The sequence below is a fragment of the Vombatus ursinus genome, unplaced genomic scaffold (assembly GCF_900497805.2).
Source record: "Vombatus ursinus unplaced genomic scaffold, bare-nosed wombat genome assembly UNPS02014924.1, whole genome shotgun sequence".
Classification (NCBI taxonomy): Eukaryota; Metazoa; Chordata; class Mammalia; order Diprotodontia; family Vombatidae; genus Vombatus; species Vombatus ursinus.
Window position 1 is genome coordinate 5,011,122 of NW_020954702.1, and position 271,226 is coordinate 5,282,347.

Here is a 271,226-nt window from a genome sequence, read left to right on the forward strand (position 1 = left end):
TACAGCCTAAAAATTTTTTTTAAGAGTCTTATGTAAACTAGCATCAAGAAGGGAGGTAGTTCTTTGAATTTTACACTGTTTACTTCCACGTGAATTGTTATTGACCTACCATACAGCAAGGACATGGGGTTTGTTGTACCTATAATATACACACAAACACACACATACACATCTTTATTGTTAGTTTATATTTAGTTAAAGGGTTTTGTAAATTATCTGCCTTTCTCCAGATGATGACCTTACATTTGGGGCCAGTCTGCCCCTAACCTAAGATATTTTATTAATTCTAACTTTATTGATCTTTTTGGGGGGCAAAAGCTTTTAAATTTTATGTAATCAAAAACATCCATTTAATCTTCTGTAATCTCCTAAATCCCTTATTTCATCAAGAACTTCTTCCTGTCCATACTCGTGAAAGGGATCTCCTTTCCTGCTCTTCTAAATTTTTTTTAAAAATTTGTTTTGCTTGGCTATGAATACTTATTAATAGGATATTATTTTTATTTGGGGGTAGGGGACAGGAAGGAGAAAAAGTGAATGTTTGATTGTTGTTTATGATATGATCTTTTATATTTAGCTCATGTATACATTTTTTAAAACCCTTTTTGAGCTCTTCCATGACCTGAGACCAATTCATATTTTTCTTGGAGGCTTTGGATGTAACAGTTTTGACTTTGTTATCTTCTTCTGAGGTTGTGTTTTGATCTTCTCTGTCACCATAGTAACTTTCTATAGTCAGTATCATTTTCTGCCATTTGCTCATTTTCCAGCCTATTTCTTGACTTTTAACTCTTTGCTAAAGTGGAATTCTGCTTCCAGAATGGATATGGCCTCTCCCAAGCTTTAGGTTTTTTGTGTAGCTATTTTCAGAGATAATTCGGGAGACCTATAAGTTTTCAGTTCTTCCAAAGTGGTATGATCTAGGGAGAGGTGTGTTTACTATTCTCCTGGCCTAAGCTATGGTCTGTGAGTGACCACAAGCACTCTTTTCCACCCTGAAATTTCCCAGCTCCCCTGTGATTGCAAGCTCTGGTGCGCTAGTGCTCTTCCTTGCCCTTGGACTGAGACCCAGCACTGTGACCCAGATCCAAGGTATGGGCAATTTAACAGAGTCCTGCCCCTGGTGCCACAAGATTTAGCAGCTTCTACATTAAAGGATTAGAGGGTTTGGAATATGATGTTCCAGAGGGCAAAAGAGCTAGGATTACAACCAAGAATCACCTACCCAGCAAAACTGAGGGGGGATACGGACATCCAATGAAATTGAGTACTTTAAAGCATTCTTGGTGAAAAGACCAGAGCTGAATAGAAAACATAACTTGTAATAGAAATACAAGACTCAAGAGAAGCATAAAAAGGTAAACAGGGATGGGAAATCATAAAGGACTTAATAGGGTTAAACTGTTTACATTCCTGCATGGGAAGATCATATTTGTAACTCATAAGACCTTTCTGGTACTATCTAAGAAATAGAAAGGTGGATCAGTGGAATAGTGTAGATATAAAAAACACAGTAATAAATGATTATAGTAACCCTGTGTTTGATGAATGTAAAGATTTAAGCTTTTGAGATAAGAATACACTATTTGGTAAAAATTATTGGGAAAAGTGGAAAGCATTCTGGCAGAAATTGGATATAGACTAATATCTTACAGTATTTATTGAGATAAGGTCAAAATGGGTATCTGACCTAGATATTAAGGGAAATATCATAAGAAAAATTAGAAAAAATGGAACACATTACCTATGAGACTTATAGATAGTAGAAGAATTTATAAATAAACAAGGAGTCCTACCAAATTCCTTTTACAACATGAATATGGTGCTGATACCTAAACCAGGAAGAGAAAAAACAGAGAAAGAAAATTATAGACCAAATTCCCCAATGAATACTGATGCAAAAATTTTAAATAAAATACTAGCAAGGAGATTACAACAATATATTTTAAAGATCATGCATGGAATGTATACCAGGAATGCAGGACTAGTTCAATGTTGGGAAAAGTATCAGCTTAATTGACCATATCAATAACAAAAAACAAAACAAAACAAAACAAAAATAATATGATTATTTCAATAGATTCGAAAAAGCTTTTGACAAAATACAACACTTATTTTTATTTTTAAAAAACTAATCTATTTATGAAATGTCATCCCAATTAAATTACTAAAAAAATTATCTGAGTTAGAAAAAATAATAACAAAGTTCATTTGGAGGAACAGAAGGTCAGGAATTTCAAAGAAAGCAGAGGGAAAAGAAGTAAAGAAAGCAGATTCAGCAGTATCAGACTTTAAACTATATTATAAAGTGAGAGCATTGTTGAAGTGTAAAATGGATAATTTTCAATTATTTTAAATTAAAATTTTCTTATATAAATAAAACCTATGTAGCCAAGAACAGAAGGAATGCAGAAAATTGGGGGGAAACTGTCATAGATAATCTCTCAGGTAGGATGTGATTGGGTTGGACTGTTGCTGTGGTATAGAAAATGATGAGCTGGTTGATTTAGAAAAACATGGAAAGACTTGGACTTATGAAGGAAGATGCCATTCACCTTCAGACAAACAGATGACAAGTAGACATAAGCATAGCATGGTATGAGTGTATGTGTGTGTGTGTGTGTGTCTGTGTGTATGTATGAGTATATATATGTGTGTGTGTTTGTATGGATATCTTTGTATATGAGTATATATATCCACACTTAATTATAACCTTTTTTGCAGGGGGAGAAGGGAGAGGGATAAAGTAAAAAGTGCACAGCAGAGAACAAAAGAAAACCTACAAGGAATCAAAGAAAAGCTGAGCAGCTTTGAAAACCACATGTAGTATTAATTATATAGGTTTTCTTGAAGCGGAAATGTATTGTTTTATATTGAATTTTCTCATGTTCTGTAGTGTACATGGCAATTTTTTTCTTTTCTCATTTTGTATTTAAGTTTAAAATAAATTTTTAAAAAATTTAAAACACTAGAAAGCATAGAAATAAATGGAGCTTAAAATAAGTAATATATATCTAAAACCATCAGCAAGCAGTTTCTGTAATGGGGATAAGCAAGAAGTCTTCCCAATACAATCAGGGGTAAAGCATGGATGCCCATTATCAATACTATTATTCAATACTGTACTGGAAATGCTAGCTATAGCAATAAGGAAAGAAAAAGAAATTGAAGGAATTAGAATGGACAATAAGAAAACAAAACTATCATTCTTTGCAGATGATAATGATGATACACTTAGAGAGTCCCAAAGAATTGACTAAAAAATTACTTGAAATAATAATTTCAGCAAAGTTATAGGATCTAAAATAAACCCCCATAAATCATCAGCATTTCTATATATTACCAACAAAGTCTGGCAGCAAGAGATAGAGAAATTCCATTTAAAATAACTGTAGACAGGGGCAGCTAAGTGGTGCAGTGGATAGAGCACCGGCCCTGGATTCAGGAGGACCTGAGTTCAAATATGGCCTCAGACACATAACACTTACTAGCTGTGTGACCCTGGGCAAGTCACATAACCCCACTGTCTAACCAAAAATAAATAAATAAATGAATGAATAACTGTAGACAATACAAAATGCTTCGGAGTGTATCTGCTGAGACAAACCCAACAATTATATGAACACAATTACAGAACACTTTTCACACAAAGTCAGATTTAAATAATTGGAAAAACATTAGTTGCTCATTGAGACAATATAATAAAAATGGTAATTCTACCTAAATTAATCTATTTATTCAGTGCCATACTAGTCAAACTCCCAAAAATTATTTTATAGAGCTAGAAAAAATCAGAACAAAATTCATCTGGAAGAACAAAAGGTCAAGAATATCAAGGGAATTAATGAAAAAAATGTGAAAGGAGGTGGTCTAGCATACCAGATCTTAAATTCTATTATAAAGTACTACTTATGAAAACAATCTGGTAGTGGCTTAGAAATAGAGTGGTAGATCAGTGGAACAGATTAAGCACACCATACATTGTAGTAAATGATCACAGAAATCTAGTCTTGATAAACCCAAAGATCCAAGCTTTTGGGACAAGAACTTGCTATCAGATAAAAATTTCTGGGAAAACTAGAAAGCAATTTGGCAGAAACTAGGTATAAACCAACATTTTACACCTGATACCATGATAAGGTCAAAATGGGTACATGATTTAGTTAAAAAGAGTGATATCATAAGTAAATTAGGGGAGCATGGAATATCTTACCTATCAAATCTACAGATAAGTGAAGAATGTATGATAAAAGAAGAGATAGCATGATGGGAAGTAAAATGGATAATTGTGATTACATGAAATGAAAAAAATTTTGCACAAATAAAACCAATGTAGCCAAGATTAGAAGGAAAGCAGAAAATTGAGGGAAAAATTTTATAGATAGTTTCTCAGATTAAGGTCTCATATCTCAAATATATAGAGAACTGAGGCAAATCTATAAGAACCTAAGTCATTCCCCAATTGATAAATGGACAAAAGATATGAACAGGCAGTTTTCAGACAAAGAAATCAAAGCTATAGATAGTCATATGAAAAAATACTCTAAATCACTATTGATTAGAGAAATGCAAATGAAAACAACTCTGAGATACCACCTTACATGTATCAGATTGGCTAATATGACAGAAAAAGAAAATGATAAATGTTGGAAGGGTTGTGGGAAAATTGGAACACTAAAGCACTGTTAGTGGAGTTGTGAACTGATCCAACCATTCTGAGGGCAACTTGGAACAATGCACAAAGGATTATAGAACTGTGCATACCCTTCCACCCAGCAATACCAGTACTGTATCCTAAAGAGATTAAAAAAAGAAAGAAAAAAAGGAAAAAGACCTATTTGTACAAAACTATTTATAGCAACTCTTTATGGTGACAAAGAATTGAAGAACAAAGAAGTTGAAGGAATGCCCATTATGTCAGGAATGACTAGAAAAGCTGTGGTATATAATTGTGATGTTATGCTATTGTGCTATAAAAATGACAAGCAAGATGGTTTCAGAAAAACTGATGCAAATTTATGTGAGCAGATGTGAACTGATGTAAATTTAAGTGAACTGATGCAAATTTAAGTGAGCAGAACCAGGGGAACACTGTATACAGTAACAGCAATAGTGTACAGTGATCAACTATGAATGACTTAGCTGTTCTCAGCAATACAATGATGCAAGACAATTCCAAAGGACTTATAATATAAAATGCTAACCACCTCCAGGGAAAAAACTGATCAAGTCTGAATGCAGATCAAAGCATACTTTTTTTTAACTTTCTTTTTCTTTTTGGGGGGTCTGTGTTTTCTTTCACAAAATGGCTAATTTGGAAACATGTTTTTCATGACTCTGCATGTACGATCTATATCAAATTGCTTGCCCTCTAATGGAGGGGGAAAGGGAAGGAAAAAGAGAATTTGGAACTCAAAACTTAAAAAAAAAAACAAAAGTTAAAAATTGTTATTACATGTAATTGGAAAAATAAAACATAAAAATTGAGAATAAAAAAAGAAATATTCAATGTGATTCAAAATCTACATGGATTATTTTTAAAGGAAAATGCTGAACACAATGTGTTTGGCTTTACTTAATGTCAGAAAAGCCTAGACAAGATTTACCAATTCTAATTTTAAAACATCCAATCTCCCAAGAAGTAATCAGGCTTTAATTTCGTGTATCTCCAGCTGCTTATGTCAAAATCAATCTGCATACACTGTAGGAGGGAAGCTGACCTAATACTAGAGAACCATATGTGGTCCAAATCTATGCATCTTCAGAAAACATTCTTTTAATTAATTTTTGTTTTTCTGATAATTGATATGTGAATATACATAGTAGAAAAGAAAAAGAAAATTGTACACTAAACTATAGGTTTCTATTAAATACAGATTGCTTTTCTTTTTTAAGCTTATAATTAAATCAACCTGTAGATTTTCAAGCAATCATATTTGTCTTTCTTTCTCAAACTCATACTATTTCTCCCTGCCCTTTTTGCAACTTTGCTATTACTTTGAAGTCCAGCTTGAGCTTGAGAAGAAGAGGTGAGGCCACCATGGTGCCCCCGGCGCCCGCTCTCGGCGGGTTCCCTACCCCTGGATTAGATTGTACAAATCCTTTCTGCGGTTCAATCTGGTGGCTGGTGGCAATATTTTCTCCTCTGAGGCTCGAGGAAGCATGACTTATGGCGGGTAGTAGCAGAAAAATGTATGGAAGTCAGTTTAATCAAAGGAAGCCAATGTGTATTGCTTGCCCTGCAATAGGCCATTGGGGGGAGGCAGAAGGAGGTCTTCTTAGAGGATGTCAGACTGGGTGTTGTGGTAAATGTTTGACAACTGGCTCTCAAAAAAAAAATGTATGCATGACATACTTCAGTTTAATTTGCATTATTAACATCTTCTCCAGCATTTTCTTAAGTCTAAACAATCAACAAAACTATAAACCAAGCTCTGATTTGTAGTATTTACTGATTTCCAAGGTGTAAATGTTCACACTGAAAATTTAACAGCTGGCTCTCATGAGCTGATAAGAGCTGCCTCCAGCACACCCCAAGAGGGCCTTGGAGATAGTGTTGGGGCACTTAAGTAGGAAGTGAGACTCTTCATGACGTTCTGGAAAGAAACCTAACTGGAAGCCACCAGGTACTTAGGCATCAGGAATCTTATAGTTGTTAGGAAGAGGAAAGGAACCAGTTACCTTAGTTTCTCTACTTTGAGAGGAGTTGTGCAAACAGGCACATATTTAAATATGTAATTCTATGAAAATCCATGAAGATTTTAATACGTTAATCTGAAACTTTAAACAAATTTTCTTATTTTAATGGTCAATGTGCTCAGATGAAAATCCATAAATAGCTTTTTGTTTTCATACACATTCCCCCCAAAAAGCTAATAAATATTTATTTTGAAGGTTAATCACTTTTCAATTTAAAATGACAACTGAAGCACCACAAATCATAACATTTGAGATTCCCCTTCTCTCCAAGCCATATATGCAGTTTATATTCTCAGAGTAGAGAGAGAAAAAAAATTCAAAGAAGTTCATTTTTTTTCATATATTTTTCCAAACACTAAACATACTGTGGTCACAGAGCCTGGCACATAGTAGGTGCTTAATAAATGCTAGTTGACCAACTGGTCAAAAGGAAGAGGTTAACTTAATATCTCCCAGATCTAGTAAAAAAATCGTCTTATTTTGGCTTGTAAACAATAAAAAGTGAATAGTAGAACTCCTCCCTTTCAAAATTTTCTACAGCCAAGTTAATACCTACTATCACTTTCCATTAACTGATTATATCACAGATGCTGGTGCTTTTAAAGACCCCAATACAGACACTCATTTCAATCAAACTCATTTATGTAGAAAATACTTCTCTCCTGAGAGTCATGCCAAATTTTGAGACTTTCCTTTTACTCCACTCCAATAATGATTCTGTCAACCCTTCCCCTTCTCCCATCTCCATTGCCTTTCTTTTTCAGATCCTGTTAAAAACTGGCAAGAAAAAGTTTTCCCTTTGATGGAGACTATAGCTTGCTTTATTTATCTTTTAAGTAGCAGCTAGGTAGCACAGTGGATAGAGAGCCAGGCCTGAAATCAGGAAGACGTGAGTTCAATTCCCACCTCAGACACTTATTAGCTGTGTGATCCTGGGCCAGTCATTTAACCCTGTTTGTCTCAGTTTACTCATCCGCAAAATGAGCTGGAGAAGGAAATGGCAGACTACTCCAGTATCTTTCCCAAGACAACTCCAAATGGGGTCACGAAGAGTCGAACATGACCGAAACAACTGAACAACAAAAAAGGATTAAAAAGTTGTGTGTTGATTTGGGGAGCAGCTAATTTTTCTCTTATATTTCTCAACTTGAAGATTTTATCTCATTATTTAATTTTTTTTTTTTTTTGGTGAGGTAGCTGGGGTTAAGTGACTTCCCCAGGGTCACACAGCTAGTAAGTGTTATGTGTTTGAAGCCAGATTTGAATTCAGGTCCTCCTGACTTCTGGGCCAGTGCTTTATCCACTGCTCCACCTAGCTGCCCCCATTCTTTAAATTTTTAATGGTACTTAACCAAGAATTTATTTTTACTTTGGGAAGTTTCTTCATACAACTTGCACTTACCTAGAAAAATTATAATCCTAACAAGAGTACATAAAAACAAGTTTTCCCTTAAGGGAAACTAGAACGTACTTAAATGAATAGCTAAATTTTGTTACTTTTTGCTTCTAAAGTTATTCTAAGGTGAATTTCTTTCAGAACAAAAGTCTGGCAAGGAAAACTGTAATTTCAGATCACCCCTGTGAATTATGATTTTATTTATTATTTATTAATCTATATGATATGCATAATGAATATACTAATAGATGTGATTCCCAGAATTGCCTTTTCTAGCACTTGAGTCAGACTTACAGTGTAGCTTGAGATAATCAAACTTTGACAAGGCTCACAACCATGGGCATCCTTCTGCCTGTGGACCTGAAGTGAAGTGAATCAAAGACTGTAGAACCTGTTCCCCTCATAGAACTCTGGTCCCATGACCCACTGAGTAACTACCTTCAAGGACTCAAGCAATATTGCTCTCACACGACTCCAGAATTGTATTGTCTTCCATTTGTGGATTTGTTGTGGGAAACTGCTCAAGCCCAGGAAAACATTATTTGTAACCCACTTTCCCCCCTCCCTTCCCACTTGTGTTCATGTATATAATCTCTGTCTTCACTTCAGCCAGGTGGAATTCTGATCAGGAGAATTCTCGATTTACAAATCTGTTCCTCATAATAAAACTAATTAATTAAACAGCTACCTGATTACTGTCACTTTGTCTCTGGCCTGCTGTTTCATGACTCTCAGGTTAGAGACTGGCTCAGTAAAAGCCTATTAACAGCCCCTGTATAAAAATTCTATTTTCTAGAACCTACAAGTCTGAAATACACATGAAATAAACCAGCATGCCCTTAGAGCAAATGGGTGGTCCTGGACTACTGACTTTCCACCCTACTCTGTTACCTGCGCCTACTAAATCCTAAATCCTAAAATCTCCAAATCCTCTAGATCCTCTTGATTCCCAATTATCAATTTTAAATTCTGGCCATATTTCCTGTACTTCCACAAGTCTGAAATTTACCAAATCCCTCTTGGTCAGAGTATGGACACTTATTTGCCTGCATAGAATTTGTCTAGATCAGACCTGCACAACCTGGCAGTAGGTAGGGGCCAAAATTAAAATAGGCTAAACTTCTTCGGGCCGCAGATAAGTTTTTAGCAGCTCATTTTCAAAGTAATGGTAACTAGAGATAGACTGACAAGGGTTGGTTGCCAAGGGTCACATGAAAACAGAAGAGAGTGAGCAGTGGCACCCCAAAATCCTTTCAAGCTGCCCATAGGCTGTATGTTGTATAGGCCTGGTCTAGAAGAAAAGACATGAGAAAAGGGAGAGAGGGAACAAGTATTAAGTGCCTACTATGTGTTAGGCAGGCAGATACATGGATAGAGCACCAGCCCTGGAGTCTGGAGGACATTGAGTTCAAATCTGACCTCCACACTTACTAGCTGTGTGAGCCTGGTCAAGTCACTTAATCCTGTTTGCCTCCTTTCCTCATCTGTAAAATGAGCTGGAGAAGGAAACTGCAAACCACTCTGGTATCTTTGGTAAGAAAACCCCAACTGGGGTCATGGAGAGTCAAATACAACTGAAATGACTCAATAACAACAATAAATGTATTAGGCACTGTGCTAAGCACTTTACAAATATTATCTCATTTGATCCTGACAATTGTGAGGTAGGTGCTATAATTATCCCCATTTTCCATTTGAGGAAACTGAGGCAGAGGTTAAATGACTTGCTCAGGGTCAAACAGCTAGCTAATTTCTGAGGTCAAATTTGAACTAATGTCCTCCTGACCCCAAGTCTCGCACTCTATTCACTGTGCCAACTAGCTGCCATGGGGATCTATGCAAGGGTACCACTGAATGACTCTCATCACCTAGATCTAGTTATCAGAAAAAAATTAGGAAGTCTATACTCCCAGGATTGCAGGGTTCCCTGAATACTCCTTGCTATTTCCAATTTTGTCCATGGAAAATTGCTCCGGGAGAGGAGGTTTGGCCAGCACATAGCCATGGCTATGGTTTGCATCTTAGACCCAGTTGGAAAAGCCACAAGTGTATGAAAGATTAATTTCAAACGTGGCTGTCTAACATAATGTAGTACTGACAAGGGTCAGTTTTCTCATTATACAAACAGCAAGGAAATGTGGGCTAAGCCCCATAGTCTCTATGGCCTAATCAGGGCTCAGAGGTCCTGTGCCTTAAAATCAGTAAGAAACTTCAATAAAGTAGGAAAACCTGACCAAATTGACAAAATCTCCTTGAATTGAAACAGTGCAGTGCCAGCTTTACTCCAGTTTCTGATGAATGGGGGCCCCTTCTTGACAAAACCAACCCTTTTACATGTATTTGTGATTCCATTGGCCCTATTTTCTTTGGCAGATTGTCCCCACAATCATCCTCTCGTCTAATCTTCAGTCTTTCCCTGCTCCCTGTGTATATGCCCTCCTCACCCTTAGCTCGACCCTACTATTGCTGCAAACCACCATCCTATATCTCCTTCCTTTGAAAAAGCCGTCTCTACCCTTGACTTCACCTCTAACACTCTTCCTACATCCTCTGTGGTGTGGCTTCTCACCTCCAATTGTCATTTTCAAAGTCCTAAATTAATGACTCTGCTGGCCTTTTCTCTTTGTTGACTGTTCTTCTCTGTAGCGTTTAACAAAGCTGACCATGCTTCTGGATACATTTTCCCCTAAGGGTTTTCACTGTACTGCTCTTTCTTGGTTCTCCTCCTACCTGTCTGACCATTCCTTTTCAGCCTCTTTTGCCAGATGATCATCCACAACGTGCCTCCTAATTGTGGATGTATCCCAAATGATCAGATTGTTTCTGTGTCTTTTTTTTAAATTGACCCCTATTTACAATTAATTGGTTTTTGTCCTGTTGCTGCCAAAGTCACAGTTCTCTGTCTCTGAATTTAGTTCAGAAATTCAGCTAGCCTGTAATGAGTTATGTTTTGAATCAGTAATCATTGTTCTATTCTTGCCTCATGGAAATCTGTTATCTTTGAGGGACACAGGTACACGCTGGGGAGTCTGGTACACCACCAGTATCCTTCAAGGATGTCTGACCTGTTAACCAAAGAAGTGTGGTTCATCTCTAACCTTGCAGGTGAACTCAAACAACAAACATTTCTTACTCACAGAAGAGAAGGAGGAGGTTGTTGTTAGCCCCTCATTACCAATTTCCAATCAGTTATACTGTCCTCTACACTTCAGATCTGTAACCAATCATATTTTTAATTTAATATTTTATTTTTCAACAATAATACATTAAAAAAATTTAATATTTGTTTTTTAAAGTTTGAGTTCCAAATTCTTTCCCTTTCTTCCTCTCCTCCCTCACATTTAGAAGGCAACAATTTGACACAGGTTATACATGTTAGTCATGCAAAACATATTTCCATATGTAACCAATCATACTGATTTCACCTTTCATGATGTCAAATTCTTGTTCCCTGCTGTTAAATGAAGACCCAGGGCCCAAATGAAAGCATCCAATCACAGATTACAAATCATTTATTGTCTGAGAAGAACTTGCAAGAGAAACCTTGAAAGGGGCCACTAGGTGGCGCAGTGGATAGAGCACGGGCCCTGAAGTCAGGAGGACCTGAATTCAAAACCTGTCTCAGACCAGATACTTGACACTTACTAGCTGTGTGACCCTGGGCAAGGCACTTAACCCCAATTGCCTCGCAAAAAAAAAAAAGAAAGAAAAAAGAAACCTTGCAAAGGGGGAAAAGAGAGAAATAGAGAGAGAGAGAGAGAGAATTCTCAGCTGCTCAAAGAGGATATGGAAAAGAATGTGAGGTATTAATAGTTTGTAGAGGCTTTCGGGGGGGGGGGAGCAGGAGGGTTAAGAGAGAAGACATCAGTAGACACAATAAGCTGGGCAGCAGGATGTTTAGAAAGTCCCGAGCAAAGTCTGGAGTCAGCAACTTCTGTTCAGGGTTGCCCTTGAGCTGATCACGGCTGGTTCTATGGTTTCTGGCAACTACAGGCATCTCCAAATTCCACTAGAGTTCACTCACAAAGGATCACTAGCATGTCAAGCAGTTTTGGGCTTCAGAAATCCTTTTAATTGGCTGGTTGTTGTGTAACTCTATTGTGTTGCTCCCCTGTGAAGAAGCAAAGTTCTAACATACAGTATAATCATTACAGAGCCCTTGTTAACATTGCCTATGAAGTCCTGCTTTTTGTTCTGTAGTCCCCCAAAACTACAAAAGGAGCTGTTCTACTCATTCAGGGTCTTAGCTTTTGCTGAGGAAGCTGAGATTCTATTTATTGATAAATCCATGCTTTACTAGTAAATTGACCATGCTTGGAACTTTGCACCTCAGTTTACCTTATTTTGACTGTAACAGTTGGTGACCCATGAATGGATAGAAAAGAGAACTATCCCTGAAATAACACTTGAGGAAAAAATCCTAAGAGCTCAATGGTGGACTCTGCCACCTGAGGCTTTTTCCATGAAGGACTACAACCACAGACCTAATCCTCCTGGCCCCAAATCTCTTGAGGAAGATAAACCCCCACACCGTTAGGGAAGCTGCAGCTGTGTTTGTGTGTTTTCCTGTCTGTGTTTAAGTGTGACTGACTGGTAATAAGTGGTAACAGAAAACCCAGGACATTCCCCTAAAGGACTGATGCCTCTTAGGGCAATACTGAACCCTTCAAGATTTTTAATTTTTCAAGGTCGGCTCCTGGTTCTTATGAGAGGGCCACGAAGATCACTGAACCCGTGAAGGAAAACTTCCTCCTTCAGGGTCAGCATGTATGGGGGTGGAGGGGCGCGGGAAGGGGAGGAGACAGCAATCCTGGTCCAAGTCAGGAAGGGAGCCCATTTTCTAAGAGGTTGAGGAAGCCTATAAAGAGGGGATATTCCCAGTCATTAATTGAGGGATACTAAAAACTAAAGCAAAATTAGCCCAATACACATAAGGGTCCCAGAATTTGACCTAAAATACTATCTTCTAGAGGAAACCTTTCCTGATCCTTTTTAATTCTAAACCTTTTCCCTCTGTTGATTATTTCCAGTTTATCCTCTGTGAGAAATAACTCATTCAGACTCAGGGAGGATGAAGTTAAAAGCCCAGTTTATTATGCAGTTGCAAAAGCGGGAGTCCTAACACACACACCAGATCAAGAATCCTGGCCCCAGAGTTCCTCCTCTGTTTCCTCATTGGCTGAATACTCCAGAGTGTACAATTCTCTGGCACATCTATTACACCTCTACTCCTCAACAACATGTTCAGAAAATGGCATCTTAGCCCCCCCCAGAGGTGGAGAAGTGAGTATTCATGAGCATATTAAGCATGTGAACTCTAAGTAAAGCTTAACCTTTGTCCTACTTACTGACTTCTGCCACCAAAACAAGATTAAGACTGGCTGCACCTAGTTTTATTTAGTTACTTTTTCAGTGGTTGTTTCAATTTTATGGAAACAAACATTTTCGTTACATCTCTCATCCTCTATATAGCTTGTTTGTATGTAATTATTTGCATTTGTCTTCCCCCATTAGATCTTGACCTCCTCAAGATTAGAAATTGCCTTTTACCTTTTTTTTGTATCCCCAATGCACAGCACAGTGCCTGGCACCTAGTAGGTGCTTAAGGGCAGTAGATAGAGTGCTGGGCCGCGAGTCTCTTCTTGAATTCAAATCCAGCCACAGACACTTACTAGCTATGTGGCCCTGGGCATGCCATTTAACTTTGCTTGCCTCATTTTCCTGATCTGTAAAATGGGCTGGAGAAGGAAACAGCAAACCACTCTAGTATCTTTCCCAAGAAAACCCCAAAAAAGGGTCATGAAGATTTGGACATGACTGAAAAATGACTAAACAAATAATAAATTTAACCTGTAACTTTCAGAACTGTCTCGTATGTCAGTGAGTCTTACTGGCCTTTTTGTTTTCTCTCGTGTACATTTAAAAATGCCTCAATGATTCTCTTTTTCCTCTTTTTTCTTTTTTTTTTTTTGCTACCCTATCCCTAGCCTATCTCTAAAAAACAAAAATCTTATAACATATAAGCTTAATCAAGAAAAACAAATTCTCACATTGGCCACGTTTAAAAATATGTCTTATCTCACATCTTGACTCTATCACTGATCTGTTGGTCATTGCATTGTTCAGTTCTTAAGTCTTTGAAAGTTATCCATCTTTACAACATTATCATTATTGTAAAAATGTTTTCCCTGGCTCTGCTCACTTTATTCAAGTTGTCACAGGTTTCTCCAAAACTATCTCTTTCCTCATCCCTTTGGTGGCAATAATAATACATTACATTTGTGCAGTGGATAGGGTTGAACTTGGAGTCTGCCTCTGAAATCTTAAAGAGCTATACAAAGAAATACTAAACTGTGAAAGATAAAAATATGAATTAAAATTTCCTAAAAAGTTCTACTTTTATGTGATAAACTCCAAGTTCTTGCGCAAGAACTCATTGGTTAGGCCTATTTCCTAACACAAATATGGGGAAGAAAAAGCTTAAGTTCTGTCAAAGCAAATGTCACAGAAGAGCCAATGGTAGCATTCCATTGAGATTGGATATGGAACTCACCAATGAGTCAGAGGATCCCCTCAGACCCTTCTATTTCTATTTCTAACTGAAAAATCTCTTCTATAACATTCCCTAGAAATACTCATTTATTTATAGCAGCTCTTTTAGTGGTGGCAAAGAACTGGAAACTGAGGAGATGCTCATCAGTTGGGGAATGGCTGATCAAGTTGCATGTGACTGTGATGGAATACTATTGTGCTATTTAAAAAAAATGAAGAGCAAGATGCTCTCAGAAATACCTGGAACTGATGCAACTGATGAACCAATGACGACTGAACTGATGCAAAGTGAAATGAGCAGAACCAGAACATTGAATACATTAACAGCAATATTGTGTGATTATCAACTGAGAATGACTTAGCTATTCTAAGCAATACAACTGATCCAAGACAGTTTTGAAGGACTTATGATGAAAAATGCTACCCAGAACTGATGCAGTCTGAATGCTGATCAAAGCATACTTCTTCTTTATGTCTGTGTTTTCTTTCACAACATGACTAACATGGAAATATGTTTTGCATGACTGCACACGTCAAGTTGCTTGCCTTTTCAATGACGGAGAAGACAAAGGGAGAAAGAGAACTTGGAACTTAAAATTTGAAAAAAAAAGGTTAAAGGCTATTTTTACATATAACTGGGGAAGAAATAAAAATATTAAATAAATAAGAAATATTCAGTTGCCTTGAAGACCACAAGTGTGTGATGGGGGCAGTGGGGAAGGGGGAGGCGGTCTATGCCAATTCAACAACATTATGCAGCACGTGTAATGGGATCCTGCTACTTGATTCCTCACGATGGGAGCGCCTGGAAAGAGCCTGGGTTAATCAGCCTGGAGCCTGCCATACTGTGGTCAAGACCGGAAACCGTCCCTTCTTCAAGAGCAGCAGGACCCGACACGTCCGTAGGAGGCGGGCCGAGGCAAAGTTCTTCCGGGTAGGCTGGGAGAGGCGCCTGCGCAGTTCGTGTCACGACCCAGCCCCTCGGAAGGGCTTCCTCCTCTCCGGCTGGGCCTCCCGGCGTCGTTGGGGGCGGGGTCTGGACCATGCCGAGGCTCGGTTTCTCGGGGCTCGACGGGGAGGAGTTTGAGCTTTTGGCTTGAGGGGGCGGGGTGCCGGCCGGCTGTAGGCGAGCGGCCGGAGTTCCTCGGGAGAGATGGCGGCTACCTTCTTCGGGGAGGTAGTGAAGGTGCGGTCCCGAGCGGTGACGGAGGACGAGGAGGACGAGGAGGACCCCTGGGCGCCCGATAACCCGGAGGACCGAGAAGTCCGGCGCGAACTCGAGAGGAAGAGGTGAGGCCCCCGTGGTGCCCCGGAGCCCGCCCGCCCTCGGCGGCCACGCCGGCCCGGTGCCCGCCTGGACGGGCTTTGCTTCTGCTGGCTTTGCCCGAGGCTTCCGCGTGCGCCCAGGCGGGGATTTCCCCCGGGGGTGCTGGCCCGGGACAAGCGGGGGTGGGGGGGCTTCCCTCTTGGCCGAGAACTCCTTGAGTCAGAGAGCCCTGGACCCCCGCGGCGCAACGTAGAGCACAGGGGGGCACCGATGCGCGCGTGCGTGTGTGTGGGGGTGTGGGTGTGGGTGTGCTCGCGCGTGTGTGTATGTTTGCGTGCTTCAGTCATTTAGCCCCGTGCAGCTCTTCGTGACGCCTTGAGTCTTGTATGCCAGGCCCACGGTTATGCATTGAATCATCGTACAAAATCTCGGCTTTTTGTGCTTAATTGTTTCTGCTCCTGCAGAAAGAAGTCTTTGACTAGAGCCGGCAAAGTGAAAGTGGTTGAGAGGTTGTGGGGGGGGGGACAGTTCAGTGGATAGAGCCCTGGGCCAGAAGTCAGGAAAACAGGGGTTCAAATTTGGCCTTAGACACTTAGTAGCTGTGTGGCCCTGGACAAGTCACTTAACCTCTGTTTGCCTTAATCCACTGGAGAAGGAAATGGCAAACCTTTACCATATCTTTGCCGAGAAAAAAAAAATCTCTTGGACACTGTCAGGGTGAGTCAGACTTAACTGAACCAGAACAGTGCTTATATATCGCTTTAACCCAGAAGCACCAGGCCCTTAAGATGAAAAAGTTTTATTATAACCTCACTTTGAAATAAAAATTTTCATCTTCTCTATTCTTTATCTTAAGGATAAAAAAGGTTATTCAAGGCATTCTTAAATCCCAGTCCTTTTAAGATTTGCAAACAGCTTTACAAATAACTCATTTTATCCTCACGTGAGCCCTGAGAAGGTAGTGTATTTATTTTACAGATGAAGTGACTGAGGTTAAGGGAGTTATCCAAGATCTCACAGCTAAGTGTCTGAAGGTGGATTTGAACTCTGGTCTTCCTCACTTCAATTCCAGCACTGTTGTCCAGTGCCAATTAGCTATAGAATAACCTGTGTTAATAGAAGTGTGGTGCCCATAATGAGACGTTAATAGTTACACAGCACAAAGCATATCTGATGTCTTTTTACAGCTTTGCTGCCGCATTTAATAGAGATATTGACAGACAGGGACATGTCCAAAGTATGAGGAGGAAAATTAAAAGGATTAGTGGGTAATGATAGATACCAAAAAAGATTATCCATAAAACATTTTTTAAATGTTGAGAGGAAAACAAATTCATAAGAGTCCACAAATAGAGGGATTTTGTTACTACCTTGTTAGATGTAACATTTTATTTAAAAAAGCACTGTGACTAGTTCACCTGTTTGTTGTCCACTGTATGTTGAAATATGCCTGTTGATAGTTTTTAATCTCGCTATAAAAAAAGAAAATTTTAAAAAGAATTTATGGGAACTTAAATGGTGAAACATTTTCATTAAAGCTAAGGAATTAAAGGTGATTTCTTAAACTTTAACCATGTAACAAATATTAAGCACTTACTGTGTGAAGAATGATGTGCTAGTGTTAGGGCATATTCAGAATTTGATAAGATACAGGCTTTTGGTCTCAGTTTACAGACTAATACGGGGATGTCACAAACTCAGATATCTGTGATGGGAAAAGAATAAGCATTTATATAGCACCTGCTAGGCACTGTGCTTAAGTCCGTTCTACATATAGAATATTGGATGTGTTAGGAATAGAACAACATACTTGGTGAGGTTTGTTGAAGGGAAATTTCTACCTGAGTTGGGCTTGAATTGGAGGGCAGGGAGTGAGTAATTTGGAAATGGGGCAAGTAAGATTGTACAAGACCCCTAAGTGCCAAACTCAGGAGTTTGAACTGGATAGCCAACAGGAAGCCATTGGAGATTTTTGAGCAGAGGAGTGATGTGATCAGATTTATTAGGTTATTGCATGTGTATGTGACTGGATATATGGGAAAGTGGGGAGAGTAAAAGCAGGAAGCCATAAGAATAAAAGCTCTGGACACATCTGAATTTGACTCCTTTTTTACCCTTTTAAGTCAGACATTCTTAAACATTGTTGTGTCATGGATCATTTTGGCAGTCTGGTGAAGCCTCAGAACTCCTGCTCAGAATACTGTTCGTAAATGGATAAAATAAATACATAGAATTACAAAGGAAATACAGTTACCATCTTTGTCCTTGTGAGCAAGGCAAGTAGCCCTCCTCAGAGCTTCAAGCAATGTGTATTATGGGGATAATATTAGTTACTGTGCCTGCTTCCCTGGCGTGTTGTGAGGAAGGTCCTTTGTGAATATGCTGCATAAATGTTGCTTTTATTATAGCATCCTATTTGATGAAAAAGATAATGCTACCTTAGTGTCATTTCTTTCTTATTAACAGAGAAGTAGAGGTCCTTCAGACGCAGACAAACTTATCTTTGGAAATTCCCCTGCTAGAGCAGTATCCATGTTCAAAGTTTATAATGGCAGTAGGAAATAATGCGGTAGGTAAGTGAAAGTGCAACAAACTAGATATTTTGACAATTAAAAAATATATATGCGTGTGTGTATAAAATTACTATGTATCCATTATAAATTTTTTATGTGTTTACATGGATTCTTCATCTCATGCCTATAAGTTATTATTCTATTATTACATATCCCACACTTTCTCATTATGTGAATTTCACATCTCTGTCCTTTCCCTAAATCTTCTGCTGAGAATTCACTCTTCACACACTGGAAGTTTTCCTCGTGTTTTTTAATGTCTCATTAGCTAAACATGCATCTATTAGGCCAGGGTTTCTTAAGCGTTTTTGTCATGAATCCTTTTGGAAGTCTGGTGAGATAGGCTTTTCTTGGTTAAATAATTGAAGGAAATGCTAAATTTTAATTAAAGGTTAATGAAAATAAAGGTAATTTGTTTTCTTTCCAAGTTCAGTTCCTCTTGAATTTATTAAGTGCCAGCTACATGCCAGGAACCAAGCTAAGTGTTAAGGATATGGATAAGAAAAAGTGAGAAGGCTTTGCTCTTAAGGAGCTTACAGTCTAATAGGAGAAGACAGTACACAAAAGGAAACTGGAAAGAGAGGGGGACAGAGGGTACCTGGAATGAGAGCATGATGATGATGATGATGGTAGAGTGAAAACCAAGCAAAATAGCTTGGAGCAAATGAAGAGATAGCTAGGATTTTGAACTTTCTATAAAGGGAGGCTGTGGGAAAAATAGGTATTTTTATTGCTTTGTTTTGTTTTTGGTGGTGTTCCTCCTTTGTTAATGAATGGCCAATAATAGATGAGGCATGAATGTCAAAGCTGAGGCAGTGTTACATCAAAAATTTCTTCATTAGGCTGTTCCAGCTATTGTGTCTCATTCTGCTTATTTGACTGACTCCTTTACTTTCCTTTTGCCTTTTTCACTTTGTTCACATAGTTTATATTTGCTAATGTACGTCTTGTTACATCTACCATGTGTCTTTCCATTGTCCTTTCAAGTACCTACAGTTTGGATTCCTTTTAAATTAGGGCATTCTGTAATTAAGGCAACATAGTATAATGAAAAGTTCACTATATTTGGGGTGAAAAGACAGGATTGAGAGCCACCATTTTAACTAAGAGGTTGATGACAAAATGGAAGTTGCTTGGATCTTTAGTTTCTCCCCCAATTCTCCCCTTAGGTCCCTTCATCCCAGTAATTAAACCTATGCAAAAATGGAATAGGCTGCCTGGGGTGGCATGGGGTTCCTTACTATTAAGCAAAGACTGCATTTAGAAACCTTGCCTCCAACAATTTTCTCTCCCATTTGCAGTTGTTTCACTCCAAAGATTTACACAAGTTTGGTTCTCTAAATTATACATTAAAGTATTGGGTTCAACATGGTAATTTGTACGTGTTTTCATCCCCTGGTTACATAGCATAGCCATAGTTACATAGCTATATTAGATCTGTTTGTAGAGGAGATTCTTGTTCATATTTGATTGTACTAGAAGGCCACTGAAATCCATCCCACCTTCCCAATATTGATTGGCTTTCTTAACCAAGCAGAAGAGTTCCTATTTCAATTATGCAGGCTACTCTTTAATGGCTCAGTGCTGTTTCCTTCCCCAAAGTTGCTGGGGCTCATCTAGAGTAGTGTTAGATAGCTAGAAGAATATATTGCTATCTGGAGGGTCAGGCTCACCAGAAAAGGTAGAAGGTGGCATGTGACCCTCACTAGTAACCCTGAGTACTTTATCCTGAAGTTGGGGAGAAGGAGGGATCACTAAGTTTCAAAGACTGTATTGGTCCCTGAGGACTTGTATAAAGATCTTCTAGTGAGGGAAGTAACCCGTTTTTGTTGTTTTGTTAGTTGTCTTATAGAGCTTAGAACCATTTTCTTCCTTTGTAGAAAAGTTGTGAGACAGTGGCTAACTTAATCTGCACCATCAGCTAGGATTCGTAGAATATTAGAACTGAAAAGGCCATTAGGGATCATCTTCTCTAACTTGTTCAATTTTCACTCAAGGACCCAGAGCCTCATAGTAATGAGGTCACTGCACTGAACTAGAACGTAGGCATCTGGACTCTAAGTCTGTGGCTGTTTCTAGTGTTTGATCCTGTTTCTTACATGTTTTATCTTATACTAAATAAATTATTTAAATTTTTAAAAATCTCTTTCATAGTGTAGTAAAATACAACAAAGTTATAAAAGTAGTAATGTGTGTTAACCTTTTCTTCCTAGCATTTTTGTCTTCATTTGTTCTGAATTCAGAAACTTGGGAAGAAATTGGATCTACTAAGCTGTGGAATGAATGGTGCAGAACAACAGATACAACAAATCTTTCCCCAACAGATGCCTTTTGTGTGTTCTACCGTCTAAAGTCAGATCCTACAGTAAGTGAGATTTGTGTTGAAATTAAGCATAGACTACGTTTGTACGAGAAATCTTATAGATCATCTCATTGAACATTTTTTGTTTTATAACTAATAAGGAAACTGAAGTTCAGAGACATCAAGTAATATACTAATAGTCCCACGTCTAGTAGTAGAGTTTACACATTATATGTTTGGAATGTATATCCCAAGATTCTAATTTATTGCAGATAAAGTTTTTGGTTGTTGGTTTTTTGTTTTTTGTTTTATCAAGCAACTCAGGATTATGGCTGAATCCCATCCACACACATACATCAGAATCATTTAAGATTCTTTGAAAATTGTAACAGTAGAAATAACCTTAATAACTTCTGGTCATAAACATCAAGGAAGGTTAAAAAGAAAAAAAGGAAGATGTGTGTTTGACATGGGTGTTCATTGCAGTAGAAGGCCTAGTGCACAGTTCAGGTTGAAGATAGAATCTTTGTAGATGCAACCTCCAGTTACATCAGATATAGATGACATTGTGTTAATCGTGTTAAGCCCCAGAACATTACATAGCCTCCTGGAAGAGATTGTGTAATGACCCAAAGGATCAAAACAGGATCATATTGGATTACTTTTGGGATATTGCAGAGTTACTTTTGTGACTCCAAACTTGCTATGAGAGCAAAGTCTCATCTCTTAAATTACAGCATTATGCCAGTGTCTGATGTGGTAGTGAGATATGGAGAACAAATCTCCAAATAAAATTAACATCACATGGAGAACAAAGGTGCTTGGGGTAGGGTGGTTTGAATAGGCTGCAACATAACCAATGAGGAACTTCTAAGAACAATAAGAGCATAAGATGTTATCAAGGAATTATATGATAGAGAGAGAAAATAGGCTGGTTATGGGATGAGGCAAAAGGAATGACAGGTGAACAGCCAAAATGCCCTATTGCTACTGTCTCAAAATAAGGAAAAAGTGAAGAAGATCTCCAGGATGTTGGGTAGGTCCCCTTGGTAAACTTAGGGGAAGACATGGACAGTCGTCTCATGGGATAAGCAGCCATCAGTTGGTTCCTCTCCTCATCATTGACATGAACTGCCAAATCATTGAGATTCTAGATCCATTTGATTAATCACCTAATGTTAAGATGCTTTTTTTTTTTCCTCCTATGGCCTGCTTTGGGTCATTTTATTGTTGGACCTCAGGGGAATCAAGGCAAGGATCCTGGGACAATTGAATCAGTTGTCATTAGTTAACATTTCTTATAAATTTTTGATGGTGATGACAATGCTGATTTATATAATGCTTTCTGTGTGCCAAGCACTGTGCTAAGCACTTTACATTTATTACATCATTTGATCCTCACAACAACCTGTGAGAGACCTGCTATCATTATTCCCGTCTTACAAATGAGGAGACTGTGGCAGAGGTGAAGTGACTTGTCCAGGGTCATGTAGCTAGTGAGTGTCTGAGGCTATTTTGAAGATGAACTTAATCATAGGATCATAGATTTATACCTGCAAGGGATGTAGAGATAATCTAGTCCAGACAAGTGATGTGACTTGCCAGGCTTACCAGGTGGCAGAGTTGGGATTTAAATCTAGGTCTCCCGGGTCCAAGTCCAGCAAATTTTTGTGGGCCCCCCCCAACTAATGTTAGCTATTAGTTTCATGTATATTACAGATTTTATTTTTCCATTAACATTGATAAACAAGAATTGACATTATAAGAAATATAATTTGAATCATCAACCAACCTCCTTTTGGTGGGGATATGGTAGCTCCAGTGCACACAGTTAGCATTTTATGCACAAGCATATGTAGAACTTTATTTCTATGATGAGGCTATCTGCAACGGGCATCATTAGTTTATTTTAGTTGCCATGCCAGCTGAAAAGTGCATGTTGTTCTGGCATCAATCATAATTTGGAATTTAAAATGTATCCCTCTGTTGGTTTTCTTGATTCATTAATTTTCATTTAAAACAATAACAAAATAAACAGTCCCAGCAGCATACTTGAGAGCAAATATAAAAAGTGTATATATCTATTTGACAACTATTTTTGGTAGTAGTTATATGTTCATAAGATCACATGATATAAAGAAGTGGCTTGACAAAACACTTTGAATTTGTTTAGGTTTTCCTGTGCCAGTGCAGCTGCTATGTTGCTGAAGATCAACAATATCAGTGGCTTGAAAAGGTAACATTATAGAAAAAAATATATATTTTTTTTTACATATCTACTGTTTGCTCAGCATTGTGCTAGGGCCAGTGGAGATAAAGAAATATAGGCCATGGTCTTTGACCTTAAAGAGTTTATGATCTTTCATTATGAAAACAAGACCAATAATTTTAAAATAATTAGATTTCTTTTACACATTACGAGATAGTGGGGAGAATTACCTGCGTGAGTAGTATTGCATTTCCTAATTGAGATCTTGCTGAAAATATTTTTGTGTTAATTGCACTTTTGTTTTTTGCAAGACTGTGATAGAATAAGGAAATTAGTATTTACAAATCATTTGTATCCATAAGTGTCAAAGAATGTTAGAAATTTAAAAATCTGTAGACTTGTTTCAGCTTGCTCATCTTCTCAATTAAGGAATTGAGACACCGAGACTAGTTAAATAATACGTTCATAATGATAGTACCAAAAGGACAGGCCTCTAATGGGTTATATTATCTTTTAGAAGAAGAAAATTAATACACATCAAAAAACCATACTTTTCAGAGTGACAGAGAAGAAGCATATTGCTGTGTAAACAAACATAGTACATACAATTAGGTACACAATAAATACAGTTCTCACTTTTCTGACGAAATATTACAATTATGCTTATATTATTAAAATTAATTTTCTATGCCAGGTTTTTGGTTCTTCCCCGAAGAGAAATTTACAGATAACTATTCTTACTTCTCGTCATGTGACTGACTATAAAACTCCAGAATCCAGTTGCAACCTTCCTTCTCCCTTCCTGAAAGCCCTAAAAACACAGAGTTTCCAGGATGCTGCCTGCTGTACACTTTTAGAACAGCCAAATATCGTACATGATCTTCCTGCTGCAGGTGATTTTTAAATACAATTTTAAGTGGTTTTTTTGTTATTTCTAGCTTGATAGCCCAGGAATGTTCCATTGTTTGAGATCTCTTGAGGTATATTGAGTAATGGAAAATTATTGATTATTAAACCTTAGTTACCTTACATGCGAAATGATGTTATGGCTTAGGATAAAATTAACTGTGATCACTTCTGAGAATTTAGATTTTGCAAAAGGAACCTTTATGATAGTAAAACTTACTCATCTCTACCACTTAGCTTTTCCCTGTTCCTTCAGTTGTCAGTGCTTCCTTCCCCATGTTTTTCCCTAATAAAATATAACATGCTCATTGAGGGAAAGGGAAAGACTGCTTCATTTTTGTTTTTTTATCCCCAGCACCTAGCACCATTCGTGGGGATACTTTTAAAAATGCTTATTGGCTAATTTTTAATGTGATATTTTGAGTATAGTAGCCTATTTTCATTACTTAAACCATCTTCTAATGAATATATATTGTGTTTCAGGCTTAATTTTTTTTTTTATTTCCAGATTCACATTATGTTCTTTTGGTTTACTATGCACAGTAGAGACTTCCCATATATTGGCTTTGAAGTCATGATAACATAATTTGAATTTTGATACCTCTAAGACTACTAAAATAATGCTAGTTACATAATTTGTGAAATATTTGTCTACTAGCAACTACCTTGGTGAGGCTAATATGTTTTAATTAGATTAGTAGTTGCTGTCAGATGTTGAATTTTGGTTTTAGCTTAAAATTTTAGAGTATCTTATTTGTTGTTGTTGAGCTGTTTTCAGTCATGTTCAACTCTTCATGACCCCATTCTGAGATTTTCTTGGCAAAGATACTGGAGTGGCTTTGCCATTTGCTTCTCCAGTTCTCCTCATTTTACAGATGAGGAAACTAAGGCAAATAGGGTTAAGTGACTTGCCCAGAGTTACACAGCTAGTAAGTGCCTGAGGCCAGATATGAAGTTAGGAAGATGAGTCTTCTTTGACTTCAGGCCCAGCAGTCTATCCACTATGCCACCTAGCTGCCCCCACAGTACCTGATAACTATTGGTAATTGCGCCAGACTCTTACTGTAGTAAAGACTACCATTTTCTATTCACTGAAGCTGTCATTTTAATCTGTTAGTTAATTGTTAATGAACTTTTAACTGAATTTTAAAAAGAGGATCTTAGAAGTCATCTACTCGTACAATGCCATTGTTTTACAGAGGATAAAAATCTTCAGTAGCTGCTTCTTGCCACTTAGCATTTGTGCTAGCCACTCTGGCATCAGTCAGTAAAGGCTGAAGAAATGTAACCTAAATTTAATACTTATTTCCACTAAAAATTAAAAGGATAAATGTGCTGGGGGAAAGTATATATTCTAAAGTAAATTGAATTTATTTTTAAAGTAAATTTAAAATAAATTTAAATTGTTATTTAAGCTACTATATACCACAAAAGTAACTGAGATTTCACTAACTTGCCCTTAATATCTATAAGATTTACCTTATTGACTTTTTAATTTCATTCTTTTTCATTCCTCTTGTTTGCTCTTAGTTCTGAGTTACTGTCAAGTATGGAAAATTCCAGCAATTCTATACCTATGTTACACTGATATAATGAAACTAGACCTAGTTACAATTGAAGCTTTCAAACCAATACTTGGTTCAAAAAGCTTGAAAGGATTAGTTAAGGTAAGTTATTTTCTTGCTTATTATTTTAATCTGCTATTAAACATAAGCAGACCCAAACTAAGTCACTTCCTTGCTAACTTTGCAAGTAGGATTTCTAATTTATTATTAATAGACCTTATTTTACCAGTCTTACTAGAGGGACTATCTTGCATCACCCAACCCACAATAGGCAACTCCAGCAAAGAGTGATTGTACGACCCTATTCTTAACTGTTCACTGGCAACTAAGGCCCAGTAAGATGCTAGCAATTGATTTTCAAAAGCTGCATATTGAGTGGTGGTTTTGAGGAGCTGACAGCTCCCCCCAGCAGTGACTTGTTCTGCCTCCCCGTCGGTGCCTGCCAGAGGCTCCACCCAGATTGGTTTTTATAGACAATGATCTCTAGAAGCATGGATCCAAGGGGATAGATTGTTCAGTGTGATCGCCTACTTTATATTTTCCAGGGTTTTAGCCTATTCTTGGCCCACTTGAAAGCCATTGACACAATAAATAGGGGGACCATCAGGATATCCATGTAGGGAACATAAGTTTTCCAAAATCTAAAGAATTCAGAAAGCCTCTGGGCTGCTTCCCTCTTATATTATGGGGAAGCAGGTGTCAGTAGTTTATTTCAGACTGTTCCTAGAATCCTCTGAGCTTTTTACACCCATTGTATTATATGTGATAGACCTTTCCAATCAACCATCCAGGTTGTCTTGGGCTGGAAATTTGTTTCACTCTGTCTTTTTGTGGGTTTTGCTGCTCTTGGATTTGTTTAGAGCTATTTTTTAGATATTTGGAGGGGTTTGGGGGAGAGCTTAAGCAAGTCACTGCTTTTACTCTGCCATCTTGGCTCTGCCCCCCCCCGTTACTATTTTTTTAGTTTCAGTTTTATTGATGTGATTTTGTTTTTACATTATACACATTTATGTATTACTCCCTCTTCATGAAAGTTCTCTTGAAACAAAACAGCTAAGTAAAACTTACAGCATCCTCTCTGAAAGTTCATGTAACATTTCACATCTATAGCATCCCATCTCTCTCTTTAAAAAAAAATATTTTTTCTTCTACCCACCCTCCCACTCTACTGAGAATGAGAAAAAAATCACATTTCTTGTAACAAATAGCTGTAGTCAAGCAAAAGAATTCCCCTGATGACTGTTCACAAAAATATATATTCTTCATACCTGACCCTGAATCAGGCACTTTGGGGGCAGAGCCAAGATGGCAGAGTGAAGGTAGGGACTTGCCTGAGCTCTCCCCCAAACCCCTTCAAATACTTTAAAAAGTGACTCTGAACAAATCTTAGAGCAGCAGAACCCACAAAGAGACAGTGAGGCAGATTTCCAGCCCAAAACAACCTGGAAGGTTGACAGGAAAGGTCTGTTGCACCAGGCCGAGAGAAGAGCACAGTCCAGTGAAGGCCAAACTAGCGCAGACCTAGCCCCTGGAAAGCTGGCGCAGGCCTTAGGGGACTGAATCACTGGCAGCAGTGGAGGTTTCCAGACTTCTCAGCCCCCGATGCCAAAGACAGTTTAGAAGGTCAGCAAGAGAGGTCTGTCAGACCTGGGAGACAGAGAAGTGCAGGCCGCACCAATACAGCTCCAGCCCCACAAACAAGGAGCAGGCCTTGGGAGTGACTGAATTAGCAGCAGACAGAATGTTTGAAAGTCACCTATTTTGACTTCCAGGAGCCAAGATGGTGGAGTAAGCAGTAAGCTGCTCTCACCTTCCTTTATTGACCTTGAAAAATCCAGAGAATATTGCCCCAGGAAGAATCTTGGAATAGTGGAGCCAGCAGAAAGGCAAGGTGCATCAGTCTTTTAGCTCAGGGAGATAGGGGGATTAATAGGAAAGGTGCCTTTTGCTGTGGCTGAAGACCAGTACAGGATGGGAGGAGTCCCAGCAAGTCCCACCTCAGCAAACCAGCGGGAGATCCTGAGCCCCAGGATGATGGAGCAGGCAAGCGCCAACGCGAGGCACACACCAACCACCGCCATCAGCTCCAGGTATACTACCAGACCTCCCCCTACAGGCTGCCAACACATAAACCAGTAACCAGACCCCTAACCCCCAACACAGGAAGCATGGGACAGTGCCTCCTGTGCCCAAGAAGCAGAGATCAACTTTAAAAGCCAGAAAAAAGGCACACAGTATGAGCAAAAAGCAACAAAAGAAAACAGTGACCATAGAAAAGTATCTTGTGACAGTGAAGATCAAAACACAAATTCAGGAGAGGACAGCATTTTCAATATACCCATATCTGAAACCTCAAAGGGGAATATGAACTGGTCTCAAGCCTAAAAAGCCTTCTTGCAAGAGCTCAAGAAGGATTTTAAAAGTCATATTAGAAAGGTAGAAGAAAAATTGAATAAAGTTCTTTAAAAATACAATTTACAAAATAGAAAAAAAAAGTACACTAAAGAAAATAACTCCTTAAAAAGTAGAATTGGCCAAATGGAAAAGGAAGTACAAAAGCTAACTGAAGAAAACCATTCATTAAAAATTAGAATTGGGTAAGTGGAAGCTAATGACTCTGTGAGACATCAAGAATCAGTCAAACAAAATCAAAAGAATGGAAAAAATAGAAAAAAAACCATGAATTTTTCACTTCACTGTTATGAATAGTTTCATCATCGATCTTCTCATCATTGTATTGATCATAGTTCTTACAGCTTTCAAAGTTGTTTGTTTATCACCATATGGAAAAATTGCCCCAAATTGATACTAATTAGAGAAATTTAAATTAAAATATTTTTTATATCCTACTGCATCAGAGTGGCAAAGATGACAAGAAAGGAAAATGATAAATGTTAGAGATTCTGTAAGAAAGAAAGGCATATTGATGCACTCTTGATGGGCCTGTGAATGGGCACAACCATTCTGGAAAGCACTTTGGAATAGTACATAAGTTTATTAAACAATTTTGACCCAGTTTTACCACTGTTGGGCCTATACCCAAATGAGATCAAAGAAAGAGGAAAAAAAAGTCTTTGATGTATAAAAATATAGCACCTCTTTTTGTGGTATCAGAAAAAAGCTGGAACCTAAGAGAATGTCTAATAGTGGAATGAATGACTAAGTTGTGATTATATAATTGTGATGTATTTCTGTTGTGCTGTAAGAAATAGATGATTTCAAAAAAGACATGGAAAAACCTAATTGATGCAGAGTACAGCAGAAATAAGAACAATTTATACTGTAACAGTAGTATTGTTAAGGTAAACAATTTTGAGGATTTTTATAAGTTATGAAATGAGCAGAACCAAGAGGAAAAAGTCAGTCTTATTTTTAAAAGAATTAAAAGGAAAGAGAATAAGATATAACAATCATTCTGTTAAAAACACTGGAAAGAATAAGTGGATTTCTCCTTCATATAAGTACTATCTTAAACCCAAGAGCCAGCTAAAGGTGTTTCCAAGTAAGATCAGGGATAAAATAAAGATGTTTATTATAACCATTACTATTTGATATAATGTTAGCAATGCTAATTATAGTGATAGTACATTAAAAAGAAATTGAGAGAATAATCATAGGCAAAGAGGAAACACAGTTTTTGCTTTTTGTAGATGATAGGTTAGTATACTTAATGAACACTAGAGAATCAACTAAATCAATTCTGTAGTTATTGAGCAAAGTTGAATATAAAATAACACATAAGTCTCTGTATATTATCAATGAAACTCAGCAGGAAAAGATAGAGAAATTCCATTTAAAGTAACTACAGATCGTTGGGAGTCTACCTGTCAAGACATGCACAAGGACTATATATGAATACAACTATTTAGAAATAAGAACTTCTCAGTAATTGAAGAAACTTCAATTGTTTGTGATTAGGCCAAGTCAGTTTAATAAAAATGACAATACTACCTAAATTAATTTGCTTATTCAGTGCCAAACTGTCAAACTGCCATATTTCATCAGGAGGAAAAAAAGGTCAAGAATCTTAAGGGAAAGAATGAAAAATAAGTGGGAAGTAAAGGAGCCTAGAAGTGCCAGATCTGCAACTATATTACAAAGCAATGATCATCAAAACTATTTGATAGTTATTAAGAAATAGAGGTTGATTAGTGGAAGGATTAAGTACAAAACATACAGAAGCAAATGAATATGGTAGCATAGTGTTTGTTAAATTAAAAACCCCAGGCTATTGGGGTATAATCCAATTTAACAAAAACTTGGGAAAACTGGCAGTCTGACAGAAACTAGGTCCAGACCCACATCTCACATGACTTACCAAGGTAAGCTTCAAATGGATCTGTGACTTAGATATAAAAGTTGACAGAAATTAAAGAAGTAAGGAAGAAAATAGCTTTCAAAAGAATAGCTTATGGGAAATGAGTAAATTAAGGAATTGGGAAGTTAGGGTGTTTGAGAAAGTATCGGTATGTTTATTGAAGTCCCCTACTACGAGGGCAGGAATTGGGGAGGGGAGACATTGTAAACCAGGTGTGCTGAAATGAGGAAAAGAGTTTCCTTGAAGGCAATAGGAAACACCAACCAGTCTCTTGATTGGGTGATAAATATGGATTGAACAAACCTCAAAGGTGATGAGCAAGGAGTATTCTGACTCCCCTGCCATGACCATGGAGTTGGGAATATGAGTGAAAGTGCATACTGGAAGAGAGTGTCCAGTGGGTGAGCCAGAACTCAGTGCGTGCAGGAAGATAGAATGAGTAAGAAAGAAAAAGGTTTAAAATGAAAGCAAGTTTGTTAGCTATGGGACGTTATCCAAGAGCACAGTTAAATGGGGTGGGTAGATCTTGAGAGGAACCTAGAGGATGGGAACAAAGGAATAAGCAAAGGGGGGCTAAGAACAGGATTTTTACAGCCAGAGTTTCAGAATCACTGGAATGGAGAGGAAGAAAAGTAACGATTAAAGAATGAGTTTGGGTCGGTTATCATTGTCCCCAGAGAGCCAAGCAGCTGATGTGAAAATGGGCCAGGTCAGAGGGTGAGCCAGTAGTGGAGAGTAAGCAGTGAGTGAGTCTAGGCCTTCTCAGAATTTGGAAGTTCCAGATGGGAACGCAAGGTTCATTGATTTGGCTTCAAGGTAAAGTTATCATTAGGCCTCTAGCACTGGTGTGTAGGTAGAAAGCTTGAAAGAGGGGAGGGGCCAGGAAAACTAATGAAATGGCTGATTTAGGCAAGGCCATTTTTCCCAGGCAAGGCACCTTGTATGGAATTATAGCAGTGTGCTATGAAGGCTAATGCAGATGAGGAAATTGAGGCTGAGAAAAGTTAAGTGATTTGTTCAGAGTCACACAGCAATCATCTAAGACAAAATTCAAATTTGGATCTTCCTGACTCCAAGTCTTCTCCACTGCTAAAATTTTTTTTTAACTGTACTTTGTGTTTTTATTTCTTTTTAATTTTGTCATTCCATGATTTATTTGAATAAGGTAAAATTGGCTATCTTAAAAAGTTTTCTTACTCGCTGATTGGTTTCTTTTATTGGGAACTTTTATATCTGATCCACTGATTTGTGTAGTTGCTTGAGAGGTCCATAGTTTGCTAAATTATCATTTAGATACAAAATAGCATTAAGGATTGATTCTTGATCAGTTTCATCTTAGTTAAAGAGATTGGAAGAATTATTTGCTTAGCGATATTTAAACCATAATATTCCTATCCTCAGAAATTTATATTTAGCCTCGTTTATCTCACTTGTTAACACAATTGTTAAGTCAGTCGTTAAATGTGGGGATTTGTTTTGCTTGACACTACTTATTTATTACAAGAATTTTTTTTCCCAATGCAGGTGGTGAGAGGGAGAAAAAAAGATTTTTATTCATTATGGCAAACTAAAGACTATATCCACAGCCAGTGGGCAATTGAAACACTGCCAGAGAGAAAAGAAAGCTTATCAAATTATGACATGTTATTTTATTAACTATTTCTCTTTCAGAATGTTTCCCATGGTACAGAGATACTGAAGAAACTGGTGACAACAAATGAAATTCAGAGCAACATCTACACATGATTTTGTATTGATTTTTGAAAGTCATGGGCGTGAGTGGCAGAAAGAGAAATACCCTGTAGTTCTAACTAATTTACCTAGTGGAAGAAAGCAAAATAAAGAGTTTATTTTAAAGTAACCTGGGTTTATTTCGTTATTTCAGTGTGGGGTTAGATTTATGATTAAAACAAGTTTTTTTTTTCTGACTCTAGGCAAGAGTACTGTTAATAGCTTGTTTTAATTTTTTATAAGTTGTAATTATTATTTTTTAAAATGTTATAAGGAATATAGTCTTATATAAACTCTTGGCTTTCAACAAAGTTAAAACAGCATTAGCAGCAAAACCAATAAAATAAAATGCATTTACTCTGTGCTCCTTTATGTAAATTTCTGAATTCATCTTCACCATTTAAATTTCTGTTAACTTTGACTTCAAACAAACAATAACAAAAACAATTTGTAAACACTCCTGGCTCTGAAAAACTAGAGATGAATACCGCACAGATGACAATGGGAAAACACGTGGCAGATGTGGGCAGGCTGCAACATAGAACCAACTCTCAAGAACAGTAATACTGATAGAGAAGGTAGACTGGTAATATGGCAAGGACAAAGGATGACGGATGGACGTCTTTCTACTCTTACCCTTGCTCTATTATCCTTACCATAAATAACATGAAGAAGTGAAAAAGGTCTCCTATTCACTGGCAAATTTAGGAGTATGCAGGATAAATTGTGATCTGCATCATTGGAGGGAATTCTTGAATTAATAAGATCACAGAATCATTTGAGTATATAAGAATATATACATGTAAATTTTCTGAGATATAATTACAGTCATTTAGATGTTATGATTCAATTGTCTTATTTTAAAAATGCCATTTCTAATAGGTCTTTTCATATTCTTAGTATTTTCCTTTTTATATTACAACAAATTACCATATAAACATACTATAGTGTATTCAGCTCTTTTCCAGCCATTGGACAAAGGTTGTTTTGAATCTTATATTTTTGTAGAGATAGGGCCCATTTTTCCTTTTATGCTATTTTTAGCACTGAATCTCAGCAGTGGAATTCCTGAGGCAAATGTCATGATCAATTTGTGACTTGGAGTGCTGCAGTGTTTTTCTTCAAAAATTTTATACCAAAGATGGAAACATAAAAAGGTCAAGGAAGAGCTCAGCTTTCTCAAAGTACTCCAGCAAACATCCTGAAAAGGTGACCAGATCCAGTAATGATCAAGAAATTAGAAGATGAACAACATTAAGGGCCTTCATCCCAGGACTGGCCAAAAAAAACCAACCTTCTGGGCATTTCATTTCATTTGTTTATTTCATTTTATTTGAGGGGAAAATAAAAGAAAATGTACAGTAGCTACTATCAGAAATAGCTGACCTGTAAAAAAAAATCTAGATAATTTTAAGATATATCAGATTTCTTGAAAACCATGGCTAAACAACAAAAACAAAAAACAGGATGTGCAATTTCAAAATAATAAATTTTGCAAAAATGTTCACATCTTTTAGAACTTAAATGCAACGTGAAAGGGGGCGGGGGCAGGAAATCTACTGGTCTCCTCAAGAAAGATCAAATTAAAAAATACTGCAAACAGCTCAAAAAAGCATGAGAAGTACCAAGGAACCACAATTAGGATTATACAGGACATGGCAGCAACTACTTATCAAGTCTAAAGAAGCATTTCACATTTACTGTGTGCCAGGCTTGATGGATGAGGGCTAGGGATAAAAATGCAAAGACTAGGATTCTACAGTCCAAAAGGAGAGAGTGGTTTGGGAGGGAGAGCAAATCAGTTAGAAGGATCAGAAAAAGCTGCTGCTTGGTCTCACCCATGAAAGAAGAGAGGGGTGCTACAAAGTGAGGGTGATGTGTGAATTTCAAGCATGGGGGACAGCCAACGTTAGCGGAGAAAAATAGGAGATGAAATGTCTGTGAGCAATTGAGAAAAGGCCAGGTTGGGTAGTTCACAGAGTGCAGAAGGGAGAATAATATAAAATGAAGCAAAAAAAGGTAAGTTGGAGTCAGATTGTAAAGTATATTAAAATGTGTGTGTGTGTGTGTGTCTGTGTGTATTCTACAAATAATAGTCGCTAGAGGATATGGAGTAAAGTAAATGGTACTGGAAAATTCTTAGAAAATATTATGCCTAATTATGTGCCAACAAAATACTGCTTAAGTATTTACAAAAAGTATGAAGTATTTACAAAAATGTTAACTACCCAGATTAATAGAACAAGTAGAAATAGAAATTTTTAAGTAATCTACTCTCAGAAAAAGAAATTGAACATGTCATTTGTTCAAGTCATTTCAATCATGTCCAACTTTTCATGACCCAATTTAGGGTTTCCTTGGCAGTGATTTTCAGTTTCTCCAGTTCATTTTAAAAGATGAGGAACTGAGGTGGACAGGGTTAAGGGAACTTAAGTGAACTGGGCAAGCTCAGTGTTGCAAAGCTAGTGTCAGAGGCCAGATTTGAACTCAAGAACATGTCCCTGAACGTGCCATATCATAAATTATTTGGGGGCCAGAGTAAAGGACCAGATAGATTTATAGTGAATTCAGACTTTGAAAAATAAATAATTCCAGTGTTACATAAATTTTGTGAAACAATGTCTTAATTCCTGAACCAGGGAGAGACAAAGGAAAGGAAGAAAACTATAGACTAATATCTCATAACGAATATCAATGCAAAAGCATGTAACAAAACATTTTAAAATAGGCTACAGCAGAATATTAAACATTACTACAACAAAATATTATAGCTAAGTTAGATTTTTGCCAAGGGTGCAGGGTTGGTTGAATATTATAAAATGATAAATGTAATAGATAATAAAGTATTTATTAATTACCTACTATGTGCCAGGCACTGTGCTAAGCTCTGGGGATATAAAAAGAGGCAAAATAAAGTCCCTGCCCTCAAGGAATTTACAATCTAAAAGAGAAGGCAAACAAAGATGTACAAACCAGCAGCCACATGCAGGATAAATAAATGGAAATAATTAATAGAGGAACGGCATTAGAATTGTGATACGTTAGGAAAAGCTTTCTATAGAACAAGGAATTTTAGTTGGAACTTAAAGAAAGCTAGAGAAACCAATAAGCAAAGATGAGGAAGTTCCAAGTATGGGGGAACAGTCAGAGAAATGCCCAAAACCAAGCAGGGGAGTGTCTTGTTCATGGAACAGCCAGTGTCACTAGGTTGAAGAATACATGGCAGGGAATCAGATGTGAAAAGCCTGGAAAGGTAGGAGAAGGTTAGGTTATGAAGGGCTGTGAGTGCTAAATAGAGAATTTTGTATTTGATCCTGGAGGTAATAGGGAGCCACTGGAGTTTATTGGGGGGGGGGGGGGGGGGGGGAGAGGGTTGCCCCTGCACTTTAGAAGTCATTTCAGTGGCTGAATGGAGAAAAGATTGGAGTGGGTTGATACCTGAGGCAGGCCAACTCACCAGCAAGCTATTGCCATAGTCTAGGCATCACAGTGGTAGCAGTGTCAGAAGAGACAATGGTGCGTACTGGAGAGTGCTACAAAGGTAAAATTGGCAGGCCTTGACGATAGATTGGAAATGTGAGTGATGGGGGCTAGTAAGAGACAATGAGGAGTCAAGAATAACCACTGGGATCTAAGCGTGAGGGACTGGGAGAACAGTGTTGTGCCCCTCAGTAATGGGGAGCACAGGAAGGGGCAGGGAATGTTTAGAGAGAAAGGAAATCAGTTCAGTTTGGGCATGTTGAGTTAACTGACTATCCAATTCCATGCATTAGAAGTTCAAGATTGGAGGTCAACACAGAGACTGGTGCAGAATGGGTGGATTTAAGAATCATCATAATTAAATCCATGGGAGCTAATGAGATCACCAAATGAAGCAGTATAGAGGGAGAAAAGAAGAGGGCTCAGGACAGAACCCTGTGGGACCCCTATAGTTAAAGAACATGGTCTGGATGAGGATTCAGCAAAATAGACTGAGAAGGAGAGTCTGATAGGTAGGAGAACCAGGAGAGGGTGGTGTCCAAAAGCCTAGAATTTTTTCCGTAATATATGAGACAAGATTTTCAGCTGAGAAGGTGTGGGGAGGGGGAGTGTCACAAGAGGTTTGAGTAGGGGGGACTGGATAGTGAGTGGTAAGGCAGATATAAAAAGATTACCTAGCAGTAATGAGGACGCAGGGGAGATTATATGACATCATTTAGTGGTGGATACAATCAGAGGGAACTAAGTGGCACAGTGGATAACACTGGGCTTGGAATCAGGAAGACATGAGTTCAAATTCAGCCTCAGATACTTATTAGCTGTGTGACGGTGGACAAGTCACTTAATTCTGTTTGCCTCAGTTTCCTCATCTATAAAATGAGCCGGAGAAGGAAATGGCAAACTGTTCCAGTATCTCTACCAGGAAAGCCTCATATGGGGTCAAAGATTCAGACAAGACTGAAAGGGCTAAACAACAAACAACAACAATTGTGTTTGCGGGGGCAGCTACATAACAGTGGATAAAGTGTGAGGCCTGGAGTCAGAGACTCACTTTCCTGAGTTCAAACTTGGCCTCACAGGCAGCTAGGTAGCGCGGTGAATAGAGCTCCAGCCTTGGAGTCGAGGACCTGAGTTCAAATGCGGCCTCAGACCAAACACTTAATACTTACTAGCTGTGTGACCCAACCCCGATTGCCTCACCAAATAAATAAATAAATAAATAATCTGGCCTCAGACACTTACTAGCTTTTGTGACCTGGGCATGTCATTTAACCTTGTTGGCCTCAATTTCCTCATCTGTAAAAATGAACTGGAGAAGGAAATGGCAAACCACTCCAGTATCTTTGCCAAGAAAACCCCAAATGGGGTCACGAAGAGTCAGACGTGAACTATCACAACAACTGCAAGAACAACAAGAACCAGAAAAGTTGTACTTCTCATCTCCATTGCATGTGCATAGGGAGCAAAGACAGCAGATAGTGCAAGTCATCCAAAGCTGAGGAGGCTGAGGCAGGGCATGATTGATGAAATTGGAAGGGGATTAAGGATTCGAGAGAGAAGGACAACATAGAGTTGGCCCGGTTCACCAAGGGATCAAGATGGGGGAAATATAAGAGTGGCAAATGCTGGGGAGATGGCTCGGGAGAAAATCAAAAAGTCAAGATTTTTGAGATAATGATGCAGATGAAGAGCGGATTTTGTAAGGAAAGGCAGAAGGAGAGGTGAAAAGCCACAGGATTATGATTAGATACAGGGAGTTTGGAATTTTTGAATGTGGCGGTGGTTTATTTGTGGTTTTCTACCTTGAATTATTCTGGGACTCTCTCCAAACCAGACTATGTTTTGTGGTGGAGGAATGCCCTCAGTCAATTGAGATCTTTTTGCACTTGACTCTGTAACAATTAAAGTATTTGAAAATTCATTTGACTATCTGCTCTAACACCAGAGTGGGGAATCTGAAGGCCCCGAGGCCACATGTGGCCTTCTAGGTCCTTGGGTGCAGCCTTTTGACTGAATTTTACAGAACAAATTCTTTTATTAAGGGGATTTGTTCTGTGAAGTTTGGATTCAGTCAAAGGGCCACACTTGAGGACCTAGAGGGCCACATGTGGCCTCAAGGCCACAGGTTTCCCACCCCTGGCTCTAGGAGCTTCCTGAACTGATGACTAAGTTGAAATTTACAGATTTGATTTAAAACTCCACAGACTGGATGATAATTTTCATAGGAAAGAAAAAACTGCCTTTGTGAAAATGTCAGTTGGTACTCACTGGACTTTTGAAGCTCTTCTGCTCAGTACCATCTGATATGAGAATGTCCTCTTAAGTAGATCATTATGAGAACTCAGCACATTTGTGGTTGATGGCAAGCTCAAGGGTATGACCATCTTTGGAGAGCAGGTCAAGGAAGGTGAATCGATTGAAGAACTGAGTGGTTGGGGTGTTAGAGGAAGAGTCAGTATGTATGTTGAAGTCCCCTAGCATGAAGACAGGAAGCTGGTAAGAGGGAAAAAAATGTGAGCCATGCGCTGAATTCATTGAGGAAGAAAGAGCACTATTCTGGAGGTCAGTAGACAACAGCTACCAGACTTTTGATTGAGTAGATGAAAAACATGAATCTAAAAAAAAAAGGAAACAAATCACATTGTACAGTATAAGCAACGGGACCACATTGTAACTCTAGGCACAATATGAGGAAACAAGAAAATAATATACAAACATGGAGGAAGTATACAAATATGAGGAGAAGTAGTCAACAAATTAACCTTTTCTCAATGAGTCAAAACAGGATTGAATTCTCTGTCTCTGTCTCTCTCTTTTTCTCTCTCTCTCTCTCTCTCTCTCTCTCTCTCTCTGTGTCTCTCTCTCAGATACACAAACACACATAGTTGTAGAAATGTATCAAATTCAACAGTCAGCCAATTAATATTTATTAAGTGCCTAATACATGCCAGGCATTGTGCATGTGCAACAAGTGGGAATTGTGGGACATCTAGGTGGCGCAGTGGATAGAGCACCGGCCCTTAAGTCAGGAGGACCTGAGTTCAAATATGGCCTTAGACCAAACACTTGACACTTACTAGCTGTGTGACCCTGGGCAAGTCACTTAACCCCAATTGCCTAAAAAAAAAAAAATGGGAATTGAGAAGGGATGGCATTAAGCATGAGGATGATACTTCTGAGGGAATAGGTGAAAGCAAAACAAACTTCCTGATCTTCAAGAGGAGGGTTAAAAGACAAGAACTAGAATCTAAGGGTGAGTTAGAATCTTAGGTGACCTCAGAAAATTGGGGAATGACTGAATAAATTGAGTATATGAATGGAATCAAATATTATAGTACCATAAGAAATGACTCAAGAGATGATTTTTAGAGAATGTACGGTAGTATGAACTGATGATGAGTGAAATGAGCAGAAGCAAGAGCAAAGATAACCAACATTGTAAAAACAACAACACTGTAAAAACATTTGAAAAATTAAAGTACCCCGATCATTGCAATGACAAGCATCTCCAGAGAACCTGTAGAGAACCTGTGATAAAACATTGTACCCATCTCATGACAGAGAAGTGATGGACAAAAGAGGCAGAAAGAGGCACACATTGTTGGACCTGCCATTTTGTGGATTTGTTTTACTTGACTATGCTTATTTGCTACGAGGATTTCTTTTCTTTCTCTTAATCTTTCCATTTCAGTGAACTTCATGAGCGCACCCAAAAAAGAAGAGACAACAAGGTCCTCCAATTTCAGAGTTGTGAATTGCTGTGAGTTGCTCTGGCCACATGTACCCTGTGAACACTAACATACTTTAAATCTGTGCCCACTGTTTCCCTCCACCCCACAGATTCTGCATATATTTTTGCCACTGTGGGTGGGAGTGGATGGAGGGAAGGTTTGGCAATAGTTATTCCCAAAAGATGGCCATTGAAATATTTTTAAATGCACAGGTGGAAATTCAAAAGAAAGCACAGATAAGCACAATAGTTTTGAAAGTACTGTGGAATTTATTAAATCCTTTTTTTAAAAAGTAAGCAATATGAAAATCTATAATATAATATACAATCCTTTTCTGTGTTCTATGCATATGGAAATGTTCTCTTTTTTGGTATTTAAGTTCAGATAAATTCTTTTTTAAAGACCACACTTTTGGGGGAGTAGGCCTGTGGCAAAGGAACCCTTTTTCTTGGGATTATGAGATGATGAAGATTTGCATACATTTTTAAAACTAATGGTTGCCTTTCCTTTTGTCCCACTCTATACTCCCAGTTATGCTATGATTGTTCAGTTCCCTTAACCGTGTGTCTGCTTATTTGACAGGGATCTCACATGTAGAATGCCAACAACCAAATTAAAGTTTATAGGTAGTCTAAAATGATGCTATTCTTATTACTTCCTACCACTTTTTCCACTACTCTGCCACTATTTCTGTAGATTCCACCACTGGGGGAAGTCATCACAGGTAGACATTACTCTAACTCTCCAATGGGTTTTGAGGCCTGTCAATTACCCTCAACCTGGTACAGCATGTCTGCTGAAATAGTTTTACTGGGATGTGGATTTTGTGCATGCTACAGTTTCTTGGAGCCACAGGTGAGAGTTGGGTGACAGGATGAGAACAATTTGTTCCAATGACCATGAAGGCTGAAGCAGACACTGTGGAGCACTGAGAGTTTGATCAGACGTTGATGACGCCAAGGTCTCCCACTGCATCCTGGGCCATCACCAGCCATCTTGACTTTTGACCTACCACTAGACATTGATGACTCGTAAAGCTGACAACTCTGTGCAATTCTGCCTCACTTAAATCCAATTTATATGCAAGTCAAGACATCACTCATCATCACTCCAGCATCATGATGTCATTAGTCCTCTTTGAAAAGGAAGGACAAACAACAATCTCTGCAGAAGTGGAAGAGTATCCCCACAAGACTGAGGGCAATTTTTTCATGGTTTTCCATGGCCAAAGACTTCATCACCAAGTATAGAGCTCACTGGTAATGAACTTCTCCCACTTAGCCAGGCTATTCCTTGGAAGAACTCCTGGATCAAGTCCCCTAGAGAGGAGAATTCCTCTTGAGTTCCTGAACGAAGACTTTTGGAAGAAAAGGAGGACTCACTTATTCAAAACAGCTGAAGGAGCAGCAAGGGACAGAGGCACAATGGGGAGGAACAACCGGGACCTTTTCCACCACTACAATGAATTATTCAGATTGCAGTTGTGATGGAAAAAAGCATGACTCTTGAGCAATCCCAAGCACATTTCTCTTCCAGAGGAGTCTCAGCAGCAAGATTTCCCTGGGGCTTGGGTTGTATGTAGGTGGTAGCTACCAGAGAGAGACAAGCGTTTCCATGATCATTTATGGGCTTCTCCGAGTCTTTTATGTTTTGCAAATAAAATAAGCATTATCTTGTACTTTATACACACACATATACATATATATGAATGTACATATACATATATATGAATGTACATATATACACATGTGTGTATGTGTGCATTTAATTGCACAGGAACAGAGGGTCCTTTTACCCACAATAGTAGAGCTATATTCTGATATTCATAGGTGAGATACTGTGTGAGTAAAATGAGCCAGATTCTGAGGTTCCCACAGAAATTCTGCACGGGAGCATGAGCCAAAGTAACATAAAAAAAAACCCCTCCAAGATTGAACCCAGACTATGTAAGTTCTGTAGCTGAGATCCTGGGCCACAGCTTAAACCATCTACCTTCCAAGATTCTTGTAAAGATTAAATAAGAAGGGGCAGCTAGGTGGCACAGTGGGTAGAGCACTGGAATCAGGAGGACCCGAGTTCAAATCTAGCCTCAGACACATAACGCTTATTAGGTGTGTGAACCCAATTGCCTCACACACATAAAAAAAGATTAAACAAGATAATATATGTAAGATTTATTTTTGTTCATTGAAGAATGCTATATAAATGTGACTTGTTTGTTTTTAAGTAATCTAATGAATAAACATTTCTAAACATATTGTTCTCTTCCTCAAAATTTTTAATAGCTTACTTTTGCCTAGAGTAAATTCAGACTCTCTAACTTGCAATGCCAAACCCCTCCACAGTCTGGCTCCAACCTACCTTACTAGATATATTTTATACAAGTCATTTTCATGCATTCCATATTCCAGTCAAACTGGGTTACTCATGATTCCCTAGTCTTTTCTTGGCTTCTATCATATCTGCATTTCCAATTCCTTGCTCTCCTAATTTGCTTATGGTATCATCCTTTATCTGTAAATCATGTACTCATTTTGGCCTTATCTTGGTATACAGTGTGAAATGTTGATCTATACCTACTTTCTGCCATACTGTTTTCTAATTTTCCCAGTAGTTTTTGTCAGCAAATTTCTGTACCAAAAGCTTGGATCTTTGAGTTTATCAAACACTAAGCTGATGATGAAGCGTGACTTCCATCTCTGGGCAGAGAAGTGATGGATGAGAGGTTCAAAATGAGATGTTTAGCTTCAGATATGATCAATGTGTTGATTTATTTTATTTGATTATACTCGATAAGAAGAAGGACTTACATTGGGGGTCAGTTTGTAAGAGAGGGCTCCATTCATTCTCAATTATTTGGTTTCCTTTCCTCTGGGATGGTTTATATAAATAAAGCCTAACCTATATCCAATGGATATAAATAGTTGAGTGCTTACACATGAGATGAAGGCATTTTCTTTCTTTTTTTTTCTTTTTTTTGTAGGGGAAGGGAGTAATGTGTGAAGATCTAGAAATGAATCAATGCCAATTCTTGGAATTACTTAACTCCGAAGGCTATTGTGAGCCTACAGCATGACGACATCACCATGCAAAGACTAATTAATGAGGAAGCTTGCAATGGGGAAGGTTGAAAAACAGGGCTAAATTCCTATTAAAAATCCTAGAGAGTATAAGAATAAATTGAGTTTAGCTTAAAATGATAAGTAATGTTTATTTAAAATCATCAGCAAGCATTATCTGTAATGGAGATAAGCTAGAAGCCTTCCCAATACAATCAGAGGTGAAGCAAGGATGCCCATTATCACCACTATTATTCAGTATTGTACTGGAAATGCTAGCTATAGAAATAAGAGAAGAAAAAGAAATTGAAGGAATTAGAATAGGCAATGAGGAAGCAAAACTATCACTCTTTACGTTTGATATGATAGTATACTTAGACAATCCTAGTGAGTCAACTAAAAAACCAGTTGAAATAATTAACAACCCAGATATAGGGATTGAAAAGTTAAGATCCAGTCACATGATAGTGACACTATCTTGTTTTTTGGTGTTTTTGTTTGTTTGTTTGTCTTAAAGCTGAGTGTAGTTGACTAAAAATTAGCAATTTCTTTATCATGAAGACAATCTAGCCACTGTACCCTAGCAATCTAGAGCCTATATGGCTTGGACCTGAAGAGATGAGTGCTGAGGAGCGATAGAGAGAAATGCCCAACAGAGACTATGGGCCCAACAGCTAGCAGAGTTTCATTTAGCTGAGATCACCAGTGACCAGAAGAACAACTGGCCCAGTATAGACACTGAATCTTAGTTGCCCTTCCACATGTTTGCCCTGGCCACAATTTTCCCCCACAGATGTTTCCCCTTTTGGGATAGTTAGGTGGTGCTGTGGATAGAGTGCAGGATCTGGAGTCAGGAAGACTCCAAATGGTTCTTCCTGAGTCCAAATCCAACCTCAGACACTTACTAACTGTGTGACCCTGGACAAGTCAATTAACCCTGTTTGCTTCAGTTTCCTCATCTGTAAAATGAGCTGGAGAAGGAAATGGCAAGCCATTCACTATCTTTGCCAAGAAAATCCCAAATGGGCTCACAGAGTTGGATTCAACTCAAAAATGACTGAACTACAAAACTGTGCCACTTTTGTGATGCTTATGTGTGTTCACTCTGCTCACTGATAAAATGTGCATTTGTGGGAGAGGGTGCCCTAGGTTTATGGAGAGAACGTTTTATTGTGAATTTTCTTTCTTTACTATTTCATTCAATATTTTTACTTTAATGTCTTCCAGATGACTAGAGAAAGAGTAAACATATTGGTGGGAGATTATGAGCTATGCATTTAGGTGAATGTGGTTCAACAGAATTCCTCAAACCCTCCTCAGGTATAACTTTTCTGAGAATTTCAAATGTAAAAGGATAGTGCTACAAGTGCCATATATATTTGTGTAGAGTAGGATCTTATATGTATTTTTTACTTCTGTATTTGTTGTGAGTTCACCTTGTTCATTTTTTATTTTAGGAATTTGGTTTTCCTTTTGCCTTTTGATGAGATTAGTTAAGGTTTGTCAATTTCATTAGTTTTTTCCCTAAAGAATCAGGTTTTTTTTGTTTTGACAAATTCTATAGTCTTCTTGTTTTTGTTTTGCCTCAAATTTTCAAGATTTCATTTTTTATGCTTGTTTGAGGTTTATTTGTTGATTTTCTAGTTTTTTAAATTATATGTTCAGTTCATTAATCTGCTATTTTTCATTCATGTGTGTAGGGCATTCTTTCTAGCTACTCCAACTTGTATTTGTGTGTTGGGTCCCCAGAAGATAGCTGCTTCTTGCAGGCTCTAAAGTACCCGGTACATCTGTACTCCTTTTTTAAATAGTTATTTTTATTTTTTGTTAAATATTTTCCAATTACATGTAAAAGAATTTTAACAATCATTAAAAAAAATTTTTGAGTTCCAAATTCTCTCCATCCCTCCTTCACCTCCCCCATCTTTGGAAAGCCAAGTAATTTTTATTTTAATTATACATGTGAGCTCATGCAAAACATATTTATATATTGGCCACGTTGCAAAAGAAAACACAAATGAATAAAACAAAAATAAAGACAGTTTAAAAAGATGTTTTAATCTATATTCAGAGTTCATAAGTTCTCTCTCTGCAGGTAGATAGTATTTTTCATCACAGATCCTTTGGAATTCTCTTGGATCATTGTCTTATTCAGAGTAGCTAAATCTTTCACAGTTCATCATCCTTACAATATTGCTGTTACTATGTTCAATGTTCTCCCGGTTCTGCTCACTTCACTTTACATGAGTTTATATAAGACTTTCCAGGTTTTTCTGAAACCATTCCTCTTGTCATTTCTTATAGCACAATAGTATTTCATCACAATCATATACCACTACTTGCTTAGCCATTCCCCAATTGATGGGCATCCCCTCAAATTTTCAATTCTATGCCAGAATAAAAAGAGCTACTATAAATATTTTTGTAGAAATAGGTCCTTTCCCCTTTTCATTAATATCTTTGGGATACAGACTCAGAAGATGTTGGTGTTGCTAGGTCAAAGGGTATGCACAGTTTTCTAGCCCATTGGGCATAGTTCCAAATTGTTCTCCAGAGTGGTTCACAACTCCACCACCAGTACATTTATGTCCCAATTTTTCCACATCCCCTCTAGCATCTGTCATATTCCATTTTTGTCATGTTAGGTGTGAGGTGGTACCTCAGAGTTGTTTTAATTTGCATTTCTCTAATCAATAGTGATTTAGAGCATTTTTTCATGTAACTATAGATAGCTTTGATTTCTTTATCTGAAAACTGCCTGTTCATAATGGCTCTTCTTTATATAAATTTGACTCAATTCCCTATGTATTTGAGAAATGAGGCCTTTATCAGATAAACTCGCTGCAAAATGTTCCCCAATTTCCTGTTCTCCTTCTAATTTTGGCTGCATTAGTTTTGTTTTGCAAAAGTTTTTCAATTTCATGTAGTCAGAATTACATATTTTACTTCCCATAAACCCTTCTATCTCTTGATTGGCTATGAACTTTTCCCTTATCCATAGATCTAACAGGTACATTTTTCCATGTTCCCCTTACTTACTTATTATATTATCCTTCATGTCTAAATCATTTATCCATTTGGACCTTATCTTGTTATATGGAGTAAGATGTTGGTCTATGCCTAGTTTCTAACTGCTTTCCAGTTTTCCCAGCAATTTTTGTCAAAAGCTTGGATCTTGGTATTTATAAAACATTAGATTACTATGCTCTTTTACTATTGCATATTGTGTACCTAATCTATTCCACTGACCCACCACTCTATTTCTTATCCACTACTAGATTGTTGTCAGAATTACTGCTTGGTAATATAGTTTGAATCTTAAACTAGGCTGCCTTCCTTAACATTTTTTTTCATTGATTCCCTTGATATTCTTGACTTTTTGTTCACCAGATGAATTTTGTTATAATTTTTTCTTGCTCTATAAAATAATTCTTTGGTAGTTTGATTGGTATGGCACTGAATAAGTAAATTAACTTATGTAGAATAGTCATTTTATTATATTGGCTTGGCCTACATGTGAGCAATTAACATTTCTCCGGTTGTTTGTATCTGTCTTCTTTGCATGAAAAGTGTTTTATAATTGTGTTCATATAATCCTTGCGTTTGTCTTGGCAGGTAGACGCCCAAGTATTTTATATTGTCTACAGTTATTTTAAATGGAATTTCTCTATCTCTTGCTACTGGGTTTTATTGGTGGGATGTAGAAATGCTGATGATTTTTAAGGGTTTATTTTGTAACCTATAACTTTACTGAAGTTGTTCATTATTTCAACAATTTCTCAGTTGATTCTCTAGGATTCTCTAAGTATGCCATCATATCATTTGGAAGTATGTTTCCTCATTGCTTGTTTTTATTCCTTCAATTACTGTTTCTTGTCTTATTGTTATAGCTACCATTTCTAGCACAATATTGGATAATAGTGGTAATAATGGATATCCTTGCTCCAATCCTAATCTTATTGGGAAGGCTTCTAGCTTATTCCTATTACATATAATGCTTACTTTTGGTTTTAGACAGATACTATTAATCATTTTATGAAAGGTCCCATCGATTCCTTTGCCTTCTAGTGTTTTTAAAAGAAGAGTGTTGTATTTTGTCAAAACTACTGATATAATCATATGATTTTTGTTGTTATTGAGATGATCAATTATGCTTATAGTTTTCCTAACATTGAACTAGCCTTGCATTCTTGGTATAAATCTGATCTAGTCATAGTATATGATCTTTGTGATATATTGCTGTACTTCCTTGCTAGTATTTTATTTAAAAATTTTACATCAATATTCATTAAAGAAACAGGTCAATACTTTTCTTTGTTTTCTCTCTCTGGTTTAGGTATCAAAACCATATTTCTGTCATAAAAGAAACTTGATAAGACTCCTCTATTTAGCTATTTTTTTCAAATAGCTTATATAGTTTTGGGATTGATTGTTCCTTAGATGGTAGAATTCACTTGTGAATCTATCTGATCCTGGAGATTTTTTTCTTAGGGAGCTCACTAATGGCTTGTTCAATTTCTTTTTCTAAGATGGGGTTATTTAAGTATTCTATTTTCTCTTCTGTTAATCTCATCCATTTAACTTATATTGTTAGATTTATTGGCATGTAATTAGGCAAAATAACTCCTAATAATTGCTTTAATTTCATCTTTTTTTGATGGTACATTCACCCTTTTTATTTTTGATATGGTAATTTGGTTTTCTTCTTTTTTAATCAAATTAACTAATGGTTTATCTATTTTGCTGGTGTCTTCATAAAATCAGCTGCTACTTGTATTTATTAGTTCAGTGGGTTGTTTTTTGTTTTTATTTTTACTTTCAGCTTTACTAATCTCTCTTTTGATTTTTAGGATTTCCATCTCAGTGTTTACTTAGGGATTTTTCATTTGTTCTTTTTCTAGTTTTTTTTTTAGTTGCATACCCAATTCATTGATTTGTTTTTTCTCTCTTTTACTTATGTATGCATTTAGAGATATAAATTTTCCTCAAAGTACTGATTTGGTTACATGCCACAAATTTTTTCACGTTGTCTTATTATTGTCATTCTCTTTAATAAAATTATTAATCATTTCTATGACCCACTCCTTTCAGACTAGTTTCCAATTAGCTTTTAATCTATGCTTCCATGTCCCTTTAATAAATTTAATTTTGGTCGCATTATGATCTGAAAATGGGGCATTTCATTCTCCTGCTTTTCTGCATTTTGTTGTGAGCTTTTTGTGCCCTAACACATGGTCAATTTTTGTGGAAGTGCCACGTACAGCTGAGTAAACATATACTTTTTTCTATTCCCATTGTTTTCTCCAGAATTCTATCATATCTAATTTTTTTTTTAGGCAATTGGCATTAAGTGACTCACCCAGGGTCACACAGCTAATATGTGCCAAGTGTTTGGTCTGAGGCCGGATTTGAACTCAAGTCCTCCTGACTTGAGAGCCAGTGGTCCATACACTGCACCACCTAGCTGCCCCTAATTTTTCTAAGATTCTATTCATCTCCTTGACTTCTTTCTCATTTATTTCATGGTTAAATTTATCTAGCTCTGATAGGGGAAAGTTGAGGTCCCTTGCTGGAATAGTTTTACTGTCTATTTTTTCCTATAATTCATTTAACTTTTCTTTGAAGAATTTGGATGCTGTGCCATTTAGTGCATACGTTTAGTATTGATATTACTTCATTGTCTATGATTCCTCTTAGCAAGATATTGTTTCCGGGCTTATCCCTTTTAATTAAATTTATTTTTGCTTTTGCATTGTCTGAGGTCATGATTGGTTTTTTGGTTGTTCAATCATTTTAGTCATGTCTGATTCTTTGTGACCCCTCATGATTGCTACTCATCTTTTTCACTTCAGCTGAAGCATTAATAGATTTTGCTCCAGCCTCTTATTTTAACTCTGTTTCTCTGTTTCAAGTGTATTTCGTGTAAACATTGTATTTCTCGTAATGTTTCCATTTTATGAGTGAATTCATCCCATTCATGTTTACAGTAATGATTACTAACTATGCATTTCCCTCCATCCTATTTTCTTCCGTTGCCCTTCTCTCTTTTTATCCTGTCCCTCCTCCAAAGTCTGTTTTGCTTCTGACCACTGCCTTCTTTTATCTGCCCTCCCTTTTATCACTCCCTGTTGTCTTTATCCCCTTTCCCTCCTACTTCCCTTTTGGGTAAGAGAGATTTCTACTACCAATTGTTTACATATGTATTTTTTCCTTTTTGAACCAATTTAGATGTGAATGAGGTTCAAGCATCCCTACCCCACCCCATTTCCCCCTCCACTGTAAAAAGCTCTTCCTCACACATCTCTTTTATGTGAGATAATTTTCCCCATTCTTCTTCTCCCTTCCCCTTTCTTCCAGGACATCCTTCTTTCTTGCCTATCCATTTAAAAAAAAATCATCCTAACATAATCATCTCACTCCTACACCCTCTTTTTTTTTTCCTGTAGAAGCTAACTGTCCTAATAATGATAAAGATCTCAGAAGATACATGTATCATCTTCCCATATAGAAATGTAGAGTTTAACCTTGGCTCGATTCCCTTATGATTTCTCTTTCATGTTTACTTTTTTATGTTTCTTTTGCATCTTGTAATTGAAAGTCAATTTTTTTTATTCATCTCATGTCTTTTCATCAGGAATGCTTGAAAGTCCTGTATTTCATTAAATATCTATTTTTTCCCTTGAAGGCTTATACTCAGTTTTGCTGAGTAGGTTATTCTTGGTTGTAATAGTAGTTCTTTTGCCTTCCAGAACATCATATTGCAAGGCCTCCATTCCTTTAATGTGGTAGCTGCTAAATCTTGTTCAATCCTAACTGTGGCTCCATGGTCTGTGAAAGTATTTTCTCTTTGACCTGGGCTCCAGAATTTGTCTATACTATTTCTAGGAGTTTTCATTTTGGGATCTCTTTCAGTTGGTGATCAGTGGATTCTTTTGATTTTTATTTTACCCTCTGGTTCAAAAATATTGGGGCACTTTTTCTTGATAATCTCTTAAAATATGATGTCTAGGCTCTTCTTTTGATCATGGTTTTCAGGTAGTCATTAGACTTAATTTAATTCTTAAATTATTTCTCTTTAATCTATTTTCTAGGTCAGTTTTTTCTAATGAGATATTTCACATTTTCTTCTGTTTTTCATTATTTTGATTTTGTATTGTAGTTTCTTTGTGTCTTATGGAATCATTAGCTTCCAGTTGCCTAATTCTAATTTCTAAGAAATTATTTTCTTCAGTGAGATTTTTCCATTTAACCAACTCTGTTTTTTAAAGTGTTATTTTCTTCAGTATTTTTGGTGCCTCTTTTACCAAGCTATTAATTGTCTTTTCTTAACTTTCTTCCTTTGACTTAATTTCTTTACCTAATTTTTCTCAACCACTCTTATTTAATTTTGAAAACCATTTTTTAGCACTTCTAAGAATTCTTGTTGTGCTTGTATCCAATTAACATTTTTCTTTGAGGCTTTGCTTGTAGATGTTTGACTTCTTCTGAGTTTGTCTTGAATCTTCTGTATCACCGTAGTAGTTTTTAAAGTCAGGTTGTTGTTTTGGTTTTTTTTTGTTTGTTTTTTTTTTTTGTTTGTTTGCTCCTTTTCCCACACTATTTCTTGATTTGGAACTTCATGTTAATTTTGGGCTCTATTTCTGGCATGGGATGAACTCCAAAACTTCAAGTTTTTTCACAGTGCTGTGTACAGAGCTTGTTCTGAGGGTTTGGAACTTTTCAGCGCTTCCCAGGTGGTGTAATCTAGGGAGAGGTATGGTCGCTTCTTTGTTGGTCTGAACGATGGCCCTTACTCAGGAAGCGCCTCAGATCTCTTGGAATTGCAAGATACTATTTCTCAAAGTCCCTGATCCCTTGGGACTGAAAAAGTGAAACTGCTCCTCAGGGATTCCACTCCTTCTTGACCAAATATGCTCCTATCTGCCCTCCAACTATGTATGACCTAGAAATGGGTATATGCAATGATAATGACAAACGGCATCTGATCCTGTGCCCAGTGCTAACGCAGGGGTGCCCTGTACTCCCTTTCTGAAAGTTCCTGAACCTGCTGCTTCTTCTGTTGCCACCACCTACTCCTGCCATGGGAGTTTCATCCACAACGGTTCCAGGCTGGCATCCACCCCCATGTCACAGATCTCTCTTTCTGACCTCCTCTGCTGTCTCGGGCTGGAAGAATATCTTACTCTGACCTTTTGTTAGCTCTGACACTCCAGAATTCAATCTGAGGTGTTATTTTAAAGTTGTTTGGAGGGAAATGTTGGGAGAGCTTGGGTTAATGTTCCTTCACTCCACCAACTTGGCTCTGCCTAAAATTACAGTCCATGACACCACCAACCTCCATGATGAACTTACCTTTAAGAGTCTGGTGGTAGATATAATTAGCTCAACAAACAAACATTTACTAAGAATGACATAGTAAGAACAATAGCTACAAAATAACTCCCTGAATAAGCCTGGAGTACACTTCCCCACAAATACACATAGCAGCAATGGGAAGGGCACATACTTGGAATACTCACTCCTCCAATACTGCAGAACCCAAATGTCCTTCCTCTTCTTGTGGAGTCCACACACTGCTTTCCCTTAGAGAAAGAGTCTACTGGATAGCTCACCCAACTGAGCTCCTTGGGTCCGTGCCTTTCCATAGCTTGATTCTTAACTACCAGGGTAATTTCTCTCTTCAATCCAGTTTGTTGGCAGAGGTTTCACTCCCTGCAGCTGCTTCCTGCCTGGAATGCTACCCCTCTCTTTATTTATATATAGAGCGTGTCCCTGTCTCTATTGTGTATATCTTAATTATGTCTCCTATTGGGCAAGTAAATTTGTTGCAAGGTGCCATGGATGATAGGGGTAGAGTGAATCCTCCTCAAGGTCTGGGTTCTTCCTTAGCTGCTGGATCCTGTATAGATTAACTGCAAAACTGGCAAGCTAGATTTTTTCTTTTTCTTTTTGGCCTAGGCAATGGGGTTAAGTGACTTGCCCAGGGTCACACAGCTAGTAAGTGTTATGTGTCTGAGGCCAAATTTGAACTCAGGTCCTCCTGACTCCAGGGCCACAGCTCTATCCACTGTACCACCTAGGCAACCCTGTAAGCTAGATTTCTAAAGGTAATTGGGGCAGGGAGTGGGGGTGGTCAGGCCTCAAATAGTCAATGGCAATTGCCTCTTCCATTACAAGTGAGGGATATTTTTCTACTTTATAAAGACGTGTGTGTGTGTGTGTGTGTGTGTGTGTGTGTGTGTATACACATCTTGAACTTCTAAAGCATTTGACATTTTTTTTTTTTTTTGGTAAGGCAATCAGGGTTAAGTGACTTGCCCAGGGTCACACAGCTAGTAAGTGTCAAGTGTCTGAGGTCAGATTTGAACAGCATTTGACATTATTTACCACCCTCTCCTGGATTCTCTCTCTTCCCCCCCCCCCAACCTCCTTCCCTCTCCCTCTTTCTCTCTTATATGTGTATGAGAAATGAAAAAAAAAAAAAAGAGTGCTCTCTTGGTTCTCCTACTACTCTCCTCTGCTAGATCATCACCTGTACTCTGTCTTCTAGATATGGGTATACCCCAAGACTCTTTTTTGACCCCTCTTCTGTTGTTCTCATCAGTTAACATGGGTTTAATTATTATTTACATGTAAATGGTTCTTCTATTTATACTTCTAGCCCTAGGGCAACTGGGTGGTGCCACGGACAGAACACTGGGCTTGGAGTCCTGAAGAACTGAGTTTAGATTTTCCCTCATAAACTTAGCTGTATGACCCTGAGCATAAAAAAAGAGGGATGCAACAAATGAGGATACAGTACCCACTTCATCATGAAGATCAACTGAGTTAACCTCTGTGAAGCACACTATAAAGCTTACACAGCTATATAAATGCCAGAATTTTATTGGGCAGCTGTGTGGTGCAGTGAATCAGGAAGATCCAAGTTCAAATACTCACTAGCTATATCTCTTTAGGAGAATAATGCTGATTTGAATTCAAAATCACCCGCAAGACATGCACAAGGTACCCCAAGTTTGAAAATATCAGTTCTCAAGATTGCTATTTGGCTTGTGCTTTGAAAAGGAAACAGAAGAGCAAAAGGATGCCAAGAATTGGAGGTCCAGAAACTCTATTCTCAGATTCACCTGGGCAAGCATAAACCATTTTTTTCTGAATTAGTATTTTTGGAGGGATGTTGTTCCTCTTCTTTGGTAAAGATAGTACTTTGTCTTTTCAGTTATTTTTGCTTAATCTACTTGAAGGCAACCCTATTATTTTAGGTTCTCTTCCCCTTCCCCTTAACCCCAACCCTTTGTTACCCCTTTTTCTAGTTTTAGAATTTTATCTAACTTATTAAATCCTTTCTCTCATCTAGTTATCTAATATTTCCCTCCTTTTCCTCTTCTCAGTTATATAGTCAAGTAAAACTCCCCTCCTCATTTTCTGTACCTTTTTCTAAAATGGATTTCCTTCCCTCATTCTCTCCTGTTCTAGACTTTTATTCTTTGATTCATCCTTTTACTTATTTTTTTCAGTCTCTGTATTCTTCATAAAATGAAAGCTTCTAATACACCTATTTTGAGTTCCTTCTAACATTTTATTGTCTTACAGATCTTGCCCCCCCCACCCCCTTTTGTTTCTATTGTGCCTCATTCCTAGAAGTAGCAATTTCTAATAGGAAGGATAGAAGCATTGCCCCAGGCTAGAAATTTTTTTTTACCTCTTTTTTTCAAATAGCTTATATAGTTTTGGGATTGATTGTTCCTTAGACAGTAGAATTTACTTGTGAATCCATATGGTCCTGGAGATTTTTTCTTAGGGAGCTCACTGATGGCTTGTTCAATTTCTTTTTCTAAGATAGGGTCATTTAAGTATTCTATTTCCTCTTTTGTTAGTCTCATTATTTAACTTATATTGTTAGATTTACCTCTTGTTGACCCCAAGTTTATCTCCCCCCATGTGCCATGAATTCTCTCTGGGTCCATGCTCTCCCACCATTCTGTATGTCAGCTACCCTGATTCAGAGCCTCAATTCCCTTTTTCTGAAGCATGATGCTGTACATGGAAGCACATTATCAGATCTAAGCACCAAATCCTTGTGCCTAGCACAGTGCTAAACTGATTATACCCAATGTAAAGTCCCCATCTCCCATTGTAGAATATTCCTCATAGGAGTATTTTTTAGTGAGTCCCCCTTTCACCACTGAATTGAGATTTCCCTTTTCCCCATTTGTTTCAATCCCTTGCTTTGCCACCTCACTCATTCTCCTGTAAGCCCTCTTCTTCATAAGAGATTGTAAGAGCTATTTTCCCTTCATTGTTTACCATTGACTTCATTAGGATACAACATAGATTCCCTTCTATCTTATTTTTCCCCTCTATCCTTTTATGTCTATCCTCCCTTTCTGCAGTTTAATCCCACAAAAATTGTTGATTCGCCTGTAGGTAAGTTGTTGTGGTTTAGTCCATGGTTTCAGACCTGTTCTTCAACCATCACTTCTATTTCATTTTGCTTCTACCCTTGTCTCCTTACGTACTTTTAGAAAGCAATCTCTTAACAATCACTCTGCTATTGTTTTTTAACATCAGACATGTCTTTCTAGGTTTTTTTTTCCCCTGTGGGTAATTTATTTTGTTACTTGTGCCTTTCTTGATTGCTATATTTACCTTTCCTATATTTTTGTTGTCTGGAGTATTGGCAAAGCAAGTAGTTGACATAGGTCTGGTTTTCTCTGTAGGGATTCTTCAAATGCCTCTTTTAAATTGAACATCCATCCTTTTTCATTGATGATTAGGCTCAGATTTGTAGGGTATATATATATATATATATTACTTTGGTTTGCCTCTAAAACTCTTTTGCTCTTTGTAACACATTCTATTTTTTTCTGGTGGATGCAGAATAGTCTTGTATTATTCAAATTTTCTTTCCTTGATATTTGAAAGTTTTTCTCTTAGACACTTTCACAATTTGTATTGTGTCTATTCTCACAGTTCTTGCTTCTCTCTTGAACCACTTGGGAACATCCTGCTACAGTTCCATGCTCTCTTGAGAATCCACAGGGTCCTCTGTCTTCTTAGGTATTGATAAATTTTCTTTTGCAATACTTACTGACTGATGTTTGTGCTAGTGTTGATGATCTGGAGACCATCTTCCCTTCCATTAATAAGATATTCCTTGCTGGTTTATCGGGGTTTTTAACTGAGCTTTCTTCCTCCTGAGACCTTTGACAATTTCAGTCTTTTTTTCCTCTCATATTCCTTTCTTGTTCACTTTCTGAGTCCTTCTTTGATAACAAATCTCAATACAGTTCAATGAAAGCTGTCTCGGCCTCCTCCCGTGAAAGGGAATTCACTTTTCATCAGCCTCAGTGTCTGCCCCAATGATCTTCCAGGGCGACAGAACTGGGCTTAGTTGGATACCAATCCCTTTCTTTCAGGTTTAGTGGAGTCCCTACCCCCCCCACAGGTGCCCTGATCCAATTTCCTGTTTCTTAGTTCTTTAGCTGACCATTGCTGTAAGCATGCTGCTGTCACAGAGTAAGCTTACACTTTCCTGTACCTCCACCTCCTCTGCACAGTGAGTTGGGACAGAGTTGAGATCTATTGCTTGTTAACTCAGAGCAGTGGGATAAGGGCAAATGGGAAGGAGTAGCTGTCAGAAACTGCAGCAGCAGTAAGGCAACTGCCAAGTGGATCCCAGGGTACAAGCCTCGAAGTTCTGCCAGAGCATGGGAGCTGGTGGGGAAGAGGGCTCTGAGGGTGTAACAGGTAAGGGAATAGCCCTCTCCGCTGTTTGAGGTGACAGGCTGCTACCTCATCATGGTTCTTGGTGTTGTAGACCATGGAGACAGCTGTAATTACTTTACCTCTTGCATACGATTCTTACTTTGGAGAGGTCTGAGAGGTTGTGAGGATTAAAGAAAATGCTTAGTCCACACCAGTGACTCTAAAACTCACTGCCCTGCGCAAATGCGAAATCGTTAATATTTGCTATATTATCATGCTTTTTCACAGTAATTTTCTTAAGCAAGTGTGACTCCTACATCATTTGTATTTTGAAAATTCAGCAGGTAGTGACCACCAACTAGGCAGATTTAAATTTATAAATGACATTTAACACATGAAAAGCCAGACAAGTTTGGGATATCGGTTTTCAGAATCTATTATGAGCTTTTCCCCTTCAACTGTCTTCTCTATAAATACATTATTGTCCTAAACTACATAAAGCTGTGTAAGTAGCAAAATTTTAAAAATGAGGATCACAAAAAGGACATATACATATGATACATTTTTACCCTGTATACAGTGTTATCTCCTTTTTGAATTGCCCAACAGTAAAATTATGGTAGATCAACAATAGTATGAGGAAAAAAAACCCACAAAAGTTTGTTAAAAGATTCAGATTAATGGCATAGCTTTTCAAAAAATAAATATTTTCATTTACAATTATACAACATTTTTTTTTTTAGCAATCTTGGTGTTAAAAAAAATCATTTGAATTCCCTGGCACTTAGGCAAGCAACATTTGATTGTCACAACTTACAATTTTGAAATGCTAAAAATAGTATAAGGATCAGTGACATTTCTCCATTGCAATAACTGATCCTAGTTCAGTTTAATACAATTTAGTGCATTTCAATACCACATTCATAATTAGCCTACCGATTAAATAAATCTTTCTGCAAGACAAAGTTAATAAAGAAATCAATAAGTCAGATATGTCAAAAACAAAACAAAATCTGAGTGGATTAGACCTTTACAAAACTGAAAAACATAACCCTGACTTGTGAGGTGTTTGTTTGTTTTATCCTGTTCCAATTCCTAATTGTCTTTCATTTCTTAGACCTCAACTCCAAAGTGTTCAATATTTTCTTCCCACTACCTGAGCAGTTACTAAGAATCATACCATTTCTCTTTCTAAATTATGCATAAAAAGTGATCTACTCCATTATTTCCAATCTTCTTTCCAACAACTGAAAGTTTATAGTTGTGAAAATTTTAAAAAATAAAAAGTATATTCTTACAAATGTATAATTATGGATTATCTCCTATCATGGGACTTCAGGAACAAAAATGGCATATATTCCCACCCTTTTGAGCCTATTATGACAGCTTTAAGAGATGAAATTGTGACTTATGTCTCATGACATAATCTGCCTATGATTAGAAGTCATGTGTCAGTCACAGGGCTGAGGAAGTCCACGTTATGCCCTGTTCTAGGTCTGGAATGTCATAACCTAAGGGACATTTTGTACATGATGTTACTGGAGAAGAGGCATGTAATCCATCCAATTATTTGCCACTGTGAGAAAGGTGAGAGAAAGGAATGGAAAATGCTTAATACTTGTTCCTAAGAGCCTTCAAGCCAAGGTCCTGTTCACATGGCAATATTTAGACATAACACACTCTCATTAACACTAATTGGTATATAACAGAGAAAACCTTCCCCTGAAAATGTTTTAGCTATTTTTAGAAATCCATAGAGTGGATTTATACACCAAGCTGGGTAGTTTGTATGAAGCTTAGCTGGATTGGAGAGGATAAATTTTGACCTGTCTCAACTGGAAACACAAAAGAGTATTTAAAAAAAGTTATTAGCTTTCAATCCCTCAATCTAGTTGGCAATAATATGGCCTATGTATAGACTTGTAACATCTCTTATACTTTGGTATTGTTATTTAACTTTTCATATATTTATGCCATATCTTCCCAACTAGATTACAAGTATTTTAAAGGAAAGGATCACGTCTTATATGTATTTCTTTTTGTCTCCTCAAGCAGCTAGCACAGTGTCTGGCACAAAATAGGGAAGCTCTCATTAAATCCATAACTGATAGTCATTTAATTTTTCACTAGCATTACAAATTCAAGACAACTGGCTTGGCCTTATCTGTTTTGAGCCTTTCCCAAGGCCATCTCTCAGGAAAAGGGAGGCTTAAAAAGATAGCATTCTCAACTTTATGACAACCCTTTCCTATGGAAACATTCTTCTTTCTACAATAGCTAAGCTATATTCCCACAAAATATCTTCATTCACATACATTGCCTCCAGTTCTTGCTAATTATACATTCAGCAACAACAAAAAAGAATTGTCCAAAGGATTAACACAAAATTTACACACGTTTGTAGTACCAACAACAAAAATACATTGTTACAACAGATAACTTGGAAAGCCCCTGAAACCCCTCTGAGGTAAATCCAAATGGAATAGTCTTCAAACACTACCACAAGCAAACTGAGCACAACAATGATGTTAGGGCACTATTGTGTAAAGCATAATGTCCATACACTTCAGCATGGTATAGTGAGAAAAACACTGGGCTAGGATTTTGGAGAGCTAGGTTTTGAATCTGGTTTTGTTACTTACTTGCTGTGTGGCTGTAGGTGGGTATTTCACCTTCTTGGGCATTAGTTTCCTCACCTGTTAAGTCAAGGGTTTGGGCAAGATGACGTTGATGGCAATAACATTGTATAACCACGACCTTGTGAAAATCAGGTGGGGAGAGAGAACTGGAGCAAAGGCAACAGGAAGCCTCTGAGATAAGCTAGAGAAAAACAAAGGGCAGACTAGGTCTGTGTTCTCTGAGCTGGCTACACGTATACACACAGTATACAAACATCAAGAGCCACATTGCTGAGAAGTGACTGTTCAGCAAACTCAAGATACCAGTCCAGGATCCTAATTGCAGAGCACTCTGCTTTTGTCCTTTAATTAGCCAGGTGCCTAGTTTAGCCATAGAAGATGATAGAAATGTGTTTGTGCTCTGATCATCACAGAGGATGCCTGGGCCTGAAGTGGAAGCTCAGAGGTTTTTCAGATTAAAGTCCTGATTCTTACCTGAAAGTGTGAGCAAAAAACTATGGAAACTGGAGAAGCTCTCCTGTAGACTAGGAGCTCTTATCCTTTTTTGTGTCATGGACCTCTTCTCAGAATAATGTTTTTGTGTATAAAATAAAATGAAATATATAAGATTACAAAGGAAACTAATTATATTGAAATATAGTAATCAATTTTTTTTTAAACAGGCTCACAGACCCTATGTTGAGAACCTTTGTTCTAGACACACAAGTAAAGACCAAATCTTCATATAAACACCACCAATAATCACTGAAGCATTAGCAGTAGAAATATAAAGAAATCAGGAAAAGGAAAGAAGTAGGGTATTGGAGCTGCCCCATTGTCCTAACAATGATTAATTTTATTTTAAAACTACACAAAATAAACCCTGAAAACCCATGGATGAAAAGTAAAGACTAAAAAAAATAGTTCATGATATTGTTTATTATTGCTTTTAGAGGGCTTGGTAGTCCAATATACAAGCCATGTTTTATTAAATAAGAAGAAAATAGTGTAAGATATAAAAATCTATGCCCACTGTTTCAATTGTCAATCCAAGCTCCTAATCTTCATTATTCATTTACTGAATCAATGTCAATTTACACATAGTATTTTAATGTAAAAGGGAAAAATCTAACTGGGAAATGAGAAATATCAATTAAATAGAAAAAATACCATGTTGCTTTTTTCCTTGTGTAATATATTCTACATGGTTGAATTTTTTAGTGTTATCTTTTTCTTTGAAACTTTCCAGATATAACTATTTAGAAGGGTAGAATTAGCAAATGATAATATAAAGATCTTAAATACATTCACACAGAAACAGTGTATCATGAAAAGAAAATCTAAAAAACTCAAAGTAGTTTATATTTCTTCACAATACTGTACTGCCAGTTTAGTTGAGAGGAAAAATAAGGGAGAAATATGCTAAGGAAGAGGAGCATAGAAGAAAAAGAGTTAATTTTTCCCCCTTCACCTCAACAAAAAATTTGTTCCAAAAAAACCACAGCTTGTGAATAAGATTAAAATGTAGTTGGCAAGAACCTTTACTACATCTGCCTCCTTCTATTGAAGTTACCAAAAGAATATAAATAGGTTTAATATCTTCTTCATAAAGAAAATATATGACCTCACTAACATCTTCCTAACACACAGCATTGGCCAATACATAATTGTTTTATCAGTTTGCTTTAATTTTCTCTCTCCTTCTACCTTCTGCTTTCACAGAAAATTCAATCCGTTTTGAATTCTGGTTTGAAAATATCAAAAGAAACACCTCTTTTTTCCCCTTAGAAGGTGATAGAGAATGTTAACAATATCTAAGAAAAGGTGACTAGAAAATATGAGAAAAAAAGGTAAATAAAGGCAGGACTGGTAACACAGTGCTTAGCTAGGGAGGAATGGATTAGCTGGAAGAGTGAGATATACTATTCTGAGATAATTTCTCCCCTGCCACCCCCATGAGACTTCATATTTTAGGGCTAGGTGGTAAAATAAACAATTCCAATGAGGAACAGTTTACCTAAAAGTCCTAAAATCTTTACCTAATGCCACAAGTTAAAGTAAATACTTTGGGGAAATAATATGACTTGAGATTATACAGAAAAAAGTAAAATATTTCATTATTATCCTTCAACACCAATTAGAACATTAAGGATTCTAATTTTTATGCAACTGGGATAAAGGTTTAACTTGGGTTTAGACAAGATTTCTTCAATGCTACAAAGAAATCTGCATTTATTCACTCATAGTGTATTAAGACTACCCTACCTAAATACAATGAGGGTCTGCCTCCAGGAACATAACATGTCCTACTTGTTTGGGGCATGGGTGAATGAAAAGAATAAATTTAAAAAGCCAAATTCTTTGCCTTCTATTTTCAGCAATAAATCAAAATTCATAAACATTTTCATTTGTTTCTTATGTTAAAAGTAAAAACCTTGGGAAAAAAAACAACAACCAGTCTTCAGTATCTCCATCTACCTATGACAGAAAGGGGCTCAACGGGGCCTAACTACTGAAAGGGCATCCTATAGATTTGATATAAGGAAAAAAGAATGCCTCCATTGCACATAATAGAAAATCTCTGTAGATGTGCTATTCCTTAGACTGTACAACAGAGAGGAAAAGTAATTAAGGTGCTTCATGATGCTTACTGATTGAAAAAGGAAATCCATGCAATGTAGCAACTCCTGGGTACAATGGTAGAGAAAAATGGGATTCTAGTAGTAACAAACAGAGAAATGGAAAAAAGGGCTGCAAAACTACGGAGTAAATAATTCTCTTTTCATAGATATAGTTCCTAGGGTTACCTTGCTTCAAAAACACCATTATCTATGAATAAGTATTTAGAAAATGCATTTCTGCATTTAGAAAATGGGGCAAACATTAGCTCTAGAAAATAAAGGCATTAAACTAAGACAAGTGGAAAGAAAAAAAAAACTCTACTCAGTTTCAATCCATCAATATGTGCTTATATCACTAGGAGAGATATTTCTTCATAGGTGCCTTCCATAGTACAGAAGCTGCCAAGTACTACCTGAAAATCAGAGCAGAAGAGGCCAGGTACTCTCTGTTCCCATGATCCTTTATTCAAAACTTCACTGAAGGAAGAGCTGTTGATTCACTTTAAAAAGTACTTTTTCCCTCCCTCTGGAGAAAAGCTTGTTGAGGATCAAAGGAGGAAGAGAGAGCAGGAAAACTTGCTGGAATGCTGCCCCCCCACCCCCACCCCTTTCTTTTCTTTTTCTTTCTTTAAAGAACCACCTTAGCTTTAAGAGAAAACATCCAACAAACTTCCTTCTATAAGCACAGGCTTCTTAAAAAAAACCACATACTTGTGAGAGTAGTCATTTGGAGAATTCAAATCCCCTGACGCCACCTTTCCCATCAACAAAGTAAAATATTACCAGTTTTTTAAGCTCAGATATTCTTCCAAAGTCTGAATTACACTGAGATCCTTACACTGTGAACACAGGCAGAAAGTTGATGTTCTTCTTCTGTCAATCTTTCCAATTTCTTCACTCTTGGCTCAAGTTTTATTTATTAATATTAGTCACCAGTTAATAAGAAAAAAGATAGTTTCTAAGTGTTTTTTTTTCTGCTGTTTTGTTTTTAATTAAGTTAATTTGATACCACACCATCTGGTTACATGTGTTCAATCTGTAGCAATTAATTATTCCTTTTTCTTGAATTCTTGGTTTCCATAGCTAGAACCTTTCTCTATTTCAGTTACTCCTATCAGTCTACGGACTCCAAAGGAAGCTAAAAAAAAAGATAAAGAAAAAAGGAAACAATCAGATTATTTTGCCCCATACTGTCAGACACTCACGTACATTAATAAGGCAACAAACTCATTCATGAGTGACTACAAAGCAATCCCTGAATTTAGGCCTGTAATTTCACTTGGTACCTATTAAAAGAATGGACAGAGTAAAAGGATCATGGCCCTGAAACACATGGTCCAACAGAACTGTCAGACATATCAGTTAGTAGTTTTCATTGCCAACCTATGTATCTCCCTCACACCCTCCCTCATTAGTTTCCTGTTTCTCTTTCTAGCTGACAGTGAGCCGAACAGAGGTAGAAAAGGAGCTGAGAGAGCCAGAGAGAAACTGAACAAGTTATTTTATGTACCAGGCTGGTTTATGACATGGGAAAGACATTAAGATTGATTACCCCAGGGATGCATATCTTTCATCAAGGGAACACATAAGGGAAAATTCAACATGGAACTGCTCGATTTCCAGACTATTACTCCAACCCTATTAAGTAACTAGGTTTGAATAGTGGCTTATTTAATTAAAATTTTAAAATAGAAAAACACAAGCCTACAAGGAACTTATGAATTTTTTTAATTTTTCAAAGGATTTGTATTTGAATACATACATACACACATACAACACACACACACACACACACACAAAACACACACACACACACACACACATCTCTTCCTTTACTTTTTCAACGTCTTGATTACAAAAGCTTCAGTCACTACAATGGAATTTCCATTTCCAATGACAGATTACAACAAACTTTGAGTGGCCATGTAAAGTCATTTCCAACTAATTATCTTCACATTTGACCCATCTTTTCCTTATCTTTTATTACCTGCTCCAACGAATCCTAAGAATGTAAGTATCAGAAGGGGTGATCCACTTGCAAAAACACCAAATGCAAAACTGAAGAGAGGAGATAGAAGGATAGTTGCCCATGCGAGGAAATTCAAGAGAGTCCATGGTCTTCTGGTGGGTTTAATCTGCTCCCCTGGAAACACACCTTTCTGATTGTATAGCTCTTGTAAAGCATCCTGCAAGTTAAGAAATAAACAGGGTTCTTTTAAAGTCCATCCTCTAAATATGACAGCCAAACATTGGCAAAGAAAAATGACTCATTCCAAGTGAAGCTCTGAACTTAATAAAATAAGCATTTAGAAAACATTTAGAGCACAAATCCCAAAACACTAGTTTGCTCTAGTATGCTTGGAAGATAAAATGATAAAAACACCTAAGCATCAGGGGAAGAAATGTCCATCCTTATATATAGATAAATAACAGGTTGGTTTTTTAATAATTATTTGACTATTATAAATATTCACGTATTTTGTCATGTGTTGGGTATGTGAATTTTTTTTAATGCAGCTAAAAAGTCTGACAAGAGAAGAACATAAAAAGTGGTATCCTAGAATCACTAATATTCAACATGTCACAAGTATTGAGAGTGAAAAAATGCTCATTGTGGATATGTCCCCTGTGGGAATTATGTTGTGACCACAGATATTTTTTATAGTTTAATCTTCACAATGGAATGACTACTCCATCACGTATAAAAATCATATAAAAAACCCTACTCCCAACATCCCCAAACACAAACCATTTTCAACAACATATCTTCATTTTTCCCTACTTTGGGTGAAGGCAGTCAACCTCCTTTTCTATCGTTCCTTCCAAATCCCACAATGTTTTAAACATTATTTTATTAATAATCACAGTAATAACAGCCACCAGCATTTATCAAATGCTTTAAGGCTTGCAAAATACTTAATAAATATCATGTCATTGATCCCCCATAACCCTGAGAGGTAGGTGCTTTTATTATCCCTATTTTACAGATGAAGAAACTGAGGCAGATAGAGGTTAAGTGTTTGCTATGGGTCACACGGCTAGTAAGTATCTAAGGCCGGATTTTAACTTTGGTCTTTAAAAACCATGCCTCTGGGATTTTCATTGCAGTCCTGTTCTGACTCTCAAACGCTTAACTTATTCTGGAATATTGTAAGCCCTCTTTCTTAGAATATATAAAAAATCACTCATTCATATATGATATTAATGCAGGCCAATCTTTGGCATCCATTTCACCCTCTTCAAGAACCCGGAGTCCCATTCCCATCCCACAGTGCCCATATACTCTCTTCCCTTCCTCCATTGACTAAAACCCAATCTCAGATTCTTCATTCATAACATGGAAAAGCAAGCATTGAATTAGGAGTTAGAAGGAACTCAGCTCTAGTTCCATCTCTGGAAATAATACCTATATGACCTTGGGCAAAGTGTTTACTATCTCTTGGCCTCAGTTTCTTCATTTGTAAAATAAGGAGAGAGATTAAATGACTCTAATGACTTTTCCATCTATAAGAGTCCAGTGTGTGATCTATGACTGATTTTGCCTTAACTCTCTCAAAGATATGGACATCTGAATAGGGTCCAAAGTCTTAAACCTGTCACCAGGAGTTTATCTGAAGTTTTTCCAGGATAGTAAAACCTACTACATCCTCTGTAGGCATATTTTTTGAGAATCCAGAGTCACCTCTAGTGAGTCACTGGAGAACTTTTATGGAGAATGGAATATAAAGCAGGCTGCTTTAAAATGAGAGTAAGGAATAAAAAGATCAGCCCCTGTGTTCCACTGGTATCTGCAAACTACTTAGAATCATATTTACAGGAGGATGTGGATAAGAGCTATATAGGATAAAAAAGTGGAAATGGTATATAACATGGAGGGTGTAGCCACATCAACGAACACAAAGACTTTTCAAACTATCACTACTTTGCAGTACTGTAGTACCAGAGTCTTAAGTTAAAAGGTTGAAATTCTAACAGAGGTGAAGGAAGAATGAAGAGAAATGAATCATATTTTAGTTTTAAAAATAAAAAAAGGCTTTCCAAATTTCCCCAAATGACACCAGTTACTTCAGAAGAGCTAATCTTAATGCCATAATAAAGCAGGGTTGAAGACTAGACTCCAAGTTTGGAGTCTATGACATCTATGACAAATCAGAAAGAACCATTTGATTATGAAACAGTATTCCTACATCTCCCAGGAAAGAACATTTCAATTATTTACCCTTTAAAATTCATTTCTTCGTAGACCAGGGGTGGGGAACCTGTGGCCTTGTAAATCCTTAAGTGTAGCCTTTAGATTGAATCCGAATTTTACAGAACTAAAATTTGGATTCAGTCAAAAGGCCACACTTAAGGATTTAGAAGGTCACATGTGGCCTTAAGGCCTACCCTAGACATTCTATTTTAAAGACTTTTGTTCCAGGAAAAAAAAAATTCTTTACCTTCTCCTGATAAAGTTTATGAAGCCATTTTGCTGCTTCCTTTTCATCCTGTGGGATATCTTCCAGAGGAAATCTCCTGGTTTGTTAGAAAGGTTAAAAATAAAGTGAATCTTCTCCACCAACAATTCCTCGAAACTTATGTGTGTACTATATAGAACAAAAAGTATTTTTAAAGTATGGAAGCCAAATAGGGATTTAAATATGTGTGTATGTATGTATATATGTATGTATATGGCACAGGCTAAAGGCATCTGGTAAAAAGGAAATAATTTGTATCAAATTCTTAAGTCCTATCTATAGTTCCACTGTAAAGGATAATTACTTTTTATGGCATAAATAATTATTTGTCTGTCTACTTAAAGACTCAGAGTAAATGACTAATTGGGGCAGCTAGGTGACATAGTGGATAGAGTGCTGGGCCTGGAATCAGGAGGACCTGAGTTTAAATCTGGCCTCAGATATTTACTAGCTGTGTAACCCTGCACAAGTCACTTTAACCTTATTTGCTTCAGTTTCTTCATGTGTAAAATGAGCTGGAGAATGAAATGCCAAATCACTCCGGTATTTTTGCCAAGAAAACCCCAAATGGGGTCATAAAGAGTTGGACATGACCAAAATGACTGAACAACAACAAACTGACTAATTCACAAACATTTTAAAGTGTAAGATGTTCTAAGATTTACCTAACCAAATTTAACAGTTACCAGCCTCCAAAAAATGGAAAATTTAGGCATTCATTTTTCCAATTCACCCTAAGAAAGAGGTGAATATGGGTTGCCTCTATGTTAACTACCAAGGTGAGAGGCCAGGCTTATTTTGTAAAGTTCACAAGAGCCTGGTAACGATAGAATTTGAGGATCTGGGGAAATTCTGGAAATTTTTCTTGAGTAGATCTCTGGATTTGTCATCCAGAAAGATGTTCCTTCACCACGTTCCATATGAAGACGGAAAAGTAACTGAGAAATTTGGCCCAGAAGAGATAACCCAAAGTACCAGTTTAAAACATACAGGAACTGAGCCTAGAAGGCTTTGGTTGTCATTCTGAAAGAGCTTTATGAGCCTAAAAAAGCACTCTATGAATGGGAGTCGCTGTTCCGTTCCTTCTTTTTAGTTATCCACCTTGTGTATACCCACTGCCTGTTGGAGCTGATAACAGGAGAAAGACAACGAAATCAGAAGAAACTGAAGAGTCTTCTTGACTGTTCACAAGAAGAGCTGGGGACGAAGAGTTTTCCATTGTCCCGGTGACAAGTGGGAGAATTTTCTTGAGTGTTTCTGTGGGTTCCTCACCATTCCTTTCTATCTTTTTGTAATAAAAATAACTATTTCCGATGTCTTGGCCTAAGGGCTTGTAAGGATTTCTTGCCCATTAAGGAAAGCAAAATTAAACAGATACTGAATATCTTTGGGCTTTTCCTAGGTGGGAGCATGAGCCAAAATCTTAGGAGAGACACTCCCCAGCAGGGCTGACACCCAGAATACACTTATGGGATCATAACTCATTGTATCGTGCACTTAAGAGATGGGATGGGATTTATGCCATCTAGTCCAGCTCTTTCATTTTATGGATGATAAAACTAAGGCCCAGGTTAAGCAACTTTACCAAGGTCACAAACGTAGTAACAGAGTTGGAATTTGAACCAAGGTCCCCACTTCAAATCTAGCCAAAGTTTCCAAATTAATTCTCTGGAAAGAGAACTGGGTTTCAAATCAGAAGATCTAGTTCAAATCTTGATTTGCTTATTACTTATTTTGCTTATTACTACTGTGTGGCTCTGGGCAGGTCACTTGACTTCTTTGGCCCTCAATTTCCTCATATGTAAGATGGGGGGGGGTTAAATCAATCACTCAATCAATAAGCAATTATTAAGCACCTACCATGTACCAGGAACTGTGCTAAGTATGCAAAGACAAAACATATTAAAAAAGGGATACAAAGACAAAAACAGAATAGTCCCTCAAAGGGACTTAAAATTTATCTAGCAGAGATACAGAATACGCATGTACAGTAAAAGGTATATATAAAAAATTATACTGAGGGTTAGACACTAGCAACTGGAGGGGCATCAGGAAAGGTTTCATGTAGAAAGTGGTACTCATGTTGAGCCTTGAAGGAAACTAGGATTCTGAGATATGGAGGTCAGGAGGCAATGCAGGTTTTAGACTTTGGGGAGAGCCAGTGCAAAGACACGGAGATGGGAGATGGAATGCCATGGGGAAAAGCAAAAGCCCAGCTTATCTGGACTGCAGTGTATATGGAAAGGAGAAATGGTTGACGTTTAAGGTCCATTCTACCTATGATCAAAAGAGAACATTTTCCTTTTGGTAAGGACTGCTGAGGGGTCCCCCAAACTTGTCTTTTTGAGTTGCCATATTTTCCAGAAACACTGGTCGCAGAGCACGCAGAAGGCCCTGAATCTGTCAAGGACCAACTCCCCGCAGCTGACATAATTTGTTGTTTGCATCCCAAACTGGACTCCCTGTGTGTCTTTGGGAATCAAGATAGATGCCAGTCCATCTGTACTAGACTGAGAAATTGCTTGTGCAGCTGAGACCCTTGCAGATAGGTAGACCATCCTATCTTAATAGTCTAGCAGTTTTCAAGGGAAAAGAATTCGGCTTTTGCCATTGCCTTACTCCTCCCCTTCAGGAGGGGTTTTGACCTTTTCCCACCTTTACCTTTCCCTTCCCATGCCACACCCCTTTAGGTGGAGATTTCTGGTATCTCCTACTTCCTTTGTTCTGCTGTTATAAAAGTGCAAACTTCTGTACGGATTGTGAACTCTTTGGGTTCCACATACATGTTCATTTCTCTTGTAATAAACCTAGTTTTCACTTAAGTTTTGTGAAGTGATTGTCTATTGACACTTTTCATCAGCTTTAACAAAACTAAACAGTTCCAGCAGATGGCAGCAGTAGTTCAGCAGAGAAGCAGCAAAGTGAGAGGTGGCCTAGCCCTCCTGCTGGAAGTGCTTCCTCTTGCCCCGGTGTAAGAGCCCATTGTACCTCTTCCTGTAGATGCGGGGGATGCATGGCAGAAAATGATTCTATAATTTAATTTTCCCTTGTTTACTATTAAATTGTGTTTTAATTAAATGTTCTTCTACTTGAAAAAAAAATAAAGCCTAAACTCAACAATCATATATTAAGCTCTTACTTTGTCGGAAGACTGAAACTACTGGCTAAAATGATAATGAATAAATGTTTGGATCATTAGTGTGTTTCATTTTTCTATACCATATAATACCATAAATAATAAAAAAATGGGCTGTGTATGGTTTTGTGACCTCAGAGCCTGCTTTTCTCAAACACAATGAAAACTTGAAAAACCTAAGAATTTCTAAGATTGTACCTATAAAAGTTTTTTTTTAAATAAGCAAATGATGAATCAAAGAACAAAACAGACTATCCATGCTTTAGCTTGAATTTCATCTTTGCCTATTATAATCTAAGCACAAATAGCAGTCACATCTTATATTGACCAGGTAATTTCTACGTAAGCCAACTTGAACAGCCAAAGACCAAAATAAATACTTATAACACTTATAGTTGATAATGACTCCACATCCTTTGAACTGGAGTCTCAGAACAAGGCAGGAATTTTATTACGTAATTTCTATCGGGAAATCCATCACAAACTCCAGGAGAGGAAAAAAAGAAAGCAACCCATAGTTTATTATTTTAATTTCACAGGGTCATTCCTATAGACTTCTAAACTATAATTTTGTCTGGAAGAATGTAGATTTTATAAGTACTATCCTCCAATGTCTAAAATGAATTTGTATGGTGGGCAGAGGCTGGGTGGGCAAATGAAAAATGAAAGCATTTGACCAGTGGTTGGTATGATAACTATTTGGTAATTTGGCTCTAACTTCCATAGGTAAGCATAGATTTAAATTTCATATTTAGGTACACATTACATTATCCCTAAATGAAATACTAAATATTCAGCATCAGCAATCATACTTAACACATACATGTTCTATTTTGTGGAAGCTAATATTCAATCAGAGATTTGGCTCATCTAGTGGACAAAACTTGAATTAATAATAGAAAGTTGAATTAAATAGCATTTTGCTGGAGATGGTAGGTATTCTGTAGGTAAAAAGATATGTCAGCATCTCTCAGGTAAAAAAAAAAATCCATAAGCCAATAGATGTTTAGATTAGTAGCAAGAAATGAGAAATCCAGACAACCCACTTTTTTAGATAATGTTATTTTGCTATTTGCATAACCTGTGATTTTGAGTTAAAAGAAACTAAAAGGTTTGACTGTCAATATGAGAATCTTAGCGATTTCCAGATAAAGGCCAAAAGAACCTTCAAATACAGCTTTGGACACCTTACTCTGAAGTCTTGACTATTTGAGTTAGCAAGAGAGATAGAAGGAAATACTGGCAATATGGAAATTCTGTCACTGAACAAAAAAATCTACATCTAGGTTGAGATTAATTTTGTATTTCCTTAGAAATGTGCTATGAAAAGGGATAGATGAGTCACTGGTGCTGAATTTCAAACTCTGTGGCCTGATTATTTAGCAGCTATGTAGGATTATTTAAAGAAATTAAAATCCATCACTATCAGGCTGTCGTATAATGTTTAATTAAGAGTTTCCAGGAAATCCTATAGCATTACAAAGGCTATTCTGTATGGTGTAATCCTTCAGTTCTATAAATTCAAAAGTCCTTCATAGGTGATATACTCCACACATGGCACAAAGATTAATTTTGGGAATATTAAGGGGAAAGGGGAGCAAGGTCCCAAACTGAAATAAGAGGAAAGCACTGGTGGTACAGGGTAATATAATTAAATGGGCTACATCACCATCATATTATCTACAACCAAAATCAAATCAAGTATGTCTTAGTCATTAGAGAATTATTAAGGTCAGAGAATTTCTCTTTCTTTGTCTTATGTTTCTGCTTTCCCAGAGTGTGAGTATAGGAAGTAAATGTTATAAGGGATCTCTTGGTGTGAGGCAGAAGAGGAAGTAAACTGAGGGAAGGGAGGAAATTAGGGATCTACACAGATGCCAGGAAAGAGGGCTGGTTTAATTGTGTGAGAGGGATTAGAAGATCAAACGGCAGACACATATATAGGGGGAATTCGAAAATGAGGGACATTTGGGCAGCAGAAAGTACAAGGGATGACAGAGAGACAGGCTAAAGCTCCTACAGAATGGAGGAGACACACACACCAGCTTTCCAGTTTGGTCAATAAAGAGATTGCTGGAGAAATGCTGTCCACCTCAGCATTTTTCTGCATGACTCTTTTTCAGTCCCTACTTTTTTCATTTGCATCTAGCCACTGACAAAGTCTCGAGGCTGGTATTAATCTTGACAGCGTGGATATAGGAGCAGAAGCTCCAAGAGAAATGGAAGAGGGAATGGAAGGACAGGTGTGGTGGGAGGGAATACTCATCAGCCTGCAAGCCTGCAGCCACTCACGCCCACATCTCGCTCACCTCACGCACATATCTGCTTCATACTTCTTTCCATAAAGGATCCCTAGTAATGATGGATTCTTGTTCCCTCTGAAATTGAGTGTTACATCATAGACTGCTGCAACTGTAGTTAGAAAGAAGGATCAAGTAAATTTGCTGCAGGTCAGCCAGGACACTGGCTTTCACCCTTAAACAAACCTTAAATAACACTACAGAAAGTCAAAAGTAAAACAAACAAATCCAAACACTTAATCCACACCTATTCGTCATGTTTTTTTTTCTTTTTTAAATATGATTAAGACTTTTTTCCACACAAATTATTTCATGTTAACCCTGATGCCTGACAGGCAGCATGGCAAAGTGAACAGAGAACAATCACTGGAGTCGGGAAGACGTGGGTTCCACTCCTGCCTCTGACGTGCTGACTGTGAGACGCTGGGCAGGTCCCCTGACTTGCCAGTGCTCCTGGCAGGTCCCTCTAAGACTCTAAGCTACTCAGAAGGTGCAGACCTGTTTTGATAGAGGGAGTTCTTCACTGGGAGCTCCCTCTACTAACATAGTCACCACACCTAACCCCAATCCCGAAGTCTGGCAAAGAAATGGCACTGTTGCTTAGTGATCATCTGGGAAGGGCAAGCCTGAAAACCCTGTGTAACCTGAGGAAATCAGCCAACAGGAACTTGTCCTTACCTGTTCCCCTGAGACACTGGACTGCAGTGGTAAAGCCTTTGGTTCTGGGCAACAAATGATATTTGAGTTTGGGTAATCCCTTAGATTCAGCCACTTCCATACTAATTCGATGCTTTGTCTCTGTAAATCGAGTTCCTTCACAATACAAGAGAAACTAGGACAGAGAATACAAAACAGAAACCCAGTAAATACATCTCAGAAAATAACTTTTCTTACACAGAGTCTTCCTAATTTGATTTTTAAAAATTATTAGATCCCCAACTGACAAATGGTCAAAAGATATGAACAGGCAGTTCTCAGAGGAAGAAATTAAAGCCATCTATAGTCATATGAAAAAATGCTCTAAATCACTATTGATTAGAGAAATGCAAATCAAAACAACTCTGAGGTACCACATCACACCCATCAGATTGGCTAACATGACAAAACAGGAAAATGATAAATGTTAGAGAAGATGTGGGAAAACTGGAACACTAATGCATTGTTGCTGGAGTTGTGAAACGATCCAACCATTTTGGAGAGCAATTTGGAACTATGCCAAAAGGGCTATAAAAATGTGCATACCCTTTGACCCAACAATACCACTTCTAGGGCTATATCCCAAAGAGATCATACAAATGGGAAAAGGACCCACATGTATAAAAATATTCATAGCAGCTCTTTTTGTGGTGGCAAAGAATTGGAAATTGAGGGGATGCCCATCAATTGGGGAATGGCTGAGCAAGTTGTGGTATAATATCAATGTAATGGAATACTATTGTGCTATAAGAAATGATGAGCAGGATGCTCTCAGAAAAACCTGGAAAAACTCGTATGGACTGATGCTGAGTGAAGTGAGCAGAACCAGAAGAACGTTGTACACAGTAACAGCCACGTTGTGCGATGACTAATATGGATAGACTTAACCCTTCTCAGCAATACAAGGATCTAATACATCTCCAAAGGCCTCATGATGGAAAATGCTATTCACATCCAAAGAAAGAACTATGGAATCTGAATGCAGATCAAAGCGCACTATTTGCTAATTTTTTTTCTTCTGTTGTGTTTTGTTTCCTCTTTCTGATGGTTCCTCCAATTGGTTCTAATTCTTACTTACAACATCACTAATGTGAAAATATGTTTAATAGGAATGTATATGAATAGCCTATATCAGATGGTGTGCCGTCTTGGGGAGGGAGGGGGAGAAAAATTTAAAATTCAAAGTTTATGGAAGTGATGGTTGATAAATCAAAATAAATTAATTTTTAAAAAATTTATTAGAAACTTATCTAAATTATTAGAAAACTTAGAAATGTATCTAAAATTATTAGAAAACTATCATTTTATTTTTCCTCTTCCAAAAACTGTTCTTATGGGGCAGTTAGGTGGTGCAGTGGATAAAGCACGGGGCCTGGAGTCAGGAGGACCTGAGTTCAAATCTGACCTCAGACACATAACAATCACTAGCTATGTGACCCTGGGCAAGTCACTTAACCCCAACTGCCTCACCAAAAAAAAAAAATAAAAAAACCCAAAAACTGTTCTTGTCCTTTGATCATTACTCTGTTGGGGATCATATATTGTTGGTCTTATAGACAGATGTGCTTTATATATTTCTATCCAATAATTTCTTCTATTTCAACTCAATTCAATTCAACTGATATTTATTGAGCACCTATCACATATACAGTGCTATGTTAGATACTAAGGATACAAAATTAAAAATAAAGCAGCCCCTACCTTAAAGGAGCTTATGTTTTCTTTGGGGTAGGGAGAAGAGGGTACAACATTTACACAAGTAAGCAATACATAAGGTACAGTGAGAGAGAGAGAGAGAGAGAGAGAGAGAGAGACAGAGAGAGAGAGAGAGAGAGAGAGAGAGAGAGAGAGAGAGAGAGCATAACTTGGGACAGGGGAAGATCAGGAAATGAGGATATATCACCTAAGCTTTGCCTTGAACAAAGTCAAGGATTCTGAGAGGCAGGGAAAAAGAAAGGGAACACTCGTGGTATGGAGGAATGGCCTGTGCAAATGCACGGATGGAATGCGGTGTTCAGGAGCGGCTAACAGGAGTTTGGCTGCAGAGTACAATTTGTGAAGGAGAATATCATGACAAACAGCTGAGGAGTCTGTGTTTCATCCTCAAAGCAATAGCAAGCCTTCAGAATTTTCAGGCAGGAGGGTGATGGGGTCTGATTTGAGGGTCTGGAAGGTTATTCTGGCAGCTGAGTGTAGAATGAATTGGAAAGGGCCAAGACCAATTAGGAGGTTATTGCAATAGTCTTAAAGAGAGTGGATGAAAGCCTGAATTACTATAGTAAAATCAGGAGTTTGGACTAGGTTGTTTCTAAAAGGTTTTTAGCTCAAAATTTATGAAACTTCCACATATCTCTTTGGAAAGGAACTTTTTTTTCCTAGTTATGTAAGTGGAATAAAAAAGTATTCTACTGGTTAGCAACAGGACCAGACTTAGAAAAGCCATAGTTAAATCTGAGGCTTTAAGAGACATCCAGTTCATTTTTTTGACTAGCCAGGGTATTCATACCACATTAGATAGGGTATAGATTACTGATGTCCACAAATGATTCTCCCAAACTACTTTTAGTCAATCTCCTTCCACAACGGACTTTTCAAAAGGGATGCTAAAAATCACCTAAGTTTAGAAATAACCTTGTAATACAACGTGGTAATATTTCAGATTTATGTCAAATGTCAACTGTAAAGTGGAAAGAAGGATGGGGACTACAGAAGGTGCAGTGCGAAGTACAGGTGATATGTGACCTCTATGTAGAGAGGAAAATTTATTTTTTCCTTTCTAATAATAAAGCCATTAAAAAGATAAGTTATCTGTGAAGAATAATCTTAGCTGGGCCACTTGGTTGGTGACGTTGATCAACTAACTTTCTGAAGAGATTAAAAAAAAATTCCACAAAATAAAACACTTTAGGTTATCCATTTTCTTACTGCTAATGCCTCCAGAACTGGGCTGGCAAGACAAAGGTTCAAGAGGAAGCATTTTCCCTCTCTGAGGAAGAGGAATGTTTTTTCCCCCTCCTGTCCTGCCACATGCAGCCCAAGGGCTAGCTCTGCACCAAATTCAGGGCACAAGCTAAGCAGGAAAAGCATGGGCCAATGGTAGTTTGCTGATTTGATACCCTAATAGTTGAAAAGCATTGCCCAAAGTTACACAAGACCTTTTTTTTTTTTTAGTGAGATGTTTAGAAGGTTCTTGTTTAGTTTTTACTCTTTAAACTTTGAAATCTTATAGTTTTCAAAAACTTTAAATAAAATAAAAGGCAAAGAACTGTTTTTTTCCCCCCACAATTGGGATGGGCTTTAATTCTGCTTACCACAGATATGTGATTACCTTTTATGATGTGTCTGAAAACATAGTTTACCTTTTCATTTGCAGTAGGGTTTTTGTATTTGTTATAGAATACTGAATAACAATTAATTTTATATGACTATGTAATGAAGTTATACTCTCATAAATTTGCTTTTAAATTTATAGATTACTTCTACCACATGTAAAAGCTAAAATATTAAACTTTAACACAAATTATTATAAGACCCTGTTTTCTAACTAAAAAAATGTCCCCCTCATCTAGCAACTAGCTGACGTGGAATTGTGAACCCTGCAAGCACTTACCCACATGTACTCAGGATAGTCAGACAAACGTTTTAATCCTTCAATAACAGTGTCCCTGTCTTCCTCCCACTTTCTTTTGCAGAATACAATCTCGAGAAAGTACCACGTCCAGCCAATAAGGGGCACATACAGAAGTTCTTTCTTAGCCAGGACTTTAGAGCTCTAGAGACAGAAAAGAAGAAAAATGTATATGCATGAGCAAAGTAAAAAAAAAATTTCAATGTTGAGATCAGGTAGGTTTGTCTAGAGTACAGAATGCTTGAACTGGAATCAGAAGACTTTTATTGCCATGCTAGTTTCTCTAATAATTTGCTTACAATATCAGGCAAGAAATTATTTCTTGGGGGCAGCTAGGTGGCTCAGTGGAGAGAGCACCGGCCCTGGATTCAGGAGGACCTGAGTTCAAATCCAGCCTCAGACTTACTAGCTGTGTGTCCCTGGGCAAGTCACTTAACCCCCATTACCTAGCCAAAAAAAAAAAAAGAAATCATTTCTTTCATGTCTCATTTTCTTCACCTGCAAAATGAAGACACCACTACATTGTCTGAACAGGCGTCCCTTTAGGGCAGGCCTGCACAACCTGCAGTCCACAGGCACTTGCAACAGGCCAGAGGATTTCCTCTACATACAAAGGATGTTTTCCCCTACATTTTCTGCAAGCAGACCACAGGCTATAAGTTGTGCAGCAGGCCCGCTTTAGAGCAAGAGTTCTTAACCGGGGTTCTGTGAATTTGTTTTAAAAATATTTTTATAACTGAATTTCAATAGAATTGTAATTATAATTCTATATCTTTGAATTTATAATTTTGAAAACATTTTTCTGAGGAGTCCATTTGGTTCACCAGACTACTAAGGGATCCATGACATAAAAAAAAAAGTCTAAGAATCTGTTTCAGGACATGGTTCATCACCCTGTAGACCATGATTGACCATTTGGTAGTTAACTGTAACCTGACAACGTTACTTGACTGGCAAGGCAATAGGCTGCCACCATGACCCTTGTGTAGCTTGGCTGAATTCCTAGGAGTAATGGGAGTTGTGGTTAAAGACTGCTATCCACCTTCTTCTCTTGCAATCAATCTGCTACCGAACTTTCCAAAGATATCACCATCATCAACCAAGTCCATCAGTTCCAGAGTCCCTAACCTGACAGAGTAAACTCAAGACTCTGGAGAAATAAAAAAATAGCTTCTTTCTCACAAAGAGTTTGGGGACCTATGAAGTAGACTTTAAGTTTAGAAATAACCTTGTAATACAAAGTGGTAATATTTCAGATTTGTGTCAAATGTCAACTGTGAAGTGGAAAGAAGGACAAGGACGACAGAAGGTATAGACTAAATTCTATGACAACAAATTCCAAGGGACCACACACATTCTTTTGCCAGCATATCATCTGCCAAGATATCCACCCTTCTCCCTTCTCAAATGTCCACCTAACCACAGATGGGCACCTTCTATTTTATCAAGATCAGGACCATTAATGTAATATGTAATGTCCCTCAACTTTCCCTCCTCTGCACTTCAAAAATGCTATGTATTTTCAGTCATTTTCTTTCCCTTTCCTTCCATCTTGGAAAAGAGGTGGTTCTTCTCCTCGTCAAGGCTAACTCCTTCACCTATGTCTTTGATTCCACACCTTACTACTTTGCTCCAAGATGCTGTTCCATCAACGTACCTGGGGAACCACACAGAGGCACCTATGTTTGGTGCACATAGGTATGGTTTAAATTAATTGACAGACTGGGAGCACCCATATGATTCCCACATTTTGTCAAAAAAAAAGTATTTATTAAGCACTTACTATATCCTAGGCACTGTGCTAAGTTCTGAGGATACAAAAGACAAAAACAGTCACTCCTCTTAGGAAGCTCACATTCTAATGGGGAAGAAAACAATGAAAATGAGTAGGTATATATATATATATGTGTGTGTGTGTGTGTATATATCTATATATCTATATATAGATATATATATATAAGAAAATGACTAGGCAGTTAGGTGGCATAATGGATAGAGTATTGGATCTGAAGTCTGGAAGACTAATCTTTGTGGGGTTCAAATCTGGCCTCAGACACTTACTAGCTATGTGACTTAACCCTGTTGGCCTCAGTTTCCCCATCTGTTAAATGAGCTGGAGAAGAAAATGGCAAACCATGCCAATATCTGCCAAGAAAACCATAAATGGGGTCATGAAGAGTTGGACACTACTGAAAATGACTGAACAACAAATATAAGACATATACAGAGTAGATGGAAGGTAATCTCAGAAGGAAAGGAACTAATAGCTGGAGGAACAAGAAAAGGCCTCCTGAAGAAGATGAGCTTTGAGTTGATTTTTAAAGGAAGCCAGGGAAACTAAGAGATCAAGGTGAGGAAGGAAAGCATTCTGAAAAGGCATGGAGGTGGGAGATGAATTGTTATCTAAAATGAACAGTAAGTAGGGCAATGAAGCTGGATTGTAGCATATGGGGAGGGTTGTAAAGTATAAGAAGAATGGAAAAGGACAAAGTCGGGCTCTAAAGAGGATAACATGATAAACAGGACTTTATACCTGATCCTGGAGGTAATAGGGACTCATGACTTGCATTGAGCAGGGGAGTAATATGGTCAAATCTACATGTCAAATAAATCACTGGTAGATAAATGATTGGAGTGGTAAGAGACTTCAAGAAAGAAAATCAATTAGAAGACTACTGTTAAAGTCTATGTGATAAGAGATTGGATTACTGGTGATAAATTCCAACAAACTTTGCCAGAACCTTAAAGGCAGGCAGTGTTTCCATTTTTTAACTTTCTACCCCAAGGACTAGTACAGTGTTTTGTATATAATAGGCTTTTATTTATTTATTTTTTTTGGGTGAGGCAATCGGGGTTAAGTGACTTGCCCAGTGTCATACAGCTAGTAAGTTTCAAGTGTCTGAGGTCATATTTGAACTCAGGTCCTCCTGACTCCAAGGCCAGAACTCTATCTACTGCGCCACCTAGCTGCCCCTATAATTGGCTTTTAATAAATGCTTGTTGAATTGAGTTGAATTTTTTTCTTTGTGTACTGAGCTTCCTTTTGATGAAGCTGGGGGAATAGTCCTTTTTCACCTGTATCTTTTAATAACTAACTATTGTCTATCATTAAAAGTTACTTTCTTCCCTGTTCCACAGATCCTGGTTTATCTGTAGAACTTTTCAGTCATTTTGAGTTGTATCTGATTCTTTGTGACCCCATTTGGGGATTACTTGGCAGGATACTGGAGGGGTTTGCCACTTCCTTCTCCAGCTCATTTTACAGATGAGGAAACTGAGGCAAACAGAGTTAAGTGATTTGCCCAGGGTCAAACAGCTAGTAAGTGTTTAAGGCTGAATTTGAACTCAGGTTTTCCGGACTTCAGGCCTGGTGCTCTATCCATTGTGTCACCTCGCTACCCTATTTGAGGAATTACACATTTTAATTACCCTGATCCCTGTGACAATCAATTATTCATTTTCTTACATTTTCAATTTCTTCCTCTATTCTAGCTCCTTCCCTTCTTATGTATACATTTGTTCCTTCCATCCTAAAATAACTCTCTTTCAGTTCTTCTCCCCCTTCAAGCTAACCAATCCATCTTCTTTGTTTCAGAACAAAAGTTGCTCTGAAGCAGTTTGTGTTTGCTGAATAAGCACACCTCCTCATCACTTGCAATTTGGCTTCCATTACCACCACTTCATTGAAACTGCTCTCTCTAAGGATTTCTGGTGACTTCTGGAGTGACAAACCCAACAGCCCCTCCTCCGTTCTCATCCTCCTTGCCCTCTTTGCAACATACGACATCATCTTTCCGGATGCTCTCTAGTCGTCTCAATTCTATTATATTTTATTCTCCTTCCTAGCTCTTCTACTTGTCTGACTACTTAGTGAGCTGATATTTTTTCCTACCCTCTACCTTATTTTCTTTTTCAATATTCTTTCCCTTGACAAGCCAATCCACAGAGGCAGCTAGGGGGCACAGTGGATAGAGAACTGGTTCTGGAGTAAAATGGACCTGAGTTCAAATCAAGCCTTAGACATTTACTAGTTATGTGGCCCTGGGCAAGTCACTTAACCTATTATTACTTGACCTGTCTCAGTTTCCTCAACTGTCAAGTCAGGATAATAATAGCACCTACTGCTGTTGTTGTGAGGATCAAATAAGATAATTTTTGTAAAGCACTTAGAAGAGTACCTTGGAAATAATGGGTTGATTTCTTCCTTTTTTCTCTCCTTCCTTCTATACCTTAAGCTACGGAAGATGACTCCAAAGTCTGTACCTCCAGACCCAACCTAAGACTTGCAATCTAGATCTCCCACTGAAACCTCTAATATGCCCAAAGCAACTTATTTTCCCCCAGACACACATTCCTCTTCTTGCCTTCTCTATTTCCTTTAATGGTTAACACAATGTCATCCATGTCATTTTTTATTCTTACCTTTCTGTCAATATCTAATCATGTGCCAAGTCCTGCCAGTTTTACTTCCACCATGTTTTTCATCATTGTTCATCCAACTGCCACCACACTATTCCACATCTCAATATCTCTTGTCTGGAATACTGTTATGATACCCATTCTTTCTGCCTCCAGGATCTCCTTCTAGCTAATCTATCCTATGTGCTGTTATCAGAGGGATATTCCTAATATACAAATCTTCTCATTCTGGGAAGTTAGCAATCATTCCACTGTTCATAAGCCATTACTTAATCTTCATTGCCTACCAAACAATATCTGAATTCTATAGTTTCAAGGCTCTGTATAATCTGACTCTAGCCAACTGGCCCAATTCTAATCACAAACTTGAATGGCATCTGTGTGAGCTGGCTGATTTGCATACATTAAATGTATGGTACCTTCACTTTTTGAAGGTGCAATGTACCCTGAGAGAGAGAGAGAGAGACAGGAGTTGCCAAGTACCACCTTGACCTCCACCTCCCCTCAGATATTGATGGAGGCAGCTCAGGGAAAGGAATAAGCATTTATATGGTGCTTATCATATGCCAGGCACTGTGCTAAGTGCTTTACAAATATTATCTCATTTGACCCCACAACAACTTTGCAGGTAGGTGTTGTTATTATCCCCATTTTTTACAGTTGAGGAAACTAAAGCAAACAGAGGTTAAGTGACTTGCCCAGGACCCTGGGTTCATGAGCAACAGGAACAGGAGAGGTTTCCCTGCCATCTCTTCCACCCAAAGCCTTACTTCTAAGCCTGGCCTGCAGCCATTATCCGGGGGAGTGACCCCTGTAGAGATCTGACCTGGCAACTCTCTCTTCAGGAGCTGCAGCCGCAGCTACTGAAGACCCAAAAAATTTCTTGCCACTAAAGTCCCTGGCACTTTTAAATGGCTTCAGTACTAGAAATGGATATGGTTTTATCAATTGAAGTGACAATAAAGAAGCATTACTATTAATGGTACACCCTAAGAACCAAAGAGCCAAGTTGTTGCCAAGGCTTGTTGATTTCACATTTGCAACACCTCTCAAATACGCCCCCTTCTTTCCACCATTCTAGCACAGGCCCTTATCATACCTGTTTGGTCTGCCTGCCTCAAGTCTCTCCCCACTTCAATTCATCTTCCATTCAGCTACCAAAGCTATTCAGCCATCAAAGTGATTTTCCTAAGCACAAGTCTGATCAAGTCACCCACCCGCCCATACTTAATAAACCCTAGTGGCCTCCTATTACCTCCAGGAGCAAATACAAAACGCTCTGTTTGGCACTCAAAGTTCTTCATAACCTAGCCCTCTCCTACCTTTCCAGTCTTGTTATACCTTACTCCCCATCACATACTCTTCCATCCAGTGACACTGGCCTCCCAGCTATTCCACAAACAAGACACTCCATCTCTCAGCTCTAGGCATTCTCTCTGGCTGTACCGCATGCCTGGAATGCTCTCTCTCCTCTACTCTGACTACTGATCTCCCTGGCTTCTTTCAAGCAGCCCCCACCTCCAAATCCAACTTTTACAGGAAGCTTTTTCCAACTCCTCTTAATTCCAGTATAGTCCCTCTGTTCATTATTTTGTATATATTTATTTGCATGTTGCCTCTCCCATTAGACTGTAAACTCCTTGAGGGCAGGGACTGTCTTTCGCCTCTTTTTTGTATTCCCAGTGCTTAGTACAGTATCATGAAAGTTACTGTAGTTAATACTACATTCAATTCAATAATATATGTCTGCTTCCTATCTTTTGGGAATGAAGGGAATAAATATTAAAAAAGAAAACCTAAAATATTCTTAGAACAATGATGCGTTCAATTCAATGGAGAGGCAGCTATGCAGCTAGGTGGACAGAGTAACAGATTTAAAGTCTGGAGGGGGTGCAGCTAGATGGCACAGTGGATAGAGCACCAGCCTTGGAGTCAGAAGGCCCAGAGTTCAAATCTGGTCTCAGACACATAACACTTACGAGCTGTGTGACCCTGGACAAGTCACTTAACCCTACTGCCTAGCCAAAAAAAAAAGAAAAATTGAAGGAAAAAAAATAAAGTTTGGAAGATCTGAGTTCAAATTCTACCTCAAACATTTACTAGCTGTGTAACTTACTCAGCACTTACTAGCTGGGCAATCCACTTAATCTCTCTCAAACTCAGTTTCCCCCTCTAGAAAATGGGAAAAATAAAAGTACTTACCTCACAAGTTGTTGTGAGAGTCAAATGTAAAGCATTTAACATATGTAAAGTGCTTTGCAAACCTAAAAGTGCTATATAAATGCTAGCTATTATTATCAATCATATGCTTGCTTTCTATCTTCTGAGAAAGAGTGAAATAAGCATTAAAGGAGAAAACCTATACAATTCTGAGGACTTCTCAGAACCAGACATTTTACTTACTGCTCATTTTAATTAAATTATTTTTGAAACATCTTTTCCTGGTTCAATTTTCAAGCTACTCACCCCCAATACACCAAATCGTTCACACATGGTCCAGCCACACAGGAAGTCAATTTCAAAGTTATGATTAAGGATGATGACCACGTGCTCTTTTCCAAACTTGTCCACTGTTTCCTGATCTGTGAATAAAGTACATTCTGTGCCTGACCACCATTCCAGAAGCATGACTAACTCTAAGAGAATATAAAAGAAAGGAAGGTCATTAATACAAGTTATAGTTGAATTATACAAAGTCTTTGCACTTGACCTCGTTGCTCTATCAGAGTACAGCCAATAGCCCTTTAAAGTCTTTTTTTAAGCAACCCTCCTCCACCTCACCTTTGTAGTCTAGTGAAACCTATGGATCCCTTCTCAGAATAATGTTTATAAATGCAGAAAACAATAAAACACATAAGATTACAAAGGAAATCAATTACATTGAAAGTCAATTATCAAAAATTTTTTTAAATGCAGGTTCACAGATCCAGGTTAAGAACTCCTGCTTTACAGCATTGTGTTCTAGAGTTCTAGACTTTTCAATTTTCTTATCAAAACAGTTTTAAAACATAATAAAAGGAGTAACAAAAATCACATATGATAATATCAACATATACATACATAAAAAGCTTTTGACAAGATACAACATATATTTCTATTAAAAACATTAAAATTTAATGAAAATGTAAGAATTCAATGAACCTTTCCTTAACATTGTAAGTAGTATATATCTAAAACCAAGAGCCAGCATTATATTTAATGTGGATAAACTAGAGTCCTAAATCAGGGATAAAGCAAAGATGTCCATTATCACCACAACTATTTAATATAGTGCTAAAAATGTTATGACATTATGACAAGAAATTCAAGGAACAGCATAAGCAAAGAAGAAATAACATTATTACTTTTTTTTAGTGATCCCATAACTTAGAGAACCCTAGAGAGTCTACTAAAATTAATTGAAACAAACAATAATTTAAGCAAAGTCACAGGACATTAAATAAATTCACATAAATCATCAGCATATCTATACATTACCAACAAGACAAATTCTATATACAATAACCATAGAATGTATAAAATACTTGGGAGTCTACCTACCAAGACACATATAGGAACTACATAAATTTAATTATAAAATATGCTTTACAGAAATACAGATGAAAATATCTGGAGAAATGTTAGTTGCTCATGGGTAGGACAATCATATTATAATTAAAATTACAATATTACCTAAATTAATTCACTTATTAAGTCAAGTCAATGGCAATGAAGTCAACAAGCATTTATTTATTAAGGGTCTATTATGTTACAGGTACCATGCTAAGCATTAAGAAAGGCAAGAAACAAAAATGAGTCTCTGCTCCAAAGGAACTCACAGTCCAGTGAGGGAAGACAACTAGCAAAACAACTATGTACAAACAAAACACCTACACGATAAACTAGAGACCACCCTCTCAGAGGGAAAGCACTAAAATGAAGGAGGACTAGAAAAGATAACTTGCAGGTGGGATTTTAGGTGAGACGTGAGGAAGCCAGGGAAGCCACGGAAGCCAGGGAAGCCAGGAAAGCCAGGAAGTTGAGATGAGGAGGGAGACACTTGCAGGTATGAGGACAGACAGCCAGTGAAGCTGCCCAGAGCGTCAGCACGGAGGCCAGCATCACTAGGTCTCAGAGCCGTTGGTGGGGAGGGGAGAGGGAGTAAGGTACAAGAAGTCTGGAAAAGATTACGAAGAGCTTTAAAAGCCAAATAGAAAATGTTATATTTGATCCTGGAGATAACAGAGAGCCACTAGAATTTATTCAATAACATATCAGTAGCATATCAGACCTGTGCTTCAGGAAGGCCACTTTTATAGCTGAGTGAAGGAAGGACTGGAGTGGGGAAGAGACCTGAGGCAATTGTAATAATCCAGGGGTGAGACTATGAGAGCCTGCACTAGGGTGGTGGCAATGTTAAGGGAAAGAAGGGGGGCAAGTACGACAGCTACCACAAAGGTAGACATGACAGGATTTGGCAAATGATTGAATGTGAGGAGTGCATGAGAGTAAGGAGTCGAAGATGACTCCTTAGGTTGTGAGCCTGGGTGACTAGAAGGATGGTGGTACCCTTAATGGTAATAGGGAAGTTAGGAAGAGGGGGAAAGTTTGGGGGGAAAAGATAATGAGCAAACTACAAAAGGATGACTTTATAGAACTAGAAAAAGTAATCATGAAATTCATCTGGAGGAAAAAAAAAGTCAAGTATCTCAAGAGACATGATGAAAAAAAGTAGAAAGGTATCACTCCTGAAAATATACTACAAAGCAACAGTCATCAAAACAATTTGGTACTGATTAAAAAATAGGTAAGTTATTCAGTGGAACAAATAGATACACAAAATATAAAAGCAAATGAACCCAGTAGCCCAGTATTTGGAAACACCAAAGATCCCAGCTAATGGAGAAAAACGGGAAAAACTGAAAAGCAGTCTGGTAGAAATCAGGTTTAGACCAACACTTCACACCACATATCATGATATTGGCATACCCAATGGATATAGGATTAGATATAAAATTCTGGCCACATCATAAACAAATTAGAAAATCAAGGATGAAATTACCTTTCAGATCTGTAAATAGAGGAAGAGTTCATAACCCAATAAGAGATAGAAAGGATCACAAAAATAAAAAGGACAGTTTTGATATTTGAAAGGTTTGGCATAAACAAATCCAATGTAGCTAAAATTAGAAGGGAAACAGTTAAGTGGGGGGAAAATCTTTATAGCAAGTTTCTCAGATAAGGTGTTATTTCCATGATTTATAAAAAAACAGATTATTCATAAGAGTATTATCTGTAAAAAACAAAATGCTGGAAAAAAAATATCTGTCCAACAACTGGGGAATGACTGGCCAAAATGAATGTAATAGAATATTAATGTATTTTAAAGGAATATGAAAAAGGAATATGAAAAAAATTTAAAAACCAGTAAATTTATATGAAACGACTAAAGTTAAGAAAGAAAAGAACAATAAATACCTTTAAGGCAATATAAAATCAATATTGAGATGACTAAATTATGATCAAATATTAATATTGGACCTATCAGAGTTAAAGTGCACAACCTTTCTGTTAACAACTGATTGTTTTCAGGGAATTTACTTTGTAGTGGATGTTATTTGGGTGTTTACTGTGAAGTATGTGTTGCATCAAACAAAATTTGTATCAATTTAGATGTGTACTTTAGAAATTCCATTTTGACAGCTATAAAAGAGATAGACTGGAAAATGAAGGCAGGGAGACTAATTAGGAGGCTATTAGTCCAAATGAGAGGTGATGAAGGCCTGAACTAGACTATATGAGTGAGAAGCAGAAAAGTGTGAAAGGTGTTGTTAAGGTAGAATTGGCAAGATATGGCAACTGACTAAATATATGGAAATAGTGAAAGTGAAATGTTGAGGATGACTCCTAAAATGTGAACTAACTGATTTGTGACTGGTAGGATGCCCCTGACAGGTATCCTTGATTGAAAAGTTCCCTTGACAGAAATTAGGAAGCTCAGAAGAGGAGTGGGTTTAGATGGGTAGAAATTGGATATGAATTTGACATTTCGATTTGAAGACATTGAGTTAGAGATGGTGTTGCTACAAGCAGTTTGAAAAGTCTAATAGACAAGAATGGAACTAAAGTAGGATTGAAACTCAAGAGAGAGATTAGGGCTGTATCTTAGATCTGGGACTCATTTTAGAACTGCTCATTGAGTCCACAGGAACTAGTGAAACCAGTAAGTGCGCAGAGACAGTAAAAAGGATTTTCAGATTCCCCCCACAGTCAAAGGATGATGATCCAATTAAAGGAGACCAAGAAGGATAGGTAGGAGGAGAATCAAGAGAATTGTGCTATGAACCACAGAGGTGAAAGTATCTAAGAGGAGATGGTAGTCAACAGTATCAAATTCTGCAGAGAGGTCAAGAAAGATGAGAATTGAAAAAAGGTAGAGGTAGAGAGGGGTATAATTCTGGAAATGAGGAATAATCCATAGAAATTTACTAAGACAGGATATAGAATTCTATGCACATGGTTCAGCTTGGCTGAAATATGGAGAGTAATCAGTCTGAACAATAAGCTGGAGACAAACGGAAGGGCATCAAATATCAGACAGAGGAGTCTGTATTTTATCCTAAAGGCAATGAGGAGCTATTGAAGTTTCTTGAGCAGGGGAGCAAAGGTGGGGGTGGAGGTGGGGGTTGGAGAGACATGGTCTGACCTGAACTTTTGGAAATATCAACTTGGTAGCTTTGTGAAGACTGGTTTAAAAAGGGTAGAGATGGATTCAGGGAGATCAACTATGAGGCTACTGTAAAAGTTCAAGTGAAAATTGATTGCGGTGACTAGAAGAATGGTAGTGTCTTTATAGAAATAAAGAAATTAGGAGGAGGGCAGTTGCATCTAAATGCTATAGAGTTTATTTAGGGAAAAAAAACTGGAGATCTTTATGCAGTGCCTAGATCATGGGTCCTTGAGAGTGGGGTGCCCACTAATTTCTAGAGATTTATTCATCAACATGATGATTTGACTAGTCCATGGACAGTCAATGAGAAATATAAGAGGAACTAAGAAGAGCTGGAATTTTGAATAACTTGATCAGACAAGTTTGTCAGATGTTAAGTGGAGAATCTGATGGGATACTTTTGAGATGAACTGACTTTTGTGAAATACAGTTGTGAAACAATGATTTGGGGGTATAGGAAACGCTGGTCATGGAAACGAAAGGAAACTGCGGGTCAAGGCTGAGAAAAATGTTAAATAATAGATGGTAAATACTATGCTACGGCCATAAAAGAATTCTATCCAAAGGCACAGACCTGAGGAAGAGGTTGGATGGTCAACTTGGGATATTTTTGGGTTAAAGACCAACTTGATGTGAGAAGAGGTGGCATAGGAAGGATTCTGATTCTGGTTAAGAATTCATACTGTGTTTCTGAGGAGGTACCACTTGGGATAAGGTGATGAATTAATGGATACTAGAATCACTGGGTCCCTGAGGATGGGAAGGATAACACATATGAGGCTACATAAGTCTAAGGTGTGCAGCAGACTGCTAGTCAGATTTAGAAAGACTAATTATTTCACTATTATGATTATCAGGGAGATCCCCAAATCTCCCAATTTCTTGGGGCCCATGAGAAGTTTGGAGGAAGGCAGACCTTAGGACTGGTCCCAAGCAAACTGTACTACCCTCCTTGAAATGAGGAAGCAGATCTTGGTGATGGTGGATTCCTGCACCTGATGGGTCAAATTAGTACCAACAGGGAAGGACAATATAGTTGCTACTACTCAAACTTTTGACGAATCTCTTTTGTCAGTGGGGAGTTCCCCATATTGAGTTGGACCAAAGGTCAGGCTTTTACCACAAAGGTAATGAAATAACTTTCATATATCTTAGAAATAAATAGGAAGCTTCACATGATCTACCACTCATAAGTCATTTCAGCAATTTGAGCTCATGGACAGTATCCTAAAGGATGAGCACCCACAAAGAGAAACCATTCTAGACTTAGATAGTATCTGTGTATGGAGAGCAGGACAAGGCCCATACTTGGTTGAATCCTCTAAATATGTCGCTTAAGTTCTTGGAAAGAGAATGGGTTATGTGTCAATGGCCTATATATATGGCCCCTTTCTTAAATCTAAGTGGGAGAGTTCCCATGTGGTTATTTGTCCGGTAAAAGGGTTTGTGATATGTTAATGTCTGATGGGAGAATTTGATTTCTACATCTGTCACAAGTGAAAGGGAAACCACTCCTCTATATCTGAAACAAAGTCAAAATACTGATTTATTTTTCAAGGCTGGTTTGTGCATCGTGGATACCGGGACACAATGATGGAGAAATAAAAAAAAAAACAAAAAAACAAAAAACTACAAGTAAGAGTGTAAGTTTAAAAAAAAAAAATCACATGGAATGCCATGAAATAAGGGTCCTGGGCTATGGGACTACTGAAAACAGAAACAATGGTTGGGGATTTTATGCAGGTGTATCTACTTCCTCTTTTGTTCTAGGTCTACCAGGCATGGGGAATAATACTGAGCTTTGGAATAATGGAAAGAGGAATCATTGTAGTCCTGAGTCATCACAGACACCACCTGGAATCCATACAGAGAAGGAAAAGGTAAGTATTTATATTAACAAATTCATAGACTAAAAAGTGGAGGAGTGTTAGATTAATATCAATTAGGCACAAAGAGATTTTTTAGTACCGCACAAAGATAATGGTCATGAACCTCAAAGAAAAGGAGGCTCTTCATTGTGAAACAGGCTGAACAAAAATAAAAGATAAACAATTCATAGTGCATAATATTTGTCTTTCCTGTCAGTTTTTAAGGAAGCTTAATTTTAGGCATCATATAAAAAGGTGATATTCCAATCTCTAGGTAGAAATAGCATTAGGAATTTGACTTTCTCACTTTGTGTTTATTACAAAGTGATGAATAAAGTTATACCATAGGAAGCCTTCCCTAATCCCTCTTAATTCCAGTGATTTCTCTTTTAATTATTTCTTATTTATCTAGTATAGCTTCTTTTGCACATATTTGTTGGCATGTTGTCTCTCCCATTAGATTGTAAGTTCCTTGAGGGCAGGGACTATCTTTTGCCTCTTTTTGTATCTCTAGCACTTAGCACAATGCCCAGTACATAGCAGGCACTTAATAAATGTTTATTGATTGATTGATTAAAGTGTCCTAGTTGCTCTGTGATCCCCAAAACAACAGCTGTAGTTGGGGTTAGTGAGAGATAACCATTTAGCAACATTAAACAAAAGGCAATCAAAGACATGTATAAACAGAAAAACAGGCAGGCTGGCCATGTGCTGAAATTGAAAGATAACAACAGACTGACAGCCTGATGGTATACTGATAACCTTGAGAAATTAAAAGAACAAAGTAAAGTCTCCTGAATACAGATCCTCTATGAAGACTTATGTAAAGATGTGAACAAGAACACTATAGGTTAAGAGGGGCATGAAGTTATGCTCTGCAACAACAAGGTTACGCACCAAAGCATTAAGAACAAAAGGCCACAGAAGAGACAAGGTGATGATCTACACTGCAGAGCATTTTCTGTCTTTGACAGATGCACAGTTAGATACTTCACTGGCCTAAACTAACATTATTATCATAAATTATGCTATTCTCAGGGCAAATTACAACCACAATGATTTTATGTCCAAGCTTAAGGAGTGTTTAGGTCTTATAAAAAATAAGCCATGAGTTCCCAGGAACTTTTTTGCCAGCAGAGGCTAGAGAAGTACAAGCCTTACTAGAGAAGGAACTCTATTTTACCTCTGGCTAGAAGAGAAGTTCAGGAGTTGGCTAGCACAGAGATAATAGGGTTGCTATTGATTACAGCCCAAGGGCAGACAGATAGTGAGAGCTCAGCTGGGAACTAGGATCCAGCCAGGCCAAATGTTGCTTCCACAGCCAGTCTGTCTCAGTATTCATACACAGTGCAATCTGATGTACAAATTATACAAAATGGACCCGTGATAGGACCACTATATACCCTTTACCCCTTATGGGTAAGCCTCATTTTTCCCAACAAAGCTGTCCCCTGGCCTTGACCGTCCCAGGCAGTTAAGGCTTAAACTTGGCCTCTCTTAACTCAGCTACCTACGGGCTGGGCTTTTCGTCATAATGAAGACATAAAAAGGCCCACTCAAGTGGAGACTTAGCCAATGTCCCAAGATCTCACACCAGACCCTGCCCGGCTGATCAGATGCTTTCCACGTGGAGGTCAGGGAGCCTTACCCAAGCCAAGTACTACAGTATTTTTGTTCTTTTCTAAGCTATAGCTAAATGAACTGTTTTTTGTTTACTTTTAGATGACCTAAAAGATTCTCATTTTGTTCCAACACCAAACCTAAATTAACAGAGTACTGGCCTGAGTCAGTTATGCTCAATACAGGAGTAGTTATAAGATGTTTGTGTATGTATGGCAACATGTCACTGTTGGACAGGTGTAGAACATCCTCATTTAATTTTTACATATGACATATCTGGCAGGGCAATATTTGAAGTGGGTTAAAGATGAGCTAACACCAACAGTGATAGAAGACATTTTAGTTCCCAATGGGACCATGAATACACAGACATAGAAAAAACACCTACAAATAGCCAAAATTAAGGAATTTGGGGTTTTCTTTGAAGTTTTTTTTGATAAAAATATAAATATAAAAACACATGGGATTATTCCCCTCATGGAAGCAAGCTGTACAGACCTGAAGGAAGTGAACAGAGCGACAGCTAAGGTTGTAGTAAAAACAGCATTGTCAACCAGATGCTGTGAAGCTTAAAAATTGTGTATCTTTTCTTCTTTACAGACCTTCAGCAAAGATACCATAAGCTCCCTCTTCTCCCTTCTTCCTCATCTATCACTCAGATGCCTTCTGCCACTACCTTCTCCTTCACCCCAGTCTCACATGAAGGGGCCTTACTGATTATTAAGGCAAACCCCTCTATTTGCACAAGTGATCCTATTCCTTCCCATCTTCTCTAACAAACTGTTTCCTCTGAAATCCCTACTCTATCACTTATTTTCAATCTCTACCGATTCATTCTGTACTTTCCTATAAACACGCCCATGTCTCCCCTATCCTGAAAAAAATCTTTACTTGATCCTTCCATCTCCAATAACTACTGTCCTGTATCTCTTCTGCCCTTTATGGCTAAACTCCTCAAGAAAAGATATCTACGATAAGTACCTCATTTTTTTTCTCCTCTCACTCTCTTCTTATCCCCTAGCAAATCAGCTTTCGACCTTGTCATTCCACAAAAATTATTCTCTCAGAGTACATCAAGGAGTAAAGTGTTAGGAAACTGGAAAGGTTAGGTTAGGAAGGGCTTTGAACGCCAATGCTCTTTGATCCAGTGCTGTTTCACAAACAACACACTCCATCTCTTGGCTCTGGGCGTTTTCGTTGGCTGTCCCTCATATCTGGAGTTTTCTCCCTCCTCATCTCTGCCTGCTGCCTCCCCTGGCTTCCTTTAAGTCCCAACTAAAATCCCATCTTCTACAGGAAGCCTCTTCCAACCCTTAATTCTAGTGTCATCCCTCTGTTAATTATTTCCTATTTATCCTGTACAGAGATTGTATATATTTTTTATTTGTTTGTTATCTCCCCCATTAGACTGTGAGCTCTTTAAGGGCAAGGGCTATCTTTTGTCTCTTTTTGCATCCCCAGTGCTTACTTAGCACTGTGCCTGGAACATAGTAGGTGTTTAATAAATATGGAATGATTTATTGTTACCTCTTATTAATCTGATTTCACAATATCCTCTTTCCCCCTATCATCTAGGTGTTGAATAATATATATTGTTTTAAATTAAAGGGAATCGAAATTTTTTTTTTTTGCTAATGTTGAGACATCTAAAGCCATAACTGGCCAGGAGACAATGGCCTAAACCCCATAATATTTTTTTCCTACCCCTCACTTAACAAAAGTATTAAATGAAAAAATGTTGGAAGAATAAAAAATCCTGACCTAATCAAAGATTCCTTTCATCTTATCAACCCACTCCCCACCCACCTCTTCTCTTATGCCATATTTCTTAATTCCACAAACTTTTATTCTTTCATCATTCAGTTGCAAAACTTATCACCCTTGTCCAGAAAGCCTTTCTTAACTAGAAAAGAGGTGGTGATTCCTTCTCACAAGAAACTCCAGTAACTCCTTCTTTAATCATCACCCCAATAAAACATAGATAATACTGCATTTTAAAAACTAAGTCACTAGGAAGTCCATTGAAATCCTTACGCATAGTTTGTTGTTCCGTTACTTCCAATTGTGTCTGACTCTCATTTGGGGTTTTCTTGGCAAAGATACTAGTGTGATTTGCCATTTCCTTCTCCAGCTCATTTTACAGATGAGGAAACTGAGGCAAATAGGGTTAAGTGACTTGTCCAGGGTCCCATAACCAGTCTGAGATCAGATTTGAATTCAAGAAGATGAGTCCTTCTGACTCCACGCCCAGTACTCTATCCACCGAGCTACCTAGCCGCCCTAGGATGAGTATGTACAGCCTATATAATGATTACTTACAAATAAGAAGCTATGTGAAAGAAATTATTCAGGACATTTGTGACCAGGAAGGGAGGCAGCCTGATCATGTAACAAAATAAGAAATAATATAAATACAGTATAAGGGACACAATGATACTCTTGATATATGAAAAAAAAAAGAAAGAAAAATATCTACAATGTGTTCAGTAGATTCTTTATATGGTATTAATGGGAAAACTGGACAACTTTTATATATAATTAAGAAAGTTTGATGGAGTTGTAATTTGCTCTAGTGGAAGATAAAATCAAATATAACAAAGTAAAATAACACTTTAACATTGTTTTGTGGAGCTCCCTATCCTGCTATGATTTATTAATGTTACTCTTGCTATGTGCATATGCACACATGCTACACAGGCAAACATAGAAAAAGTGACATTTTATAAGTCACATTATGAACAAATTAATCCAATTCTCCCTCTCATTCAAAAGCCAAAAGGTTCTACCAAAATAAGGAGAAGAGAAACAGCCTTTATCACTGTATATCTGGATTAAGTCATATCTAAAATCTAAGTTATCGAGTCACTATAGTCAGAGTGAAACCGAAAGGCACTCTACCATAACGGCTAGAACAGTCCTATAAGGAGATTTTTCTTCTTCTGAAAATCTTACTCGTGTAATCTGTGGCTGGGGAATTGGGAAAGGGATAACTCTGCAACCAGAGCTATCATTTCACTCAAGAAAATCCATAGTTACCCACATAAGGTCAACAGGATCCACAAACTAAATGATTTCCAAAAGATCAATCCAGAAGTCACATTGTTAGGGTTTTACCACCTACTAAATAAAAGATTCTGTACATTCAAACAAGGGATACATTGTTGTGTAACAAACACCTCTTAAGCTCCAACTATATTCAGTATGCTGCATAAAACACAAAGATAATGAAGTAATTGCAGTATTAAATATATATGCAACAAAGGACATAGCATATAAATTCTTAAAGGAAAAATTAAATGAGTTACAGAAGGAAATAAAACAGTAAAACTATATTAGTGGGAGATCTCAGCTTACCCCTCTCAGAACACTACATAAATCTAACCATAAAATAAATAAGAAAGAAGGTAAGGATAAAGGTTTTCAGAAAAGTTAGATATGACAGACCTCTGGAGAAAACTGAATAGGAATAGAAAGAAACATACCTTTTTCTTAGATGTACATGGCACTATCACAAAAACTGATCATGCATTAGAGCATTAAAAACTTCCTAAACAAATGTAGAAATGAGACCACAGCAGGATATCACAAAGATCATACACTTTGACCAGACTGGATTTATACCAGGAATTCAGGACTAGTTCAGTATTTGGAAAACTATCAGCATAGTTGACTATATCAATAACAAAAACAATAAAAGATAGTGAGCTATCAAATATTAAATTACTATGGTCAATTACTTCTGTATACTGTGTACTTAATCCATTCTATCAATCAACCACTCTTATCCAGTTGTAGATTGTTTTGGTGATTACTGTTTTGCAGTATAGTTTGAGATCTGGTACTGTGAGGCAGCCTTCCTTCGCTTTTTTTTTTTTACCAATTTCCTTGATATTCTTTACCTTTTGTTCTTTTGTGAATTTCGTTATTATTTTTTCTAGCCCTGTAAAAAATTATCTAGTAGTTTGATTGCTATGGAACTGAATAAGCTATTAGGGCAAGAACTCACTATTTGACAAAAACTACTGGGAAAACTGCAAAGTACTCTGGCAGAAACTAGGCATAGACCAAGATTATTAAGATAAATAACCTTGAAAAGTGCAATGGCTCCAGAAGACTAATGACGAAGCATGCCTCAAACGTTTTGGTGGAAAGGCAAAGGTATAGAATGAGATACAGTTGTTCAGTCATTTCAGTCGTGTCTGACTCTTCATGACCCCATTCAGGGTTTTCTTGGCAAAGATACTGGAGCGGTTTGCCATTTCCTTCTCCAGTTCATTTTACAGATGAGGAAACCAAGGCAAAAAGGGTTAGGTGACTTGCCCAGGGTCACACAACTATTAAGTTTCCAGATGTGAACATTATAACACAAATTTGTTTTGCTTGACTATACTTTTGTCATGGGGGAGGGCTTTTATTTGGGGAAAGGGAACAAGTATATATTAAAGGCCTACTATGTGCCAGGCACTGTGCTAAGCACTTTACAAATACGAAGTCATTTACAAATATTCATCTTTGTTGATGATTTTCTAATTCATAATGAAATTTTATTAATTATTTCAATAAAGTTATAAACATAATTCTTATCAAATTTGGAGATGGCATAATTCTAGGATAGATGGCTAACATACTGAACAATAGTCAGGCTATCTCATAAGATCTTGATAAGCCCCCAAATTATGCTGAATCTATTAGGATGAAATTTTATAATAATAAATGTGGAGGGTTACACTTGGGATTCCAGAAATCAAATTCAGAAGTACAAGATGGGGAAGGCATGGCTAGACAGCAGTTTGCCTGACATATCTCAAAGTTTTAGTGGACTGCAAGCTTAACATGAGCCAAAAGTGTGATGTGGAAGTAAAAAAAAAAGTTAATGCAAACTTGGACTGCAATAAGACAGGCAGAGTTTTCAATAATAAGGAGAGGACAGTCTCACTGTACTCTACCCTAGTCAAAATTCATCTGAAGTCTGTTCTTCCGTGCTCCCTTCTGAGAACAACACTTTACAAGACACTAATAAGCTGGATAGTGTCCACAGGAGGACAGCCAGCATGGTGAAAGAAACATAAGATCACAGGTTTAGGGATGGGAGGGACCTCAGAGGCAAGCGCCCTCAAAGGCCATCTAGTCCAACCCTATGTTTTTAGGGATGAGGAAACTGAGGCCCAGGGAGGTTAAATGACTTGAAAATATCACATAGTAAGTACACATAAGAAGCGGAATTTGAACCCAGAGCCTCTAAATCCAGAGCCAGTTCTCTTTTTACTACCTGAAGGTTGTTAACCTGGGATAGATGAAGTTAAAAAATATTTCTGATAACTGTATTTCAATATAATTGGTTTCCTTTGTAATCCCATATATTTTATTTTACGTATTTAAAACCATTATACTGAGAAGGGGTCCAGAGGCTTCACCAGACTGCCAAAGGGGTCCATGACACAAAAAAGATTAAGAACTTTTGCACTGCACCATATTGCTCAAGTCTATGCCACTTAAGATATGGTTTACGGAACTGGGGTGGTCCAGCCTGAAGAAGAGAGGACTCAAGAGGTATGGGAGAAGGGCACATGATAGATGATTACAAGTACTGGAAAGGCTTTTATGTGCAAGAAGGATTAGATTTGTTCTTTTTGGCTCCGGAGAACACAAACTAGGGGCAATAGATGTAAGCTGCAAAGAGGCAAATTTAGGCTTGATGTGAAGAAATACTTGCTATCCAAAACTGGAATGGGTTGCCTTGAAATGCTACAAGGTTTCTTCCTCTCAGGAGGTCTTCAGGCAAAAGGCAGGATATGTTCACTTGTCAGGCAGGCTGTAGTGGGGATTTTTTTTTCAGCTGTGGGTCAATTAGATGGCTGATGAAGCTCTTTCCAATTCCTTAATTTCGTGATTTAAACATAGATGATAAGGATTGTGATAGGGAGTCAGTTATAGATTCATAAAAGAATTGATGTATAGCATTAAGGGCACAGTTAAAAGCTAATAGTACAAATTTTTAGCAGACAGGACAATTTGCTGTCTTTCTCTGGCAGAACTCAGGCAGGCATGGTAACAGAGAAGACAGACAGTGTGTGAAACAGGATTGGTTAGTAGCAGGTATAAGAAAGAATGGAAGTATATGGGAAAATGGAAGGAGGAGAGTTCAGTGAAGTAAGCAACTATAGTTTCAAAATATTAAGGAGGAACAGAGGGTGATGCTAGCATAGGGGTGATGGGCAGGGAGAACAAAGGAACCAGACAGTCACAATGATGTTGAACAGCATGTGCAAGATGAAGGAGGCTGTGTGAGAGGTAGAAGGACAAGAAATTGTGGTCAAGGGGATTCTGAAATTCAGGATCTTGGAAGAGAAAGAGTTTTGAGTGATGGTGGAGATCTAAAGTGTGATGGTGGAGATCTAAAGTGTGATAAGATGTTGAAGCAGAATGAGACGGAGGTATGGAATTAAAGATTAAGAAGTTGAGGGGCCAGGGTCACAAGTATGACTACTGATGAGATTATGGAAGGGGACATAGTAAAGAGAAAGACATTCCAGATATGGATGTCATTAATGAAAGAGGAAAGTGTTCTGCTTGCAAATATATGGTGGGAAGAATGACAAGGAAGGGTGTTATAAACCAAACTTTAAACGAATAAAGTGACCTTTTAAGCTGCAGAATGCATTTTATCAACTTACAATACTCACTAACTAAACCCCATAAAGCCACAGAACATTTCCACTGGCTAAAGTTTTATAGCTTCTACTTTATAAAAATATATTCAGCATTATAAGTTATGTTTAAGTGATCTCAACATGCTTGCTGAGGGCTGGAAAATGGTTTATTTGCAGTTGTAAACAATTCAACAGTTATGTTAGATCTAAAATGTCTAGCACTTTCACAATTCAAAAAAATACTCACGGCTCCATAACGAATAGGAAAGGCGACAATTTACTCTTCGGTAAAACTGCTTGTTGATAGGCCAGAGGACAAGGGTGAACAGCTGGATGAAGTTAATGATAAGCCCACTTACAACAAAAACAAACCCAATGAGCAGGTGTACAACAAACTGAGTCTTCAGAAATGCAAGTAGGCCCATGGTAGTCACTTAGTAGTGGATGCAGGGTCCTTCACTTAGCACAGATGTCCTGAAAAGAAGAGGAAAAATGTTGTAGTGATGTTTTCCAAGGCATCACGATGACAACAATAACAGATAACTACTAAAACGAGTAGCTCACATTTATACAGAATGACTACTAATACTAGTAGTTCACATTTATATACTTTATAATTCGTTCATAAAGCACTTTCCTCGCAACAACCTAATGAAAAGTAACTACTTAAGCTTCTTATTTTACAATTGAGTAAACAAGTTCAGAGAAATTAAGCAATAATGAAATAAGCAATGAGGGTCAGAGAAATTAAGCAATTATACACATGATGATGGCTAATAAATCATAGTCTGGACCAGAACCCAGGTCTTTTTATACTGAAAGGCTAGTGTGTAAACAATGAAAAAATTTAAAGGGCTCTCATTTATTGCCTTAACTCACTTTAGGACAATGCTCCTGAACCATCAGGTTCTTTTAAAAAATTATTATAGACTCAATAATAAAACATAAACACAATCAATTAAGTATCTTTTGCGGCTACTACATACTGCAGACACAATATGGCTTAGTAGATAGAGAGCTGGCCTTGGAGCCAGGAAGATGGTTCACGTCCTGCCTCTGATATATATTGGCTGTGTGATGGTCAGCAAGTCACTTGGAGGGCACTAAAACGCTAATGCTTTAAGTTGAAGAGAAAGTGTTGACCTACACGGGTAAAGGAAGTCCCAATACCAATGAAATCACAGGTCTAGTCCCTGTCCTTATCCCCTGCAGATACCTGCACTTCAAGAATTTTAATGAATAAAGATATCTACTTGTCAGTTATTTCCTCTCTGAAGTTTGGCTTCTGACTTCATCATTCAAATGAAACTGCTGTCTCCAAAGTTATTAACAATCTCTTAATTATCTCTATCCTCATCTTCCTTGATCTCTCTGTAGCCTGCAACATTATTATCCTCTTCTCTCTGACGCTCTCTTCCTCTCCAGATTTCTATGATGGTGCTCCCTCCTGATTCTTCTCCTACCTATCTGACTACTCCTTATTTTCCTTTGGTGGTCTTTATTCAGGTCATACCCACTAACCATGGATGCTCCTAACCCTCTGTCCTAGGCCCTCTTCCCTTGGTCCTCTATACTATTTCACTTGGTGAACTTATCAGCTCCCAATTATCATCTCTAAGCAGATGATACTCAGAATGATTTGTCCAGCTCTAACCTCTTTCCTGATCTCCAGACTTATATCCCCAGCTGCCCTATTGGACATTTTTGTCCCATAGAAATGTTAAATTCAACTTACTCAAAACTGAACTTAACTTTACTCCTAAACCCTCCCTTCTTCTCAGCTTCCCTATCATCATGGCACGTACTACCATCCAGTCACCCAGTCTTACAACCTGTGTCATCCTTCATTTCTCACTTTCTCTCATGCAACCCTCCCCATATGCAGCTAAGCTGCCAAGTCCTGTCAATTCTACCTTTGTAACATCTCTTATTTATAACCACTTCTCTCACCCTGTTAGATGTTTAGCCAAGAGCCCTGACCATCAATCCAGAGTCTCTTCCCTTCATTTTATGTGTGTGTATGTGTGTGTATCCCCACTACTACCAGCCCCCAAAATCTGTCTTGTACTTTTGTATAGGACTCTGAATCATAGATGGTTTTTCTTTTTTTTTTAAAAGAAATTTTTTCTTTTTAAAAATTTATTTCTAGTAAAGACCTCATTGTTTACGTACAAAGTTTTTTTTTTAACTAAAAAAATGTTGCACTGCTACAGTCATCTAGTTTACTATTTTACTCCCAGCACCAAAGAGTTTTGTGATAACTGGTTAATATTCCAACTCTGGACATAATGATGATATATATTTGTTTTAAAGTCTGAAAGTACAAATCTACCCTCACTAACTTGTGTTTATCCATATCCATATCCAAATTCATTATGATTTTAACCAGTTCTTCATATTTTGACTCATATTATATTAACTGTGTAAACTAATTTGGGGTATATTATCATACTAACTATATTGATTCAGCTCCTTCCAGAAATATTCCATTTCAATTTAACAAATATTTATTCAGTGCCTATAATATGAGTGAGGAATTGTGCTAGGTGCTAGGGACACAAATAGAAATGCAAAATAGTACCTGCTCTCAAAGGTCATACATTCTAATTAAAGGAAAATATATAGAAGGTTCAGCTTAAGGGTGGATCAAAAGGTGAAGAGCCAGGTATTGAAATCTTTGAGACCTTCCTCATAGGACAATGACCCAGGTGCCCATAGAGAACTACCACTGAGATCTAGATAGGATCTTTATGGAGTGAAAAACAAGTCAAGTCAAGAAGCATTTATGTGTCAAGCACTGTACTAAAAGCTAAGAATATACATTTTTTAAAAAGGCAAAGTCCTTGCTGTTCTTAAGGAACTCAGAATCTCATGGGGTAGGCAACATGTAAACAACTATATATAAATAAAATATATACAGGATGAGTTAAAGATAATCTTGGAGGTAAGGCACTAAGATTAGGGGGTACTGAGAAAGTTTTCCTGTAGAAGGTGGGATTTTGGCTAAGACTTGAAGAAAGTCAAGGACCCTCGGAGGTAAAGACAAGAAGGAAGAAAACCCCAGGGACAGGGAGGGGACAGCCAGTGAAAATGTCCAGAGTGAAAAGACATAATTTCATATTTGAAGAACATCAAAGAGGGTAGTGTCATGGAACTGCAAAGTACGTATGGAGGAGTAAGGTACAAAAAGGGTGAAAGGTAGCAAGGGAACAGCTCATGTAGGGCTACATAAGCCAAACAGAGGATTTTATGTTTGATCCAGTGGCATTAGGGAGTCACCAGAGTTGACTGAAAGGTGGGGGGGGGGGGATGACACATGATTATGTATCATGGTCAGACTTGCAGATGAATTTGATAGCTGAGGGGGAAGATGGACTGAAATGGTGAGAGACTTGAGGTAGGTGGACCGAACAGAAAGAAGGCTATAGTAATAATCCAGGTGCAAGGTGATGAGGGCCTGCACTAGGGTGATGGAAGTTTCAGAGGAGAGAAGAAGGCATGTACAAGAGACATTATAAACACAGAATCAACATGACTTGGCAACTGAGGAGGTAAGAGTGAAGAATAAAGGATGGCACCTAAGTTGCAACCTAGGTGGCTAGAAGGATGATGGTACATGACACAATAACAGGGTGGCTCATAAGAGGTAGGGGTTTGGACATAAAGAAAATGAGTTCAGTTTTGGAAAGGTCTTTGGGTCATCCAGTTCATGATATCCAAAAGACTGTTAGAGATGCAAGTCTTAAGGTCAGGAAAGAGGTTAGGGCTAGACATACAGATCTGAGTATCATCTTCATAGAGCTGACAGTTGAATCCATGGGAACTGATGAGCTTACCAAGCAAAATAATATAGAGGGAGAACAGAAGTGGACCTAGGACAGAGCCTCATAGTTAATGTGTACAACCTAAATGAAGATCCATCAAAGGATACTGAGGAGTGATCAGATAGGTAGGAAGAATGTCAGAAGAGAACAGCATCATGAAAACCTAGAGAGAAAATAGTATCAAGAACAGGGTGACTGACCATGTCAAAGGCTACAATAGTCAAGAAGGAGGAAGGCTGAGGGAAAAGCCATTAGACTAGGCAATTAAGAAACTCTTCATGATGCTGAGTGAAGTGAGCAGAACCAGGAGAACATTGTACACAGTAACAGCATGACCAACTCTGATAGATTTAGCTCTTCTCAGCAATACAATGATCTAAGACAATCCCAAAAGACTCAAGATGGAATATGCTGTCCATATCCTGAGAAAGAACTATGAAGTCTGAATGCAGACTGAAGCACACTATTTTCTCTTTTTTTATTTCTCATGGTTTTTCCTTTTGTTCTGATTCTTCTTTCACAACATGACTAATGTGGAAATATGTTTAATATAATTGTACATGTATAGCCTACAGCAGATTGCATACTGTCTTGGAGAGGAGAGAGGGGAGGGAGGAAAAAAATTTAGAACTCAAAATCTTATAAAAGTGAATGCTGAAAACTAAAAAAATAAAAATTAAACATTATAAAAAGAAACTGTTCATAACTTTGGAGAGACTAGTTTCAGATGAATGAGGTAGGAATTCAGACTGTAGAAAGTAAAGAAGAGGGGGCAAGGAAAGGATGTAGAAACAGACTGTAGATAGCCTTCTCAAGTTGTTTAGCCACAAAACGGAAGAGAGATATGGAATGATAACTAGTGGGGATGAATGGATCAGGTCAGGGATTTTTGAGAACGTGGGAGAAATGGGCATATTTGTAAACAGTAAGGAATCAGCCAGTACAAAGACAATGAAATAAATGAGAAAGTAAGGATGATAAAACAACCTGCTGGAGAAGACCAGATGGAATGAGATCCCTTGTCGACATACAGGGGTTTGCCTCAGCAAAGGAAAGGATCACCTTTTCATGTAATTCAAAGGAAAAAGGGATTGGTAAGTGTCTGGCTAGAAGAGAATCTGGAAGTGGGCAATGAAGGGTAAAAAAATCATACCTACACCTAGTCCTGGCTGAGTGTATTAGGAACCACAAAAAACCACCACCAGTGGTGAAGAGCATGGCCAGAATGCATCAAGTTCTGGCCCCAAACTATCTTTCCAGTTTCCCACATTCTGGAACCCATCCAAACTGAACTTCTCTCTGTTCCTCACACATAACACTCCATCTGATTTTGTACTGGTCATCTTACATACTTTATAATACACTCCCTCTTCACCTCCAAATCATATAATCCCTCCCTTCAAAATGCAGTTCAAGAATCATTTTCTACAAGATCCTTTCTTGATCTCACAAATACCAGGTTTCTCCTTCCCAAACTACTTTGTATTTATTCTCTTTTTATTTATTGGGCATATACTTATACATGTACTTCTTGTCCTCCCTATTAGAATATAAGCTCCTGTTGAGTTGGGATTATTTCATTCTTTGAATCTATATTCCCATTGCTTGGCATACTAGGCACTTAATAAATGTTTATTGATTGATCATTCTGGCCACTATCCTCTTGAAATTCTTCAGATCAGCTATGTCCTAAAAATATGGTGCCCAAAATGTAGCACATTACTCCTTATTTCCTATGGTCTAAATGATACGCCTCTCAAAGGAGCCAAAGAATTGGCATTGCTGGCTACCACATTAACTGCTGGATCCAAAACTTCAAAATTCTTTTCAAATGAACTGCTAGTATAACCGTAACTACTGAACTTGTTAATTTTTTTTAACCTAAGTATAGGATTTTACAATTCTCTCTATTGAGGTTTTTTAATTGGTTAGGTTCTTTTAGTAAAACAATGAACAGATATAGCATGTATGTAACTAGTAGTAGCCTTTGATTTTAATGTATATAATTAGTATCCTTTAATGACACTTTAAAATGTTTTTATTTTTGTAGCTTTCATCCCTTCCTTAAGAAAGCTAAGAACACTTAAACCTAACAATTAGTTTCTTAAAGCTGACAAGATAATGTCCCATTAATGGCCTCATAATTAAGTTTCCACAGATACACTCTGCTTTTAGCTGACAGATTTGCACTTGATCCAGTGATATGCATCACAAATCTCAAAAGGTGCTTCTCTATAATAGATCTGATAGTCTAATTCTTCCAAAGGTGGCTCTGGATCAGCTATAGCAAAGTGGAAGACATCCCCAATTTCTTTCCTTACTTTAACATCAAGTTCCTTTAATTCCTCAGTATTGGCAAGATTGTTGTTCACCATATTATCCTGAGAAGCATGGTAAGGTCACTCTTACTTTTCCCTTCCTTACTATCTTCCCTAGTATGATAACTGAACCCAGGGTCACTCATGCTGTATCTATAATAATGATATGGTCTCTAGTTCTATCAGCCTGGGGTCCTTTCCTGATATGAAGTAGGCAGCTGCAAATTTTGCTAATGCAGGGGCATACAGAACATCCATACCATCTATCTTCATTCTTATAACCTTTATTCTTTGTAGTAGTCAGTGCTGGCTGCTGCTGTCTATAGATGTTCCCATTCCATATTGATTATTCTCACAAATAAAAATACAAAGTAATTTCCACAAAGCTGTCATATTGTAAGCTTCAAATATCTGGCCGTTATTAGCAGTACCATCTCTGAACAAAGTCAAACAGATCTCGTCTTTTGCAGCGTACTTACAGGCCAGGCCAATACCAGCTCCCAGAGCTACCTGAACTGCAACAATGCCATTGCTACTATCAGAAGTTCTTGGTATACATATGCATCGATCCTCCTTTTCCTTTAGCATAATGTCCTCTTTGTCCGGAAACTCTTCCAGAATTTCTCCAATGGTAGGTCCATAAGTATAGGTAAAGCCAGGAGTCAACAGACTGTCATCACAGGATCTGAAGGATTTATATCAGCCTCAAGCCCCACACAAGCTTCCTGACCATTATACAAGTGGCAGAAACCATGGATGATCTTTCACTTATACAAATAGTCTGCTTTCAATTGCATTCCACAGTCTGCATTGCGTTATAGTAGTTGAGGCTTTATACTACTTGAGGCTCTCCTCTCTTGTGAGAACTTTTGTGTCAGGAGAGCCCTCTTCAGGTTGATGAAGATAACATGTCAATATCAAACGATACATCATTTGCAAAGTTATGGCTGCCAATGACACTCTTCCAGTTGGTTTCTAGATGACTTTCATCATCATGGTGGAAACCACAGGTAGCATCTACTTCATGAAGCAGTAGCCCAAGGTGGAGGGACTGAAGGGCACAGTGTTCTGAGTATCCTTTGGAAGCTTGCAGCTAATGTGTCTTTCCCCAGGAGTGAGGGTTGGGAAGGGAGAGAATCCTCTCTATTGGATTTTATATTATTCACTGAACCTGTCAAGATTTTTTAGATCCTCATTCTGTCATCCATTAGCTTTTTTTCACCTGTGAGTCATCCACAGATTTGTGAAGGGTGCTAAACGTTAAGAAGCTACAATAATTTTAATAACCAATAACCAAAGTCTGAGACTTTTTAAGTGTGTGCTTGCACCTGGCCATAAAGCACAGTGAATGAAATAAGGGAGAATGGCTAGTCACTACTGGAAAAACAAATCAAAAGACAATAATTTTTTATAACTTTTTAATAATGAATATATGTTTCTCATATTTATGTAACTACACATTCATGCAAAGCAGACAATGACTCAATCCTGAGAAGAACTGAAGTAATGCTACTTGCCTCTTTTACTCTACTACCTAAGTATTAGGGGCTGTGCCAGATCTGACTTTAGGGAGGTGGGACTATAGCAGCATCGATAGCCAGGGGCAATCAGCAAAACTTTATCATTCCACCTTTGTTTTTTGGCTTCATCATTCACAGACTACAATAATCATTAATTTGGAAATGATAATGTTAAAAATTTCATCATTAATTGAATCCTCAGGCCTTATATCTTTTTAAAATAAGTTTTAATTGATGTTGGTTTTTCACATCATCACAGTTATCCTAAATATCCTTCCCCTAATCCTCCCAGAGAGCTGTCTCATAACATGATTTTTTGGTGTGTAGTTCTTTTCATTTCCATCATTGTAGTCATCACGCATATTGTTTTCTTGGTTCTATGTACCACATAGCTCTTTCCATGTTTCTCTGCATTCCTCACATTCATCATTTCATACAGTAATATTCCATTACATTCATGTACCAAAATTTGTTTAGCCATTCTACAATTGATGGACATCCATTGATGGGTTTCCAATTCTTTGAAATTTGTGCTATGACAGCACTTTGTCCTGCTATAAATATTTTGGTGTATGCAGAGACTTTCTCCCTATCAGTGGCTTCATTAGGGTATAAGGCCCATGACATTATGGAATATCTGGGCCAAAGGGTATGGACATTTCAGTCACTTTATATGCATAATTCCAAATTGCTTTCCAAAATGGTCACAGCTCCATCAGCAATGTCTTGCTGTGCCAATCATTCCACAACCCCTCCAATGTTAAATAATAATCTTTTCTCTCATCTTTGCAAATTTGTAGAATGTGAGGTGAAACCTTAGGGTTATTTCGATTTGCATTTCTCTTGTTATTAGTGATTTGGAGCATTATTTCATGAGATTGTGAATACTTTGCAATTCTTCTTTGTTCATATTCTTTGACCACTTATCTGCTGGGGAATGGCTTTTAGTCATAACATATCTATTTATTTATTGTTTAGATATATTGGATATGAAACCCTTACCAGAGAAATTCATTACAAAGATTTTCCCCCCATTCTTCCATTTCCCTTCTTATCCTAGGTACATTAATTTTGTCTGTGCAGAAGCTTTGCAGGTTCATACAATCAGTTATCCATTTTATCTTTTGTAATTACTTTACATTTCTTGTTTAGTTAAGAATACATCACCTACCCATAGGTATGAGTCATATAATCTGATTCTCTTCTCATTTGTCTTTATATAATGATCTGGGAAATTAAGGTCATGTATCTATTTAGAATGTTTTGTGGCATACAATGGAAGGTATTGGTCTAAGTGTAATTTTTCTATCACTTTTAAATTTATTCTAAAAGACTGACCTCTCAAGATCTAGCTCAATTCTACATAGAATGCAAAACTAAGCCCTTCGAGATTTAATGGTATGACACATTGTATAAATAGCTACAACCATTAGTACCTTCTTTGAGGAGAAAGAATGGTTTCTCCTTGGCTATCAGCTATACTTCTTTTCCAAATAGCTAGATCAAAATACGTCAGTTTCATAAGAAAGCAAAATTTAGCTACTTTGCCAATTATTAAGATGAAAAACTGAATGGTAAAGGAGAACTAGCTAATGATTTATAGTCTTTATATAGCTCTTTAGCTATACTAAAAAATACTAAAATGTCATATAAACTTTAAAAGAGAAAAAGATGAAATGTTGGAACAAATTCTAATATATGAATTCTATTTTTTTTTAAAGAGAACACATAAGGGGATGGAGACAACTGAAAGACCTATAGCTTTAGTCAACAAAATATATTCTAATCCTAAGTTATGACATATATTCAGGTTAGTGTTTAATAGCTCAACTTTCCTTCATCCCTGTAAGCCTAAGCACAGAAGTTAACTAGAATAAATGCAGAATGAATACAAAATGAGAATCCTCAAACCTGTGCCACCGACCTCTTACACAAGATGCTGAGGAAGGTAACTATTTACTTATCTTTGTTCTTCACTAGATATATACCATTTGTTGCTGGACCTGCTACTACTTATCCCTTCTCAACACCTCCTGAATCTGTCCCTTCTTCAGGAATAACTTTTGTTTAGTTAGGGTCTGACCAATGTACCACAGTGGAATGCATATTGGAGCACAGGCTAAGAAGACCTTAGGATCTATACCTGACCTTGCCATGAACAAGCTGAGTGATCCTGAACCAGCAGTTAGTTTCTTTAGGCCCCTTTTTAAGCAGTCATGGTGCAATGGAAAGAGAGTTGGAGTTGGAGACAAAGGACTTGAATTTAATTCCTGACTCTGCCACTTACTCAATACGTGACTTGAGGTAAGTCACTTAACCTTTAGAAACCTTAGTTTCCTCATCGATAAAATAAGAAGGTTAGATTCAGTGGACTCTGAGGTCCCTTTTCCAGCTCTAAATCTATGATCTCATGTTATAGAAAGGTAAACTGAGCAAAACTCAGCAACTAATTATTTATGGGGGGCAAAGAAGACTCTATACAATATATGGGAGAGCAGGAAAGGAGAAGAAAGTATAGGACGGAGTATCTGGAGACTTTCATGTTCAGAGGGTAAAAGGCAGATGATGATGATTCAGCAAAGGAAACTGAAGGTGGGTTAGAGAGGTAGATATTCTCCTCAGTGATGCTATATGACTATGAATTATAGAACACCCAGATACTCAATAAATCAAAACTGTAGATGAGGCATTACTGATTAATAAGTCTATTCCCTCAACCTAATCTCACAGAGCAAAACATGATGTCAAAGGCAGATGCCTTTATATGCTCTATTTGGCATTTTGTTTCCTTTCAAGGTAGAGGGGGAAGAGATGGTAGAGAATGGAATATTTTATATAAGTAGTGCATATGTATACATATATATACACATATATATGTGTGTATATAAAAGTAAGACACTTTGCAAATTGGTCAGACTAAGCGGTAGAAAATTTCCTGTTAGGAATTTGTCAATTTGAAAGTTGGAGACAAAAGTGGGTAGTTCGGAAACATCAATTTTGTTTTTAGATATGATCTTATTAAACAGTGAGTCATTTCTAAAATCTGTCTTTCCAGTGTGCGTAAAATGATTTCCAAACTTTAAATTAATATTTAAATGTTAGTCATCATTATCGCTATTAGCTTCAAAGAGTAGCAGTGATGAAACCATCACTTGTATCCTGAAAATCAAGTTCTTGCCCAAGACTCAGTAATCTTAACAATGCTTTCTCAATTTATTCTGGCAGTATAATTTGGTCCCACATGATTCATCAGAAACAGAATAATAGTTATCTATCTAACAAATCTTAGAAGATTTTCTGACAGTCAGCCAGTTAATAAAAATTTATCAAGTGTCTGTTATGTGCCAGGCACTGTGCTATGCCACATCTTAGATACATCCCTTGGAAAGACAGAAGCCCTCTTTTCTGTTATCACATCAACAAATAGCTGCATTAATGTCTTTCAGCCAAGAATCACCAGCAATTACTACCTAGCTCTGATTCTTACTGGATTTGACAGGATCTATATATCTGCATTATTGTCACTATGAAACAAGCAACTGTTTCTTTCTTAAAGCATCCAGGTCTCTTGTCCTTTGGATGAGCCTCAAAAGTGTTTCTAAGCTCCAAATGTTCAATAATTCTTCCCTTTTTCCTATGAAACTTTCTTCTATTTTTAAAACTTGACAAGTACTTAGATTCCCCTTTGGAGCTTATATGGATCACTTCACTTCACTGGATCTCCGTTTTCTCATATGTAATACAAGAAGTTGGACCTGATGATCTCCATGGCCCCATCTGACCTTGCCATTCTGTGCTTAGAAAAAGAATCAGGTATTAAGAGTTGGGGATATCTGGAATACAGGAAAGAATAAAACCGGGGTAGTTATTCAGTATACAGAAGACACTATTTTTTTATTCACAGAATGGGTAGTTCTGTTTTGATTCAGGAGAAGACAGAAACAGGAGGACACAAGACTATACTAAAGTAGGAAGTAGAAGGAAAGGGAAATAATTATATCACATAATAGATGCACACAAATTTTTTAAACATAGAGGAAAAGGAGGAGAGGCAGGGAAGGTAAGCCTTCCACTTTCATCTGAACAAGATAAAAAAAGATTGAACATCAATACACAGACCCACATTCACACACATAAATATTACAGTATACAAATACATTCAACTAAAGGGAAAATGGGAGGAGGCAGAGAGGTATTTATAGAGCCCCTACTATTATATAAGTGCCAATCTGTGCTAATGAAATTGAGGTTAATAGAGGTTAAGTGACTTATCCAGGGTCACACAGTTAAGTGTCTGAGGTAAGATATGAACTTGGATATTCCTGACTTCAAATCCAGTGCTAAATACACTGCACCACTAGCTGCCTCTAAGGGGCAAAGACAAGGGTAGGGGAAAGAAGTGTTTAAAAGGAGGGGCAGAATATGTAGAGGAATACTCAGAAGCCAAACAAACTCCAATGTCAGAGAGAAAACTACTAAAGAGGGATTAAAATAAAAGTATGAGTAAAAACCTAGGACGTGGTGAGAGAGGGAGACGGGGAGGTGAGGACAAGTGGCAGAGAAGAATGGCAACAGGTAAAGATAGGCCATTTAATTTCTAGATCACAAGAGTTAGGTAACCTCTCTCTCTTTTACCTCTGTCTTATTTGTCAAGTAGCAGGTAGAAGCAAAGAAAGGAAAAAGTTACAAGGCAGGACGGAAGGAAATAAACAATCATGATCATGAACATAAAAGGAATAAACACTCATAAAAAGAAGAAGATAACAGAATGGATTAGCAAAAAAGAATTTACAATATGCTCTTTATAAAAATATGCTTGAAACAAAGATTTATATAAAGTTAAAATGAGGGGCTAAAACACACACAATTGCAGAGGGAAACAGAGATAGAAATACTGAACTATAAGATAGACCTGAATAAAAAGTGTTTAAGAATAAAGAGGAAATGGAGAACTTGTCTGGTAGAAGAGGCAAGAATGCTTTAAGAGTTGCCTCGAACTCTTTTCCTCCAAACTGAGAGATATCAGTGGACATAGTTATCACTGATGAGTATATTATTCTCTTGGTTCTGCATATTCCACATAAAGTTTTGTATCTCTGTATTTTTCATATTTGTAATTTCTAATAGCATAGTAATTTCCATTTCATTAATATGCCACAGTCTCTTCAGCCATTACCTCAATTAATAGAAGCATGAGTTGTTTGCAATTTTTTGTATTGTCAATAGTGCTGCTAGGAATACTCTTCTACAAAAATGTCAGGTTTTTTTTCTTGTGAATAATATCCTTAGAGCATATTTTAGGCATAGGAATGACAGATCAAAGGACATGAACAGTTTTACAATTCTAGGAAAACCAATGAACATGAGCACATACACATACCAATGGTGTAATAGCACACTTATTCTCCCCTAGCTGTGCCAGATCTGAATTTGAATATTTTAAACCATGTTTTCTAATGTAATGAGCATAAGGTATTATTTCAGAAGCAATTCAAATATCATGAAGTTAACAGTCAAGATCACACAGATTTTAGCAGCTTCCACATTAAAGGAGCAGAGGGCTTGGAATACGATATTCAGGAAGGCAAAGGAAAAAGGATTACAACCAAGAATAACCTACCCGGCAAAACTAAATATACCCTTAAGGGGGAGAGGGAATGGATATTTAATGAAATAGAAGACTTTCAAGCATTCCTAATGAAAAGATAAGAACTAAATAGAAAATTTCCCATTCAAATCAAAGACTTCAGAGAAGCATAAGAAAGTAAACATGAAAGAGTAATCACAAGAGACTCAACAGGGGCAGCTAGGTGGTGCAGTGGATAGAGCACTGGCCCTGGAGTCAGGAGGACCTGAGTTCAAATCTGGCCTCAGAAACTTGACAATTACTACCTGTGTGACCCTGGGCAAGTCACTTAACCCCACTGCCTAGACCAATAAAAAGAGAGAGAGAGAGAGAGACTCAATAAAGATAAACTGTTTATATTCCTATATATGTATACTTATATTCACATATATAATATATATGTATATATATTCCTATTCCACCTTGGAGGATGATACATGTAACTTCTAAGAAATTTACCATTATTAGAGCAATTAAAAGGAGTCTACAGAGACAAAGGGCATGAGCCTGAATCAGTTATGTTGGGATAATCTCAAAAAAAGTGAAGAGGTGAGAAAGAGGGATGCATTGGGAGAAGGGGGAAGGTAGAAATAAAATGTGGAAAATTTTCTCACATAAAAGAAGCATGCAAAGAGGAATTTTTATAGTGGAAGGGAAAATGAGAGAGGGGTGGGCAATTCTCTCCTCTCTCTCACCTTACTCTCACCAGAATTGGTTCAAAAGGGAAGAATGTATATATCCACACTTGGTGGAGTATAGAAAACTATCTTACCCAATAGGGAAATAGGAGAGGAAGGTAAGAAAAGATATGGGGGCAGAGGGAGGAATGATAAAAGAGAAACTAGATTAAGGGAGGTAGTGGTCAGAAGCAAAACAGAATTCTGAGGGAGGACAGGATAAAGAGAGAGAGAGAAGGATAAACAAAAGAAAATAGAACAGAGGAAAATGCACAGCTAATGATCATAACTGTGAATATGAAGGGGGTGAGCTCACCCATAAAACAGAAGCAGATAGCAGAACGGATTAGAAAACAGAATCCAACAATATACTGTTTGCAAGAGACACACTTGAAATAGAGACATATAGAGCTGAAATAAAAGACTAAAGCAGAATCTAACTTCAGCTGAAGTTAAAAAAAGCTACAATCAAAAAAAGAATCTTGATACAATAATATAAGAAAATGATTAAAGAAAATTGTCCTGAAGTGTTAGAACAAGAGGGGAAAGTAGAAATAGAAAAAAATAAAGAAATAAATGTAAATATTTTAAAGTATTTCTATAATTATATGTCAATAAAACCACTAATTTAAATGAAATAGATAAATATATAAAAACTATAAAACATACACATTAACAGATTAAGAAATAGGCAATTAAATACACAAATCGGGGTGGGGGGAAATGAATTGAACAAGCTCTAAAGGAACTTCCAAAAGAAAGGACTATATGAACTAAAAGTGAATTTTACCAAATATTCAAAAGACAATCAAATCCAATTATGACCTAAACTGTTTGCAAAAACAGGAAATGAAGGGATCCTACCTAATTATGATACAAATAAGGTCTTAATAGTTAAACCAAAGACAAAACAGAGAAGAGACCAATAATATCTCTGATGAAAATTCACACAAAAAAATCTGAAAAACATATTAACAAAAAGGCTATAGCAACATGTAAAAATAAATTGTACACTATGACCAGAATAAATTTAAATATAATATTCTGGAAGGCAAAGGAAAAAGGATTACAACCAAGAATAACCTACCCAGCAAAACTGAATATACCCTAAGCATAGTTAAGGAAACAGGCAGATAGTAAGTATTTGAGGCCAGATTTGAACTCAGGTCTTCTGATTCTAGGCCTAATGTTTTATCTACTGGGTCAATTTGCTACCAAGGAGAACCAAGAATGATGTACTGATCATTCACAAACACCCAGAGAGGAGAAATATCTGGGAGAAGAGGGTGGTCCACAGTGTCAAGTACAGCAGAGAGGTTGAGGTAAAATGCTAAGAAAAGCCCATCAGATTTGTCAAGTAAGAGATTGCTGGTAACTTTGGAGAGACTAGTTTCAGTTGAATGAAGAGAGTGGAAACCAAACTGTGAAAAGAGGAGAAGGGACTAAGAAGAGAGAAAATGGGGTTGCTTTTTTCTAGGAATTAAGAAACAAAAGAGATATACAGAGCAATAGTTTGATTGGATAGTTCAGATTTAAGGATGGGGAAGATACAGGCATGTTTGAAGATAGCTGAGAAGGAATCAGTACATAATAAAGAGATTGAAGGATAAGGGGAGAGAGAGGATGGGATCAATGAATAGATAGATTGCTTTAACAAGGCAAAGAGCTACCTCACTGCTAGACAACGAAGGAAAAGGAGAGAGAGTACAGGATGATGTCAAGGGGACTTGAGAAGAAGAGAGGGAAAAAAGTAGAATCTAACACTAAATAGTTTCCATTTTCTCAGTAAAGAAGGTCAACAAGTGAGAAAAAGCGGGGAAGTACAAAGTGTGGGAGGAAGGAAAGAAGAAAAGGTTCAGAATAGTTTTTGTGGGGAAACAGCAATTGGTGTAGAAGGGAAGTACTACATTTTTGCAGTGAAGGCCTACTTGAAAAATTAATTTCCCCAGTGGGCACAGTTGTGTGATTTCAACTAGCTCCACTCAGCAGCATATAGGAACAGACGGGAAGGAATCATCCATGGCTGGGATTTGGTAAGGGATGGGCATTAATAGGACAAGGGGGCAAAGGAAAGACTGTATAATAAAGGATGGTATAGAATTGAATTGACTACAGGGTTGAGACTGGAAAGGAGAAAAAGATAAAGTCAGAGCAGCTTTTATGGTCTGAGGAAACACTGAGTAGTGACATCAGCAGTGAACTGGACATCTCAGTGTGATTTAGGGGGCTGATGCATAGGGAAATACAAAATGATAGAAAGCTATGGTCATATAGACAACTATGTGAGTTTTGATTAAGGAAGTAGAACATTTCTAGGTACTACTGAGATGCAAGGTATGATCATCCATGTGTACTGATGAAGTGGAGTGAAGAATTAAGTCATGGGATTTAAGGAAACTGAGAAATTGGGAGGTTAGGGAATTAGAGGGATCATCAATGTTAAAGTCCCCTAACATAAAGGCAAGGGTTGAGGAGGAAGTGAACCAGGTTTTGACCTACTTGAAAAAGGAAGGAAGGAAAGGAAAAAGTCAAGAAACGCTGAATTGAGTGGAAAATTTTTATTGGATTGAACTTCAAAGAAGGAGATGCTGAGTGATAGTTGTTAAGGGAGCATATGGAAGTGGCAGTAGAAAACAAGGAGTATTCCTACTTCCCTTGCAAGACCAGTATGTTCAGGGTGTGAATAAAGGTATAGCTAGCACTGGAAAGGATGGCCAGGGATAAATGTCATCAAAGGTGACAGTGACATCTCAATGGAAGATGGAAGATGGAAAGAATTTAAAAGAAAGAGGTGGCCAAGTTGGCAGAGAAAAGGCAGCTCTCCCAAATACCCCTCCAAACTTTAAATAATGCCTCAAAACAAATTCTGGAGCAGCAGAACCCACAAAAGGACAGAGTGAAACAATTTTCTAGCGCAAGATAACTTAGAATGTCTGTCCCACCAGAGTGAGAGAAGAGTGCAGTCCAGCTCAGGCAACACCCTGGAAAGGCAGCAGCAAGCTGCACCTTGGCAAGCCAGCAACAGGCCTTGGGGGCAATTCAATCAGCAAAAAGAGCTACTGGAGCTCTTAAGCAACCCAGGCTAAGGGGGTCAGATCATTGGTCAGGAGATTCTCCTCCTTAGGAAGAGAAATGAGAGTGATGCAAGAGAAAAAAGTCAAAAGCTGGTAAAGGGGGCACAAAAAAAAATACTGAAGAAAGTAACACCTTAAAAAACATAATAGAACAAATGAGAAGAGAGGCACAAAAATTCACTGAAAAGAACTCCTTAAAAGCTAGAATGGGTCAAATGGAAAAGGAAGCACAAAAGCTCATTGAAGAAAATAATTCCTTAAAAATTAGAATCGGGCAAGTGGAAGCTAATGAATTCATGATATACCAAGAAACAATAAAACAAAATCAAAAGAATGAAAAAAAAAGAAAATGTTAAATATGTCATTGGAAAAACAACTAAACTGGAAATTCGATCAAGGAGAGATAATTTAGGAATTACTGAACTACCTGAAAATCATGATTAAAAAAAACAAAAAAGAACCTAGACATCAAATTTCAAGAAATTATCAAGGTAAACTGCCCTGATATGCTAGAACTAGAGGATAAAACAGACATTGAAAGAAACTGCCAATCACCTCTTGAAAGACATCCCAAAATGAAAACTCCCAGGAATACTATAGCCAAATTCCAGAGCTCCTAGATGAAGAGAAAATACAGCAAGCAGCCAGAAAGAAACAATTCAAATATCATGGATTCACAGTTAGGATTACACAAGATACAGCAGTTTCCACACTAAAGAAATGAAGGGCTTAGAATACAATATTACAGAGGGCAAAAGAGCTAAGATTACAACCAAGGATAACCTACCCAGCAAAACTGAGTACAATACTTTAGTGGGGAAATGGATATTCAATGCAATAGAGGCCTTTCAAGCATTCTTGATGAAAAGACCAGAGGTGAATAAAAAATCTGACTTTCAAATACAAGACTCAAAGCATTAAATGGTAAACTGGAAAGAGAAATCCTAAGGGATTTAATAAGGTTAAACAGTTTACATTCCTACAAGGGAAGATGATGCTTTTAACTGCTAAGAATTTTATCATTATGAGGGCAGTTAAAAGAAGTATACATAGACCAAGGGAATAAGTGTGATTTAAATATAATGGGATGATTATCTTAAAAAAAAAATGAAGGAGTGAGAAACAGGGATGCACTGGGAGAAGGGGAAAAGGAAACACAGAATGAGGTAAATTATCTCACATAAAAGAGGCACAATCGAGCTTTTATGGTGGAGGAGAAGATGGAGAATGTGGGGGGAACACTTGAACCTCACTCTCATAGGAATTGTCTCAAAGAGGGAATAATATGCACACTCGGGTATAGAAATCTCTTACCCTACAGGAAAGTAGGAGGGGAAAGGGATGAGAGAAGGAGAAGGGGCTGAAAAAAAAGGGAAGGAGGATAAGTCAGGCAGTAGTCAGAAGCAAAATCCTTTTTTGAGGACGGACAGGGTGAAAGGAGAGAAAGAGTAGGATAAACAAGAGGGGAAATAGAATGGAGGGAAATACACAGTAATCATAATCATGGAAAAAATTTACAGCAAGCTTCTCTGATAAAGGTCTCATTTCTTAAATACATGGAGAGCTGAGTCCAACTTATCAAAATAAGAGCCATTCCCCAGTTAATAAATGATCAAAGGATATTAACAGGCAGCTTTCAGACAAAGTGATCAAAACTATGTATAATCATATGAAAAATATTCTAAATCACTACTGATTAGAGAAATACAAATTAAAACAACTCTGAGATACTACCTCACATGTATCAGATTGGCTAATATGACAGAGAATGAAAATGAAAATGTTGGAAGGGATGGAAAATTGAGACACTAATGCACTGTGGTGGAGCTGTGAATTGACCAATCATTCTGGAGACTAATTTGGAACTACATCCAAAGGTCTATCACAAATACCCCTTGACCCAGCAATATCATTACTAGGTCTGTATCCCGAATAAATAAAAAAAAAAAGGGAAAGGACCTATATGTACAAAAATATTATAGCAGCTCTTTTTGTGGTATCCAAGAATTTGAAATTGAGGGGATGCCCATCAATTGGGAAATAGCGAAAGAAGTCGTGACATGTGATTGTGATGGAATACTATTGTACTATAAGAAATGACAAGCAGGATGCTCTCAGAAAACCTGGGAAGACAGACATGAATTGGTGGAAAGGGAAATGAGTAGAACCAGGAGAACACTCTACACAGTAGCAATTATATTGCATAATAATCAACTGTAAATGACTATTCTCAGAAATATAATAATCCAAGAAAATTCCAAGGGAATCAAGACGAAAAATACCATCCATCTTCAGAGAAAGAATTAATGAAGTCTGAACGCAAACTGAAGTATACTTTTTTTTTAACTTTATTTTTCTTGGGTTGTTATTTTGGGGGAGGAGTGGTCTTTTTTCTTTCACAACATGACTAATATGGAACTATATTTTGCATGACTCTACAATATAACCTTATCAAATTGCTTACCTTCTCAATGATGGGAGAGGCGAAAGAGAGAGAGAGACTTTGGAACTCAAAATTTTTAAAAACAAACATTGAAAAGTTGTTTATGCATATAAATGAGAAAAATAAAATATTAACTTTTTAAAAGTGATAGAGGCCCAGAGTGCATTTTGTTTATCATGGAAAATGAATTCCTTACCCATAACAGACATTAATTAAATGCATATTGATTGAATATTCATTTGAAGATCAGCTCAGGTGCCACCTCCTCTGTGAAGCATTCCTTGACCTTCTCTCCCTTTTCAAATAAGGTGCTGTTATATTTATCTAATGTATACAAGTGGTAGGGCAGCTAAGTAGCACTGTGGAAAGAGCTCCAGCCTTGGAGTCAAGAAGATCTGAGTTCAAATCCTGCCTCAAACACTTACTAGCTCTGTGACCCTGGACAAGTCACTTAACCCTGTTTGCTTCAGTTTCCTCATCTGTAAACTAAGCTAGAGAAGGAAATGTCAAATCATTCCAGTACCTTTGCCAAGAAAACCTCAAATAGGGTCACAAAGAATCAGACACAACACTGAAAGGACAGAACAACAACAAAGTATCCCTGGAGGAGAATGTAAAGCTTCTTCAGGGCAGGAGCTATTTTGCTTTTGTTCTTGTATTCTCTTTACCTCACATGCTGTGGGTGCTAAATAGATGGCTTTTTTTCACTGAATATCTCATGGTATCAAGTTAACCTTCTGTAATTAAGAGTTTAATCAATGCAAGTTGATCTTTCTCTATTTTACACTCGGTTCACATCTTCCAAGAGGAAATTAAAGTACAATCACATAGAGAAGTAGTTTTTCCTCCTACAACTACGGTATTTGTTTACTTAACTTTGCTTAATTTGATTACTTGTTTATTTAAAAAAAAACCAGGGAATTCAGAGAAGCATACACACACACACACACACACACACACACACACACACGCGCGCGCGCGCGCAAACAATAAAGAGTGTTGCTAAGTGTCACTGCTAAGAATGAAACCAGCAAACTAGGTCAGAGGAAGGAACTGATCCTATGTAAAATGAACTGAGACCAACGCACCACTCTACTTATGAACTAATTTATTTGTTCAGGGAACATACACCATTAAACTCTAAGAATAAGTGGTTCAACTAGTCAATTCTATTATCTTTAAGAATTAACTTAACATGTTAATGCTATACAAGTCAAACTACCAAGGGGATAATTTACAAAACTCAATGAAATAATAAAATTTATTTGGAGAAACAAAAGATCTAGAATTCAAGGAAAATAATGAAAAAAGGTAGAAATGAAAGAGGAATAGCATTTCTAGGACACATTATAAAGCAGGGGTCATCAAAAACATGTTATTAAACATGGTATTAGTTTTTTAAAAAATAGAGAAGTAGGGGCAGCTAGGTGGCATAGTGGACAGAGCACCGGCCCTGGATTCGGGAGGACCTGAGTTCAAATCCGGCCTCAGACACATAACACTTACCAGCTGTGTGACCCTGGGCAAGTCACTTAACCCCATTGCCTAGACAAAAAAAAAATTTTTTTTTAATTTAAAAAAAATAGAGAAGTGGATCAGTGGAACAGATTACATAAGGGAGAAGTCATAAACAATGGAACTCAACAACCCAGCATTTGATAAACTGGAAATATAAATTACTTAGGAAAGAACTCTTTATTAAATTAAAAAAATACTTGTGGAAAAATTTGTAATAGCAGTCTGATAGAGACCATATTCCACAATAAATTTGAAATACATGACCTTTATATAAAGATCTTACTCTAGAAAAATTAGAAGAGAAGCAAATTATATAACTGCCACACCTATGTTTTAAACAAACAAGCAATAGAGGAAACAATAAAAGACAAAATAAATAATCTTGATTACATAAAAATGAAAATTTTTCAGTTATCAGGAAAGAGTTATCAGGATACATATATATATATATAAATGAACACACACACATCCCAATACCAACAGCCATTTCCCAAAAGATAAATAGCCAAAAAGTATGATCAAGCAGTTCTTAAATAAACTGTTACAATCAAATCATCATTAATAAGAGAAATGCAAATCAAAACAACCCTGAAGTTTCACCTCACCCTCAGCAAATTGGCAAAGACGACAAAAGATGTCAGTATTCAATCTTGACGGTGTTGAGAAAAGATGGACACACTAGTACACTGTTAGTAGAGCTGTGAATAAGTATAACCATTTTGGAAAGCAATTTGTTATTTCGCAAATAAATTGACTAAAGGGTATGCCTATACCATTTGACCCAGAGATTCCACTACTAGGGTTATATGCCAAAAAGGTCATTCATAAGAAGAAATTTCCCATATAGCCCAAAATATTTTAGCAGCCCTTTTTATAATAGTAAAGAACTAGAAGCAGAATAAATGACCATCAACTGGGGAGTGGCTAAACAAATTGTGGTACATTAATGCAGTAGAATATTACTGTGCTGGAAGAAATGACAAATATGTGAATATACAGTCCTATGGAAATGTTCTATTGATGGCCTATTGATGGATTTGTGATTTTTTTTCTCTTACATGAACTGATACAGAATGAAGGAGGGCCAAGAAAACAATATACACGATGATTACAATTTAAATGGTAAAAATAACAATAAAACAATTGAAAGTGAATATCTCAAACACAACCCAAGCTGTATTCATATACAGTATTTTTTCTTCTCTGTTCTGTAAAGGAAAACATTCATGTTCATTGATGCTTATAATGATTTTAATAATATAAAGGTTAAGAAAAAAGAAAGTGAATGTCTTAGAGTTACAAAGAACAAGCATACCCAAAGGAAGAGCTAGATAAGAGGATACTTTCTTTCATCTTCTCCACCCATGCCTTTGCAAAGGTGGGGGTGTAGAACATTGCATGCGTTTTCAAACGTCTTCAATGTATTCCACTCACCAGGCTTACAGTCCAGATGTCATCCTCACCTCCTCTCTCTCACGCCCCACATCCAATCTTTGCCAAGTCTTACAGATTCTAGGTTTGCACTATCTCTCTCCTATGCCCTCTTCGCTCACTACCACAACCCTGGTGTAAGTTTCATCACCTGCTAGTTGGGCTGCCTGTCAAATGCCTCTCCTAATCCATTTCATCCTCTACTCAGCTGTCAGAGTAATCTTCCTAAAGCACAGGTCTGACTATGTCATGCCTCTACACAATAAACTCCAAATTTTTTCTGCTGTTCCACAAATAAGACACTCCACCTCCAGACCGGGCATTTTCACTGGCTGTCCCCAATGCCTGAAATGCTCTCTCTCATTCTCTCTGCCTCCTGGCTTCCTTCAAGTCCCAGCAAAAATCTCATCTTCCATGAAAAGCCTCCTTATTGCTAGTGCCTCCCCTCTGTTGATTATTTCCAATTTATTCTGTATATAGCTTGTTTGTACATGTTGTTTACATGTTGTCTACCCCATTAGACAGACAGACTGTGAGCTTTTTGAGAGCAAGGACTGTCTATTGCCTTGCTTTGACCACCAGTGCTTAACACAGTGCCTGGTACATAGCATGGGCTTAATAAATGTTTATTGATGGACTATTGATGTATTTTGATTATTTTTTCCTCTTCCTCTTTTCCTTTTTATTTAAAAATACATATTTTTTGTTAAATAGGATGGTTCTCTGAGAAGAAGGAAGAAAAGGGATGATGGGAGAAATTAAATTGATGTAAAAACAAAAGATATCAATAAAACTTTATTTTAAAAAATATAATTAAACTGTCTACTTTCTCCCAAATAAACATTTTGTTTTCTTTGCCTTTTATTTTGGAGGCTATTGGGGTTAAGTGATTTACTCTGTGTCACACAGCAGTGTCTGGGGCTGAATTTGAACTCAGATCGTCCTGACTCCAGGCTGGTGCTCTCTCCCCTGCACCACCTACCTGACCCATTTTTTAAATTTATATATGTTTTTGTGTATGTATACATATACACAACTGCATGTTGTGTATATACATACATATATTTCAGTCAGTCATGTCAGAATCTTTGTGACTCCATTTGGGGTTTTCTTGGCAAAGATACTAGAGTGGTTTGCCATTTCCTTCTCCAGTTCATTTTACAAATGAGGAAACCAAGGCAAACAGGGTTAAGTGACTTGTCCAGGGTCACCCAGCTAGTGTCTGAGGAAGGATTTGAACTCAGGTCTTCTTGGCTCCAGGCCCAGGGCTCTCTCCACAAAGCCATCTAGATGCCTTACATTTTTTATACTCCAGCAGAACACCATTCTTAAAATCAAATAACATCAGTTTTTACTCATAGGTAGCCTAGATCTTCTGGTGTATAAGTTATTACCCCTAGACTAAATTTAGGCACTTTCTTCATTGCAATAACTTTTTCTTGACACCTATGTATAGTAAACCAATTTACTTACTACCAAATATATACGGATAAATGTTAGGAATATGCAAATATACCCACAATTATTTAATTCATTGCCTATACTTCCTTTCCTCTCCTACTCAATCCCTTGCAATCTGGCTTCTGATCTTAGCACTCAACTGAAACTGCTTTATTAATTATCAAATCTGACTTCCTTTCTCCAGTCCTCATCTTTCTTAATCCTGTTAGGAAATGACATACTGATGACTTGAACCACCTAGGCATTCTCTTTATCTTGCATTTTTGTGACCTTGCTCTTTCTTAGTTCTCCCCTCCTACACAGATGGCAGCTTCTCAGTCTGCTTTGCTAGATTATCATCCATGTCTCATCCCATAATTGTCAGTCTTTCCCGAGGTTCTGTCCTAGGCCCTCTCCTGTTTCATTACATCCTTTCAAGTGGTGATCTCATCAGCTCAATTATCTTATCTATATATCCAGTCCTAATCTCTTTCCTGAGTTCCAACATGAGATCACCAACTGCCTATCAGATATTTTCCCATTAAATGTCCCACAGTCATCTCAAACTCAGTATATTTAAAATATAACTCATCATCTTCCATACTCCTGCAATCCAGCCCTATTTCCAAATTCCCTGTTTCTGCTGTGGGTACTTTCGGTCAGCTAGGTTTCACATCAGAAACATTCTTTATTCTTCATTCTCCCTCCCTCCTCCCCCATATATTTAGTGGCTAAGTAGAGTAGTAAGCAAAGAACTAGCCTTGCAGTCAGAAAAGCCTGAGTTTGAACCCAGTCTCAGACTTTTACAAGCTGTGTGACTTTGGGTAAGTTACTTAACCTCTATTTATCCCAGTTTCCCCATCTATAAAATGTGAATAACAATAGCTCTTACCTCCCAGAGTTGTTGTGAGGATCCAATGAGGTTGCAAAGTGTTTTGTAAACCTTAAAATACTATATAAATGCTGGCTATTGTTGTTATTATTATTATTAACAATGATTAATAGATTACTATTCATCCACACTTTTCCCATGTGAAGATATGTCTTGGTTTCCAAAAGGAAAGGAAAATAAAGTATAAGAAGAATTACCATTACTTACAACATACCAGTACAGTCTAGATGATAATAAACCAACTGTCACCTGAATATGGATACTGGCAAGATATGATAGCCCTTTGCATTGATTCATCAGAATACATGTTTTAGAGAAATGGTACAGATAGAGAACTGCACAGAAGGAAGAGAGCAGACTAGACTGCTTTTGGAAAATTGTTTAGTGCTTTCAATAACCCTAGGTTTTTACCCCAAATAAAAACACACTTTAAAAAAATAAGTTTTACTAATACTTTTGCTTTTAGCCTGTGTGCTTCCTTGGTACCTATTTAATGAGTTAAGAGACTTAGAGAAAGGTACCCATGTGAGCCTGCTGAAGAGTTATAGGAGGATAAGGACAAAAGCCATACAGTATGAAAAAGTATAGATGCGTTATAATCTCTTATCACTGGAAGACAAATCACAAATCTAATGAAGTACAGAAGTATTAATAAAATGTAGGGTGATGTATAATTAAATTTTCTAGAACCTGATAGAATTACCTAAAACTGGAGTCCTAGTAACTTTCCCTAGATTTGAGTTATATTTTCATTACTATCAGTATAGAATGCTAGCATTAAGAATTCTTTTCTTAAAACTATTGCTTTAGTAAAATGTTTTAATCAGATGAAGATGGAAGATAACAAATAGAGGATAACCTTTCCTGTTCATGCAGGCAGGGTAGGGAACTTGTCTATTCTGGAAGCAATGTGATATTGAGAAAGCTAAGTTTGTCTTCAGCAGCCATTCTCACTTTGCATTCTTCATATGCTGAATGCTTCCTTTTCTATTCACTTTTAGGAGTGTCATTGTTTCCTCTATCCTTCCCAACATAAAAATCTCCTCCTTCAAAAAGCAAATTAGGTCAATGTCTTATCTCTATCAAGGGTAATCTCATTTTTAATTTTAGCTCTCATTGCAGAATAGAAGACTTTGTTATATTAAAAACATTTTAAGAATCAGACAGCAGATAGGGACTACTGCTTACTCTGCCTACCTGGAAAGCCAGCCCAGATACTGTTATTCAACTGAGAATCTGGGGTCTAAGGAATAATAGCAGCTGCATTAGCAGGAGAATGCAAGTAGAACATGCTTTATCAGAGGCAGGTCTTCACAACTCAAAAAGGAAATAAGGGAGAAAGGGGAGAGGAAAATGAGAGGAAAAAAGGAGAAATGAACAGAGGAGCAAAGGACAGGAGAGAAAAAAGAACAGGAGGGAGGTCAGGATGATACCTCTAGTTTTCAGAAATATCACACACATCTTCCCTTTTATTTCCTTCATTCCCATTTTGTCTTCTCTCAACCCCATTTCCACCATTTCCTGTTTTACTTCAGTATTTGGCAGACGAGGTTTTTGTTTTTTGTTTTGTTTTGTTTTTAAATAACGGCGTGTAACATCAGAATACAAAAGTGGCAGAGGTATCCAAACTTTCTGTGATAGGAAAAAACTGGAAACAAGTAAATAGCAATTAAGGAACGAATGAACAAATATAGTATGTAGATATATTATCGTGGCATAAGAAATAACAAATGAAACTTGCCATTCAAAGAATTCAGAGGAATATAGATAGACTTTTATGAACTAGTACAAGAAGACCTAAACAGGTCCAAGAGAACAATATACAAAATTACTACAATAATGTAAACAATTCTAAAAGTAACTCTGATGCATTATAATGGCTAACCATGGTCCCACAGCACTAATGACTTAATAGACCTGTCTTTCAAGTACAGAGAGAGATGCCGTGAACGAGGAATGTGGACTCCACTGGCAATTGATCTGTTAGTCAACGAGCACATGCTAAGTGCTTAGCACATGCGAGACTGTGATAAGCACTAGGGATGCCAATAAAAAGCAAAACCAGTTCTTGCTCTCAAAGAGCTTACATTCTAATGGAGGAAACAATATATATAAATTATAACACACAAGATAAATGTAGAAAAAAAGGAAGGTAACCTTAGAGGGGATAGCACTAGAAGCAGGGAGGAAGAGGTGGGGAGAACCCCAGGAATACTCCTAGAGGAGATAAAATTTGAGATGTCATTTTTTTTTTTTTGAGATGAGTCTCAAAGGAAAGCAGGGATTCAAAGAAAGGGAAGTTGAGTGGGAAAACATTCTAAATATGGGAGGCAGCCAATACAAAGGCCTGTAGATGAGAGATCAAGTATCTCATTTATGAGGAACAAGTGGACCAACTGTGGAGTACATGTAGGTAAGTACAATGGAGGAAGATTAGGAAGGGAGTAAGTTGTAAGGAACTTTACATACTAAAGAGGAGACTTCATATTTGATACAGGAGGTGATAGGGAGCCAGTGGAGTTGACTGGGTAGAAAGGATAACATGGTCAGAGCTGTATTTTAGGAAAATCACTTTTGGAAGCTGTGTGCAGGACAGATTAGAATAGGAAGAGACATGAGGCAGAGACACCAACTAGAAGGATATTACAATAGTGAAAGAAATTACAAGATGGCAACAGATTGGATATGTGGAGTGGGTCAGGGAGGAGTTGAGGATTACCCTTAGATTGTGAACCTGGGTGACTGGAAAGATGGTGGTGCCCTCAACAGTAGCAGGGAAATGGACAGTAATGAAGTCTGTTTTGGAAACATTGCACTTAAAATTTCTATGGAACATCCACTTTTAAATGTTCAATTCAATTGGTTAATGTAAAACTGAAGTTTAGGAGACAGACTAGGGCTGGAAATATAGATGTGGGAATTATTTCCCTGGAGAAGATGACTGAACCCAGGGGAGCTAATGAGATCGTCACGTGAGAGAGCATAAAGAGAAGAGGGCCCACAACTGAGCCTTGGGGAACACCTAAATTTACTAAGTAAGATATGGATGATGATCCAACAGAAGAGCCCGAGAAAAAGCAGTCAAAGACAGGCAAGAAGAGAACTAAAGAAGAATGGTGTTACAGAGATAAGAGAATATCCATGAGGAGAAGGTGGTCAATACTGTCAAATGCTGCAGAGAGGGCAATTAATATCAGGATCTAGAAGAGGACATTAGATCTGGAAATCAAGAAATGATTAGTCTCATTTGGAGAAAAAAATTTCAATTGAAAAGTGAGGTTAGAAGCGAGACTGCAGAGGTTTTAGAGGAGAGAAGTAGAAGCACTAGTTGTAGACAGATATTTCAAGGAATGTAGCTGAGAAGAAGAGAGACAGAGGAAAGTAACTGGTAAACATGGTACGGTCCAGTGATGGTTTTTGAACTATGGGGGAAACTAAGGCATATTTGGAAGCTGCAGGGAAGAATCCAGTTTATAAGACATGCTTGAAGATTAAAGAGTTGGAATGATGGTTTTCTTTTTTTCTTTTTGTATTTATTTAGTATTTTATTTTCTCCCAGTTACATGTAAAAACAATTTTTAACATTTGTTTTTAAAACTGAGTCCCAAATTCTTTCCCTTCCTCCCTCCCCAAAATCCCTCATTGAGAAGGTAAGCAATTCAATATAGATTATACATGTGTAGTCATGCAAAACATATCCATAGCAGTCATGCAATGCAAGAACACAGACAAAAAAAAAAACTCAAGAAAAATAAAGAAAGTAACATTTTTTAAAAGTATGCTTCAATCTGTATTCAGATACCATCAGTTCTTTTTCTGAGGATAAATAGCATTTTTCATCATAAGTCCTTCAGAGTTGTCTTGGATGGCTGTATTGCCAAGAAAGGCTAAATTGTTACTTTGTATACAGTACATTTCACTTTGCCTCAGCCCATACAAGTCTTTCCAGGTTTTTCTGAGAACATCCTACTCATCATTTCTTATAGTACAATACTATTTCATCATAATTACATAGTACAATACTATTCCATCATAATCAAATACTACAATGCCCAACTGATAGGCATTCCCTCAATTTCTAATTCTTTGCCCCCAGAAAAGGGCCATTACAAACATTTTTGTATACAGTCTCTTTTCTTTTTTGTTTTTTATCTCTTTTGGGATACATACCTAATAGCAGTATTGCTAGTTCAAAAGGTATGACATGGTTTTATACCCTTTTGGGCATAGTTCTAAATTGCTCTACAGAATGGCTAAATCAGTTCACAACTCCACCACCACTGCATTACTGTCTCATTTTTCCAACATCCCCTCCAACATTTGTCATTTACCTTTTCTGTCCTATTAGCCAATCTAATAGGTATGAGGTAGTACCTCAGAATTGTTTTAATTTGCATTTCTCCATCAATAGTGAGTTAGAATATTCTTTCATATGGCTATAGATAGCTTTGATTACTTCATGTGAAAACTGATTATATCTTTTGATCATTTATCAATTGCAGAATGGCTCTTATTTTTATAAATTTGACGCAGTTCTCTATGTTTGAGAAATGAGGCCTTTATCAGAGAAACTTGCTTCAAAATTTTTTTCACAGTTATGATTGATAAATGTATTTCCCTCCATCCTATTTCCTCCCCCCTCCCCATTTATTCTATTTTCTCTCTCCTTTCACCCTGTTCCTCCTCAAAACTGTTTTGCTTCTGACTGCTGCCTCCCCCAATCTGCCCTCTCCTCTATCTGCTCCCCTTCTCTTATCCCCTTCTCCTCCGATTTTCCTGTAGAGTAAGACAGATTTCTATACCCAATTGTATATATCTGTTATTCCCTCTTTGAGCCAAGTCTGATGAGAGTAAGGTTCACTCACCCCCCCCACCTCTTCCCTCTTCCCCTCCACATCAAAAGCTATTTCTTGCCTCTTTTATGTAAAGTAATTTACCCCATTCTACCCCTTTCTCTTTCTCCCAGTACATTCCTCTCTCACCCCTTACTTTATTTTTTAGATATCATCCCTTCACAATTCACATCTGTCTATATATACTCCTTTTAACTACCCTAATAATGAAAAAGGTCTTACGAGTTACAAACATCATCTTCCCATGTAAGAATGTAAACAGTTTAACCTTATTGAGTCCCTTATCATTTCCCTTTCCTGTTCACCTTTTTAATGTTTCTCTTGAGTCTTATATTTGAAAGTCAAATTTTCTATTAAGCTCTGGTCTTTTCATTAAGAATGCTTAAAGGTCTCTACCTCATTGAATATGCATTTTTCCCCTTGAAGGAATATACTCAGTTTTGCTGAGTGATTCTTGGTTGTAATCTTAGCTCATTTGCCCTCTGAAATATCATATTCCAAGCCCTCCAATCCTTTAACATAGAAGCTACTAAATTTTGTGTTATCCTGACTGTGGCTCCACAATACTTTAACTGTTTCTTTCTGGCTGCTGGTATATTTTCTACTTTACCTGGGAACTCTGGAATTTGGCTATAATATTCCTGGGAGTTTTCATTTTGAGATCTCTTTCAGGAGGTGATCAGTGGATTCTTTCAATTTCTATTTTACCCTCTGGTACTAGAATATAAGGGCAGTTTTCCTCGATAATTTCTTGAAAGATGATGTCTAGGCTCTTTTTTTGATCATGGCTTTCAGATAGTCCATAATTTTTAAATTCTCTCTCCTGGATCTATTTTCCAGGTCAATTGTTTTTCCAGTAAGATATTTTACATTGTCCTCTATTTTTTCATTCTTTTGGTTTTGTTTTACTGCTTCTTGATTTCTCATAAAATCATTAGCTTCCATTTGCTCCATTCTAATTTTTAAGGTATTATTTTCTTCAGTGAGCTTTTGGACCTCCTTTTCCATTTGGCTAATTCTGCTTTTTAAGGCATTCTTCTCATTGACTTTTTATACCTCTTTTGCAATTTGGCCTAGCCTGTTTTTTTTTTCTTTTTTTGGTTAGGCAATGGGGTTAAGTGACTTGCCCAGGGTCACACAGCTAGTAAGTGTCAGGTATCTGAGGCCAGATTTGAACTCAGGTCCTCCTGAATCCAGGGCCGGTGCTCTATCTACTGCACCACCTAGCTGCCCCTTAGTCTGTTTTTCTAAGGTGTTATTTTCTTCAGTATTTTTTGTGTCTCCTTCACCAACTGTTGACTCTTTTCTTGTGATTTTCTTGCATCAACCTCATTTCTCTTCCCAATTTTTTTTTGATTAGGCAATGGAGTTAAGTGACTTGCCCAGGGTCACACAGATAGTGAATTTTTTTTGTGTCTGAGGCCGGATTAGAACTCAGGTCCTCCTGAGTCAAGGGCCAGTACTCTATCCACTGTGCCACCTAGCTGCCCCCCCAATTTTTCCTCTACCTCTCTTACTTGATTTTCAAAATTCTTTCTGAGTTCTTCAATGGCCTGAGACCAATTCATATTTTTCTTGGAGGCTTTGGATGCAGGAGCTTTGACTTTTCTATTTTCTTCTGAGTGTGTTTTGATCTTCCTTGTCACCATAATAACTTTCTGGAGTTAGAGTTTTGGTTTTTTTTTTCTCCTGTTGTTTACTCATTTTCCCAGCCTACTACTTGACTTTTAACTGTTTGTTAAAGTAGGGCTCTGCTTCCAGGGTGGAGGGTGCACTGTCCCAAGCTTCTGGGTTTTTGTACAGCTGTTTTCAGAGATACTTCTAGGGACCTGTAAGTTTTCAGTTCTTCCAAGGTGGTATGATCTAAGAAGAGGCCTTTACTCCTTTCACTCCCAAGGCCTGCTCCTGACTTGCTGGGGCTAGGGCTATGCTGGTGCAACCTGCACTGGACTGCACTCCACTCTCACCCAGGTGCAATGGACCTTTCCTACCAACCTTCTAAGTTATCTTTCGCATCTTTGGGCTGAGAGGTCTGGAAACCACCACTGCTGCCAGTTATTCAGTTGCCCCAAGGACTGCTCCAGGTTTGTTGGGGCTTGGTCTGCATTGGTAGGGCCCTGTGATGGACTGTGCTCCTCTCTCACCATGGTGCAACAGATCTTTCCTGCTGACTTTCCAAGTTGTCTTGGGCTGCAAATTTGTTTCACTCTGTCTTCTTATGGGTTCTGCTGCTCTATGATCAATGGTTTTCTTTATATGACTTTCTTTGTTACAGAGGAAGGTTTGATGATGGTGGGTAAGCGGGAAAACTAAGAAAGGGTGTGTGTGAGAAGATGGTGGTGGCACTGAGGAAATAACTATTGTTTTGTTTTTAAAAGGCCTCAAGGACACTTTCAGAAGCCAAGATGGCAGAGTAAGCAGATAATCACCTTAACTCTTCCATATTTACCTCCAAACAACCACAAAATAGTGCCCAAAAATACCATTTAAAATAACTGTAAACAATACAAAATACTTTGAAGTCCGCCTGCCAAGACAAACCCAGGAACTCTATGAACACAATGACAAAACATTTTTCACACAAATAAAGTCAGATCTAAACAATTGGAAAAATATTAACTGCTCATAGATCATACCATATGCCAAGATAAAGTGAAAATGGGTACATGATTTAAAGGGTGATACCATAAACAAATTAGAAGACCAAGGAATAGTCTACCTATCAGATCTGTGGAGAAGGGAAGAATCCATGATCAAACAAGAGATACAGAGCATTACAAAATATAAAATAGATAATTTTGATTATATTAAATTAAAAGTATTTAGCACAAGCAAAACCAATGCAACCAAGATCAGAAGGAAAGCAGAAAGCTGAGAAACAACCTTTTCAGCAAGTATCTCTGATAAAGGGTCTCATTTCTCAAATACACAGAAAACTAAGTCAAATTTATAAGAATACAACTCATTCTCCAATTGATAAATAGTCAAAATATATGAACAGGCAGTTTTCTGATGAAGATATCAAAGCTATTCATAGGTATATGAAGAAGTGCTCCAAATCACTTTTGATTAGAGAAATGCAAATTAAAACAACTCTGAGATATTACCTCACACCTATCAGATTGGCTGATATGACAAAAAAGGAAAATGACAAATGTTGGAGAGGATGTGGGAAAATTGCGACACTAATGCACAGTTGGTGGAGTTGTGAACTGATTCAACAATTCTGGAGACTAATTTGATACTATGACCAAAGGGCTGTAAAAATGTGCATACCCTTTGACCCAGCAATACCACTACTAGGTCTGTATCTCAAAGAGATCAAAAAAAAGGGGGGGGAAAGGACCTACATGTGCAAAAATCTTTATGGCAGCCTTTTTCATGGTGGCAAAATATTGGTAATTCAGCGGATGCCCATCAATTGGGGAATGGCTGAACAAGTTGTGGTATATGAATGTAATGGAATACTATTGTTCCATAAGAAATGATGAGCAGACAGATTTCAGAAAAACCAGGAAAGATTTGTAACAACTGATGCAAAGTAAAATTAGCAGAACCAAGAAAACACTGTACACAGTAACAGCAACATTGTGTGATGATCAACTATGAATGACTTAGTTCTTCTCAGCAACACAATGATCCAAGACAGTTACAAAGGAGTCATGATGGAAAATGCTATCTGCATCCAGATAAAGAACTGATGGGTTCTGAATGCAAATCAAAGCATACTTTTTTCATTTACTTTATTTTTTTCATGGCTTTTTTCCTTTTGGTTTTCTTTCACAATTGTGACTAATATGGAAATGTGTTTTACATGATTGCACATACATAACCTATATCAAACTGTTTATCATTTTAGGAAGAGAAGAGGGGAAAGAGGGAAGGAGAAAAATTTGGAACTCAAAGTCTTGTAAAAATGCTAAAAATAATTGGGGGAAAAGGTACTATTTTAAAATAAATAAATAAATAGATAGATAGATAGATGAATGAATAAATAAATAAACAGACAAAAAATGCCTCAATAAGCCTTACATAAAAAATCAGCAACTATTACAATTTTCCAAAAGGGGTTGCCTTGAAGAGTTTGAATTTCCTGTAACTAGAATCTTAGAAAGAGGATTCCTGGTTGGGTATGGGCTGGACTCAATAACCTCTGAGGTCCCTGCCGACTCTAAGGAGTAGAAATAATGCTGGATCTGGGGACAAAAGACCTGGGTTCAAATCCTCACTCCTGTTTACTTAGGTGACCTTTAGCAAATCTGTAAAACAAGTGAAGTGGATTAGATGACCTCCAAGATCCCTTCCAGCTCTAAATCTGTGATCCTAGGATTTCAGTTCTAATTGTTTCTTCACTCAGGGTTCTTAAACTGGTGTCAGCGAACTTTTAAAAAATATGCATTTTTGACAACTGCATTTTAATGTAATTAGTTTCCTTTGTGTAGCTATGTATTTTATTTTGCACATTTAAAAACATTATCCTGGGGGTCCCCAGGCTTTATGAGACTGCCAAAGGAGTACAACAACACAAAAATAGATTAAGAATCCCTGCTTCACATCAATCCTGTGAAGAAGGCATTGTGTTACCCCATTTTACATATAAAGAAACTGAGGCTCAAAGAGATAAAGCAATTTGCTCAAAGTCAAAGCCAGAACTTGAACACACATCTTCAAGACCAGTGCTCCTTTCAGTAAATTTCCTTCCATATCAGCGAATCACCTCAGGGAGAAAATTGAGAAAGTAACAGGGGCATGATATCAAAGAAAAAAGGGTCAGAATTCAGCACATTATTTCTCTGCATACCATACTAATTCTCAGTTGTATCAATGAGGGGGAAAAGGTTTCAAATGTCAGCCATGGAGCTTTTATTTTATTCTAGTAAATAAAACAATGATTAAATCACTAAACATGGGCCCCATATAAATGTAGCAAGATTTGCGAAAGGAAATGTGGATAAGGAGAAATGGAAGAAAGGGGAAGGTGAGGCATGGGGGGAGGGAAGGAGGGGACCACAAAAAAAAAAGCAAACCAGTAAATTCAGGAAAACAACAGCTTCCACAGGAGACACTCAATAACAACAAAACATCTTCTAGGAAAACCAATGAACATGAGCACATATAGATCACACTAAATCAAACTTACCAGTAAAGGTAATAGGCTAAAGCCATCACAAACAGGGTAGCACAGACTGCAGAAAACAAACAGACAGAATAGTTGGCCAACATCTTTATAATCCTGAGGGTAGGGGGAGGTCTAGTGGTGAGACAGTGTTGCTGTTTTAAAGAAGTGAAAACAGAGAACTGAGAAATGAGAGAGAGGGAATAGTTATTTGTTTGAAGGACACAACGGTCAAGTCTCCTTGAGAAGGGATTATGACAAAAGCACTAGTGGGGGTAAAATATGGGAGTACTATTGTTGCTAAAATTCATCAAAACTGCTAGAGAGTAGTGGAAATGTTAATCATTCTTCAACTAAAACCAACTTCAAATTACAAAAAACACCAGTCCATGCTTAAGAGTCTCTTAATAGATTAATGGTAGGAAGTTTATAATAAATTGGGAAATATCTTCCCCCACAGACATTGCTGTATGCTAACATCTTTGTTCTAATCCAGTAAGAAGCTTATAGTAACTTAGCATGTTGTAAACAACCAAACTCACACATTAGGCAGTATGTATATGCTACATTATTATCACAGCATTTTGTTTCCTTTTACATTCTGATCCAATGGAATATTGGGGCTTTAAAATAAAGTATTACAAAAATACTTCCTTCCTATCTTTTAGAAATAAAATTTTAATTTGAAATGTTAAGTATTTATTTATCTAACTTCAATTTAATTCAACAAACACTTATTAAAGCACCTATTACAATGCAAGGCATTGGGACTAGATGCTAGAGATACAAAGATGAAAAAATGAAAGTCCTTGTCTACAAGCTTCTTTGGATGATTAGAAGTTTATGCATCTGAGCTATTGTTTAGTCTTAGTAGAGAGAATGGTGGGGCTGCACACTTGCTTGAGTGAGGGAGTCAGGAGTTGATGCAACAGCTTTGGAGAGGAGAATTCTTTTTCATTTCTGCTTAGGTTAAGTATGCATCTAGATTTTCTTTAGGGAGACACCTGGCAGAGAAAAGGAAAAAAGGCTTAAAGAAGCTACTGACATATAGAGGAGCCAGCACCTCAAAGCCCTCAAGTCAACCTCATCTATCACACTGACATGGTGTTTAGACATCATTCTCTCTACCAGTAAGAAGAGTCATTTTTAAGAAGCATATCACAAAACAATTCAGGTTTGAAACCTGAGGTTACATACAAATAAGTAGAATATGACATAGAGAGTGATAGAGACAACGGAGAGACTCAAAGTGTTCTGGAAAAATTTGAAGAGGTTCAGCTCTGAATAATCTGCTTCATGAAGGAGGTGTGATAGGAGAGAAGCCTTAAAAAAAAAAGGCAACATCTAATGATCGATCAGAGGTGATATAAAGTTACTAATGATTACTTGTAATCCAAAGTAATAATAGAAGACAAAAAAACAATAACACACCACACTGCTCACTATGGTAATATTTCGGATAAACCAACTCAGTCACCCAACAACAATACACGGTATTTGCAAAGACAGAAATTAGAAAGTATAAAGTAAAAATAGGGTTAGTAATGGATCCAGTTTTTCTGGATCATAATGTAAAGGACATTGATTTCCAAACTTTTTAGTCATACAGCCCTATCAGCAAAACATTTTTGAGCATACACTCTCAAAAGATACAGCTTTATTTTAAAATGTTATACATATACTACTAAACTTATAGGGAAGGGGGAGGCGGGGAGGGCATGGCTGTCTGGGCTGGGCCTGACTTGAGCTAAGTCCTCTGACAGTTTAGGTTCAATATTATAACAAAATGAGACACTCAGAAGTCATCCGATAGTTAACAAAAAGATTTCTTTAGCCATAGCAGAAGAAGAATATTGAACAAAGATGGGCATGAATCACACCTTGAGTGTACTTTCTGGCCTAAACTGTCCATTCAGACCCACCAGTCAAGAATCAGACCTAGCACCTCGAGGCCCTCATGGCTCCTTTGTACTTGGGTAACCAGAAAGTGATGTCCACAGCCTGAACCTGAGCCAACCAAGAATCTAGGATGTCCTCAATATCTTTTAGGAAAATAATTAATCTATCTTGCATGAAGGGGAGGTGGGGTTAGTATTTTGCTCTTACCCACACTCTACTTCTTGGTGATAAGGTTATTAAGGTCTTATAGAGCATTACTGTCAAACTCATAAAAGAAACACTAATCCACTCATAAGGATCCCTGTGGACTACACATTGGCCTATTATTAAGATGGAATAGTTGTTTTATTGTATTTTTGTTTATTTTGCTAAATATTTCCCAATTGCATTTTTATCTGGTTCAGTGTACTCAGGAGTGATGAGGGCCACATGCCACTTGGAGGCAGTGTGTTCAACACTTCTGCTCTAGAAGACCTTCTACTATTTAAACAGGTTCAAGCCCATTACTAGTCAACCTCTGAATACCTCTGGTATTCAAGAAGCTTGATACAAGCAGCACTTGATACAGCCATCTCCAGTCGTCCTGGTTCACATCTTACCACTGGACCCAGATGACTCTGGAGGAGAAAGTGAGGGTGACGACCTTGACAGCCCCCCCTCACTTAAATCCAGTTCACTTGCAAGTCATGGCATCATCTTCCTGATGTCATGGTCCTCTTTGAGAACGAAGGACGAACAACAACAATACAGGCAGCACTAAAGTAAGAAATGGGGCAGCTAAGTGATGTGGTAGATAGAGTGCCAAGGTCTGGAGTCAGGAAGACCTGAGATCAAATCCAGACACCGACACTTGCTAATCACTTAACCCTGTTTGCCTCAGTTTTATCATCCGTAAAATGAGCTGGAGAAGGAAATGGCAAATCAATCCAGTATCTATGCCAAGAAAACTCCAGATGAGGTTACAAAGAGCTGGACAGAACTGAAACGACTAAACAACAAAAAAAGGAGGAAGTAAAAAAATGAAAACAGAAACACAGCAAAAACGAAACAATGTAGCAATTTCCTGAAGGCCTGACTGAATATGGGAGAGTACCAGGAAACACTGAGTCCTAGTTCTAAACAACCAGGTCTATGTGGTAAGTGATACCACTTTGGAATTGATAATGGTTTTCTCTATGTGAAAAAGTGATCATTAGCAGGAACAGCACCAGGAATATCACAGTTATAATAAAAAGGATGATACTTCTGCATACTCACTGATCATCAGAGGTTAGGGAGAATTGCCTCATACCACTACCTACTTAGTGTTTCTTGGTTTACCAGCCAGGATCTCCTTCCTGGGTGCCCCATGGGAATGAGTAGGTAGGAAAGAGAATACAAAATCTTCATTCAACCCATACGAGGCTTCTGGGGGACTGCAACCTTTCTGTGGGAGCTGGCTAGGCACTTTCATATCTCTTTTATTGTCAAAAAGCAAACACCCTCCCAATAATTCTACCCATGTTCCTCTAAGCCATCCCTGGGGAAGAGTTGTATAATGACCAATTGGTAATATACTGGCAGCAATGTAAAGAAGCCAGTTAATTTTACATTGCAGTAAGCAATGGGCTAGAGTAGGCCTGGCCTTTTGCCACTGTATATTCCAATGCCTATTCTTTTGCTACTGGGATGCAACTATTGGTGGAAGATGATCTACTGCTCTCTGATACCACCGGGGCATACATGTGTGTCTTCTGTCTGCTGCTGTCTGCCCCATATCTGCCTGCTGTATACTCTTCCAACATCAACTGCCACTCTAAGGGGCCTGAGATCCTGCCCGGGCTGGAACAGTGATGCAAGAGGCCTGCACCGTGCTATTCCTGCTGCTGCTAGGGCAGGCCTTCCCTGCCACTGCCCCCCTTGGGCCCAGTAAGAGTAATGTTGCTGCTGCTGCTACTGGGTACTTCCTTACTGCCTACCAACAAAATGCTCCCTTGAACTGTCCACACCTGCTAGCTTTCGTTCCATCTCCTCTTCTTTTTGTGGCTAAACTCCTTGAGAAAGCTGACTACAATCAGTGCCTCCACTTTCTTCCTCTTTCTTTTTGACTCTTCTACAATCCAACCTCATCATTCAACTGAAACTACTCTCAGCAAAATTTCCAATCATCTCTTAATTGACAAATCAAATGGCCTTTTTTCAATTTTCATCCTTCCTGACCTTTTTTCAGCCTTCTGTCACTGTGATTCACTCTCTTCTCCTCAATACCTTTTTCTCTCTAGGTATTCATGACATTGATTTCTCCCAGTTTTCCTCCTACCTGTCTGACCTCTCCTCCATGTCTTTTGCTAGTTCTTCATCCAGGTCTTGCTCTCACAAAACGAGAATGCCCAATAGCTCTGTCCTGGGCCCTCTTCTCTTCTTCCTTTATATTGTTTGAATTGGTGATCTCATAGCTCCCATGGCTTCAATTAACATATGTATACTGAGATTCTCAGAAGTACTTAAGCAGTCCAAACCTCTCTCCTGACCTCTAGGCTTGCATCTCCATATGACTATTAGAAATTTCAAACTGGATGTCTGGTAGACATCTTAAACTCAACACATCCAAATTTGATCTCCCTGTCTATCCCCTCAAGCCCTCCCCTGTTTTGAACTTCCCTACTGCTATGAAGGGTACCAACATTCATCCAGTCACCCAAGCTGGTAGGCTAGGTATCACCTTAGATCCCTCACTTTCTCTCACCAACACCAACCTAATACCCAGTCTGAGTACTCCAGGATCTAGTGACAGTGGCCTCCTTGCGGTTCCTCTCACAAAACATTTCATCTCCAGACTCCCTATGCCTGGAATATTCTACCTCATCACCTCTGCCTCCTGGTCCCCCAAAAAAAGATAATAAGCATTGTATCTAACTACAGTACATAAATTTTGAATCAATCAATCAATGAGTATTTATTAAGTGTTTGTTATCAGGCATTATTCTAGGACCTGGGAATACAACCACAAAAGTAAAAGTCACTACCCTTGAGAAGTTTACAATCAAGCCAAAAGATGTGTGTGTGTGTGTGTGTGTGCGCGCGCGTATGTGTGTGCATACAAAATTGATACACAAGATGGAAGGAAGGAGAGAGGAGGGCCCAAGGCATTAAAAACGGAAGGTTACGAACTATGTACAGGAATTGTTCGAGGTAATGGGGACACAAAGACAAAAACAGAACAGTTTCTGCCCTCCAGGGACAGCCAAGGAAACCCAAATGAATAGCTGATCAATACATACTATGGCCTCCAAACCAAGTATCCAGTTGAACTTCCTCAACAAAGACAGAAATTATAAACTGGCAAGTCTGTCTTTATTTGACATGGGCTTTCATTTTGAAAGGGTTAAATGATATAATAATTCAGAAAGTTATGGTTAACATAAATATATATTTAATACAAATAAATACAGCTTCCTAAATTACTAATACTGGCATGGGATTTTTCCTTTCAATTTGCCCATTTTAGAACAGTTACAACAAATGAGCACTTGATTCTTAAAATGAACACCTTGTCTTTACTACACATTTTACCATCAATTTTCAGAGCCTCCCTGTTAGAAAATTGTTCTGCACATGGGAAACTCCTTGATGTTTGACTAAATCATTGTACTGAGGCTTGAACTCCCTGAAATAAAAAATTAATTTAATCATCTGTTTTCAAAAACTTAAATTCCCAAAGACTGAAAAGAAGAACTCATATTACAATGTGCAAAAAGTTTCCTAAAAAGATCGTGTCAGGGTACAGAAACAAGTTAAATAAATGAAATTCAGTATGGTTCAAAGTTCTAAATCTCAGACAGGAAGGTTAGAAGAATTCATTTTTACCAAAGACAGGGGTGAGAATATTTCCCCTCGTGTTCAGAAAGTAGATTACCTAAAGCCTAAAACTATATGTTCATACTTCCAAACCAAGATACCTGCCTGAACCAGCCCCATTTCCACATACTTACTCCAGCAAAACCCTGAAGTTTGCACCAAACCAAATAATGATCAAGAAATCCAATGACAATAGTTCATGACTTATACCCCAGAACTGCAAGAGAATCAGCCAGAAACCTCAGGGCAATAGGAAAGGAGGTCACTAGCAAAGCCAGCCTAATGTTCTATGTCCAAATACAGCAATAATAGAATAATCCTTCTCCCCATTCCCTTACAAAGAGAGCCCCAAGGGGCAGCTAGGTGGCGCAGTGGATAAATCTCTGGCCTTGGAGTCAGGAGGACCTGAGTTCAAATCTGCCCTCAGACACTTGACACTTACTAGCTGTGTGACCCTGGGCAAGTCACTTAACCCCAACTGCCTAAAAACAAAGAAAAAAAAAAGAAAGCCCCAGGGTGATCAGAAAGCCATGGGGATGGTCGCCCTGGGATACAGGGAGTCTGGGACCAGCCCAGTTCCAAAGGGCAGACTGGAAAAGCCCAGGCCCAGAAGCTATAAAGTACCTAACACTCTATTCTGAGATGGCAGAAAATGCCCTGAAGACCCTGAACTTCAAAGATGAAGGGGGATCTAACCTTGGGAGTAGAAGTCAGCATAAGATCCCAGGGGACCCATGATTAAGACCAAGCAGTACGAACCATCCTACCCAAAAGCTCAGCAAGGAGCAGTATCTAACCCTAACACAAAGTCCCAATTCAAGAACTACGGTTGGAGAGGTGAATAGATCAAAGGAAACACAATATAAAAAAATTAAAATATAAAAATATTTTTATAAAATATAATTATTTTATAAAAAATTAAAATATAAAAAATTATTTCAAATATAATCCCCTCAAAAAAGAGAGTAACTCAGCAACAACTAAGCAGAGACTCAAGGGAAAAAAAAGAATTTTCCACAAGGATTACATTAATACCTAAAGGAAATGAAACATTAGACAAAAATGAAATTCAAAACTCTATTAGTAGGAACTCGAAGGAAAATAAATGTCCTAGAAGAGAAAATGGTAAGCCATCTCCAAGAAACAGACTTCCTTAAAACCAGAGTAGACCAAAAAGGATATGATCATCCTACTAGACAAGCAAAATAATTAAAGTACATAAACCAATCCATCAACAAGCACTAAACTACTACTTCCAATGCAGCTACTTAGATAAAGAAAAAAAAGTCATAAGAAGCTTACATTCTACTAGGTGAACAAAAAAAAAAAATTCAGAAAGGAACTGAACACAACAAGAAAAATAAAAAAAGGCTTCTTATGGGAAGAGGTATCCATTTTATGTGGAGGCTAAAGAAATTATTATTAAATGATTATCAGTAAGCTGTTATCTTATTAAGAAAATTATTACTATATAATCACTGGAAAACTAGCTTACAAAAATAAATTTATAAAACTAAAGTTTAATTATTTCTTAAAAATAATTTTAAAAGGGGAAGCTAGGTTGCGGAGTGGATAGAGCACCAACCCTGGAGTCAGGACGACCTGAGTTCAAATCTGACCTCAGACAAATAACACTTATTAGCTGTATGACTCTGGGCAAGTCACTCAACCCCAATTGCCTCGCCAAAAAAAAAAAAAAAAGAATTTAAAAAGAAGTACAATAACTGGAAATAATTTTGTTGCCGACTGAAATCCCCTCTAAGATTTTTCATTATGTAATGTTCAGTCAACAGACAGCATTTAAAAGTTCCTTACTGCACCTTGTTAATAAAATACACCCTCAAGCCCTCAACATGTTAGTCTCCATTCATAATATACATACACTCAGACCAATAAATAGCCATAAGGAGTACAGATTTTCCTTTTAAATCCTTGGCTATCTGGCTTCCAACTTTATTACTCAACTGAAAACTGCTCTCTTCAAAATCATTAATGATCATTTCTAAACTCTATGGCTTCTGGCCTCACCATTTGACTGAAACTGCTCTCCCCAAAGTTGCCAGTAATTTCTTAATTTGCCATCTAATGGCCTTTTAAAAAAAAATCCTCACCTTTCTTGATTTTTCTGCATTTTAACACTATTGCCCACCATCATTTTATTCTCCAGTCTATCTTCTTTGAGTTTTCATAGCACTGCTGTCTGTAGGTGCTTCTCTGACCTAATCAGACCTGGTTTGATCTGGTCTTTCTGAGGCTTCTCAGTGGATACAGTTCTAGAACTAAAATCAGGAAGGGCTGAGTTGAAATTCAGTTTCAGATATTTATTAGCTGTTAACTTCAGTTTATCCCAGTCTGTCTCAGTTTCCTCATCTGTAAAATGGGATAATGATTGCACCTACCTCCCAGAGCTGTTGTAAGAATCAAATGAGGTGGGGCACTAGACGGCACAGTGGATAGAGCACTAGCCCTGGAGTCAAGAGGACCTGAGTTCAAATTCGGCTTCAGACACTTGATACTTACTAGCTATGTGACCCTGGGCAAGTCAATCTCAATTGCCTCACCAAAAAAAAATAATAATAATCAAATGAGGTAACATCTGTAAAGTATTTTGCAAACCTTAAAGGACTATGAATGCTAGCTATTATTTTTTTTCATCTATCTCATGACCTCTAACTGTGGGTGTTCTCTAAGGCTCTGTTCTCTGCCCTCTACTCTACTTTCTCTATATATTTTCATTTGATGACCTGATAAGCTTTGATGGATTTGATTATCATCACTATGCAGATGAATCACAGATTTATATATCCATCCCTAATCTCTCCAGAGCTTCAGTGGCATCACCAATTCAATCAATTAACAAGCATTTTAAGCCTTTACTACATGACAGGTAGTATGCTAAGTGCTGGAGATAAAAAGAAAGGCAAAAACACAGTTCCTGCCCCCAAAGAGCTCACATTCTAGAGGAAATCACAATATGCAACAACGATGTGCAAAAAGAAACATTTATAGTGTAAACGAGAGATAAATCCAAAGACAAGGCACCAGCAGCGAGGGGCACCACGAAAGGCCTCTTGCAGAAGATGGGATTTGAGCTGGGTCTTGAAGGAATCCAGGGAAGTTAGGAGGCAAAGGTGAAGAAGAAATGCATTCCAGTGATGCTGGAACAATCAGTGAAAAGGGAAAGAGTCAGGAGATGAAGTGTTACATGGGAGGAACAGAAAGAAGACCAGTGTTGCTAGAGAGCAAAGAACATGGAAAGCAGTGAATTATGTGCAGGAAGACTGTAAAGGTGGGAAAGGGCAAGTTTGTGAAGGACTTTAAAAACTAAACAGAGTATTTTATATTTGATCCTGGAGGTAACAGGGAGCCACTAAGGTTTACCAAATAGTGGAGTGACATTCTCAGAGAGCTTTAGGAAATCACTTTGGCAGCTGAATGGAGAATAGATAGAAATGAGGAAATTTGAAGTTTGAGAACAAACAGGAAGCTATTACAATAGTTTAGGAGAAAAGCGATGAGATACTGCCCTGCACAGGGTGGCAGCTGTCTTAGTAGAGAAAAGGGGACATGTACAACAGATGTTGTGAAGGTAAAAATGACAAAACAGATTGGAAACGTGAAGTGATAAGTAAAGAGTCAAGGATAGTATGGAGGCTGTAAGCCAAGATAGGTGACTGGGAGGATGGTGGTGGCCTCAACAATCATAAGATAATGAGTTCTGCTTTGGATGCCTGTGGGACATCCAATTTGAGATGTACAAAAGGCAGTTGATGATGCATCACCAAGGGAAATAGTATAGAAAGATAAGGGAGCCCAGGACAGAGCCCTGGAGAGTATCCACAATTAGTAATCATGACCTGGCTGAAAAACCATCAAAGGAGACTGAGAAGGAGCAATCAGATAGATAGGAGAACCAGAAGAGAGCAAGGTCATGAAAACCTAGAGAGGAAAGACCATCTGGGAGAAGACAGTGATCAGCAGGGTCAAAGTTTGTAGACACACCATGCAAAAGCCAATAGATTTAGCAATTAAAAGATAATTAGCAACTTGGAGAGAGCAGCTTCAATTCAATAATTAAATTGGAAGCTAGACTACAGAGGGTTTAGAAGAGAGTGAGAGGAGAGCATATAGAGGTAATGATTGCAGATTCAAGTTTAGCCACAAAGGGGAAGGAGGACATAAAAATGGATAAAAATATAAAAAAGGATAAAAATAGCGTGGATGGTCAGATAAAGACAGAATATATTAAGTATGGGATAGAAATGAGGGTGTTTTGAGGGAAGAAATAAAGGTGCCAATACACAGGGAAAGACTGAAGATTAGTGAAAGTGGGGATGAGAGTCTGCAGTTTGCTAGAGATGTGAAGAGGGAATGGGATCAAGGGCCTCCTTAGGGGAAAGGACTGTTTAACTTTTATTTCTGTATTCCCAGCACCTAGAATAATGCCTGGTACAAAAGACTATTAAAACTTACTATTAACAAGTTTAGTTATATTAATAAAAACTTTCTAATTGATTCACAAGCTAGAATTTTTCCACTTTGGTATGAAGGTTGAATCTTCCATTACAAAGGTTCCATATTTAAAAGACTTCACAGAGGTGGAAGAACTGAACTAAGTCTCTAACTCATGCCTACAGAGGACTACCTTCGTCTTTCAAGTGGCTGCACTATGGAATAGGAATAACAATAAATTTCTCTGATTTGATCCCTACAACCTATTTTCTTTTTTAAATTAATTTTTTTTCTTTTTTCAACTGATAAGCATTTATTTTCTCTCTCTCCCCCATTAAATCAATTTTCAATGAGTAATTTCAGTTGATAACAATGATGATTCTGTGACGACTACTGGTTTGTGTTATCAATAACTAGCTTTTTACACTGTATACACTGTTATAATCAGTGCCAGCGGCAGAGAAGGAGACTAATAAGACCCAAGCACTGTCCTTTGTCATATTCATTCTTAGAAGAAGAAGAAGAAAAAGGGGTAACTTTACTCTCAGATTAATTTAATTCGCATGCTTCCTTAAATGAAAATTTACTTTTAGTTGGAAAGCTAGCATATGTATGTTGAGAGGCTATAGGGAGTAATGAATAGAAGGGTCAACTTCAGAATTTGGAAGATCTGAGTTCAAATTTTGCCTCTGATACATACTAACGGCAGCCATGGGCAAGCCATTTAACATCTTAATGCTCTAGGCAACTCTCCCAGCAGCATAAATTACAGACAAATTGTCAATCTATAGCAGAAGAGCGAGTCCCCACATACGTAGACCTATTCTGAATGACATCACAAATGAGGTGAGAAGCACAAGGAGGGAGGCAGAGAAATTTTATGTGACTAGCATAATAGCCCAGCTAAAAAATAACAATAATAGTAGCATTTACATAGTGCTTTGAAGTTTGCAAAGTGCTTTAAATACATTATTTCAACTTATCATCACTGTGAGGGAGGCAAGCACTATTATTATTCCTATTTTACAAATGAGAAAACTGAGGTTTGGCCAGCGTTATATAGCTAGTAAGTGTCTGAGACAGAATTAGAACTTAGGTCTTCCTGATTCCAAGTCCAGCACTCTATCCACTGAACCACCTAGCTATCTATAACTAGATATGTGACTTTGGACAATTCACTTTAACTGGGCATCAGTTTCCCTAACTAAAAAAATGAAAGGGCTGGTATAGTAGATATCTAGGGTCCCTTCCAGGTCTTATATTCTATGAGCCTATTACACTGCGGACATTCTCTTATTTGGAAATCATGTGTAAATTTTTTTAAATAAAAAAGGATGCCAAATGCTCCAAAAACTATTAAAAACTATTATTAGCAAATCAAATTACATTAATACATTAAAATGGATTATTACTAAAAGAGAAATTTTCTGTCAGGGGATAGAACCAAGTTTTTTTCTCAATGGTCCTAAAATTACCAACTTTCTTGTCAAAATTAGATTTCAATAGCAAACCTACCTCAGTCAGGAAGCTTTCAAGGGCCCCATCCATAATGCAGTCCCTTTTCTGGGAGACTACTATTTCACTGGCTTAAAAGAAAGCAGCACATAGTTCAGCATTTGGTTTTGTAGCAATAACTAGTTATCTAACCAATTAAATGTGCCATAAACAAGTACACGCATATACAAAACCATTAAAAGGCATTCTAGGGGGTAGGCATATCAGGACACAAAAGCTTTCAAATCACAGTAACTTCTAAAGGTCAGCCAATATCTGAAAAAGGAATCTGTGACTCTGATAATATTAGCTAATTTTAAAGCCTCTTTATAACTTATTCTAACTTGTTAACAGCACTCACCTTGAAAAACAGACATGTGACAATTGTTACATACCCAGTTCTAACAAAGGCAGGAGACTAACAACAAATTTGGCGAAACTCATTTTCCATAGAGTTTTAAGTTCAATGCTCCTGACATGCTCACACAAATACAAGTCCCTTTGGTTAGCTTAGACAGACATATTTCTTACTTCATTTACTTTGACTGTAAACGTTTTTCTTTTTCTTCCCCTCCCCCACCAATAAATAAATAATAGGGAAAGCCACACAAAACCCTTCTCTAATACCTCCTGATAAAGCATCTACAAAGCTCCTTACAAAGTTCAGTCTGACATAGATTAATCATTGGGAATGTGGACTTCTGATTTCCTGGCAGTTTTTCCTATGAAGACTATCAATAAGAAAAGAATTTATTGACTTACTTATTAAACTCCAAACCTTTTTCTTGACAATGGACAGATAAGCCAATTAACACAAATACTGGTAACTTATTATTATCATTACTATTTACTATTTTTTTGTAACTGGGATACTCTATCTCACCCAGGCTAGCAGTTCAGTAGGCAATGCTGACAGGTACAGAAAATCTGACCTATTCCATTTCGCCCCTCTTTAGGCAGCCTGATGGCACCTTTACTCCCAGGGATTCACAATATTGGTGCCACTCAGTACAGATATCAGATTAGCTTAGAACTCTCAAATTCAAACAACCTACAAGCACCAGCCTCTCAAGGGGCAGGTATTATTGGCACATGCTACCAGACCCAGCCAGTGAGAATTATTTTAAGAAAGAAATTATATATTATAAACATATTTCTATTAGTAGTATAATATAATTATATAATCTAGCAATATTATTTTATGTTAATATGATTTATTATAACATAAATGTTATATGTAACATATTATTGATAAATATTATATATAAAAGAAAATTATATCCTAACCCATGGCTATACTAGATACACTATTGCCCATGGGGTCAAAGTTTTGGACCTTTGTTCTGTTATGTACAGAATGTATATGTGAAGGACTCACTGATCATGGTGTCTTAATATTCATTAAGAACACCACATTGTTCTTCGGGCAAATACATTTTAAAGGTCACCTTCCAAGAAAGGAAAAATTGAGGCAGATACAAAAAGCCATTAATTGTTGCTGTTGTTTTAAACTAAGCCAAAGAAGTCTTTTCTACCTCTAGCAGGTGTTTTGCAGAATGCTAGCATTCTTTTAGAAAATATTTAAACCCAAGTGGATTTTCACTTCCCTACAGGGTTTTCAAAAGTCCAACCTACTATTAAATCCATTCACTCCCAGTAAGGCCCATTTATTAGTACAACTCTTAACCCTCATCAGCAGAAATACAAATGTCCACACTTAGGCTTTATTCATGCAATTCAATTAAATATATACTTTTGTAAAGTGTCTTCTATATACAAATCATAGTACATAAACACAAATATCAATTAACATTTATCAAAAGCAAACAAAAAATTGGAACTGAACTTACAAATTAATATCATGCTCTCTTATTTCCTTTGGAATTTTCCTGACTTTGTTTACTGCTACATACATCATAATTTTCACAGTTAAACTAATAGTATATTCACACTGACGTTCCTTGGTATAATACATGCCCACAATATTATACAAACAGTAAGTACATACACGTTTTCTTTACTTCATTCATAGAACTAGGACACCCACCATCACCATCCTTAGAAGATTTCTATAAACTAGTAAAGTCGATCTTCAATTATAATTTTCTTCATGTCATCAAATACCTATGGAACTTCTGGTTAAGATGGCAAAGTGAAAGGCTATAGAGGTGCCCACCTCTCTCATCAAATTCCTATAAATATCTGAAAAGGACCTGCGACAGAGCAATAATAAAGAAAACCTAAGAGAAAGAGAAGCTAGCTCCCTCACCCAGTCTAGAACTATATTGGAAAAAAAAAAAGACAAAAAATCCCAGCAGACACTAGGGGAACAGCCACATCAGGTAAGCCAGCTGACCTCAGGAAAACAGGTCTAGGGCCTAAAGGCTCTTGATGAGAGGTTATGTGAGCAATCTCTGCCAGCAATGAGAGGAACTGGGTTAGCTTAGAAGCCATTCCCCAATTGAAAAATGATCAAGAAATATGAACAGTTTTCAGATGAAATAATCAAAGCTATCTATAGCCATATGAAAAACGAAAAATGAAAAATAGCTCTAAATTGCTATTGATTGGAAGAATGCAAATTGAAACAATTCTGAGGTACTACCTCATACCTATTAGATTGGCTAACAGGATTGAAAAGGAGAGTAACAAATGTTGGAGGGGATGTGGGAAAAGTGAGACATTAATGCACTGTTGGCAGAGTTGTGAACTGATTCAATCATTTTTTAGAGCAATTTAGAACTATGCCCAAAGGGATATAAAACTGTGCATACCCTTTGATTTAGCAGTGACACCTCTAGGTCTGTATCCAAAGAGAGATTAAAAAAAATAACAAAAGGGAAAAGCACCTATAAGTATGGAAATATTTACAGTAGCTCTTTTCTGGTGGCAGGAAGTTGGAGACTGGGGGGATGCCCATCAATTGGGGAATGGCTGAACAAAATTGTGCTATGTGATTGTTATGAAATACCATTGCGCTGAAGGTGGCAGAGTGAAAGCAGTGACTTGCTTGAGCTCTCCCCCAAACCCCTCCACATACCCATTAAAAAAATGGCTCTAAACAAATTCTAAAGCAGCAGAACCCACAAAAAGACAGAGGGAAACAAATTTCCAACCCAAGACAACCTGGATGGTTGATCGGAAAGGTATATCATGCCGGGCAGGGAGAGAAGTGCAGTGCGCTTGGGCGCGCAGGCCGCAGTGACCCTGGAGCAGGCCTCAGAGGACTGAATCGCAGGCAGCTGTGGCGGTTTCCAGACTTCTCAACCCCTGAACGCCAAAGACAACTTAGAAGGTCAGTGGGAAAAGTCTATTACTGCAGTGAGAGAAGGTGTTAGGTCTCAGCCGCCCCAAGGGCAGTGGCTGGCTTCTGAGCTTCCGGCCTACAGACTGAGGGGGAATTGAGTGGCTGATCAGAGGGGGATTGCAAGGATGTCTTTGCCAGTGCTGAGGCAGGAATCTCTTGCTTTACCGGTGCTTGGATCTGGGTCACAGTTCTCAGGGGCAGTCCTGGGGCGAGGAGGAGCGCTGGCCTGGTGGAGCTTGTTGTGGCTGTGGAAAGGAAACACCTCGCCCCTTATCAGAGCACCTTGGAAGAACTAACACTTTTCAGGTCCCTAGAAGTATCTCTGAAAATGGCTGTACAAACCCCCAAAGCTTGGGACAGTACATCCTCCACATTGGAAATAGACTCTTACCTTAACAAAGAGTTTAAAACTCAAGTAATTGGTTAAGCAAGGAGCGCAAAAAGAGTCAGACTATATTATCTTACTTTGGTGACAAAGAAGATCAAAACATACAACCAGAAGAAGAAAACAAAGTCAAAGCTCCTACATTCCAAGAAAAATATGTATCAGTCCCAGGCCTTGGAAGAGCTCAGAAGGGATTTTGAGAAGCAAGTAAGAGAAGTAGAGGAAAAACTGGGAAGAGAAATGAGAGTGATGCAAGGAAATCATGAAAAGCAAGTTAACAGCTTGCTAAAGGAGACCCAAAAAAATACTGAAGAAAATAACACCTTAAAAAATAGCCTAACCCAAATGGCAAAAGAGGTCCAAAAAGCCAATGAAGAAAAGAATGCCCTAAAGAGCAAAATTGGACAAATGGAAAAGGAAGTCCAAAAGATTACTGAAGAAAATACTTCCTTAAAAATTAGAATAGAGCAATTGGAAGCTAGTGACTTTATGAGAAATCAAGACACTGTAAAACAAATCCAAAAGAATGAAAAATTTGAAAACAATGTGAAATATCTCACTGGAAAAACAACTGACCTGGAAAATAGATCCAGGGAGAGATTTTAAAATTTATTGGACTATCTAAAAGCCATGATCAAAAAAAGAGCCTAGACATCATCTTTCAAGAAATGATGAAGGAAAACTGCCCTGATATTTTAGAACCAGAGGGCAAAATAGAAATTGAAAGAATCCACCAATCTCCTCCTGAAAGAGATTCCCAAAGGAAAACTCCTAGGAATATTATAGCCAAATTCCAGAGTTCCCAGGTCAAGGAAAAAATATTACAAGCAGCCAGAAAGAAACAATTCAAGTATTGTGGAAACACAATTAAGATAACACAAGATTTAGCAGCTTCTACATTAAAGGACCGCAGGGCATGGACTATAATATTCCAGAGGGCAAAGGAGACAGGATTACAACCAAGAATCACCTACCCAGCAAAACTGAGTATAATTCTTCAGGGGGAAAAAATGTTCATTCAGTGAAATAGAGGACTTTCAAGCATTCTTGATGAAAAGACCAGAACTAAATAGAAAATTTGACCTTCCAGTACAAGACTCAAGTGGAACACGAAGAGGTAAACAGGAAAGAGAAATCATAAGAGACTTACTAAGGTTGAACTGTTTACATTCTTACATGGAAAGATGATATTTGTAACTCATGAGACCTTTGTCAGTATTAGGGTAGTTGGAGGGAAAAAATTATATGTATGTAGATAGATAGATAGATACATAGATACATAGATAGAGGGCACAGGGTGAGTTGAAGATGAAGGGGTCACATCTGGAGAATAAAATTAACGGGTGAGAGAGGATTACACTAGGAGAAGGAGAAAGGGAAAGGTAGAACAGGGTAAATTATCTCACAAAAAAAAAAACAGAAAAGAAAAGGCTCTTACACTGGAGGGGAAACGGGGGAAGATGAGAGAGAATGAGTGAATCTTATTCTCATAGGATTTGACTTAAGAAGGGAATAACATACACACTCATTTGGGTATGGAAATCTGTCTTACCCTAGAGGAAAACAGGAGGGGAAGGGGACAAGAGAGTAGGGGGATGACAGAGAGGAGGGCAGACTGGGAAAGGGGGTAATCAGAAGCAAATACTTCTGAGGAGGGACAGGGTCAAAAGAAAGAACAGAATAAATGGGGGGAGCGGGATAGGATTAAGGAAAATAGAGTTAGTTTTTCACAGCATGTCTATTATAGAAGTGTTTTGCATAACTGCATATATATAGCCTATATTGAGTTGCTTGCCTTTTCAATGAGGGTACGTGAGGAGGGAGGAAGGGAGAAAATTTGAAACCTAAAGTTTCAAAAACACATGTTTAAAAAAAAATGTTTTCACATGCAACTGGGAAATAAGAAATACAGGAAATGGGGTACAGAAATCTATCCTGCCCTACAAGAAAATAGAAGGGGAAGCGGGGGGGGAGAGATAGCAGGGAAAGCAGACTAGGGGAAGGGGTATTCAGAATGCATGCCATCTTGGAGTGGGGGGGAGGGGCGAGATGGGGTGAAAATTTGGAACTCAAAATCTTGTGGAAGTAAATGTTGAAAACTAAAAATAAATAAATTTATTAATAAAAAAAGAAAAAAAGAAATACTATTGTGCTATAAGAAATGATGAACAGTCATTCTCAATAATACAATGATCAAGAAAACTCTTAAGAACTTATGAAGAAAAATGCTATCCATCCTGAGACAAAGAACTGATGGTGTCTAAATACAGATTTAAGCATACTTTTTTACTTTATTTTTCTTGAAGTTTTTTTGGTCTATGTTTCTTTCACAACATAACTGGAAATATGCTTTGCATGACTATACATGTATAACCCATATCAAAATGCTTGCCAATGAGGAGGGTGGGGAGGAAGGAAGGGAGAGAATTTGGAACTCAAAGTTTTAAAAATAAATGTTAAAAATTGCTTTTACATGTAACTGAAGAAAAATAAAATACTGAATAATTTTTATAAAAGACCATTAAAAAAAAAGAAAGAGGGGTGCCCAAGGTGGGTGGAAGATATATCTTCTCTAATGATGGAGATGAATGAAGCTGAAGCCCCTCGTTATACAATAACCCTGTGCTACCTGTCGAGAAGGCAGATGGCACCTGACAGCTCACAGGGAACTGAACAATGTTATCATGCCCATCTCTATAACTATGCTTGATTTCATTAATATTGTATATCAGGTAGCTCAGGTTCAGGCATGGGGCTACCAACCTTCCCAATGTTTTTTCTCTATTTCTGAGAATAAGACTTGTTGATGCTGTTGTTCAATCATGTCCAGCTCTTGGTGACCGACCCCATTTGAGGTTTCCTTGGCAAAGATACTGGAGTGGTATGCCATTTCCTTCTCTAACTCACTTTACAGATGAGGAAACTGAGGCAAACAGGGTTAAGTGACTTCCCAGGGTCACACAGTTAGTATCTGAGGCAGGATTTGAACTAAGATCTTCCTGACTCCAGGCCCAACACTCCATCCACTGCACTACCTAGCTGCTGTGAGAATAAGACTAGTCAGGAACAATTTGCTTTCATCTGGGAAGGAGTCCAATATATCTTCACTGTCCTTCCTAAAAGCTACCTGAACTCTCTATAACATCACAATATGGTGAGCAAGGACCTGAAAGAGAAAGAGGCTCCCTTCCCCAGGACACTGATGTACACTACTGCATTAATGACAGAATATTGATTAGACTACATGAGGCCATAGTAGCAGAGGCTCTAAAACAGATGGTGGTTACATCAGGGACATCTGGGTAGGAAATCAACCCTAATAAAATCCTAAGTACAGTCTCTCAAACAAATTTTGAGAAAACCCAAAGGATTCGAGGTACAGTTAGGAATAAGCTGCTAACATTTGCTTGCTCACATCTAAGAAAGAAATTCTTAGACCTGGACACTATTCCAGTTTTAGAGAACCTACATTCTTCACTTAATGTCCCACATTTACCAAGTCACCCATGGAACAAGCTAGAATATTGGCAAATGTAAAGCAGACTGTCCCACAATTTCTCCTCCTGGGCCCTTATGATCCTAACAAGATTCATGTTTCCAGAGGCCTCAGTCCATAAAGACCAGGATAAGTGGAGCTTTTAGCAGGTATCAAAAAGTGGCCAGCGTAAGCAACTAGTGGACTTCTAGAGCTCCAAGTTCCCCAGAACAGCCACTCACTATACCAATTTTGAAAAGCAGTTGCTTGCCTTTTACTGAGCTCTCGTTACTACTGAATAGATGGTATGGGGTCCTACAATCACCCTTTGTCTAGAGTTACTCATTATGGGTTGGTTAATACAAGATGTTCCCTCTAACAAGATGGATAGGACACAGGAAGCTTCTATTGCTAAATGGAAATAATATTATTAAAAATCTCACTTACCTGGGTTCTCTGGTGTTAGTGCCTTTCCCAAAAATGTGACTATGACAGAGACTGAGACTGGCATCATTTTTCCCACTTTGCCAATAATTCCATCTACTATGAGAAAGGCATATGCAACTAGACTTCAGCAGCCACTAATCCAGTACCAGAAAATATCCTAGGGAATAAGGTTCTGGGCAAGTCCTCTCAGAGGGCTTAGCTCCAGGCTAGAGGGCTGGCATGTGAGAGAGCCTTGAGGAATGAGGCTGAGAAGTTTCATTTACACTGATTCCTAGGCAGTAGCCATGGGTTTGAGAACAGGATTAGACAATCAAAGGCTCTCACCTTTGGAGTCAGAACCAATGGAGGAATTATGCTGATATCTCCCAATGCATAGCTGTTTGTGAGGCATACCAGGACCCATCAGAAACATCATTTACTAAACAACCAGGCTGGAGTCATTACAAAAACAGCAGAAGATGGACAGTGAAATGGATCCATTGCCAATATGGACATTGAGGTAGTGATGTTAAGTTGTTCAGGGCACAGGACCACATAATACCCTTAAGGACAAGGTAGCTATTCCTGCCCTACTGGGTTCCTCGTACCTATTGGATCACCCACCTAACCCAAGTGGCTCTCCACCCTGACTCTGCTAATCAAGAGTTACATCATCATGCACCTTACTGCCCAGGTTGGCAAGTGTCTGTCCTCCCAGAAGCCATGCCTGTGACGGACAAATCAATACTACCCTGGGGAAGGGGAAGGGTGCTCCACTTGAGTTTCTAGGACCCAATCTCCTGTAAGATTTAATTGGTAACAATGAACTGGTTTTGGACATAATTCCAGTCGACTCCATTTAATCTTTCCTTATTTCTTCCTCAGAATACAGTAACCTTGGCCTCAAGGTCCTTGCTCCATCAGAGTGCCCTATATACCTTGGAGAAATAACTCAGGTCCTCCTCAAATAGCAAGCTTCCTTTCTTCTGGAATCATTTGGACAACTCCTTCCCAGAAGGGATTTGGAGGACCAAGTGGTGATACTGTTGGAAGGTACCTTACTTTCTAATAGAATTGGGGGGGGGCGGTGAAACTGTTAATATATGACTATGGTCTGGGATTTCTACCCTAGTTATTCCTCTGCAGGCTAGGCCAGATACTGGAACTAAGACCCTACTCTGCACCTGCAGTATGAGACACATGGCTGTCTTCTTTCTTAGTTTCTTCCTTTCTTAGTACACTGCCCAGGACCTTGGAGAGCCACCCCAGTTCATAGGTCCCCTTTCTCAGTTCACTCTGGATCTATGACCCAGAACTGGGTGACAAAGCCAGCAGTTCACAACTGTCTCCATTGCAGTGCCCCAGTATGGGTCTGGGACCTCATCGTGTCCTGGTGCACAGTCCTCCCTGGGAGCAGGAGGGCGCACAGGTATACTCCTGGCCTAACCCTAACCCCCGTATCTTCAGACCTCCCTGTCTGTTGCACTGTGTTGAAGTGGGTTGGACAAATGACTCACTGTGACTTTTTCTAGATTTCTCTGTCAGGAGGAAGATAACATGCTTTCTATATGTCCTCTGATTTAGGGGGTCCTCCTTTTAAAGATATTTTTCTTCAAAATGTTGCTGCTTTTGTATAAATTATTTTAGTAGTTCTACTCATTTCACTCTGCATCATTTCATAATACCCAAGATTGTCTGAAATCATTTATTTTATCGCTTCTTATGATGAAATAATATTCCATGACATTAATGCAACACAATTTGTTTAGGTATTCCCCAACTGTCGAAGAGATAATCTAAGGCACCCCTTTAGGTTCCGGTTCTTTTCTTCCTCTCTCCTTCACCCCTGACCCCCTCCCACCCCCACTTTTAATCATTCATTTAGAATCAGTAAGTTTGTTTCCTTATGACCTGGTCATATTCTCCTTCTCAAAGATCACACAAGTGAAGTAACTCTGGCTGGGTTCTCTCACACAGTCAAAATACAGGATCATATATTTAGAGTTAGAAGGGACCTTAGAGACCATGGAATCTAATCCCCTCATATTACAGCTAATAAAACTGAGGTCCACAGAATAACTGATTTGCCCTGTGCCACAAAGCTAAGTGTCTAAAAGAATATTCATAAGTCCAGTAGTGAGAAATATTGTTTATGTCTACTGAGAATTTTTAAAAAGCTCTAAAATTTGGGGCGGCTAGGCTGCGCAGTGAATAGAGCTCTGGCCTTGGAGTCAGGAGGACCTGAGTTCAAATCCAGCCTCAGACACTTAACACTTACTGTGTGACCTTGGGCAAGTCATTTAACCCCAACTGCCTCATCAAAAAAAAAAAAAAAAAAGCTCTAAAATTGCAAGAAAAGTTAGAAGAGAAAGAATGATCCTCCTGAATACAAGTCAGTGAAGTAGTTAGCAAAGGGCATGATGACTGAATCTTATTTCCTAAAGACCGTTACAAACAACATGTTATATAATAAAAGGTGACTAATTCTCTTGTAAACCTTTCTAGTCCTATGATTTCAGAGTAAGTCTATCTGAACTAAAATTCTCCTAAATTCAACTCATCTTCATCCTCAGGAAAAAAAAAAAGTTTAGACAACACTGTCAGCAGCAATAAGGGTTTCTGCAATATTAAATGATACTCATTACTCACCTGCTCACTATGACTCTGTCTTACAAGAACAAATAACAATGAAACAATTATATGATACAACCTTCTCAGCCTTCTAATTAGGGTCAGTTTTGTAACTAGAATTCTTATGCACATCTACTATGTTTCATAATCACAATGCAAGTAACTTCTTTGATAATAAAATCTTTTATTTTATAATGCTTCTCTTTGCAGAGTTTAAAATTCTATGCAAACTTTATCTCAATAACCTCCTCAACCTCCTTTAGTAATTTTGTTCATTATATAAGGGATGGGGAGGGAAGGACAGGAAATCTTAACCCCATTTTATTAAGTAAGTCACTTAAGATCAAACTCAGGACTTTTGTTCCCTGGTCCAGTTCTCTAAAAATGATACCTTCAACTAAGTGAAATTTAGATTGTTCCCTTAATGATAATAATAATTTGAATTTAAATGTTTTCCTCACAACAACTCTGAGATTAAATAATACTATTCTTTTTATAGATGAGAAAACTAATATTCAGATATGGTAAATATCTAATCCTAGGTTACACAGCTAATAAATCCCCTAGGTCATACCAGAACTCTCCCTGATGCCAAGACCAACATACTCTTATCTTCAGTTAAATGTTCATAGAAGAAATGAGAAAATACACTTCCCTCTCCTATTTGTGGATGGGGACTATGGGTATTGAACAACATATATTCTGTCAGACTGGGTTGATGTGTTGGTTAGCTTTGCTGAATTTCTTTTTCTCCTTTTTGTATCTTACAAGAGATGACTCACTGGTTAAGTGAAGGGGAAAAAATATAGTCAGAATTTATGGTGATAAAAACCAAAAGATATCAAGACAATTTTTTTTCCAAGAAAAAAAATTTTAATAATAGTATCTATGTTATATTCAGCGTATAAGCAAATAGTTCATGCTGATGGACTCTGATACTAGCTTTGTGACTTCTGGGGCAGAACTTTCTGATCTATAAAATTAGGAGAATAGATTAAATCTAGACCAAATCACTTTTTTAACATTTTTTTTTCTCAATTACATGTAAACAAAAACTTTTTGAGCTCCTGGGGCAGCTAGGTGGTGCACTGGATAGAGCTCCGGCCTTGAAGTCAGAGGACCTGAGCTCAAATCTGACCTTAGATACTTGACACTTACTAGTTGTGTGACCCTGGGTAAGTCACTTAAACCCAACTGCCTCACCAAGAAAAGAAAAAAATTTTGAGTTCCTATGCCCAAAGGGCTATAAAAATGTACATACCCTTAGATCCAGCAATACCACTTCTAGGGCTATATCCCAAAGAGATCATAAAAATGGGGAAAAGACCCACACGTACTAAAATATTTATAGCAGCTCTTTTTGTGGCGGCAAAGAATGGGAAATTGAGGGGATACTCATCAATTGGGGAATGGCTGAACAAGCTGTGGTATATGAATGTAATGGGATACTATTGTGCTATAAGAAGTGATAAAGGGGCAGCTAGGTGGCGCAGTGGATAGAGCACCAGCCCTGAAGTCAGGAGGACCTGAGTTCAAATCCAGCCTCAGACCAAACACTCGACACTTACTAGCTGTGTGACCCTGGTCAAGTCATTTAACCCCAACTGCCTTAAAAAAAAAAAAAGAAGTGATGAGTAAGCGGACTTCGGAAAAACCTGAAAGGACTTAAATGAATTAATGCTGAGTGAAATGAGTGGAACAGGAGAACATTGTACACAGTAAAAGCCACATTGTGTGATAACTGACTTCGATAGACTTAGGTCTCAGCAATACAAGCAAAACACTCATGACAGAAAATGCTATCCACAACCAAAGAAAGAACTATGGAATTTGAATACAGATCGAAGCATACTAATTGCTCTCTTTTTTTTGTTTTTTTTTGTTTCTTCTTTTTCATGGTTCCTCCCACTTGTTCTAATTCTTCTTTAGAACATGACTAATGGGAAAAAATGTTTAATAAGAATGCATATGTAAGGCCTATATCAGATTACACGCCATCTTGGGGAGAGGTTAGGGGAGGGAGGAGGAGAAAAATTTAAAACTCAAAAGCTTATGGAAGTGAATGTTGAACACTAAAAATAAATACATTAATTTAAAAAATTTTTTGAGTTCCAAATTCTCTCCCTCCCTCCCTTCCACCCCTCTTGAGAAGGTAAGCAATTTGATATAGATTATACAATGGCAGTCTTGCAAAACATTTCCATATTAGCCATATTTCAAAAGAAAACACAGATAACCAAGAATAATAAAGTTTAGAAAGTATGTTCCTATTATCATTCAGACTCCATCAGTTCTTTCTCTGGAAGTGGAAGCATTTTTCACCATAAGTCCTTTAGAACTGTCTTGGATTATTGTATTACTAAGAATAGCTAAGTTATTCACAGTTGACCATCATACAATATTATTGCTACTGTGTACAATGTTCTCCTGATCTGCTCATTTCACTTTGCATCAGTTCATGTAAGTGTTCCCAGGTTTTTTCTGAAAGTATCCTAATCATCATTTGTACAGTACAATAGTATTTCATCATAATTACATACTATAACTTGTTCAGCTATTCCCTAACTGATGGGCATCCCCTCAATTTCCAATTCTTTGCTACCACAAAAAAAGAGCTGCTATAAATACTTTTTACAAAGGGCTCCTTTTCCTTTTTCTTTTATCTCTTTGGGGGTACAGACCCAGAAGTGATATTGCTGGATAAAAGGATATACATAGTTTTCTAGCCCTTTAGACATAGTTTCAAATTGCTTTTCAGAATGGTTGGATCAGTTCACAACTCCACCAATAGCGCATTAGTAATAATAGCTATTATTCTATGTCCCCACCAATATTTGTCATTTCCCTTTTCTATTAGCCAATCTGATAGGTGTGAGGTAGTACCTCAGAGTTGTTTTAATTTGCATTTCTCTAATCAATAGTGATTTAGAGCATTTTTAAATGACTACAGATAGCTTTGATTTCTTCTTTTGAAAACTGCCTTCCAAAAGTGCTTTCCAGTTTTCCTAGCAATTTTTGTCAGATAGTTATTTCTTGTCCCAAAATCTTCGATCTTTGGATTTGTCAAATACTACATTACTATGGTCACTCACTACTGTATACCTAATCTATTTCACTGATCCACCACTCTATTTCTTAGACAGTACCAGATTATTTTGATGATTAAGAGTCCCTTGGACAGTAAGGAGATCAAATCAGTAAATACTTAAAGAAATTAATTCAGGCTATTTACTGGAAGGTCAAATACTAAAGCTGAAGCTTAAATATGTTGACCACAAAATGAGAAGATGGGACTCACTGGAAAACCCCCTGATGTTGGGAAAGATAGAAGGCAAAAGGAAAAGGAGATGGTAGAGGATAAATGGATAGATAATGTCTTGGAAACAGTGAATATGAACTTGAACATACTTCAAGAGATAGTGGAGCACAGAAAGGTCTGGCATGCTATGGTCCATGGGGTCACAAAGAGTCAGACATGACTTAACAAATAAACAACAAAAGCTATTTAATACAGTTTGAGATCTGGTACTGTTATGCTACCTTCCTTCCCATTTTTTTTTTCATTTATTCCCTTGAAATTCTTGATCTTCTGTTCTTCCAGATGAATTTTGTTATTATTTTTTCTAGCTTGATAAAATTTTGGGGGGGATTTGGTATGGCACTAAATAAGTAAATTAATTTAGGCAGAACTGTCACTTACATTGACTCAGACTACCCAAGACCAATTAATATTTCTCCAATTGTTCAGATCTGACTTTATTTGTATGAAGAGCGTTTTATAATTGTGTTCATATGGTTTCTGGGTTTATCTTGGCAGCTAGACTCCCAAGTATTTCATATTGTCTACAGTTATTTTAAATGGAATTTCTCTTTCCATCTCTTCCTGCTGGACTATGCTGGTAACATATAGGAAAGCTGATGATTTATGTGGGTTTATTTTATATACTGCAACTTTGCTAAAGTTGTTAATCATTTTAACTAGTTTTTAGTTGATTCTCTGGGATTCTTTAAATATACTATCATACTGTCTGGAAAGAGTAATACCTTTGTTATTTCATTGCCTATTCTAATTCTTTTCTTTTCTTTTTCTTCCCTTATTGCTATAGCTAGAATTTCTAGTATAATACTGAATAATAGTGGTAATAATGGGCATCCTTGCTTCACCTCTAATCTTATTGAGAAGGCTTATACCTGTTATAAATACTTGCAGCAAGTTTTAGATAAATACTATTTATAATTTTAAGGAATGTTTCATTTTTTCCTGTGCTTTCTAGAGTTTTTAATAGGCATGCATGTTGTATTTTGTCAAAAGCTATTGAGACAGTCATATAATTTCTGCTGGATATGATTGATATTGATATTAATATGGTTAGCTATGTAGATACTTTAACCAATATTGAACTATATAAGGAACTATTCCTTATTTAAATTATGTATTTCTTATATAAATTCCACCTGGTCATAGTGTATGATCTTTGTGATATATTGCTACAATCTAGTTTTTTATTTTAAATTTCTGCATCAATATTCATTTTTTAAATTTATATTTTTTTTCCAATTTCATGAAAAACAATTTTTAACATTAGTTTTTTAAAAATTTTTATTACTAAACTCTTTCCCTTCTTCCTTCACCTCTCTCCTCCCTGAGATAGCAAGCAATTTGACAGATTATACAATGGCAGTCAAGCAAAAGATATTTCCATATTAATCATGTTGTGAAAGAAAACATACCTTCCCCCCCAAAAAAGGAAAAAAAATAGCATGCTTCAATCTGCATTCGGACTCCACTAGTTCTTTCTCTGGAGACAGACAGCATTTTTCAAAATAAGTCCTTCACAACTGTCATAAATCTTTTTATTGCTGAAAACAGCTAAGTAATTCACAGTTGATCATCATGCAACACTGCTGCTACCACATACAGTGTTCTCTTAATTTCACTTTGCATCAGTTCATGTTGCATCAGTATTCACTAGGAAATTGGATAGTTTTCTTTCTGTTTTTGCTCTTCCTAGATTATCAGCAGCATATCTGTGTGATAAAAGAAATTTGGTAGGACTCCTTCTTTGACCATTTTCCCAGAAAGTTTATATAGCATTGGAATTAATTGTTCTTTAAATGTTTGATAGAATTTACTTGTAAATTCATACATTTGGTCTTAGGGACATTTTCTTAGGGAGCTCATTGATCACTTGTTCAATTTTTTTTTCTAAGATAGGGTTATTTATTTCCTTTTCTGTTAATCTGGGTGATTTCATTTAGATTTTCAGATTTATTGGCATATAATTGGGCAAAATAATTCCTAATAATTATTTTAATTTCACCTTCATTGGTAGTGAATTCAATCTTTTCATTTTTGATACTGATAATCTGGTTTTCTTCTTTCTTTTATTCTTAATAAAAATAACCAATGGTTTCTCTATTTTATTGGGGGGTTTTTTTTTCATAAAACCAGTTCCTAGGTTTTATAGTTCAATGGTTTTGTTGCTTTCAATTTTATTAATCTCTCTTTTGATTTTCAGGATTTCTAATTTGGTGTTTCATTAGAAAATTTTAATTTTTCTAGTTTTTTTTAATTACAAATCCAATTTATTGATCTGCTCTTTCTCTCTTTCATTGATATAAGTGTTTAGAGATACAAATTTCCCCTAAGTACTGCTTTGGCTACATCCTATAAATTTTGTTTTGTTGTCTCATTGCTGTCATTCTCTTTAATGAAATTATGGATTGTTTCCATTTGTTCCTTGACCAACTCATTCTTTAGAATAAATTATTTTGTTTCCAATTAATTTTTTGTTTTTTTTGGCGAGGCAATTGGGTTAAGCGACTTGCCAAGAATCACACAGCTAGTAAGTGTTATGTGTCTGAGGCCAGATTTGAACTCAGGTCCTCCTGACTCCAGGGCTGATGGTCTATCCACTGTGCCACCTACCTGCTCCCCAATTAATTTTTAATCTATGTTTCCATGATCCTTTACAAATATAATTTCTATTACATTATGGCTTGAAATGGATGAAATTTGATATTTTTGCTTTTCTGCATTTGTGAAGTTTTGATGCCCTAATATACGGTCAATTCTGTGAAGATGCCATATACACAGTTGAGAAAAAGGTACACTTCTTCCTATTTCCATTCAATTTTCTCCAGAGGTCTATCATATCGAACTTTTCTAAAATTCTATTTATCTCCTTAGTTTCTTATTAATTTTGTGGTTAGATTTATCTAGATCTGAGAGGGAAAAGTTGAGGTTCCCCATCAGTATAGTTTTACTGTGTATTTTCTCCTGTAATTCATTTAACTTTCCTTTAAAAATGGATGTGGTGCACATATGTTTAGTATTGATATTATTTCATTGTCTGTGCTTTGTTGTTGTTGTCCAGGTTTTTTAGTCATGTCCGACTCTTCATGACCCCATTTGGGATTTTCTTGGCAGAAATACTGTAGTGGGTTGCCATTTCCTTCTCCAGCTCATTTTACAGATGAGAAAACTGAGGCAAATAGTGTTAAGTGACTTACCAGTCATGCAACTGGTAACACAAATAGTGTCTGAGACCAGATTTGAACTCACAAAGAGGAGTTTTCCTGATTCAAGGTCCAGTACTCTAACCTCTGCATCACCTAGCTGCCCCATTGTCTATGGTACCTTTCGGCAAACTCTAGTTTCCTTGCTTATGTTCTTTAACTAGGTCTATTTTTTGTTTTTGCTTTGTCTGAGATCATGATTGCTATCCCTTTTTCTGAAATTTACCTCAGCTGAAGCGTAATAGATTCTGCTCCAGAGCCTCTTATTTTTACTCTGTGTGTATCTCTCTGTTTCAAGGGTGTTTCTTGCAAACAACATTCTGTTTTATTATGGTTTCCAATCTATTCTGCTATTTGCTTCCACTTTATGGGTGAATTCACCCCATTCACATTGATAGCTTTGATTACTAACTCTGCATTTCCCTCCATCCTATTTTTCCCCTATTTATCCTTCTCTCTCTCTGTTTCTGTCTCTGTCTCTCTTGCTCTCTATCTCTCACCCTATCCATCCTCAAAAGTCTGTTTTACTTCTGACTACCACCTCCCTTAATCTATCAGCCCCCTTTTCCCTTCTCTTATCCTCCCCTTCCCTCCTACTTTCCTGTAGAGTAAGATAGATTTCTATATCCAACTGAATGTGTATGTTATTCCATCTTTAAGCTAATTCCAATGACAGTAAAGTTTAAGCATTGTCTGCCACCACTTATCTTTCCCCCCATTGTAAAAGTTCTTCCTTTCACATCTCTTTTATGTATGACCTCCATTCTTCCTCTCTTCTCCTAGTGCTTCCCTTTTTTTCACCCCTTCATTTTTCATGTCCTTATAGTCAATTCACACCCATACCCTCTCTGTCTACCTATGCTTCTTCTAACTACCCTAATAATGACAACGGTCTTAGGAATTATAAATATCATCTTCCCACACAGAAATATAAACATTTTAAGCTTGTTGATTCCCTTATGATTTCTCTTTCATATTTACCTCTTGAATCTTGTAGTTAAAAGTCAAATTTTCTATTCAGCTCTGGTCTTTTCATCAGGAATGCTTAAAAGTCCTCAATTTCATTGAATATTCATTTTCCCCCTAAAGGATTATACTCGGTTTTGCTGGGTAGGTTATTCTCAGTTGCAATCCTAGCTTCTTTGCCCTCCTATCATATTCTAAGCCCTCCTCAATCTATTTTACAGGTCAGCTGGTTTTCCAATGAGATACGTTCACATTTTCTTCGATTCTTTCATTCTTCCGATTTTGTTTTATTCTTTCTTGGTGTCTCATGGATTCATTAACTTCCACTAATCCAATTCTAATTTTTAAGGAATTATTTTCTTCAGTGAGCTTTTGTACTTCTTTTTCCACTTGTCCAACTTTGTGTTCTTCTCTTCGGTGGATGGTCTTTCTTTTATCAAGCTGTTGACTCTTTTTTCATCATTTTCTACATCACTCTCATTTCTTTTCCCAATGTTTCCTCTCTCTCTTATTTGATTTTTTAAAATCTTTTTTGAGGTTTTTCATGAAATTCTTATTGTGTTTGTATCTACCTCACATTTTTCTTTGAGACTATGCTTGTAGCTGCTTTGATATCATTGTCGTCTTCTGGGTTAGTGGCTTTGATCTTCCCTGTCACCATAATAACTTATGGAACTCAGGTTTCTTTTTTGTGGTTTGTTCATTTTTCCAGCCTACTTACTGACTTTTAACTTTATCTTAAAGTTGTGTTCTTACCCTAGGGTGGAAGAGACAATGTCCCAAGCTTCAGACCCTTCATGCTGCTGTTTTCAGAGCTAGCTCTGGAGGTCTGTAGGTTTTTGGTGCTTCCAAGGTGTTGTGATCTAAGGAGAGGGGTGGTCCCTGCTCTCCTGGACTGTGCTCCAGTCTTTATCCAGGAAGGGGCCTTGTTCCCCTATAGCCATCAGTACTAGCACTGCTGCAGGCCCTGGGACTATAACTAGGGCCCCCACTCTCCTGCAATCACAACTGCTAGTGCTCACCTCTGTCTTAGAATTGATAACAAGATTCCTACTCCCCCCTGAGTGACCACAAGCACTCCTCTCTGCCTTGGCACAACTAGGGCCACTGATCCCCTGTGGCTGCAAGTGCTATCATTCCTTTTGGCCCTGAGGCTGCGACCCAGAACTGTGTATGGGCAATGCAACAGGACCCTGATGCCAGCACTGGCAAAGGGTACCCTGTTATCTCCTTCCAAAGAGTTGTCTGACAGTACCATGACCCCAACTGTGTAGGGGCTGAGAACTGCCCCCGCTGCTGCTGCCACCAATGCAGCCATTGCTGGCAGTGCAGGTTGAGGACATACAGGCAATGTCCCTCATGATTTAAGAGACTACAAAATATTTTTGTCCCATTGTCTTTCTAGACCTTGTTTGGTAGGGGATGTAGTAACATACTAGGAATTATCTGTCATTCAAGTGGAAAGGAAGAAAAGAGGAGGAAAAAATTATGGAAGATCCAGAGAAAAGGGGGGAAAGTATGGATCTACTATTTTACTAAATTAATGCAACAAAATGTGGAAGGGTTTAAGGCAGGAAAAGGAACATGAGCTCATAGTTTTGTTTTGTTTTTTCACTCAGAGGGTACAGGGGAACAAGGGAATCTTAGTGTTACAATAAGAAGTCTTTCCCAATCCCTCTTTATTCTAATGCCTTCCTTCTGCTAATTATTTTTTATGGTAATGTATATAGTTTGTTTGAACATACATGTTTTCTTGTTGTCTCTTCTATTAGAGATTGTTAGTTCCTTGAGGACAGGGGCTATCTTTTGCCTTTTTTTGTATCCCTAGCACTTAGCACAGTGCCTGGCATATAGCAAACACTTAATAAATGCCTAATAACTGATAATAGGATTAAGGGACTTTCGGTTCCAATTGAGCACACAGAGGGTGTTCAAAAGGAAACATGTCAAAGCTAATAGATAAACACCATACTTTAGCTATTTTTCTGGCTCCACTGTAAAGAAGTTTAATGTTAAGGATAACTGTACCTTCGCTAAAGTAGGAAGCGAAGCAGTAAAGATGGAGAAGGAAAAGTTGCAGAGATCTTACATTTGGTTCAAAAAAGTAACTCTACATGCACAAGATGAAAAAGGTTGCTATGAGTCAGTGTGATAATGAAGTCTTAGGCTACATTAATTAGCTGTCTTGGTCAAACAACAACTGAAATACTGTGATCAGTTTGAGGCACTAGATGCTGGGAAATTAACCAATAAAGTAGAAAATTTCCAGAAAGGATGAACAAGATAGTGGTCTTGAGATCATGTTTTATGATAATTGGTTAAAGGAATGAAGAAGAGAAAACTTAGCAAGGAAATAATATAACAGTTGTGTTCAAGTCTGGGAATGGCTGTGGATAATGAATTAGATATGTTCTGTTTGGCCCAGAGAGCAGAACCAATAGCAGTGGGTAGAAGGTACAAAGAGATAAATTTTGGCTCAATGCAAGAAAAAAATTTCCTAACAATTAGCTCTATCCAAAAGTAGAATGGAGGGGCTGCTAGGTGGCGCAGTGGATAGAGAACTGGCCCTGGACTCAGGAGGACCTGAGTTCAAATCTGGGCTCAGACACATAACACTTACTAGCTGTGTGACCCTGGGCAAGTCACTTAACCTCATTGCCTAACCAAAAACAAACAAACAAACAAACAAAAGTAGAATGGATCTTCAAGTAAAGGTTTGTATCCTATAGAAAGGACTCTTGTATAATAAAAGAGTTGGGAGATTCTCTGATTCTGTGGATGAGACAGGTATCTATGTTTTCAGTGTAATGTACATGCAAAGAACAAACAGTTGATTAGGTTTTCATTCACAATCTTTTATTTGTGTGCTATACACATAAAGTCTAATGAACCAATATTAAATGCTTATGTCATGAAGTGTGAAAATTGCTCAGAATCCTGAGGACCCTAGCTAAAGAACAGGGAGTTGTAAGCTCTAACTGAAATTGACACAATCCCCACAATTCCTACTGCCAGGCATCATTCTTCCGTGTCATATTTATAAAACTACCCAAAAACTAAGTTAAATATTCATTAGGCACTAGTCACTAGAAATACAGAGATGAGACAGACAGACAGTTCCTTAAGGAACTTGTGTGCTACTGTAAGCCCAAACTAAAAAACCATAGGAAAATAGCTACAATAAAAAGTAAGATCAAGTAATCTATAAGTAAATCTGTGACAGTAATAAAAAATCAAGAAAAGAGATATAAAACTATCCACATTTAAGCTAAACACACCTAGTTTTCAATATTTAAAAAGTACACGTATGGACACACATACACACCACTTGAACTTCAAACACCTCTTTCTTACTAAGTCTGAATTAATGTGTCGTAAGTGATAACAGGATATCAGTGAAACTTTTTAGCTGTTCTAAATGGTCACTTTTTGTGGCAATGCCATTAGACAGCTAGGAAATATTTACTGTAGTTTTCAACAACTGAATTACTCTATATACATCTCCCCTCAATTCAGTTCAATTATGGAATTAATGATGATGGTGGGAGACCAGTTACAAAAGTCCTCTTAGCAACTAGTATAGTACTATATGAAGGGGGAAAAAAATACTTGGTCTCATGTGGGAAAGACCTGGTTAAAGTGAAGCATAAGGTTCAAAATGTCTTCCCCTCTATGAAAATAAATTCAAAGCAACCAAGGTATGTGTTATCAAAGTCAAAGGATCATAATAGATCTAGAGTTACCAGGGTCCTTAAAGATCATCTTATCCAGTCTCATGAACCCATTATTTCATAGATATGGAACTTACAGCCCAGAAAAGTCAGATCACTTGCCCAAGGTCACACAGTTTTAAATGGAAGAGATGGGATTTGAACCCAGATGCTATGATTAATTTCAGTGCTCTTTTCACTATACAAATATAGATACATTATATTTTAAAGCCATTTCTGGTGATTCTAGTGTTCATAAACCAATTTAACAATTACATATCATTCAGAAGAATATGAAGAAAAAAACAAGCGATAATTCTTTTGTTACTTCTTTGAGCAACTCTGGTAAAAGTCTAGTGAGAAAAACCATTGCACCCACATTTGCTGAAACAATATAGTCCATGTAATTTCATTTAAGTACATTATTTTCTCATCTCACAAGTATGGATCATCAAGAAGACCATATAAAGAGCCCATTGGATAATAAGGAAATATTTTAAGAATTCTTCTATTTACTGATCCTCTAAAAATAAAAGAAAAAGTAGTCCCTCATGATAAGACAAAAAAAAAAGAAAATAGGCAATAGAAAAAGAGGAAACAGCAAGCAATTTGAAAAAAGCTTAGTTTTTGAATGATTTACATTCCAATTTTCACATCAACCTGGTTGCCTATGACTATTTTTATCAGTAGAAATCACAAGTAACTTATTAATTCATTATCTAATAAAACACAAGTATAGCAAGCTCTTATCTAGAATGGTAGGGGAAACAGGAAGATCAAGTTAATATTAATATTCTGGTTAAGAAGTAGTTATCACATGTATTACATATGAATATATTTAAATGTATACATACATATTTACAAAAACCATATTCAGAGTATTCATTTTCAAATAAGAATATAAAAATACACTTACTACTAAGTACTACTGACAAAATTTTCTTTGATAATTCACAAGGTACCTTAGTGCTTAGACATTCCTTAATATTTGTCATCAATATAAACATCAATTATCATTTTAGAATACTGTAGATGCAGAAGGCATAGAGACAAAACCAAATCTGTGCTGGCCATTTTACATAGCCCAGAAGTTGCTTGTTTTTCATTAATTCCTTGATAAATTATTTATTTGTCTCTCTCTCATATGAGTAAATATACAAAGAAAAATCTATTATTTAAGTTTTTGACTAGTCCGCATTTTAGCTAAATGATTTTACTGTGCTAAATAGTATAGTATTTTAAAATTTAACCCAAGCTTCTATCTCTTTTTTAAAAATCAACACCAACAAATATTTATTGAGCATCTACCATATGAAAAATCTGATGGAAGAAATTCAGGGAGGAAAATGAACTTAAAACAAAGGAAATTCAGTTCCCATTACTTACCAAGGCACAAAATTTAGTAAGGTCAACAGTAACACTTCTTACGTTTTCCAACCTTAGAGGCCTGAAAGTAAAAATATATATATATATACAAATGTACACTGAATGACCGGGAAAGTATGTATATATTAATAAAATATAAGCATTAGGCAAGATTAACTTTAAAGATTAAAAAAAGGCCAAGTAAACTGGTAAGTATAAGCTAACGTGGTTTCTTATAAAATATAGTACCAATGACACAATAAATACAGCACAAACACAACTGTGAACAATCTAGGGTCTTCCAGTACTATCTAGTCATTTCAAAAGTACTTTCTGGTATTACAGAAAGGTATTTTAGAAAGGGAAAAAAAGGTGATTCTAGAAAAGGCATGGTCATCAACTTGGAGGAGCTTAGACTCCAGTTTCCACACAACTGAAAAATATAGTTAAATAGCAGTCAAATATTTATAATGTCAAGCACACATTTTTGTGTATATATATCAAAGACTATACATAATTTCTCTCTTTGTACCCCCTTAAAGTATCTTTCAAAAATGTTCAATGCTTGACATCTATGCTATAGGGGGAATATAAAGACTAGTGCAGTTTTCCCCTACATTTCTTTGCTTATTCAATGAAAGCCTCCTCAAAGAAATTACAAACTCTGGACTGGGACCTGAAGAATGAGATGGCAAACAGCTTGGCTTAAACAGAATGAGAGGCTAGTCTCACACAACAAGACAGCAAATGCATTCAGGAAAACAGATTAAAGGGCTGTAGTGCAAATGATATTTTGCCAGTAAAAATACTTCCTCGGGGAAATTAATTATTTCTGTGAATAGAAGTATCCAAGTAAGACAGAAAGCATACAAGGTGGTCTTTTGTTTCTTCTATATAAAAATAATGTGGTATATTGGGATAAGCTTCAAGTTAGAATGCCTATCTTTTAAGAACTTTATCACCTGTGAACTTATGAATCTGTGAGCCTCAACTTAACTAATCTACAAAACTAGAGTAAGAGTACTTTGTACTACCTACTTAATAAGAATACATCAATTGTGTATCATAAAATATTATCAAAATGGTATCAAGCAAAAATTTTTTTTTATTTCCCCAAAATCTTTCATGTTGGTGACCCCTTTATCATAGCTCTGAATACTATCTGGAAAGGACAGAATTCATCAGTGGCTAAACTCTTTCTTCTCTCTGCTTACTCTCTTCCATTATCCATTTTGTTTAAAACATAAATGTTCATTTAAATGATTATTTTTAATTTTTCCAATATCTACTTTTCAGAGTGATTCACCAAAAAGAATACACACTGAAGCACACCCAGGCTGTGATCCAGTCCAGACCAAGAGGGTCTGGAACTCTGATTCACTGTTGTAGGGAATTCCTGGTAGAGAAACTCTATCAAAGCAGATCAGCAACTGCTCAACTGCATCAACAGATGGTTCCACTGAGACATTAAGTGATTGCGTAGGGTCACAGAGCCACTATATGTCCTAGGTCTCCCTGACTCTGAGGCCACCCCTCTTTACACTGTGCAGGCCACCTCTGGCTGCCTCTAGAAACCTTCACTTTATGATAAGCATATTTACCATTTTAAGATACAAATCATGGCTTATTTGCCAAGTAACATTAATCTAAAAGGACAACCTGTTACTTAATCTCCAGGAAAGACAAGATTGAATTTATTCAATTCAAATTACTGCAGCAAGTATTTAAGTACCTATTATCTATGGCCTAGGCACCATGGGGAAAAAAACACAAAAATAATAAATGAAAAAGCATTTATTAAAAGCTTACTATGTGCCAACGAATCAGTATCTGCCCTTAAGGAACTGACAGTCTATTATAGTGCAATGATAGGAATGCAAATAATTAAATATAAAATATCTACAAATAAATATGATGTGATTTAGGGACACATTATTAGTTTAGGGGGATAAGCCTCCTTTGAAGTGACATTTGACCTGAACCCCAAAGAAAGCTAGGAATTCTAAAAGGGAGTATATCCCAGGCAAGAAGCACAATCTGCGAAGTCTGAAAGATGGAATATCCTATAAAATGGGCATAACCAGTAGGCCAATTTGTCTGGAACTTTTGTTGTTGCTGTTATCCAGTTGTTTCAGTCATGTCCAACTCTTTGTGACCCCATTTGAGGTTTTCTTGGCAGGGATATTGCAGTGGTTTGCACTTCCCTCTCCACTCATTTTACAGATGAAGCATAAGTGACTTGCCCAGGGTCACACAGCCAGTAAGTGTCTGAGGCCAGGTTTGAATCAAGAGGATGTCTTCCTGACTCCAGCCGAGCACTCTATCCACTGCGCCCCCTAGCTGCCGCCTTGTCTAGAACTAGAATATATTAAAGGAAGCAGTGGTCAACAGGCCTGAAAAGAAGGGCTGGGGTCAGAATGCAAATGGATTTAAATGCTAAGAGAGGAGTTGTATCTTCCGTACAGGCTTTGCGCAGTCACTGTTGCATAGAGGAGCAATGTGGTCAGACATGTAATTTAGGAATAACATTCTGGCAACTACGTGGAAGACATACTGAGGAAGACAGACTTGAGTCAAGGAGAACAATTAGGGGGCTACTGTAATAGTGGCAAGAGAGGATGAGGTTCTCAACTACAGTGATAGTAATGTGAGTGGAGAGTAGGGGACAGAAGCGAGCAATGTTGTAGAGGAATAGACTTGGAAAATGAATTGGATACGTGGATGTCACCTAGGTTGCCATCCTAGGTGACTGGATCAATAGAAAAAGGAGAAGTTAGTCAGAGAGGCAGATTTGGGAATGGAGGGGGAAACAGAAGGGTAGAGTAATAAGTTCTATTTCGGACTAGTTGATTTGAGATGATTATGGCAAACCTAGTTGGTAACATCCAGTAGGAAGCTAGTAATGTGGTGCTGGAACTCAGCAGGGAAACTATGGTTGAATATATAACTCTAAGGGTCACCTGCACACGTACAGATAGGTTGATGGCTTTCCTTTCTAGAGCTCTCTAAGATTTACAAAGCTTTTTCTTCATAACATGAAGAATACAGTAGAATTTTTATCATTTTGTTGTTAAAGCTAGTAGTATCAAACACTATTAGAGGGGAATGGGGAAATTTAGCTAAAGTGTCCTGGAAAAAGTATGTTTCAAGCTCAGTTTTAAAGTAAGACTTGGAAAAGGAGAGGGAGAAGAATATTGAGAAGATGGGGAGGGAATAGTATGAACAAAGTGTCATGCTTAGTTGGCTGCAGCAGGCTAGAATTCATTGTGAAAGAATTAATTAAATTGATGAGTTTGGGGCTGGAAGAGGATGAAATTATCAGTAAATTAATGAATACTGGGTAGTATGAATGAAAACAGCTTTAAAAGTTATTTTAGGGAGCAGCAAGGTGGCGCAGTAGATAGAGCACGGGCCCTGAAGTCAGGAAGACTTGGTTTCAAATTCGGCCTCACACACATGACACTTACTAGCTGTGTGACCCTGGGCAAGTCACTTAATGCCAACTGCCTAAAAAAAAAAAGAAATAAAGAAAAGTCACTTTACCTCTTTTTGTCTCAGTTTCTTCATCTGTTAAAATAAGGATGATAATATTTTCAAGGTTATAGTCCCTTGCTTCCCACTCCAGGTGTCTGGCTTTGGATAAAACACTAAAGCCTTTTCTGGGTCTCAGTTTTCCCAGTGGGGATCAGAATAGTTCAAGGGAACTAAGGTTTTTCAAATGTTCACAACTCTACATGAGTCTATGAATTTTAATTTCATCAGTTTAAAATAAAGTACTTTCAAAGAGCAAGTGTCATATTCAGTTCCAGGAAGTTACTTTTAGCCAAATTTCCCCTTTCCCCTCCAATAGTATTTGGTACCCCTAGCTATAAAAACAAAAATAATTATTAGTAGTATTTTATATTACAAGTTCCCAGATAATGAGACCTTATCTTTTATTTTTCTTATATATATAGCACCTAATATATACTAATTACATACAGTGGGCACTTCCCATTTAGTAAATGCAGCTGACTAACAACAGCAAAAATCATGTAGTAATCCACTAACTAAACATTTCTAATAAGAATGATTTCATCCCCTTACAATCTCCTCATAGTAAAATTTCGCTGACCCACTATTTTCCCCCAATTTTATGAGGTTTCAAAACTGATCCTGAAAATATGTTTATCCATCACCTAGTACTGCCAGTCTTTAATGGTAAGGTAAAGATAAATGGAACCAGTGAAAAGAACATTAGCTACTATATGAAAAGAAGTATCGTGGGAGGGAGTGAAAAAGAAAAGGAACAGAAATGAAGAATAAGTTAAAAGGAGGGGAGGGGGGAGAGTGAAACGGCAAACAGCTCCATCTCTAATTCCAGGGCAGTTATTAGACAAATAGAGACTGACTACTCGCCAAGCATAGTGCTGGAAGTACCAAGAGAAGAATTCCAGATGGGTAAGAAGAAAAAGGAAACAAACTTTAGGATGAGAATCTCAGAGGGAAATACTGTAGCAAAAAAAAAAAAAAGAAAAAGAACTAACAGACTTTTGGAATACAAACCAAATTTGAGAGGCTCTGAATAGTGTACTTTTTCCCTCATATTTTTTTTGGGGGGGGGGGGTCTAGATCTGTGATTTCTTCAGTATAGGGAGCTCTGAGTGAGGTAACGTCTACCACTGTTCTACAAGCTAAAGCCTGTGGTACTGAGAACTTAAGAACCTTCACCTGTATCATACAGCCCATCGGTGCATGCGGCAGAGGCAAAACTTAAATAGATATCTGTCATCCTGACTCTGAGGCGGGCTCTCTATGCACTGACTATTATGCAATAATTTTACTTTTCACAGAAGTTAACTCTTTGCAAAGTGCCAAAAAATTTTTTAATCTAGTTCAAGCAAAAGACCATCTCAGAAACCAAAATCAACTAATCAACAAGTATTTCTTGTGAGTCTGCAGACACTGTTCCAAGTGTTAAGGGGATATCAAAAGGTAAAAAGAATGTAATTAGTTTCCTTTAAAGAATTAGCTGGATTAGGGTTTTTTTTTAAATGACAATTCACAAGAGGAAATTTAAATACTACATTTTAAGAACATATCTATTACACAGTGACCTCTATGTGATATTTAACTCCTTTAATACTTCTTTTGCTATCTGTCACACTTTACTGTTTCTCTTTTTTCTCCTATGCCTTCTTTCTTCCTCTAATAATAGATAAGGTCCTTCTAGTTCCCTCTCTTCTAAAAACTTAATTCACTACCATAGTTTGAGCAATCATTTCTATGCAGATGCCTTTTAAACTCAAGCCCTGAACTCTTATTTCAAACCTCTATTTTCTAAAATTTTTCCTTTTGAAACTAAAATATCCTGTTTCTAAATCAATCACAAAGATTCATTATTAAGAACCTGCTCTGTGCCTGGCACTGTGCTAGGCATTAGGAATAAAAAGACAAAACATGAAAAAATCCGTGCTCTTAAGGAGCTTATGTTAACTCGGAGAGATAACATACGTATATAAATATATACAAAATAAGGACAAGGTAGTTATGGAAAGGCAGATATAACAGTTTAAGTGAAATAAAGGTTTTGTCTAAAAGGTGGTGCCTGAGTGGCCCTACCCATTGCACCAGGATTAAACTTGTTATTTCCACCAGCTATCCTCCCAGGCCACCTCACCGTTTGCCTGCTGCCACTGATCTACTTCTCCCCAATTAGACCAGTACTTAACACCTGACCTGAAACTTTCATTTCTATCCCCAGATGTTCCTGAACCCATGCTCCCTCCCTGGGGATGTTTCTCTACTCATCTTCAGAGCTCCCACTATAAGGCCCTGTGCAGTTGATTGGTGACTAAGTGTATACAAACTAGTACTTAGCCCACCATTTCTACTGGCTGGTCCTAAACATCAGATGATTCTTCAGTTTCATATCCCATCCAGCCATCCACCCTGGCTGTCTGATTTTCTGCCTGCCTTCTCCCCCTTCCCCCACTTTTTCACTTTCTGTAACATCCCTTCCCTGCTGACCTGGGCCTCCGAAGTGCTATCAACTTCTATTAGAATGTAAACTAGAAGGACTTTGCCTTTTTTTAAATCTTTGCATCCTCAGAACTGAGCAGAGTGTCTGGCATACAGTAAATGCTTAATAAATGCTTTTCTTTCTTTCATTCATTCTTGAAAGAAGTAAAGGGTTCTAAGAGGTGGAAGTAAAGAATAGTATCACAAAAAACCAGAAGAGGAAAGTACCTAGGAGGACAGAATGGTTAACAGTATCAAACACAGTAAAGCAGTCAAGAAGGGTGAAAACTGAGAATACATCAGATTGGCAATTAAGAGATTGTTGGCAATTTTTGTGAGAATATTTTAATTTGAGTGATAATGGAGGAAAGCACATTGACAAAAGAATATAATACATTTGTTATCTTTTTTTTCCAGGTCACATAAGCTCAAAATCTCAGAATCACTTTGAATTTCTCCCTATATCGAGATGTAGTGGAAAGAACATTTGACTAAGAATCAGAAAACTTGGTTTTTAGTCTTGGCTCTATCATTTACTATTCAAGTGCACTGGGGTAGAGTGAATCCTTGCTTACCTCACAGGGTTGTTGCGATCAAGAGATAATATGAACTACAAAAGGCTATACAAAAGGTTTTTTTTTAAATTAACACTATTATCTTTGTATACAAAACATAATGTAAGTGCCCAAAGGTACTTTGATACTAAAGTATCAAATCTATTAAATGAGATAATATTTAGCACAATGACTGGCACACAACAGGTATTATTGTGACAAATCACACTGACTACAGTACTTTTGCTTCTTTGCCTCTGCTGAAGTTCTAGAGAAGTACATTAGTAAATTCTTTAAAAGATGTGTTAATTACTCAGATAATTACCAGTAAGACTACAGTTACACTAGGGCTTCCCTCAGAATTCATGTCCTGGGAATATCTTCTAGAAGATCAGATTACTTTCTTGAAATTTGAATAAATTCATTTGGATCATCTCTGAGCTAGGCCAACCTCATTCAAAATTCTGCTCTGTAGTAAAGATTGATACTGTGAATTCATAAAACTTTAATTTTTCAGGGTTTTAATGAAAGTAGTAGTATCCCAACTAAATTCACTGAAGTGGTCTTAGGCTGTTAAGAATCAAGCTAAGCCTATAGAAAGGTCAGAAGTTCAAAAGAAAGTTGAAAATTTCTATAGGAAAATAAGGTATTAAACAAAGCGAAGCTTCAATTAAGAGGGAGATTTTGACTTGAGGGATATTTTTAATTAGGTATTGATATGTAAAAAATCATGGCAAAGGAAAATTTTTTAAATTGCCTATATATATTCAAATCTGAGACAACTAAACAGAAAAAATAGGAAATGTGATAACTCTGTACTAATCAGTGACTCAAAAACTAGTGGATAAAGACCTTCATCTAGAAAACCTAGTGAATCAATGAATTACAAAGATTTTTTTCTCTTCTTTCAGTCAATAAAGTGTAAATAACAAGATCTGGAAAATATCAGAAATTGCCCTTTTCTCTAAGCTGTGTTTATACATTTTGCAGCAATTACTGCAGTTGGTTAAAACATTAAGCAGCAGCCTCAAGAATTCTGCTCTAAGAGATATGCTGAGGTAAACAAAGTATAACTATCGATTCAACATTTCAATTAACTGCTTCCTTTCTCAATCATCTCCTCATTCTCGGTCTAGGCCTGAGGCACTCACTGTAAACCAAAGCTAATAGGCAAAACCCTTTAAGATTCTAATTCCAACTGTCACTGACTCACTGTAATACCTGAAAGGAGTCACTGGGCCCTTCATGGCTTCAGAGTAAAATCCAGTTATCTAAAACAATGAGATATTAACAGAGGAATTGAGTAACTAAAAAAATACTTTGAAATACAGATATATAATTATATCATAGTCAAAATTACCCTCAATGCCAAACCCCTTGAGTATTCCCAATTTACCTCTATATCTGGAAGGCTGTACTCACTTGAGAGATGGTAGGGAGAAAAGCCTCAGATAATTTCAGGGACAATAGGTATTATAAATTAAAGCCATTAAAAGGTTCTATCTAAGGTATACAAGTTCTATCTCTGTGCATTTTAAGAAGTGAAATATAAATGAAGAAATCATTGTTTAAAATGAATTGTTTAACAAAAGGTTTGACTCACTCCATCCTTTACCAGATTTCCTCATAACGTGTGTTTATGCATCCCATTAGCTATGAGCTAGAAATGTGATCTGGTCTAGATAGAAAGAGGGAGAAAGAAAGAGAAAAGAGAAAGAAGAGATAGGGAGGAAGAGAAAAAAAGAAAAAGAGAGGAAGGAAGGGAGGGAGAAAGAGAGAGAGAAGAAGAAAGAGGAGAGAAGAGAGATTTGAGAGAAAATATTTTACTTAGAGCTTACCATGTGCTAAACAAGGTGCTAAGCACTCTGGGGATATAAATAAAATAAAATGGGGGCAGCTAGGTGGCGCAGTAGACAGAGCTCCGGCCTTGGAGTCAGGAGGACCTCAGTTCAAATCCGGTCTCAGACACTTGAAACTTACTGTGTGACCCTGGGCCAGTCACTTAACCCTAACTGCCTTAACAAAAGAAAAAAAAAAAAAAAAAGATAAATAAAATAAAACAAGACAAGACTGTTCCTACCCATAAGGAGCTTACATTCTAATAGGGGAAGGCAAAACAGAGACCTAAAAGGGGAGGGTAGAAGGGAGGAGAATTATCAATGTATAAAAATTTGGGAACATAGTGTTAAGCTAGAAAAGCAACTAAAAATTAATTAAACAGTAACTTCAATAAGCAGCTCGGTGGCACCATGGTTCATAGTGCACTGGTCCTGGAGTCAGGAAGATCTAAATTCAAATCCAGTCTCAGGCACTGTGTCTGTGCGATTCTGGGCAAGTCGTTTAACCTCTGTGTGCCTCAGTTGACTCATCTGTAAAATGGAGATGATAACAGAACCTACCTATCAGGGTGTTTGTGAGGATCAAATTAGATGGTATTTGCAAAGTCCTTAGAACAGTGCCTGGCATATAGTTAAGCAGTATACAAATGTTTATTCTCTTCCCTCCACCCTACCCCAATCCAGAATAGGAGATTATAAAATAAACAAGGGAAAAAAATCAGCATTTATATATATTAATAACAAAATCTAGCAGAAAGATATAGAAAAAGAAAGTCCATCTAAATAATTATAGAATACAAGCATACTCATTTTTTTGAGCTTTACTTCATTGTGCTTCGCAGAAATTATGCTTTTTATAAATTGAAGGTTTGTGGCAACCCCATGTCAAGCAAATCTATCAGCACCACTTTTCCAGCAGCATGTGGTCACATCATGTCTCTGTGTCACATTTTGATAATTCTTGTGATATTTCAAATTTTTTCATTATTATTATATCTATTATAGTGATCTGTGATCAGTGTTCTTTGATGTTACTATTATAACTGTTTTGGGGTGCAATAAACCAGGCCCACATAAGATGGTGAACTTAATCGATAAATGTTGTGTTTTCTCACTACTCCATTAATTGGTATTCCCCCTCTCTTTCCCTCTCCTCATTCCCTATTTCCTCAGACACAACAATATTGAAATTAGGCCAATTAATAATCCTACACTGGCCTCTAAGTGTAAAAGTGAAAGGAAGAATCAATTGATGCAGCAAATTTCATTGCTGTCTGGCCACAGCCACCCCAGCCTTCCGTAACTACCACACTGACCAGTCAGCAGCCACAAACATCAAGTCAGGACCCTCCACCAGCAAAAAGATTACAACTCACAGAAAGCTCAGATGATAGTTAGCATTTTTTAACAATAAAGCATTTTTAATTAAGGTATGTACATTTTTTAAGATATAATACTATTGCACACTTAATACACTACAGTATAGTATAAACATAACTTTTACATGCATGGGAAACCGAAAAATTCATGTGACTCGTTTTATTGTGGTAGTCTGGAACTGAATCCACAATATCCCCAAGGTATGACTACATATAAAACTATCCAGGATTCTACCTACCATTATGTATGTACTCATGAAATAAAGGAAGACTTTCGTAACCAGAGAAATATTAATTTTTCATGGTTGGATCATGCCAACATAAATTTAAATGATGACACTATCAAATTTATTTGCCTATGTAGTACTATGTCATTCAAACTACTAAAGGGCTAATCTATAGAACTAGACAAAATAATAATATAATTCATCTGAAGGAACAAAGAATTTCACAGAAATATGAAAAAAAGATAGGAATGAAGAAGCACTAGCAGTTTCAGATATCAAACTATGTGACAAGGTAATAATCATCAAAACTATTTGGTAGTTGTTAAAAAATAGAAAAGTTGATTAATAGAACAGATTAGGAAAACAAAACCCATTAATAATCTAACATAACAGCACTATGTTTAATAAATCCAAGGACACAAACATGTGGGATAAGGATTCCTTATTTGATAAAAAAAAATGCTGGGGAACCTGGAAAGCAATCTGACAAAATTAGATTTAGACCAACATGTAACATTACATGCCACAATAAACTCCAAATGGATATATGACCTAAATATAAAAAAAAATCACAAAAAATTAGAAGAGAAACCATGATAACAACTAATATTTATATAATAATTACTATGTGCTAAGCACTTTACAACTATGATCTTATCTGATCCTCACAACAACCCTATGAGGTGGGTGCTAACATTATCCCCATTTTCAGATGAGGAAAATGAAGCAGTTTAAGAGACTTGCTCAGGGTCACACAGCTAGAAAGTGTTTGAGGCTAAATTTGAACTCAGGTCTTCCTGACTTCAGGTCCAGGGTCTGTGCTACCTAGCTGCCTATAAAATATCTTTTACAACTATGGCTAGGAAGAGAAGTCCTACTTAAATAAGGGATAGGGTCAATCATAAAAAATAAAGCAGACAATTTTAATCACATAAAATTTCAAAGCTTTTGAACAAAAGAAATATAGTTACATGGGAGATATTTGGGGGGAAAATCTTCACAGCAAATTTCTTTGATAAAGGTCTAATATCCAAAATTGTAGAAAGAATTAATAAAAACATATAAGAATAAAAGTTATTCCCCAGTTGATAAATGGTCAAATGATATAGTTTTCAAAGAAAAGCAAACTATTAACAACAATACGAAAAAAAGCACCAAAATCACGAATTACAGAAATGCAAATTAAAACAATCCTGTGGTTTTGCTTTGAAAATAGCAAAATAACAAAAGAGGAAAATAGCAATTTTTGAAAAGGCTGTGGAAGAAGGGGAACACTAATACACAGTGGAGATAAGAAAAACAACTTGAAAATACACCTCAAATGTCACTAAACTGAAAATACCCTTTGACCCAGTAATACTATCATTAGGCATGTATCACAAGGAGATCAAGGGCAGAGGGAAAGGTTGAGAATATTTATTTACAGCAACACTTTTTATCGGAGCAAAGAATTGAAAACAAAATAGGTACCCATCAACTATGAAATGGCTGAACAACCTGTGAGATATAATCATGATATAATTTTATTGCACCTTAAGAAATAAAAAAATAAGGGGCAGCTAGGTGGCTCAGTGGATAGAGCTCTGGCCTTGGGGTCAGGAGGACCTGAGTACAAATCTGGCTTCAGACACTTGACACTTAACTAGCTGTGTGACCTTGGGCAAGTCACTTAACCCCGACTGCCTAGCCAAAAAAAAAAAGAAAGAAAGAAAGAAAAAAATAAGATAAATTAAGAAAAGCATGGAAAGACTTGGGATGAAAACAGTAGAACAGAAGAACAATTTGGATAAAGACAACAATAATATGAAGAAAACAACTCTGAAAGATTCAGAACTCTGAACAAAGCATCAAATAATATTAATTTCAAAAGAATGAAGATGAAATATATCTTCTACCTCTTAAGAAAAAAGTAACATATTAGAGATGCAGACTGAAATATATATTCTTAGACAGGCCCAATGTGTTGATTTGGTTTTCCGGACTTCACATATGTGTTACAAGGGAAGGTTTCTACCGCATGACTGGGAAATGATAGGTGAGGTGGGGAATTGAGGCCTTGAGGCCACATGTGGCTCTCTAGGTTCTCAGGTGCAGTCCTTTGACTGAATCCAAACTTCACAGAACAAATCAAGGCCACATATGACCTGAAGGCCACAGATTCCCCGCCCTTGGGTTAGTACCCATTTATGTGAGAAATGCAGAAAAACTTAAATGTACAGAAGAAAACAAAAATGTTCAGAAAGGGGCACAAATAAATAAACCAGTTTTGTTACTACCTTATTACATTAAATATATGTGTATGTATGTATATAAATATGCATATACAAATATATATCTATACTCTTCTTAAAAAATAAATTATACATAAAGAAGTTCACTTCCTATGCAAGCCTCTTCTTTTAATAATGAAATGTAGAGATAATAGGACAAAAATGCTTATTTCAAAATAAAATCAAAATATATGCTTGTATGTCTATGTCAAGTATATTTGCACAGATATAGTAAATATGGTAAAAATAACAAAAATTATACTTTAAATTATTTTAAAATTCTTGCATCAACTGATGCAATTGACAAGCATAATCCTTCTAGTGTTATTAAGTTCACAATAAAAAAATACACAAAGGGCGAAGAAAAGAGATTGTAGGGTCAAGATCATAATATTAATTGAGCATACTCACTTTACTAGCAATTGTTCACAATATACAACTCCACTACCACCCCTATTGCTGATGATTCCCCAAATCATGAACTTGAGTACTGACATATCTGAGTTCCAGACTCACATCTCTAAATGCCAATCAGATATTCACATCCAAAAGTCCCACTAATATCTTAAATTTGGTATATTCCAAAATGAGCTCACTGTATTTCCCTCTAAAGCTATTACTCCCTTTTACTTCACCATTTCTGTCTGAGGCACCGTTTACATGAGCTCCCACGTTCAAAACCTCTAACACCACCCTCACACCTCTCAAAACCATCCTTTTCTCTATTATTACTGTACCAGTACAGACCCCTAATTACCACCCACCTGGATTACTGGAACCTTCTAAAAGTTCTTTCCTCTTCTACTCTCATCCTTACAATTCATTTCTTCATAATGCTTCTAGGATATATTTTTTTGATGTATAAATCAGGTCATGTCATTCTTCTGCTCAAAAATCTTCAGCAGCTCCTGACTACCGCACAAAGCTTAAGCTCCTTTGTCTGATATTTAAGACGCTCCATAATCTAGCACCACACTACTTTCCCAAAATTCTGTCAGCCTAGCGCAGTGCCTGGCATAGAAGTAGGAATAAATGTTTGCTGATTGATTGAGAGTACTGCCTTTCATGAAACCTATTCTACATTCCAGCTAAACTAGACTTCCTTTCTTTTTTTTTTTTTTACATTTTGGTGAGGCAATCGGGGTTAAATGACTTATCCAAGGTCACACAGATAGTAAGTATCAGGTATCTGAGGCTATATTTGAACTCAGGTCCTCCTGACTCCAAGACCGGAACTCTATCTACTGTGCCACCTAGCTGCCCCACAAACTAGACTTCTATGGCCTCATCCTCCCCTCTAAATGTGCCCTTCACTCTTCACCTCTGTGCCTTCCTTGATCTTCCAATAGACCAACACATATGTGTTGGCTTAGACCTCTCGTAGCATTTATTTTGTTTCTCTAATGAGTTTATCATGTATTGTTGTTTAGGAGGTGGTATGGTACAGCTGGTAGACAGCTGTCCTCAGAGTCAAGACCTGGCTTCATTTTCCCTTCCTCTACACTATATGACTGTAGGCAAGTCACTGAACCCTTTTAGTGCCTCAGGTAACTCTTTATAATTACAAAATTTAGAACAAATGTCCATCTGCATTGGTAGGTGGAGTTTCTACACCATGAGTCCTCTATATCAATGAAATCTCAGTCCTGGTCCCCCACAAAATTGTGTAACATACACAAAATCTGTCTATTTACATGTATAATATATACTATATAATATATATAATATAGAATGATACAGAATATAATATATACTATGATCTCCATGAGGACAAGGACCACCTTATCTAAATATTTATCTCCTCCAGAGCCTAGCATGATGTCCTATAGAGTAAATACTTAATAAATGTTTGTTTAATGAAAGCACTTTCAACCCTAAGAGTTTGGTTTATATAAGAAATTTATCTTTTTCAGTATGTAAAAACAAAGCCTTTCACATGTTAGCTAAAACTACTTGTGCAAGTTCTACTAAATCATAATCATTTTTCAAAGACCAGATAATTCATAATAATAATTACAAAAGTTATCAAGTCACAAATAATATTCAACATTTTGACTCCATTTGTCAATGAGAAAATCGTAAATCAGTTAACAATTGCACTATCTGAGAATATGGAGAATACCTACCTTGTGAAGGGCCTGTACTCAGCATTCTTTGACCATGTTGAGTTGAATTAAATGAAATACAAGTAATAATGTCTTGTCACAAGAATTAAAATTCTAAATCTAACATTATAGAAAATATAATGAATGGGCTCTATGACCTTTGTCCCTAGAGGTAATGTCTATCCTGGCTCCAGAAGTGCCAAATCAGATGAGGAAGATAACCTAATCAGAACAACTCTAAACAGAGCACCGAGCCTACAGTCAGGAAGACCGAGTTCAAATCCGGCCTCAGATACTGACAAGTCACTAAAAAACTGTCTGCCTCAGTTTCTTCATCTATAAAATGGGGATAATAACAGCATCTATCTCCCAGAGTTGTGAGGATCAAATAAGATCATATTTGTGAAGTATCCTGCAAACCTTAAAGCACTATATAAATACTAGTTGCTAAAATGATGATGATGATGATGATGTCTGTAATAAGATTTGCAGGGCAATTATAACCTAACTGAAACCAGGGCACCCACAGCAGCAATTACACAACTGAAAAAATTATTCCCCTCCAACACATGCATCCCCTTGTGAGGCAGAAAGTGCCTCCTGGGAAGCAATTTTGTTTGCGCTCTATGAGGACAACAGCCCCAAACTGTGCCCCTTTCTTGTTTTGGGTTGAACAGGAATGGGGAGTACAAAGTGCAGCACAGATCTCAATTATACTACCTTTCTTCCCAAATCCAACCTTATTCTGAACTTTCCTATTTCTGTCAAGGGCCCCATCATCCTTCCAGTCACCCAGGTTCTCAAACTTAAAGCATTATGCTAATCTCCACTCATCCCACACATCCAAAACTTATCATTTCTACCTCTACCATATCTCTCACATAAATCCTCTTCTCACTCTCCCCAAAACTATGACATTGGTCTCCTTAAGTGGTCTCCCTTACTCAAGTCTCTCTCTACTCCAATTCATCCTCCCAACCAAGTAATTGTGTCAGTCAATACTATATTGAGTATAGACTCAATAAACTCCAATGGCTCCTTTTTACTATTACTAGGATCAAATATAAACTCCTCTGTTTCGCATTTAAATAACTTCACAACCTGGCCAGACTTATTACTTCTCTTCCCTATTAGTCCAGACATACCATCTTGTTTTCTAACACAAAAAAAAATCCATAAAATATTAAAATATTAATAGGAAATAAAGGTATGACATCATCCAGTAATAGAACCACACAGAGAGGAATGGATGATATTGAAAACATTCTGCTGAATTCAAATTAGAGACAATAATTCACTTTTGCTTATTGTCTTTATACTATTGTGAACTCTTTTGTTTGTTGTTTTTACACTGTTTATGGTGAACTCCACACAAACATAAGTCCTGCTAAAAAGTTGTTGTGTTCACTAACTCAATGATCTATTATTTGTTTACTGTATAGTATATATTTCAATTTTTTTTAAGTAACTAAAAGAAAGATAATTTCATTTACCTGGCTAGCTATGATGATCAAATTAAATAATTAATCACTAGCAAGCAATTGTTATTTACAACAATTTACAATTGCCCTATTTCCCAGAGATTTTTTCAAAATAATGAAGCATATTATATCACATAGTAAAAAACTTTTTCTGTACTTTTAACAAAACAAAATTTTATTTTTTTTTTTTAGGCAATTGGGGTTAAGTGACTTGCCCAGAGACACATAGCTAGTAAGTGTCAAGTGTTTGCTATGAGGATGGATTTGAACTCAGGTGTTCCTGACTTCAGGGCCAGTGCTCTATCCACTGCGCCACCTAGCTGCCCCAATAAAATTTTTAAAATATTGTTTAGTCATCTTTCATTTCATCTTTTTTTTCATTTCTATTTTTGTATATATCTTACAGCAGAGATAGGGAGTGACTAGACCTATGATTTCTTTAGTATAGGAAACTCTAGGATGAGGAAAACCTCTCTACTAATGCTTCTCTGCAACTTCTAGTCTTGGAGAGATACCCAGGGCACTGAGAAGTACATTCAAGTTTACATGTGAAAGCATACTAGGAGGCATATTGTATTGGGTACATAATAATTTGTATCCAGTGATCACTTAATTATTAGGTGACATTGTAGATGAATGTGCTAACTTGGACATCATAACCCTGAATCACTGAAACTGTATTTCACAAAAATCCTGAGTTTTTATTCTTCATATATGATGCTTCAGTAGATAATTAATATCCAACATACACACACTGACTTTCTCCAGTCATAAACGCAGTACTAGATAAATAATAGCACCTACCTCACGGGGTTGTAGTAAGGATCAAGTGAGATAACATTTGTAAAGCAATGAGCATAGTGCCTGGTACATAGCAGTAGGTGCTTAATAAATGCTTATTCCTTCCTTCCTTTCTTCTTTCCTTCCTTCCTTCCTTTCTTCCTTTCTACTATACACCTGAGATAAAGGCATGAGAATAAGACAGAAAGTAATACAGGTTGCTCTACCAGTTAATTTAAAATCCTATATAGGCTGTTCAAGGTTAGCTGCCAATTTCTACTATTCTCAGACTGGATGCCTTTAAAAAACATGTTGTCAATTGTGCTAAACTACTCAATGATTCAACAACAGAGAAAAAAATCAAGACCTAGAACAAAAATCCCAAAATGACTCCAAATGAGAATACACATTGTTTTCTTGAGACACAGTACTAATGTGTCTTGGCAAATGCTGGAAGGGATGTGGGGAAAATGAAACATGAATGTACTGTTTCTGGAGTTGTGAACTGATTCAACCATTCTGTAGAGCAATTTGAAACTATGCCCAAAGGGCTATAAAACCATGCATACCCTTTGACCTAGGAATACCACTACTAGATCTGTGTCCTAAAAGAGATAAAAAACAAAAAGGGAAAGGACCTAAAGGTACAAAAATATTTATAGCTGCTCTTTTCTGGGGGCAAAGAATTGGAAATGAGGGGATGCTCATCAATTGGAGAATGGCTGAACAAACTGTGGTATGTGATTATGATTAAATACTACTGTATTATAGGAAATGATTAGCATGATGCTCTCAGAAAAATCGGAAAAGACTTACATGAGCTGATACAAAGGGAAACGTACCGTGTACAAAGTAACAGCAATATGATCAACTGTGAATGACTTAGTTAATCTCAGCAACACAACAATCCAAAACAACTCTGAAGGCCTTACAATGAAAAATACTATCCATCCCCAGAGAAAGAACTGGTGGTGTCTGAAAATAGATTGAAGAATACTTTTTTTTTTTTTTACTTTATGTTTCTTGAGGGGTTTTTAGTCTATGTTTTCTTTCACAAAATGACTATTATGGAAATGTTTTGCATGACTACACATGTATAACCTATATTGAATTGCTTGCCTTCTCAATAAGGGAGGGTGGGGAGGGAAGAAATGAGAGAATCTGGAATTCAAAGTTTTAAAAACAAATGTTAAAATTGTTTTTACATGTAACTGGGGAAAAATAAAATGCTAAACAAGAAAAAAATAAAGTGTCATTTGGGAGAGAAGACAACAACATAGAAAAAACACCCATGCACAGGCACATTTTCCCTCTTGACCTTCCTTGGTTTATTTTTCCTTTACTTTATTCCCAAAGGGATAGTTGGAAATAGCTCAGAACTTGGACTTGAAAAAGGGAAGGAACCCAGAAGCACTAAAGATAATTTCTATAGGGAGCACTGTGCATCCCCATTTTGAAATTTTTTTTCCGACTGTTTAAGTTGTAAACTCCTACAAGGATAGGGCCTACATTCTCTTTATTTCTCTTTAACAATCCTACTACCTATAATGATTTGTACATAACAGTCACTTAATAATGATAGATGAGTAAGTAATTAAAATAATAAAAGCTAGCAATTATATTGTGCCTACTATGTGCCAGACAATCTCCTAAGCACTTCACAATATTATCTCATTTGGTCTTCACAACAATGCTGGGAGATAGGTGCAATTATTATCCCCATTTTACAGTTGACAAAACTAAAGCAAATAGAGGTTAAGAAATTTGACCAAGGTCACACAGCTAGCAAGTTTCTGTGGCCAGATATGAACTCAGGTCTTCCTGATTCCAAGTTCAGCACTCTATCTACTGTGCCATTTAGGCAAGTATGCTACCACAAATGAATTACCTGCTAAATATCAAAATGGAATGAATGAATTTTGTATGTAAATTAATTTGGGGATGAAAGTAAAATCTGAGAACTGGGTTCCTCTGGTTCCTTATGCCTACTAGAGAGCCAGCTTAGAAACTATATTAAGTCCCATGTTCAAGATTCTTAACTATTCTTCCTGTGCTCTTTGCAGCATCCTTTGAGAAGCAGTGATAATGTCTAATGCATTAAGCTGGTCATTCCAAAAGTTTCTGCCCCAACATACAAAGAAATGTAATTTTTTAAAAGCTATTTTCTTGCTACTTCAGGTTCCAGAGAATGAGACTCAATTTTGGAAGCAAATTAGCATTCCAGGGGCAGCTAAGTAGCACAGTGAATAGAGCTCCAGTCTTAGAATCAGGAGGACCTGAGTTCAAATCTGACCTCGGACATTTGACACTTACTAGCTGTGTGACCCTGGGCAAATCTTAATCCCGATTGCCTCACCAAAAACAAACAAATAAATAAATAAATAAATAGCATTCCAGCAAGTGGCAAACCTGAATACTATAGTCAAGATTGGCTATCAATTTTTTAAGTTACTATGATTTTCTAAGAAATTAAAACAGCACCTTGTAAGTATTAACTATACTGCATTCAATTAAGACATCCGATACAGAATTTTGCTGCCTGGTACAATGACTACTTTTAACTTCTTTTTCTACCTTGTAACCCAATAAGCCTGGAGATATGTATTCTTTTTTTGTTTGTTTTTGCATTTTCAAATCCTACTTTCCTGTGAAAGAGCAGCAAATAATTAATTTTCTCAGAATTATATTTATAGCTCTTTTGTAACTGATCAATATGTAAGATCATTAGGAAGAAAACGTATGGAAATATCTTCCAAGTAAATTCTCAGTTTTACATGGAAATAGGCCTGAAAATGGAGGCACAATCACTTTTTTTCCTCCTAATCCAATCTAACCTCTCATTTTAGTATTTTTCGAATATTCTACTCAGAGTCACAACTCTAATGGTATTGCCTGAAATGCTGGTATCTTCCCTTCATGGTCATCTTTATGGGCCAGTTAACTAGTCAAGTATGGCAAGAATGCCTCATAGAAAAATTCACTCATGACGTGAGCTGATTATTATTGATTTGTTCACTATACAATTGGACTCCTCTTCCCCCAAGGCCAGAGAGTCTGCTACCTGTCTGAAGGGAAAACTGAGAACCAAACAAGAAACAGTGGAGATCATAAAAGACAGAATAGATTTTTATTATCAAAAATCAAAAAGTTTTTGCATATATAAAATCAATGCAAACTAAGAAAAAACATTAAATTGGAAGAAGTCATCATGTTAAATATCTGTTGTAAAATTTTGATATCCAAATATATAAGGAATTGAAATGAACATATAAAATTACTAGCCATTCCCCAATAGACAAGTGGGCAAAGGATATGACCAGTTTTCAAAAATAAAAAATGCAAACATGAAAAAACTTCAAATTACTAATGAGACAAATATAAACAACTCTGACACTTCAACTCATACCAATAAATTGGCAAATATCATAAAAGGCAGAAACAGTAAATGTTGGAGGGGTATGGGGAAGACACATATTAATATGCAGTTGGCAAAGCCCTGAATTAGTCTAACACTTACAGGGTATAATTTGAAATTATTTGAGAAAAGTTACTAAAACTATCAATCGAGCAATCTCACTACTGAATTTTATACTCCATTATTCAAAAACAGAAAGGTTTTACATATATATAGGGGTGTGTGTGGGGTGTGGGGGTGTGTGTGTGTGTACACACCAAGCAGCACTTTTTGTGGTAGCAAAAAATAGAAACAGTAGGTACCCATACTTTGGGATATGACTAAACAAACATTGGTATATAAATATAATGGAATTATCCCACCATAAGAAATAATGAAAAAAAATGATGTGTGAAGAATTCAGAGGAATATGGACAGACTTAAGTGATGCAAAGCAAAGAAAGAAGAATCACTACAGCAATGCGGCATGATCACAGTAGTATAAATGAAAAGAGCACCAAAAGACATTAGAATGTGGATTAAATGAATCAATCTGTGCCTCTAGAGGATCAATGATGACACACTTCCCTACTCTTGACAGAGAGAATATAGTGTTATACTCATTCGAGTCTTTGTGCCTTTGCTAATGCTTTACTCACCTGATCCCTGCCCTAATCATTATCACCAACTGTCCACCTCCTAAACATCCTTCAAGAGCAGCTTGAATTCCACCTTGAATTCATGAAATCATGATGCCTGGACTAATCCAACCCATAGTGATTGCCTCCCCTAAATTCCCAGTATGTTGTCTGTATTCATTTGGCACATAATCATCTACTGCCTTATGACATCTGCTGTATTGTGGCATCTACTATTATTTAGTTTTTTTAGAGTTTGGCTCTTCTCTGTGTGTATTTTCTCTCTTTAACTAAATTATAATCTCTTTATGGGCAAGGGCAGATATATTTTACTTTATCCCCCACAGTTATTACAACAGAGTGTTTTGCATACAGTATTATTTCAAATATTTGCCAAGTGAGTATTTTCTCTCTGATTTAAAATTTTCTTTGGACTGATGGAATGGATTAGACTAGATGTTCCCTTCCAACTCTAAAACCCTGTAATTCTGTGATATTATTTGTTCTGGGTCAGGTATGAATTAAGGCAGTCCAGTGATTTGAGGTTTAGGATTGGAACAAATGGAAACACTAATAGCCTAACACTTAACAAGAAAGAAGTTTACTAAACAATGTCTTAGAAGAGACACTCGGCCAGGATAGGGCAGTAGTTCAGATAAATGCAGCCCCCATGTCTCTATATAGAAAAAGGTCTTCTCAGAGGCTGCACTGAGTCACAAAGGTAAGTTGATTCCCAGGATACTGAGATATCTGTCAAGTTCGAGAGGCACCTAACCCTCATGAATGATTCTTTTCTGTCCGAGGAAACCAGTAAGCCCCATCAACAGTTCAAGCCATAGTCTCTTGGACCAAGTGAGTTTCAGAACATCTTCCCTGACTTTTAGGGGGAAATTACCTCAGACTCCACAACAAGAACTCTAGAAGATGCTATTTCTATCATTTTAGTCATAACCACTAATTATTTGGAAAAAGTAAGTGGTTCAGTCAAAGAAAGAAACGGACTCAGCAGAAATGTGGATCAGATGTTCTCCAATACCTGATGATCCTGAACCTTATAAGAAAAATCTCCAAAGAGGAAAACAAAAATGCTGCACAAAGGATAACCCAGTAAGCCAACACCTTTTTGCTTTAAAGCCAATCTCAAATTATAAACTAACAATTTTGACATCAAGATTTTAGAAAATTAACACGATCATCATTACCTTTTAATAATCTTGAAGAATTCTCTACATTCTTAATAAGTAATTTTAACTATATCTTCAACAAATGATGTATACATAATTTGAGAGTCATATTAATATACCCTTACAAAGTCAATATTACAAGATGGAACCAAGATTGCAGAGTAGGAAGAAGCAGTATAACCCAGTTCTTTGCCTACAACTACAGCACAAAGATTTAAAAAATATATCCTGATAGGAAAATCCTAGAAAAAAATCATAGTTATTTTTCTAGCACAAGTCACCATAGGGAAATAGAGAAGACCTCTGGCAGTGCCTTCTAGCCAAGAGCACACAACAGGCTTGAAGCATTCCAATGCAGATAATGGATAATGACCAGCAGCTATGTGCTTGGACAAGAAGTAGATCCAGTGCATAATGTCCTGACCTTGTTCAAGGAACAAAAACTAGTGCCAACTGGCAGGTCTATTGCTCAAATTCTGGGTCACAAATCCAGTACAGCATTAGGAGAGGACCTGAGCCTATGGCTGGCAGTCCAAAGCGAGAAGTAGTCACAAGTCTGACACTGTATACTGAACAAGAAACAAGTACAGAAGGAAGCAGCAGCTATCCGACTCTAACCACGGGAGCAGAGCATGGGTCAGATCTGGCCCCCAGCACAGTCCAAGCATGCAGCAGAATAACTAAAGCAGGGAGCCCAGAACAAAGGAGCCTGTATTTCAGTTAGTCTGAACCTGCAGAGCTTTCCAACTGGCTGACAGTGCATGAGTCCAGCAGCAGTACTAAAGTTCTAATCAACAAAAACCCCACAATTGTGTACTCAGACCAAAACCCAGGTGGGAAATTGCAGTGCTCAGGCCAGGAGATTAGCACTGGGACTTCACCTTGAATCAAATGGCCTGGGCTCACTAAAAGCTTGCAATTACTGTCCTTAAGATCCTTGAATAAGACAACACTTAATACCAAGAGAAAGCAGCAGGAAGAGCCAAGAAGACACAAGTACCAGGAATGCCCTTCAGAAATGTGCATGGCTTAGGCCTAGCACAAATTCCAAAACAAGGAAGTAAGTCTAAAAGAAGGGGCAAACAAAAAAAGAATTCCACCATAAAGAACTATTATGTTTACAGGGTCACCCAACACACAAACCCAGAAAAAGAGAGTAACTCCAAAAGAGCTACAAGAAAAGCTTCAAAGAAAAGCACAGCTTGGGCACAAAGTCAACAAGAATCCTTGAAAGAAATGAGGCAAAAAAAAATTTAAAGAGTTTAAAAAATGTTTTATAAGTTATGTGAGAATGTTAGAGGAGAAGATTTTCCCACTGAAAATTTCCAAAGGAAATGAGAATACTAAAGGAAAAAAATCAGAAAAGAAATGAAAGTGCTAGAGGAAAGAACAGGGGGGAAATGAGATATAAAAGAAAGAACTAGAAAGAAAATTAACATCTTGGCAAAAGAAGTACAAAACTATACCCAAGAAACAAACTATGAAAATTAGAGTGGACCAAATAGAAGTAAATGACTCCCAGGAAAAACAAGAAATATTAAAAACGAACAGTCCCAAGAGTGAAAACAAAAAGAAGGCAATGTAAGTTATCACAAAAGAAAAACAACAGACCTGGAAAACAGATCAAGAAAAAAGAAAAGATAATCTAAAAATCATTGGAATACCAGAAAGCCATGACAAAAAAAAAAGAAAAGACCTAGACCTTATATTGATAAAAAATAAAACTGCCCAGGTCTCTTAGAATTAAAAATCAAAGTGAAAATAGAGGGGAGGGGAAGAAAGAGAGAGAATCCACCAGTTATCTCCTGAAAAAAAACTCCAAAAGAGAAAGTCCAGGAACATCATAACCAAAATCTAGAGGTTCCAGGTAAAAGAAAAAAAAAATGCAAACAGCCAAAAAGAAAGAATTCCAGTATGAAGAAGCCACAATCAGGATCACACAAGATTTAACAGGCATCACTCTAAGGCAGCAAAGATCTTGGAATAAAATATTCCTGAAGGCAAAATACATAAGCTTACAATCAAGAATAATTCAACCAGGTGAATTCATCCTATTGGAGTTGGAATGGGAGTGGGGGGTGGGGGAGGGGAAGGGTTCCTAATTAAAAAAGTGGAGCTGAGGAGAAAGGCTGAAATATAAATGCAGGCATCAGTAAAATATAAGCAGGTAAATAGCAATGAGCAATCATAAAGGACTAAACAAGTATAAACTGTTTACATTCTAATAAGAGGAAATGATACATTTGTCCCTGAAGAACTCTATCATCAAAAGAGTTATAGAGGCAGTATAATAAGATAGAAGGCCAGGGAGGAGTTTTTTTGTGTTCTGATAATCTTAAAAGAAAAATGGAAAAAGATGGGAAAAGGACTATCTGGAGAGGGGAGAACGACAAAGGAAGGGAGAGGAAATTATATCATATAATCAAGGTGCACAAGTAGAAGTCTATACAAATAAGTAGGAATGGGTGAGCAGAAACAGCCACACTTGACATTTCACTCAAAATTAAAATAGGAGGGGAAAGGATAAACAGATAAGAAGAGGGAGGATAGACTAAGGGAGGAATTAAGCAAAACAAACTCTAACCACAGAGAGTAGATCACAAAGATATGTTTAATAGGAAATAATAGATGAGAACCTATGATTGGACTCCAGGTTAGGGAAAGAGAAAAGAGAGGAGGGAACAATAGTAAATTGTGTCAAATAGAGCATGGATGGTGAGCACATGTCTTCTTTCTCCTTACCCTTTTTTTATTTATAAAGACAGGTCAGTAAACAAAGAAAGAAATGTAGAAGAGAATAAAATTAAGGGGAATGCATAATCAATGATCCTTACTGTAAAGGGGATGAACTCAGAAAATGGAAAAGTACATCAAAATCAATTAAGAAGTAGAATCTAACAATATATTGTTTATAAAAAACACATTTCAAACAGAAGAATATCTACAAAATAAAAATAAGGGACTAGGGTAAAATCTAGTACATTTCAGCTGAAGTAAAATAAGGAGAGGTAAAAATCAGGATCTCAAAAAAGGTAATAACAAAAACATACCTAATTTAAAGGAGATGAACAAGGAAACTACACTTTGTTGAAAGGTACAAGAGAAATGAATGAGTATCAATACTAAATATGTATGCACAAATGATAGAGTATCTAAATACTTAAAGGAAAAGTTAAATGAGTAACAGGGAAATAAATATAGGCAGTAAAACTGTTAACAGTGAGGGAACCCCTTGCACCATTTTCAGACCTAGATGAGTCTAACCAAAAATAAACAAGAAAAAAGTTAAAGCCTGAAAAGAATTTCACAAGAATCAGATATGCTAGATAATTTATATTACAGATGTCATGATTCTTGAATAGGAATAGAAAAGAGTAACCTGAGAGGCAGAACCAGGATTGTGGAGTAACAGGAACCACAACTGAGTTTTCCCTAACAACTTCTCCACAAAAATCTAGAAAATGTACCAGACTACAGTAAGTCATTTTTCCATCCAAGGTCAAGCTCACATAGATGGAGAGGCCTATAGACACCAGAGACAAAGTGTATCCAAGAACAATGGTGATGAGCATTCAAACACAGGGAATGAAAGAAGGCTGCAGCTGTATACCAAGGCAAGAAAAGATCCCAGATACATACTATTTATAAAGGAGCCCAACTCTGTGCAAAATGTAGGAACAGGATTAAAGTGGCAGCTTTGTCACTCATTAGTGAGTACCAGTTCACAGATGCGGGGCAGACTGACAAAGGGACCTGCACTCAGGTGTGGTGTACCAGAATAAGGAGCAGTCACCCTGGGCTGTGTACTTAAGAAGGACCAAATACATAGCAGCAGCTTCAGGACTACATGAGCAGAATGCAGTTTCAGTTCCAGCCTCTACTCTGGTCTGAAATCTGTGGCAGAATAACTAGGGCAGGAATCCTAGACCAAAAAGGAGCCTGAAGTTCTGTCATTCTCAACCAGAGAAGTTTTCCAGTTGGCTGATACTGGCTGGGTTTGGCAGCCTAACATAAAATCTGAAGTTGGAAAGTGGGCCAAAAGAAGGAGAAAACAAAAAGAATCCTACCATAAAGAGCTTTTAGGGTGACAGTGATGCTTAAGATAACAACTGAAAGAACAGAATGATTCCAAAACATCTATAAGTAAAGCTTCAAAGAAAAACATAGTCAGCCCAAGTTGAACTAGAATTCCTGGAAGAGATGAAGCAAGAGGTTTGTTTTTTTTTTAAAGAGTTTTAAAAAGTGAAATGAGAGCACTAGTGGGAAAAAATTGTAAAAGAAATGTGAGCTACAGAAGAAAGAATTGGAAATAGAATTAACAGCTTGGAACAAGAGGTGCCAAACTATACCTAAGGAAAAAAATTCTCTGAAAATCAGAATGGACCAATAATCCCATAAAAAAAACCAAGATATATAAAAACAGAATCAAAAGGCTGAAAATGAATAGAAGAAAATATAAGGCATCTTATAACCAAAACAACTGACCTAGAAAACAGATCAAGAAAAGATCTTTTAAGAATCACTGAAAGACACGACTAGAAAGAATGTAGGCATTGCATTTCAAGAAATTAGAAAAGAAAACTATCCAGATCTCTTAGACCAAGAGAGAAGAGAAAAATCTACCAGTCACATCCTGAAATATATCCCAAAAGTAAACCTACCAGAAGTATTATAACCCAAATCCAGAGCTTTCACATCAAACAAAAAAATACTGCAAACAGCCAAAAGAAAGAACTAAAGTACAGTCAGTTCGGCTATCTTGTTTGAAAATGCAAATCTGTTCCAAAAGATTGATATATTAGGGAATCATTTGAGCCTAATGGATATTTTGTGTTTGCTTATTTTATCAGAGAGAAGCAGCAAGAACACAGAAAACTACACTATTTCACAGTAACTCACAAGCTGCAGCCACTTCCACAAGCAAACTCCAGGTCTTTTTCAAGTTAAAGTACTGTATTTATTGTACATCTTCTATTGTAGCAAGAGCTGTGGGCAAAAGAGGGCTGGCTGGGGGCAGCTAGGTGGCACAGTGGATAGGGTACTGGCCTTGTAGTCAGGAGGACCTGAGTTCAAATCCAGTCTCAGACACACAACACTTACTAGCTGTGTGACTCTGGGCAAGTCACTTAACCCCAATTGCCTCACAAAAAAAAAAAAAAAACCAACAAAAAAAAAAAAACAACAAAAGAGGGCTGCCTCATAACCATGTACTACATCTCTACCTTATACCACAACTCCAGTCCCTATCCCCTGCATCCTAGATTTGCCACCCACTGTGGAAAGAGTCCTAGACCTAGAACATCAGGAAGAACTGAGTTCAAATCCCACCTCAGACACTTGCAATCTGTGTGATATTGGGCAAGTTGCTTAACTTCTGTTTGTCTCAGTTTCCTCAACTGTAAAATGAAAATCATAACACCTTTTACCTCTCAGGGTTTAATAAAGGTTTATTGCTTCCCTGTCTCCCTCTCTTTCACCCATATCATTAACTTTGCCAGACAGAGGTCAACAGTAAACAGGGGTGAAGTGGGGCCCCAGCTGAGCAATAGTCTGAGGCTGCAGACCATGCCACTATTATTTCAGTATTTGTGTATTTTTAATCCATTTAACAAATAAAAATGTGTTACCATTTTTATTAGATTCCTATCTTTTTTGATGTGTCACTGATAACATTTTTTTTTTAGTATTATGCCATTAACCTCTTTTTTCTCATAAGCCTTGTGGTTTTTATGTGCGGATTTTGCATAACTTGGTGATTTTGGGGGAACATATATACCATATAATAGAACTGATTATACCATGTAGTCACAATCTGGGTCACACAAGATTAGGCAACTGACACTAAAAATAATCAAAGAACTTAGAATACAATATTCCAGAAGGCAAAAGGTTTACAACCACGAATAATTTACTCAGCTAAACAAATTCTTTGCGGGAAGAGGGGAAGGATGGAGGAAGAATGGACCTTTAATGCAACAAACAAGAATTCCTGATGAAAAGGCCTAAGCTAAGTAGAAATTATGAAATACAAACACAGGAAACAGAGAAACATAAAAAGGTAAACATGAGTATGCAATGATAAGGGACTAAACAAGAATCAACCATTTATACTCTGCATGGGGAAATGCTATATGTAGCCCCTCCAAATCCTATCATCAACAAGAGTTGTAGAGGCAGCTAGGTGGCACAGTGAATAGAGCACCGGCCCTGAAGTGAGGAGGACCTGAGTTCAAATCTGGCCTCAGACCAAATACTTGACACTTACTAGCCGTGTGACCCTGAGCAAGTCACTTAACCCCAAATGCCTGGGGAAAAAACAAACAAACAAACAAACAAGAGTTGTAGAGATAGCCTAATAAGAGAGAGGGCCTGAAGGGCTTTGTTATGTTCTGATGATCTTAAAATAAAAATGGAAAGGGAGAAGAAATGGAGTATCCTAGGGAAGACAAAGGTTAATAAAGGAAGGGGAAAATAATCTTACATATTCGGAGTGCAAAAGTAAAAGGCTATACAAACAAGAAAGAATGGGTACAGGAAACAGCCTCAATTGACTCTCACTCTCAAATGAACTAGTCAAAGGAGGGAATACACACACACACACACAGAGTGAGATATAAAAATAGGGAAAAGGAGATGGTAGAAGTATAGATTAATAGAAATATTAATCATAAGCAAAACAAACTCCAAACACAGGGGATCAATGGCAAAGAGAGGTTTAAAAGAGGGGAAAAAAAGGATAAGAGCCTGTGATTGGCCTCTGAGTGAGAGGAAAAAGAGGGGCAGAGGAAAAGAAGCAAATTGCATCAAACACAGAACACAGGTGTTGAGCACAGCCTGCACTCACAGCCTCCCTCTTCTTTATGAAGAGGGGCCAGGAAACAAAGAGAAGAAAGGGTATAAGAGAAAAGGATGGAAGGACATAAACAATTAATCATCCTAACTGTAAATTCACCAAAAAAAAAAGTAAAATTATTAGAGAAGCAGATAACTAGGAAAAAAGACTTTGTGGCAAGTTTCTTTGATAAAGGTCTCATTTCTAAGCTATAAAGGGAACTAAGTCAAATTTATAAGAATAAGAGCCATTCTCCAATTGATTAACAGTCAAAAGATAAGAATGGACAGTTTTTAGAGGAAGAAAGTCAAGCTATCAAAAAACATATAAAAATGGTCTAAATAATTAACAATTAGAGAAATGAATATTAAAATAACTGAGGTTCTAATTTATACTTATCAGGTTTACAAAGTTGATCGCAATTCTGGAAAGCAATCTGGAATTATGTCCCAAAAGTTATTAAACTGTGTATGTCCTTTCTCCCAGTGATACTGCTACTGGGTCTATAACCCAACAATATTAAAGAAAAGAGACAAGGACTTATATGTAGAAAAATATTCATACTAGCTCTTTTGCGTGGCAAAGAATTGAAAACCAAGGAGGATGTCTATCAACTGGGGAAAGGCTGAATAAGTTACGGTACATTAATACGATGGACTCCTATTGTGTTGTAAGAAATAACAAAAGGGATGGTTTCAGAGAAACCTGGGAAGACTTGTAAAAACTGATAAAGAGTGAAGTAAGCAGAACAAGAACAATTTATATAATAAAAACAATACTGTAAAGATACATTCAACTTTGAAAAGGTTAGGAACGCTCAACATAAACACCAACCACAGTTCCAAAAGATTCATGACACATGCCTCTCACCTCCTGATAAAAAGGTGAAGTACAAGAGAGCAGATTAAGTCACATGTGTGTATATCTACATATAGGTACGTGTGTATGTATGTACATACGTAGACAGTGAGAGACACACACATGTGAGGTTGCAGGGAAGACATGACTAATGTGTAGATTTGTTTTGCTTGATTATACCTGTTTGTAATGGAGATTTTGCTTTTCTGCTTTCTTAGTGGGGGTGAGGGGAAGTGAGGGGGAGAAAAGGCAGACTTTGGTTGATTGAAAATATTTCAAAAATTTGATTATCCATATTTCTCAGCCATACATGGCAACTTTACAAAAATTTACCATGTCTTAGGGCATAAAAACCTCATGAACAAGTGCAGAAAAGCAGAAATTTTAAACATATCTTTTACAAAATAGTGCTATAAAAATCATATTCAATAAAGGACTATTCAATAAATTAATGAAAACTAACTGGAGACTAAATGACTTAATCCTAAAGAATGTCAAAGAACAAATCATAGACACATATGGTAACATAATAATTTGGATTAAAGATAATGACAAGGAATGAGACAACATACCAAAATTTGGGAGATTCAGCCAAAGCAGTCCTTAAAAGCAAGTGTAGATCTCTAAACACCTTTATTAATAAAAAAGAAAAAGAACAGATCAATGAATTAGGCATATAATTTTTAAAAACTAGAAAACCAAAAGAATGCTAAAAAAAACAATTAAATGGCAAACAAAAAACCTGAAGATCAAAGAAAACAACAAAATTGAAAGTCTAGAAAAAAATTAAATTAATAAATAAAACTAGGAACTAGTTTTTAAAAAAAGATAAACAATTAGCTTACTTTTTTTAAAAGAAAACCAAATTACCAAAAATTTCAAAATACAAATCATCAAAAATAAAAAGGCAAGTTCACAACTGATGAAGAAATAAATTATTAGAAACTATTTTGCCAAACTATATCCCAATAAAACCAAGAACTTAAATGAAAATATAAAAATCCCAGATTTATAAAACAAGAAATAGGAGATTTCTTCTAAGCTCAGAAAAAGAAATTGAACAAACCATAAATGAATTCCCTCCTCAAAAAAAACCCAGAACCAGATGGATTTACAAATGAATTCTATCAAACACTTAAAAGAATAATTAGTTCCAATACTAAATAATTTGAAAAAAAAATAGCAAAAGGAGAGGTCCTGCCAAATTCCCTCTATGACACAAAAAATGGTATTAATACCTAAACCAGAAAGAGTCAAAACATAGAAAACTTATTTTTAAATAAAATATTAGTAAGAATACCGGGGCAACACAGCGTACAAAATATTATTCACTACGACCGGACTGGATTTATACCAGGAATGCAATGCTGGCATAATAGTAGGAAAACTGTAAGCATAATTGACCATATAATAACAAAAACAATGATCATATTATTATGTCAATAAATGCAGAAAAGGCTTTCGACAAGATACAGCACCTGTTTCTGTTTTGTTTAAAAAGACAACAACTAGAAAGCATAGTAATAAACAGAGCTTCCCTTAATATAAGTAGTATCTATCTGAAACCAAGAGTCAGCATTATATGTAAAGGGAATAAAAAGGACTCTAAAGTTAGAAAAGGGTAAATCAATGATGTCCATCATCACCGTTACTATTTAATATAGTGCTAGAAATCCTGAAACTGAGGAAATAAACATGCAAAAAGGAAACAAAAGTATCACTTTTACAGATGATATGATGGTCTTCTTACAGCACCCTAAAGAGTTAACTAAAAAACTACTTGAGACAACTAATAACTTCAACAAAGTATCAGGCTATAAAATATACCCATATAAATAATTAGTATTTATGTATACTACCTATTAAAACCAGTAGGAAGTTATAGAGATTCAATTTAAAACAAATACAGAATTTATAAAATATTTGGGAGTCTACCTGCAAAGACATACACAGGAATTATATGAATATAATACAAAATATTCTTTACATAAATAAAGTCAGATCTAAATAATTGGAGAAATATTAATTGCTCATGGGTAGCCTGAGCAAATATAATAAAAATGATAACATGACCAAAATTAATTATTTATGCAGTGACAAAGCAATCAAACTACCAAAAGATTACTTTATAGGGCTAGAAAAATAATGACAACATTCATCTGGAGGAACCAAAGGTCAAGAATTTCAAGGGAATTAAGGGGGGAAAAAAAAGTGGAACAGAAAGGGGCCTAGGAGTGCCAGATCTCAAAATACACTACAGAGCAGAAATCATCAAAAGAATTTGACGCTGGTTAAGAAACAAAGAGGTCAATCAGTACACCAGATTAGGTAAATAATATACAACAAACTGATAAATTTAAAGATTCAAGGTATTGAGGTTTATCATTCAACAAAATTATTCAACATTATTAAACAAAAACTGCTGGGAAACTAATCTAACACAAAGTAGGTATAGGCTAACACCTCACACAGGATAAGCTCCAAATACATATGTATACGTATATGTGTGTATATATACATATGTATGTGTGTATATATACATATACATATATATGATTTAAACATAAATGGTGACATAATAAACAAATTAGAGGAAAAAAGAAAAAATTACCTTTCAGATTAATGGATAGGAGAAGAGATCACAGACAATAAAATGGACAAGTCTGATTACATAAAATTAAAGTTTTTTTTTTAACACAAACAAAACCAACATGCCTAAAATGAGAAGAGAAGCAGGTAACTGGGAAAACTTACACCAAGTTTCTCTAATAAAGGTCACATTTCCAATATGCAACAATTATTGATAAATGATCATGGTATATGAATAAGCAGTTTTCAGAGAAAGAAATCCAAGCAGTATACGACCATATGAAAAAAAATGCTAAATCACTAATAATTAGAGAAATGCAAATTAAAGCAATTCTAATGTTCTACCTCATATCCGTCAGATTGGCAAAATAAAAGAAAGTGACAAATGCTAGACGAGCTGTGGGAAAACAGGTATATAAATGTTTTGTTGGTGTACTTATGAACTGGTCCAACCATTCTTTTTTTTTTTTTTTTTTAGTGAGGTAATCAGGGTTAAGTGACTTGCCTAAGGTCACACAGTTAGTACGTGTCAAGTGTTTGGTCTAAGGCCGGATTTGAACTCAGGTCCTCTTGACTTCAGGGCCGGTGCTCTATCCACTGTGCCACCTAGCTGCCCCTCCAGCCATTCTTTAGAAAACAATTTGGAACTGTGCCCCAAAAGTGTATAAAAACTGGGCAAAAAAGCTTCTGATATTAAAAAAAGTATAAACTCTGATCTAGTGATAATTCTCAGTGAACATACCATAAAAAATATCAGAGAAAAAGAGAAAGGACCCACATGTTCAAAAATATTTATAGCAGCTCTGTTTGAGATAGCAAAGAAATACAGGCTGAGGAGTCGCTCATCGACTGGTGAATGATCAAGTTATGGTATACGAATATGACTGAATACAGTTCCATAACAAAGGAGATGGTTTCAGAGCAACCTGGGAAAATTTATATGAACTGAGAAGAATAAAATAAGCAGAACCAGAATAACAATGAATATGATAGCAATATAGTAAAGACAATCAGCTTTGAAGGTCTTAGAAGCTGATCAATACAATAACCATCCATAATTTCAGAAGATTCATGATATGCTACCCACCTTCAAACAGAAAGGTGATGGATTCAGAAAGCAGATGGAGTCAGTCATTCATATGTGTGTATGTATGCATGTGTATGTGTATATATACATATACTTATATACACATATAGGGATATACATATATACCTATGTATGTGTGGGTGTGTATGTGTATGTACATGTATAATATATATGACATTGAAATGTGTGGATTTTTTTGCTTGACTATACCTGTTTGTAACAGATTTTGTTTTTTTTCTGCTTTCTTATTGGGGGTGAAGGAGTGGAAGGGAAAGATGGCGGATCTTTGAAAAAAATAATGAATTTTTTTAAAGACTCATGTCACCTTTGTTTCCTAGCTTATTGAATTGTGCTGTCTTTTAAGGCTTTTTTTTGTTTTTATACACCACAGTTATTTCCTAGTACTCTTCTCCCAACAGACACCATAGCCATTGAAACCTCCTTAAAATTGTTACCTCCTTACAATTGTTACCTCCTTCAAACAGTGTTAAAGGAACTGAATACTATCAAGGGAAATAAAATTGCTCTTTAAAATGCCTCAAATTATTTCCTTCAATATGAAGAACAGAATTCAAATTCTCCACATTCTCTGGAAATTAGTTCATCTTTTCCAAAATAAATTCTATAATTTCTACTGGGCATAAAAATGCTTCAAAAGATGTCCTCAAAGACAGACCTATAGAATTGCCCTTCTGGCTGTTTGCCTGGTTTTAATGGAGAGTAATAAAACCCAAATACTCTTCTCTACTCTTTCCTGCTCACCTGGAAGACTCAAGTATCAAATAGCTACCCATCTCCCTACACCAGCCACCAAGTGACCAGTGATCTAGCTTTGAAAAATTCATCTAGCCAACAAGGACTCTCTGGCAAAACGAACTTCCATGCCTGAAGTACATCTGGTTCTGATCACCTCGTCTCCTCCTCTTCAACTCTCTCAACTCAAAACTACTTCATATTTCAAGATTTTTCCCTCCCAGTATACAAAATCTTAATAAACAACTAACATAGTTTTTACTATGAGAGAGTGCTTTATAAGAGGGACAGGTTGGAAATGACAGAACTGCTAAAAAAAAAAAATAGAATCAAAATTGAGTAAGAGGCCTAACATAATAACATATTAAGCCCTACCCAATATAAATGGAATGAAAACTTTCAAATACAACAGACATGATCAAAAAGTTGCAAAATGTTGGGAATTATCATTAAACGTAGTCTTAAGCCACAAAAGTATTATTAGTAACCATCAGATATATCATTCTCACAATTCCTCTCCTTAACTTTCAACTTCCATCACCACATCCATCACAGATTGGCAAAGCCACACTTCAGTCTTTAACAAGGCAAGACTCACTTTAATCGTCTCACCTGGACAGGCCATCTGGTTCAACTCATATTTAACAGAGAACTCTCTCTACAACTCTCCTGAAAAATGATCATCCTCATTTTCCATGAAGACTTCAAATGACAGTCCATTTCACTTTTGAGTATCAATACTGGTTTTTTAAAAAGCTTTTCCCTAAACTGTGCCTAAATCTGCCTCTACACCCAGTTTTCCTATTTCTGCCCTCCAGATCAGACTTAGTCTAATCCTTCCAGAAGACAGCTATCATGTCCCCTGCTCAATTTTCTCTTCTCCAGGCTAAATATCCCCAGCTCCTTCAATTAAGCCCAGGATAGCAAAATCTCAAGACCCTTCACCATTCTGGCTGCCCTACTCTGGATGTCATTCCTTAAATATTACTTACAGAATTGAACACATTTCAGATAACCAGGGTGGGGAACACTTGGCACTGTTACTCTTTCTGGACACTCTGCCTCTTACTGCTGCCAAATATTCAGTTGTTATTGTGGATAACAGTTTGTTCAATTATTCCTTCAAAGTAGTAGAAGAAAAGGTAGGCATTTGAATTTGCTGAGTTTTATCAATCAATGGGAAATAATATAACCCCAATATTTTATTATGTCTTTGAAAGTTAAATAGCAGTATATCTGATACCACTTCCCTGCTCCCACTTACAAAAATGTTACATGTAAGATACTGACAGATTCTGCCCTACTTCAATTCTTATTATCAAAATATGAATCATATGAAAAATGCTATCCACCTCCAGAGAAAGAACTGATAAATTGAGCACAGACCGAAGCACTTTTTTTTTCTTTATGTTTCTTATTCTTAATTGGAGTTGGGGTTTTTTGCAACACAGCTAATATAGAATTATGGTTTGCATGACTTCACATGCATAACTGACATGTTGCTTGCCTTCTCAATGTGAGGGAGACAATTTGGAACTCAATTTTTAAATGAATGTTAAAAATAGATAATTCCATACACACACACACACACACACAAAATATGTACATATACATATGAAAATCATGGCAAGTAGTATACAACCAGAATACATGATTAAGATAATATATGTGTACCACACTAGGGTCCCTGAGTAGTTTATCAGAATGGCACTATTCTCTAGGGAAAGAATACTCAATTTAGGATCAGAAGTCTGTCTCAAATCCACACTTATTAGCTGTATGACCCTGGGCAAGTCTAAATCTCATTTTTCTTCACAGCTAAGTTCAATGAATCTACAAAGTGATGTGGCAGCCAAAAAAGCAAGTAAGATTTGGAAGGTAGGGTGACTAGTATATTTCATTGATAAAGGACTCTCCCAGTGAGGAAAATCCCTGTACCAATTCACATCTGCTCTGTAATTATAGCGTCAGAGTTGGCTGGAGAACTGAGAGATTATGCAAATAATCTCTGTGACTAAGTTCACACAGAGAGGATGAGTGAGAGGCAGGACTTGAACTCAGGTCTCCCTAACTCTGAGGCTACCTGGCTAAATAAAAGTGCAATATCCAAAGCTAATGAATGAATGAAGCATTTACTAATTACTATGTGCTAAGCCTAGAACACACACAGAAAAGCCAGATCGTCCATGTTCTGAAGGAGCGCCCATCCTAATAGGATGACAACATACATGTAAAATTTCACGGTCATTAGGATGCAGCAACAAAGCAGGGAATAATGCTTCTTATTTAATGTTATTTCCACTGATAAAATTATATCAATTTCTGGCATTGAATTATTTGACAGTGCCAAATGTGTCCTTAGTGAGAGTGTCACCAGCGTCACCAGTGTCTTTGGTGGCAAGACCTTTCCCTTCTGGGTCTACAGTAGCTGTCACTGAAGCACCGCATCTCCACAGGAGAATGTCTGAAGGCAGTAGGCTGGAAACAATCAGGGTCCTGGGCTATCTCCATCAGAGTCTGAGGGGAAATGATGGTTAAGATAGAAGTGTGACTTGCCTGGCGCATGCTGCCTCCTATATCTCCTTTCAGGGTCCCTGGTGCTTCAGCTACGCTGACTACCTTCTGACAGTTGGTCAACAGTTGATGAACATGGCCGGCTCCTCCATGGGTGTTGCCTCCCTGTATAACGGCTGTGAGGGCTGAGCTCAAAAACCAGAACTGGTGGCAGAGGGGGTGCTGCCACTCCCAGGGCTCCTGTACCCCTCTGCCTGTTCGTGGCAGCTGGTCAGCAGCTGTTGCTGGTAGTAATAAGGAATGAGGGAGCAATAATCCCAGCCTACCTCATCCGAGTCAGACTACATCTAAACTGCTGTGTTCAGTTCTGGGTCACATTTTAAGAAGGACATCATTAACAAGCTGGAGTATTTTCAGAGGAGGGTAATAAGGGTAGGGAGGGGACCAGCAACAAAGATTATTTGGATCAACTGTGAATGTTTACTCTGGTAAGGAGAATATTTAGAGGGAACATGGCAGCTATGTTCAATTCTGTGAAAGGCTGTCACATGAAAGAGATCAGAATTATTCGCTTGGCCCAAGAGGACAAAACTAGAACCAATAGGCAGAAGTTACAGAAAGACAGATGTTTATTTAAATTAAGGAAAAACTTCCTAACAATCTGAGGTGTCAACCAATGAAGAGTTGATTCAATATGCAGTGACTTCCCTATCGGTGTATCTGGATTGTAGGATCCAGAGCTAGGAAGAACTCCCTGAAGGTCATCTAATCCAACCACCTAATTTTACAGTTGAGGAAACTGCAGCCCAGAGAAGTTAAGTCACACATGTTCTAAGTGCCAAAGTATTTGAAGCCAGCCCCTCCAACGTAAGTTCAACTAATCATTATTAAGCACCTACTATGTTCAAGGCACTGTGCTAGGTGCTGAGGATACAATGACCAAAAAAAAAAGTCCCTGCCCTCAAGTTTACATTCTATCAGGGGAAACAACTTGTATACATCTTCATAGATACAAAATACATACAAAGTAAATAAAAGGCAATTGGGGAGGGACGGGCACTTATAGCTGGTCGGGGGAAAGGATCTGGAAAAGCCTCATAGAAGTGTTTTGAAGAAAGCGGAGATTCTATAAGGCAGAAGTGAAGAGGGAATACCTTTCAGTCATGGAAGATAGCCTTTTGCTATGGAGATAGAAGATGAAATGTTTTATCTACAGGAAAGCCAGTAAGTCAGTTTAGATGAGTGTGTGTGAAGAGGAATAATGTTTCATAAATTTGGAAAGAAAGGCAGCCAGATTCTGAAGGACTTTAACTGAAAAAGAGAGGAGCTTTGATTTGAACCTAAAAGCAACAGAGAACCACTGGGGCTTCTTGAGCACAAAAATGACATGCTTAAACTTCTACTTTAGGAATAGTGGAGTTTTAATTGGAAAGGTGAGAACCTAGAGGTGGAGAGACCAATTAGGAGGACCACCCAAGTAAGAAGTAATGAGAGTCTGAACTAAAGAGATACCCACCTGAGAGGAGAGAAAATGATGGATATAAGAGATGTTGAGGAAATTGAATCAATAGGGCATAGGAATATATTGGACATGTGTGAGGGAAAGTAAAGAGACAAGGATAATTCCAAGATTACCAACCTGAGTAACAGTGAGTAGAAAAATGGTGGCACCCTTAAAATGTTCTGAAGTGGGTTTGGAGGGAAAAATAATGAATTCTATTTTGGAGATGTTGAGCTTTGGATGCCTATGCAACATCTACTTCAAAATATACAATAGGCAGCTGGTGATATAGGACTAGAGAGAAGAAGAGAGACTAAGGCTAATTATGAGAGTGTACAGAGTATAGCTCTGTAGAGGTAATTTAAGCCATGGTGGGCCTGACGCAGGCAAGCCAGCACCTGGATAGTCCATGTTGAATGTTGGAACTAAGTAAGAGGAACTCATAGACCATTCAACAGTTAACAAATGGAAGTTTACGTAACCACCTCATGGAAAGGATATTCAACAAAGATACAAAACTGTATTGATGTCCACTCTTCCACATCCCCACATGAAAACACAATGGGTCAGCAGGGCAGGGTGTGATGACTTAAACAGTTTGGAGATATCCCCAATTCTAAAGGACCCTGACTCCACACTGGTGGACCATTTTATACCCTTAAGTGACCAAAAAGCCTTTTCTTTTTCTTTTTCTTTTTTTCACTTTTTGGTGAGGCAGTTGGGCTTAAGTGACTTGCCCAGGGTCACACAGCTAGTAAGTATCATGTGTCTGAGGCCGCATTTGAATTCAAGTCCTCCTGACTCCAAGACTGGAGCTCTATCCACTGCGCCATCTAGCTGCTCCCCAAAAAGCCGTTTCAATGTAGTCAGATACTACCAGGAAGCTGCCTCTAGGGAAGGGCAGCTTGACCTTTGACCCCTGGACCAATTAAGTCTTTGGTAACAGATTGGCCACTAAAACTAACCCAAGCCATGTTTCTAAGGAAGGGTGAAACCCTGATAATTGTGCTATCACACACAGGAACTGATAAGGTCAAGAGAGAAGAGGATCGTCAGGTACACCCATACTTGGGGAGAATGATATTGATAAAGATCCATCAAAAGAGCAGCCAGACAGGCAAGAAGAAAACCAAGGGTCATGAGAACCCAGAGGAGGGAACTATCAAGAAAACAGATGGCTCAAGAATGTTAAATGCTGGGGTAGCTAAGTGGCACAGTGGATAGTGCTCTGGCCTTGGAGTCAGGAGGACCTGAGTTCAAATCCGACCTCAGACACATAACACTTACTAGCTGTGTGACCCTGGGCAAATCACTTAACCCTAATGCCTCACCCCCCCCCCAAAAAAAAAAAACCAAAACACAAAATAAGTATGCATTGAACTCTTTTTCCTTCTATATGTTTTCACAGAACCACAAAATATTAGACTTAGAAGTGATCTGAAATGCCCAATACAAGCCTTGAGGTCTCCTGCAACTCAGATTCTTTTATAAGTATACAGATAAGCAAAACACAAGGTAGAGTATAACGAAGACAAAGCAGTTCAGACAAAGTAATCTAGAAAAATCTGAGAACCAAAAAGAACACTTTCAAATAAGATGTTCAAGAAAGGCTTCATGAAAAAACTGAGGCAAGACTTGAAGAACAAGAAGGATTCCGTGAAACCCAGAAATAAGGACAGTATGCATTACAGGTTCAGGTTGAGACAACAGCCCACTTGGGTACATGGAAATGGAAAATGACATGTCAGGTTCATAGAGGAGGCGACAGACTAGTTAAGCTGGAAATGGGGGTAATATGAAATCAGGCTAGAAAAGCAAGTTAGAATTGGTTTTAAAGGGCCATCGATGCCAGTATTCTTTTTTAACACCCAGATATTGGTGGTGTTATGTAGCTACAAAATATGGAATACATTTTCTTTTCTTTTTTTTAAACACTCTCAGTTTTATTGATTGTTTTGTTTTTACATTAAATATACTTACGGATTACTCCCACTTCATGAGAGTAGCATGTAGCTTGTAGCAAAGTACACCAAATACATAAAATTAATAGTACTGCATATTCATCTGAAAGTGTATGAAGCATTTAACATCTGTAGTACATACATACACACACACACACGTTTTTATTGTTTTAAATTAACAGAAATCTATTTTCTCTCCTGCCTATATCCCATCCCACTTGGGGGGAAAAAGAAAAGAAAAAAATTTCTTTTAACAAGTTCATAGACAAGCAAAAACAAATTCTCCCAATGGCTATATACAAAAATACATATCTTATTCTGCACCTTAAAGCCATCACTTCTCTGTAACAGATAGTATACTTCATCATTGGTCCTCTGAAATCATGGTCACTGAATTTATCATAATCCATACAGCTTTCAAAGTTGTTTTTATAGTGTGATTATTAAACAAATTGTTCTCTCAGTTCTGCTCATTTCATTATTTATCAGTTTGTAAAAGCATTCAAAATTGTTCACTTTTATAACATTGATGGTATAGTATAAATTGTTTTGGTCCTGCTTACTTCACTTTGCATCAGTACACATAAGTCTTTCATTGTCTTTTTGAAATAATCTATTTCCTCATTTCTTGTAGCACAATAGTACTTAAACACATTCATATACCACAATTTCTTCATATATTTTTTAATTGTTGGAGATCTTCCTAGTTTCCAGTTTTGTTTTGGTTCAGTTTTTTGACGCTACAAAAAGAGCTACTATAAATATTTTTGTACATAAAGGATCTTTTCATCTTTCTTTTATCTCTTTGGGGTATAGGACTAGCAATGATATATCTGGATGAAAGGGCAACTTTATTTAGCAACTTTTTGTACAATTCAAAATTGTTCTCCAAAATAATTGTACTTCTTTATAGGTCCAGTAACAGTGTATCAACATACCTGTTTTCCCACAGCTCCTACAACACATATCATTTTCCATTTTGTTATCTTTGCCACTCTGAAGGGTGTGAAATGGAATCTTAGAATTGTTTTAATTTGTATTTCCCTAATTATTTGTGATTTGGAGCATTTTTCTAGATGGCAATAGGTAGCCTGGGTTTCTTCTCCTGAGAACTTTTTATCCATATGCTTAAAACCATTTATCAAAGGAGGAATCTCTTTTTCTTATAAAGTTGAATCAGTTCCTTATGTATCTTAGAATTAAGAACTTTATCAGAGAAATTTGCTGCAAAGATTTTTGAATTTCTTTCCTCCATATGAAGCTTGTTATTTTTTCTAGTTCTATGAAATACTTTGGTATTTTGGTATGATATTTAATGAGCAAATTAATTTAGGAAGTATTGTCAATTTTATTATACTGGCTTGTCCTACAAATGAATAATTAATATTTTTCCAATTATTTAGGTCTGCCTATTTCTGTAAACAGTTGTTTGCAGTTGTATTTATATAATACTTGTATGTATTTAGGAAGGCAGACTCAAGTATTCTATACATTTTGTAGTAATTTTAAGTGGAATTTGTCTATCTCTTCTTGCAAGATTTTAAGGGTATTATACAGAAATGTTGATGATTTTTGTGGATCTACCCAAGCAAATGAAAATGAGTATAACACAGAGGGCAACAGAATGGTGCATGGTAGGAGTAATTAGGCTATGACATGTAACAAATAAAAAACTTCAAAGAATAAAAGAATTAAAGGATATCATCAGGGATATGAATACTCAAAAAAGAAGATGATCCATACACACGACAAGGGCAAGGAATAACAGGTGAATAGTCTAAGTACTCTTTCTCCCAATGTCAGAAGAAAAAGAAAAATGAAATCCTCCAACCAGCATCAGGTTGACCTCCTGTGGGGAACTTATGGGATGGACATGAACAGGATAGACTGCAATCTGCATCATTAGTGGGAATATCCAAATTTATGAGATCACATAGATTAATTTAATTACCTGAATAAATACCAGGAAAAGATGTGTGGGGTTTTTTTGGTTTTTTTTTTAGTGAGGCAATTGGGGTTAAGTGACTTGCCCAGAGTCACACAGCTAGTAAGTGTTATATGTCTGAAGCCGGATTTGAACTCAGGTACTCCTGACTTCAGGGCCGGTGCTCTATCCACTGCACACCTAGCTGCCCTAGTATTTTTGTTTTAAGCTATAAGCAGTATGAAGCCCCTGGATGTTTTTGAATAGGGGAGCAACATGATCAGACTTGTGCACTAAGAGTATATTGGTATCTATGTAAAGGATTCGTTATAGAAGAGAGAGAGAGGTGGCAGGAAGACCAGTCAGAATGTTAATTACAAAGTACTAGGTCATGTAATGAAGACTTACAGTGAAATGGTAGAAGGATAGCAAGTAGCATTACAGCTAAGCCTTAAAGGAAACCAAGAATTCTAAGACTGAGAGAGAAGAAAGGGATAAATGCAAGAAATATTGTGGAAGCAGAACTGTAAAGCAGAATTGATAGAATTTAGCAACTAAATATGGTGGCTAGGGGAGATGAAAAAGTCAAAGATGACTCCAAGATGTCAAGCCTGGGTGATCAAAAGGATGGTATTGCCATCAATAGAAACAGAGAAGATAGGAGAAAGAACAAGTTTAGGAAGAAAGATCAGTTCCATTTTGAACATACTACATATTCAAACAAAAATATCGCAAGAGGTGGTTGAAGCAGTAGAACTTGAGTTCTGAGAAAAGATTAGAGATGGGAGTAATAGATTTGAAAATCATCTACATAGAGGTAATAATCAAACCCATGAAAGCTGATTAAATTGGTAACTGAGAAAATATAGGAAGAGAAAAGGACTGTTACCTATTCTTTGTCCCATCTAATTAGTTGTCAAATTGCCCAGATCATTTTGGTGAAAAACACGCCAACTAAAGGCTTCTTTCAGCGTTCAATGTAAATGACTCAAGTGTCTTTGTCTGGCAAGTTATATACCACAGCTTCACTTTTAACTAAACATAGCTTGGACCCTAGCTGCACCAAAATATTTACAGCTACACTTTTTGTGATGACAAGGAATTGGAAATAAAGTAGATCCCCATCAATCAAAGAATGGTCAAACAAATTGTGGTACACGGATATAATTGAATATTACTGTGCTGTAAGAAATGATATGTAATGAATACATAAAAGCATGGAAAGATCTGTATGAACCAATACAGAGTGAAATAAGCAGAGCCAAGAAAATAATACTCATGGTAACTGCAACAATGTAAATGGAAAGAACAACTACACACCAAAAAATCAAAAGTAAATGTAGGGGGCAGCTAGGTTGCACAGTGGATAGAGCACCAGCCCTGAAGTCAGGAGGATCTGAGTTCAATTGCGGCCTCAGACCAAACACTTGACACTTACTAGGTGTGTGACCCTGGGCAAGTCACTTAACCCCCATTGCCTTAAAAAAAAAAGGTAAATGTAACAAAATTATAAAAATCAAGCAGACTGGAATGAAAAGATATGAGAAGATACCACCAACCCACTCCTTTGAGGAGGTACGTGGTGCATGGGGGTTACACATTGCACAAGTTCTCATTTTTCAATATATCAATATCAATGGATGGTGCTGGGTTTGTTTGTTTTTTCCTCTTTTAAAAAATGCTATTTCAAATTAGAAGAGCATGGAATTTTTTGTTGTTGTTCAGGAGTTTCAGTCACATCCAAGTCTTTGTGACCCCCTTTGGGGGATTTTTTTTTTTTTGGTACAGACACTGGAGTGGTTTGCCATTTCCTTCTCTAGCTCATTTTACAGATGAGGAAACTGAGACAAGGTTAAGTGACTTGCCCAGGGTCACACTATTAGTAAGTGTCTCAGGCCAGATTTAAACTCAGGTCTTCCTAACTCCAGATCCAGCATTCTATCCACTGTACCACCTAGATGTCCCATATGGAATAATTTACCTGTCAGCTTTATAGATAAGGGAATAATTTATAAACAAACAAGAGATAGAATGTACTTCAGGATATAAAATGGATACTTTTGATTATATCAAATTTAAAAGATTTTGCACAAACAAAACCAACACAGCCAAGATCAGAAGGAAAACGGGAAACTAGGATACAATTTTTATAGCAAGTTTCTCTGATAAAGGCCTCATTTCTCAAATGAGGGAACTGAGTCGAATTTGTAAGAATACAAGTCATTCTACAATTGATAAATGGCCAAAGGATATGAACAGGCAGTTTTCAGAAGAAATCTAAGCTACCTATAGTGCATGAAAAACTACTCTAAGTCATTGTTGATTAGAGAAATGCAAATTAAAACAACTCTGTGGTACCACCTCATACTTATCAAATTGGCTAATATAACAGTAAAGGAAAATGACAAATGCTCAAAGGGATGTGGAAAAACAGGGCCACTAATGCACTGCTGATGGAGTTGTGAACTGATCTAACCATTCTGGAGAGCTATTTGGAACTACGCCCAAAGGGTTACAAAACCGTGCATACCCTTTGACCACTGGGTCTGTACCAAATACCAAATACCACCACTGGGTCTGTACCAAAGATCGAAGAAAAAGGAAAAAGACCTATGTGTACAAAAATATGTACGGCAGCTCTTTTCTGGGGGATAAAGAATTGGAAATTGACAGGATGCCCACCAATTGGGGAATGGCCGACAAGTTGTGGCATATGATTATGATGAAATACTATTGTGCTATGAGAAATGAAGAGCAGGATGGTTTCAGAAAAACCTGGGAAGACTTACATGAACTGATGCAAAGTGAAATGAGCAGAATCAAGAAAACATTATACACAGTAACAGCAACATTGTACAATGATCAACTGTGAATGACAGCTATTTTCAGTAATACAAAGATCCAAGATAATTCCAAAGGACTTATGGTGAAAACGCTATCCACCTCCAAAGAAAGAACTAATGGAATCTGAATGCAGATTGAAGTTTGTTTTTTTTTTTATTTTATTTTTCTTTTTTGGGGGGGGGGCAGGAGAGGGTCTGTGTTTTGCAATATGGATAATATGGCTAATAATAATTATACGTAACTGCACATATATAATCTATATCAAATTGTTTGCCTTTTTAAGGAGGGGGGAGAGAAGGAAGAAAGGAGAGAATATGAACTCAAAATTTTTAAAAATAAATGTTAAAAATTTTTGTTTACATGTAATTGAGAAAAATGAAATAAAAATTAAATGTAAAAAAGTAAAAAAAAATCATTTTTTATTTGTGATGGCTCTCTGAGAGAGAGAAAGGAATACTTGGAATAATTATGATGATATAAGAAACAAGACATTAATAAAAATTCATTTAAAAAAAGCATAGCTTAGGACCATGTGTGATTTAAATCAGCAAGGCAAAGTACAAAGGGCCCCTAAAGATGTGTTTAATGATTAAGGTGTTGTGATAATATACTTTACTTACATAAAACCAAATTGTAAACTATTACATCTTGGGTTTTTTTATTCTTCACTTATTTCTATTAATATTTTGTTTGGTTTTTTAATGATCAATTCAGACTTAGTTTTAATAAAAACGTTTTACCAAAAAAAAAAATTATAATGGGTCCAAGCTTGAAAGAAACCAAGCTATAACAGGGTAACATTTTAGATAAAAAATGAAAATATAACTCTCAGCATTGGTACTACATAGATATTCCTTGTTATAGGAAAATTCAACATAAGGAATTTACCTAATAGTGATCCTCTTTACCCAAGAGATATGTTTCTGAAAAGTTGAACGTAAATTAAAGTTCTATAAACTGAATTTTATTTTATGACTGACATATTATAGATGCTTAATAATAATTGCTAACATTAAATAGCACTTTAAAGATCTGCAAAGTACTTAACATCTCATTAGAGTTTCACAACTTTGCACAATAGGTATATTTATATTTATTTCTGATTGATCTTCAATTAGGAACTTGCAGCAAGATGCTTGATACCTGGGGCTTAGGTTGTAATACTTTTAACAACTTCAGCATGAAGTCCCTCTATTTTAATTATAAAAGAATAATTTATAAATTTTAAACATTTTAATGGATTAAAAGGGTTGCTAAGTGAAGCCATTTGTATAACAACAACAAAATCAATGCATCTATTTAATGGAATTTGTCCCTTTGCCAGCCCAGGAATGCCCAGCCATTAGGAGATTGGTTTAGAGCCCACATTACCTGGGAAATACTGCCCTGGGAACTACTGCCATAGATGGAGGCTGCTTATTTTCTGCCCTGTGCCACCAAAACCCACAGCATTCTATCCCCTAAGAGGATAGATACCAAGGGAACTGTCCCAGCATGCTCCCCTCACCTATCCATTTACTGGAATAGGAGAATAAAGTTCTTGCTCTATGCCCTTCTCAAGAAGTAGATTTAAGGGTCTCCTCACCCAGAAACCTACTGCCATGTGAACCTGCACTTCCCTACTTCTCCAAACATGTACAACAAGCAACAACATATCAGCACTCTGAAACTATTAAGCATAAAGTCTCTAGGTTTTGTTTTACCACAACCTAAGACCCAGGTATCAAGCATCTTGCTGCAAGTTCCTTTCTCAGGATTAAAACTAATCCAAGGAGCCAAGATACACATGCATTTTTTAGGTGTGCATCAATCCCCAAAATTTGCAAAATGAAGCAAAGAAACCAGCCCCTAGTGTAAGTTTAGTAAGGCCCCAAGGCATTTGCTTTCAGAAACACTAGAACCTTTGCGGTTTCAAGCCCTTCTTTCCTAGTGTGTGAGAGAATGCAGTCTGTCACCAGAGGACCCTGGAGAATGGGAACCCCAGTTAATTGGTACTTAGCCAAACTAGGAAATTTCCACCAACTCCTCCCTTAATCCCAATGATTCAGAGTTGCTATCTGCTGAGAAGAAAACCTCTTTTCCCTACTAACACTCCTTCATCTCATCCTCATAACCTCCTCTGTTCTCCCCCTCACTGTGTCCTTCGCTACAACCTACTCTATCATTATCAAACTTCTCTTTATCCTTGACTTCTTCTCACACTCTTACTCTTCTTACACTCACAAGAACCAGGATTCCTCTAGAAGACAATGCATTCCTGGCCACCCTTTGCAGCCATGACTGCTACCTTTTCTCATGCCCTGAGAATAGACATACTCTTTGCTACCACTTCAGACCATCCCTTTGCTTCTATTACAATGTAACCTCTCCTTTGAAGTTCAATTTATTCATCTATATTACCCCCATGTAGAACCTTGCTACAATAACCTACTGGCCTGTATATCTCCAGCCTGAATCTCTCTTCTCAACTCTAATTCTAAATCACCAACTGCCTGTTGAACAGTTCTAACTAGATTTTCCATTAGAATCTCAAACAGAATTTTATTATGTTCTCCCCTAAATCTACTCCTTCCCTTTTTCTGTTGAAAGTGCTACACCCCATCCCATCCCATCTCATCACATAGGTCTGGAACCATGGAGTCTTTTTTGTGTCTTCCCTTTCCTTTTCATTCTACCTCCACAACATTTCTCAAATCTATACTGTTCTCTCTACTCACACATCCACTCTTCTCATTCAGGCCCTAAATCACCTCTATCCCTAGCTTTTTTCAATTTCCTCCTAATTAGTCTGTCCCCCTACAATCCATCATCCACACCGCCACCAAATTCATATTCCTAAAATACAAGTCTCTGACCATGTCACTCCCTTGCTCAAAAATCTTCTATGGCTCCTCAGTCTAACATTTAAAATCCTTCACACATCCTGGTTCCTACCTACCTTTCCAAACTTATTTCATATTAATCTTCTTCATAAATTCTAGGTTCTAGCCAAACTACCTACTATCTGTTTTCTGAATTCTACATTCCATTTCCTGACTAGAATTCCATTCCTTCCACACCTCTACCTCTTAAAATCCCTGGTTTCCTTTTCCTCTTCACAGTCTTCCTGATTGTTGGTGTTCTCTCACCCTCCTCAATTTACCTTTTATTATATTTATTTATGTATAAGATGTATCCCCACCCAATTTTTGTCTTTGTATCCTCAACCTAATCCAGCATCTTGCAGACAATAAGCATTTTATAAATACTTAATTGAATTTGTTGTTGTTGTTTAGTCATTTTCAGTCACGTCCAACTCTCCATGACCTCTTTTTGGGGGGGTTTTCTTGGCAAAGATACTGGAGTGGTTTGCCATGTCCTTCTACAACTCATTTTATAGATAAGGAAACTGAGGCAAATGGGGTTAAGTGACTTGCCCTGCTGGTAAATGTCTCAGGCCACATTTGAACTCTGGTCTTCCTGACTCCAGGCCCACCACCAGCTGTCTTATTTAATTGAACTGGATATTTGTATTTTCATATTTGGTTTTCTGAAAGTAGGGCATACCCACAAATTACAAGTATAATGTAAATAAAGACTGGCAGCAGGTACAAAGAGCTCTAGAGGCTTGAAGTCAAAAGGCTGAGGCTTTGAGTTCTAGCTCCTCTTACTAGCTATGTGATCATGGGTAAATCACAAACTCTCCGGGCCTAAATTTCAATCAATCAACGAGTATTTATTAGGTACTTCCCATGCGCCAAGTATTGTACTAGGTATTGGGTAGCTCATCTTTAAAATAGGGACATAAGCACCATTTATGTTACAAGGCTGTTGTAAATTAATACAATGAAAAGTGCTATATAGTTTTTGAGCTACTATTGTTCATTACCTAACAATTTATTATGAATTATGAATTTTCCAGATCCACTTAGTCTCTCCACAAGAGCAGTCTAAGGGGGTGGGAGGAGAGGAAACCTGCAGCCAGGAGGCCACACGCGGCCCTGTAGGTCCTTTGGTGCGACTTTTTGACTGAGTCCAAATTTTACAGAACAAATCTTTTTCTTAAGGGGATTTGCTCTGTGAAGTTTGGATTCAAAAGGCCACACTCGAAGACCTAGAGGGCCACATGTGGCCTTGAGACTACAAGTCCCCACCCCTGGTCTAAAGCATGAATGAACTAACAGGACTATCACAGAATAATTTTTTTTTCCTTAACCAGTTAGGGAAAGAGAGAAAGAAGATAGCAGTACTCATTTCAAGATCCCCTTGCATACTACAGCAATTTATTATCATCATCATTATTAAGTGAAACAAAATAATGCTATCAAGACAGAAAAGTCTTTCTCCATCTTAAACCCGGGCTTCTCCAATAATCATTACTATAGTAAAAAAAAACAACCCTAAAGTAACATTGCAACTAATAGCATACATCCTGTTTCCACTGCACTCACCAGGAGAGATCAACTGTTTTTGTCTTTGGTCTTATAAAATATCCTTAACTATAAAATTTTGAATTTTACATATTATGAAGAAAAGCAAGCTATGCATAAAAGAGTCACGTAAAAGAGAAAATCCTCTTTTTTTGTTCTGCATATACAGACGTGTTCATTTTAATTAGGCTTTAAGTTCAATTTTAAAACAAATTTTTTATATTACTGTAAATAGGATTAAATGGACAGAGAGAGCTGATATTTCATGTACTGAAGGATACTTGTATTTATTAAGGTTCAGCAAAGATAACACAGCTTGGCCAATAAAACACTATCTGGGTCATAAGTTTAATTTTAATTCAGTTGATACGCGAACTACCGTTGACAATTCTTCAGCATGGACCCAAACAAGTTGCCAGGGTCAAACTGGTTTCCTCTTGTTCTCAAGACCCAAAACAAAATTACATTTCAAAGATCAGTTACTCAGGATCTATGTCACTTTCAGTTTAAAGCTAATAAAGTGGAAAAGATTCCATCATTAAATGAAAGATGACACAGAATTTAAATATGAAATAACTTTATTTAGAATGGACCTAATTGCCTAAAATTCAGCATGAGATGATAAATTTAGAATGCCAAAAGTGAAATGCTAAATTTAGTCTGAAGAAAAAGTTCAGGAAAAAGACTTATCATATTATGAAAGAAATTACAGTCAACCAAATTAATTCAGTTAGCCAACCATAAAATTTCATGAAACTTCTATGAGATCATTTGAAAAAAGTTCAATCTAGACTTATGGTAAAGGTTACTTCTCATATGAGATGACTGAACAATTAAAGAGGCCATATTATAGATATCTCTTTTCTTTTTTCCAAAAGAATAGTAAATGTAACCAGTATTATTCAACTCTGCTCCACAAACATGTGTTCAACAGCAGCAACCTGTAACAATAAAATATTAGTGTTTCTACTGTGGCCAGAGAGGAAATGAAGGCAAAACCATTAAGCCAAAACCAACTTATAATTGAGTTATAGAGCAAATTGACTCACTTTCAAAGTAGAAATGAGGGAATATGACACATTTTAAATCTGGCAGCATCTCATTCCTTCTATTCAAAAGAATGAGGCCAAGGAAAAACACTAATCTTTAAGGGATGAAAGAAGTGATAAATAGACTAGACAGTTATGACTCCAGCACTGGCCCTATTCATTCAGATTGTGTCCACTCAATGTCTGTTACTCATTTTCCCTACGTGTAAAATGGGGCTGATACTGTTTGCCTCGGTTCACTTGGAATTAGGTCTTTAGGCTTCTTGTAGAAAAAGTTATATATGTCATCTATTAACTAACATAGTTCTTCTAGTAAACATAAAATGGTGCAAAACAGATGTCACTCCATTTTTTAATGGACTTTTGTTTTGTTTTAGTGCAGCACAAGAGGTCGTGATACCCAGTTTTTTTGGTGGTAAGGTTGGGTTTTTGTTTGTTAATAACATGTTAATTAATCAGAAAGTTCTACATTGTTTTCTGACCAACACCTTTAAGTTTTCTCCTTTTACTTGTCATAGTCTTTTAATAGAACCGCAATGGAAGACTAAGCACAGCATTGAAAGCCCCAACAACTGGCCCTAGCAAATTGATCCCAGTAACTCCTGGAATTGTTGACTGTCTCCATAGTTCAGTTTTCCATTTTGTAAAAAGAAAGCAATAAAGTGGTTCCAAATCAGGAAAACTTGGGCTCAAGTGCTCCTCTTTGCCATATTTTAGGCAATTCCCTAAAACTACCTTGGTAGTTTCCTTACAGGTCTGGACACACACACACGCACGCGCACACACACACACACACACGCGCGCTCACACACACACACACACACACACGGAGAAAAGATTTTACTGCCTCTCAGAAACTTATAAACCTCCTTCTCCTGCAAACATCCTTAGAACATTAATCAATGAGATGAAAGTGTTCTTTACCACAGGCATTATTTCCTCAGATATGGTTGATAAATGAGTAAGAGGCAGTGTTGCAGAATGGGAGATTCAGCCTTGAAGCCAAAACAACCTGATTTCAGGTCCCACCTCTGACATATACTGGCTGTATAAGCACAGGCAAATCACTTAATCTCTCAATACCATAGGGCAAAAGTGCCCAACACTTCTCAGTTGGCAATAAATCAGATTGAAATGCAATTGGGAAATCAATAAAATAAAAATACAATGGAACATAGAGGATGTTAATTTGTAGCTTTTTAAGTCACACACAAGGATCCTCATGTGTGGTTTAGTACCCTCTCTTTCCATATGCGTTTGACACCCCTGCTCTAACACTTTTCTAAGACTATACACTTCAGAAACGGTGCCAACCAGCATTAGTAGAAAGGGTTTCCTCATGGGCATTTCCTTGCAACCAATGAAATCACAGGCCCAATCTATGAATGAATGATAAATATCAGGTTCTAAAAACCCTTTATTTGCAATGTAGATCAACGTATATGTAAAAAGGGTCTGTACTTTCACATATGCACCCCAAGGTTCATAGTGCAGCAAGGAGCCTTATCAGTACCTAACATGCATAAAGCATTTACTAACTGAGACACAGAAATACAAATGTACTCACAGGTGAGTTGTGGCAGAGGCTGACCTTTGGATTTCTCACTAGTGGAAGAACATTTTTTTAAATTATCAAAGAAAACTTTAGACTCCACTCTTTTACAGAGGGAGGGTAATAGAAAGGAAAAGAATGATTTTTTTTCTTTATCCTAATGGTCAACTCTTTTCAAAGAACCCATGTTTAAATTAGGTAGAAAGTCTTTAAAGTACTCCTAAACCAGTATGTTTAGCTCTCATATGAAACAAATAAGGAAGACAAAAGAGATTTAGCTGAAATACAACTGGACTATAATGTTATTTCCCACAATTTTCCATCTCCTTAACCAGGTCCAACATTTCGATATTCCATTTGAAATTTATTCCACTTTTATACCTATGTAACTACTGAAGTTATTCTCCCATAGTCTATACATTTTTTTCTTTTATAAATTATCATACACTTATTTCCCAATAAGGAGAAGCAAACTCTTCAAACAATGCTATATACAAAGTTTTTCAGGTTATGCAGAAAAATAACACCATGAGAAGCCATTTACAAAAATCATTTTTTCCATAGTCATTACTCTTCTCCACTGGTATCTACCCATGCATTGTCAGAAGATGAAAGCCTCCAACATGTGTTTTACAGGAGGTTATAGACAGGAGAAACAAAGAAGGAGAGGACATTTTTGGAGGAAGCATATCCCTACCCTCACCAAAGATGAAAAAGGAAATTTCCATACTTTTCCAATATGGTTACAAACAGCCAAAATAAACTCTTTTTTAAGCACTTTGGGAACAACTATCCTAATGATATTCTAAGTTGTTTTTAAAATATTTTCCTCAAAATAGCAATTAGAAAATTCATTTTGATTATCTTTTGTTTTTACATCACCTTCATTTTCCGAAGGTATCCCTCCCTCCTTCCCTACCTAGCCCGCCATTTCTGGTAACAAAGACGAAAAAAATATCAGTTAGGCAAAACTAGCAACATCAGCCCAGTCTGACAGCATAACCAATGTTCAACATCCATAGTCCCCCACCTCTTTAAAGAAAGACCGCCTCTCTTTTTTGGAGGCCCAGAAGTAGCAATATTATTCGTGAAGTAACTTGGGAGTTGACAATCTTACTGAAATTCACCTTTAATCTTTGGACATGGTAATGAACCTTAAGGCAACATCTTCCAACCTCCTCCCCTAAACACAGCACCTCTGGCCCAAGCCTATCAAACACACACCAACACAGGATTCTCCTGTCAAGGAATTTACATCAACAGTCTGCGCTTTCAGCAGATGGACGGACGACAGCATCAGTCAAGCTCTGGGTCTAACACTAAGGGGCCCGAGCTGCACAGCACTGAGTGACCAGTCCGGGGCATCCAGGGTCACAGAGGCAAACGGGCTGAAAGCGAGGATGACGCAACCCCCTCTGCCTGGAGGCAGCCCCAGTCACCACCCCGGTTCCCCTTCCAGCACCCTCCAGCCCCCTCCAGCCCCCCCAGCCCCCCCAGCTCCCTCCACCCCGGGCTCCTCGCGCAGAAAGGCCGCGCGGGCTCCCATTGGTGAGCGCCGCGCCACCTCCCGGGCCCCGGCCCTCCGCCATTGGACAGCGTGGGGCTCATTTAGAAGGTGCCCCGGGCCCCGCACCGGGAGCCTGGCAAGCCGGCCGGCGACCCTGCGGAGCGGCTGGGGGAGCGCGGGAGCGCGGGCCACGGCGGCTCGGGGAGGAGGAGGGACGGGACTGGACGGCTTCCCAGGGCCCGGGGTCAGCATCCGTCCACCCACCCCGGGCGGCCTCGGCCACCGGCGGCGACGCGGCCCGACAGAGCGAGGCCGACACCCCGCGCCTCCGCCGCCCCCCCCCCCCCCCGCACACGCACACACACGCACTCACACACACCCGCGCGCGCCTCCCCTACACGGGTGGACGGGGGATGCTGTACAGTCCATCACACCAGGAGAGGGAGGAGGCGAGCGCCCCGGGTGCACACACATACACACACACGCACACGCACACGCGCGTACGCACATGCAACGCCTCGGAACAGGGTGTGTGGTAGGGGTGAGATGGATGACACCGGCAATCCGAGTGCGAGGGGGGAGGAGCGCCGGGGGAGATTCGGGGTGCCGATGCCGGGGACGAGGACGAGGCAGGCAGCGGCGACCGGACCGACCCCGGGTGGCGGGGGCAGCTCGCCCCCGGGAGGCCCCCCAGCCCCGCTTCCTTCCCGCAGCCCCGGCGCCGGCACCCCCGGCAACCCACCTGCCGCGGCCGCCGACGATCCGCACCGGGCGTCTGGTCCCGCGCCTCGGCTCCTCCTCCGCGACGCGTCAGCTACAGCTCCCGGGCAGCCGCTCAGGCGGCGGCAGCGGCGACTGCCCGGCTTCCCCCAGCGACAGGGGGAGGGGGCGCGGGAGGCTGAGGTGGCTGAGGCTGCTGCGGCCGCTGCGATCGGGGCCGAGGCGGCGGCGGCGGCTCCCGCGGGGCTCGGGCCGCGCGTCCCGGGGTGGCCTCGGCCCCGCGGCTCCCAGCCCTTTATACGGAGCGGCACCTCCAGCCGCGGCTCCCCCCCCGGCCCCCCTCCCCCCACCCTCCCCCTCCCCTGCTGCCCTCCTCCTCCTCCTCCTCCTCCTCTTCCTCCTCGGGGGCTCCTCCGGAGCGGCGGCCGTTTCCTGGGTGCCGCGGCCCTACACTTCCTCCCGGGCCGCTGGGGGCAGGAGAGCTCGGTGGGAGGAGCAGAGGGGGGGTCTCGCGCTGGAGCCGCGCCGGGCTGGGGCCAGGGCCGGGGGCCGGGGCTGGGGCTGGGCCGGCTGCGGCTCCGCAGGCTGAGGGCGAGCTGGGCGGGCGGCCTCCGATGTCAAGGGGAGGAGCCTGCTTGTCGTGCCCCCGCCCCACGCCGCCTCCGGGGGCCTCGGAAAGTGGGGGCGCGCGGCGCCTCCTCCCAGGCCCTCCGTCCTGCGGAAGGTGGGGGTGCGGGGGAGGGGGGTTTGGGTGGTAGCGGGACTCGCTTGGCAATCCAGCCTCAACACCTGGCCGGATATTCCGATTCCACTAAGAAAGGAGGGAGAGCATCTTTCCCTTTCTGTTGGTGGTGCAGGAGCAGGGGAAAGTCCACTGGACGGCGAGCTCGCTCCCGGTAGAATTGGATTTTTGTTACCCTCACCAATGAAACTATTGAATAGATCTTCCTTTTCTGCGCCACACACACACACTGTTCAGGGTCTCGTCAAGGCCAGGACTCCTGGGACTTTGCAAATTGATTCCACCTTGTGAACTTGAGAAAAGTGCAAGGGCAGACACCACGATTAATTTGACAAAATACCCCCCCCTTCCCCTTTCTTTACTAGGGTCATTCCAACCTTAAAAAAGAAAAACACAAAGAACATTAAAAGTTTACAACAGTGCTCTTTTCTAGAGGAGCGTTATCTCCTTTGCCCAAGACATCCTGGTTTGGAGACTAATGCTAAGTGTGGTTATTTATTTACACCCTGTTTCAGTAGCTTGGTTGGCAACATTTTAATTATTTTTTATTCTTCCAAGTAAAACATCTTTTAAACTTAGTAAAAACTCTTAGAACAGACCATATGAGATCCTGGATGAAATAAAATTGATATCATTACCACTTAACGTGTCTACTAACGTTCTGAAGTAGCATTTATGTAATTCTCCCAGTTTTTCCAAGCTTTTAGCAAACATTGAAGGTTTGACACAGCAACCCTACAGATGGGTCATCACCATTTTACAAAAAATTAAAAAGAAAAAGGCAAAGTACAAAATCAGACTGGGGTAGGTCTAAAATGTTTGTTCATACTGCCTTCTGGTCTACTCAGATCATGAGTCCAGGCTATTTTACAACTGGCATATATTTCTGAAACAATCTCCAAAGGACATACAACATGGAAAATGGGATGTGAAATGAAATAGTCTGTTTCTTCTGTAAAGGAGGGAGTGACTCACTCTTAGAGAGCCTAGTTAAGAAGGAGTGGTTGAAGAAGTGATGGGGGGGAGGGGGAACCCTCTTATTTTGTCTTAGGGTATATTTGCAGTTTTCCAATATGTTTCTTTCACAAGTCTTGACAATTTCTTTGATTTAACTTTGGGTTTTTGTGTGCTTATTTATTGATATCTGCTGTATTACTGTTACAGTTATGAATATGGAATATGAGCAATATGAATTTTGCATCCATGAATAATTGTGCCTAGCAGTTTGCCTGGAGCATACAGTGGGAGCTCATCTTTTTTTTTTTCCTTTTTCAAAAGACCTAGACTATTTACCTTATGTGAGTCTAAACAGCTTAAGATCCTTACAAACTACAAGTCCATAGAAGGGCATAAATGATGACTTAAAAATTCTAATCAACCCTAAATGCTTAATCCCTCTCTTTGGACCCTTCCTTTTAGGTTAACCTGCTTGTCTTAGTAAGGGATAAATTAGACTCCTTTTATATTGCCCCATGCATTGGCAGGCATCTTTAGGGGAAATTTCAGGTGCCCTGTGGTGCAGAAACCCAAAGTAAATTTTTATCTACACCTACAATGGTAGATGTGAAAAGGATCCTTGAAGGTCAAGGATGTGAAGGAAAAGAATGGACAAAAAGTAGTGTAACACAAGAGTACCCTGACTTCTTCTGCCTGCAGGCCAAGCAGGTTAGATTTAAACACACACACACACACACACACACACACACACACACACACCCAGGACGCTCCAGTACCTGTCAGCACTTTTGAGAGGTCTGTTGTCTCTCTGCAAATGGCCCTAGCTCCACTGATGCTATTCCTTCAATTGTACGGGATGGTCCTCCGCACCCAGTTCCATTTAGCCACTGTCAGATTAATTTTGACACAGAAATATTTACTTCAAAAGGTACAATAACAAATATGCAAACATGCTTCCCCAACACTGGAAACACAACCTCCTCCCTCTTTGAACTATCTCAGTTTCTGGGAAGGGGATTAGGTGCATAGCTTAGCTCAGATGCCATAGAGCACAGTCCTACACTACATCACTTGATGATTTCATCAGCTCCCATGGTTTTAGTTATCATCTCTATGCAGATGACTCTCAGATCTACATGTCCTGCCCTACCCTCTCTCCTGACGTCCAGTCTTGCACCCCCAGCTGCGTTTTAGACATCTCAAACTGGATGTTCTATAGCATCTTAAACTCAGCATGTCCCCAACCTAATTCATTGTCTTTTCCCCCAAAACCCTCCCTTCTTCCTGACTTCCCTATTACTATTGAGGGTACCACCATTCTCTCAGTCACCCAGATTTGCAACCTAGGTATCATTCCTGACTCATTTCTCCCACCATCCCACCTTATCCCAACCAATCAGTGGTCAAGTCCTGTAGCTTCTACCTTTGTAGTATCTCTCATATACACCTTCTTCTCTCCTTTGACACTGCAATCAACCTGGTTCAGGCCCTCAACACTTCATGGCTAGACCATTGCAATAACCTATTGGTTGGTCTCTCTGTTTCAGCTCTCTCCCCACCACAATCCATCCTCTACTCAGCTATCAAATTGATCTTCCTCTAGTGCAAGTCTGACCATGTCACCTTCCCTCCTGTTCCAGTGGTCCCCTCTTACCTCCAGGATCAAATAGAGAGTAGCAAATTAGCTTAGTGGATAGAGCACCACCAGGTCTAGAGTAAGGAATACATGAGTTCAGATCTGGCCTCAGACACCTAGTAGCTGTGTGATCCACATAGCCGTTTACATGTTGTCTCTCCTATTAGTGAGCTCCTGAGAGCAGTGATTACTTTTTGCCTTTCTTTGTATCTCCAGCACTTAGCACAATGCCTGGCACAAAGTAGGCCCTTAACTAATGCTGTTGACTGACTGACCTACTAGTAACTGGTTTTATCCCAGTGTTGAATCTGAACTAACAGGATTCTGGCATGAGTCAGACCCACTATAACAACCCTCCCCTGCCTTTTCCTGCAAAAATAAGATGCAGTTAATTAATGCTCTCTGTCTTTCCATCCATCTCTTTCTTTGAATAATATTCACTTGTTACTTCCATTTCCAAGAAATGTTAATTTAATCCATCTCTTTCTTGCTCCTTTTTGCCTTCTAGGACACTATAAAAATTAATCTCCTATTCATGAACTTTGTGCTTAAATAGTTCTTTCTTTATTCTCTCCAATACCCTCATATAAGGTGAGGCTTCTCAAAGTTGAAAACCTGGCTGTCTGCTCGAACTAACACAGCTAAGAGTACTATTATGGATCTCTCCCCTGCATCCCTTCCCCATGTCTTTGTTTGAAGAACCTTTTCCTGAGATGTTTTATTATCCCAAATTTTAAAAAAGATAGGAAATATGGTATTGGACTAAATACAGTCTCTTCCACCATATCACCTGTCAACCCCGGGACCAAAACATCATTCTTCCGGATTTTTGTCACCCCATCCACCTGACTTCCATGTTGGATACCCCCAGGGACCCTAGATTCCCCAAGAATAAGGAGGCAGTCTAGAAAAAGTATGTTTCCTGACCAGAGGATGTAGTGCTCAGAAGTATCCACTCTCCTCTCATTATGATGAGGATAGGATCTAGACCCCAAAAAAGGAAAAACCCTGGGCTTTCCCGCTTGGCTAAATTGGCAGTTCCCCTGAGGCCATAATCCCATGAACTGGCCTTTCATTGTGGCTACACCTAATCTCCCAATTCTCTGTTCCCCTTAATTTAGCCTAGCCCTACCTCCCTATGGCCCCAGGCCACTTCCCACCCTTAATCCTAGCTAGGCTTCATTCTCTCTTAGCCAAGTAGTCCAGGTCCCTGGAGTTCTATTACCTCATAGACTACTTGGCCACACCTAGATCCTTCCCATGATCTTTCTGTATATTAGGTCCATCTTGTCTCCATTAAGACCCTCGGATTCTTATAATCTAGCCACTGCTTAGATTCTTATAATCTAGCCATTGCTCAAATTCTTAAAATCTAGCCACTGTTCAGATTTTTAGAATCTAGCCAATAGCTCACTAATGTTCAGACTCCTTAAGAGTCTGCCCAATATGATGGATGTTCTAATAAACCTTGTCTTTGGCGGAAAGAAGGCTTGGGTCAAATTCTTTCGGGAAGGACCAGTGTGTTATGATTTTGGGGTCCCAGCACCCCTAAACCCCTAAAACTTAACAATTAGACCTGCTGTGAGGCCCTCATCACACTCCTCCCACCTCTCCCAAATGCATGGTGATGTATTCACGGGCAGGACCTGACTCTCTCCCCCCTGCTTGAGTCCTCTTCTAGACCCACAGCGTTCTTTCCTTGCTCCGTATTTAGGGCAAGAGACCAAAAAGAAGGAACTCTTTATTTCTGTCACCCCTTATGGGAGTGGTATCAAACTCAAATAGAAATAGGGGCCACTAATTCATACATAAGGATCCCTTGTGGACAGTATATTGACTTAGTATTAACATGTAATATTACCTATGTTTTATTGTATTTTTATTTATTTTGTTAAATATTTCCCAATTACATTTTAATCTGGTTGTCAGGCCTTGTCAGGCTGCATACTTCTGCCTTATGGAATGGTAATATGTCTTTAGATCAATATACTGTTTTTTCAGTCATTTTCCAGTTATTGGGTATATTTTTTGTTTCCATGTAGTTTGTTTTGGGGGTTTTTTAATCACGAACCATGTCAAAATATTTTTCTACATAAAGGTCTTATCTTGATGTCAGTAATCTTTTTAGGGCAAAGTCCCTATAAATGGCATCTCTTGTGTAATCTGGTTTCTACCCAAGCCCGGAGCACTTTGCTTTCTGCTGCTTATGGAGGGAGAGTGACTTGGTTTTGTTTGGACTTTTGTGCATACACTTCATCACTGGTGTTCGAGTTGACCTGCTTTGCTTCTTTGGCTCACCCTCAAGAAGTATCTTAGGCCATCAGAGGCCAATCCCTTCTTATCAGGATGAAACTCTTCCATGCTCATAAGGAACTCTCATCTCTTTAATTTCTCTGGTGGCTTCTGCATCTGCAAAGTGAGGATAGTCGTGGACAGATCTGGGATATATATCTCCTCCTCTGCATACTTTCTGAGGTTCTGCTATACCTCTTTGCCACAGTGAGCCTCTATTTTGAAGTCAGCAGACTTTTCTCTCATGCAGTATGGTAGGATCGGTTAAGTGCTTCCTGTAATATCCTGCTTTCCCCCTAACTCTTCTTGGGTTTTTTGTTTTGTTGAGGCAGTCGGGTTAAGTGACTTACCCAGGGTCACACAGCTAGCGTCAAGTGGCTGAAGCCCTCATTTGAACTCGGGTCCTCCTGACTCCAAGGCTGGAAATCCATCCAGTGCACCACCTAGCTGCCGTGCCCTTAACTTTTCCAAACAATCCATGTAACTCCAGACTGTCTGACCTTAAGTCTGTGCTTTCCCAAGGACAGAAGCTGACCCTCTGATACTCTATTAATCTTATCACCTTTTCTGACTCAGTTGCATTCCACTGTTTTAGTACTCCTGAGGCCCGTGCAATCCAAGCCTCCTACAGCTCTCCTTTTGGGGGAGACATGAAAATGGGCCTAAGTTTGGGCCCAAGGTACCACAGTGTACCATAAAGAGAAAGGCCCAACCCCAACTTACAGGTACAACTGTACTTTTGTACTTATTCAAGACATTCTGTTTCTCTGTAGGAGAATGTCTTCTCTGGATCAGTGCTCACATGATGGTGGGATTTGATGTGGCCCACATACTTAACAGAAACTCTGCAAAATTATCACTTGTTAATGAACAGCTTCAGAACTTTTGTCCTTCCAGCGTCTTACCAAAGACAATGATGTTATCAAGGTACACTAACACTTCCAAGTAGTTCATATCCTCAACTACTTTTCTCCATCAGTTGTTGAAAAGTGGTTGGTGCCCCTAAAGATGCCTTGGGACATATGCTCAAACTGGAAAAATCCAGCTGGATAAACAAAAGCAGTATTTTCTTGTCTTCCTCAAATCTAGGAATCTGGTAGTATCCTCTATGCAACTAACTGTAAAACTGAAAACCACTAGCTACCTATCAAACAATCCAGGGCCTGTTACATCCATGGCACAGTGTACTGGTTGACTTTAGTTCTTTTGTTCAAAGTCTGGTAATCTGTACACATCCGTAATTTCCTTTTTTCTTAGGAACACGACTATGGGTGATACATAAGGGCTGCTTGACTCTGTGATGATGTATTTCTTTCAGATGGCAGCTGTGGTCTTCCCTCATAGATAGAGGAATCCTAGATATTTCTCTGAATGGTCAAGAATGAGTGATCTGGATTCTGTGTGTTGTACCTTGAACACATCCTATATCCCATTCATGAAGTGTGAACATGTATTTCCTTTTGATAAGTTTCAACCTCAACTTACCCTTCCACTCCTGTGGTACTGGGGAGTTCCTAAAGTCAAATATCCCAGAAGCCAAAGGCTGAATAGTCAATGTTCCTGAGGTATTTGCTGGCACCCCTTGTCTCTGTCCTCCTGTAAGCCTCTGCATAATCTGTAAGGATGGTCAAAATGTACAGGTATTGAGTCCCGACTTTATCCTTGCTATATCCTGCTAGAATTTTGAAAAGGATAGAATTAGTTCCAGTCAGTGCTGATCCTCTAATGAGTATTAGCAGGTGTAGACACATCAGAGCTATAGTATCCACTTTCCTGTTGACACCAACAACTTCCTTAGTAAATCTCAAGCTTACCTTAATGTATCCTAGATATGGATAGCTGTTGTTGTTGTTGATCGCTGTCATAAACTTGAAAGGCATTTTTTCTCAAATATCTATCATAAAATGTTAGAAAATGGTAAGAATTAAATTGTTTTTCAGAACAATTGAACCAATTCACAACTCCACCAGCAGTGAATTAGCATGCCTAACTTTGAGACTGGTAGAGAGCCTGACTTTAACAGATAAACTTGCCTGTCCCCACCCTTTGGACATATATAAAGAAGAGAAGCTAGAGGAAAGCAGCAGAGGTACTGCACCATGATGAATAGACCCAAGGACCTGGATCCAAGAAAGTATAATGTTGTATAGTGTGGTCCTCTCTCCCACAGCCAGTCTGCTGTCTCTTCTCTAGTGCCATGGCTGTGTTACACACACACCCACACACACCCACACACACATCCTACATTGTTAGGGGCCTCTGGTGAGAATCACAGTTCCATTTAAACATTTAACATCAGTTAGCTTTTACACTGGGATATTTATATCAAAGATGTAGCAAGAAAAAACATGCAATTAAGTCCCCAAATAACCCAGGAACATGATCTCCCCTATACCACCTGGTTATCAAGAGGATCATAATTTCGCTCAGTTCCTGTGTAATATTATTCCCACTAAGTTCAAGTCCAAATGTGGCATGACTGTCGGGTGAGTCCTGATGGGCTGGGATCCCAAAGGTCACTCCAGAAGAGTATTCCTTGTTCCTTGTATTCCAACTCCTAGATCCCTGTGGCTTGCTTTCTTTACCTTTGAAATTCCCAAGGCTGGAGACTCTACTACCTTCACTGACAGCAGAAAAGGACAAAAGATAAGGCCAAGAACCAAGTCCCACTTGTCAAGGCCACACAGCCTCAGAGGGGAAGAAACACCCTTCCCTTTACAACATAGTCTGGACACCACAAGAGAAAGTCACCAAACTCCCCAGATTAGAATGAGGCAACAGAGATAGATGTTGCTGATGCTGCTTGGCCTTTTCAAAGATGCCAGCAGTTATGGCTACACAGCCAATAGAAATAGGTTCCTCCCAACCACAGGGTTAGTGAACCAGAACCAGCTACACTTGCTCCAGAATCTCTCCAAGGCACTTGCCTTCCACATCACCACGATTCTCCCAGAACAAATTTCCACGTCTCTTCTACACGCAGAGGTTTCGTTAACTGACTCTTGCCTTGTCCTCTTCCCTCCACTCCTATAACATTCTTCCCCTTGTTTGAAAAATTTGCAGGCTGAAGTAAATACTTCATTTTGAACATACTGTCCACATTCACAATCCAAAATAGTCCTCTGGGGTGTCTGGGGAGCCAAAAGCATTGTCCTTTCATTTGATTTTCCCTAGTTCCATACAAGAGAGTCTCAAAATGTAGCACAATCTTATACCATCTCACACATAGAATTGATAATCATAATTGTGCCCAAATACAAAGTTGTGCAGATTTGACAAGGAACATTTCACAAAATTTACCAAAAGCTATTGTTTGTTTAGCACACAAGTGCATAACTTGGTGCTCAAATGATCTTCCTTAACCCAAAAGCAACCTTGCCTTCCCCCTTTCTATTTCTGAAGCAAACCTGGTCCAGGAATACAGAGATTGTTCAATATTAGGAAAACAATACACATAATCATATAAACAAAAAAATTACATCTCTAAGATACATTCCTACATGTAGATTTATGTGAGAATTAGCTACATAGACACCACTCAAGGTTGGCGTGGATGGATATGACATAAAAGCTGAACTGCCTCGAAGAGAGTAGAATAAGAACCAAGGGAATGGCTATGCCACCAGCATGCATGCTCACAGTTGGAAGAGGCAAACAAATTCTGGGACAGCCACAGCTAGGCAATTTCTCCTCCAATCTTCAAGAGAAATATCAGGTTAGAATTGTATCTAATTGCCTCCTCTCAATTATCTCTGGTCTGGGAATATGATAAGTTCAGGAAAAAAAAAAAAACAAAAAAAAACACTTGCCTGATTACCCACAAGGGAGCTGGGTAGCCGTTAGAGTACAAGCACTTGCTTAAGCCCCTTCCTTCCACGTGTTACACAAAAGACCATAAAAAATATCAGATATCAAGTAAACCAATTTATCTAACTGAAACTGCAAACAGAAACCTGAGAAGTGTTTCAGATTAGATTGTACCACAAGAATGAATAAATTTCATTTGAGAGCAAGATATGATCCTGGCTTTTAACACATTGCAATCCCCCTCCTGGAAGGATGGAGCATTTTAGAATAACATCGAAAACCCTGAGTGGTCCTGCATTTTGACCCCTTCCCCATGACAGCACTAAGGGAGCAGAGTGCTACACCTGTTAAAAGAAGAAACACTCTTCTGCTGCTGGCCCTACATAGAGGGGGAACTCCATTAGTCAAACTTACATTTTATAAATCAAGAAACAAAGGTTGAATGACTTGCCCAGGGTCACATAGCTGGTAAGTGTGTGAGGCAGGATTTAAACTCAGATCCCCTTGACTCTAAGTCCAGCACTATACTTAATATACTACCTAGATGCCTCATTAAAAAAAAAAATTAAGAGATTAGATAAACAAGAACTAAAAACAACACAATAGTCCAGTGTTTAATAAAATTAACAGTATAATTGAGTAGGATAAGGACTCCCTAGTTGACAAGAACTCCTGAAAAAATTGAAAAACTAGCAGAAATGTGATTTATACCTATTTTTACATAATATGCTATAATAAGCTCTAAATTTATAAGCAGGTTTAACATGCATAGTATCAGTAATATCTGAAAACAAGACATAGGAGAATGGAAGAAGGTACCTTTCACAACTCTTGTTATAGGGAGAATTCATTGCTAGGCAAAGTAAATAAAGTGATTACAAATGGCAAAATAGATAATAATAGAATATAATAATAGATACATAAAATTTTAAAGTTTTGGCACAGACAAAATCATTACACCTAGAAAAAGAAAAGAAGCAATCAACTGGCAAAAAAAAATCTTTACATTAAGCATTCTGATAAAAACATGACATTTAAGATATATAGGAAATTAGCACAGTCATTACCCAATAGATAATTGGGCAAAAGAGATGAACAGTTTTGAAAATTCAAAATGCAAGCTATGAATTAACATATGAAAAAAATCTTCAAATCACTCCAAATAAGAGAATTGTAAATTAAAACAAATTTATGCTAATCAAATTAGAAAAAATGAAGTTTTGAAAGGACTATAGGAAAACAGGCATACTGATACACAGTTATTAGAATTGTAAATTGATTTGGTCATCCTAGAAAACAGTTTAGAATTTTTTTAAGTTTCAAAACTATACCACAAGTAGAGATATACTCCAAGGATATCAATGATAGAAAGTCCCCATATCCATTGCAACACTTTTATGATGGAAACAAGCCCCTTGACTGTATAGTTGAACAAATTGTGGTTTATTATTATAGTGATTAGTGATTTATTATTATAGTGATAATATTATTATTTTGCTATCGGGACAGGGACAAGACCTGTAATTTCATTGGTCTAGGGAACTCACTAGCACAACAACTCTCTCAAGCAATGTAGGCATCTTCTCTGCAATTTAAGTCTTAGAGTGTTAAACAGAGCACAGAGAAGTGACTCATTCATTCATACAGCCAGTATGTCAGAGTTAAGACTTGAAACAGTTCATCCTGGCTTTGAGGCTAGCTTGCTATCCACTAAGCCATAGCGTCCTTCATATGTGAAGACTTATATGAGATGATGCAAAGAAAACTGGAACAAGATAAAAATACACAAAATTAAGATGGCACTATAAGACAACAAAATTTGGATCAAATAAAATGAGAAATTTTGGTTCCAGATGACTGGAATTGGAACACAGTTCTTCCTCTTTGTAGAGATATGGTAGACAATGGGTGTGGAATGTAACAATGTCAATTATGGACTCTATATTGAATGGCTTTGATTAAAGTTGGGGGAGGGGTTGAGGGGAGGATACTATGAAGAGTGATTACTTAGAAATGATTATGGTATAAAAAACAAAATGCATCCATTAAAGACATTTAAAAGTCTTTATAAGAATGTCCTATGTGCACATTGAGGGTGTGTTTAATGAAAATATGAGAAGGGAAAAGGCAGCATTGCATAAGCTGTTTTGGAGGGCTGATGCTTTTTGTTTTTTAAATTCAATTTTATTTTTATTTTCCATTTCAAATTCTTTCTCTTCTACTTTCTTTTCCCCACACTGAGAAAACAAGAAAAACAAAACCCTGTACAAACATGTAGAGTCAAGCAAAACAAATTTCCACATTAACCATATCCAAAATATATACATATATGTGTATATATGCATATACATACATATATGTGTGTATACACACATACATTTATTTGTCACCTCTGTCAGGAGGTAGGTAGCATATTTTATCATGAGTCTTCTGAAATTGTGGTTGGTTATTGCATTAATCAGAATTCCAGATTCTGATTGATGTAATGACCAACCACAATTCCTAAGCCTTTCAAAGTTGTTTATCTTTTCAATATTGTTGTTTTGTAGAAATTGTTCACCTGGATCTACTCACTTCACTTTACATCAGTTCATACAAGTCTTCCAAGGTTCCTTGACACCATTGCCTTCATCACTTCTTATGGCACAGTAGTATTCTGTCAGATTCATATGCCATAACTTGTTCAGTCATTCCCCAATTGATGGGTACCCCCTCCATTTCCAATTCTTTGCTACCATGAAAAGAACCTCACATACATTTTTGTACATGGACCCATTTCCTCTCTCTTTGATTTTTGAGGGTATAGACCTGGTAATGGTATCACTGAGTCAAAGGGTATACACAGTTTAAGAGCTTTCGAGGCTTAGTTCCAAAACATTTTCCAGAATGGCTGGAACAGTTCACATTTCCCTAATAGTGTGTTGATGTCCTATCTTCCCATGGTCTTTCAAACATTTGTCATTTCCCTTTTTTTAATCAACTTTACCAATATCATGGGTGTGAGGTGATTTTAAATTGCATTAATAGTTGTTTTCATTTGCATTTTTCTGATTATTAGTAATTTAGGCCATTTTTACCACTCCCCTTCCATTGGTGTCAGGGTCCTACAGCTCTTCTAGAGGAACTTCCACTATCTAAATGACTCTAGGGTTGTTACTTGATAATTCTAACCTCAGAGATTCCAGAAGCCTGACATGAGTGAAGGGAGCAGAACCAGGGGAATGTTGTACACAGTAACAGCTACATTGTGCAAAAACTAACTTTGATAGACTTAGCTCTTCTCAGCAAGGCAATGATCTAAGACATCTCCAAAAGTCTCATGATGGAAAATGCTATCCACATCCGGAAAAAGAATTATGGAGTTTGAATGCAAATCAAAGCATACTATTTGCTCTTTTTTTTTCTTCTGTTTTGTTTCTTCTTTCTTGTGGTTCCTCCTATTGGTTCTAATTCTTCTTTATAACACAACTAATGTGAAAATATATTTACTAGGAATGTGTATGTAGAGCCTCTATCAGATTGCACACCATCTTGGGGAGTGAGAAGGAAAATTTAAAACTCAAAAGCTTATGGAAGTGATTGTTGAAAACTAAAAATAAATTAATTAATTAAAAAAAGAAGCCTGACATAAGCAGCACTGAAGGAGGAGTTTAGAGCAAGTAAAAAAAAAAAAAGGGCAGCTAAAAAAAGTCAGCAACCAGTGTAATGGTCTCCTGAAGGAGGATAGTTACCAGGGTGACTGAATATGTAGGATAATGCAGACCAGAAATTCCAAACTTTATATCCTCCCTTCTGAAGGACAAAGTACCAAGACTTCTAGGCAGTAGCTGAGGACAGTTCAAAGTAGCTCTCCTGATACAAAATAGTGACAATGAGCAAAAGAAATGCCAGGAACATTTGGACCACAGCACAGATGATGTTATTTCTGGTACAGCCACCATTCTCCATTTCAATTTGAGATTGTCTTTAGTGACGTTGCAAAAAGGTCATTATCCTCTTACATGTAGTCTGTCCTGGTTCCAGGGTCAATAGTGATGCTTTGCCCTGTACCACCACCAGCTCAGTGATCCATGGCTCATCAGTCAGGACCTCCTCCTCTCTATGAGTCCTATAGGGGAGAAGATAAAACTAAATCTTTGTCTTTTTAGAGGCCTCTGCTCAAAGACTCAGGCTTTCCACCAAGTCTGCTAAGGAATCTCCTTTCTTACAGGTAATTACACATCATATAGCTACAAAATAGTTACACAGAGACACTTCTATCTCCTCAGCGTTGTTAGAAAACAAGGAACTTCTCAAAAAAATTTCTATTCCATGGTTTCCCAAGCCTTTTCTGGGAAGAAACAGTTCAAACCATTCCAAAGGAGAAAGGAAACTGGCCAATTGAGGGAGACCTAAGTCATTTTCCCTGGATAGTTGGAGTCCCAGTGAAGGAACAGGTACCTTGAGACCCAGTCTACTCTATCCAGGGGATAAAGTAAAGAAGGGCAAGAGGTAGTCAACTATGTTCAAAAGCAGTCCACTCTCATCAAATAAATCTTCCTATAGACTAGGTTCAAGAAACCACTGGACCAGACATCCTTCTGCATTCCTAAGATGGTGCTGATTCATGCTGAACATGGTTTCTATGAGGTAGAACACTTCCTGTCCCTCTCCAGTTACTCCCGCCTCATCAAGATTCAGGGACATAATGACAAAAATGTTTCTCCATATCGGTCTTTTAGAGGTGGGTGCTCCAACTGGCATAAGGAGCCCTATTAGGAATAAATAACTGCCTCATTTTTAGTTGTGGAATCATATGATGCTGCACCCACAATGGCATCATAGCCACCATGATTGGTAATGGGACCTACTCCCCAAACTCTGCCATTCTTAAATTCTCTGCCAACTTGTTTGTCCAGTTCAGCAGAATGTGTATGATATCTGATGGGTGCTGACATGCCCCACAAACAATCACATATAGGAGGAGGTATTTACAAAATTCCTCCATTGATCCTGGCCCTAAAAGAAAGAGTCCACAATTGTCAGTTTTGTTTCCTTGAAGCCCCATACAGCTTGGCCAGATCCATGTTTTCTCCATCCCTCAAGACTCTCTCACATGCTAGACATGTCTCTTACACCTCAGCCCACTGGGAATATTTGCCAGGACCTCCATCCCTCAGGGCTGGTTTGATGGAGGCTGACATGTAATTGCACAGACCTCTTTTGCAATGGGGAGTGAATCAGGTGAACCAGACAAAACATAGGCTAGCTAAGTTTCTCATAGATAATAAAAACTGGGCTAACAGAAGAAGGATGGTACCAGAACTGAGACTAAAATCCTCCTACAAAGTTGCAACTTATTCACGAATACTATCAGAAACACTACCTACTGCCAGAGTCCATGGTGCTGTTAGGGGCCTATACTCTTATTGTTGCTTTTGACTGAGATGCTGCCTGTTTTGCTAAGGGCCTGTGATGCTTCTGGTATCAACTGACAGATGCATTTGGCATCATCTGGGCCTTCCTCATTCATTGTATTCCCCACTTGACTAAGTAGATTGGACTCCGGATTTTCCTTAGGGTTGATCTCCCATCTCTTATCCTCAAATGGACCATCATCTCCTCTCAAGCTTCTGCCAGCATTTCCTCATTTGGTCCAATGAACATTATATCATCATTATAATATTGGAAAGCACTACCAAGAGTGGAGCCTCTTTTGGGCCTCCGCCCATCAGACTTCAGCAGTGTGAGAGAGAGTTCAGGTAACTCTAGGGAAGGATTTGGCTGGTATCAGCCACAGGAATTAAGAAAAAGGCATCAATGAGGTCACCAGCCCCATACCACTCACCTAGGGCCTGGTCTCCTTGGTCTACCATATTGACAAAGTCAGAAATAGCCTCAGTGATTGGCATGTCAACTTTGTTCATCTCCATGTAGCCCCTGAAAGCCACTAGGTGCCACCTACCTTCCTTGCTGACCACATGATTATTATAAAAAAAAGCTGATGTAGCAAAGTTGTTAGGCCTCCTACATTTCCATGACTAGGGAAGAAATAGCTTTCATTCATTCTAGGAAGTGATATTGTTTGATATTAACTACATGGGATAGCTCTTTCAACTCCAAGGATTTCCATTTGACCCTTCCCACAATAACTTACATAAAAGTTACTGTAAGCTCCCGCATAGGTAACAACTTCCAAGACTTTGTAAAACCCTGTGGCAACTAGAATACCCAGATGGACCTATTGAGGTGTCCCTTGGTATGATAGTAACCTAGTTGTTAGGATCCAGCTGCCCCTTACATCCAAGTAGGGCAAGAACTTTAAGAGATGACAGGTTTGAGCGTAACTGAAAGATTCTTACTATCTAATACTAGATGTTGTGGTAGTTTTATTAGGATGGCCTTCAATCTTCTTCATCCCCATGTTTCAGGAACCACACCCAGAGTTTCTTATGGGAAAGGATGTCCTTCACCCACCTAGCAGGGAGACAGGTACCATGCTTTCTTCAACCATACTCAGAGTGCCTATTATAGTAGACAACCATATTTACCCAGAAGGCCATTATATCTGCTGTGACAGATTTCACCAGTTGATCTGCTCATGTCTGTGTGGGGGTGTGTCAAGGGAAGCTCATACATAACTAAAGCCTGAAATGCCACCTAGAAGGGGGAATCTAATTGCTCTAATTGGCTGGTCATGAGGTGAGGATTCTATGGTGGAAACACCACAGATCCAATTTATCAAACCCTTACCTTTTAGTTATTTCACCATGGTTTTTGCCCTTCCACATTGGGGAACTGTCTATACAGGGAATTCATCTTTATGGAGCTAAGTTTGCAGAAGTCCCCATCTAAGTGACCTAAAAAGGGACAATAGTTGATCCCCATCTGAGATCTCTGATTTAATTGACTTTACAAAAGCAAGTTTCCTGTGAGCTCCCCAAGCTTATAGTTTCATTGGACCACAGTCTCAGTAGGCATTATTCCAGTGACTTTTCAGATTGTTGTTCAACTTCTCCTGACATACATTGGTGATGAAAGACCTCCTACTATCTGACCTTTGAGGTTATTGTTGTTCATTCATTTCAATTGTGTCCTACTCTGAATGAACCCATTTGGGGTTTTCTTGGCAAAGATGCTGGAGTGGTTTGCCATTTCCTTTTCGAGCTCATTTTTTACAGATGAGGAAACTGAGGCAAACAGGGTTAAGTGACTTGCCCAGGGTCACACAGCTAATAAGTGTCTGAGGTCAGGTTTGAACTCAGGTCTTTCCGACTCCAGGCCTGGAGTTCTATCCAAGGTAACACCTAACTGCCCATTGACCTTTGAGGAGGTTATACTAAAGTGAAACTGAATCTCTTTTTCACTGAGTCAGGTTGCCAGTTATTATCCTCATTCTTCCTCCCATGCTCTTGCTTAATAGTCCTCTTCTTAATGGGATCCAACACATTTCCAAGACCTCCATGTTGGAGACTATAGTTCTGTCTATAGCATATCAGTTTTGTCCCTATAAGCTTTGTCCCTTTGAATTGTGCTATAATTACGTTCATAAATAGGTTTGTTTTCAGGGCACAATCCTTAAAAACCAAAAGCTGTGTCACTAGTTGCTGACTTTCCTTTTCCTTATATTGGTAATGCAGTTTTTCTAGGACTGTTAACAATAACCAGGAAGTGTTTGATCTGGCACTATCTTTATCTTTCCTGCCAACCTCCTTCAGTACTGACCAGACTTATCCTATCAATTCAAGGAAAATGCCTCTATAGATGAGGTTTAGATCCCATTAATAACGGGTTAAAACCCATTAATAGGACCTATATTGATAGAAGGGCCCTGGCCCACAGGGTGCCATTCTGCCATATTTGGCCAACCAATCTCCCAGTCCTCCTCATTGCCCTTACCTCACTTCATCTCCTGTAGCTACAAAGTCATTCTGATCCAAACCTGCCAACTAATACCAAATGTTGTGGGCCAGGCCTGACTCAGACCAGTCCAGTGGTTCAGGCCCAGAATTGAAACAAAATGAGACAAACATTTGCAAAACATTTAACACTTAACAAAAATAAGTTTACTTAACAATAACATTGAAAGAATATTGAGTAAGGATACATTTGCTCAGGTAGATAGAGCCCAGCTTCACTTCCATATTGAAATCTGTCTTGTTAGAACAGTGTATTTGCTTGGAATAATCAGGGGTGGGGAACCTGCAGTCTTGAGGCCACAGGTGTTCTGTGAAGTTTGAACTCAGTCAAAGGGCCACACTTGAGGACCTAGAGGGCCACAGGTTTCCCACTCCTGGGTTAGATGGATGTGGTAATTCAAGCAGCAGTGGGACATCTGTCTAGTGTAAGAAGGCTCTGACCATTTGAGGCTGGCCCTTTGTGCCCTAGGTGATTAGGAAGTTGGAGCCCTGGCCCCTATACTAATCAAGTCTTGAGGACAACTTCCCTACCCTTTAAGGAAAAAACTAGCCCATCTTATATGGCGGAGACCCAAGTAGATATTGCTCTTATCACAGGTTCCTTTAGTGGAATTTCAAGTGATAGCAGAAAGAATAAATCTGGGTAATGTGATTGTATTACCACAAATCACAGCAGGTATTAAAGGCAAAGAGCATCACTCAGTTACAAAACTGCTATTCCTTGTCTCCTGATTCTATCACTAATGCTGTCAAAAAGCATCATAAGAAGAAGGCATTCTTTCCCCCTTCCCTCCCTGAGAATGTATGGATGTGGAAAGAGGATGGAAGAAAGCATAGGGAGAGAAATAGGGACAAGATGTCATCCTACTTTATACCTAACAAGTAGCCTCCTTCCCTGGATATTGTCTTCCTTTTTTTTAGATTAAATGTTGCAAAAGTAATGTTATTTTAAAAGTTTATCTTGGGGGCAGCTAGGTGGTGCAGTGGATAGAGCACCGGCCCAGGATTCAGGAAGACCTGAGTTCAAATCTGGCTCAGACACATAACACTTACTAGCTGTGTGACCCTGGGCAAGTCACTTAACCCCATTGCCCAGCAAATAAAAAAATAAATAAATAAAAATTAAATGACTGTATTTTGACAGAGGCAAAGAGTGGGCTTACCTCTTTTTTTTTCCAACTTGTATACATGTATCTATTTTGTTTCACTGTGAAAGAATACCTGAAGAAGGTAAAGACTTTACATGTTGTAGAGAGCCCAGTCCACTGAAGAAATTTATTCTGTGCTGTTTTTGTAGTTGGTTGGTTCATTTGGTTTTAGCACCAAGATAATGAGGCCAAAGTCATGCATTTAGTGACCTCTGGGCCAGTTAACTTCAACTCTGTACTATGATCACAGCCTGCATAGTTGTGCCTCCTGGGCTGTTATGCAAATACATGCTTAATGGTCATAAGGGTATCTGACAAGATCATGGAGATATCAGTGCAAATTCATTGTCATTCCTGGAAAAACAACTCAAAGCACAGTTTATACTGATGGTTTTTAGGAATAATATTATGTGGAAAATAAAAATGATACAAATTCATTTTTTCAGGGTATTGTTTAAGATGTATTGCACTTATCACTGGACATCTCTAAATCTCAGATATTCTTCTATATAATGTGAAGTAATTTTTACATTAACACAATAACAATACTGTCCATATGATTGGTGAGCTCTCCAGAACAGTACAATAAAAACACTGTACTGATATCCAGGAGATCTGAGTTCAAGTCCAGCCCTAGCTCTTTCCTAACAAGCTAGGGGGTTTAAGACAAACTATTTCACTTCTCTCAGTTTCATTTCTTCATCAAAAAATGGAGTACTTGGACTAGATCACTTTACAATCCATTCTAGCTCTAACATTCTATAATGACACTCTCCTCAGGTTAAAAACAAAACAAAACAAAACAAAACAAAACAAAACAAAAAAAAACAAAACAAAACTCTGGCATGTACCAGGAACTCTTGATTCTTTCCCAAAGAGAATTTTTGATTTAACTCCAACTCTAAAGGCAAGGAAATTGTCCTTGTGAGGGTACAATACACATGCTTTATTAGCATTTTACAGTTTTAATTAATAATTTTTAAAAATAATGAAGGAGAATTGTATTCCATACTCTAAAGCATAATTCTAGAGAAATAGACTTCTAAATATAATTACTTTGACTTGAGATTCAGAATGATGTTTTTATTAGGTGAAAGAAAATGAGTCCAGGCACCGTCACATCTTTTTTGATTATTAAAGCTCTATGCTTAGGCATAAGACCAAGTAATTATTTTAGTGGGGATAAACCAATTCTGAAAAACAGAGCCATGGGGAGGACATAAGGCAGTTACGTTTATCTTTTTTGAGCTAACATATTTAATGAAACTGGACTGCATTCATTTTTTCCTTAGACAACTGCAAATACTCCTGCATGTAATCTAGGGTAAAGGTCATTAGAGATACTTCTTGGAATCACTTAAGAGAGCAAGAATTTTAGGATCATCTGCTTTTCATTTCAGTTGAAAGAAAGGGAGTATGGATATTTTCCATGATATAATTTATTCATTCTCTAAATTTGCTAGAGCATATTTTGCCATTTAAAAAGAAGAAGAAAAAAGAAAAAATCATACTTTAAATATAGATGTACTTACACTGTGGAACAAGAATCAAGAAGCTGGATCTGTTCTATTAGTAATAGTCAATGCTATTGACTGTGATTGTCAAAAATAGCATTTATAGCCACCTAGTAAATAAAATTGAGATAGAAATTACATACAAACAAGGAAAAATAATCCCAACAATCCCATAATTTTACTCTCTGGGTTCAGTTAAATTAATACCTGCATGACAGGATGTTGGTGAGGTTCTGATTATACATTTTTTCATACCTGCCTTGCAAATATTGAATTTGATTTTGCTTCAGAATATTAGCAGTTTTTTGGAAAGAAATCTGGACAAATATTCTGAAGTCTTTGTCAATAGGGTCCTACAATTCTAATCCTAGTTCTGCCACTAACTAACTATATGATGTTTTTTAGGTCTGTTTCCTCATCTATAAAATAATGATAGTAATAGCTATACCAATTATCACACTGGGATAGTATGAGTTTAAAACAAAAACATTTTTGAAAAGTACTTTCAAAAGTTGTTTTGTTTTTTCTTAAGGTAATACAAATGTAGCATTGCTTGGGTTAATCCTTAACTTAGAGATAGGTTCTCCAGTGGATGGGTACCCTATGTTAAAGGTACTCTGTGGGTCCACACTCCTAAAGCTAAAGCTCCAAAGCTCCCACTGATGTGTTTACTTTTCAATATTCAGCCAGAAAACACAATTAGCTCAAAGTAAAAGCATTTATTAGAATGATAGAGTAAGAAGATTTACAATGGAATATTCCCCACCCTTTTCATAACTTATGGCATACCCTTCTGCAAATGTATAAACCATCAATAGGTTGAGTGAGCAAATGCAGAGATTGCACATGACAGAATCTTCACACAATGAGAAATACATGTGGATGGATAGCTCATACATGCAATGTTACAGGGCCCCTCATGACCTCTCATGATATCTCTCTGTATTGCTCCTATATGGGTGATAGGTCTTGGGTAGGCATGTTGCTTAGCTGATCTCACAGGGCTTGCTCTCTGCTGAATATATTAGGCATTTTTTTGGTTAGACATAATTTCTGCTGCTTCCAGTTTATGGCTAGGCTGAACTCTTGACTAGGTCACGTATAGGCTCTTTCAAAAAGAAGTAATATTGGGCAGCTAGGTGGCGCAGTGGACAGAGCACCAGCCTCAGACCAAACACTTGACACTTACTAGCTGTGTGACCCTGGGCAAGTCACTTAACCCTAATTGCCTTTAAAAAAAAAGAATAATAAAACAAAAAGAAGTAAAACCCTTCCTTATCCTAAAGTCAACGGAAAGCCTACCCAGCACTGTTTCCTCACAGTCTCAGCTCTGAGGTCTGCCATTTAGTAATTGTCAGACTCTCAGCTCCAAGTGTCAATCTTTTTCATTTTGAATCATCCCTATGAGAGGGTTCAGTAATCACTAGAGATCTAGCTTATCTAACTTTTCTAAAGTTCTGTTCAGGTCTTAACTTCTTATTTTTTTTTGTTAGATTTGTCTAGGTCTAAAGGGGGTGCAGTTCTGATGCACATTTTGCCCTATAAGTTGATGAACTCTTCCTTTAAGTATATATGTGCTATACCAATTGGTGCATATATATCAAGTACTGATATTATTTAATTGTCTATTGTAACTTTAAGCTTAATATAGTTTCCCTGCTTATTTCTTTTAACCATGTCTATTTTCACTGTAGCCTTGTCTGAGATCATGATTTCTACCCCTGCTTTTTTTTTAATTCACCTGAGGCATAATAAATTCTGTTCCAGCTCCTCATTGTAATTTGGTATGAATGTTTTTTTTAGTATGCTTCTTATAAACAATGTATTATTGGATTCTGCTTTATAATCCCTTCTAATCCATAACCTTCCCTTTGTTCCCATGGTTATAATTGTTAATTGTATATTAACTGGGGCATATGGGGTGTTCAGGGAAGACTAGCACCTCTGATGTAAGGCCTTATTGAGCCCTTTTCAGGGCTGTTCATCCACTTCTGGTGTCTACCTGCCACCCAGCTCTCACTTGTAGCTCCAAGATGATGTAGCATTTGCAGTGGCCACACCCCAGTAAATCATCTCGTCAGGCTAAATCACATTGAGGGTTTAGAAAATGAAGGATTAACAACAATAACAACACCCTCCATCCTGTCCTCTTTTACTTTTCCTTCTTTTTCACCCCTTGACCTATGCTACAAAGGAGAAGGAAGAAAAAGAGATAGAATATGAACCAACACTATTAATCCCTTTCATTGCCTGTGCCTACCCAAGAGGTCTTCTTGGCTTCTCTGAGCAATCATTTCATCATGCTGCAGTTCTTTCTTTCCACCTACAACTCTATAGCAGTTGCCTTGCACCCTCCTGGGCACTCTCTCTCTCCACCCTCACGGGACAACTCTACTCCCCAAGCTAAACCCCTATGGACAAAGATAACCTACCTGAACTCATTCCTCAGTGATTAATGCACTTTATTCCCTCCATGTTGCAATGGGGAGAAACTTGAGGCAGGAAGACCAACCGTAATTTATTGCAATAGTACAGTCATGAGTTGATGAAATCTTGCACTAGGGTGGTAGCAGTGTCAGAGGAGAGAAGGGGACATATAGGGAGGTATTACAGAGGTGGAAGGAATAGAACTTGCCCATTGATTAGATATGTGGGGGAGGAGCAAAAGAGAGAGGAATCAAGGGTATAAGTTATAAAACTGGGTGACTAGGAACATGGTAATGCTCTCAACAGTAGTAAGGAAGTTAGGAAGATGGGAGGGTATAGGAGTAAAGATTATGAGTTCCGTTTTGAACATGTTGAGTTTAAGATGTCTAGGGGACACCCAATTCAAGATGTCCACTAAGCTGCTGGAGATCCAAGACTGAAGATCAGGGAAGAGGTTAAACTAGACAAGTAGATCTGAAAATCATATGCATAGAGATGATAATTGAAACCATGGGAGCTGATGAGATCTTTAAGCAAAATAGTATAGAAGGAGATGGAAACAGAGTAGAGGTTTGGGGTGACACACATAATTAACAGGTTTGACCAGGATGAAGATCCAGCTAAGGAACCTGAGAAGTAGCACTCAGACAGGTAGGAGGAGAGGGGAGATCTGTGTCATGATAACCTAGGGGAAATAGAGTATCAAAAAGAAGAATATGACTGACGCTGCCAAAGGCTGAAGAGAGGTCAAGAAGGATGAGCCTTGAGAGAAGGCCATTAGATTTGGCAATTAGATCATTGGTAACTTTGGACACAGCAGTTTCAGTTTAAAATGAGGTCGGCCATCTCCAAAAGTCTCATAACAGAAAATATTATCCACATCCAGAGGAAGAACTGTGGAGTTTGAACGCAGATCGAAGCATACTATTTGCTCTCTTCTTTTTTTCCTTCTGTTTTGTTTTTTTCTTCTTTTTTGTGGTTCCTCCTATTGGTTCTAATTCTTCTTTACAAAATGACTAATGTGAAAATATGTTTAATAGGAATGTATACGTAGAGCCTATATCTGATTGCATACCATCTTGGAAAAGGAGGTAGAGGGAGAAATTTTGTTTTGTTTTTTTTGGTGAGGTAATCGAGGTTAAGTGACTTGCCCAGGGTCACACAGTTAGTAAGTTTCAAGTGTCTGAGGCCAGATTTGAACCCAGGTTCTCCTGACTCCAAGGCTGGAGCTCTATCTACTGAGCCACCTAGCTATTCCTTTTTTTGTTTGTTTTGTTTTGTTTTTTTGAGGGGGAGAAATTTTAAAATTCAAAAACTTATGGAAGTGAATATTGAAAACTAAAAAGAAATTAATTTTAAAAAGAAAGGGGCAAAATAAATAAAAATTAGGTCAAAGGTCAGACTGCAGGGAGTTTGGGAGAGAGTGAGAGGAAAGGCAGTGGAGACAGTGTTTGTACATATACTTCTCAAGGAATTTAGTCAAAAAAAGGTAGGAGAAATATAGGATGATAGCAGAGTTATTGGATCAAATGAAGGTTTTTTTCCTTTGAGGATGGGGAAGATATGGGCATGTTTGTAGGCATTCCAGAGAACACAGAGGAATGGGTAGGTAGCTTTAGAGTGATTTGTTGGAGGGGTTGGCTTGAAATGGATGGGAATGAAGAAGTCAATGCAGGACTGAGAACAGGGCTTGAACAATGGTATCCATAGGAATTCAGCCTAGGGGTAGAAGTGGAAGGTATGATAGCTGAGTCATTGTCAGTGATATTTAGAAGATGATGGAACTCTCTTTTCCACCATCTTTTCAGTTGTGCTCCTAACTACTAAGCCCAGAATGGATGCTGTGAACTGAAACAGTGAGAGAGAGAAGGGGCTTGCCCTTTCTCTGCTCTCCCTCTATCCCCTGCTCCAAGAAACGAACCTAGGGGTGTTTGTTTCTGTTTTATATTGTTTGTGTTGTCCTAAGTTTCAGGAGATGGGGGTGAACCCCATGGACTGGGGAATTCCAGCCTTTGCAACCTTGGAGTCAGGATGCTGGTGGGGTGGTACAGCAACCAGCTATCTCAGCGTGGAAGCTCTGAGAAGCCAAGTTGCCTGAGATTTGAACCCCATGGAGGTTTTGGACTTGGAACTGGGACTGCGATTTATGGGAACTGAGATAAACTACGAACCTAATCTCCTTCCCCTCCTGAGAAACTGAGGTAGCGCAAGGAAGGAAGATTATTATGCCTTCCTGAATATTGGGGGGAATATGTTTGTATATTTCTTTATTTTTAATAGTATTTTATTTTTTCCCCAGTCACATGTCAAGAAAATTTTTAGCATTCATTTTTACAAGATTTTGAGTTCTAAATTTTTTCCCCTCTCTCTCTTCCCCTCTTCTGAAAATGGGTAGACAGTTTGAAATAGTTTATACATGTGCTATCATGTAAAAAATATTTCCATCTTAGTCACAGTTGTAAAAGAAGAAATAAATCAAAAGGGAAAAAACCATGAGAAAGAATCAAGTAAGCGAAAAAAATATGCTTCAATCTGCATTCAGAGCTCATCAGTTCTTTATCTGGATATGGATAGCATTTTCCTTCGTGAGTCCTTTGTACTTGTCTTGGATCATTGTGTTACTGAGAAGAGCTGAATATTCATAGTTGATCATCACATAATGTTGCTGATACTGTGTATAATGTTTTCCTGGTTCTGCTCATTTCATTTTGTATCAGTTTGTACAATTCTTTCTAGAATTTCCTGAAATCTTCCTGTTCATCGCTTCTCATTGCACAATTATATTCCTTTACATTTATATACCCCCACTTGTGGAGCCATTCTCCAACTGATGGGCATCCTCTCACTTTCCAATATTTTGCCACCACGAAAAGAGCTGCTATAAATATTTTTGCACATGTAGGTCCTTTTCCCTTTTTTATGATCTCTTTGGGATATAGACCTAGTAATGGTATTGCTGGATCAAAGGGTATCTACAGTTTGATTGCCCTTTGGTCATAGCTCCAAATTGCTCTCCAGAATGGTTGGATCAGTTCACAACTCCACCAATTGTGCATCAGTGTCCCAATTTTCCCACATCTTCTCTAGTATTTATCATCTTCCTTTTTTGTCATACTAGCCAATCTGATAGGTATGAGGTATTATTTCAGGGTTGTTTTAATTTTCATTTCTCTAATCAAAAGTGTTTTAGAGCACTTCTTCCTTTAGATAGCTGTTCCTATCCTGCCTATTCCTATCCTCCCATTTATCAATAAGGAATGTTTGTAAATTTCTAATTATGCCTTTAGAAGGAAAAAAATTCCTTTGCAAAACTCCACTGTGTTACAATTGTAATGGAATATTATTTGTCAAGATATTGGGAGACACCTTGTTTTCCAGAGCCAAGGCCCAGCAAGTAAGCTGTGCCCTGAGCCTGGTGTAACAACAATCCTTTGTACTCACCCTTTGAATGATCTCACCCTCTACAAAATCACGTAATTGCTGTATTGCTTTGATCAGTACCAAGTGTTCTCTGAGCTCAGACAAGTTCTGGTCATGAAATCCTGCTATGAATCAAACTTGACTCGTTGCTGTTACCCCTCATTGTCAGGGCTACAGCTCACTATGTAGCCATTGGAATAAGTATTGAGATCTCTCTACATGTCCTCTGGTCCCCCCACTAGAGACTCCGTACATGTGTCTAGATCCCCTCCTCACTTGCAAGCCATTTCCTTCACTTTGAAATTAAACTTCTGTTTGATTCCTGACTCTCCTAACAGCCTGCTCTGTTCAGCATCTGGTTGACATATTGTGCCATAAGAAATGATGAAATTAACAGATAGAAAGAAACTGAGAAGATCTTTATGAGGCCAGAATCAGGAGCAATGGGTAGCAGTTGAAAAGAGGCCAATTTTTAATGGTGGTACATGTATAGTTTTAACGGTGGTAAGTTGCCCAAAAAATAAATAAATAAATAAAGCACTTCCTAAACATTAGAGCTGTCCATGGGTGGAATGATTTGCCTCAAAAAGTGGTGGGTTCTCTTTTGGAGGACTTCAAGCAAAGACTGGGCAATCACTTGTCGGGTATGTTATGGTAGGTTTCCCTCTTCGTGTATGGGTTGGACTAGATGGCCACCAAAGTCTTTTCCAACTCTCAAATTTTGTGTTCCTGTGATTTCTGTAATCAAGAATGCTTGATAGTCTTCTATTTTATGAAAAGCTCATTTTCTCCCTATAAGATTATACATAATTTTTCTTACTAAATTATTGCTGGTTTTAAGGCTTTGTCTTTTGCCTTTGGGAATATTGTATTTCAAAATTTTATCTGATCTATCCTACTCGTGGCATGGTCTTGTGTGATCTTGATTAGAGTTTCTTTGGCACTTGAACTTTTTCTTTATAGGTACACATGATCAGGGTACACAAGTAGACATCTATGCACATGAGGAGGGAGTAGTTGATACTTGAACTTCACTCCCATCTAAATTGGTCAAAAGAAGAAAGAACAAACACATACACACACAGAGTTGCAAGTAGAAATACGTTTCACTAAACAGGGTAATAGGAGGGAAATGGGAGAAGTGGGAAGGGGGAATAAGAGAGAAGGTAGATTAAGGAAGGGATTAGTCTTAAGCAAAGTAAACTCTAACGATGTCCAAAAGCATTTATAACTGCTTTAGAGAATCTGAGAGGGTGCCCAATAAATTGAGGGATGGATAAATAAGTTCTGGTTTATACGTATGTTGGAATACTGTTGTGCTGAATTTTTATCAGCATAATGGCCATCCAGGATTCCAGAGGAATAATGATGAACATACTATTTACCTTCTGATAGCTGAAGGACACAGAATATAGAATGAGATAAATATTTTTTCATACAGTGTAGAAATTTGTTTTAATTGCCTATATATGTTTGTAATGGGTTTTGTTTTTCTTATGTTCTGGGTTTTGGGGGGAGGGGAGTTGTGGCAAGAGGATAAGAAAGCAAATCTCGACTGATTAAAACATAAAATATTTTTTTAAAAATGAAATAAAATGAGAACAAAACTAGGGTGGGAGAGCTCCTATGTGCCAGAGATTCTGATAGGTCCTTGGAATAAAAAGACAAATGTCCCTTACCTCAAGGAATTTATATTCTATCTGGAGAGAAAATATATACATGTATACATATACATACAAGTATACACAAAATATATATGTAAGGAAGTTAGTTACTAGAAGCCCAGGAACTAATTATATATCATGAGGGACATTTATATGCCTAAACGTCCTATTTATAGGGAGTGGACCTTTAGGCACCATCCCAAGAACTGTCTCCTAGAGCTCATCTGAAAACTTCCAAGGACTCCTGGGGTTCAGACCCTGAGGGCTTCTGCTGTGAGATGATGAAGATTGCTGGGTCATCAAGCAAGATGAGCTGATGACTCAGTGAATCCTTAAAAAGGAATGAGCCACTCTCTGTCTCTCAGGACTATTCACAACTCTCCTTTCAGGGGTAGGGGAAGCGAATACTCCTCTTCACATAGCAACAGCATTTCAATTGTTCCCAGGTGTCAGAGCAAGCACTTGGCCAGGCAAACTGAGCATGGGTCTTAGAACCCCTGGCTCACTTTTTAACTCTGTGTTTCCTTCCCTGACCATAGGTGATTGCACAGCAATCCCAAGACGAATACGTCCAGCTTTAGAATTAATCTTATGGGTCTGAGACTATTCAGAAATCTTTGTTTCTTAGAACTGGCTAAGTTAGTTGTTGGCCAGTTGGAACTGGCTAGTTAGTGGTAGAGAAAGGGTAGGGTCTTCGTTGGAGAGGATGACCATTGGCAGCGGGAAGTCCAGTCCCTAGCCAGAAAACTCTGACCTCAGGGGAATTGTTTGGACAGTGAAGAGTTTAGGTGAAATGTGAAGTATTTAACAGTCCTATACAAAGTTTTATGTTTTCATAGTTTTAAGCTTCAACTTCCTGAAAGAGCATAAATTATTGCTATTTTTTTAAAGATTTTTTTTCTATATATTTGAGCTTGTTTGGCATTTATAGCCATCCTATACCTGATCTACATTGTACATTGAGTACTTTTCTGCTCCCTCACACCCCATGTAAAGACATGAATCAAAACAAAACTTTAAGTGCTTTTCTCCCAGGGTTCCAAGGAGTGGGGTATAAAGAACCAAAGAAATAAGACAAAAGGTCCTGCCACCCTTCTTTTAGGTGACTAAGATCCCCCAGGGCTGAACCCAAGACAAGCATTTCTGGGTCTAGAGCTGAGAGAGGGTCCTCAGTGAGCTTGGGAGAGGGCACAGTCCTGGGTTTTTATTGTTATATGCAGAAAGGGGGCTAATAATGAGGTTTTAAACTAACTTTAAAATTTTGACCATTCTCCACGCCCAGTGATCCTTTCATGAGGGACAAACAAGTTCCTTGAGTGAATGAGAACAGGACCAAAGCTATTTGATAAACAGTGATTACACACACACACACACACACACACACACACACACACACACCTTTTTTTTTAAGGCAATTGGGGTTAAGTGACTTGCCTAGGGTCACACAACTAGTAGGTGTCAAGTGTTTGGTTTGAGGCCAGATTTGAACTAAGGTCCTCCTGACTGCAGGGCCAGTGCTCTATCCACTGTGCCACCTAGCCGCCCCCCATACGCACCCCTTTAAAAGAAGTTTAAGAGTCAGTCCAGACTGGAAGCAGCCTGTGGAAGAGAACCCTGCAGGGAGAAGAGAAGAAGAGTATTTCTCTCTCCTTTCCCTAGCTGGCCATGGCATTTAGTAGCCCAGTAGGAAATAGACTGTCCAGCAGGTGAAAAGGCAGTTGGAAAGAATTAAATGGATGGTTGAAGGAGCAGAAATACTCTCCAGACAGTCTTATACAGAGGAGTGATTCAAGCCTTGAAGCAGTTTCAAAGAATATGATCTCTGGCAGCAAAGAAGAAAGCAAGAGAGATAAGGAAGCTTGCCACAGGGAGTCAGCCCCTGGAGAGAAGCAGACCTTAGGGAACCCAGGTGATCAACCCACTCAGCAACCATTCGGCACCTATGTCAGAGCATCATGAGGACCCCATAAGGAGCAAAAGGAATCCGTAGTTGCAGAGATGTGAGTTGCCTTGGCCACGTATTCCCCATTGTATTCTTCACTACCATTGGACTCTGTGTCCATTCTTCCCACAGACACATTGTATATTTGTGGAAGAATGTACTCCAGGTTTCTAGAGAGGGCTAGTGTTTTATAGCTACTGTGCTTACTATGCCATTTAATGCCTTTGCTTTAAGCTAATTTGAGCTGTTGGCTGATAATTAAAGGAAAGGACATTGGTTGGGGCTCATGAGCTATGGTTTGGGGAGTAGCCACACACAGAGTACCCTAGGACTTCAGGCAGCAGCAGCCTCTGAGGGCCCCAATCTACAAGTGTGAGAAAAAAAAACACAAAGGGAGGCAAAATAAATATAAGGACATTGTGGAGAGGAGGGCACTAGAAGCTGGAAGGATCAGGAAAGACAATGTAGAAATTGATACATGAGCTCAATTGGCATGTTAGCTAAGAGATTCTAAGAGCTGGAATTTCAGAGAGAAGAGCAGCTCAGGCACATAGAAGAGCTAGTACAAAAGCACTGAGACAGGAGACAGAGTGTTGTTAGAAACAGCAAGAAGGCTGGACAAAAGTGTGGGTAAGGGGAGTCTTGTATCACAAGGTTGGAAGTGTAGTTTGGGGCCAGGTTGTGTGTGGTGAATCCCTAGGGTCAATGATACAGTTTTAGAAGCAAAAAATGTATAATTGCAAGAACAAGGATCTAAGAATCAGGAGATCTAGGTTCTAGTCATGTCTGTGCCACTTAGCCACTATGTGGCCTGAGAGAAGTCATTTAACCTCATTAAGCTTTCAAGTTCCCTCATTTGTAAGAAGGAAACAACTCTGCACCCTTCTTACCCGGCTAATGTGAGGATCAAATAAGATACATTGAAAAGGGAAAAGGTGTGAAAATTATAAAGGGAAAAATCCCATTCCAAATAACTACAAAATGAATAAAGCATTCAGGGATCGATCTACTAAAGCACACAGAAAACTTGTGTAGATTCAATTACAAAGTGTTCCTTAAAAATAAAAACAAACAAACAAAAAAAAAAAAAAACTTAAATAGCTAGAAGAATAGTTAGTGCTTGTGGAGGAGCCATGCCAATGTAACAAAAATGATAACACTACCAAAGTTAGTTCACATTTTTAATGCTATACTAATCAAATATGAGGTTTGGTGATGATCTGCAGGGGTTCAGATTCACTGTGATGTGTAGGGTACGACCAGGTGTGAGTATGTTAATTAAGTGGAAGGCACCACTCTGTTCCAAGAGGAGGCTAGAGACCAAGCAGGACACAGTGCTGGAGATTAGGTACAGCCAAAAATGAAAGTCCTGCTCCCTGCCTTCCCTTCCCCTTCTCTCAGGGTATACACAAGCAGGGGAGATGGAAGGTATGGTAGTCAAGTGGAAGGTGCCATCTTACCTCTCCTCTTCACACAGAGATTGGAGATCAGGCAGGCATAACAGGGTGATAGAAGTGGCAGATCACATCCTCTCCTGCCTATCCTTTTCCTCTTTCCATTAGGGGACATTTGTAGTAGAAGATAATGAACTGACCACAGACAGTATCTAGGCATTTTTACAACTCAAACATCTTACACTACCTCAGGAGGTAGTTACCAATCAGGGCCTCAGGAAAGAGTTTTCTCCAAGGGAGCCAAGGGAGCTGAGGAGGAGGAGAAGTCTGGAGAGTGAGTCTGAACATGAAGAAAGTGAAAGTTGGGTACTTCCTAAAATAGTGGTTCTGAGAAGAGAGTTAACAATCAAGAGAACTGGGCCTTATCACCTCTCACCTTGACTATTGCAATAATAGCTTATCAGTCTGGTATCCCTGCCTCTACTCTCTTCTCTCTCAAATCCATCCTCCACATAGCTGACAAGTTGATTAGCACAAGTCTTTTTTACTCCTCTTCTCAAAAAGCTTCAATGACTCCTTAGGGCCCCAAGGATAAAATACAAACTTTTCTTTTTGGCTTTTTGCCTTTGCACACCAATGCCTGGAATGCTCTCCCTCCTTACTTCTCCCTCTTGGAATCCCTAGCTCCATACATGGTTCATTTCAGCTGCCTCTTCCTACAAAAAGTCTTTCCTGATCTCAGTTAATGCTACCCACAAAAAAAGTTACTTTGCATGTACTTTGTATTACACTGGTCTGCTGTATCCCCACAGTGGAATATAAACTCCTTGCATAGTTTATTGCCTGAAGGAAATAAGCACTATGTTCCAGGGGCTGTACTAAGTGCTGTGGATACAAATACAAGCAAAAAGAAAGAATGTACCTGCCCTCAAGGAGCTTACCTTCTAAGGAGGAGAGAAATGTGGATGGGAGTTCTGTAATGCTTCTACTAACCAATTAATTATTTTACAGCTACCTTTTTCCACTGGGGAACCAGACAGTTGAGTAGCACAACAACTAGGCAATCAGGACTTTTGATGGCCAGGAGGACTTCTGATGCCCAGGCCTGCTTGACATACTATGGACCCTTTGCAAAGTAAGTTTTAGCTGAACTCAGTGATGCCTGCAACTGCTAAAATCAGTCTTGACCAACTCAGAGAGAAAAGCAAAGATCTTGCTTTCCAACTTATCTAAAGAGCAGCAATCCTCTTGCTTTCTGCTTTATTGTATTTATAGATATATTCTCCCTAGACCCCCAATCTCGCCTGACTTTCCAATTTATTTTGTTTCTCCTTTAACCCTGACTTAGCTTCTTCTCAGGCAATAAATGCAGTTATAATCTTTCTAAACTGTGATCCAATGCTGGTTCATTCCAGGTCCCCCTTTTGGACCTGGGGTTTCTTCTATCTTAGCAGTTCATAGGGGATTTTATTTTAACACAAAATACATGGAAGGGATCCGACAGCTGGAAGCCAACCAGAAGAAGGTACCAGTTTGGGAGTATAATGGTAGAGTCTGGTGAGTCAGCTAGAAGGGGAATTGAAGGCAATAACTGCATCATTTTTGTTTTTGTTTCCCCAGCATCTACCATAGTGCCTTCCTGCACACAGTAAGCACTTTAATAAATGCTTATTGAATTGAAGTGAATTTAGTCCAATCCACCAACTTTGTATGAAACTTGGGCCCAGAGAAGTCAAGTGACTTTCCAAAGATCACACAAAAAAGTATCAGAGCCATGATTCAAACCCAGGCCTTTGGATTCCAGATGCAGCAAATTTCCCACTATTCACTATTGAGTAATAAGCTATCTTGCTTAAGTCTTCAATTATTCACTTAAGCTATTATTGTTTAACGTCCTTGTGGACTGAGTCCTTTGTAGCCCTGAGCCTGGGAGGGAACTGGCTAGGAGGGTGAGTGACTCCTCCCAGTTTGACTTTATCTAACACTGGTCACAGGACAAGCAGTACAGACGTCTGCCTCCGGGACAGGTGTAGAAGATTAGATACTAGACATGGTTGATTTAAGATCTCTTAGTAAAGTATTTAAAGTAGTAATTCCCAAACTCATTTGGCCATAGACGTCTTTAGGCTTATAACATATTGAAAGAACTCCTAAGTATTTTTAATAGTGCATAGTTTCATATTTAGTATTAGAGGGGAAAATATCAAAACTTTCATACAGAACTCCTATTTATATTATGCTTATCATAAAACAGTTTGAGAAATGCTGGTTTAAAACAGTGATATCCTTACCGTACGGCTGACCGATTTTTATCTTGAGGCTATAAGGCAATCCTATATTCTCATTAACCTAAAATTAACACTGTCAAAGTAAAGGGATAGTGTGGTACTGATGGGAATGCCTGGGCAAGACCATGAAGGAAGGCCATCCCAGGGCTTCTCTAAAGAGAAGATTAAAGAGAGGCTGTGTGTGTGTCTAGTATACTAGAAGCCGTTATAAAGGACGCTAAGAATAACCCAGAGAGCAGCTGGACAAATGCCTAGTAGCCAGTGTGTTAACATAAATTTCTGGCAGGGGGAGAGGACACATAAGTGACCTGCTGCCCTTGAAAGCTCTTCATAGCAGTCTGACACCCCTGCTTGAGATCAAAGGATAAAACTCATTCTCTAGCTAGGAAAGGCTGAACTGCGTGGAAGAGGAGGAAACAGAATGCCACTCAGTTACCACAAGCTGTCTTTCCTGACCTGTGATATCAGAAACTTGACAAACAGAGATCTCTACTCAAATTCCTTTAACTAGGCCTCTATTTCCACACCTCGTAACCAGGATGTTGAAAATTCATTTTTAAAAATCATATGTTTGATTTACTAAATATGCTAACCTGGCTTTATTTGAGCAATAGTTTATAAGACTCTAAAGCCCGAGATCTAACCTAATCAAATTGCCTTGGAGTAAGAAGGTTAAGACAAATGTTTGGTGTAGATGTCTGGGTAGAATGATGGTTAGGGGAGCTAGAGGCCAAAGAGTTTTGTTGCCCTTTTATAAAACCCAGATAAAAAACAAAAACAAAAACAAAAAGCACACAATATAGGGGCAGCTAGGTGGCAAAGTGGATAGAGCACCCAGCCCTGGAGTCCAGAGGATCAGAGTTCAAATCGGGCCTCAGACACTTAACACTTACTAGCTGTGTGATTCTGGGCAAGTCACTTAATCCTAATTACCTCATTAAAAAAACAAAACAAGAAAACCCAATATTTAGAAACCTGGATTTACTAAATACAGAAATTAAAATTATTTTTACAAAATGATTGTTTACTTTACACAGGTATTTGCTATAGGATTATCATTTAAGTCCTCTAGAGCATTTATAATGATTACATTTGTCAATATTTTATTTATGTAGTTTTTAAAGAACACACATACATACTCTTTTTTTTTTACTTTTTAGTTTTTTTATTCATTATCACTGACACAGTTATAAGAAAGTTACCAAAACTTAAAGGGTGAAACAACTCTGTACAACTGAAACCATTAGTTTATGTATGTTTAAAATAGCTCTACTTTCTCCCCCCAAGTCGGTGAATAAACTATAATGAAAACAAGAAAATTTACATAACAAAAATAGGAACAATTTAAAAAAAATTTTTTTTAAATATATGAAAATACAAAAATTATTCCTTTCCTGGTATCTTCACATTCTTCTCTTCTGTGTACTTATATATAACACATTGTTTCCTCCAATAAATGCATCCCCATACTTATTCTTCAGCTGTCCGTTTACATATTCTTCTGTTTGTTCCAGAGCTATATTCTTGTACCAATCCAGGTAAGCCAGGACACCTCGGTGATCAACTCCAGAATTTAACTTTACTACAACGGGTCTTCCTATGATCTGCTTTAGGAAATCACTGAGAGTTTGCTCGTAGACTCATTGTATCAATGCTCTAAGCTCCTCGGGCCAACGCCAGCCTTGGCCTCGCCTCCGCCTCCTGACAAGAACACACATATATACTCTTTAAAAACACGTTTATTAACGGGGTTTGGAGTATGCCCTGGTCATCTAAGATGGAGATATCCACTTAAGAGGTGCCAGAGACCTGCTTCTTTGAAGGAAACAGGAAGACTGTTATATTCTTCATTGGTTTACCATGAGTTTGGAGACAACTTTTGTCCATTGGATGTGTAGATAAAATTATCTGTGTCTTTTAAATCACCTAATTAAATCACCACATCGTGAAGCTCTTTTGGCAAGTTCAAGGGTGGAAAACAAGTGATACAATTAAGAGAAGGGCCTAGGGTCAGCTAGGTGATGCAGTGGATAGCACACCGGCCCTGGATTCAGGAAGACCTGAGTTCAAATCTAGCCTCAGACACATAACACTTAGCTGTGTAAACCTGGGCGAGTCACTTAACCCCATTGCCTAGCCAAAAAAAAGAGAGAGAGAGAGAGAGAGAGAGAGAGAGAAGAACCTAAACTTAGGCCAGGTGATCCCAAGAAACGGGCTTGGTGTTCTGTTTTATTTAACTTTCCTTCTCAGTTTTAGGTACAGGGAATAGTGTCCCCAACCTGCGAGTTTGAGCCATGGGGACCTCGAAGCCCAGGATTCCAGGCTAGTTGTTGCAAACAACCCAGCAGGGAAACCCTGAGAAGCCAGGGTCTCAGACACTAGCCCAGTGGGGCTTGAACTTTGTAGGATTAATTTTATGTAAGAACTGAATTAAGCAGTGAATTTAATCCACCCCCCCTTCCCAAAGAATGAGGTAGTGTAGAAGGGATTAAACCCTGAGGTGCTAGGGGAATTGTTTGTATGTTTGCTCTTATTATGCCTTTAAATATTCCTTTGTAAAAGCTAATCTGAATTTAAGGAGTTAAATGGGACAAGTTAGCCACTATGCCCCTAAAATTGAAGGAATACAGTCAGTCAGAGATACAGCCAATGGCAGGAATGAAACTCCTCCCCCTACCACCCAAACACCCTAAGGTTACTCCAGAAATCTGGAGGAAGAGTGAAATGTAAATATACCTGGACCTTTGGGAGTAGGGCCAAAGTAAACCCATGTTACAGACATAAGATTTATATAATCTTTGACTCAGATCCCATTGATATGGGACTCTTTCCCCATTCATGGAGATGAATGCCCTGCCCCTCCCTGGGTAAAATGTTGGTGGGCTCCAGTCTTTGTCAGTGCCCTTTGGGACCTTCTTCAAGCTTCAAGTTGCTTTAGGAACTTCTGGCTTCCAGCTTCAAGAAGGAAAATAGAAGAGGTCAACACCACCTCAGGTTGTTGAAAGAAGAAGACTTTGGGAGGAAGCCAACACAAGAGAAGCTGACAGTCTCCAACATGTCCCTATCCCATAGGTTGCTACACTAGAGATTGTGACAAACTTCCCTCAGGTGAGATCTGGAACTCTCCTTGGTTGGGCTGTTACTTTTCTCCCAGTGGGAGAGCTCCTTCACTATATATTGCCTGGTATATATTCTCCTATTTATTCCTTCTCTGATTTGTTTCGCTATGATTATTCATTGTGAACTGGCATTTGGTGGGAAAGGGGTCAAGCCTTAGATACAGAGTTTAGGGTCCTCTTTTCTCCCAATAATGATCAGAAGTTAGATAGAAATTGATCACGTCTCCCAGACCAGGCCTGCACAACATACGGCCTGCCAAAGGATTTTGGGCGGCCCAAGAAAAATGTGGAGGTTGTAAAAGAACGAAAAGATGTAACCAGTGCTTTGTCTATGCCCCACTTAACCTGCCTGCCACTAGTCACTATTGTGCCCATCGTGTAACGACGTGGCAGGTGGGTTGCCACTGCGTAGTCTCTTCTGTTTGTCATGTGACCTTTGGCAATGAACCACCATCAGTCTGTCTCCAGTCTGAGAGGAGTGAGAGTCATAACCTTTCTCTGTGTTTTCTGTTGTTACTGGCATTGAACAGTGACAAAGTGTGTAGCCACATGCCAACGCAGCTGATGCCCAGTATTTGATGAGCAGCAACAACTCGATGGCTTCTTCCCCGTCCTTGCTGCTCAAGCTGCCTTCCAAGTTACATGAGTGTCTGGAGCTCTCTCCAAGGTCAGACACTCAGTTTAGTATTTTTTTGTATGTAAGCAGTTTCCTGTGGAGATTTTTTTGGTTCTAATATTAAAATGTTTGGGGTGACTTTGTAAAATGGGTGGTAAAAAGAAATGAAAGATTGATTCTGAACATAGAGTGTTTAATCCAGAGTAGACAAATAGGTATTTGTTTACTTACATGAGAGGTAAAATATTGTGCTTATTTTCCAAGAAATAATAGCCATTCTGAAGGAACACAATCGTCGCCATTTAGAATCGGAACATCCTGACTTAAGCAAATTGGACACCAATGAAAAACAAATTAAAGCATCCAAATTGTTGAAAAATCTCAGTGGGGAACAATGGATTTTCAAGAAAGTAAACTCAGAAAATGAGGCGGCTACTAAGGTTAGTTTTAAGATTTCTAAAGAAACTGCTGCTGCTGGGAAGTCTTTTACTAAAGGTGACTTCATAAAAAGTGTTTGCTGATTGCAGTTTCTGGATTATGTCTCAATAAAGAAAAGTGCTTCTGAGAATGTAAGTTTGTCCCACATGACTGTGCAGCAAAGAGTAGCTGATGATAAACTGATTGCTGACAAGAAGTGTAATACATTCAATTAACTAAATGTGAATAGTAAGAAAATCTGAAAAATGTATTAAAACTTGTACTGCTTAGCAAAGTAATTTTTTAACATTAATGTGATTTCATGATAAATAAAAAAGTAATAAGTATAATTAATTGATATTAATTGAAATTTCCCTTTTTTAAAAATAGGTTTATTTGTACAACAGTTTAATCATCAATTATACCTTTACTTGGAAAGTGAGTTGCTAAAAACCTATTCATGGCCCGAAGAAATTTAGCCTATTTTAATTTTGGCCCCTACCTACTGCCAAGTTGTGTAAGTCTGGCCTAGATAAACAATATATAAAGAATCAGATGGACGTAATTCCAGCCTAGTAACCCCCTTCTTTCTGAAGAGACCAGAGGGGCTTCCAGCTCCAACTTCCTGCTTTTCCTCCTGGCTGTAATGAAAGTCTCCCTTGTAGAGGTTGGGCGAAAAGCTAGAGATGTCTATTCTGCTTACTTTCAAGCCACACAAGGACAGCCTTGGTCACAGGAGGAACTTCAAGTGGGGCCTTTCTTACCCATGGAGGCCCACTCTTATTTATAATTAATCGTGAGAAGAATGATTGAGGTGGTTAGAGTAGATCTAAATGAAGTCAATTGGATCATCAACTCACAGCAAAGAAATGGAGCTTGAAAAAAGGCCCAATGCCAAGAAAATTTATAAATAGTACAAAATCTTTGTAAAGAAAAAATGTCTCAAAATATTGATTTGATCCCATGTGACATGCAATAGATTTTCCAGGAGACATCTAAACTTCACAGACTAGTTCTCTTTCCTACTGCCAAGTGTTTTTTAGAAAAGAAAACCTGTACCAAGGTAAAGGTTAGATTTGTAGTTTGGCACAAAGTCTGGGAAACTTGTGGCCAGTTACATATATAATAAAGACAAGAATGTGCACCGGAAGAAGACAATTACTTTGATCTTTTACTTTAGCTTTTGTGCTTTTGGCCTACTTATTTGCATGGCAAAACCCAAAGAATTTTGGGAGTTTGAGAAAAACCACAGTGCTCAATACAGATAGCCCGCCCTTTGTGTTTTTTTTAGAAGTCAGCCTCTAAAATCATTTGAGGGGGATGCAAGTTGGCAATTAGGAAGACAGGAATTAAAGAGCATTTGATAGGTAAGTGAAGCCCAAGATAAGTAGGAAGAGAGTAAGAGAGCACATACAAGTGCCTTAGATAAGGTCAAGTCACAAGGCCCAGGTATATTTTGAAAGAGCTGATTAATGTGACTGTTGAGTCATTGTCGATAATAGTCGAAAAACTATGAAAATGAGAAGGGTGCTACAGGGCTGGAGAAGGATAAATATCCTTTTTTTTTTTTAAGGAAAACTCTGCCAACTATAGGTCAGTGAACTTGACTTGAATTCTTGGCAACGTTCTAGAACATATTATGAAAGGGATTATTAGTGAACACCTAAAAATACCCTAACCCCTGAGTCCTTCAACTTATTCACTCCCTATGAGCTCCTCCTCTAACTCACCTCAGCCACACACAGATGGTCATACCTTTGATCTTGCCATCATGCATAATTGGGGTTGCCTCTATGTTCAAGAATTCTGAAATCCCCTTATCTGACTATAATCCATTGGTTTTTCAGCTCCACTTCTGTCTTCTCTTACAAAACTCTACTCTTCATCCACACTGTGACCTCCAATCCCCTGACCCCTCAGTTCTCTCCCAGGCCATCTCCCTTGCACTAAGCTATTATCTCTTCTCCCCATTTTGACCCCTTGGGGAGCCAATTCAACTCTATTACTGTCTTCCTCTCTTGAATCCCTACACCCCTCATGACCCCATTTGGCTGGGCGATCCTTCTCACCATTTGCTGCCTTTAGGTCCAAGCACAGGTCCAATCATGTCATGCCTCCTACTCAATAAACTCCAGTGGCCTCCTATTGTTTTCAGGATGAAATACAAAACCCTCTGGTATTCAAAACCCTTCACAACATAGCTTTCTCCCACCTTTCCAGTCACCTCATTCCCTTACTTGTTACTCTTCGTACTGTATTCGTCCATCCAGGGCACTGGCCTCCTGACTAGTCCACAAACAAGACACTCCTTCCCTCAGTTGCTGTCATGTTTTCTGGCTATCCCCCATGCCTTGAATGTTCTCCTTCCTCCGTTCTTGACTACTGACCTCCCTTGCTTCCTGTGAGTCCTAACTAAAGTCCTACCTTTTACAGGAAGCCTTTCCCAACCCCTCTTAATTCTAGTGCTTTCCCTCTGTTCATTATTTTGTATTTATTTTGTATGTAGCTTGCTTTGTATATATTTATTTGCATGTTGTTTCTACCACTTGACTGTCAGCTCCTTGAGGGCAGGAACTCTTTTTTGCCTCTTTTTGTATCCCCAATGCTTAGTACAGTGCCTGGCATATAGCAGGTGCTTAATAAATGTTTACTGATTGTTTGACTGATAGTGATCATGAATAGCTAGCATGGGTTTATCAAGAACACTGCATTCCCGTTCCCAAAGAAGTTTCATTGGCTTTCTATTGTCTCTAGCATTAAAAAAAAAAAAAACCTCATCAGTTTACAGTTTAAAACTCTTGACAATTTATTTTCTTTTTTTAATTATTATTTTCTTTTTTTATTAATTTATTTTGATTTATCAATAATCACTTCCATATGTTTCTGAGTTTAAATTTTTTCTTCCCCACCACCTTCCCCAAGATGGCACATAATCTGATATAGGTTACACATTTACATTCATATTAAACATATTTTCATATTAGTGATGTTGTAAGTAAAAATCAAAACCAATAGGAGGAACCATCAGAAAGAGGAAACAAAACTCAACAGAAGAGAAAAAAATTAGCAATTCGACTTCCATAATTCTTTCTTTGGATGTGAATAGCATTTTCCATCACAAGGCCTCTGAAAGCCTCTCTTTCCCGGTTGATTTTTCCTTTCTCCCCTTAGGCACTTTATGCTCTAGCCAGACTGGCCTACGTAATATTCCCCATAGAAGATATTCTACCTCCTACTTTTTTGCTTTTGGACGGGCCTAGTATGCTCTTTCTCCTTATCTCTTTCTCTTAGACTCTGTTATTCCAGTAGAGGTCCACTCACCTCCAGTGAACCTCCTATGTCCTTTCTTAATTCCACAAGTAATTGGTGCTCACCCTCAAATTCCTTTATTATTGTTTACATATTTTATATTTACTTATCTGTTGTAGATGTTGTTTTCCTCCAATAGAATATAAGGTCCTTGAGGGGAGGACCTGTTCTGCTTTTGTCTTTGTATTTCTAGACCCCAGAAAGGCACTCAGTAAAGGCTTGTTGATTTGAATTGCATAACAAGGCATCGTAGACTAGTTGCATTTCTTCTTTTCACAAGAGTATTAAATTGGTAGATTAGGAGAATGATGCAGATATAACTTATTTAAATTTTAGCAAAGGTTTTTGTGCTATCCACATGGAAAAGAGGGAGATGTGAAATAAATTAGGCTTATTTGGAATTGGTTGAATGAACAGATATAACAGTTGGTATCAATGATAGTTTCAAGTAAATCTATGGCTTGCCCAGTGTTGTTTAATATTTTTTAAAAGTATCGATGTAACTAGACTCCCACCCAAGCAAGGTAGGATAGGAAGTACCCTGAGATGCATGTTGCATACTAAGGAAGATATGACTCCTGATTGATTGAGTGCTGGGAATGATGCTGTGTATCTACCTTAGGGACTTACTGCGTTAGTTTCAGACACTCTTCTAGAGAGACAACTAACAGAGGACATGCTAGTGAGTAATAGAGACAGACTTTTTATTGGTAGACATGCATGGAAACTTGTTGTTATTATGTCTCTGGACTTGCTCAAAATATTAGAGATTACTGAAAATGGACTTCTGGGTGAAATTACTCTCTCTCTCCTGGTTTGAGCTTAGAATTTATCTTGCTCACCTCTGAAGAGCTCATTCACGCTAATGTATTCTTTGGTATATTCTGTTATGGGAGAAATATATCTTTGAGGAGTTCATGTGGTATGTGACTACTGCCAAAATAAATCTATGACAATGCAAAAATTATAGAGGTAAAAACCTAGGTTTTATTATGCTTAATTACAGGTTCAGAAGGGTAGAAAAATAATCCTTGAACCATGGTTAAGATTCTAGTAAGGCTTCTTATAGACACAATTATGTCAGAGTGACAAAAAAATAATTCTTTTACATATTGCAATCTCATACATTCTACAAAAGTTAAAAAAAAGATATTCATAATCCCATACTTCCTTCAATGCCATAAAAGTTCAACAAATCTAGTTAAGCAGACTCTAAGTAAACTAAATCAGGTTATAGATTAAATACTGACTTTGCAAAATCATACACTTACAAAACTACAAGCTTACATTTTAAAGAAATCACAATGGGTTAATTGAGAGGAAGGGATTTACATGTCACAAAGACTTGGCATCAGGGAAATTTTTCCACAAATAAAATATTTGGGGGAGGTTTTAAAGATGCTGTATTCTCTTCTTCTCTCATTTGGCTTATTTTAGGAATAACCAAAGTCTTCCCTTAATACTATTATTACAGGGGTCAGGTTTTGGTTAGGTAAGGTTAATATTAATGGAAGACAGGCTTTTACTTAACCAAAAGTTTCAGGAGGAATGGTCCTGAGCCCCAAATTAAAAAAAAAATTAGTAAAAACAAATAAAATTCCCATAACAATTCTAATCTGTAATTTGTTTGCTGCTTTGCTTGTATAAAAAATTTACTTAATAGTATTAACAAATTAATAAATAGTTACAATAGTAACTACTTGTGAAGGTCTTTTGAGTGTTTGGTGGGAAGGACCTAAGCTGTTGAGTGTTAGGGAAGAACTACTCCCCCTTAAGAGTGATCAGGGAAGTGACTTTTGTTCTGAACCTATTATCCTCTAGACTACCAATATTGGGGAGGGATGGAGGGAGGAAGGTATCATTCTAGCCCAATACCCCTCTTTGGGACTAGAGAAAAGAATACTCAGTCTCAGTTAGGCTCCCGGAGTCTACCTGATCCTACCCACCTCAAACCTCAAACCCCAAACCCAGCTAGCTTGCTGGCATTGCAGACATGGACCTTGGCTCTCTTCCTCTCTGCACAAGTGACACAGACCTTAGGTCGTATATACTGGCAAGTCAAATCTTTTTTAGACAACCCATATAGGCATATATATTACATGTGGGAACCTGTACACAGACAAATTATACTACTTCTTGGTTGCTTGAGAATAGGGACACAGAAAGGTCTATGGACACTGAGGACAGGGTCTGACACATTCCATAGAGCATTCCAGGGACCAGGGACTAAAAGGAGAACAGATCGTGCAGTGAAGCAGAAGAGATCCCAAGGGGTCCCTGAATGAGTACACAATATGGAAACCAATGTCATCTGGCAGTTCTGTCTCTCACTATGCAATTGTGAGCCACAGATATAGGGCAGATTGAGGAGAGGACCTGTGAGTATGGTGGCAGAGAGGAGTGGTTGAAGTTTCTGTCGCAAGTGTAACCATATGGCTCTGACCACAGGAGAAGAGCAAGGACTCAGTTCTAGCCTCCAACCTAGGCTAAAATATGCAATGGAATAAACAGGGCAGGAAATCCAGACCAAAGGTAAGCCTATAATTCAGCTCCCCATAACTTGCAGAGACTCCCAGTGGTCTAATAGTGGTTGATTCCAGCAGGAATCTACTGAAGCTTCTAACCAGGGATAAGCCTACAGAAGTCTTCGTCAGACCCAAACCTAGGCCCCTTTGTAAAGCTCAGACTAGATGGAAGTGAGTAGACAACCCCAGATCACACTACTTTGGCGGTACCTAACGCTTAGTTTCCCTGCATGAACTGTCACTGAGATCCTATAATAACACAATACTCAATAGTTCAAAAAAGTGACAGAAGGATGCAAGAGGACAAGAACTCAGACCAGATATTCTCCGCAAAAGTACAAAGAGCTCAGCATCAATAGAAAATCCAAAGTCAAGAAGCAGGTTGAAAGAATAAGCGAAGAACAACAGCAACAAAAAAAAAGAATCCCACCATAAAGTCCTTTGATGGCAACACTGAAATTCAAGACATAAACCTAGATAAAGAGAATGACACCGAGACATCTGCAAAGTCTTCAGTAAAAACACAGCTTGGGAATAAATCCAACTAGAATTCCCAGAAGAGAAAAAGCAAAACTTTTTAAAAAGCTAAAAAGTGATTTTAAAAACCAAATGAGAATAGCCATATTAAAAATATCACTAATAATTAGAGAAATGAAAATTAAAACATCTTTGAGGTATTACCTCATACCCAACAGATTGGCTAAGATGACAAATGTTGAAAGGAATATGGGAAAATAATGATATGAACTTGTCCAACCATTATAGAGAACAATTTAGAACTGTATCTAAAGGGCTGAAAAACTGTGCCTAACCTTTGACTCAGCAATACTAGGTCTATTCTCCAGAAAGATCAAAGAAAGAGGAAAGGATCCATGTTATAACAGTAATTTTGGGGGAGTAAACAATTGGAAACTGAGGGGATGCCAACTGGGGAATGGATGAAGAAGTTATGGTATATGAATGCAATGAAATACTATTATGTCCTGCAAGAAATGATGATAATAGATGTATTCAGAAAAACCTAGAACACACGAAATGACGCAGAATGAAGTGAGCAGAACTAGGAGAACAATTTATACAACAAGATATTGTAAGGACAATCAACTCTGAAAGACTTAGGAACTCTGATCAATACAATGATCAACCACAATTCCAAAGGATTCATGATGAAACATGCTACCAACTTCCAGAGAGAGATAAGTGATGACCTCAGAGTGCACCTTGAAACATATTTTTTTTCTTCTTTTCTTTCTTTCTTTTGGTTTTGGACATAACTAATGTAGAAATTTGTTTTGCATAACTACACATGGGCTTTGCTTTTCTTGTGAGAAGGGGGAGGGAAAGAATTTGGAACTGAAAATAAAATAAAACTGAATTAAAAAAAACAAATGAGAGCAGTAGAAGAATAATGGGAAAAGAAATGAGAGCTATAGAAGAAAAAAATAGGAAATGAATTAACAAATTGGAAAACATACAAAACCTTACCTATCAAAATAACTTCATGAAAATTAGAATGGATCAAATGAAACCTAATGATTCTACCAGACATCAAGAAATATTAAATGATGAAAAAAGAAGAAAATGTAAAATATATACATACCAAAACAACTGATCTGGAAAACAAATAGAGAAGAAATAATTTAAGAATCACTGGACTGCTTGAAAGACTTGGTCAAAATAGGAGCCTAGACATTGTACTTCAAGAAGTCATAATAAAAACTATCCACATGTCTTAGAGCTAAAGGGCAAAATAGAAATTAAAAAAATCCACTGGTTACCTTATCAAATCAACAAACAAAACTCCTAGGAATAATACGGTCAAAATCCAGAGCTTCCAGTACAAAGAAAAAAATACTGCAAGTAGCTAAAAAGAAAGAATTCAAGTACCAACGAGCCAGAGTCAGGGTCACACAAGATATAGCAGCTACCACTACAAAGGAGTGGAAAATTTGGAATATGTATTCCAGAAGGCAAAATATCTAGGCTTGGAATAAAGAATAAATAAAGAAAAACAGTAAAATCTTATAGGAGAAAAAAATTGACAAACAGGACTGAATAGAAAATCTGACATACAAACACAGAAGGCAAGAGGAGCATGAAAATGTGAATATGAGCAAGCAATTATAATGGATTAAACAAGAAAAAACTGTTTTCATTCTAATATGAAGGTGGGGATGGATCCCCTTAGAACTCTATTATCACCATCAAGGGTCATAGAGGCAGTCTAATTATAAAAGGGGCCTGGGAATGATTCTTTCATGTTTTGATGATCTTAAAAGAAGAACGGTAATGACATGTAGTTAATAGGATGGAAGACTAGACATTTTCTCTTATCCCCATGACCTCTCAAACCTCTCCAAAACAATAAGTTTGTGCCAAAGATAAAGCAACTTCAGCTGTCTCCATGGTCTAGGACATGCAGAAACCAAAAGAAGGGAACCTCTCCCTCCCCTCCCCCCACCAACCTTGCTGCCAGCAGGAGGGCTTTGTTAGCCAAACCAAGGACCTGACAAATGGCCTTTCAACAAAACCCAACCCCAAATTCCAGTTCCTCCCTCCCTCTTTCCAATGTTATGGAGATCTGAGTTCCAGGCTATGGAAATTTGCTTGGCCCATGTTAGCACCATGGCAGCAGAATTCTGTGCTGCAAAAGATCTTAGCCAAGAATAGAGGTAGAAAAGGAAAAAGGTAGGTCACTCATCTAGACTTGATATAGAGCTCAACCCTAAACCATAGCCCCTCCTTTCTTCCATAGCCAAACTACAGAAATCAACCCTGAAACATTAGCATGGCTCTTGCTGAACATCTGGTCCTGGACCAGAGAACTGAAAAACAAGGGAAGCAGGACACCAGTATGGCACATGATGTGCAGGGAGCACTGTGTGACATTCCACAAAGTCAGAGTAAAAGAGCTTAGCATCCAATTGGGGCCAGTTCTGTCCCACCAAAAGTCACTTGGGGCAGAGACCTAGGTTAATGAACCCCAAACTACCCAGTGTGAAAGAATGATAAGGGGGGCAGCTAGGTGGCGCAGTGGATAGAGCACCGGCCCTGGAGTCAGGAGGACCTGAGTTCAAATCCGATCTCAGACCAGAGACTTGACACTTACCAGCTGTGTGACTAGCTGTGGGCAAGTCACTTAACCCCAATTGCCTTGCCAAAAGAAAGAAAGAAAGAAAGAATGCTCAGAACATTTTAAGATCTAGCCCCAAAAGAAACCACCATCAGAGGGGAAGAAGTCAGAAAGTGAGAGGTGGGGAGGTGGGGGAGGGGAACCAAAATTACCAGAGATGTCAGCAAGAAGAAAACTTAAAGACTTTGAACATAAACAAAAAAGTCAACAGGGAAAACATTAACAGCATACTAGAAAACAAAGGAAAATGATCCAACACTTGATGAGACAAAGGACCCTGAGGAATGTAAGGAAAACATGGAATCACAACATGCTGTCCCTGAGTGGTTTAAGAGAGAAATGAAAACTACTGGAGCAGAATTTGTGGCTCGCACAGCAAAAATAATGGGCACAATAGGAAACCTTGAATCAATAGTGTCAAGTGTCACCAAAGAAACAAAAGAGAGAACAATAGATTGGGAATGCAAACACACAGAAATGAAGTATAATCTGGGAGAAGAGAAGTAAAAAGCAATAACACTTAAAAAATTATGCTCCCTATCTAAGCAAAATATACTGATCTTGAAGACAGGATATATACAGATAAGCTAAGTATCACAGATCTCCCAGAAGAACACAATAAGAAAAAAAACCTGAATACCATAATGAAGGAAATGATAGAACTCCCCAGAAACCCTGAACATAGAAAAGGAAAACAAACAAAAAAGAATCAAGGTGGCAAACTCAAAGACACACAGTGGTTAAATATAATACTCCAATTCAGAAAGACAAATTCTTCAAGCAATCAGGAGAAAGATCTTTAAATACAAAGGAAAGGAAATGTGAATAACACAAGACTATTTTGTATCCACCAAAAGGCATAGGAGTGAATGGAATACTTTGTTCTAAAAAGCAACTGAGCACAGAATGCAGTCCACGGTGACTTACCCTGCAAATCTGAGTTTAACCATAAACGAAGAGCTAAAAAATTTATAATACCTTTTAAATGGGACTGCAAAAGAATCTGCATTTTAAAAGTACCACATGGAACTTTTACAAGAACTGACCATGTATTAGGGCACAGAGATATTGCAAACAAATGTAAAAATGCAAAAATAATAAATATATCCTTTTTGGCCACAGTGTAATAAAAAAATAGTCATTGGTTCAGGGACCACAAAGGAAAGACACAGACCCAAATGGAGAATTAACAACGAAATCCTAAATAATGAGTGGGTCAAAAAATAAATCACAATAACAACTAATAGGAGAGTATTCTAGGAAAATGGTAGAGTAGGTCAGAAAACTTAGGCTCTCCAAACTTCCTCCAAGAAAAATAGACAGAACATTACCTCAAAGTGAGTGTGAGTGTGGAGTGGCAGAAATAAACAAAAGTTGGGGTAAAGACAATTTGAGAAGATCCCAGGAAAGATTCGACCTCCAGGAGTGGAGGTTTGGCCTGAGAGAAGCACAAACACCTCTAGGCCCACTCAGCAGAATCAACAAACGAGCCCCAGGGGCAGCTGGGTTGGGAGGCAGATTCAGCCTCAGCAACTTTCACTTCACAACACTGTAGGGGTTGGAAGGCTGAGTAGGAGAGGATTGAAGACCTTTTGCTGTTGACAGACAGGACACCAAGCACCAAGCACAGCTGGGCTGACCAGACTCAGTCCTGGGCTATGGCTGTGGGGGAGATGGAGCTAGCACATGCCTGATGAATGCAGGAGCAGAGGGGCAGGGACCCTGTGGGCTGTGGGTACCTGCAGGAGAGCAGAGTCCTTGTTTTCAGTTCCAGGGCAGAAAGGAGAGGTGAAAAACAGGGACTACAGGGAGCAAGAGCGTTTGTGGGACAGCATGGCTGGGGGCCCTAGCCATAGCCTACTGGTGGAGAGGAGTGCCCAACTTTGGACCCAGGGGCTTCAAGAGACAAGATGGAAGAGGCCAATTCCACTTCAGGTCGATGAAGGAAAAGATTCTAGGAGGACATGAGAGGAGCCAGCAGCCTCTGTCATGTCCTTATCTCCAGCTCGCTTTACTAGACACTTTGGGGAGTTTGTCCTAGGATGACATCAAAGACACTCTCCCTTGATTGAGTTGAGTTACCTCACTTTTCAATGGGAGAGCTCTTCTCTGTATTATCTGACACATATTCTCCTATGTATGTATACCCTCTTTGATTTCTGCTTTGCTACGATTTAGATAAATGGGATATTCGTATTCACCTGATAAAAATTTTTGGTTTAAGATTATTGGAAAAAAAAAAAAGTTTGTACCCAGGGACAAAGCTCAGAAAATAACAGTAAGAAGGACCTGAAGCTTAGGGCATCATTCCCATACCTCAAGACTAGAATCTTTATAATAATAAACTGCTAAAAATTAAAAAAATAAAAATAAAAATGAGTAAGCAAAGGAGAAAGAACCCAACCATAGCTAGCTACTATGGGGATAGGAAAATCTGGATTCATATTCAGGGGAAGTAGGAGAGCTAAAAAAGCCACTCCGTGTTCAGTGAGAAATGTCAAATGGTCCCTAGATAGACCTAAATCTATAGGTCTATAGAATAGAGGGAGCAATGGGGCTTGTGAAACAGATGGTGGCAGAACACATCTCAATGATGTGAGACGAGAAACAGGAAAGATGGCCTTCAACAATCCAGATACTGGCTGCACCTTCTCGTTCCACTTAACACTCTGATCCGGCAAGGAAAAGATGAACACTCCTCGTTTCCCATTGCCACTGCCAGAATCTACCTCGATTGCCACCACTGCAACCTCTCCTTCGAGGTTGACTCGAGCCAAATTCATCACACAATTCAAGTGGTCGAACTGGCCATCATACTATACATTGATGTTGCCTCAAACATTCTAACTTCCTACTATCCCAAATGTACTTAACTGCCGTGATCTATTCCTCCACTCTCCCTCAGCTACACCATCAAAAGGTCATTCTCTTCCTCATTTCTTATCTAGTCTTAATCGCTGAATGGGTGTTGTCTCAGTTCAACTGAGACCTGGGAAAGACCTTAACTTAAAAAGGCCTAGGTCTCACTGATGTGAAATGATGCAAAGTGAGCAATACATTGTACACAGTAACAGTCATATTATTCAATGACTAACTTCGATAGACTTAGCTCTTCTCAGCAACGCAAGGATTTAAGACACCTCCAAAATACTCACGATGGAAATTGCTATCCATATCCAAAGAACTATGGAGTACGAATGCAGATGGAAGTATACTATTTGCTCTCCTTTTCCTTTGCTGTTTTGTTTTATTGCTTCACTCTCATGGTTCCTACCACTAGTTCTAATTGTTTTTTTTAATGACAAATGGGAAAATACGCTTAACATGAATGTGCAAGTACAGCCTACATCAGATTGTACGCTGCCATCTTCTGTGGGGAGGGGGGAAGAGGAGTTGGAAAGGAAGAAAATGTAAAATTCAAAATCTTATGGAAACTAAACTTACTGAAAACTAAAATTAAATTAAAAAAAAAAGGCCAAGGTCTCCCACTGCATGGAGGGTCAGAGCCATCTCCAGTCATCCTGATCTGTATCTTGCCACTGAAGCCAGATGGCTCCCGAGGAGAAAGTGAAGCTGCTGACTTTGCACAGCCCTTCCTTACTTAAATCCAATTCACTTTCACGTCACGGCATCACCTCTCTTATGTCACGATAATCTTCGGGAATGAAAGACAACCAACCTCTGTAATAGTAGGAGCTGCCCCACTGGGGCCCCAAATGCAACCAGCCAACTGGGCTCTTCCTTTCTTTGCCTTCCCTTCCCTTTGTCTACACAGGTATCAACCCCATACCTGTGAGTGCTCTGCCCAAAGGAATGGGTGTTGCCTCAAACTAAGACCTGGGAAAGACCTTAGCTTAAAAAGGTCAAGGTCTCCCACAGCATCCAGGACCATCTCTAGCCATCCTGATCTAGTTTGCCACTGGATCCAGATGGCTCTGAAGGACAGAGTGAGGCTGGTGACTGCACTTACATCCAACTCATTTGTGTATGTCATGGCATCATGGTCCTCTTCTAGAACAAAGGACAACCACCTGCTTAACAAGGCTGCTTCAAACTGTCTCTCCTCAAGCCTCCCATATGACCACCTTCCTCCAACTCTCAGCTGAGAAACTGCCCTCATCCTTTACTGAAAACAAGAGACTATTCACTTTAAAATCTCTCTCACCTTTAAAAATCACTTTTCACTTTAAAAGCCCTTCCCAACCTCTCAACATTGCAAAACTTAATATTAGCCCCCTTTCCCTCCTTTATTCTGGTTTCCAATGGAAACCTTACTAAAGTTCCCTTACTAAAGTTAACCCTTCCACACATGCCCTTGATCAAACCTTTTCTGTTCAGCAAATTGCCTCCAAATTGTCTCCTCTAGTCAATTTCTCTCCCAACTAATTAATTCCTTGCAGCTTACAAATGGGCCCAAACCTGCCCTTTCTTTTAAAAAAAACCTTCCCTTGGGGCAGCTAGGCATGCAGTTGACAATGCTCTGGCCTTGGAATCAGGAGTACCTGAGTTCAAATCCAGCCTCAGACACATGATACTAGCGGTGTGACCCTGGCCAAGTCATTTAACCCTGATTGCCTCACGAAAAAAATCTTCCCTAAACCCTATGATTTTCAAGTTGTCCATATGATATCTCTTTTTCAAAGTCAAACTCCTAGAAAAAGCCACCTACAGTTACAGACTCCACAAAACCTCATCTCACTCACTTTTCTAACTTCTACAATCTGGTATCTGACTTCATTAACCAACTCAAACAGCCCTTTCCAAAGTCACCAAGTCTCTTAATTGCCAAACCCAAAAGCTTTTCTGAATTCTCATCTTTGGTCTCTGTTGTGTTTGGCACTGTTGACTACATTTTCCTCCTGAATACTTTCCTTTCTGGATTTTCATACCACTTCTCATTTGCCCTACCTGCCTCAAGTCTTCTTCACTGGTTCAGATACCCACATCATACCCCATCTCTCTCCTGGATACCTTCCTTTCTGGGTTTTCATACCACTTCTCATCTGCCCTACCTGCCTCAGTCTCCTTTGCTGGCTCATTACCCACATCACGTCCCATGTCTCCCAAGGCTGTCTTGGGCCACCTTCTCTCTTTACACCTTCACTTGGTGACCTCATAAATTTCCATGGGTTTGTCACCCCATATGCAGATGACTACTAGTTCTATACATCTGGGCCTAGTCTCTCTCCTAAGTTCAAATCCACCAACTGTTAGGCATTTCACAATCTATGTCACACCTCAAAGTCAACATGCGCCAAATAAAAAATAATTCTTTCAATCCAAAGCCACTCATTTTCTAAACCTTCCTATTTCTTTGAGCCACCACCATCATTCCAAATACCCAGGCTTACAATCTGAGTCATCCACAATTGCTCATTTTCACTCACCTCCCCTATCTAATCAGATGCCAAATCTTGTCTTTTCTACCACATCTCTCACGTCCATTCTCTTCTCTTTACTCACACATCTACCAACCTAGATGTGCAAATGTAAACACAGGCTCCTCTAAGAATATCAGTTGCCTACTCAATTACCTCTAGACTCAAATTTGGCCTTTGAAGCTCTTTATAATCTCCAACCTTACACATTCCTATGCTCCTCTGCAGTCCTGCCAAATTGTGTTCCACACGTATTTGTCCATCTGCCCTGTGCAAACTATTCCCCAATCTTTCAATCTTGACCTTGCAGACCAACTTCCACAGATTCAGTTGAAGTGCCCTCTTTCATGCCTTTCTTGATCCCAGCTGTCTGCTACACGGCAGGTGCTTAAATGTTTGTGTGAGCCACCTGATTCAAGCCAATTAGCATCTTCTTTCCCAAAATTACCTTATATTTCATGCATGCATGTAGGACTGTGTGCAAATGTGTTCCATGACTGATATAACAGGGAATGATAAAGCAAATTTTGTGATTGCTTATTTAATGATTTTCACTGAAAAGCAGCCAAAGTACAGAAAACTACAACACTTCATAATAATTCACAAAGCTACAACTCTTCTGACATTCACTTTCACAAGTAAACATCTGGTCCTTTTCAAGGTAAAATGAAATATTCACTGTATGTTTTCTGGTGCAGAAGAAGCTATAGGTAGAGGAAGGAGGGTTACTCTACCAAACCCATCTTCCACCATGGCTTTCAGCTCTGAGGCCTGGAGTTGCAGCCTGCCCAACTTTGCCAGCACAGTCCTTAAGAGACCATTTAACATCAGTGAAATTATGCTATTTTGATTAGGTTCCTATCTTCTTTTGAGCACTCTTTGGACTCCATTTTTCCTCTAAGTCCTATTTAGGAAAGCAGGTGCTGTGTTACAGCAAAACTAGACAGACTGAGAGATACAAAGACTCATACACAGTTTTCCCTGAGGGCAAAGACCATTTCACTCTTGTCTTTTGTTGGATTGGCAGGACAGAATGTGATGATGGCATAGTAAAAAAAAAAAAAAATTATTTATATAGGCTTTCCTCACAGTTAAAGCATATGGTCCCCAAACTGTTGAAATGTTCATGTGTGCTTATTACCACTATTGGATGTTCTATCATATATTGTTATTAAGGTTGAAAGAGGAGTATTTTTTTTGGGTCACTTCAGTCATGTTCAACTTTTTGTGAACC

The 271,226-nt window shown here is 37.9% G+C and overlaps 2 protein-coding genes and 2 pseudogenes across 5 annotated transcripts; 1 reads left to right on the top strand and 3 right to left on the bottom strand.

Annotated features, from left to right (window-relative positions):
- The first annotated feature begins 15,660 nt into the window (after nucleotides 1–15,660).
- Nucleotides 15,661–31,648, top strand: PSMG1 (proteasome assembly chaperone 1). Its single transcript, XM_027843578.1, has 7 exons — nucleotides 15,661–15,937; nucleotides 18,381–18,487; nucleotides 20,701–20,852; nucleotides 22,963–23,025; nucleotides 23,693–23,891; nucleotides 25,435–25,571; nucleotides 31,459–31,648. The coding sequence occupies exons 1-7, from the start codon at nucleotides 15,801–15,803 to the stop codon at nucleotides 31,531–31,533; spliced, it is 870 nt and encodes a 289-aa protein (XP_027699379.1). The 5' UTR covers nucleotides 15,661–15,800; the 3' UTR covers nucleotides 31,534–31,648.
- Nucleotides 31,649–54,863: 23,215 nt separating this feature from the next.
- AGPAT3 (1-acylglycerol-3-phosphate O-acyltransferase 3) lies at nucleotides 54,864–218,453 on the bottom strand. Of its 4 annotated transcripts, XM_027843613.1 has the most exons (11): nucleotides 218,389–218,453; nucleotides 194,529–194,587; nucleotides 164,438–164,498; nucleotides 95,466–95,692; nucleotides 80,838–81,007; nucleotides 73,935–74,096; nucleotides 70,307–70,460; nucleotides 69,638–69,740; nucleotides 64,175–64,250; nucleotides 61,723–61,921; nucleotides 54,864–60,873 (listed from the first exon to the last, which is right to left on the bottom strand). In XM_027843613.1, the coding sequence occupies exons 4-11, from the start codon at nucleotides 95,641–95,643 to the stop codon at nucleotides 60,785–60,787; spliced, it is 1,131 nt and encodes a 376-aa protein (XP_027699414.1). In that variant the 5' UTR covers nucleotides 95,644–95,692; nucleotides 164,438–164,498; nucleotides 194,529–194,587; nucleotides 218,389–218,453; the 3' UTR covers nucleotides 54,864–60,784. The 4 variants fall into 4 exon arrangements, with proteins under 4 accessions (XP_027699414.1, XP_027699416.1, XP_027699415.1 ...); XM_027843615.1 differs by lacking the exon at nucleotides 164,438–164,498; XM_027843614.1 differs by lacking the exons at nucleotides 194,529–194,587; nucleotides 218,389–218,453 and adding an exon at nucleotides 181,075–181,093.
- On the bottom strand, nucleotides 101,214–160,659 carry LOC114029275 (annotated as a pseudogene).
- A 34,231-nt stretch (nucleotides 218,454–252,684) lies between the features above and the next one.
- LOC114029309 lies at nucleotides 252,685–253,135 on the bottom strand (annotated as a pseudogene).
- Nucleotides 253,136–271,226: the final 18,091 nt, after the last annotated feature.

Coding starts and splice junctions, on each gene's coding strand:
- PSMG1 (XM_027843578.1), top strand. CDS start 15,801: ATGGCGGCTACCTTCTTCGGGGAGGTAGTGAAGGTGCGGTCCCGAGCG. Junction 23,026..23,692: donor AATATCAGTGGCTTGAAAAG/GTAACATTATAG, acceptor TTTCTATGCCAG/GTTTTTGGTTCTTCCCCGAA. Junction 23,892..25,434: donor ACATGATCTTCCTGCTGCAG/GTGATTTTTAAA, acceptor GTTTGCTCTTAG/TTCTGAGTTACTGTCAAGTA.
- AGPAT3 (XM_027843615.1), bottom strand. CDS start 95,643: ATGGGCCTACTTGCATTTCTGAAGACTCAGTTTGTTGTACACCTGCTC. Junction 74,097..80,837: donor AACGATTTGGTGTATTGGGG/GTGAGTAGCTTG, acceptor TTCTGTCTCTAG/AGCTCTAAAGTCCTGGCTAA. Junction 61,922..64,174: donor ATAAACTTTATCAGGAGAAG/GTAAAGAATTTT, acceptor CTTAACTTGCAG/GATGCTTTACAAGAGCTATA.